Consider the following 220,878-nt stretch of genomic DNA (forward strand, 5'->3'; position numbering starts at 1 on the left):
TGAACGAAAACAGTTTTTCTAAAGAAATCGCTTTCATTTATAAATTGAAAGTGGTTCGGCACAAAAAATGCGCTTAAAGAGATTCGCCTACAGCATTTTCTGAAAATTAATGCAATGCAAATCGATGTAAAAATGTTCAAGTCTAGACTTTGTCAAAAATAACTTTATCGATAAAAGCTAATATTATGGCGACTCGTAAACTTAAACTTTCATAAATATGTATTTTTGCTGTGCGAAGACAGCTTCTCACGCCCCAAAATGTACGGCCCCTGGCTTTTCTATAAACAACTAAAGACATTATCATAAATATGTTACTGGAAAAAACAATTGAAATGGACCAATTAAAATGCGACTCTCAGCAAGCGTAAACAAAAAAGTGCTTTGTGGGGCTCGAAAGTCCGGATTGTAAATGAATAATTAACGTAAACACAAGTTTTTGTTTGCTTTCCAATGTTAATTGAAATCAGCATTTAAAGAACAATAAAATCGAGGAAAAACTCGCTATGGAAATGGCAAATTTTCAACTAGCTAGGCGGTAATATGGAAAATCAGGAGGATGGGTGTAATAAGGACAATGTGATTGCCTCAAGGAGCTTCCGTTGGTAACGCTTACGAATGCCATTACACGACAAAGGACTTGACTCGACGACTCCTTGGCCGAGTGTCCTTATCGGCAATCGCATAAATCTCGTCCTCGGAGAGTTGTAACCGGTTCAACAAAGCGGGGAAAAAGCAGGAAAAGCGACTCGGTGTTGCCACCTAGTTGCAAATTGTAAGCAAGGGTTTCCTTTAAGCAATTACCGTATCACGCAGTTAGCTTTGTTTTGTTTTGTTTCGTGTTTTTATTTTTTTTATATTTCATTTTATACACTCCTGTCCAGCGAATAGGACTTGTCCGACTTTTCTGCTGACTATTCTGTATCATGGACTGCGTGACTTTTATTGGACTTTCGCCTCTTTTCCTCCTTTAGCGAAAGTTTCGGTCTTGTTTATGGCATTTATCGTGCTTTTGTTTCTCAATGCTGCGCCTAGACTTTTCCCACTTTTCCAACCGGAGTTTTCCCCTAATGCCTTCGCATATCCCGCAGCGTTTACTTAACGCGACGGGCGCGCTCTTATCTAAACGATTGCCTGTGGAGTGATTATGAGTGTTTGAGGTTGTTAGCATAATTGACGCCCCGTGCTCGCCTAACTGTTGGGGAAAAAAATCCAAAAATATAAAGGGAATAAAGTTAGCCGAAATGAGCAGACAATGAATAATAATCAACTGACATTTGGATACATTTTCATGCTAATAATAAGCCGAATTGTTAGCTTCGTTAGCGCAGAGCCAAATAGCCGTCATTTCGTATCAATATTAAGTTTGGTTGAATATTTGTCAAATTAAATGATATTATTAATGAAAACAAATAATTCGATTTTCACTTGAACAAATGCCACATGCATTTCATTTCAACTTTATAAATTTAAGTTCCGTTCACAGAATTTTCAGAAAACACAACATAAACAAAAAATTCATGATAAATGCCAAAGCTTCCAATAATATATTGCCAGAAATGAATCGCATAAAATTTAAACTCACAAAATATGTATTTGATTATCATCATGCTGTGCGCCCTAATATTCTAAGCATAAATAGAACACGAAACTGATTTCCAATGCCGCCCAAAACATTTATTTTCTCCGCTCATTTAAATTTCCAGGCACGTTGGACGAGCATCAACGACTTCACCGCCCTCGGTGCCAAAAAATCAACATTTATGCCAGGGCAAAACGAATGCTAAATGCGCATTAATGTTACCTGAAACTGGCAGAACTCTTTTCATTCCCCCGATCCCACAACACAGCAATTACCACAAATAATTTCAAACACACATCCACACTCATCGCATGCAAAAATGTTGCACGTGGCATTGATTTCGTGAGCCATGATTGATTGCGAAGTTACCTTAAAGCTGAGGTCTACCGAAACGTCTTAAATTAGAACTTGGAGTTAGAGCACTTTCCCAGGACTTTAATGATTACCCTAAAATAGTCTCTTACCTAAACCTGATGAGTTCAGATGAAAATTTAAAAAGTTTCTTCTATACTTAATTTGGAAATTGTATTTTTATTCCATTTTCCCTCGTCTTGCAATCAACAGATTTTGCTTAAATCAATAGCCACGAATCAAGATGTATTTGTGTGTCACGCTCGCATCGCTTGAAGCCAAGTTAAGGAGCTAAGGCCAACTGATTGCGCAATGAGCATTAGAGCATGACACGCATCTACTCACGTCTCCAGCCAGTCAGCCAGCCCGACGCTCAGATTTAAGCACCAAGAATAATCTTTGGCTGTTGTCGCTTGTCGCCTCCACTAGGATTTCCAGAGTACCCCGAATCCTTCGAACTCCCCTCTTGTATCCTGCCCCATCGTCCTCGCCTGTTGCCTGTCATTGTCATGTTTGCACTTGGCTTTAATGCTCGGCACCGCTGGTGGGGTTTGCTTTCGGGTTGGTTAAGCGCAGCACTTGCTGCCGAATGAAACTTTGAATCAGTCACCGGGTTTCGGTGGGTATCCGCCAACCAGCAACCTGCAACTTTTAGCCTGCAACCTGCAACCTGCGTTACATTTGCCAAAGCGCTTGCAATTAAAAGCTGTCTTCCTGCCTCACTATTTAGAAACACATTGCTAGTGGGTGCACGGGAAATAATTTAAGTATACCAAAGATCACTTGAAGAGGGTTTTTCAAGAGAAAAATACCTTTAACCTACTATTATTTATAATTCTTTATGCAATACATAGTTATTAATTTCTTACTGTATTCTTTGTTACATTTATTTTTCTTACTGTACGGGTTAGTTTGCATCAAATACTGCGGTGTTTTCAGCATGATTACTTTGTCTTCCTGAAGTGCAAATGAAAGTCTCACTCTCTGCAAAGTTTGTTAATTGTGTTGATTTCGTGTTGCAGCTGCAGGCATTAAATCCGATTTGGGGAAAGGGTTAAGAAAATTGTAATAGAATGTGATAAACTTACCTGTTGAACTAGAGACAAGTCGGAAACTATTTTAAATCCATTAACCAATGCAAACTCGACTCCTTTGAGTTCAGTTCAAGAGTGATTTCATGTTTATGCATGTTGTGTATTTTTGCAAGCAAATGGCCTGTAAATGTGTTTTGAATAAAATGAAGAAAATTTATTTAAATTGATTCTGAAAATGTTGTGTTATTGTATAGCTAAAACTAATGTTTACTTTTGTTTTTTTGAAATAAAAAACTATTAATTTAATCTCTCTTGTTGGTACATTTATTTGTGTGAGTCATTAAAGGGATTTGTTCTTATTTTAATTTAAATTTGCTTGTTAAGGATTTAAGGAAATTCCTAAAATTTTTTATGGCTGTAAATAGTGAGAAATAAACCATTGACCTTATTCGTTATACCCATTTGTCAATATAAAAATAAACCGATTAAAATAAGTCACGACTCAACGGAATAACTTGCCTTTGCCATTTTTCTCTGCAGTCAGCGGGAAAATCTTGTTTTGCATCAATAAACATTGACATTGGTGTTTAAGTGTGTACGAATGCATGTGCATGAGTTTTCCTACAATATGTATGCATATGTAAGGGAGTAAATCAAGTGTTGAAGCAGCAGCAGGAAAATACATTTTCTTGCTTGTATTTGTATGCCATAAATGCTGCATCGCCCACAGGCAACAATAAAATTTGCAAAAATAAGTTCTTCCCGAAAAAAACTCGATATACTACTTTCAAGAGGCTAATGTCTGAAATGGAAAATCTGACATCTGAACAAAACACAAAGCATCCTTATTAAATAATGCGATGAACAGAAAAATGGCGGAGTGAAACAAGAGATTTAATGTAACAAGATCCATATTTAAGTGAGTTTTTTCTACATTTCTTTGTGGCTGCGACTGCATACAAATAATGCAAATGTGGATGGAGATTTGAAAGCGGAAGAAAGAAAAGATTGAATACAGACAAAATATTATAATCACTCCTATTCCGTGATTTCGGTGCTTAAATATTAAATTAAACTCTCCTTTCACGTACTTCTGCAAATTCCGGAAGTGTGTGTTAAGTCTCACAATTTAACAGGAAATTAGTTGGGGAATTTATTATAAATACATATCTTAAAGCCAGCTCACAAGGAAAATGTGCTGAAAAACATAAGCTTAAGCCATTAGCCGGGCTTAGTGTCGAGGCAAAAATCATAATCTTCTAATTTCACTTCGCCAGGATGGAAGTGTGGGTATCTAGGATAATGCATGGGACGTGCGGCATACTGGCGTATGCGTAATATGCCTAATGCAAAACTCAAACTCAAATAAAAGTGATATACAAAGGGGGCCAAATACGAGGAGAAGACGTTACGCAAATGTATTTGTAAGCAGGCACTTAGCACACTCAGGAGTTGAGTTTTTGAAATATGCTTGACGGCTCTTGGCTGACTGCCTTCCTCAGCCAAAAAAGGCAACAACGAAAAATACAACAGAGAAGTAAAACATAGAAGAGACAAGGCAACAACTAAAAGCCGAGGTCCTTACGAGAATTTGACAACATATTCACACACAACTGGCCCCGCCCATTCCGCCATATTCATCCTCCTCCTTTTTCCTGGCAATCTCAGCGCGTGCCGCACGCTTTGCGCATTTAACGCGTATTTTGCACTGGCTGCTGTCTCTTCTAGCCATTTTAGAAAACCAGACCAACGGTGGAGCGGTTAGCTTTTTCGGGACATGCCTGGGTCGCTTGCCAACTATATGTAGCATACTTCTTCCACTGAACCCGCCATATGCACTTGCCACACATCGCCGCAAAGAATGCTGCATAAATTGTTTTTAAAGTCCAACGGAAAGTGAGTGAAATGCTGGGGCCAACATCACCTGTCACCGCTGTGTCTTCAACCCAAGTAGGCAGACATAAAAAGTGCACTAAAGTGTTCTAATTTTTCGTTTTAAAATATATTAAAAATATATAAGCAAAAAAGATAGGAAAATTGTTTAAAAGCAGCTGAGTGAAAAATTCTTAACATGGACATGTAAAAATATTCGAAATTTTATTTTTAGTTTAGAAATATTATTTTTAATATTTATACATAATACTGGCATTAAAAAAGAGTAGTGTCATAACGAATCTTTAATAAAAATTATTTTTTCGAGTGCCATTGCATACCTGTGGATCTGACTTGGGGAATCTACTTGGCAGGGAAGACAGGTTGCTCTTCTTCGGATACCCGCTGCCGTACATCCTTGTGATTGACAGTCCTGAGAGTCGAGTGTTGACAGCACCAGGAGCTGCAGGAAAATCAGAATCTGAGCTCGGAGCAGCTGACTTGGCTCCGGAGTTCGCCTTGGGGTGTCGTTTGTGGTTTGGCAGCCATCTGGATGTGGGGAGAAAATGCTTATATGCATATATAATCCATATGCAGGGACACATATAACACTAGAGAAGAGGAAGGGCACTTACCATTCAGAGTAAAAACAAACAGGGTGAACCTAAATAGCCTTAAAATGTCAGACCAAAGCATTAGAAGGTCAAACTTTAACTTTGGCTTAAAGTTTGTGCTTGGTCTTTTCGTAAAAAAGAATTAAACACGAAAACACGAGTCAAATATAAAAGGAATATATTTATTAATGACAGACAATTTACGAATAAAAATAATCTCTTAAAATAACGGCTGAAGGCGGCTTAAATAATTGTTAAGCCAACTTTTCGACCAACTTTATTATCCCATTTATGGATTCATTAACATTTAAAGATTCACCTGATGAGACAGATATTTACCCCTCGGAGGGACTTATTTGCAATTTACAATTTATGTAATGTGTGCGTGCTTGTAATTTGCTGATTTAATTAGTGGCCATAACTCATTGTTATTGCCAAGGACGCGGCCAAGATAATAAATGACTTTTAATTGTTGGCCAGGCTGGTAATTAGTGGGCAATGGGATTGGGCCACGTAATAAATGAACGCACCACATCTTATCGATAATCTGGTAATGGAGTGCATAATGTGCTGAAAACGTGCGGCTACTGAATTAACCCATTTCTCGGGAGACGTTTTGGCAATTTGAGATGGTGGTGAATAATAACAAAACATTGCTTGAAACCCTAAGCACACATTTTTGTGAGTTGGCCAATTTCACCTGAGCTAGATCTTCGTAATTACCACATAGAGTGTGTGTATGTGTGGCTAACCAAGTTATAACAAAACCGCACGAGGGATAAGCTGCGCTCAAATCATGGCAAACATTCAACAATAATTAATAATCATTAGTAAGCCGCACATTATGAAGTGGTTGACTAAATATTGAAATTACTGTGATATTAATGCCAGGCCAGGAACAACATAAACAATGGCATTATTGTCCCGCAGATGAGCGGCAACAACAGCGATTGTCCTTAATGACAACAATGTGCAAACTGTTTTGCAACAAACGAGAAACGGAAAGTGGCAGCGGCAACAACACTAATAACATCCAGCCACAATGGCAATATTGTTGCTCTTGTACGAAAATTATGGACATGCGTGTGAACTGCAGGCATGTAAATTGAAACCGTGACACGCCCATTACCATTACCAAAGCCAAACGCCCACTTGCCATGCAGACAGCCAAACAAACGATGCGGCTGATTGTTTGTTCCAGATAAGCATTTCGTTTGGTCATAAATGTTTTAAGAAATTAAAATATAATAAATATTTTAATAATATTAAGCTTTAAATTTGAAAAAGTATTTTCTTTCATTTTATGTATTTTTCTATTATTTTATTTTATTTTATCTTTTCTCAAAAACTTAAAAATGTATTTTCCAAAGACCTCTAAACAAAACTTTACGATCATCGAACCTTAAGATCAGTTTCTTTAGATTTCAAGAAAATTTTCCCATAGAAATATTTTATCTTCAACAAACCAAAGTTGTCGACGTCTTTCCATGAGATATGGTTAACAGGAATTAAGCCGCATATCTCTGGTGCAATAACGGAGCGGCCCATCTCCCGGGGAAATCACATTAATAATGGCGCAGTAAGAGACGACGAATGGGAACAACAACGGCGACTGGCACTTTCGGCTGCATACTTTTCGGGTGCTGAATTTAATATTTGGAAATAATTATGCGAGTCCCGGGGTGCGTATGCGTAATGCGCCCAAGGCAGCGATTGCATATGCAAGTGTACGAGTACATTTTGCCATTATATTGCATAATTTATGCGCGCATTTAATTAAATTCCAGCCCTTTCACTTTGGTTTTTCCACCGATGACCCAAATACTCCACACAGACACACTTAATGCCTGCTTAATTTAATAAACTAACAATCCAAAGGGAAAACCTTAACTGTCAAAATAGCTTAAAATTAATTTCAAGCGTCATGCCCAATTTGTCACCACTTAAAATTAAAAAAATATATATTTATAACAACACTCGTACCAACAAATTTTTAAATTTTTCAACTGTGGTAATTTTTTACGAAAAACCAACCAATAATGTGTGGAAAGTTAATTGCATTTAATGAGCATTAGAGGGTAAGCGGATTGTGGATGCTGTTAAAAGCAAATGTAATTTCCAATTAAATAGGAACGTATGACTGCAATTAGTCTAGTGATGAACTCAATGCAATCAGTAGAGCATTTAAAACTATTTGCCGCACAAAAAACTCTTCAGAATTTAAAATTTTTCATATTGTTTTCCATATCTTTGCACTCTTCAATGATTATTCCTGAAGCTCTTGAAGGCAACACATAGTTTTTATTGATTATAATTTGATAAATGCAAATTTATTTGAAACTAATTTACTGTGAAACCCTACGGCTGTTGATTTGGTTTAAGCAATCAATAAGCTAAATGGACAAATTCAATTTAATAAAAAAATCTAATTACTAATTTTCAATTATAACATTACATAGTTGGTGATTTATTTGCAAATATATACCAATATATAGCATTTGCTCTCCCCGTTTTGCCATTTTGTTAATTAAAATCTAAAATTATACAAAAAAGATACTCTGAAACCACACTTTTCCCGCTGAATTATTTATGCTCCTAAATGAAAATGATGTTGAAACTATTTAGCCTAATTTATGAGATAAAACTATACGAACAAATTCAATTAGGTTCAGTAAGAGTTTAGAAAAACCAGCAGCAAAATTGTTATTTAAATGACAGTCAAGCGCATGACCCCAGGCGAAACGTGTTGCATCAGCATTAAATGCAATTAATAAATAATGAGAACACCGGCAAAGTGTCCTCAAAACTGGTCAGAGAATGGTGTAGTGTCCGTGACAAGTTGTCCTGCAAGCTTAACTTAATGTCCTTAGCAGAGGAGACAACAAGTGACCGACCGGCAGGGAAATTAGTTATGGTGTCGCACAAAGACAAGGACTAGGTCTCAGGACTCCATCCTTCGTCCTTCGACCGACGGCCATGTGTGAGTGACTTAGTGCCCCGCATGCCTGATCCGTCATCATTAGTTGAATATGTCACAACAGACACTTGGCCCAATTGATTTAGTGTCATGCACTGAGCTCAACAGTTCACTTGCCGTCTGTCATTTGGCATCTAATGCTCCTTCTCGTCCTTATCTTCATCCTCCTCCTTGCAGTTGTTGGTCAACATTCCCTGTTGACACACTCCATCCAAAGATCGATGGCATACAGAAGTTAACGACAAGTGAATTTCAAACACTAACTTGATTAGCTTGGGGTTTAATTAATCAAACAACCAGACATACATGAGAACCAATCAGCCACTTGAAATGGACAATTACTTCATAAGATCATTTTATCTTCCCAAGTATTTTCCATTTGGTTAATAAAATATGTTCATTTTATTAACAAGGCGAGTTAAATAAACATATTTTTTTACTTAAACGAAACACAATTACACGAAATACTTTATAAGCATATTATTATCAATATTTTTGGTAGAAAATATATTTTCACAAAGCTAAATATTAATGAGTTTTTCTGTTTATGTAACCAAAAGATGAAGAAGTATTTTGCTTGATAGCTTAGGTCTTAACTTAACAAATTATCTAAGCATATTATTATTTTTCTATTCATGAAATGAAAAAGCCAAACATCATTCGATCAAGTGTACAACTGACAGTAAAAGTCAATAGCTTGATGACTCCGGACTTAACACGGCTGCAGGATGAGATGAATATTCATGAACTGCTGCCCATCCCTTTTCATCACTTCAAAGTTAGCCTCCTCTGCAAGTTTTGAACGACAAGCCAAAATTATAATTCCAGTGCTCGCGTAATGCGCACAAACGTCAGTCTCATTAATTTTGGGCCAGTTGCAGTTTTAAAATTTAGTGCTGGCCCCCAAGTTAATTAACACCTGAGCCTTGCCAGTGGGCGGTTGGGAAAAGCAGTCTGGAAAATCGGTTGGGAAAATCGGGCTTGTTTCAGCCAGCCACTTCAGTCACACTTTTGTGCTCGGCAGCCGTGTGCACTGACGCAAAGCGGAAGTGGCACTTTTACCCAACAGAAGCTGGAGCGGAATTCAAGTTGGAACGGGAAAATGGGGATCGGGAGCTGCCACCAGCAGGCGTATCGAAAACCGAAACTTTTGATGGAAAAAGTTTGCAACAACAAACGCATGTTGGCGGGCAAAACAGGGAAGCTGAATGGCCGTGGTAAGAGCGCCTTTAAACCATCAAGTAAGTCGCTATAATTCCCTGGCACCGCCTCATGAATTTTTGATTCATTCTTTGCATTTTTCACTCCGCCAGCCATTCTATCGCGTTCACTTTAATCTCCGTCTTAGGTTTGAATAATGAGTACTGGCCAAGGTGCACAAAACTGGGACACAATCGTGCGTGGCTTAATATATACGATGGCTTTCTTCAATCAGATTACTTAACTTTTCAGATATATAAAGTTCACACAAGGCAGAACCGTGCTTTATTTTTAAAATGCAGCAAAATGTTGTCATTAAATTGGCTTAAAAGTTAAAGGATTTATTGTTGAAAAGATAATCACTAGTCTTTTATTTTGTTAAATTTTGTTTTCCATATTTAAAATGGACACTTTTAGTCTAATTGTTGAACACCAAAAATTCGAAGTCGAAATGGGAACAAATAAAAGTTTGTCGAGGCGCAATAAAGAAACTAAAAATGCAACAGAGGCAACTTTGTTGAATTTGTTTTTTCCTGCTGATGCTGCAATTTCTTTAAAAGCCGCTGCCTGCAGCATGCTGATGACTTTGTCAACAACTTAAATTGTTTGGCGGCAATAAAATTGAGAAAAGTTTAAGTACATTTGGGGCACTAAGCAGCTTCTGTTTTCTTTTGATGTTTGAGTGCACTAAGTTAGCCCAGATTAGACAGATATTATCTGCAATTAAAGTTTGATTTAAAAACAATAAACATTTTTAATGCTTGTAAATTAATATTAACACCACTAACAAAACCATGCAAAGGTTATAAAGAACGCAGATCCATAGTCCAACAGAGTTACAATTTCTCAAAAAATTATATGGACGTTGATCTTGTAATGGGACATTTTCCATATTACTTTCGTTGTAATTTTCTTCTGGTTGTTCCTCGTCCATTTCTAAAACAAGATGATCCATATCAATAATATAGCAGTCTTCCTCTTTGATTTTCCTTAAATATTATTTAATTTTTTTTAATATTTACAGCTTTTTATAATATTTTTAAAATACCTCATGATATTTAAGCTCGCAGTGATCTTCTCAGCTTAAAGGCTCTGGATAAACTAAGAATTGGGAAAGAGCACGTAACTCACTGAAATCAAGTACAGGCAAAAGACTTCCCAGAAATCGAATTTCCATAAGGCTGCAACACTCAAAAAAAATAACTTTATGAATTAATATTAAAGCGACAAATATTATTTAAAAGAATATGATTGGTCAAACCGGTGTGATTATAAATATATGTTATATAAAAATATTTTATTTAAAATATTTAAAAATATTTTTTACTATTATTATATTAATTCTTTAAATTAGTTATTTAAGGAATATCACAAAATAGCAAAAAATGCATATAAATAAATCACATAGACTATATTATGGTTAGAATATGGCAACAATATTAAGAAAAGGAATATAATTAAATAAATATCCTTATCTTAAAACCCTCAACCCCAGCCTATCAATGAGTAAAGAGACCACAATTTAAGAGAGTTCCAAGACACCAAAAGAGAATCTAAAATCAATTATTACTTAGTCGTATTGAATGACATCTTTAACCCTTAACTGCATCACACATCTTGAATGATTTCTTATCAAAATCTATTTTCTGTGATATTAGATAATATGTTTTTCATAAACTGATAAAAACGATAAAGTTCTGTGAAGGAGATCTTTATCTCAAATCTCTTATTTCAGAGTAAGTTTCTTGTCACTCTGGGTCTTTTCTTCTCTCTTTTTTTGACGGGTTCCCTCAGACTTATATAGATATCTTATCTGAGTCACAAAAAACCTTTACAAAAAACGTTGTCAGCTCTTGACGGTTCACTGTTTGCCTTGTTGTTGCTTCAATTAACACCTTTTGCCGTGGCGATAATAACGCAGACCCCAACTGATTGGTAATCAAGAAAAAAAAGGGAAAGAAAAAATCAGTGAAAATACTCGGTGGCCAGCGAAACGCTCTTTAGTCGAGCAAAGAACGCGTTTCGAGATGGACACGGATGAGACAAAGGCGGGCACCTCGGGCCCAAAGACGTACCACGATGAGGTCGACTTCACCAGTGGCTATGAGACCCAGTACCGTAAGGAGTACAGCCCATTGAAACCGATCTACGTACCGCCGCCGGATAAAAAACACGCTTGGTTTCGCAACTGGTCTACCATATTGATGATTTTCTTTTCTGACCGGAGTCTTTATTTTGGGAACTGTGATGCTGGTGGTCCAAGTATTCACTGCCAGTCCCTTGCAGATCTTCATGATCGTGGCTATATATGTGGCTATAGCTGCTGTCATGATTTGGCTGGAGGTTCAGTCCATAAAAGTGCGGTGAAATAATAAGTTTAGTGACTAATTCACTACGTTATCACATAAAAATGCCGTTCTATTTTTCGACGGTGGCAATCGAGCTGTGTTGTGCAAACAAATTGAAAGCTTAACTAAAAAGGAAACGACTTTACCGATTAGGCGCTAAGAACCAAATACCCAAGATTTAATATAAGTTCAAAGTAAAATAAAAAATGAAACCTTAAATCCATGTGTTTTATTTCTGACTAGACAGTGCTTAAAACATTCCTCGATAATTTTAGATTTAATCAACCAATTATTTACAACCCATAAATGAACGTAATCTGGAGAGCAAAAACGTTGGCCAGATAAAGGGCTTTGCGCCATTGAAGTGGCAGGGAGATAAGCAAACAAAAGTTAATGGAACAACAATGAATTGTTGGAAACAATTTGAGCCATTTAACTGCAAAATAAATACGCACTTCGTATAACATTGTGAAAAAGACAAACATTAAAGTGACATATAAATTAATGCAATATTCATCAAAAATAGATTAACAAAGCGTAATAAATACAATAAATGCCTTATCAATTAACTATTAAAATCAAATACGGTAATTCGAATTTAATTAATAGTTGTCATAGTTAGTGCTAATAGTTGGAGTGCTAATGTAATTATATTAAAGCAAATATACCTTATTGAAAGTGTGAAATAAAGCAAAATATTTACAGTTCGGCATCATCTGCGTTTGGTGTTTGACACACAGAATAGTTATCAACTTTCGCTTTCAAGTAAAAGCAAACAAATTTTCAATTACAGCATTTCCCCATCGAATTTTCACATGCACATATTTCTAAATCACTTCTGTAATTGCTTTTCCACATGACACTGGTGGAAAAACTCAGACTCCCTCTCTGGGTCGAGAAAATTTCGAAATTTCCCATGTTTTCGCAACAGCTTTTTTTCGTTCCAACTTCTGTGTCATCAAGTTGGTAAAATTCTATTTTAATAGCTTGAATTGTTACGAACATTTGGTCAGCATAAAAACAGCCGGACAAGCTCATTTTGCACTTGAAAATTTTAGTAAAAAAAACTGTGTCCCATTAAACTTTAATTTCCGTTGACAATGGACGACACTTTTTGCTCATTTCGTTTTTTCCTCGTTTTTTTTTTTTGTTACCACTCGAGACAGGGGCAACAGCTGACTTACCTTAATTACTCACAGGATTCCGAGCCATGCTAATTATTTGCAGGGTGCACTATTCCGCCGACGAGACGCAGGAAAAGTGGAGAGCGTCGCCAGCGCATTTAATTATAATGGCGCGAAGGGCGTTGGGCTTAGGCATTAATGCCATTTCCGGTCGCCAACCACCGGAGACTAAGGCGCAACCTGCAAGCCAACACTTTGTTCTGCGTTGGGGCAAAAACACTAGCTTGGTTGAGAATACCCTGGAAAAGGTTTAGGCGGATGGGCACCGAAGAAGGCTTAAAGTTTATAACTTTTTGTAACTTAAGTATAGAAAAGATTTAATCAAACGCTTCCAAATTTAAAAAAGTAGTTTTCCAAATATTATAAATTATTTTTCAATGTATATATATAAATTCCCAGACTAACATTTTTAAGAATATCAACATTTGTTCTTGGCATCAGTATTGAACGTACCTTTCAAATGCCTTAAAATTGTTAGTTCCTTAATTAAAGGCTCGCTGAAGTTGCGTTTAAACCATTTTGCAGTTGGATATTACGAACTGCCTTTTTTATAGAAGCCAAAACAACCTTGAGTCGAAGCTCAGAAAAAATATTCGATATGCACATGCATTATTTTGCATTGATTTATTGGTCGATTGCCTGCTGGCTCAATATTGCACATAAAATGCATTTAAACAAAAGCTGTCTTCCATTTTATTTCTCTCACTTTTTAAATATTTAAATCACAGCATTTTGCACAAACGAGCACCACCTCCATTATTCAGAGTTTGAACAAGCCGGCGAAAAAGGACACAAATGAGAAACTCAATTGCAAAGCAACTGAAGGACGACTGTGGAAATGCAAATAAAATGTTTTGGCTGCATCCTCACAATCTTCAGCTGCACTGGGGAGCCAAGACATTTGACTCCACAGCCATTTCGGCCATTGCCTGGGGAAATGTGTCTTAGAATTTCTTTAAGTAAATCTCACTTGAACGCTTTTCATTAGGCCATTCAGCAAGCACGAGGCAGCAGAATGGAAAATGAATAGGGGACAAATAAAATAAATACTATTTCCATGCATGACTCTAAGCAATTTATTCATAAATCACAGAAAATAGAAAACAAAAGCACTGGATGTTCACTTAATGCACAGCTTAAATTTAACTCACTAAGTTCAACTATTGGCCAAAGTATTGCATAATACAGTATTTTATTTCGAAATTTACGTTTAAAATTTATCATAGATTTCGCTATTAAAAAGCACTTTTTCAGTCGAACACTCACAATGCCCACAATACACGGCAATTTTATGTTAATTATTTATGCAAATTTTCAATACTTAAGCGGCCTTTTTCATACGCACAATGTATAATTTAATTACGACAAGACTACAAAGTGCGACCGCATTAATTAAAATTTCAACAATTTCAATTGCAAAAAAATGATTTCTTTAGTAGTAGTTTTTAAAGCGCACAAAAGATGGCTTTAATAAAAACAATGGAAAGTTCTTTTACTCTAAATTGTAGCGACGATGGGGAAGAGGTTCATCAGGACCATTGGCAAGCCAGCACCCATTTGAATATTCAATTAAGTCTAACTGCCAATTCAGTGATAAGACCCTCTCTGAGTTAGCTCCCCCCCAAAAATAAAGCAAACTGTAAGGCCTCCTCAGATGGCCTTGGAACATGGCCCACTGGTGATAATTTCAGTTAATACCCAAAAGGATGACACTAAAAGCGTTGAGTGGATTTCACTGAGGATCGCAAGAGTGCTGGCCTAAACATAAAATGGATTTAGTTTTAAAATGTTTAAATTTTTGTATTTAAAAAAGGTTTTTTGTTAATACTCCGTCCTTACCAAAAAATATTTTATATTTTTTTTTTTGATACCGAATATTTTTATGGATGCTTTTCTCCATTGTGTGAAATCTTTTTTTTTTTAAAACATTTGAAATTGATTTTTTTTATATTTCAGTGTTTGTTACTTTCACTTCTCTTCAACGGCTTTTAAATCAAGTAAATTTGTATATATTGGGCTTGGGTAGATTCGGTAGAGTAACGAGCATGTCAAAGCATTTTTGTGACATCTTTTATTTATTTTATAACCAACAAAAGCCAACAGTCGAGAGGAGGCAAACAGCATGCATAAATTACCGCAGAGCGACACGAAGACCAAAGTCCTCTGGATTCAGCTCCTGGTGGCCAAAGCCATTGCCATTGCCATGCAATGCAGAAATTTTGTTGAAATATTAAAAAAGAGGCCAAAACTGTGAGAAATGTGGCCAAATGCAGATGAGCGGGCACAAAATTCTTTCTCCATTCAACTTTTTGGACACTTTTCGAAGCCCCCTTCCTTGGCAGTTTTATTTTTGTATTTGTATTTGTTGAATGCTAAAAAGGCCACTTTAGTTTTAACCACAAAGTTTGCTGTAGTGAATGTGTATATGTTCGGTCGACCTCGTTGCACTTTTGTTTTTGGCCAAGGGGCATCGGTCTTTCATGTCATTTAACCATGTTTCGGCCAGGACAATTGGGCCTTTATCCTGGCTGGCTGGGGCCATAGGATCTCTACGCAGTCCGGCGTTGATTGCCAGGCATTTAAAGTGTTTTCAATGTAAATCTATGTAAATACATGTTGCCAAATAAAAAGAAAGACTCTCGGCCGAAGTGGAAACTCTCGTCTGGATAAATGGCATAGCCATATTTATTCGTTTGCCCATGTGTGCTCTCTTCAGACGATTCCTAAGACTTTAAGCCACTGGCTCCCTAAGCTCTGCGGCATATTTATGCACATTTTTTCGATTCGTATTTTGCTTTCATTTCTGCACTTGTTTTTCCTCCATTTTTAGTTCGTTGTCGTTTTGTCGTTTTGTTTTGCAAAAACCTTGAATCGGTCGCATTGATTGGACGTCCTTGCTTTTGATTGTCCTACGTGTATTTGTTTTGTTTATATTTGCTTTCGGTAGCACTTGCTGCATTTAATGGCATGAAAATTAATTTGACATTTAATACGGTTGTTCTATAGGCGCCCCAATCGCCCCATTTTGATTTTTTTCGTATTACGTATTCATTGTTTTTATGTTTACGGAATATACAAACAAATTGCTGCCGCATATTTTATGTATTGCTTTTATTGTCACGTGTCGCCAGCCAGTGATGCCTGCATATTATAATTATAAATTGTGCAAATAAATCAGCCAAGTAGCGACCTGTTAATGTGTTAATAATTGCCAGCCAAGTGCTGTTCAAAGTGTTAATGTCTTGTTAGTCTGCCTGAGTGTGTGCAGTGTACCTGGCGTATGATTGATTAATTTAATAACAAGGATAAGTAGTGGAAAGGATGGAACATAGTTATAAATTGGGTAGAAGATTTTCATATAAACTAATTTAATTAAGTGTCACTACTGATCGAATTTTTATGTTTAATAATAATAGTTTATTTATACAAAAAGTTAAAAATGCTTTGAGATTTGGAAGTTGTTTAAGTAACTATTATACATTTATGAGAGTAGAAAATTAACTGAATGTCAAAAATACACGCCTACATCTCGTATACGTAATATTTGAATTTTGAAATTAGGTTCGTGTCCAAGCTGCAAAAAGAAGCTTTACAGTCAAACTTTAACTTTTTAAGCTTGTTTCAGTGAAGCTGTCTTGGGTAACAAAATGGTTAGACTTGATAAACATTTTTAAATTTATATTTTGTATAAAAATTTATAAAATTAAATTGTTTTTCTTTCCTCTCAACCAATGTGTTAAAGGGCAAATTTTAATTATCCAAAGCTAAATTCAAACAAGAGAAATTAAAAAAAACTCGGCAACCCTGGCTCATAACCAAGGAGCCCAAAAAGCACCGACAAGCGACTCAGCCAAAGCGAAAGCTCTCTATTTGTCGTCAATTTTCCGGCATAACAGACGCAACATTTGCCAAAAGAGTAACGCGCGAGCTGCGTAGAGCGGAAAAGTAAAGTCCAGTGAAACTAGTAGCAGTTAAAAATTGCAACAAAAAATAAAACAAACCCAAAAGCAATCCAATTAAAACCTAAATGCTCAATGAAAATGTGAAAAGGAAACGAAAGAAAATAAACCCTGAACTATGGAAAATGTGAGGCCGAAACAGGAAAAACTGTTGGGGGGCAAGAACATTTGTGCAAGAAAACTAAGTGCAATAAACTGTGAATAATCCCAGAATTAGCGGCCTGTGCATCGGGGGGGAAAGTGGGTGGATGGAAAGTTGGATTCGGTTCCATTCTATTGCTGAATGTCCAGATTTATATTATGCAAATTAATTTCAATTGGTTTGCACTCTGGACTCTGCGGCACTGTTTATTGTTGCTGCTGCTGCTGCTGCTGTTGTTCCTGCTGCTGTTGCTGTTGCTCTTGGTCACTGTAGTATTGTGTAGTAGTCGTAGTACTATCACTACTACTATCACTATCACTATCACTACTATCCACAACCTTCCTGTTTTCGTATACACAAATTCGGCAATGGAGTTTTCCCAGCCTCACTCCCTTTTCCTTGCCATTTTCATTTCCGTTTCCCCTAATAACAAGTGAGTGTGTGTGTGTCTGTGTGTGTGTGCGTGCCTGGCTTGATTTACCGGCTTTTCTCCGGTTGCAAACTATGAAAATTGTTTCCCAAGAATTTTTTAATCATACGAGAATGTAACGTGCAAAAAAGGACGAGCATAGTTTGGCAAGCTTTACGTGGAAAAGTAATTAAAAAGCTAGCCAAAGAACGCTTGTGTTTATGGCTAAGAGAGCGTATCCGGAAACTATCCCAAAGATGCCAATTACAAGTCGTTAAAATTCACCTTTAAGTGGGTAATTTTTTAAATAGTTCACCCAACTTGACTGAAAGTTCAGTCTGACAGTTAAGCACTGCAAATGTTCGACATTTACTTTAATTGTCATTGCACTTCCTCAAACAGATTTTGAGTGACGAAGTAAATTACAAAAATTAAAGATGCGTAACCACAGGTTATCGCATTATGGCAATGAAAAACCCTTTTATTAGTTTTAAGTAGTCATAGACATTTTACAAATGGTTCTTAAACTTGCTTATTATTTATTTATAATTATTTATTCAATATATATTGTATAACTTTTCTGTTTTTTTTTTACTTTTCCCTTAACCATTAAGAAACCCAACTCCAAATTAAGCATTTTCATAAAAGCAGACCTTAAACTAACCAATAAAAAACAAAATTTTAATCAAGATAATAACGGAGTGCTCCCTTCGCATACGAAATGCAGCAGCTGCAGCTACATATAGTGCTGCTTATTAAAAGCCAACTTAAAGTATAAATAAACCCTCCGGTTGACAATAATATCAATTACAATATCGTCGACCGGCCGAGTCGGTCGCCAACAATGGAAGAGACCTGCACGAGACTCTCATTAAAAACCACACAAGCACTCGCACACACAAAAGCGGATCGAAAAGAAGCCAAAAATACAAAGTTGTAACAAGGCAAGACAACATTTATATAGTGCAGCAGTCAGTCGGTTGATGCTAAAGCTCGGCCACAAAACCTCGTCAGCACAATCACAGCAATTGCTGCCAGTCTCCAGACTGTATACCACACTGAGAGAAAATATATTTTCTTTAAATTTATTTTAATAAATTTAAGACGTTAGAAAATGCCAACTTATTAATGTCACAGTTTTAGTTTTTCACCATATTTATTCACCTTGTACTCCAAAAAGTATGCAATGCTTTAGGGAGATGAAAGTTAGACACCCATTAAGAAAATTTCAATTCCGCAAAAGTTTATATGATTAAAATCAAATATAGTTTTTGTTTTTGTTCTCTGTGGAAATGGAAATGAAAATGAAAATGGAACCGGGAATGGGATTGTGTTTGGAGAATGGCACTGGGAGTGATGGAGGGGAGTTCCGCCATAATGGGGAACCTCTGACAGACCAGACAGCCAGTAGTCCATGTGAGCCGGGACTGCGGCGGTAGTTGCACAATTTTGCACAAAAGCCAAAGCATAATCATGAATAATGAGCGTTTGTGATAAGTGATAAATGCCCGGTGGCAAATGCACAGGGAATTTAAATAAGAAGGAAATTGTTTTCATCGCATCGGCCTGGGAAAACTTTTTCCAATGGATCGATATTTTGAAATTTGCATAATACCAATTTATTTTGAGTTGATGTGTAGCTATGTTTCAGACTTTTGGGTACTTCAATGAGGTTCCCTTTAAAAAATTACTTTAAAATATGTTCTAGAGAATTTAAATCTGTTTAACTTAAATTAGGCATTTACCATTTCTGCATTTCTTGCAGTTTTCAAAATATTGTTTACTCCATCGTTTATATTCTTAAGAGTAATTTGAGTCAAACAGGTTCCCCCTGGGTCTTAAAATTGCGACTGAGACATCCCATTTCCCACCGGGCAGCCGCTGAGCCCGTTTTCTCGCCCGACTTGTCTGATGTCTCAGTCTTGTGCTCTGGTCTTCCAGTCGGCAGATTTGACCACCCCAGCGGCTCACAGTATAGTTCGAATCGGGAATCGGTGCGGTTCAGTTCGCAAATGCGCGCCAAAGGTGCATACCTCAAACAAAAATACAAAAAAAAGATCATTCAAAGACAACACACTTTTAAAAGTTTTTTAATTTTCCGAAAACTTCCGGATTCTGTGGAAAACTTAATTTGATTGGGAGTTTTTCTTTCACTCAATCTGATTGGCGTTTGTGGCAGTTCATTTTCTCTGCGTTTATTTACGCCGTAGTTTGCCGTCTAGTTTTGTCAACTTTAATTGAAATTAATTTACTTTCTTCACATAGTATCTGCCAGATACAGATACATCTATCCTCGTATCTGTGTGCACATGCCGCTGAGTAAACAGCCTTGTATGCGATCAGATTTGAGCGCAGAGGTCAGCAAATAAACAAATTGTCGCACATTATGGTTTTTATTATAGAACCACGATTCATATGCAAAATGAGAATAAAGTGTGAGAGGGCCCATCACGACTAGAAGTGTGCAAACTCAACAATTCCTGATACCCATCTGGCTGGCATCTCATCGCAAAAGTGCCGCCCTTTTCGGGTTTTCCCGAGATTGCATTTGCAATCACCGAATGCAAATCACAGCGTGATGAACTCAGGCAAACTATTCTTATTTTAGATATATATATACGTATAACCGCATAGATATTCGTATTTATAGAGGGGCGAATAAACGCGATACCATTTGCATACAAAACACTTGAATACCCGCATTAAGTCGCATAGGCAACGCCTGGAATTTCAATAAGTTAAAAGTTGGCAAACTAATCAAAATCACCCATTCTTCTTCCAGCACTTGACAATTATGTAAAGCTTCTCTCTCGCCCGAAAACAAGTTTGCAAACAACAAAAAATGAATAAACTCGTGGTACCGTAAAACTATCAAAAGACTAAAGAATAAGTGGCAACAACTCAACTCAACTCAACTCAAAGGAAACAACAAACGAAAACTCTCTCAGAAAGTGCAAGCAATTAAAAATAATTTCACAGTTTGCTAACGAACAAGAGCAGCGAAATACAAAATATAATAAAACAGAAACCGAATCTTGAATGTCGCGCAAAATGTTGCAAGTGCCGGTGGCAACACTCGTGCTGCTGTCGTTGCTGCATCTTGCTGATGTCGCTGCTGTCCCAGATGCAGCAGCGCCAGCTACAGCAGCAGCTGCATCAACCACAACGACAACCGGAATCGATGCCAGCCTAAAGAATGCCAAGTTGATTGAGGGCAAAGTGCTCCCCGATTTGGCCATCCTGCAACGCGTTAACCAGGAAGACGAAAAGTGGCAGCAAGTCTACCGGTTTATCGACGATGGATTTCCCGTCCTCGAGTTATATGGCTACAAGCCGAAATCGGGTGAGTACTGAAAAAAGGAGAAAATTAGCATATTAGAAGCGTTCATATATTTAATTTCACATATATATTTCCAAATTTATAATATCTTTACAAAATTTGATAGAAAAAGATTTTTTACAAAACTTATAGGTAGACAAGTATTTAAGAAAGTAAAAGGGTTTGATATGAAAACCCGATTTATAATTTGATTTCTAAGGGGTACATCAAATATCAAAACACGTTTATCAAAAATTCTTAAAACATAGGTTGACTTATAAAAAACTTATTATTTTTTCTAAAACTTAAGAAAAGAGGGAGTTCAAAATAATATCGAAAATTTCTGAAGGGCCGAATACTACAACTTGTTATAAAAGTTCTGTTCTATATAATTTTCCCTAACTACAGTAGTTTCTTGTAATTAACAGTCTTAAAGTGTTTAAGACTGGCTGTGCTATTAAGCATTAAGCTATTCGTAAACATAGCGAAAACCCATCCCAGTCTTAGCATTTCCAAAATAAGTCCCCGATCCAGACGAAAGACATTCATTTCACTTTTATCCACCGTTTCGTTCATTACCTGCTGGTAAAGCCATAGCATTTGTGTCTGAAAAGAATAATAAAAATATATTTTATAAATATTTATATTTCTAGTCATTTTAAAAGCTAATTTTTCTCACCTGTCGTTGTGGTCTGAAGTTTGCTTTAAAATGGCCAAACTTTTTCTCGGCAGAATTGATAACAACATTGATATGTAGAAGTGCTACAGGAAATAAAAATATAGCTAAGAGGGTATGACCAAGGTGCTTAACTGATTGCTGATCATAGAGGAGTAAATGGAAGCTCGCTATGAAAAGTAAAAAATTTTCCAATAAAATGGTCCACACAAAGGGTCTGGCTAAGAAGTCGAAGTTTTGCCTAAGTCTGATCAGATGCCTGTAGAAGACGTAAAGTTGGAATGATTTTTGCTGGGAAAGATCTTGAATGTCATAGCAGGCATGAAGGATGAGGATACCTAGGAGGACAACGAAGGATAATAAAAAGGGCTGCAGGCATATAAAGAGTATTCCAAATTTTTGAACAATTATGTCCAAGTTGAATCGTAAACCGATAACCAGACCTTTAGTTTGTATAAAGGGCGACATTGAAGCGGAAACGATTCTGTAACCCTGAATTCCGAAAAGCCACCAGTTTATTCTAGGGGCTCGTCCACAGATCTTCTCGTAGCTAAAATAGATCCTAACAAAGCCATTGAGCACTTTTTGAATCAATTTTTGATGATATCTGCACTTGAAGTTGTTGAATATTGAAAAAATATAAAATATTTAAGAGAATTAAGATTGTATTTTATAAATAAATCAAAACTACCTGTAGTAATAGGCCAATCCCATGCTCATGAACAAATTCTGGTATTTGGCGATGGTCATTCCCTATTATATAGATGAGATTCAGGGGTCTTTCGCTTCCTGGCGTGGCATCTGCAAGTCCATGGAAGGAACTCCGATAACCAGTGGCTGGTATGCAACATAATAACAACCAATAGCCAGGGTCGTAACCAGAATCTATGTATAGTCCGCACTAGGAAATGCATCTTCGGATTCAGTCGAAATACCCGCTTGCCTTCGACATATCTGTAGATGTTGCAACCCGTAAGCGTTGTCAGTACTTGCAACAGCTGCAGAATGCTCGTTAGACAGGACATGGTGCAACTGACTCTCAGAAACAGCTTTAGACAGCTGAAAAACTCCGAAAATGGGAAAATGGAAAGGTGTGACATTGACAAATGACTTCGCTCAGCTGTCCAAATGTTGATCATAAACAAAAAATACCCAATTTACCCATTACCATTGGCTGGGAAAATTAGAGTATTAAAGGACAGAAAAAAACAAGCCGAAGCTTTAGATACCGCCAGTTTATGGAAAATGTAAATTCAATACGTTTTATTTTACCTCAGAAATAATCTACATAAAAGACCAGAATAAGCTCTTGTTCTACATAATATATTCCATGTGCAATGAAAATGAAATGATAATGCATTTTCCTGCAGCAATTAAAATTAAAATAACTTTTTTTACTCTACACATATCACAAAATTATATGAATGAATGATTTCACGCTAGCAAAAACATTGATGAATTAATAGTGAGCAAATGCAGCAAAAACTGTCATGAATTAAAATTTGCTTGTGAAGTAAATATATTCATGGCAGATATTAAGTGAATGCTTAATTTCAAAACAAAAATAATATTCATTTAAGAAATCGCTTATGAATATTAAACTCAAACTGGCAGTTGAAAGTATGAATTCCAACTTTTAGGCATTATAAACAAGACATAAAGTAATTAGGAATCATTGAAAATAGCTTTTGACACACCCACCCGACATAACAGTCCGAGACGCGTGTGCCATACTAATATAAGTTAATTAAAGCCACGAATTTCCGCAGACTACACACAGCCAACCAAAAAACAAAAATGATGTACCCACGGCAGGGGCCAAAGTTAATTACTTGATTAGCATGCAGACAGGTTGGGGATTCAGGTGTGCTGAGCGCAGCACTTAGCCGTAAATGAAACGAAAACAGTTTACATTTTTAAGTGAGCAATTCCCTTGGTAAAAACTGGCTCTCCGTCTCCTTTGCATGTACCCGCGATTCCGGTTGGACACATACTCCGGCGGAACATAGACCTGCCCTACACATTGATTGTGCCCAAAATCGATGTACGAAGCATTGAGAAGCCGCGGCTGAAGGAGTTCATGTTGGAGCATGTGGTGCCTGGGAAAGTCTTTGACAGCTACAGCACGGTGGGCAATGGTAATGGTAACAGCAAGGAGGAAGAGGAGTCCTTCGGCAATGGGAACGGACATAAAATCGTTTTTCGTAAATTGGAAAAATCCCACAACAATGTTTGGCTACTCAATGGCCAGCAAATACTCCACAAGCTGCGTATCAATGAGAACCTGATGGCCATTGCAATTGATGGTTATTTGGGCGATAGGAAGTCGCCCTACTCCAAGCGCAATATTCAGGAAACGAACAAGTGAGTATAGCCACCGCCACCCATTCCCATACAGTGGGCCTTAAATATAAAATAATGTTGCGATTTTATTAATAGGGCAAAGTTAACAAAAAAAATTAAGTTTCTCATTTGAAATTTTAAACAGTTAAGTTAAACAGTTACTTATTTTTTTAATTAAAAAAATAAAAATAATACATTTATGCCACTTGTTTAAAGCCACTGTGAAGGACTCCTGCTAAGTTCCTAGTCCTAGTTTGTTTGCGGTCAAAAGTGCACTCATGCGAAATTTATCAGGCGGCAAACAAAGTTTTGCTGGTCCAACTTTTCGCACACACACACACACTCTGTAAACTTTAGGGGTTTCCTCTTCCGCTATTCTGTCCGAGGCCATCTCAATCTCAATCTGTGGACCGAGTACCACCACATCCCCATAATCATCTACTGCATATTCATTGCACACAGAGAAACAGATTAGTCTATGATTTTTGTGGTCAAGAACAACTTTATCCATTACCTTTATTCCTCTCCCAAATTAAAACAATGCTTAGCAAATTATATAAGTTTTACAAACTACAATTTTTTTTCTCTGTGTTTTAAACAGCCGCTATAACGACCCCCAACCGCTGGAACAGCCGAACATTACAAATGCACATGCTAAGGTGGAGCCCGTTATCAAGGAATCGAAGGCCAGTCCACTGATGTCCTTTTTGGCCAACATGAAGACGGGTACCAAGGTGTTCCAGCACTTCCTCTCCAAGAGCAATCTGACCCGCATTATGGACGACAATGCGTATACGGTCCTGATTCCATCGGACAACGCCTTCCAACGATGGCATCCCATCGACTGGGGATTCTATCCGTTTTCCGTACCGGAATTCACCGAGTCGGTGCTTAGGAATCACTTTCTTCCCATGCAGCGACCCCTGCGGCTGGCCGATGTTCGGAATATGGACGAAGTCGTTGTGACCACCATGGGTGGCGAGGATGTCATCTTCCACGGCCAACGTAAGTGGCTTCCATAAATTACATTCCCAAATTCAATTTATGACAACGCTATGTGGCGCTTCCCTCGTTCGATAGCCACTCCCACGGTGAATAATGTGAGCATTATGTCCGACTACAACCTCTCCAATGGCAATCAGGTCTTCATTATCTCCGAGGTCCTCTTCGTTACCGAGGCTGTGGTCTCCAAATTACATCAGGTAAGCTGATTATGCCAAATCCAAACAATGGGTCAAAATCGGTATTCGAGGGGTCGATGGAAAAATTAAACAAGGTTTTTTTAATATTTAATATCTACCTATATCGTTAAGGATAAAAATATTTATAATATATAATATATAATATTTTATTTAATATTTAAACTCCCATAGATGCACAAAGATAAGGAGACGCCTCCCCTTCTGGCATTCCCCTGGTTTGGAGCACAGTTCCTGTCCCATTCGTTTTTGGCTTTGGAAAGGGATCCTCGATTTACACAGATTACTAGGTATAATATTTGGAAATTAAACTTAAGCAAGAATATATTTAAAAAATATTAACAATTCCTTAAAGATACCTAAACAGTGCCGAGATTGCTCCCCATATTTCCGGTGCCAACTACACTTTCTTTGTTCCAGAAGATCGGGCCTTTGAGAAACTAGGCTTCGACAAGCTTTCAGATGAGGTCATGGTTAGTATTAAATAGTTATTCAAAATGTTATATATTAATTATAATATTTTGCAGGCTTCTCAACGCGGCGTGAAAATGTTGCTAAATCACTTCGTCAAAGGCCGTCTGTACAACCGTGATCTGCGCGATAATGAGGTTTTCGAGACGATCGGCGGTGGTCATATAAAGATCACTCGTAATCCGGGCAGCAACTACACCAGCGTTAACAATGCCCAGATTACAGAAAGTGAGGTGTTCGTCTATAATTTGGGCACCATGTACTATCTGGACGACATCCTGTACTCCCACATGCTGCGTGACTTTGTGACCAAGTCGACCAAGACGAGATCCAACCGGCACGGTGATTCCGGCGGAGGGACAACGGAGCACCTCAAGGCCCAGCGATGTAGAAATCGTACCCAATGAGTTCGAGGGTGAGCACAATGGCGGGGACTATACCATTCATGGAGATGACGAAGACTTCGAGGATGAGATTATTACGCCCAAGGCGCTGCCCGTCCAAATATACGAGTTGCCCAAGTAGGTGAGCGGGATCTTGATAGCTGGAATTATGTCAAAATATATATCGCGAATGTAAATGCGAAAATATTATAGGTGGCACTATGAAATTGTTCTTTTAGAAATACACCACATTAGATTTTTATTTTCTTGTAACTTTAACAAATTTTTTTTAGTTAAATAATTTCTAAATGTTAAAATCAATCATCAACCCTTTAAATTCTATATTTTCTGACGCTTATTTTATTTTGGCAATTAATTAACGATGTGCGTATTATTTTTTTGCAATTGATATGGGTTAGAGGAAGGAGTGAGAATGGGTGGCGAGGCGCTTGAAGCGTTTTTGTATAGTTCTGGGCTAATTTTTTAAAGCATTTCTCTAGTTTAGTTCTTAGTTATTCGTGTATATTTTAAGTTTAGCATTGAACGAGGCGGTGAAACGAAGTATACTACAAAACAAAAAATGAACATCAAGAGCAGATGAAGGAGGAGCGACAGCGACAGCAACAAATATATAAAACCTTATCCTAAAGAACTTATCAGCGATTTAGACAAAGCTTGTAGACATAGCGAGAAATTGCAGCCAAACAAATTACTACAAATATTCAAAGAGTAAACGAAGAGTAAAATATTAGCAGTGAAATTTCAACAAAATATAAACATATACGTATACTATGCAAATTCAATTAGCGCTCATCAGTGTTTATGCTTTTTTGAGTCTATCCATGTGAGGGAGCATAGCGAAAACATATCGGGGCTAAATCGGCGAATCGGCAAATCGAAGAAGGTAGAGTTCCCTGGAAGGCATTGGTAGTGGACGGGAGCGAGGCAAGATATATCTATAAATACGAGTATATATTACAAACAGATATTGTATTTTTTAATTTAAAGGTATTGATATTTAATGTATCTGTGTATATGAACAACAACAACAAAAAAAGCAATGAGAACGAAGCATCCAATTTTATAATAGTTTGTTAAAATAAAAACAAAAATCTTCCAGAAAAACAACAACCACTTCGTTGAACTATTTTATTATGAATTAGTTAAACTCAATACACATGTAAGTATGATTATATTTATATGTACCGATTTTGGAGTATTGTATATGCGCTTGTATATATATGCATGTAAATAATACCTGTAACTCTAATTGACTTAAACGATTAGCTTTTGAATAGAGAGCTTTTACAATAGCTAACTTAATTATTATTGTTTCGATTTATAGCCACAACTTAAGGTAATTAACAAAGAACGTGCATGTGACAAATGCCAATGTGTAGTGGAAATTAGAGTAGGCAGTGGAAAGTGAAACGGAACTATCATATCAAATGCATTATTGCTTATGGGTATGCCTATAAATGGTTACGGAGAGTGATATGGTATGGCTCTTAGGTTTACTATAACTCGACATGACACACAAAAATTCTTGTTTCAACTACATCTACAGTATGCAACATAATATTCGATTTTGAGCTTTGGCTGGTTATACAGAGTTGCCCGTTTCTATAGTAATATCAAATTCTACAATGTTTTAAATATTTTTCGTTTTCCTTATTTTGATTGTTAAAATGTATTTTGAATTTGCTCGAGTTTTTTTTGGTCGATTAATTTTTACTGTTTTTTTGTTTTCTGAGATCCAATTTCGTAGAGCAGCGTTGTTATTAAAAATTCCATACAGTCAAAGTTCTCTGTGGGACATATTATAGTCTCAAAAGACATATAAATCTTATGAAAAATTACTTTTACATAGCAAATTGTAATTGAATACTCGAGTAAAAACTATCTTCCTTACTATAAATTGTTATCACTTTTGATTCTAAAAAATATACAAAAATCTTACAATCCTTAAAAAATTTCGAAGAACCCTTTTTAGAGACATTTAACTATAAATAATTAATAAAACGCTGCTCTTCCGTAACAAACTTCCATTAAATCGATTTCTAATCATTGTGCTCATTGGCATTGCTGCTGTTGGTAGTGCCTGAAGGGTTGTTTTGACTGCTGGTTGTCTCAGTCTCATTATCACTCAAGTTTACAGGATCTAAAGATTCCGTTTCCAGTTCTGGGGCAGATAACTCAACTACTGCTCCGCCAACAGCTCCCTCGAGTTCTTCGGCAGCCGTTGGTTTGGGCTTGAAACTGTTGTTATCCGCATTCAGTTTGTAGTTTTTATAGGGATCTGGAGATCCTGGAGGCTTCACCTGCTGTGTTTGCTGTTGAGCTTGGGCAGCTTGTCGCTGAAGACGCCTCTGCTGATTGCTGAACGTGGGACTTTCTGATCTCGCCCTTTGCAGCATGGGACGCTGCTGATGGTAGGTGGAATTCGGGTCGTAGTCACGTGATCTTCCAAACTCGAAACCATTTTGCCACTGAACGTGGACATTCTCATACGAAGGATCCTCGTATTGATAGTTTCCAGCAACTCTATTGTGAATCCTTTTCTCAGTTCCGTTCCTCAGGCGACTTAAAGTGCTATGCAGTGGCCGAGCTGCTGCATTTGTATCCCTTCGTAAAGTAGAAGCTGCTCCGGCAGCAGCACACGCTCCTGCACAAGAACTCTGGAAACGCACCATATCCTGAGGAAGGCCACTCAAACGAGGAGTTCCGTACGGATTCGACATCTGGGACGCCACCGATGCGGTGTCGCAACTTACGCAGTCACGAGAAAACATGAAATTGAAATCGATCACCTAATAGAAAGAAAGAATAATATTATAAATAAAATAAACGAAAGAAAATATTAATATTACTTACCTTGCAATCGGGTCCTTGGCCAATCCACAGTGGCAGCCATTTATTAACTAGTAGCCATTGCAGACTAGACTTAGAGATACGATTTAAAGTTCCATTACCATTGGCATCTGCAGAAGAACTGGATCGTGCTGCTGCTGTAGAAGTTTTCTTGGCCAAAGTTACACTTTTCCCTGTTCCTGTGGATGTAGTTTTATCTAAAACTGGCGATGCAACCGTAGAAGACCCTCCCGACTCCTTAGCTGACTTGTTGGCTGTTTTGACCTTTGGAATGGCACCCGTGGTCCGATTGGTAACACCATTCGATGAACTTGGAATATTATCCGCAACAGAATTCTCTTCAATAGCTGCTGCTGGTCCATTGGCTCCAGCGGAAGCAGATCGCGTGGCCCGTTCCATGGACACATTTGGCGATAATGGGGAATTATGGGCAGCCATTGCAGCTGCTGCTGCTCCAGATGTTTTGTAAATATTAGTCATACTCTGCGAATTCTCGCCATGCAGACAGCTGAAGAAACTGGAGGCACTGTTCTTCACAGGAACCTTAACATTGGCATATTCTACGGGTACAGTGGAACCAGCACTTGTCATATAACCCTGACAATTTGGAACGTTACAAGTTCCGCTTCCAGCACCGCTAGTTCCAGCTCCTCCCGATCCACCATTGGCATTCAATCGAATGTGACCCACAGTCCCAAAGTGAGAGTGTCCTAAAACGGCGTAGTGTCCTCCCAAATTATAGTGATCGATGTTGCCGCAGGAGGAGCTAAGATGTCTTTCAATTCTTCCGATTCCATGACCCAAAACATCGAGACGTGTATAGAGCGGTACTCGATTGGCAGCGGATGTGCGGTAAAGTGGCTCATCCCGAATCTGTTCATAGATGTTTTCATATCGCATTGTTCCTGCTCCGGCATAAGGCAGATTGTAGCCATCTGTGGACTCTGTGTCGTCGAAGCTGCGCTGGCGTTGACAGTTGGATCGACTGTTTGTATAAAGTGGAGTGCAGCGCAGTCCGTTCCCACAGCGATTTCCTGGGGTATACAAAATTATAAGTATTGATATATTAATATTGCAGATGTACGAAGTCATTATGCAGTTACATAAGTAATTTAGTTATATTTAAAACTAATCTAAGCTAACTTGCCAAGCAAATATTGGCAAATATTTCTTATATGTTTGTTTTTCATATTTTGATTTTTGCTAACTTATTCACAATATCGCACATTTAACTATTTTGTTTACTTTTGAAATTTGCGGAGATCAAGGTAAACTAAAACCGCAATAGTTAAAACTTTTAACTACTATTTTATATGCCATCAAATTAGACGATTTTTCTTAAAGTTAGATATAAAAAATAAAAGTAATCAACTAATTAAAATATCAAAATATATTCTCACCATTCTGCATATCTATGCGAAAGTTACGTCTGTATCCGAGGCCAGATCTCACGGCTCTCGGAACATCATAAGCGGCGGCAGAGGTACTCGATCCAAGGATTCCTCCCGCGGCAGATCGATCATATAAATCATTCCTATAGTTATTCATAGGCAGTAAGCGTTGAGGTTGTTGTTGTGATGGCTGTGTTGGCTGTTGTTGTTGTTGTTGTGGTAGTGATGGAGTTGGTGCTGTTGGTGGTTGCGGGTTGTTATTAAGATTGGCTTCAGCTGGCAGTGGTGGTTGTTGCTGCTGAATTTCCTCGGCATTTGCAGGGGCATTGGCATTGACATTGGCATTGACATTGACATTAGCGGCGGGTGCAACTTGATTGCTGTTACCGCCGCTGTTGTTGTTGCTTGGCTGGCCAATAGGCGCATAGATGTTTTCGTAGTGCGGATGATTTGGCTGGGGAGCTTGAGGCGGCGCAGCTGGAGCTGCTACTGCTGCAGCCCCACCAACCGCCGCCAGATTTCCATAGATGGCACCACCAATGGCGCCCTCCATCGTGCCCTCCGCCTGGCTATTCTCATCATCCAGCAGTGCGATGGCCAGCGAAGCAGCTTGGCTGGATGTAGATAATAAAAAAACATAAAATTAGGGTTTATTGTGGCAGCGATATATTGTTTATTACTTACCGGGCCAATGCACCCTGCTCTTCCATTCACATGGGCTTATCGATCATACACACGCCCGCATAGCTGCGTCCAATGGTCATCAGTGCAGGCAATATTCTCCAGCTGTCCGAGTCTGGGCAGTAGACCTCTACGGAAGCAAGGTTTGAGGTGCCATCATCACCACCGACAACATACAGCAGGCCATCATGCGCTACTACTCCGGCATTTCGCCGGCAGTATGACATATCAGCTACCGAACGCCATGTGTTCGTTTCACAATCGTAAGCTTCCACGGATCTTCTGACCATGGGACCATCATGTCCACCCACGGCATAGAGAATATTGTTTAGCACTCCCACTCCGGCGCCACTCCTTCGCGAACTCATCTCCGACACAGCTACCCAGGTGTCTGTATCCGGATTGTAGCGCTCCACGGAAGACAAACACTGACGAGTGAAGCCATCGTAGCCGCCAACGGCATAAAGGAGTCCATGAACCACGCCAACGCCCACGGAACTGCGACGTGTTGACATGGAGGCGATAAACCGCCAGATATCAGTCTTGGGATCATACATCTCGGCACTTGAAAGTCCAGTTGTGCCATCAAATCCTCCTACTGCGAAAATGCAACCATTCAGTACTGCAACTCCTAGGGTAGATCGCCTGGCCTCCATGTTGCAGCAATTGGCCCATTGATCTGTAGCAGGATCATAGACATCCACAGTGCGCACGCGAAGGGAGCCATTGAATCCTCCAACAGCATAGACTTTGTCACCCAAAACACTTAAGCCGGATCGGCATCTGCGATTGGGCATTTCAGCAGCTTGGTACCACTTTTCCTCTCGCAGATCATACCACTCTACGGAGCGTATAGCTTTTGGTGCTTGACCACCAATAACAAGCAGAATCTTGGGCATTCCCACCGGCTTCCTGGGCACTGTTCTAGCCGACTTTGTCTCCGTGGGCAGTAGATGATAGGTCAAAGCCTCAATGATGAGATTCTTGCATACGATATTGCCCTCGAGTAGAAGCTCCTTGTCCACGCGTTGGGTTATGTACTCCTTGGACAGGAACGGTAGTCGCACGTGCTCCATGAGCATCGAGGTGAACTGCTCCCGCATCGGGACATCATAGCGCAACCAGGCGATCACACACTCGTAGACGCGCTCCTCATTTGGTACCGAAATCCGGTCGTTGCCTATCAGGCTGATGACCTGCTCGTGCGAGAGGTTCAGAAACTCATCGAACTGGATCACCTCGCTGGAAATAAACCAAAAACAAGCAGTCAGTACGGAGTAGAGTAAGCCGAAATTCAATTAATTAACCGGTTCAATGTGTATAATTACACATTCGCTTTTGATTTCGCGTCTCTTTAGAGTTAAATTATTTTTTATATATATATCTTTGCCTAATAAAAAGATACTGGCTTAATAGGTTACTTCAATAAAAATGAAAAGGAATTTCAAATCATTTCGTAATCAAGGTATCCTTACTATTTCTGATTTCTTTTCTACCAAATCATTCAAACTAGATGCAAGATTCTATAACCAAATTCTTCTTACAATAACACTTAAAACGTGATCTTATAACAGCCCAGAGAATTACGTCAAAAAATAACTTCTCGTAGACACAGATACGTGATTGTCTTATAAATAACGATTTGGCTGAATTTTTTAAATAACTGACTTAAAAAAGCTGAAACGAAATTATTGCAAATTACTATATGTAAATATTTAATAGTATAGAAAATAATACTTTCTGTCTGAACAAAAGTCACTTGAACTTGAACGATTAAAGGCGCTTTAGCAAGTAATCTACATATTAGATAACCGATCTCATTAAATAATTAACCTGCAAGAAGGTGATTTTTTGTACTAGATTCTAGTACTAGAAGTGCAAAGTGAATCAGTAATAAATGAGAAATAACATTTCTAGACAACTAAACAGATTTACTAAATTGGATTTCCCAACAAATACGAGTACACTTGAAAGGAAACGGATAGAAAAGTGGATCACTATCTGTTAGGCAGCAAATCAAAACAATTTTATATTTGTCTGTCTATAGTGCGTCATCGTAATCATGCCACTCACTTAAAATGTTGTTCGATGTAGGTTTCTGCGTAGTTGAGAAGCTCCACGCAGGCATGAAGATCAGCGAATTCCCGGATGCCCAGGCAATTACTTGCGTCCAATTGAGTCTGCAGGAAGTCACAGCAGGCATCTCGGACATCCGTGAGCTGCAGCAGATTGGCGGCAGTTAAAAGAACTTGAACGTTATCCTCATTAACTTCCACAGTGGCAGTGTAAACGTAGTCGATAAGCAGCTCCAAAGCCCTGGCGTCGACACTTTGAAGGGTGATCCTCGCCTGACGCGACTCCTCGAAGCTGGTGAACATCGCATAGAAGTACGGACTGCACGAGGCCAATACCATGCGGTGGGCATGGATCTCCACATCGTCGGCCACTAATATCACATCACAGAGTTGTTTTTGTCTGAAAGTTGTAATGGGGAAATTATATTTTTTTTGTTTTGATGATTATTTAAAAGTTTAAATTTAATGTTTGTTTTCTAAAAATAGTCATGTGCTTTTATAAAGCAATTTCCTTGAAATTAACGACTTGACTTAACAATATTATCATTACAAACATAACAATAATCAACTGGCAGTTTTGATTGCCAAATAAACAGTTTAAAAGCGTGCCAAATATCTTCAAGGGTAAAGCTGTTTGTAAAATGAAGCTTTTCGATTTCTTCATGGAAGAAGAATGTTTTGCTTTGTAAATAAAAATCTGGTTATTATTTTGCTTTGTTAGCAAAGTTTCGCGTGGTAAAATATTGATGACTGCTAAAAGTGTTATAAATCTTTTGCCTTTTGAATTTGGAAGAGATTGTTTGTGGTGATTACACTCGCACTTAAGAATTTTATGACAATCATAAACGATTCTCCTTAAAAGTCTATAAATAACACCTCCTAATATATACAGATCTCGAGTTCTTTGTTTAAATACAATCCCAAAAAATGATCATCAATCCAGTTTACAGCGCATGGTTTACTTTTTGGGTTACACCACCTTCACTTTTGACGCCGTTTTCGATTGAATTGAGGAAAAAACTAGTTTTATGTAAGCTGCCAATAAAGTTTCCACGCCGCCAGTAGTTTTCCAGATAACAAAAAAAAAACCGGAGACGCGGAAGCGGAATCGAAATCTGATTTTGAATACGAAATATATGTATTTTTGGCCCCAACCAAGTTCAAGGTCGGGGCCCAATGCGAAACCCGAAGGCGTATGAAACTCATCATAATAAAAACTAGACAATAATTAATGCGAATGGCCCCACGACAAAATCGTCGGCAAATATAGTGTGCAAACACAAATATTAGCAATGGCCATATAAACAAAGCAAACTGCGCAAATATGCGACTGACGATCGTCCGACATTTTCAGCGATTATATTTTCGCATCTTGGCCCAAATCAGAGAACTCGAGAGGCAGACGGCCCACCTGCCCCTGTCGAATATAGGGATTTAATTATGCCAACCTTTGTTCGGGAACAAAGGGAGGTGGTTCAAAAATAGAATAAATATTTATAGGTAGGGAAGTTCTATTTAGATTACTTTGAGGTAGGTCAAAAAGTCAGAAATGAATTCATCTGTTTAAAAGTGAAGGTTTTTGTTTGGAATAGGAACGATACATCAAAAGTGCTAAAAATGGTTACGTTTCTATTTTAAACCTGTTTTGGATTATGTCGTCTTTAAAACAGTTTAATCATCATTTTATGAAAACCCGATACTGACAAATCCAATAAATAAAGACATCTGTTAAGCAGAATTTTTGGAAATGTGGGCGAGTCTTGAGTTTAAATCAATTTGAAATATAGGAATTATAAGGAACAGTGGCTTGAAACTGAGTGTGTATAGTGACATTATCTTTGTTATATGTTTAACATTCTTATGAAGAAATGCCTCACATGCATAACGATATAGGAAGCCTGATCTTATTCTAAGCCACAAGATATTGTAACTATGTTGAGTTAAGAACTTATGTTCGACCTAGTAATCTTCAGACAGAATGAATTTGTGAAAGGTATTTCTGATAATAAGACCAAACATTATGTGATACCACATAGCCTATGACATTGTCTTCACTTCTCCTTACTTTCTCATCTCGTTCATCGCGTCGAAGGATCGCGCCGTGTGCTGATCATTGCTGTATTGTCCCACTGTGCCGCGATCCTTGCCATTTGGCCGTTGCACATGTTTCTGTGAGCTCTCATCCAAAGAATTCTGGCTGGCATATCGCAGAAGACAGCTGCCGCGGTCTAATCCGCTTCCTTCGGCGGCGGGATTCTGATGTTGTTGCTGCTGCTGTTGCTGTTGCAGCAGGCGTTGTCGCTGTTGCATGGCTGCCACGCCCACAGCGGCACCTAATCCGGGCGGTGGCGCCACAAACTCCGCCCCCGCTCCACCTTCATTCTGTTGTGGTTGCTGTTGAGCGTTCTGCCCCTGCTGTTGTTGCTGCTGGTTGTTGTTATTATTGCCATTGCTTAAGTTGCTCATAATACCGATCGTATATTTGGTTAGAAGCGCACTCAGAGCTATCATCCGAAAACGGATCGGAAACGGAAATCGGAAATGGATCTAATCGAAGGTGTTTCACCTGCTCAAGAAAAACCAAACCGAGGTGGTGAAAAATTGTACACTTTTTGGACGCGACCAGAGCAGTGTGACCAGTTGTCGGTTGGCCTCAAATTACCACTAGAGATGGAAGAGCAATCGCTGCTGTGTTATATCGATAACCTGTTTCGATGGTTTGTTCTCTATGAAATAATATTAATTTAAATTAATTTTCGGACACATCTTTTCATATTTGATTTGATATGTGATCATTTCAATTGTATAATTTTATTACATATGTATTTTAAGATACATTTGGTTAATACCAATTATATTGATTAACTCGAAACGGTCATATTGTAAGCCGTTGCTTGAGATTCAAAATTCAAAATCGAAAGATAGGTGACCAAAGTGAAAATTTTGATTTTTTGATTATTATTGCAGTTCATAGCAAGAATTTTAAGAAGAAAGCTTCAAATTGTATTAAATTATTAGGTATCACTGATGTAATACCATTTTCAAACATTAAGAATTGTCCATTTGAGGCATTGTAACATCTGAAGTTTAAATAACATTATTTTCTCAAACACCCGCAATAATTTAAAATATTATGAAATAAAATAATTAATCATATCAACATAAAAACACAAAATTTTTGCTAATATCTTGATCAACTTTATTTGTTTGGCTTTCTTTTTTAAGTTTTTTGTTTTGTTTTTTCGAATATTGATACTCATGCTCATCAACATTTTGGATATGTAGAATACATTAAATAGGTCTTGGAAACAACTGCTTATTGAATGTTTACGAATAACAGCAACCACCTAGGTAGGAATACATGATTTATAATTCTTTATATTTAATATAGCTATAGCTTATGCGAAATTCGGTATAATATATATTTACAAATGCTCTACACGTGTATAACTGATGGTTTTTGTAAAAACAAAGCACTCGCTTGTAATCGAAATCACTTCGAATAAATAAATATAATATAATATATATAAATTTATAAATTAATTGAAAATTACATTTGGAAATTTGGCTAATGAGAGTTTTTACACTAACTAGACTGTATTTTGTAGATCATATTTACACATAATTTAGATTCCATACATTTAAATAAATACAACGAAATATTACAATAATTACTTGCGAAAATACAGTTTTCGCAATACTTATGGTTGTGGGAGAGGGGGTTCCTTTAAGTAATAATACTTAGTTTATATTACAATTAGCTAGATGCGATTTTGATTCTACAATTCTCCGACTCACTAACAAGAAAGTCACAATTCAAAAAATCTGTACAATTTACTTTCTTATAGATGAGATATTAATGGGCTGGTTTTCTATTCTCAGACGGAGATGGTAGGGGTTTAGTTTTTTGACCTATGACAGTCTTGTAGCAAGCGAGCGATTTTTTTTGTTTGTTTTGGGGCTGTTGTAGTTTATGGTTTCTCTTGATCTTTAAATTTATGGTGGCGGCACACGCTGCACTGGGATTGTCTCAGGTTGAGTTTTGGTTTCTGGTTTACTCCATCAGGAGGAGGAGGAGGAGCGGTGCTCCGGAGTGGAAACAGTCTTCTGGTAGCAATTCAGATTGGCCGACATCCGGCCAAAGGCAGCGGCCATCCGATTGGGCAGCCTACTGAGTTGCTCCTGAAGATTGGACGATCTGTTAGAGCTCGATGGCGCTCCAGGCGCTGTGGTGACCTGCTGCAGCTGGGCCACCACCTCGGCGTGCTGAACATAGGACACCCGTATGTTCACTCCCTCATCATCGTCCTCGTCCTCCTCGCTGCCGCTCTCTACATCCTCGTAGTAGGTGAAGCCCACCTGTTGCTCCTCCCGCTATACATTGCCGTAATACGGAACCGGTGTGTTCTGATCGATGGGCTTGACGCGCAGCTTCTGCTTGTAATGGTACTCCTTGAGGTAGCTCTTCAGTCTGCCAGGTAACTCCAGCTGATTGATGCCATCGTAGCTGGTATTGGAGACAATAGTGGCCCGCGCCAACTGCTGCAGGGAGAAGGTCTGTCTTCGGTGGAGTGGGATGGTAAGGCAGGGCTCGAAGAACATCACGCAGGCGGGGTCCTTGTAGTGCTCCAACAGTCCCGTCACCGTGGGCGCCGTAAACACACACGGATCATGGCAGTCGAAGCTGTAAAAAAAATTGGAAAATGTTAGCGTTTTTGACTTATTATGTTTAGTAGCAAAAAAAATTAAATTCTAGTTTATACAAATTATCAAATATACAAAAATTCAAAACAAACTTTTTTTTACTTAAAAATAATAACTCTAAGTAAAAATGATTAAATGAAATGAACTCATTACAAGGAATTCAATGACAAAAGAACATTAAATCAAATTTCCTAGAAATTCTATTTTGTCTAATTATTTCATTCATGATTCATTTTAATTCTGTGGAGATAAGGACGACTGCTCTCACCTGAACTTGTGACCGCTCTGCTCGATGCGGGCATGCAATGACCTGCCGTATTTGCGGAATGTGACCGAGAAAAGGAACTCCTCCTGAGCGGAGTCGCGGAGCAGGAAAGTACCCTCCGGCTTGCCCTCGAGCAGGTGCTCAGCCTCGTAGCGATCCATCTTGCCCCAGTAGAAACTGCTGTTCGTGATCTTCTCCAGATCGGGAACTAGGCAGTGCATGAAATCGATTTGCGAATGCACGGTCACGTTGCGGGCTCCGATAGCGGCGTTGCCTCTTGACGGTATTCCAGGCAATGCGTTTTCGGCCGATGTCAGGGGTCGTGACTTTGGTGGAGTCTGGGGCGGTTGGGGGGCTGGTTCGGTGACCACGGTGACCCGACCGCCATTGGGCGACTCAACCACAAAGCGCGGCGATGTTATCCTTATAATCACCTGGTGATGGTGATGACTCGCATCTGGAACGGCCACGGAATTCCGTTTCCTTTGGCTCTGTATCCGATGCTGGCTACTCCCACTCGACGAACCCAAAGTGGGCGGTGTAGACCGGCGATCAGCTGTCCGGGATTTCCTTGGCACTGACGCCACCGCACTGGAATCCTTCTTATTGCTCACTGAATTGCTGCTTGGCAGCATGTCTCTTAATCCTCGGATGGCATCGCGGCACTTGCACCTGCAGCATCGCCTCTTTGAAGTCGCGGATGTGGATCCGGAGGATGTGGATGTTGCTGCGCCCATTGACAATGTCTTACTGCTGCGACTGCGGCAGCAACTGTTGCTATTATTGCTTCTGGAAACTGATTTTGAGAAAACAATTTATAAGTAATTTGTTTCACTTAAAATTTGATAAGATTAATTTTGATTCTCTTTAAATTTGCTTGTCGTGCACAGTAAATAAAATTACGGGTTTTTCGCCTTAAATAAATTATTTTGCACTGATAATATGAAAATGGAACTTATAATGATTCATTTTACTTTGTGTTTTTTTATGGGTTTTTCAAAACGTTTTTTGATTCACAGGATTTCCGTTTAAATCTAAACTTTTAAACTTGTTCCGTTATAGATTAGTTTAAATTTTATATTGTTATATTAGTTTTAGCGCTACTCAATTCGAATTTAATTTAACACAATAAAATATTTATATTAAAATTTTATCAGCACAAAAAAGTCTAAGTTCTAGGAACACCGAATGATAATAATAAGAACACTTCACAAATTTATTCCTTGAAAGTTTTCGTTTCAAAAACTAATAATTCTCATTATTAAAGATCGGAAATTTTTCACTGTGCAGTTTTAAATTTAAAGAGAGTTTCTCGTATTCATTTGACTATTTCGCCCACCTTGCTTACTGGTGTGTTGTGTTCCCGCCGACAACATATTGCTGACTGCCAGCGACTCGAGCACTTCGCAATACTCGACGGCTTCGGCCTCGTGGTTTTGCTGGATATTACTCTGACGCCGACGCAGCAGCGACTCATCCAATTCGTAATCGTCGTCGTCGTCGTCTTCGGCGTCTTCTACAGGGTTGTTGGTGTTGCTGCTGGGCCTGATGTTGCTACTGTAATTGGTGTTGCCGCTGTTGCTGTTGCTGTTGCCGTCGTGCAATTGTAACGTACTTATGGCAGCACCGACGCTTCCCTCTAAATTGTTGTTATTCACGGGCTGTCTTTCGGATTTTGGCGCTTCCGTTGAACTGCCAGCAGTTCGATTCGTCACCACGCCCACTTCTCCATTGCCGCCCTCCAGCGTCACATTCACAATCTGCCCATTTGCATTTAGCGTGTCCGCAGACAACGAGGCGTCGCCATCGCCCTCAACTACCAACAGCTCTTCGGCCTCCACCTCCGCCAGGTGATTCTCCACCTGACCAGCTACTACTGCATTGCCGTTCTCCATTTTGGCCAACTGAATTTTAATTATGATCTGACGCACTTCCGCCGACGATGTGGCGGATGTGGCCTCCGTGAGGATCTCTTCTACCTGCAACTCCTCCTCGTCCAGTCCGATTGTTTCTACTAGTTCTGCGGATTCTCTGGGGCTCGAACTAATGGGCAAATCACTCTTGTCCTGGTTATTGGCGCGTACTGTGGGCTTGCTAAGGTGATGACCCATTGGAAGCTCTAAGTGGGGGGCAGAGTTCTTTCTTTGGGGTGGGTTCTTCTTAGATGCTTTCTGGAATGGAGGAAATATTTGAATTTGAAATTAGTAATTTAGCTTTTATTTTTAATTCTGGGAATTCACATAATAATAGTGGGGAAAAGATACTAAAAATCTTTATCTAAGTAGGTAAATATTACTAAAACAGTTTACATTGGTTTATTATTGGGTTATGTATGGGGTAAGGAGAAGTACCCCCTATAAGTTCCAAGTTAATTATTGACTAGCTTAGTTAGCATGTTTCTTTATTAATATTTGCTCTGCGGGCATTTCGCAACATCTAGAAATAGCCGGGAGCCGAGTGGAACGAGTTTTGCCCAGTTTCCCCGGCGGCGTGTGAATTGTCTTGACCTACAGCAAAGAGTCACTTGGTGGGGGCTTCACCAGTGCATTAATTACCCACTTAGACTGCCGGAGAAGTGTTCCAGTGGCAAAGGGACGACGACTCTACTCATTTGCCGGTCAAATGGGCAATTAAATGTTCCACTGTCTAACTATACTGATTAATGGAGTTCCCCCCTTAGAGCTGATCTTCGGGGGAATATCTCCCCCACGTACTGACTCATCTGTGAAGGGGATCTCGGGATCTCTTCATGCAGATGAGGACGATAAACAATGGCATTCCAATCCCACGCATCACTTCTCAGTTCTGCTCATCATAGGAGCAGCAAGTACAAACGCGTACAAATATACACACCAAATTGTAATGTGTTCATCCTATTTTTAGAGACTCGCCCATGGGGAGCTGATGAAATCAATGAGGAAAGCATGTATACGATACGCCAGGCACGTAATTCCCGCATCACCAATCCCCGCGACATTTGACTTACTTCTGGGTCAAGTTGGCTTACTTATCTCCGGAAACTGCAATGAATTAACGGCACCAACAGTAAGCCCTCATTCATGGAAAATCTTTTATTATTCACTGATAATTTTGCTATATGTACATAATAACATAATGTAATTTGGAGGCACGTCATTTCTTCTAACTTGGAAATGGGGTTTCTGCTTAGTAATTGAATTCGCACTGACAAATCCTTATCGCGCCCACATCATCACTGAGGTGCGTCATCTTGTTACCATGTTCGGCAATATAAGAAGGAGCCAAGGTACGGGTTACTATCTGACTGACTCATCCTCTGGTGATCGAAATTCTTGGTAGTTACCCAAAATCGCGAGAAAATGGGTATAAAAGCTATGACTATGAGCAATATCATTGCGGTTTTTTTTAAATCGTATTTCGCACTGCAGGTGTCTCTTACCGTCAATGGCGAAATAATTAGATCACCGATTGGCTAATAAACCCTCTGATTGATCGATAGTAATCAGTCATGGTTGGGCCATAATGATTCCAGTAATTAACTGAAGTGCAACTTCCTGATTCAATCATGACGATATGGTTTTTTTCAGATATTTACAAAAATATGAGTTCCCAAAATATTTAAAATTCTAAGAAAATATAAAAATATTTTGAATTCCTTAAAATATTTTTAAAGCGATAAATAAAACCATAAAACTGATAATTCTTAGAATTGCGGAAATTAATGTTTTTAAACAGATGCTACAATTTTTTTTAATCTTAGATACAAAATTTACATTCTTGGGGGTACACTCATTAGTTTTTTGTGCTTTAGTTTTTAGATTTAAGCTTTAAGTAGCCCTCCAAAAAATGTAATATTAGTAGGCCTTCAGATAAGTTTATATGTAGTTATAATTTTAAATGAAATTCATTACGTTCAAGTGCATCCTCTTATCTGTTCGATTTTTTTAATTTAGTCAGGAAAAAGCACCTTCAAAAACACTTTGTTTTGATCGTAAACTAAGTCTTCGCACTAACGATTATAATCACGCTGTTTATTTGAACTTAATCAAGATTGTTTATCGCAGCGATTAATTAAAAATTACCAAGAACAAGGCCGCAAAAGTGTAATCAACGAGTACATCGGGAAAAGAGAGACTTAAGCGGAAATAATGTTTAACGATTCGCAGTTGGCTTTTGCAGTTGGAAATTTCGCAGAATTCCCTAGAACATATTCGATTTGATTTGGGGTGGGCCTGGGCCATATAGGGAATTCGCTGGAACAATGATTGCGGGACGGTCTTTTATCAGTTATCGGCCAGTTGTTCGACCTCCTCAGCTGCTATCAACCCTGAACGATTTCCATGGAATTCCCTTGTGTTAATCACCTAACAAGCCGTATATGTACTCGTACGGATAGTATATACTTATGAGTGTAATGTATGTACATACATACATATGTATGTTTGGGCCTAATCAAACAGAAATAGAAAACCTTGTCGAACAATCCAAGCAATTAACAGTGCATATGTTTTGACGACTTTTTCCCAAAAATATAAATGGAAGGGAAAATATTAAAAAATGAATTCCCGGAAATGCGACCCACAAACGCCAAACAGCAAACAGTCAAAAATTGCAGCTTTTTAACGAGAATTGAAAAATTATGAATTAAGTGTTTTAGCTGGAAAACGATATGGGGCGGGGGCAGGGTCACTCACTGCCTGCCGTTCAAATTATAGAGTCTACGATGGATACTAAGTCCCCAGACATTCAATTTGTATTCACCGTTGTCTGTCTAACGGTAATTTGCACACTTATAGATACTTTTTTTCGTGTAATTTTCATGCACGATTGTATACGGCACGTGCTGTAGGCAATTTATCGCATTCAAATCGCACAAATCGTACGATTTGATCGGGTGAGTAATCAATACATTCTGGCTAACGTATGACACGATCGTTCGCATTTAACCGCAGATAATTATTATATTCCCCCTAACCGCGAAAGACTCCGGTCACCTTTTCTGTATATATTTACGACTATGATGAAATACAAAAGAGTGACTTGAACTCAAGATTCAACTTCAGATTCCAAGAGACCCGCATGAGACGGCAACCAGCTAACAAAATTTTTCAATGGAAATACAAAACTGAAACGGCAGATAAACCAGGCAGAGGGACTGGATCCGCTTGGCCAAGTACACCGGGAAAATAAAAGAAGGTCAATGGGAACAGCAGCTGGAAATTGACTTCTACTTAAATTCATTTTCAATCTTTGTTCTTTCCTATGACCTTATACATATATGATCTAGCTTAAAAATAGCTTGGGAATTATAGTAATAATAATTCAGATCATAAAAATATAGAAATTTTTGTTTATTTCCGATTATTAAAAAACAAATAAAATATAAACTTCTCAGATGACCTGAAGGATTAAAAATATTTGATTCCTAAAAATTCTTCTGTTTCGCTCAGTGCACCTGGAGGGTATCCGTAGGTAGGACAAGGCGTTACATGAGTCACTCAGACAATGAGTAGCAGCAGGCTGTCTGACGGAACGAAGAAACTCTGGGTAAACTCCATACAACCTCGTGCATTTTTATCGGTCGAGCATTTTCGAGGGCTCGTCGTCGAGCTCAACTTTTTCTTGAGTCTTTACTTTTATTTTTATTTCACTTCAGTTGCCACGCGGAGGCAACGAGCAGCTGAAGTTTTTCTGCGCCGTTGCAGACAATGCGAAATTTCGTCAGAAATCCAAATGCGGATAATGATCTAATACATAACTTGTTCGGGGTAAAAATGTTGATAAATGTTGTCGGGGCGGAGACGGATGGGAATGGGCGAAAGAAAGCCAACAACACGAAGTGGTTTGAATGGCTAATAAGGGACTACCGACTATCTAATGAACGGGGGATTCACCACCTTAAAGAAACTCACTCAAAAATGTGCAGAATTTATTAAAAAATAAAATATAAGAGAAAAATTAACCCAAAACAAGATATTCAAATGTGGAGCAGGAAAATGGAATTTGATTTGCATGTATTACAAATTTTTATGCCAACTGTGTATCTTAAAATAGCCAAACCTAATTTAAATCCAAAAAGGTTTCGTTAAACCGAATAAATGATGAAGATATATTAGCATTGATATTTCAAGATTTCGTGAATATTATTTAGATAATTTTAAACAGAAAGGGGAATCACCATTAAAAAATCTCTAAAAGGTTCACAACTTTAAACCAAAAAAAAAAAACAAATATTTAAATGAATACTGAGAAAGGGTTGGGTAACAGTAATGAGCTCATAGAAGAACTGCCAACTTGAAGCTTGTAGCTAACGTTTTTTTCCTTAGCTCAAATCCAATCTTATTATCTGTAAGTGAATAATTTTTGTATATGGACCGCGCCCCGTCGTCAAGGCCCGTTATTAAAAAACCATTTGGAGACCGGGCACTCGAAATGAGTTTTTGTAACCTTCCCAGCCCAACTTGGCCAACAACAACTTAGTCATGGCTTAGCCGCCTGTCCCACTGTATTATGTTTTACGCAGAAATTGTCACAACAAAGCAAAAGCAAAAGCAACAGCAAAGAGCAGCTTGAATTGCGGTCATCGGGGCGAATGGGGGGCATAATGTGGGCTAGTGCAAAAAATAAAGTAAGCCACACAAAGAAGAGCTCAAGTTAGAAATTAAACGGACTTTGAGATACTCTATAAAATAATTATTATTTAAAATTTATTGTTAATGATTAAAACTTATGGTAATTCTTTCTATTATTGAAAGTGTTATCTCTTTTAAATAAAACTAAATACTTTTTTAAAAAATAAATATAAAAACGCAACTTTTATATTTTCAAGAAGCCAAACAACTGCTAGTCTTGCTAACAATATAGTCACGAAGTTGTCATAAACTTCCTCTAAATAAGATATAGCAAAATGTGTAAAATTCGATCAACCCTGTTGCCAAGTCAGGGAAACTCTCTCGATGAGAAGAAACCTCAACAACAATGAAAAAGCCAGCCACTAAGAGGGGAAAGAGGGGCAGAGGCATAGGATTTTAAAGCGAATTCAATTACTTTTTGTTGCCGCCGACATCGTTTCGTTCTCTTTTTCTTTTTGTGTATTTTTCCTTTTTGTTTCCATTTTGTTTTGCATTTACTGGGAATTCGCAAATGAAGTTCGCTTGAAAATAAAATCACATGCAAAGCGGAGCAGTAAAGTGCCAAATGGCGAGGACGGGACGGAGATTGGGGGGTGGATCCTGAGAAAGTGTATTTCGGTTTGATATATTTTTCACAGGAAAATTGAAATGAGATTTATTACGCTTTGGGCACTTGGGGGATTCGTAATTTGCCCATTCATTGCGCCACGGGTGGAAATGTGATAAATAAACAAATGGTTTTCATGATGGCCAATAGCCATTCGGTATTCAAACTTATATGGAACTTTAATTAGCATTTCCTAGCAAATTCGGATGGGGCACGGGCTAAACAAAGTTCGTGACTGATTATGTTCGACGGGGTCTTAAGAATATGCTATGTACATACAATATCTCCATTGACGTAGGAATAATTCTCCGCTCGAATTTGTTATCTGGCCTTGCTCTCTTCTTTTTCACATTTTGTTATCACAAGGTAGCTGGGGGAAAGAGAGACAGGGCAGAGTGTTCATTATCTAGGCCCGAAAACGATAATAACGAAAATAATAATATTAACATTAAATGTGAAAAGAGGCGATTTCTTGGAAATTCGCACACAACGGGCTCTCCATGATAAATCCATCGCACATACACACACAGATACGGGTGGGAAAAATTCCTGGAAAATATGCACACGGTACTCACATGCCGGTGAAGTCATGGAGTTGCCTTTGTGCTTGTGTGCGGTTTTCTGATTAAACGAAAGCACTAACCAAAATTCAACTTAATTCGCTCCAGGTCCGGGTTAGGCCCAAAATGTTATTTGTTTTCCTTTTCGTTTTTCGTTCTGGCTAAAATAAAAAAGATGGTTTCCCTAGATACTTCTATAGGCGGCCCGTCGGGTTCCCTTTGTCTGGGCTTTGAGCTGAAATTATGACCATGAGCTCCTCCACACGCAGAACTTTTGTTATGGAACACAGACTAACGGAACACAAACTACACACATATTTGAGGAGTGTGTGCGGGATTTGTTTTGGTAGCTTTGTGATATCACAATCGTATTATCTTGAATGATAGTTCACAGATACAAACGCTGAAACCATGAATAACTTTAAGGTTTTTGAACCGCTCACAAAGTTTATTCAGAAGCAGAGTTGTTTATCTGGAACAGGTCAGAATAAATATTACGGTTTATCTTGCAGATTTCTTCGTATTAGAGATAGTATTATCACTGTACTTTCATACTAAACAGATGCTAGATTTTTCTACGTATTAACTCAAGTGATAAAGATTTCTGGGTAGAAGTAGCTGATGTCCATATGTGATAAAGATATTTCTATCCATGCGATACATTTTATTAAATACAAAGAATACTCTTTCTACACTTTACGAACCCATTATTGAGGTAGGTTTATGTCACAAAAAAACCTGACTGCATTTCTTTCACCATCCCTTAACAATCAATTTAAATTAAAATGTTCAGTTTTTTTGTTACCTGTTCTTAGCTTCAGGCTAAATTGTTAACTGGAAGCCATTGAACGAGAGAACTGACATTTTATATACCGATACGGAGGCTAACAATAGCTCGTAAAACGTGATTGATTAAATAGTTTTAAATTTAGCGATTACGGAATCTGATTACCCAAGAACTGAAACGGCCTTTGCGAATTCATACATACATACGTAGTTGGGCAAATACAATCATCAAGAGTTTACACAAGCGTCTATAAAACTTCATTGATAAATTACTACGAACCACAAAATCAACATTGCCCATACGCAATTCACTACCACCCACTCACAAACACACGCCCGCTTATCATCAAGAGAAACGTTTGCAAAGTTAAAATGAAACAAAATTCTAAGAACAATCAAAAGCATTTCGTTAGTTTTTCCACGGAAAAGCAAATATGTAGGTAAACATGAGAAAAATGGGGTAAAGTGGGCGTTGGGCGGTTAAGGGGATGACTGTCGTCCGACATGCGCTAAGATAACGATAAAGACGAGGGCAAATATAACAGCGGGGGTAAGGTCAAGTCAAGAGAGTTATTATTATTGGCCAAAACAAACAGACAAACTGCTATGGTAGTCTCACAGCGCTCAGGGATTTCAGATTTCAAAACAGAAATTTACATAAGCCATACTTGAACTGTTTTTTCAGTTTAAGTTGCTTCTCCTATCAACAATATATGGTTCGATTTGAAAAAATAAAAGTATAAAGAAGATATTATAAACGTGTTACAAAACATTATTCGTTTTTATTTCATGTCTTATAATATCTATGATCTTATGATTTTAGTTTATAAATAACTGCAGTCTTGATTATTCTGTTTACCTTAGGTTAATTACAGACAATAATTTATCAGTTTAAAGTGGAAATACCTTAAGGTTTTTTCTGAATACCGATGCCAAATAGCAACGTATTTTTAGTATACTCCATTTAATTGATTTTCATTGGAAATACAGTTAAGTCAGAAATAAATATTAAATCTAAATAACTTGACTTGTGTTTAGTATAACCAATATATAATATGGAAGAATCATTTCTGGGGAATCCGATGTGCTTAAGTGTAACTTATGGCGGCACTTTTATGGCTTTATAACAGTAAATAGAAACATGTGTGTTTTCCGTCCGTTAATTGCAGTTCTCTATAAAAACATCTCTATATAAAGAGAACAACCCCCTTTCCCTTTGTAAACCCACTCAAGATCCACTCACACACACACACATACACACTAACAATTGAGTGTTTTGCCCACATTTCACTTTTGGCATTGCGTTTCAATTGAACAAATTCACGCGAACAATTAACAACAAACGAACAAAATCAAATTTCCAACGAAAAATCTCATCGAAAAATGGAAAAACAAACAAAGGCATAAAAGAAATAGAGAGGGGGTGGTTGTATGAGCAGGAGGGCAATAGTCTACCTACGATTAGGTGTGCAGTAGAGAGAGAGACGTGATATTGTTGCTGGGCAGACAATTTGGCATTTTTTCGCAAGATCGCTTTCGCTCTCTTTTACTCTGGGTAGCAGCTACCTCGCTCCGACACTCACACCGCACTTATCCTGTGTTCGAGAAACCGTTTCACGTGAAAAGCTATTAAAAAAATTGAAAACCCTCTCAAGTTTAATACGAAAATTCAAGGAAATGAGCGGAAGAAGATGGTAAAAGCGGTTTTTTTTTGTTGTTACCAAGAATAATCAAAAAGTGCACACACACACACACACGAAGGGAAAGAGGAACGAACGCAGACAACAACAATTTGACGCATTACAAACGAAGTTAATAACACCTTTTCTTATGAAGGGTACAAGAACAACAGCAGTGCCGATGTTCCCATATTCCCCTACCATTCTTCCTCTTGTTCCTCCTCCGCCTCAACCTTCTCCCGTCCCCTGCTTAACCGTGGTTGTTGTTGTACGGCTTCGGCCGAATTCAGCGGCTACACCTTTACATTCATACACCTTTAGCAAGAAGCCATGGCCAACAACAGAGGCCCAACAACAACAACGACTATGCTATAGGCTATAACAGCAGCAACCGGGTCTCGATATTGGTATTGGTGTGGATGGGAGAGCAGTGCATGTACAGTGATGTCTCTGTGAGAAAGGATGGAAACTATGTTTTATCTTTAGAACTTTTCATTTTCCAAATATCAAAAAAAAGAAAGGTATTATTATTAACCTCGGACAAAATCTTAAAAATTTTATGTTTGACTATTAGTCACATATATTTTCCCTCAATTATGTAGACCCTCAGTTCTGAATATATTGTTAACCAGTAATACTAAATCCTTTATTCTAGTTAAATTGTAAAAATTAAATATTTTAAAACAAATTAAAAACAGAAAAGCCTACACAACATGGGTTAATCAATACAAGTTTTGACAGCTCATGTTATCAGTGATATTTGATCTACTAATGATTGTCGTGGGAAAACTAGGAGTGGAATGTGAGTCAGTTGTTTATATTTAAGCGCGTGACTCCGGCGAGGCTCCACTGTATCCGCATCTGCTCGTGCGCTCGCATCTGCATCTGTATTTGTGTCGTGTCTCACTGTGTGTGCTTCAGTTTTTGAGTCTGTGTGAGGGCCAGCTTCATTTCAGCTTGGCTTGCGGTGTTAAATGTTTGCAGCAGCATTTTTCATTCAATAGCTCGAACAAAAACAACAACGGCAGCTGCCAACATCATCGCATACAAGCACACACAGGCGCACGGACCACTATGTGTATCTGTGTGTATGTCGGTTTGTGTATCTGTGAGAGTGGCAGTACGAGTACGGGTACGAGTATCTTTGTATCTGCTGGTTCGCTTGGGCTGTCTGTCACTTCTCAGAAATCGGTCTAAATTAGAAAATGCGTTTCTGGGAATTTCGTATCGCTCTTTTGGGCCCACAGAGCTCAGCGAACATATAAATATATATCCAACTTGTATAAACGACGATTCCCCTTATTCCCAGTTCTCGGAATATTATATATACGTACACCTTTCCCCCAATGAATTTATCAATGGCATTTGCAAATATTATATATCGAACGGCAACTATTTTCCTTTGTAATTTATGCAAACAGCGAGCGTTTCAGGGAATTCCAATTACCACAAGCTGGTAAATATTTTAGCAATTTTGTTATTTACCTCTCGTGTGATTCGTTGGCTATATGATTTTTTTTTCTTTTTGGGTGTGCTGGTTACTTTTGGCTAGTTGGCAATTTGGTTAAACCGTAGCTTAAGCATATTTTAGTTTTGCTTTCACAGGTTTTTTTTTTTTTTTTTTTACTTTTCTACGTTATCTCCCTTATTAATTGTGGTTGAGGTGACACTAACACACATACACTCGCACACACTGATTGCACTTTTCGATCTGCGATGGCACACAAACGATTTTCCGCTCGATAGTGTGCAGTTCCGTCAATTTGTGCAATTTCTCTCGACGAAACGAAACCACGCACGAATACGAAGAAGTATCTCTTCCCCGAAAAGTATCTGTATTTTTCGCCCTGCGTCCGCTTCGTTCCGTTTCTTCAGTGTGACTGCCGATGGAACTGGAATTGATACTGCGACCTAATAAAAATGCACTAAAAAAGGCAAGCTGGCGGGTGTAAAACTTGAATAGGGTTGTTGATGTTATTCGGCAGGTTGTGAACTTGGATAATATTCGTCGGTTAGTACACTTTTAGCAGGGACTGAAGCCCAAATCTTACTATAGAATATAGTGTTATATGTAAGTGCTATTATAATAACTCATAGAACTAAGATCAGTTAGTAACTTTTAAAATATATTTTTAATATGAATGTTTAAGTAAATCCTTTAGAAACAAAAATAATTTAAAAACTTGTAATTAATTTTAATTGCTTAAAATTTGTTCTTCTTATATTACGTCTAATATTAGAATCACAAAAAAAGTATTCAAAAAAGTGCAAATTTTAGTTTAATTTTATTCAAATTTATTCAACTCTGTGTTAATAAAATTAGTACTTGAATAACAGGAAATCGTAAATATTTTTTTCAGTATTTATTTGCTTATCTATCGTTTTTTCATTATCACATTCAGGTCTTACAGCACCTGCTGTAGATCATAAAATTAAAAAGACGAATATTTTTATACTCTTGTAAAAAATAAAAAATTCGAAGTCCTTAAAAATATTGATTTAAAATGGATAGTAAATCATATTGTATATATAAATATATATTGTAATGTTACAAACGATATCACAAAGTTAAAGTATGCTTATATGTGAGTGTATAACAATCTGTTTGGCTTATCAAAAACAATTTGAAAACAAGAGAGAGAATTCACAACGAAAGTGTTTAGTGTAGTGTTTCTCCCCGGCATGGCAACAATGGAACAGCTGACGAAAATCACAGATAAAGACGATCTGAAGGATCTCCAAAAGCTGTATCTGAAGGATTGGCCCACTAACTGTGTCGGCTACTTTTGGCTGGATAATTATTTGAGATGGTTACACCAAAATCCTACTTTAAAACATCTTAACTTCTATACCATAAATAATGATTGGAAAAGCGACGGATTGTTTATATTGGTGGTATATAAAAATGATTAACAGATGTAAATGAATTTGTATCTCTAAAAAATACATTTTTTAGCATCGCTATCAGTTATTTTTTAGTAACTTAAGTAAGCAGAAACCCGAACTGAAAGTAGCGCTGAATTTGTTGGATTGGTCGGGCGGCTTCAAGGTCAGCGCCATCCATGAGACCCATCATAAAATCTATAAGGAACTTGTTGCGGATCTTGATCTTCAGATTGATCGTGAAATGAATACCATTATGTATAGTTTGACCTACCAGGAGGCTGGGAATTTTCAAATCAATTGCCCCGAGGGCTACTATCTGGATAAAGTGCGTTTGGAACATGCAGATCTCATAAACGATCTGTGGTCAGCTCGTCATCCCGGTTCCCTAAAACTCATTCAAATGCTTATATCTTACAATACAAATGTGGGATTGTACGATAAGGAATCGAATTCATTATGTGCCTGGTGCTTGAGGTAGGTCATATTCTGTAAAATGATTGATTAATCTGAAAACCCATTTTCTTTTAAAGACTCCAAAGCGGTTTTCTCGGAGCTTTAGAAGTACTCGAAACCCATCAACGACGTGGTCTTGGTTTAGTAGTTGCTGCCGCCATTTCCAAAGCTATTGCCATCGATCTTCAGCAGGATATTACCGCCCTGGTCAACATGAATAATACCGCTGCTTGCCGTGTATTCGAAAAACTAAATTTTAAATTGCAACACGGCGAGCACTACCACTGGAGCATGATTAAGCCGAAAAGAGGTGGTCAGATATCTTGGCCAAACAATGAATAAAGTTAGACAGAAACTAGAGATATGGAAATGTGTTTAATTTTTGTTGGCTTTTTGAAAAGTGAAAGGTCAGAAACTCTTCTAATGGAATCCCTACTACAACAGGACTTGTTTAGGGGTGATAAATTTCCCTCTTTACCTAAAAGATACGAGTTACAAAGTTGTATAAAATCAATTTAAAATGAATTATCTTAAAATCAATTCTGCGATATAATATTTAAAATCTTATTTATACATTTTTAGTCAACCAACTGAATTTTCTCTAAGATCTTTACGAGTTGACGATGCTGAAATGATAGATGGTTGTAGGGATTGGAATGAACCAGGTTCCTTACCTTTCATTCAATGTCAAATTTTGTGGGCTTGTACAAGGACGAAGGCAATGAACTCCAAACTTGGTGTATACGATTATATGGTTATTTTAAAATAAAACCGATGAATATCTACTTAAAAGCCTAATTTGAAAAGATCGCAAGATGGCTTACTTGCTGTTCTGCAAATTAAGGACTTTTACAAACGCAGAGGATTGGCCGCTGTGATTGTGAAGGAAATCTTAAGACGAGAGGCTATCCTGTGACGCGATATCATCACAGAAATTGTTCCAGAAAACAAGACATCGTTGACCCTTTTCCAGGAAGTGGGCTTCAGGATTAACAATCAGTGTTCCTGACTGACGACAGAAAGCCCTAAATGGATTAGATAAAGGGAGTGCTAATCAGAAATCTTTTGTTTTTCTGCATATAAATGGCTAAGATTAAACTCTTAAGAGAAACCATACAAGACAATGTAACAAAATTAAGAGAACAGAAAAAGAAGCTCATTATTTTACTGATTTAATCACCTTTAAGCCAATAGTTTTATCCATTTTTGATCGGTTATTTGATCGGAAAGGTTGTCTCGCATGATTAGAATATGTGTTTTATAGAATCATAATGTTGAAGTTTTATAACTTTCTTTTAAAATCCAATGAAAGGGTCTGTTTAATTTCACTTAAACTTGATAAAAAAAATCAATGCCATAAAGTTCAAATCATAGTAAAGTGCATAAACATATGAAAAATAAAAAATTGAACGAAAAAAGGGCAAAATAAAAAAAAAACTGTTTTATCGTATATTTGATCTTTTGCTGACAAAGCACAGATCTGTCCTAAAAAAGGTCTAATTTCAAACACTGATCAGTTTTGTAAGTAGTACTTACTAAGTACCCATATACTAATCGCCGAAGTAAGCAGTTACCCATGATCAATCGACTCATGCTGGTCCAATAATTTGGCCTGGCAACGAATCAAGTCAGCTAAGCTAATGGATCAACATGAACAGAGATGATCGGATTAATTTAGTCAGACAGCAAATAGTGATACGGAAATGTGCACAAGGGCTAAACTAACAAACATCCATAAAGTGCAAGACAGATAAATAAAGCGTATAAATGCAATCACAACCGGTTTCTAGGTATCAGTTTGTAAGATGGATGATCTAAAGCAAGTCGGTATCAAAAAACTAGAGGATCTCAAGGGTGTTTACATCCGGGATTGGCCAAAATACTGTAAAGAGTACTATTGCCTGGATACTTTTCTGGAACTTCATAAAAAGAATCCCCAACTGGAGGGTGTAAGCGTTTACACCCTTCCCAATCTGGAACTCGGTTTATTTGTAATCGTGGTATGAAATGTGTTATATTAATCTTAAATTTGTGTAATAGTGATTTTCTATGTGAATCGTTAAGGATCATTGGCAAATTTTTGTGGGCTCCTTGGAAGCGGAAAGATCCCAGAGCCTTCTGAAAGAATCCCTACTCAAATTGGACTTCTTAGGTGGCGAACAATTCTCCTCCATGCCAAAAAGATACTTCAAAGTTGCTACAGATATTATTCAGGCCAAAAAACTAAAAATGTATCTCAATAGTGTCACCTACTCTATGATTTTGAACAAAGAAGAGGCTCTACATTTTCAAGTGGAGTAAGTGTGTACCAAAATGTATAAACATTTATATTTTTCAACTTTTTATACGTTTTTGCAGACCACCAGCTGGCTTTTCCTTAAGATCAGTAAGTGTGGCCGATGCTCAAGTGATTGACGATCATTGGGAGTGGAGTGAACAAGGAAGCCTTTCCTTTATTGCACGCCAAATTGTTTTTAGCACTAGCGTGGGCTTGTATAAGGACGAAGACAATGAACTCGTGGCCTGGTGTATTAGGTAAACATTTAAAAAATAATTTTTATAAACACATTCTTATCACCCTTTTTGAATAGGGCACAGGATGGTTTATTGGCCGTCCTGCAAGTGAAACCAACCTACAAACGCAGGGGATTTGGTGTTATGATTGTTAAAGAGTTCTCCAGGCGAGAAGCTCTCCTGGGTCGCGATATAATCACCGAAGTAATTCCAGAAAACAATGCATCCTTAGGGCTGTTTAAAAAATTGGGCTTCAAGATCAACGATCAGTGTCATTGGCTTATAACAGAAGCGTCAGTTTTGGATAGATAAGATTAAAGATCTTGTTTGTAGATGAACAAGATATATATATGTGCAATATATCCATTTGGTTTGTTTTTGATGTGCAAAAAGTGTTTGGGTTAGTCTTAAGAGAATATATAAGAGAGATTCTAATGACGTCGAGAGAGTTCTTAAAAGAGAAATGTAGAAGCTGCTTGACAAGCTGAATGATTTAATCACAGCAAACGCAATATGCAATTTACTCTTGCTGAGTTATTTGATCGTGAAGGTTGTTACGCTTGACTAAAATGTCCGCTCTATTGGAGGTTATTGGTTTACCGGATCTCAAGAATTTCCAAGGGCTTTACAAACAGAACTGGCCCAAGTTTTGCCAAGAATATTACTGCCTGGATAATTTCATAGAATTTCTGAAGAAACAACCAGAAATTAAGCACTTGCAAGCATATACTTTGAATATAAAACAGGCCAGAGATGACGCTCTTTTTGTTATAGTCGTGAGTTATACACATATATTATTGATTTTTCTATGTAATCCACAAACTAAGTGAACGAGTCATATTTTAGGATCGCTATCAACTATTTGTGGGCAGTTTAAACAACACGAATGGTCTGGTTCGAAAAGCTTTGGATTTACTAGACTGGTCGACGGGTTTAAAGTGTAGCTCTGTGCCTTTCAGACATATTGATGCCTTGGATAGTATTGTCGAGTCCAAAAAGTTAGACATAGTGTTTAGAGACCCCACTGACTTATTTTATATGAAGGCAGCGGATGCTCTCAAGCTGAGGGTTGAGTAAGGATTATCACTTTTGTTTTCTCTAAGGAACTCTTCTATAAGTCTTTCTTTATTTAGACCACCAGCAGGATTTACCTTAAGATCTTTGAGCGTGGCAGACGCTCCTCTGGTCAACGAAGAGTGGCCCAATCATCATTTGGGATCTCTGTTCTTTATAGAGAGACAGATTCGGATGTGCGTCAGTGTTGGATTGTATCAGAAAGATTCCCAAGAGCTGGTGGCCTGGTGCATCAGGCGAGTCATATATAATTCTATAATCCTATTATCTAATGAAAAATATTTCAGATTACAAGGCGGATACTTGGGAGCTCTACAAGTGAAAGACTCCCACAAACGTAGGGGATTTGGCAGTGTGGTGACTAGAGAAATCTCTTACCGCCTTGCGGAACAAGGTCACGATGTGATGGCTTTGGTAGGACACTTGAATAAACCTTCATCCGGGATGTTTAGCAAGCTGGGCTTCAAAGTCATTGACCAATGTCTTTGGCTGAGAACGAAACCCACCAAAGGAGAATTCACCTGGCCCGGCGGCGAGTAGTTGGTTTTTAAATGTCTGTATTAAAATATTACGACTATCGGTTGTATATGAATACAAGTTTGGTATAAAAATATGCCAAGGCCTTTTCCATGTGCTATTACTAAAGTTTCAATCGGGCGAGCAATTGATGGCAGCGGTCTTCTAATTGAAGGGGACTACGTTGAATAGTTGGATCCTCTGTCAATGTCTTCGTAATATGCCTTAAACACTCGAGATCGTATTGCACATGATAATGATTCATTCTGTAGCTATCAAATAGTAAAAATTTGGTGGTTTCCTCAGCCAATCGGCGAGTGGCTATATACTCCAGAAGTTCTATAAAATCGAGGTAGTTGATGCCAAAGCTGGCCCTCAGCATTGTCTGGCAGTGGGCCTCAAAATTATCCATCTGCTGGCAGTCGGAGATCTCTTCGCACACGGCTTTCAAGTTGTTCCTGAGGTTTTGCCAAACCATGGATATATTGCAGGCATTGAACCAGTTGTGATTAATCGATATGGTGTCCGTTAGATTCCACACCTGGTGGAACCAACCACTGGGCACAAAAACTGCTTCATTAGCCCGCTGGTTGATGGTGTAATATCGGACATTGTGTTCATCTAACAATTTTTCGTCTATGCTGAATGGTGGATTTCCCAAGCGATCGTTCAGTTTGAGCTCTTCTCCTGGGGGCATTATTAACCATTTTTTAAGACCCACAATATTAGTGGACCAACTGAAGGAGCCAAACACATCCGCATGATAGGAGGTCCTGAAAATAGGATATAGTTTGAGAAAAAATGTATCATTAAGTTGACCATTTACCATGAGTTCTTGGGTCCCATATACACGAATCGGTAATCGTCCCTCTTTTGATCAATAAGTTGTTCGTTGAGCCAATCAGAGGCAAAATACTTAGGCACCTTGTAGAAGTTATAGTCTGGCATTTGGGCAGCCAGATGCCAGTCTTTGAGGTAGAGATTGTCCCTGCTTCTGGGACTTACATTACTATTGACTTCCAACGATGATGGTAATTGATTTTCAAGTCCGTTTTTCCATTTATCCAGGTAATCGTAAAAGTTCAGCTCCAGTTTAGTATGGCTATTAAAGTACGATGAGTTACAATCGGCGACTGGAACCGGGCAATTGGTGATCTTGCTTTTGAGGTAGTCAAAGTTAATGGAAGATGCACTCGGATTGAAGTTGAGATCCCGAGATTCCTGGAGTACAGTCCAGTTCTGGCATTCCCAGTCGTTGGATACGTCGGTTATGATAACCGGAAAATTCTTGTGCATATAACGCCAGAAAAAATCGTTATAATCTAGACCAGAACATCGCTGGATTTCCTTGGGCAGTTGTCCATCATTTTCCCTGATTTCCTCGGGATGCAACTGGAGAACATAATCCCCATCCCGCTCCTCTGAAGCCATTCGATTTGGCAGTGGGTACCTAAAGTCCTTAAATCGGCAATCATGCACTGGCTGTTGTGTTTTTTATTCTTTGTGGTAAAGTTCCTAAACGAAATTTTGTTATTTGTGAATTTTATGAAATTGTGTGACCATGACTGTAAAAGGTCATATGGTTTTGGTATTATATCAGTATGTTTGTTGGCGATAGTTTTAGTATATCTTAGCGTTATTCGGTATAAAAAATTTTATTCTGTACAAATTATTATACATACCGAAAAGTCGTGGGCTATATATACTCTAACGCGTTTTTGGCGTAATAGCCCGCGGAAATTCAAAATTTGTATAATTTTTTCTCATCAAAGTTATGCCAAGTTAAAATGAATATCTCCATAATTAAAAATAAAACAACTGGTATTTCTTTAATTGTTTTTATTTTTACTTCATTTTGTTTGCCTTTTTAGTTTTATTTGCTAAACATTTTACCATTTTCAAGTTTTTAACTACAATTTGGTTTTACATATGAGTTTCTGAGATTGTGTGTTGGTTTCAGTTTAAATTTCAAACTAAAAAAAGAGAAGTCAATCAAATGAAAAGACATTGGGAGAATCGAGTTTCAGTGTATATATGCATGTCTTTCTATGTTAGTTCGTTTTAATTTCTATAACTAGGCATATTCGTATATGTATAAACTTTACAGATATTTATTTTCGGCCTTCCAGGCCAGTCTAAGAACTAAGTGATTACCAACAACTCTCTGCTCATCAGACCCAGTACAATAATACGCTTGAATTGTTTGCTAGAAAACTATATAATGATCATACAAATCAGAGCATAGGTAAAAATGCTATATATACATACAAAATCGTACAAAACGTAACAATAGATTTTCATATATATATATTATATATGTAGAGAATTGTTTATATATATTATTCGGTTTTGGGTTAGAAAAATGTACAATTATTGATTTTGTCTTGGGTTTTTCGGTTTTTGGTTTTCGACTTTCGGCTAGCAATAATTGGTTTAGTATGTATAATTTGTTTACTTAGTCTAGACGCATTTTACTAGATTTTCTTGTGTTTTCTTTTTGTTTAGAAGGTACAGAGAGACTGACTGGCAGAGCGGCAAGATCTATTTGGGAGTGTAGGGGAAAATGTATGCTGGAAAATTGTGACTTCTATATGTTCATCGAGTATATAGTATTATAAATTATTTCTAATACTTATTCCGTTTGGAATTTATTTACAATTTATTGTGTAGCAGGCAGTGCCACGCCCACATACTGGCTTACGTACTAATTTAGTATTTATTACGCTATTCATTCTTTCAGTTCTTACTCGCTCGAACTGCTTAAAATTTAATTAAACATATAATTAATGTCCCGCCCTTAGCTGGAACTAAAGTATTTACATTTACTTCATATTTTCTCCTAAGATTTATTTAAATATTTTACTCATTTGGTTTTTTAAGTGTATGCTTTCCCACTCACAAGTATTTTGCATTGGATTTGAATGCAATAAATTAAATAAGTTTCATATATAATTAAATATCTTAGTTTATTACATACTTGATATGTAGTTTTCGTGTAAATTAGTGGAAAAATTAAAAACTTCAGCGGCAAGGAAATGAGGTTGGTCCAGTTGAAGATGAGATAAAATAGTCTTGGTTTTGATATTGATTCTGGATTGAAAGGAAATTAGTTTTACAGAAAATTTGTGTGGGTTTCTTGTGCAATTTATAATTATTTTGTTTATTCTTGGCAGTCTGTAGATTGTCACCAAAATGAAAAGAAATTCGATTGGATTATCAGGGAAAGGGGAAATTATTTCTTCAGCCAAATAAGTAGGCATATCTATTTATCTTAAAGTTAAATATTTAAAGCTTATACAAATCGTACATATGTAAGCCGTATTTTAGCCAAACTTATATATTATATATTTATAAATTTGCTACATAAGTTTATTCACTATACATATGAAGCAGGAGCTCAATCGATTTGGCTTATGATTTTGGGGACTTCCCCGGCATCTCTGGTACAACCTCAGTGTGTTTGGTTCCAGTGCTCAATTAGCTGGATGTACAATTGTAGGGGTCATCCGTGCGGAAATTGGGATGATCCTCGAAGGGCTTAACGCCCGCCGCCTTTTTGTCATCCCTTAGTTTTTCCACCTGCTGCATAACTCGAAGGAAATTACCGCCGGCTAATTTGGTCAGCTCATCAATTGTCCAACCGCCACCAAGAAGTTCAGCAAATAGAGTCGGATATGAAGATACATCCTCCAGTCCTTTGGGGGTACTAAAAAGCACAATTCAACATTGAAAAATATTAGTTTATTTTCTCGGATTATAAATAATGGTCATAATGTGTTCAGCTCCTCCCCATCTCTCTCTTCCCTTCTCCGTTCAGAGTACATATATTTCAAAAAATCTCTCCGCACAATTAAATTTAATTTTCGTGCAGCACATACAGAAACCAAATTGAATAAGCAAATCAAAGGCAGGGCAGGGCCAAAGGCAAAACAACTCGTGTGCAGGACATTCTGGGCGTAATAAAGTCGCATTGAGTCAAGCAGCAGAGAAAAACAAATAAATAATGAATAGCACACAAAGGAAAATAAATAATAAATAAACATTTTGCTGGCCGAACGCTCAAGTGCTCGGTAATCATATTTTATGAACAGGCATTCGAACAAATAAATAATAATTTAGTTTTATGTGCAGGCGTTTAGGCCAAACACGATTTAAATGACACAAACAGCAGAAATATGGGATAGTATTAGAGTTAAGATAAAATATATAGGGTGATGTCCTAGAAAAATGTCAGTCGATTGGAGTTTTAATAACAAGCTCAACGAGGTGTGACATTCCATATTCCGATCATTATAGAAACAATATATTTTAAATATTTTTATTTTGTTTTTAAGTATTCAATTATTCGACTAATACAAAGAGCAAGGACTGCGACACCCTGTAAAGATAATAGAAAACAAGTATTCCCAAAAAATAAACCATAACAACTGCGGCGAGCAAAACAATTTATGTCCTTTTAACTTGAATTGGCTTTTGCCATTTTCAATTTCTCGATTCGAGTGCGCCGGCAAGGTTGTTTTTGCCGAATTAATTGCACTCATTTGTGGCTTTCGATGACCAAAACTTAAATTCAATTTCCAATATTACGACAAAAATCATCATTCGAAGTAATGACAATTTAATTAAATAAACAAACCTCAATAAAATTGGGCAGGTGTCCTGAGGGGGGAGAAGCCCAACGAAGCCTATAGAATGGAAATTCGATTTATTAGGTATGTTCCTCTGCACATTTACCATGCGGTTTGACGCGAACCGGAACGAGACCATTTGACATTTAGTAATTTTATAGAATTTTAGATTATTTATTGTGTCATGCTCATGTTTGTTTCGTATTTTTGGTACCCAGGCAATTGCCCCATAAATATTCAAATATACAAATTTCAGTTTTCTTGTTTTTATTGGAGTTCTCTTCCAACTCTCTCCCCGAAATATACCTCAAAAACATTTCTGTGGTCGCGTCGCCCTGAAAACCAAAACAAAATGAAGTTCATTTTGGTGGAAATTGATTTACATGGACATTTTTTGGTGCTGTCCTTGTTGTTATTTTTGGTTAGGAATCGAGCTCATATGCTCATTTTTGGCCATGTACTCAAAATATTTAAATCAAAAACAGCCAAGGGAGATGGAAATTTTGGGGCGGACGACAGGTAGGTTTATCAAAATTTGGGCTTCAACATTTTGTTTGTTTTCGCATTGTGTCCACCACGATGCAATGAAATGGAAATCTATGCAAATGCATTCTGCCCCAGCATCACGGGAATAATTACAACGATAATGAAGACGAATGACGTTGATGATGCCGATGTGGCAATGATGATGAGAGCGGTGAAAAAGGATACTCTTGACGGCTGCAAGTGGGCCATTCTCATTGAGGTAATGAACGAACATTTTGGTCCTGCTAATTGGGACGGGCTTTAAATTTTAGTTGGTCGAAATTCCAGCTGATTAGCAAGTGATTTAATGGCAGCTTTAGTATGGGAGACTATTTAAATACAGATTTATTTATAGGATATTTACTTTTAATTAAAGAACTTTTAATACATGATTTCCGATTTAGTTGGCTTATTTATTAAACAAGAAATGTTACCATATTCATTGCAGTGGCTTCGTTAGTTTTCACGATGCCATAACATTCGGTAACATTTTATTCTCACGAAAATAATTTATCCAATTCAATCCTTTTACGACTATCATAAGTTCTCGATCCCAATCTAATGGCTAATAACCTTTTATGGCTTGACTGTATCGTCCGTTTTCCCGATGAGAGATCATTAAATTATCTTAAAAACCTCGTAAACAGATTGCACAAGTTGTTCGTGGAAAACCTCCGGCAGAAAAAAAGAAAATGGCAGAAAAGTGCCCGTAATGAGCGGTAAAATAATAACGGTCTATCCACATCCATCGCAGCTCTGGCAATACGCCAAAGTTAAGTCCTGAGCCTTAAATATAATCAATTAATAACTTAAAAAACAAAAGGCAAAGAAATGCAAAACCACCTGGAGGATATTGCCCGTATATACGTGAATATCGAGCAGAGAGAGAGAGAGGGGAGAAATGTGAATTTAAGTGAAATAAATGACTTTTACTTACTAATTAATGCCATCGTAGCCGGCGCCCAGTCCAACGTGATCGATGCCGGCGACTCGCTTAATGTGATTAATATGCGCTGTGTGTTGAGAGTGTGTTGGTCAGCAGAAGGATATCCGGTGGCAGGGTTGCCATTTGTTGTCAAGTTCATTAAGGGCCATTGTTAAAGGTCCGCCGTCATTGTTGTTGTATTTGCCGCCATAAGTCAGCGTTATTAAAATGTTCGCGAATTTGAAAATGTGTCCACGGCCGCCGGAAAAACAAAGGCAAGAAATGAGAGTGAAGAAGGGGACATTAGAGCCGTACTACAGCACTTAAAAAATATATATTTTAGAAAATTTTTTATTTGTTTATAATGAATTTTATTTAATTATTAATTTGAATGCTTATGTTTTTAATACTTTATCTTTTTACAACATTCAAAAATGTTTAAAAAATAGAAAATTAAAAAGAAAATGTTTAAATATAATTAAAAAGAATACATTTTTCTCTGTGTAAACCAAAAAAAGTGGGCTTCATCTGAGGTGGCTCAAAGAAAGACAGCGAATCCAGGAAGTGATTACGAGAGCCATTTTGATGGCTCGTCAAAAGCCATGCCACAAAAATCAGAATAGAAAAGGGGAACAACAGAGGCATTGCCAAAGGGGATAAAGAGAGTGCAAAAAAAAGGGAAGAGGAAATAATGAACTAACTGAAACAATGGCCTGACAATCAGGATTCTCTACAACAAAGACCAACCGCGACCAAGTCACTGGTTTTGATTGATTTCGGATGGGGCAAAGTTCCCTTAAAGGCATTTCGCAAGGTATAAAAGAAATTACAAAAATTTTTTTGCTGAATTGTACATAGAAATCGGAACATAATTATATATTATCAAGGATTGCATTTGATATATATGTATATAGTTTAGGATTTATATTTTTTCAATCAGAAATCAGTTTTTAAAAGATTTTTTTTTAAAGCTTGGAGTACAAAATACCTTTTTAAGAAAGACCTTCTAGTACTAATAAACATAAAATTAAAGAAAGCATTGAAAATGATAATTAACATAAAAATACTCCTTAAAATGTTTCACTTACCGACTGCATCGTGCACGGTTGAGTTGTCGCTGCAGGAGAGAAACTTCGAGTAGAAGTTGACCATAACAAGGCCGCCGTTCTTGGCCAGCGCCTGAAGGATATCGTCCTGGACGTTCCGGCTCGTGTTGCAGAGTTCGTAGGCCGAGGAATGTGAGAATATCACAGGTGCCTCGCTCACCTCCAGGGCATCTCTCATCGTACCCTTGGAGACGTGCGACAGGTCGACCATCATGCCCAGTCGATTCATTTCGCGGATGATTGTCTGCAATGTATGTTGTGTAATTGGATTAATCGCAGGTGTGCATTAGTTACTAAGTCAGTGATTAGTGCTAAGATGCTGCCTCTATCTCTCTCTATTTTAATATACTTATGTTGGATTTGCCTTAAGAGAAATTCCGAGGGCATAAAAACCTAAGCCGCATGTCATAAAACATAAGTAATGACCATCGAGCCAAAGGACATCTCAAAACGCTTTTCATTATGCATGGGGCTTTTATTTAACCTTTGGCTGCTGCCACTTGACCCCTTAACCCGCTACCGCCCAAGTAAATTGATATTGCTGGGCTGCCAGTGTAATTTGTATTTATGCGCGGATTTATGGGGATTCATTGGGCGAATCCGTGGTCTTATGTGTGTGTGTGTGCTTGTGGGCCTTACATAATTACTAATCTGATGCAAGTTGCCCCCGACTACGAACTATTAGCCCCAAGGAAACGCACAAATTATGTGGGCAAAATTTATTACACTGCTAGCCGTTAAATTAAGGAACTCTGATTAAACATTTCAATGGACGAAGAATTACCCAGAACGGAAGCTTTTGTTCGCTTCTTATCTCGGAATAGATTTTTAGAGTTATCTATGCGTTTGAGAATACAGTGGTAAAGGAAATGCTGCTCTGTATTTATTTTAATACAGTGCCAGAGTATATAAATTTTAATCTGCTAAATATGCCAGAACTATGTTGAATGAAATAAAAAAAATTATGTTAATTCCAAAAGTTTCTGACTTTATCGATAACTTACAAAAATATTGCCTACCTTTAAGGGCTTTAAAACGCAAAACCAATATTGCAAACTTTGAGTTTTTTACGATTAAAGATTAAATAGTGCTGATTAAATTTGCTTATAAAATTTATCAGAATTTAAGTTTCGTTTCCAAAATAATAATAGCCTTGAATATCCTTGCCCCCTTGTTATCCGTAATTTCCTGTCCAATTTGCAGTGTATTTTATGTCCGATGCCGCCTGGCAGATAATTTTTAATTGCAGGCATATATACACGACATATCGGCATGCTGATAAATGTATATGTATATACATATACTCCCACATATAGGCATATATTTATATAACAACCGTATAGCCATGTCAATTGGAGGCGGCGGCATTTTGGTGCCTCTCAAATTAGCCAACAATTTGTTGTTGTTTGCTGGCAGTTTGTATCGGGGTGTGTGTGTGTGTGTGTGTGTGCAATTGGGCGGAGTGTGTACTTAATGGGCGTGGCATTAAGGGCGAAGGCAAAAACACACAAACTCACACACACGCCGAAACTAATTGCAATTGTGTGCGTAAGAGAAAATGTGTATTAAATGCTTATTGTCGCTTAATTACGCACACAAAATGGCAAATAGAAAAGGGATAAGGGGGCGTGGCAGGATTCGATTTTGAGTGCTAGTAGGGCATTAAATCTTAATTAACGGTGCCTAGGCATAAATTGGTTTTATGCACTTCTATTTGTGTGCGCACAAAGGGGAAGAGGGAGGCGGACGGGCGAAGATAGTAAATTAAAATTAACAAATTATTTGGTGATTAATTACTTAGCCAGGCAACCGGAAACAAATAATTTGTCAGGCAATATTTGCTGATGTATATAAGCACATATTCCAATTATTTGCATGGAACCCAACAACGAGCAATCATTTGGTCAATATAAAATATACAAAATTATAATCAATTTAATTGAAATATGTTTTCCCTCAGCTTTGTGGGCTATTCTCCTTTTCATGCTCGCCCAGCCGCATTTAATTAAATTTTTAATTGCAGGTTACCAGCTTGTTTTGTGACAAATAAAATTAAAGGAATTTCAATACATTTTCTTACAACAGTGTAATACTCCCATGGCAAACAAAAATTTTAATATTTTTATGTGCAAATAACTATAAGAAATGCCTTGACTTGTGCTTTCAATTTGACACATTTCATCCTGAGGCAGCCTGGCTTGTCCAGTAAAAAGGACATTCGAACAAAGCCTGGCATCCAACAATGCCGTGGGTGTACCGATATTTAACAATGGCAATCAGACATTTTTTCATTGGTCAACTTTTCACATTTACTCATTATTGTCAGCGGTATTTCAGCCGTAGTTATTTTAAGTATTTGTTATTATTCGCATATGTTTTTCCAACAATGCTGAGTGCCTGACAGTTTGACACGAGCAGAGAAAATGGCATCGATTGTTATTAATTTTGTATGAATTGCTTTTATAGTTTAAATAATTTTGTATATAGATTGGCCCCCAAGCTGTGTTTGATTTCTATTTGTTGGTCGGATATATTTTGACCAGCTATCAATTAAAATGAAATTTTTCGCTTCGCTCTGGTATTCGTTCTACAAAAATATTTAATATGCAATTTATGAGTTTTGATAACGAAGGCCAAATATAAAAATTGCATGGCAAATCGCACAGAGATTTACCAACTGCAGGGGCAATTAGTTTAAGCCAGAACAGTGCAACAACAATCAGGCCACGTTTAAATTGAATTTATTTTCAAATTAATTTAAAATTTTCGCTCAAATCCGTTCAGCTAAAGGGGAAAATCCGCACACGAGCGAAAGTCCTGTAAACTATGCTAGAAATAATCGCTGTGAAGAGTAAATAAAAAAACTCGACACGGAGTAAATCCCAGCAAGTTGTTGGCCCTTTCACACAGAAGCATTAGGGTACAATACAAAAACTCATTAAAACTTTAAATTGAAATAAAATAAATGCATACCCACATAACTTATATGAATAAATAGAGAAATGTTTGGCTTACGTGCTTCTGCATTCTCGAAAGGGGATACATTTGGACAGGGAAACTAAAGATTTTTTCTCTTGTTAATATAACTTTAAAAACTATTAATAGCACGTTTTAGCTTGCAAGTTACTTTAAATCAAAAAGTTGTGTAAAACTTATATATAAATATTTTCTTTTTAGAATTTTAACAGTTTTATGGCTGCCTGGGAAAATTGCACTTTTGTGGATTTTCCCTTTCAACGGCATAATGCGGATTTTCCTCTGACCCAGTTATCAATTATCAATTATCGCTTATGCCTGGCAAATAGAAGAAAATACCAATTTGTAATTCCATTAGCCCGGGACCCATAACATTTGATTTATATGCTTGAATGCGAAAATGTGTGCAAATGCATTCAGGACTAAATGGGGAGAATGGGCAAATGGTTGGAGGATGAGGAAAACCGCCATCGTCTTGGGTTCTTGGGGTTGTTTAAATATTTGAAAATCCATTAAGCATATTGACAATGCCGATGTGTCTGTCTGTCTTTGTGTGTGTGTGTATGTGTGTTGGCATTCACTTAGGCATGGGTTTGTTTGGCTGTGTGTGCGTGGGAGTCTGCAACCCGGCTCTTATTTAAATATGGTCGCCTAAGGGTTCTCCTCCTTTTCCTTTCCTCTGATTTTTATTTTCCCTTCTGCGAGTTTTTCCCCCCTTTAACCCTCCACACTGATTTGGCTCCTGCTGAATGGATCATTAGTGCAGCTAATGGCGCAGGCAATAAATGGCGCAGCCACGCCTACAATTTGAATTTGAATATGAATTGAAATGCCAAGAAGTACACTGAAAAAAATGAAGTATAACTTTTCAAAAAGAAAAATGAAGTTTGTGAGACACTTTAGTGTAAGTAAGTAAGATCAAAAAAAATCATTTTAAAATCATTTTTTGTCATAACTTTTCTTAATTTTTTCGTAGTGTTTTGGCTTAGAATAGGGAAATGAGGATGGAGAAATGGAGGCCCTGTCTGAGGGGCTTACCACAAACAGACGCCGCTGGCATTTCCGTCCAAGCGATTGGAGTCGTTGAATGAAGGCGGCGCCAGGACCAAGACATAAAACGGATTTATTAGGTCATTGCTGGTTTTGGTTGTCAGGGGTCGGGAAATTCGGCAGGCGGGAAGCAGGGTTGGAAAACGAAAGGAATGGGAAAGCCAAATTCTCGGAAATGAAGTGTGGACATGCCGCTGTTTTCAGGGCGTGGAGCCTCATTACTTTAGCTAATAATTTTTGGAAAATGTCAAAGAACTTTGTGCTGACACTGAACTTGTTATTCGCAAATTGAAAAGGAAACAAACAATAAATTCCGTTACTCATATATGGAAATGACCTCTAGAAAAGCATTTCTTGAAAATGTATCTTTGTGCGGAGATTATAAGACTAGAAAAGTCCTGATTTAAAAACTCCTTTTAAATCTTATATGCCATCTCCTTAACCGACACTCTACTATCTCTGATCCCCGCAGGAATATTGCCAATGATTAGCAATCAAACGTCAAACTGCAGCGAAATACACTATTTACTCAAAGCTCAATTGCAGGTCATGCAGCCAAGCTAGCTTTGGGATACTTATGAGCTGCTCTGGAAAATCCTTTTCGTACATTTTCCTTACTTTTCAAGAATTGCATCATGCCTGAAATAGCAGAAAAATGCTCGACTCCTTCGTCAGTTGAGTTTTATTCACATTTCACCGTCTAGTTGTCTATCTTTCTGTCTGAGTCTATAATTGAGGTCCTTACTTTGCAGTCGTGGAGTTAGGGAAGCAATCAAAGAGCGTGGAAAGTGTGCTGGGGAAAACTGCAACTGACAAAACAGCCCAAGGGCACAAGGTGTACATAGCAGATGCTGAAGAGAAGCACCAGGAATTCATAAGCTGGGAAAATGAGATATAGAAGAGCTGAGATGAGCCAAAGCAAACACTGAGGTTGTGAAAATATGCGAAGAGCGTAATGAGGATGTTGCAATAAATTGCTTGGCAACCAAGGTAGAAATTAATTGGATAAATATTTTGGTAATGCCACAAGACTGCGAAACCAAGCAGAGAAAGTTAATTACAAGTTCAGCGGGGTTTTAAAATAGAGTTTCCCTTTTAGTTGGGGTTTTAAATCAGGATTGAAATAGGTTTTATTCTACTTACGAGCCTATTTAATTTTTAAATTTATACTTTCTATAAATTTAACTCATCTTTAAGGATTAAATATATGCAGTTTCTTTAATTACCCTGATAAAAGTCAATTTTTGTTCTGGAAATAAAAGTATTGCTCTGCAGTTGAGTTGCACTTACAATAAAATATTTATCTTAACATTCGGTCAACTCTGCCCTTTAACAGAGCCCTTCATTTTATCCATTTTTCCACATATCCAGCGAGTGGAAAATTCCAAATTTGCATTGCAAATTTGATAAGCACGTTATATCCTCTCTCTCTTCGGGTGTGCGAAAAAAGAAAACTCTTCATGCGCCTGGTTAGCTTTTCTACCTCCTCACTTTTCCGACTGTCTGACCTTCTGCGAGAGCTGACATCAAAAAGTCAAAAGTGGCAGCTCAGTCTTTTTACGCAAAACGAGAAGAAGAAAAACCAGAAACAGTGGCTTTTTTTTTGTTACGGATATGTCAGCATTTGGTTGGAGACATTGCGCATACGACGCGTTGAACACACGTTCAACGTTATTTAATGCATTTTTCAACTAACATTGACTTCGATTAGCTTGCTAAAAAATTCATTAAAAACTTTTAGCTGCCAAGACAGCGACAGCGGCAGCAGCACATTCAACTAGAAGCCCAGTCTGGCAGTCGGGTTGAATATTTTATAAAGTGTCGTTAGTGAATACCCACCTTTCTCCACTCGTTTTCCCCAAAGCAGAGCACACAATTTGTTGCAAGCGAACAAAAATCGAGCAAGAAAAAACAACTGGCTAAACGTGATGCAACGGAAAAAAATCCAGGAGCTACAGTTTGGCCAAGATTGCCAAGAAGACTGGGAAATGGAAGCTTCTGTTGATGGCGACGTCTGAACCCGCAGGGAAAATTGGGAGCAGGAGCAGGAGGGAATCAGCAGAAACTAATAGACAGCGACGTGGCTGTTGGGGATCTTGGCCCAAGATGGATGACAAAATGTTTGGGCAAGGCATTTACTTGGTTAGGTCGGGGAGTTGAGAGGTCAGCCGGTTGCAGTTGTCAGGTGCAAACGTGAGTCCGCTTAGAAAATTGCCAATGTGGAAATCAATTTCATCAATTTTCGTTGCCATCTCCTCTAAGGGGGAAACTCGAAACGGGTGGGCGACTATAAAGTCGACCGGTTTTCTTTTTTGTATACAAGGCATCAAATCGCTGTGAACTCTGAAGTTGGAATGGATTACGAGACTGGAACGTTAATGACAGCCAAATGCGATTTATGTGATCGATTATCGAGCTGGAAAAATGACAAAAATAACTTTCAATGAATCGAAATGAATATGAAGCGATGTAGAAGTAATACGCGTGAGTTTGTTTTGAATGGATTTGTGTTGCAGCTTATGGAGAACTGTTTTCTTCAAAATAACAAATACTGATTATTGCTAACAATGAGTTTCAATTTGATCAAAAAGAGGAACTAATTTCAAACCTTATATGAAACCGAATTTCATCTCCTAATTTCCCCAACGAAATTGTCACCCTTTTGACATCTCCAGGGTATGCCGTGCAGCATACTTAATCATTTCGACCCGAAAGAGATTGCCAGAGCCCCAACAGGGGATTCCTCGCACAGCTGATTGAAAATGAGGAAATTGCTAAATGGATTTCGACTGCTCTAGGTCGCCTTTTTTTGGGCTCACATCAAAGGGGGCGCACAAATCTTTTCCAGCAGACTGAAATTGTGACTTAAGCTCGACTCAACATGCATTAGCAACACGCTAGGCCCATAGCAGTGTTAACAACGACCAGGTCAAAGGGTGCGGGGTAGCCGTTGAGGGGTTAAAGGTTGCTCAGCCTGCCGTTGGGCCAAACAAAAGCCGCTTTTGCAGTTGTTGTTACAGTTGAATTCAGCAACAGAAAAAAAAGAGTAAGGATGGTAAAAGAATGGAAAAAAGACAAAGCCGTTACACATGTGTCAAGGTAATAACGTTCCCTGAGCCTCAGTCGGGAATTGTCGAGGGGTAGGCGGAAGATATGTAGTACTCAGCCCGTCCGACTATTCCCATAGCCCATCCACAGCTGGGGACAAAATACTATCTCCTTAAACCATACTTTGACTAATAATCAACAACGATGTGTAATGATTGTGATTCAAATTTTTTATAAAAAACTTAAAATGAATCAAAATATACTTTAGATTAATTAAAAACACTCCTATTTTTTTGCCCTCAACTGTATTATTGCCATCTTTGTCTGTCGACAGGTGTGCACAATTTCCAGTTGAATCTCAGCCAGCTTTGGAATTGCCGGATTCTGCAGGGAGTGGGTTGAAATGGGCATGCTGGGTGGTCGAGATGTTAAGAGATGGAAAGCTAGGGAGAGACACCTAAGCCCAAGCTGCCCATTTCCCTTTCCCGGAGTGTCACATTTTTAGCCCTTTCATACGTGCCCAGACAATGGCAAAAAGGGTCAACACTATTTCGGGACTCCGCACCTCCTATGGGGTTTCCTTTTCCCGCTATACTCCGATCCTCTTCTGTGCGACTCCGATTTGAGCGCATGTTATTGGCCAGACGAAAGCTGTGTAAATAGCATTTAAATCCCAGGTATACTCCACTCCTTTTTCCTGCTATTTGGTCGTCTTTGGCTTGTTGAGAATTTCCTAGCCAAAGCACAAAAAGTGTTTGTGATATAAATACGAATTAAAAGGGTGGGTCCATCTATTCAAAATTGAAGATTATTTGACAGATTACAGTGCCACAAGTCCTGGGAATAATTTATAAATTGTTTCACCTCCAAACATGCAATTGAACGAAATGTCATAAGGCCAGGCGGCTATTCCTCAAAAATATTTCTCACATTTCGTTCTGGATGTTGTACAAAATACCAAACTGAAAGTGCACTCGATTATGCAACAATTTGCAACGGTCAGGTGGAGTCAAGCCTATCAGGGTTGGACAACAATTAAATCGACACAAGGGATATCACACCGTTGGCCGAATGCGAGAAACATTTTTAATTGAAAATATTTGTCCATTTGACACTGCCGGTGACCGCAGAGCCCTGTCCGAAATATCAATTTGTGCAACATGAAAAAAAGGTAAAAGAAATGGCATTCCAGCAAAATAAATGCAGATCTGAATTTCTTTGGGGAGCAGACACACAGTTTATTGATTGTGCATTTAAATATTTTATTGCATTCTATGAGAACCGCAAACTAAGTTGCAAATAGATGCCGAAATATTTCACCATATTTTATGGCATTCCCACCCGTTTATTTTGTCTTGCATTTCTACACTGGACAGTTCCTGAATTTTGAAGCTGTATTTTGTTGCCTTTTATCCGTGTTAATTTGTGTATGAGTGCGTATGTGTGTGTTCCCCTGGTTTAATTAAAATTCCTATTTCACCTAGCCCACACACTTGCCACACATTTTTGTCAGCTTGCCTCATCGTGCTTTATTTGCCAAAGTAATCAAATTATGCTGCATTCGAAATTCTGCAAATTGTTTTTATTGTCTTGAATTCCTCTTAAAAAGATAAAATTATTTAGCACCAATAAATGAAAGAAATTTAAAAAAAGATTTGCTTTCACTAAAATTTTTTAATAATGTTGAAGGTATAGTAACTTGTGGCTCCCATAGCGTATAAGTAATGTGCATCAAAAAGATTTCGAACCATAAAATGTATTTAAATTACAAAATACTTCAAATTTCTATTGTAAGTTTTGTAAAATTCGTTTAAACATCAAAGAGGCTTAAGTGTTTTTAGGCTTAAGGAAAGTTTCCTTAAATTTTGAGGGAAAACTGTTTGAATGAATTCAAGTTGCCTGAATAAGATATAAAATGAATCGTCATCTAGAAATAAAATATATTCCAGCCTTTCTCTTCTTTTCTTTTCTTTTCAGGTACGTTCATTTCTATCCCACAAAAAGAAATCATTAGATTACATTACATATGAGTTATATTTAGCCTTTCACCAAAAATAAAAGCGTCTAAAAGCCCACAAAAATGCTTTCCGCTTGGCGAGGCCTTTAAGGTAGGCGTGGCATTTCCTGAACCGCCCACATTTTACCAACTCGGCAATTAATTAATGCTCATTAGTGGAGGAGCAGAGTCCCTGACAGGACGTACACATACACACACACACAGACACAATGGGACCACGCATAAAATTTGATAAGCATTTAAGCATGTAACTCTGCACTTCCGGTTCTATGTATGTGGATTGGTCCACGTGTGGGTGTGATAGAGTGAGACAGATAGAGCTAAGAGACAGTCAACTAATGCACAGGCTGCAATGATTTATTATTAGGTAGCTAAATTATTCACGCGCCTGGTTTTTGATGGAGTGGGGGTAGCTGAGGTGGCGGCGCAAATAAAGATTAATGATGGCGTTGCTGAATTTTTGCACGCCCCAACCAACCTGTCAGCCGTGTCTATTTAACTGTCTAACCCAACCGAATCTCTAAATACACTGCTAAAAATATTTATATACATTTTAATTTAATTAAGAGACTATATATTTAATGATATAATTTAAAATTTTTAAACTTATCTAAGAAAGTTCATAATTTTCGTTAACTTTCTTTATAATATATCCCTTAAACTGGAGGTTTTAAAGTTTTAAATCGCTTTTATTTTAATACTAAAATTAAGAATAATGTTCGATTGTTTTACATTTTGTTTTGTGTAGTCATCTCTTTCCCTGCTTTCCCTTCCCTCTCTCTTCCTCTATCACTTACTCTGTTGTTTTTCAACGCTCCTTTGTGCAGATTTCCGCATCCATCGCGGAACATATTACATTACATACAAGGCAGCCTCGTCATCATTCGCATCGCAATTCAGTTGTGCGTGAAATTTATGCATACGTGTGTTTGGTTATGTATGCGTCCATACATATATATATGTAGATATTTTTGTATTTTTGTAGTACCAAAGTGTGCGTGTGTGGAGCTCTTCCATCTGGTATTTCACAGTTGGTTTTTAATCCACGATATGTTTCATTTACATTTTTCCCACAAACTCTCTGTTGCTTCACCTTTGACGTTTTTAGTCGCGGTTCGTAATTCCCATTAGAGTAAAATCAGGTTGTGGGGTCGTGGGAAAACTCCCCTTTTCTGCTGGTATAGAGAGCAGATTGCGGCAGATCTGACCAAATGGGAACTCGTCTCTTGCATAGTTTTTGAAATTTATTTAAGCATTTGATGTGGTAATTCATGATGGAGTTGTGTTCTAGCTATGCAGTTTGAATTAGCTTTTAAGGGATAAAATATTGCAAGTTTTCAAAATCATGCATCATAAATATTTTCACAAATCTTGAACTATAAACCATTCCTTCTATTAAATTAAGTTTACACCCCACTAAATTTTGAAATTAATCGGAGAATTTCTTAATGTTCATTTGGTCTCATTAGCTTCAATCTGGAATTTCTTGTCAGTCAGCATTAACAGGTAAAATATGTTGATGGCTTGCCTGTGCATTGAATGATAACAAACAATAATGGGACAACAATGATGCATTTTCAATGCCAATGGACAAACATAATTTAGACATATTCACCATATTACTTGGAGCCCAGACTCGAAACCTTTGATTTGATTAACATGGAACAACGACTGTCTGGGGTTCAATTGTTAGGCCAAATGTTTAGTAATCGATGCTAGGCCACATTGTATTTTGAGGCCCCAGAATTCAAATACAATAATTTTCAATTAAACCTCAAAAAGTGTTTTCCCATATCCATGGCCAAGCAAGCAGCAATAACAATAAGTGGTACTGGCATGTTGGCAATTTAGAACACAACTCGCCTTCTGACAGCAGCTGCCTTGTGGCCAGGGCTTTGTAATTTTAATTAAGAGGGCCAACCGAATCACCCAGCTCCTTGGGAACCTGGCTTAAATATTCATCCAGCTGGCCAGCTGGTTGATGATGATGGATAGCCGAAACTGACACAGGGGCCAGGATTTGTGGGCAGTGTGATAAGTGGAGATTTCTCGGTTGAGTCACAGCTCAAAAATAATTTCCAGTTGATGTTCAGACAATTAATTACAAGAAGTCGAAATTCTCTGATATTTCTTAGTCTACATACTTGAAACCATATCCTGAAGGCTAAGAGTTTATATCTTATATTAAATTCTTATTATTCTTGAGTTGGATTTAATTAAACGCCTAGCAGGCAAACTGCAGTCAACACTTCTTCTGACACCAGACAAAGAATCCTTTGTTTCTCAGTTAATTTCGGGCAGCAAAGTACAAATTTCGGATGCATTTCCACAAGAGCACAGCCACTGCTTTTGTTGTTCACTTATAATGAGCTTCCGCTGCTCGGTTGTTGAACAAATTTTGTGGAGCTTTTTTGTGAGCCCTGTACTAGTATATATATTATATGCTGAACAACCCACACATATGAGACACATTTGATATGCAACGAACTCTGTCCCGACTCAAAACCCAACCCGCTGTTTATATTTTGTTCGCCTCTTGTTCATTATGTATTTAATTACGCTTTTGTGCATTCTACAATGCACATGCACAGGCAAACACTAAGCCGCAAAAAAGTTTGGCCAGAGCATGAAAAAGTTGTTCTGAAACGCGCCGCCTCCGTCCTCAAACCCTTTGTCTACTTAAATGTCATTAACAATTTTTGCAACGCCCCAACAACTTGAAAACTTTACGTGTAAAATAAACAAATTATAGTTTAATATAAATAATTTTGGAGATTAGTGTAAAGCTTAGTGAATGTGTTGGGCAAGAGGGTAACCCCTGGAAAATGTAAAATTTATTTAAATATTTTCTAACTAACTTTAAAGTTGATATACTAACTGCTCCTTTAACTATATTAAATATGTCAAGTACAACAATATATTTAAAAGGGCTTAAACATTTTTATAAAATTAGTGAACTATTTGAATTGCATAACTAGTTCAATTGCATTTTGAGTTGACAGCAACAAAACCTTTGTTCTTCCCACAAAAAAAAACTCTAAAAAATCATAACAAAACGATTTTAATTAATTTGTGCACTGTGGGTTATGAAAGCAATTTAGAAACATCTCCGCCCAATTTTTCTATCATTAAAAATATTTTATGCGGCTTGCACATTACATAATTAGAAACCAGCTGAATGCATATGCTGGTACTAGCAATTGTTAGTACTGATTGTGGAAATGGAAATGGCGTATGCCATTAGGCAAATCAATAAATATTTGATTATATTTGTTGATTTGCAATTATTTGGTTGAATGTAATGAATAAATTACAAATCGGCAATCAAATCGTTCAACCAGAAATGTAAAATAAATGAAAGTAAAAAGAATTGCGAATTTTGGTTTTCAATAGTCGAAATTAAACATTGAATTTAAAATGATTTGTTTCTTTCGCGTTTTTATTTTATTGCGAGCCCGACAAGCCTAGTTGACAAAACCAAAATCAATGATTGATTAATGGAGGAATTCTGTTTGCGGTTTCGAATTTTTAAATATTTTATTTAACTCTTTTTGATCAATGGAAACTGCCCCTTAAATTTTATTATATAATTTTAACTATCAACATCCTTATCCTGCTTTGATTTCCCTTCCTGCTTTCTATCTCGCTCTCCCTGTTAATTTCCCATGGATCCTTGAAATATATTTATTTGTTTTTCGATCCCCAGAAGGGGACCACTCTTTGTTAAATGTCTGGCATGTTGTTGGAAAATTGTATTCTATTTGTTCCGCCGTCAATTCCCCAAAGTTTCTGGCAATTTCCTCAGTCGGCCACTTTGAGTTTCCCCATCGCCCGGCCAATTGTGCATTATTAGCTATTGTTTGAGGCATTTCTGGCCCGTTGTGCTGCCTTGATTCTATGCTCGCTGTTCGGCTAATTCAATTATGCACCGTCTACGTGTGTGTTTGCATTGCTTCCCTCCTCTGGAGTGCAATTGCAATGATGCCCATTACACACCTGTATGCACACACTTCTCGGCACTCAGTCACGCATACGACCGCCATGCCAGCGGAACGAGTTTATAATAAGAATAATAATAATATGTTGGCAGCATAATGCAAAAACATTCTGCCATTTATTTACGCCAGGCCAACAAAGGATGTAGGGGAAGCCGGAGAAAAGCCAGCCCACGGTCGGGCACGTAATGGAAATGAGTTAAAAAGTGTTGGCCTTTAGCCTTTCACATATGATGCATTCAGGAAGTAAAGGGGAAAAGGAGCGGGCCTTTACACGTTCCACGTGCTCGGAGTGAAAATGAGTGGCACTAATTTGAAGTGACATGAAATTAAATTTAAATAATTAAACAAATGCCTTTTGTGCTTCTACTTATGGCTCGGGGCTTCCTTTTTCATCACTCCGACTCGTTTTCAATTAATTTCGAAAAAGCCCAGCCCTAGGAGGATTTGACGAGCCGAGCAACTGAAATCGATTGGCCAGAAGGAAAAAATTTATATAAATATATAATGAAACCTGAAATATTATGTATGCGACAATAAGTTAAGCAATGAAAACTATTTTAAAATGCCTTAGGTTCCACAGTAAAATATGACTACTTAAGAAAATTATTACTTATTTCCAGATTATCACTTTAAGTTATTTAAAACAATAACAGAAATGCACACCCTCGAGGCAAATCAGCTCACTTCATTTAATTGTATACAAATAAAGCGACACCTAAAATCGAGAGCATTGAAAACAATTACGTGAATAATAAAACACTTTTGTGCGATTATTTTCCCCTTTGGGGGCTTAGCATACTTTTCAGCATGCCAATAGCTCGGTGACAATTTTAAATTAAAATAAAAGCACATAAATGCCTGTTTACTTAATGTCCTGTTCAATATTTAAATAGCTGCGACAAATATGTGGCCGAGGAATTCCCTGGTTAATGAAAAATGTCGAATCAAGACCAATAATTTAATGTGTAGGCCAAAAAGGACAATGGCCAGTGGTGGGAAGTGCAGTATTGTGCATGTCAGGCTATAGATTTAATTAATGTTAACACGACGACATTGACAGGCACACAATACAAATAGTTTGAGACCACACACACACACAGACACTCACATGAATACAACCGCACACAAAGAGACTCTACTAGGTCCTGCTGATGACTGACAAATTGAAATGGTCGCTCCTGGCCGCCTAAGTGACTGACTTTGACTCGAAATATAAACCTATATGCTTGCATATATCCCGAAAGTGTGTTTGTGTGCGTATGTTGCATTTGCTTAATGTCCATTGTCCTGCACACACACACACACACACACACAAAGAGTTGAGTCTGTGTGGGTGAGCTTGTCATGTCTGGAGTTTGCAGCTGCCATTTGGTTTGTTGGCACTCAAGTTGACTGGCCGGGTTTATTGTAAACATGTGTGCTAACAACTCAGGATGTTTAGGACAATAACACACACTCGCTCACCCGCTGGTTGGCATTAAAACTGTGATTTACTAAGGCCAAGTTAAAGTGTGACCAACCAGAAAACCTCATCAATGTATCTGGGCACACCCGGATAGCTGTAAACAATTCCTCAGCTCAGAAACTAATCAATCAACTTATAAAACTGTTAACTTTTCTACACTTGTCGAAAGTTTTTGCAATTAGGTTAGGACTACTTAAATTTGTATATTTATTTTCTACAGTCATGTTAAAGTTGGGAAACTAAAATAATTAATTAATAAACTTGAATTTTTTTTAAAGAAATTAAATTCTTTATTTAAAGGAACTTTTATTTTAGTGACCATATTTGGGTATTTAATATTTAAGAAATGTCTTTAAATTTATGTAAGCGCTAATATTTTAAATTCGTTCAAAGATAATTTATAATATTAAAATTAATTTCCTCTGTGGATGTCAGTTGTCCAACTGAAAGTTTCCACCAACTTCCCAACGCTATAAAAATTCCAATTTTGCCAATCCACTTTGATTCACTTTCATAACTTTATGAGAGCGCCATAAATTTCCGGGCAGAGCCCCCAAATTAATTGCCACTGAGTTTTTAATTAACTAAAACTAAATTTCCTCCCCCTCGAACCATGCCAGCAATTTGTTTGGCCACGCGCTGGTCTTTGTATTAATAGCTCGTAAAGATAAATTTTCCAAAAACCTAATTGGTTTATTTGTCTGGCATAAAATTTTAGCCCCAGCCGTGGAAACATTTTCCGCGCTGCAGGAGCTCTGCAATTAAAGCGCTGAAAACAATGCAAAAAAAGGCGTTATGGAAAAAGAACAATCGTATAAATGAAATGGCAAACTTTCTGCCAGTCAGGTTGATTTTCGTTTTGGCTTAAATCGCTCGATTTGGAGTTTTACACAATTTTTCAATTTCATAGGGCAAACTTTTCTCGATTTCCCGATTTTCCGCTGATGTCATTGCGAGCCACGAAGTTTTACTATTATTGCCATGGGTTTTATTGCCGACTAAAGCAAAGTGTGTTGTCATTTATCGATTTTATAGCGACCGCACACGGCTCCCCTTCACCCATCACCAATCACCCCTTACCTCATCGCTTACCGAACGTGTTCCGTGCCTTATCGAATGGCCATATCTATATGGACAACGCCTCTGTTTGATTTGCACGCATTAAACTGTAATCTGGTCAAGGTTTATATGGATTGTTGTTTCTGTTCTCCCTACGGGATTGCTAAATGTTTTGTTTATATCCATTTGCCAATTCATCTGGAACCACGCTGGCCAGCAAATGATCTCAGCCTCGAAGGGGAAAGGCAAATATTTTGATTGATATTCCGATTTTATGACTCAGTTGAGGAATGCGAAATCGCAGAGAGGCAAGATCATCTCTATACTCAGATGGATTTGTTTCGAAAATATGGGCCACTAGCACGTATATAGAAAAATGTTCAATAAATCTGAATTAAAACTGCCAATCGTATCATTACTATGAGAAACAGTTTTAACATCTTTTTTTCACTCTTAAATTATCTGAAAAAATATCCATCTAGCATAAATAAAAACACAGACATTTGAAGTTTGATTCGTTTCATTTTTTCTTGGCTTCATTTTCATTTCGCCTAATCCAATACGACTTTTTTTGTGCTAAATGTTTACACATGTAGATTGGTTTATACAAAGGATAAAATGGACTTACGAACATTTATACAGCATTTAAAAAATAAGTTTATTAGAGTTACAACAATATAAGTAGGTAGGTTTGTTTGTGTGTCGAATGCATAAATGCGAAAATACAGGAAAATCATGATGCAATTCATATAACTATGTATTTATGTTTGAGTGTTTCGTGTGTTTTGTATGTGTTTGTGTGTTTTGTTGCTTCAACAACTTGAAGTTACATCTTTTTTGTGAGTCAATAAATATTTGTTCTTTAACATGAATAAAAAATAAAATTCTGTCAACAGTAATGGAAAAACTTAGCTATTTCCCATTTACAACAGTACATAACATTTATATATATATATATATATATGTATTTATGTATAAATAGATTCGTAATAGGTATATGTAGTTAGATATATATCAACAATTGCCCAGGTAGCAAGTTTTTAGAGTAAACGTAATAATAACTACAGATATAAATATAAATTTTAATGTTAATAGTTCTCTGTTCCTATCAATTCATTACTTCATTCTATACCCATAATCCCCATCACACTTTTCATATCCTTCTGTTTATAACAACAACAACTAGGGTTACAAATGGCACATACATTTCAGATCAAAAAGCTTATACAATATATAGTAGTATCATTGTTTTTATGCTCAAAAAACAAGTAAAAAGTATCTCTTTACTGGCGTGAAATTACATTTCGACGCTTTTAACAAATAAAATGTTTCCCTTCTCTGGCTTTTGTGGACAACAAAAATACTCAGTATTATTGCTTTTAAGGCGGTGCCCGGAATTATTAAAAAAGAAATCCCGGCATCATCAAATGTGGACCACAAGTATTTCGGATCATTGTTAACCATTGTTAGAGCACGGCTCCAGAAAAAGTACAAATAAACAAATTGACCAAATAATTCCAATAATTCCATATTCCAAATTATTCGGCCGACGACTCACTCCTTTTTGTTGAGAAAGTGGAGGACATAGTGGAGTACCAGGTCGTAGCAGTACTTGTACTCGGTCATGTTCTCCACTAGCTGCGGACGATGTCGGCGTACAGTCTTCACCGCCTGGAAGACATCGACCTCGCCGTGCTGGATGACCTGCTCGATGCACGCATTCGCGGCACAGTAAACACCGGCACGACTGCGACCATCGGGCGAGACAACGCAAACAGGGCCGTAGTCCACCTTATTCCGCCAGATCTCGACCATGTTCATGAGGTAGACCAGCGAGTTCGTCGAGCTGGGCACCTTGTGACCCATGGGCCAGCAGGTCAGCTGGAATAGTTGGACGGTTCGAGTCGGGGCCTTGACCCCGGCCATCATTTCGGTAAGTGAGACGATCTTCTTGTTGATCTTGAACTCCCACTGTTTGATGTTTGTATAGCTCTTGGACATCACGTAGTGCACGGAGAATACCGGTCCGTATTTCTCCATTTTCGATTTGTTGGGCCAGAAGGAGGGATACTGTTGCGATTGCGCGGGCGGCTGACACAGGACCACTACGGCTGAGCACTCCTGATCGTAGACCAGGGACCAGAACTCACCCAACGTATGTTTCATGGGCCATTCCGTGACTATGTACTCCCTAGGCTTAGTATAGCCATCTACGAAAACGGAGTTTATGTAGTCCGTAAAGGCATTGCCCTGAAAGGAGGTCAGGTAGGGCCTGAAATTATCTGGAGGTACGCACAGGACATCCCTGTTCTTCTCTCGATTATCCGCTCTGTGACCACCAGCACAATCCCCAATAGTAAATCTGGGGGTTTGTTTACATATCTGATCGTACTCCGCCTGATATTCGTTCATTTTGGTTCCGGAATTCCTCCTGGCCTTGGCCTTCAAGCGATCCGATAACTCTGAGACGGGAAACCATGTCTTGCCGCAAATAATGTGCTCTTCCAGGGTATCATAGATGAACTTGTACTGCTCCACATTCTCGACCAGACCCTTTCGGGACTGTCGCAACTTCTTGAGGTAGCCAAATACATTGAAGCACTCCTCCTCTTCAGCCAGCTCCAAATTTGCATCGATGGACATATAGACTCCTGATCTGCCACCGCCATCGCTGCAGTGCACCAGAATAGGACCTCTCATGTCATCCTCATCCTTGATGATATTTCCCACCACCAATCGCACTCTTCTCCGGAACTCTAGCAGGGCATTTGAGAAGGGACAAGAGTGGGAGTACCATTCGGTGTAGTGAAACTGCAGGATCATTCTTTCATCGGTAACCTCCTGCTTTTCGTTCATCTTGTAAAGCCTAAAGGTTCGTATGTGGAAATTGGCAAGCTGCTCTTCCCTCACAATATTTATGTAGATATCACCGTACTGTTCGTGAACATCCATATTGGGTGGCCAGTACTGGTGACACATGACCTTGGCGAAGTCAAAGGTTTTTGTCAGCATCACAATGGCACTAATATTTTCTTGCCAGACCATTCGCCAGTAGGCCTGCACCGTCTCCTCAACAGGACCCTGGGTCACTATGTAGGCATTGGGCTTGAGCAAACTGTCCACATAGGAGGCATTCACATAATCGGAGTCCTGCAAACCACCCACTTTCTCCAGCACCACACGATTGTAGTCGTAGGGAATGCACTTTGGATTCTGATTCTTCTCCAGGTTGTTCTTCTTCATCGCATGCCGGCAGGTGTTGGTCTCAACTTTGGCCGCCGTTTGGAACTCCAGTTTGTAGAGCACTGGGAATTTCCTGCGTAAATCGCAGAGCTTAAGGAAATGGCGGATATCTATGGGTCCATTGGGTATCGTCTTTGACAGAGAATTATTCTCATCGCGTGCCTCGAGCTTTATCCTTTCAAACGATAGCAAACCGCTGTTGAGCATACTTAGTTTTATGGTGTTCGGTATGGAGACGATGCCTCGGCTTTTCCGTTGCTGCTTCTCCACATCGTCGTAGCGAGCGGATGACCTCGACCTGTGTTTTCCAGCCTTTCCACTCGCACCACTGCCTCCGCCCCCTGTGGCCGCCGTCATTTCTCCTCCTGCTGCTGGTGTTTTTTCTTCGTTTTCCGCTGCTTCTGGGTTTCCCACAAGCTGCTGCGTTGTCATCATCAAAATCACGATGCCAGAAAGTGTCGTCGTCGTCGTCGTTGTTGGGTGTTTTTTTTTTTCGTTTCGTATAGAGGAGGAAGTAGTCGATTAGTCCACTTGCCTCTGCGTTTTCAACATTTTTTCTTTTATTTTACGCTTTGGGTTAGTACATATTGCATTCCAAAAAACATGGGCGGGTTAGTACTCGAATTTGTTAGCTAATTTGTTCACCTTTTTGTGGCTTTATGTGCGTTGTGTTGCGCGTTTGGTTCGTTATAAAAAGAATTTCGTGTATATTTTGTGTATATTCGTATTTTCTTGGTTTTCCTTCCTCCGTCTCGTTCCCTCGATTCCATTCACTTCACACAAAAAACGCGACGAGTCGATATTCAGCAGCTGCCTCCTCGTTGTTGGGGCGAAAATCGTTCGGCGACTGAAACTGCGGCGCCCCAAAGAGCCGATTCGCATCGAAAACTAGCCTTTTCCTACCACAAACACCGAAGGAAATTCATGGCGAGAGCGAGGAAAACCCAGCGAGAGAGCATCGGAGCGCGATTGTGCTCCGCAGAGAGCCAGTTTTCACCATGGCCCATGTGACTGGCGCCACTTGATGGGCGCAAGAGCGGTGGGGCGGGTATTTTTAGACAGCGCGGGCGGACAGCGCTAAGTGGCTACCGTGGGTTTAGAGATAGTGATAATATCTAAGTTCAATATATACAAAATTTATTTAGGATAAAAACCTTTTTCAGTTCAGATTTTTAAAAGTTTTTATGAGATGAGCAAAACAACCATATTGCAACCCGGAGAAAATGTCAGTAATATATAATTTTAAATCAATTTTTAGCTAATATATATATATTTTGTGATTGATTCAAAATGTTAGTTCTAAGTTGACTCTGCAATATTTAAACTTTCAAAAATTAAAAATTATTCTTTTAATTTACCCAATCTTATAATATAATTTCCAGATTTTTCCGCTTATTACCATCACTGTTGAATTCACCTTATAGTATGAATGAAAATTTCGATTTTCCCATTGCCTGCTCATTTCAGCTTCGTCTAAAATTTTCCATTTAGCTACGGCATGTTTTTCTCTCTTGTTGGCTATTTCCCGATTTCCTTCGCTCTCGCTGGGGAAATTCTCTTGGCGCCTGCGCCCTTAGCAAGTTTTTCACTTTTCATTTTCGTATTTTGTTCGTTGTCTATTGTTTTGAGATGTGTAATTGAAAATTCCGCAGGTTAAATGAGGAAGTGACGCTGGTATTCGTTGTCATTTTGTTTTCCATATTTAATTGCCAGGCCTTTGGTCGGTGGAAAATCGAAAGCAAACACGCAGAAATATATCATTTTTATGCATAAATAATTCGAGAATATATTTCGCCCTCAGTAATTTACATTTCCTGTTAGCAAGCAGCCAGCTGTGATGGTTTGTTGATATGTTCGCTGCCATTGTTATTATTGTTATTCTTTTATTATTTTCAATGTGTTCGGTTTGTTTGGGTGCACATTTTTGTACGATTTATTTCCGCATGCACTTTGTCTGTCCCGGCGAATCACTGCAAATAGCATTTGGCACTAGCCCACGGAAAAAGAGGAAGCGGAGGCCCGTCAAGAGTAGCCATCAAGAACAAACAGCACCAACAAATTGCAATTTCGCTGTAATTGTGTTTGAACCTCATCATTGGGGTTCGAGGTGCTCGAGAAAATTTCGAATTTCAAAATAATTACACGCGAATCCGACACGAGTGCTAAAAACATCTAGAATAAGCACTAAAGTAAAAATGCAAGGGATGTATATACGATTATATATATTTAAATGAGTTTGCCTGCGTGCACTGACTGACTGAAGAAGGCGAATTTTGATTAAAATTTGATTGTCATGTGGCCTTGATGCTTGACAGCATTAAGTTTGATGACCTCATGCTGATTGAGAGCCCAGAAACTCAAATGGAATTTCAAGTTCAGATGGCTTTTCGTCGAAAATTTTGATTGGAAAAATTGCATTGGGGGAAATTTAAGCAATAATATGTAAATGGGTCATGATTTATTTCTTGGAATTACTCATGAGTGTACAAAAAAAAAAAAAACTTGAACATATAGTGGAATATTTTTCGAGATATAAATGAGGTCAAATTCAAATTGCATTTAGTTATAGATTCTAGATAGAGATTAGATCTAGATTAATTATTCATTAATATTTAATATCATTATTTAATAAATAACTCTTCGCTTTTCCCTTAAGATCTAAATCTTTTAGCTTATTAAAGTTCACTGATTCCTTATGAGACTATCGTTTGCCAACCGTGAGCACTTTGCCAGCTGTTCCCATCTTCCGCGGATTATTTCGTAAGCTTATTTGCATATACCCAATTAGCAGCTAACCATGAAATCGATGCCCAGGCCGGGACTCTCAGATTCTGTTTGGCGCAAATCCATAATAGATTCAAGTATTCAACCAGCCGCCACCGCTTATGCCCCATTAAATCCTGAAGCTGGCCACAGGAATTGGATTCGGATCACTTCTGAGGTGGAGTCCGTGGGCCTAATTTAATATATATGATCTGGTTGGTTGGGTCGCACGAAAATCCCGCAGCAAAGCCGCTTGGCAATTGTAAACTGTAGTAGGCACCTAATTTGCGAACTGTTGAGCCATTAGAGGGCACAAGGTGCCAGCAGATCCTTCCTCGCCAACCAGACCTCCAAAGTCACCCGAAAACCCCCACAGAAAGGGCACTTAAGTACACAACTACCCTCACTCTAGCCCTATACGATTTCCCTTAATACACTGACAAAACTAAACATATGTATAATGACAATTCTTCATTTTTAAGGATTTTTAATTAAACTTAAGGGATGTTCAAATATATAAATTTGGATATTCAATCTTGAAAATAAAAGGAAATATATTTATTATTTTTAAATGTAAGTGTTTCTCGCAGTGCACTTATGTCCCGCCCATCGTTCTACTGCACATGTTTATGGCTAAGCCAACAAAGCGTTGACTGCGGTTGACCCCAGTAGCTCGAACAATGAAGTTGGAGGCGGGAAGAAGACAGGGCAGAAAGGACGCCTCATCAGCGACCAAATCCCCATGTAAGCCCCACAAAGGACAGCAACCCACGGACAAGGACCAAGGACCAAGGACCAAGGACCGTTCAACTAATTAGCATTAAATCAGCTGTAACAGCAGAAAAGTGGGCGTAGGACTTACCTTGCCGAATATGGTCAGGCCGCCGTGTTTCATATTGAAGGTCGGCGCGTCCGCATAACTCGAGTCCGCCCATGGAGTATGGCACGTTGATGTAAGCGTCATATAACGCACTCCAATGGCATACAGGGTGCGCAGTACCGCTAAAGATCCACCGAGGGAATGGCCACCCTCTACGCCGGTCAAGGAGCACAATTGCTGGTTTTTGTGGGCATCGATAATGTCTGCAAAGCGAAAGATACAAAGATGTTTTATAGGAAATATTTTTATATGATTAAGATAATTTAAAATAATAAAATAAATTTTATAAGTCAAAGAGGAACTACTTAAACTTTTTTTTTAAATATTTCAACACTTTCTTCCAGGATCATTTAAACTTAATAAATATTAAATAAAATAAAAAAATACTTTTTAATTCAAAGTCGTTTGTAATTTTCCCTTTGCTGCATAGAAACAGATGTGTGGCCGAAATGTTTTTGGGGTTTTGTGGGGTGGCACAACTTAAACTTCAAACTTGGCTTGGCATTGTTTTTTGGCCATGAGTAACATTTGTTGTTCTGTGGCCTGTCATTTGCTCGGCTGCCCCCATTGAGCACTCAGTGCATTGTGGCTGGTCCAGGATTCTGGCTCTTGGGTCCTGGGACTTAGTACCCCCAAATGCCCCCAAACTGTCAGTTTATCCTTGGCCAACAAAACATTTCGCTGGGCCATGCAATATTCACGCTTGTCTTGGCCCGAGCAGCTTTGATCTGTTTCTTGACATTTTATTTTGCTGCCAACGAGCTCTTGTCAAAATACTTGTGCTCTCTTCATTCATTTATTACCATTATTTTAAGTTAGCCAAGCTTGAACCATGTTTGCTTAAAGTTGTTGGCCAAGTTGTTGGACACAATGCGAGTAAGTACACATTTACTGGAGTGGCGTGAAGAGGAGTTTTGCCAAAATCTTGACTCAATGGTCAGTGGAAAAGTTTTAATGATTTAAAATAATCATTTTGACTTGAAAATGTTTTGAAGAGTTTTAAGGGCTTAAAAGTATTGGTTATTGACTTAAACTTTGTCAAGAGGTTGAAATGAAAAGGTTGAAATAAAATCAAGACATAAAGGCCGAGCAATTAAATTTGGGAAAGGAAATCATTAAAGTTATTGCCTTTGCCATTTAATAATGTTAAAATGTTACTTCAGAAGGAATAGTGTCATTGATAGATATGGGAAACCTTTTCATTTTAATGGATTTGTCAATCAACCAACAGCCCTTTCGGTTTATCTGCAACTAATTGGGGAAACATGCTCCCAAAAACCTTGCCCATTTAGGCCCTGAAATTTGTGTTTCCCAGCTATTCAAATCAAGCATTTTGTGTACCCAATTTTGATAACATTTCGAATGTATCGCCCACATTCACAAGTACAGAAAAGGCAAACGGAAAGCGGGTTAATAAATTTTGCCGCATAACGAAGGCCAAAAGGCATTATTTGCCTGCCAGGAGAGGAGAAATCGGTAACAGGAAAAGGACTCAAGACACAGGTCTGGCGAAGTTTTCATGGCTATAAGCAAATAAGCTGTGCGAAATCAAAAGCAACGGCAGGTGGAAGGATGCGGGAATTGTTCTCGATGCTGTTTTCTATTGCGGACACTGAAAAAAATATATATTTATATTTTTGACAAAAACAAGAGATGAGAAAAACTACGAAAGAAAATTTAAATTGTATTATTATCAATTAAATTTATAGATTTCATTATAAAAAATAATTTCTGTCAATAAACGGACATTGTTATTTTTTGGAGTGGGTTCTTCGACTTTTCTCTTCCATTTCCCATCAGCCCTCTCTTTGTATTGTTGGCAAAAGCCAAAATACCTGCCACAAGAACCTGGTCGATGTCGGAAACGTCGTAAAACCCTAAAATATGGAGCAAATAAACAAATGTACCAGGGCCAATACCAAAACCAATACCAACGAATCCTTCTCAGAGCGAAGAGGCACTAAAATGCGCCACGTGAGCTGAAGTTCAATTTTGTAGTCCAGGACTTTGACTCGGTTCTTGGGGGTTCTGCATGTAATTGTCTGTGACTGGGACTATAACTGGAACTGTGACTGCTACTGTTTTCGATTTCTGGTGACCGGGGGCCGTAATGTATAATAGATGGCCCCAGTATCGGATGCGAATTGAGGCAGTGACCGTGTAGCAGTCTCTCGCACACACGAGCACACGGGAAATGCTCCAATACATTTCAAAATGAAAATCCCAACCAAATGCCACTTGACGCAATAAACCAAAGGCAATGGCAACAGCAGCTCCAGAAAAAGGGTAACAATAAAGGGTGGGCAATGGAGCTGCTGGAAATGCAGATACCCTGAAGGGTCAACAACAAATAAGTTGAGTTTCAGTTGCATATTTATGTTTGTTTAAATAATAAGTGAAAATAATAGTTATAAATTATAAAAAAAAATATGATTTCTTACATAAATTCAATTGTTTTCTTATGAGACTCTAATATTTTTCCTATTGCTTTAAGGTTTACTATGGGGTATCTATCCCGATTAAAAACTTTTCCTCCAACTTATCCCTAATCCCTTGCGAGGGAATAAAACCCATTGTGCTCCGTAAGCGTTAGAGTGCCCAGGCTGATACCAAATGCTTCGTTTGCTTCCTATTTTTCTTTCTGCTGCAGCAGAATGCAATTTTCTCAATATCCTTTTCCTCAAACTGGTGCTCCTGCTGCTTGGGATTGTGGTGCTGGAGCAGTGTAAATTGAAGTTTACACTATTGAAGGTGAAAATTGAAAACTGCAAATAAAAACGATTCGCACATGGGGAATGTTCCAAATGTAAAGTAGCTGGCTACTGGCAGGTGACAGCCGAGAAGGACGCTGCCACAAGGATATTTCGGTATGTATATATATCCTTAGCGCTCTTTGTGTGTGGCTGTTGTGTTTATGCAGCGCTCATTTGTTTAGTTTGAAAAGAGACAGGTACTAGAGCAGAGTTTTTGAGTGCACTTGAAAAATTGCCAAAGGCTTAGCATTTATAAGAAAAAGTATAAAAAGTTACTAAACTATATTTAATATAATAAAAACTATATTAAAAGTGTTATATATGGAAACTAGGAAAATAATATTTTTCAGCAATTTCCGTTTTGTTCAGTTATTTATTTTATATATTTAACGATTAATCTGAAACATTTTCCAGTGCAGGATTTCGATTTGGACCTGAACTTCAGCTTGCACTCGCTTAGAGACTGGGACAGGGACTTGGACTTGGATTTGGTTTCGCATTCCAGAGCGGACTGAGTGACGTGGCCCGTCACTCGACGCGTTGTGTTTCGGTTCGTTAGGTTTGCATTTTTTACAATCACTTTGGCAGTAGCTCCTCCAGAACGGGACAAAAGTGTACTACCGACTATAGGAGGGACAAGTCCTGCAGATCGGAGTGGGAACAGCATGCCCTGCTGCACTTGCTCAATAGTCACTTGGATTCGCATTTTATTTACACGGCATGTGAGCGAGAGCGGACAACAATTTCGACTGAATTTATTTGCAGTAGTTAAAATAAAATGCTCGTTTTTATTTTGTGCAGCGGCAGCTGGGATTTCACCAGAAACTTAAGGGCCACAGTGAAGGCGGGGTTGTTTATTTTGAATCCCTTTTTATTTTGGTACTTTGCAGAGCACAAAGGTAGGTCAGTTTTTGTTGCTCTTCGGGGTTTCGGTTTGATTTCTGCGCTTGGGCCTTTGATTCGCAGCTTGTTTACAGCCAGCTCAAAGGGGATTTCGTTTGATTATATGGAAATGTGTCGGGGATTTGCTTGGCAAGTAATTGGGATTTTTTTCCGGTAGAAATCAGTTTGCATATTATTATTTGGCGTGGCTGGTTAAGAATTATCGGCTTTGCCAAAATTAAATCGTTCGAGGGGATTTTACTGGGGTAAGTATACTTTTTTGCTTGAATCTTTTGGATAAATAATATAATGTATTAACAAGCACAGGTTTTTTTTTGTTTGAGCTCGGCAAAGTAAACATAGAAAAATGTTTACATTATTTCAATAGAGTATCTTAAATAACAATAAGATTAAACAAAAACCATTTCTATCATTGTTCGTCTAAGTGTAATTATTTAATTTCCGTAAAATTCAGAATTTTTGCACTTTTCTTTCTGTTATTTATGTTTTTCTTCCACTCTATCTTCTGCTCCAATTTTAATCAAATTTATTGCTCAATTTGCCACTTCACTCGCTTGACTCAATCCAATTTTCTTAGCACAAAAAAAAAACCACAACAATTAAAAGAAGAGTTTTTCTGCTGACTCGGACAGAGAGATGGAAGAAAAAAACTATGGCCATCAAGGAGATTGGCAAATTGCTCAGTGCGATGCTTCCGTTTGATTTGCACAGTGCTGACCATATGTGCTCCGTTTCAGAGTTTTCTTTAGCGATTCACCTGTCAAAAATATGCCTGGCCTTCTGAAAAATAAAAACATCCTCAATCCATTCCTCGCCCATTGAGTAAATGCACTTTTGCAGTAATATTTCTTTGCTAAAAGTTTTCCTGTTTCATATTTCTTGTTATTTTGCGGATGATTTTTCTCAGTCATGATTTATTGACATTTCCATTTACGGGTACATAAATGTTTCAACGCAAATGCCGGAAGCGATTTGTTGGTTTTTCCAGCATTTTTTCTGAGCCATTTTCCGAAAGTGCGGCTGTGCATGTGTGTTTGACTGTACAGATGCAGTCTCAGCTGCAGAACTAAAATATTGCCAAGACCCCAGAACCGAGTGAGTGCAAATCAAAATGCAAAACGGAAAACCAACAAGGAAACTTAAATGCTGGCCGGGGAGTCGGAGCATAAGTCAAAAGTTGCTACTTGCAATGCTCTTCTGTTGCTTTCGCTCTTTGCTGTTTTCGTACACTAAAATGAAAATACTAAGCAAAGAATAGTTTTAAAATTAAATATTAAATAACTGTTTTCCAAGAAACTTGTGACCTATATAAACGTATTTATAAAAATAAAATGGCAATTAACTTTTTAATAAATAAATACAGATTTTTCAATTGAAAAGTTAATCTATTTTTGTTCCTGTTGTGGGATAGTGAAAAGTTACAATCGATTTAAACCCAACTGACGTCATTTTTTAAGTGTATGGTTTGTTTGCTATTTGGCAAGTGGAATCCTTGCGACTGCCTTTCCCCTTTGACCCCCAACCCCCGCATACACAAAGAAATATGAACTGTTTTCCTTTCGCTTAAACGAGGCCTCCCCGGCTGGCAACTAGGTGAGTGAGCAGCGTATCAAAGGAAATGGTGCAAAAATATGGCACGCGGTAAGCAGCTGGCCCAAAAGCCGCCTCAAGGGCCGCCATCTACTCCGACAAACTGCTTTTTGGTAGCCGGCCAAGATACTTTTCAACAACTTTTGCCCAAGATTCGCGAGTCAAAGTTTTCCGGCGTAACCGGCTCACAAAAAAAAAATGGCGCACCAAAAAAAAAACTAGTGGTAAGGAGGAAAAACAGTCGAATGCCTGGCTGGCTGGCATTTTCGCAGTTCCCGGAATACTTGCAGTTTTTTTGCCGGCTTGAGGAATTCAGCTGGCCCACGCGGCGTATGTGGGATATTTCGGTTAACTTACCCTGCGATGAGGTGCAAGTGGTTAGCTGCGGTGAATACCGGTCCGTCAGCCGCTTGATCACGTCGATCTGCTCCAGAGTCAGCTGAACTGCATCACGATGCTGCGCCTCACAGGGAACGTAGGCGGCCCAGAACTGGAAAACAGGAAGTAACAAACAAATAAATAGGGATATAGTTTAATATATTGGATAAGAACTCATCTATCATTTAACAGAAGTTTATTGTAAAAGTAAACAATATAATTCCTACATCTTGTAAAGCATAAAAATAAGAATGCAAGGCTCTTACTGTCTCTTTACCGTCATATATAATATTCTTTGCAAAGTTTCCATTTTAAGTCTGAACGATTTATTGTAATTTTTTGGGAATCTGAAAGTTTTTTGTTAATTGCACATTATTGCGAAGGGTGTTATAGCACCGCCCATAAACAGAAACTCCTTAAGAGAGTGCCCAAAATGGAGCAGACAAGAAAAACTGAGCAAAACAGTTTCATCACGTTATATCATTAAAGGAAAATAAAAGCACGTACGTGTCTCCGTGGAACAGGAACCAGAATGAGGAACGAGCTGGAAAGTGGCAAAAAGCGATTCGGAAAAAAGAGCAATTAAAAAGTTTTAGCTTTTTGCTCTGCACACTCGCACAAAAGCGAAAAACTGAGCAGGTTCCGTAATAAATAATTTTTAATATAAATTCGTGAGAGGCCTGAACCAGAAACCCGGAAGAGGGAACCAGGAAAACATACCCTATTTCCCCTGCAATTTTTGTTCTTGTTGCTTTTGCCTCCATTGCTAAGCACGTAGTTTTAAACCATTTTCTCTGGGCCGAGGCAGTAAATTAAAACCGAAACAAGCAACACTCTAAATGTTCATTTGTTCCGTTTCTGTTCTGTTTCAGCAGCTCCTCATGATGGTGGTGATGATGATGATGATGACGATGATAAAGTTTGGCGTAATTCATGGAGCTAAATTTGGTTTGCTCCCAGGTTGGCCGATGTGCATATGAAATATGTAAAACTTTTCAATAAACGAGTCACAGAAAAACAATTACGACCAGAGATGGACTACTGTGTGTGTTGGTGTGTGCTGGTGTTAGTTGTACAATTGGATTTGTGCTCTCGGACTCGGGGGACTTGGGTCAACTCGGTTGTTGGCTCTGCATTTGTGCAATTTTAATTGCACAACAGACGAGGAAATTTGTGGATTTGCAAGCACCTGCTCGGCTCCCCAGTTCTCATTCGGCCAAATAAACACTGAACAATAACAGGGACAGCTGAAAATTCAGTTTGGGAGGCATAAAGTTTATCCACCTGGACCTGGGGGAAATCTCATTCCCAGTGTTGATTTTTAGTTTGTTTCCCTGGGCAGCTCACTTATGCATACCAGCCTCGAAAAAAGCATCCTAAAATGGTAGTAAGGTCCTGGGAAATAGAGGGGCTTATCAGGTGGTCGGTAGCACAGGGCATTAGTTCAATTCGGGTTAATTGTATGGTCCGTGCAGTACTAACTCTGTTCATTACCATTTGCGTTCATTTACGCTCCTGGATTTAGGACTCGGAATTCGAGGTGTTTCGGTGCTTATGCTTTCCGGGTAAAATAATGAAGCGTTGGGATAAATGATACCAATGGTAATGGTTGTGTATGGAATCTATGGAATCTGTGGAAACTATGATTGCAACGAGAATTCATATGTACCTAGTAATTACGTTAATTACATCAAGTTGGTTTGTAGCTTAAAGTTCATTATTAAAGAGAACAAATAACCTTATTTTGGTCTTGCTGGTTAAAATATAATTTCTGATGCCTTAATACTATATTCTTAATAACCTTCTTTCAATTCAGTGAGAACCCTTTTTCAGGCTTATTATATTAAAAGCCAAATAAAGCAATTTCCATTAAATGCTTTTTTTTGCGTCTTTACATTAAACATTTCCAGGTAGATAAGAAAAATTACCCCGACATTACCGCAGACGGAAAACTGAGGAAGGTGGGATGAAAACTCGTTTTTTCATCCGTTTTCTCGGCGCTTTGTTCGCGCTATTTTCCACGCGTTTTTTGCATTTCTTTGCTCGGCATGTGTCCTTTTTTGTGGCAGTCGTTTTATCTAATTTTAGCAGTGAAAATCCTCTTAAAGCATTTTGGTGGGCATTCAAACGGGTTCCTAAGACTGCAATGGTGTGAAGTGTCTGTCTGGCTTTATGATTGAAGGCAACAGGTTCAACGCGGCGTATGCGCAATTTTCTCAGGAGATGATTGTGGTGTTGCGTTGTTTCTTTATTTGTTATAAACATCTTCACTGAGAGAAGATGCAACTTAAGTATAATTTATAAGCAGAAAATGTAGAAAGTATTAAAAGTAACATTTGTTCTATATAGTATTTTCTGTGACAAATTTTATAATTACGAAAAGCTTTCTTCTTGTTTTAAATTTATATTTATTACGTACACATTTTAGCAGTGTTTTATTTTTTTGTCCGTTGGTATTATCCTTGTTTTTCTCGCCATTTTTCTCCTTATTTTTCTCACAATTCCCAGCTATATTCAGCACTTGCCTTCTGGCATATTCAATGCAAGTTAGTATTCTTTTCTTTCTCCCAAGGCAAAAAAATATTTCATTTATGTTTAAGTCTCCTGCGGCACCTGTTGAAGGTTGTATTATAGCATCTTAGCCCAACATCCTTCCCTCATTTTTCACATATATGACTTTACAATGGCCAAGTACGTTTGTTTGTCGGGCAACGTTGGATGCTTTTGGCTTTGTAATGGAACTTGGGGTGGCCTTTTGTGTGTACTTGGCTTTCTGGGGCGAATTTCAAGTGTGTTTAAGCACGGCACTTTGCCATTAGCCCACTGACACGCCCACGCCAAAATACACCTGTTCGTCGCCCCAGCAGTGCCATCGTTATCGTCATCATCATCATCGTCGTGGCCAAAGTGTCGTCGGCGTCTCGATGGCGTCGCCTTTGGTGTTTTGCTGTCCTCGAAACCAACGTCATCAGGCTCATCATCGTCCTCATTCTCTATTTCCCAGTCTCCCAGTTTCCCAGACTCATTTTCACCACCCACATCCTGGGCACAAAGCATATTAATATTTAAACTTGTTTGGCGGCGGCAACAAGAACAACACCACCAACTCCCTTAAGGACAACATTTCGGCTTCAAGTTAATTGTGAATCTGACAATGTTGTTGTTGTTGTGGTGGCGGTGGCCATATGCGTGATTTGTTGTCGATGGGCGGCACGTGTGAATGTGTTTACCTAATGTGGCTATATGTGTGCCTGGGCTTATGCAGGAAAAAAAAAAATTGTGGTCCAAAAATAAGCTCAAAGGACATGTTGGAGGATAAGCCATTAAGCTCGGCTTAATATGTGATATTTATAAAGACCTTTGAAGAAAAAAAATCAGGAAAAACTCTTGTTTGGATTTGATTCTAATTTGATTTTAAATTATAAAGCATAAGATAATTTAGAAATATTATTCGAAACTTTTTATAATGATGATTTAATATTGTTTAATCTATTTTCCTCCGTGCAAATTTGTGTGTTTCTCTGCGGTTGCTTACGCAACCTTGCTGCTATTATTGTTAGAGCATTCATATATATTAAAGTCAGCAGAATACATAATAACAAATGCAATTGCAGCTGGGACCCGAGGTTGCCCAGGGCATTCAGATTTATGTCTGCATACTTAGGGACATATATATATATATTCAAATTCAAGGTCCTGGTTTAAAGTTGTGCCTTAATTTCAATTGCAAACCGACATTAAATAATTAATTCGTATGCTTTGTATTTATAGGTTTTAGCAGGTCACTTAATTAGAATTTACCACAACAATGCAATAAATATATTCATATTTGCAAAAGCATTTAATCAAAAACATTTCTGAGCCGGAACTCGAGGCTATTTGGTGTCACTTTTGTGCTCAGCACAATGCCATGAATGTGTTCGTTATGCATTTAAAATTATTTCCGCCCTTGGGCAGCCCTGCATTTGATTGCCTGCACGGAGCGGTATGCATACCATAATTACACGCAAAAACGGGAAAATTGGACTGGGAAATGGTCTGAGAGGAATGCCAAAGCTGACCAGCTTGTGGTTAGCAGCAAAAACCGCAAGTCCAACACCTTTACAATCCCACAGGAATGCAACAAGCCCGCAAAACAAATCCTCCAAAAACCAGTATCATTCCGGCAAGAGAAAAAAAATGTACAGAGTTGTCTGTGGGTCCGGTTCTAGTCTGGTTTTGCATTTTCGGTCTGTGGTCAGAGGTTTCTTCCTTGTCTACCTCTGAGCCGGTAGTCTGAACAACACTAAATACTTTCTGAAAGTAAATATATACTTCAGGCAAATGTTGCAGAAAGATAAGCTTAATTCACCAGAAAGAAAATTTTATAAGAATTTGAAGGCCAAATGCAAAGTTTTAAGCACCCTTAAATACTTAATTAGGAAAGCTAGATCACTTCATGGGAAATAAATAGTTAAGTAAAGGAGAAAAGTAAGTAGACTTTCATTAATAATATATATTGACTGTTAAGAAGTTACTTGAAGTCTTCATAACTTTCTTTAAAAAACATTTCGGACTTTAAAAAGAAATTGCTAGCAATATTTAAACGATTCTTAGTAACAGAATTCGAAAAAGAATTCGAAAACCAAGAGTTCTTAACTTTTCAAAACCATTCTTGAAACTCTTGCACTTCAACGGTTCTGTAAACAGTTGCAGACAACAGGCAGCAGCAAGTTTTCCTTCCATAATGTTGGCGTGTCCTTACTGTCCTGCATGCCCTGAATGTCCTGGATGTCCTGGCCCAGATTACAGCCTCGTCGACGACTCTGCGCTGCGGCTATTTCCGCTTCAAGCGCGTCCTTCGCTCGTAGCCCTTCGTCCCTGTTTCTGCAACTGTTTCGATGTGTGTACTTTCTATTAGGCTGAATCTTTCTTTCTCTATGTATATGTGTGGGTGTAAGGATGGAGGAGAGAACCAAAAAGGATGCAAGATGGAAAGGAAGAATGCAGGCAGCCATGCAGCCGGACAAGCGTAACACGACGTTTCCGTGTCCCGGGCCCAAAAACAGTAGCCAACTTTTTGGGGCTTCATGATGTTTCGACATTGTTGCTACCTTTTTCTGGTCTTCTTTTCATTTATACAGTAAAATAAATTTTCGAATTTATAATGCCAGGATTAATAATGATTGAAATTTCTACAAATAAAATTTACAAAATATATTCGGCATCAAGTAATACTCAATGTATATTTATATTATTTTAAACAAAATTCATTAATTTTTTTGTCTTTGTGTATTTATCCTGATCTTCCCTATTTCTCATCAAGGCATCGCCTTTGGTGCAGATGTTGCCTTTTGAAGAGAAAAGGCTGAGCCGCTGAAAACTGTTTGCCAACCTACAAGATTTTAAGTTCTTGATGGTTTAAACGTGATTTTCCAGCAAGTCTATTAAAACGATTTTTTCCCCACATCTCTTGTACCTTCCTTTTTTTTGGTTTGGGGTTTTCCCTACGGTTTTCCGAGGCGCATTCGTTGCACGTTTGGCATTTTGGGCAACAATTGTTGAAACATGTTGTCAACTAGTTAGTCTCCACGTTGTTGCCTTTTTTTGTTATGGCAGTTTTCCTCATTCCCGTACTAGTTGTTGTTTTTAGTCAGCAGAGAGCTAGTTTATTGAGTTAACTTGTTTTGTCGGGAATCGAGTGTTGCCAAAGTTTTCAAATCGTAGTTATACAACACATTAAGCTACAACCATATAAAACTACCATGAAAGACGGTGAGGATATGCGGTTTGTTTATAATAAATGCATAATAATTTCGGAAAATAAACGAAAACAAATTGTGATTATATTAAAATGAATCACTATTTGTATTTTCTACTCCAATTATATGCAGCCAAGAAGGCAATTTCCACCTTTCGCCTTGCAATTAAGTGCACCTTAGAAATTGTACAATATTTTTCGCACGGAAGCCGCCGTCTGGCGGAGTTCTTCAAAGGAAGCCGCGTCAACAAGTTCAATTAGCCCACAAGAGAAGCCAGAAATTGCAGCTATAACTGACACGCCCATCGAACATGAAATCAAGATGTTTTCCCTTGCTCACAAGTGTGAGTGCGCCTTACAAGGTTTCCTCAGGTGGAAAATTAAAGGAAAATGGTAAGTGTATGTGTTTATAAGGCCATCAATTTTGATTCCTATCACGGCTGTTGAAAGTGTTAAGGCAAGTCTCGGAATTTGCACAGAGAATATATTTTTGTATAAAATATTAATATTAATATTTCAGTAACTTAATAGCAATTCTTAAAAATAAATGATTAAACCTATTGGTCCTATTAAATCAAATTTATTTAAGTTAAAAATAATATTCTGAATTGTTTCTTTCAAAAATGAAAATTCTTCTGAGTTTTGTATCGGTGTACCAATTTACCATTTCTGTGATTACATGAGTCAGGAGGGCTCGAGCCATTTGGCTGGGTAATTAAATTGAGTGGTGCATAATTTTACTTTGCGGCTGCCAACTTTGCTGGTAGTTGGCCAACTGCAATTACCTGTTAGCCCTCAACACAAACACAAAATGCATCCGAATTTATGGCCCTGCAGGGAGCCAAAGCAAAATGCAATGGAAAAGTTAATTTTCATTATGGCCTAAGCAGGTGGAAATTCCCGCTTTCGCTTTTCCTCCATTACCTTTCGCTTGCGCATTTCTCTTTCTCTCGCGGCAAACGTGAAAAATCGTCTTTGCGGTTGGTCTACGAAAAAATGCAAAAGGGGAATAACAGACAGTGGGAAATTCTCTGGACAATTTGAAATATTCAAGTGGTTTTCGGTTTCCCATTGATTTATGAACTTTTCCCCAGGTTAATCGTTTCCTACTTTCGGTATTTTCTGCCTGGTTTGCCTCATTAATCTTGGTTGCTCCTGGCCACGTCAATCAGTAGGAATTCCCTTTCCAATACCAATTACTCGAACAATTTTAGCAGTTTAATTGCTAGCAGCCATATCATTTGATCTGTTTACTCATTCCCCTTCGATTCCACTTTAAAAATGGCTCACAAATTTCGAGCCATAAACGAATCAATAACGACATCAAGTGGATATCCGAACACTTATGGCAGGTAGACGGTGTCATGGCAAAAAAATAATTAAGAACTTCATCATTGGCAGCAGAAGGAGGAGCATCCTGCTCCTGAGCTTCGTGAGTGGCTCATAATTAATATTTTTCTTGCCTTATTCTGCTGACTGAGAGCAAAAGTCGCCTGTTGCCTGGACAACGGCTTGCCAGGAGATATAATAATAAATTCTATTTTTCTGTGAGACTTAAGGAAGAATATGGGATGCTCTTATAGAGAACGTATTCAGAGATCTTAGGTTCTTAGATTATATATTTCTACCCAAAATACTTCAGTAAACATTTTTATAAACATTTTTTTCGATTACCTTCAACCCTTCAATAAACTTAAATTCCCAACTTAAAAGCCCGACCAGGAAAGAGTATTAAACTGCCAAGTTCAGTTTAAGCTACGTGCTATAATAATTTCAGGTGAGCGGCTAAGGGTTTTTAGAAAGGAAAAGCGGAGCCTGGCCACTTAACTTACCTGTGCTGATATGCGTCCCTTCTTCAGTCGCGTGAGATCCGTGTGACTCCAATGGCTGCGACCCCAGGGCATTACATTGCGCAAATCCTCATCAAAGCTGCGGACGGAGAATGGTGGGCAATGGGTGGGGATAATAACACAAATTGATGTTAAAATTTAATTGCATTTCTATGTGATAGATGCTCACTTGAAGTCGTTTAGTTTGTTGTGCAGGAACTTGCGAATATTCCAGGGTAAATCGTTATGCCCGTCAATTAAAGGCACTTGATCCAGAAGCTGAACGGCCACTCGCAAACGCTCCTCAAAAGGTGCACCTGAAAATGTGTTCAGTTAGTGATTATATTTGCCTTCCTGAAGATTAAAATGAAGATGAAGATTAAAATCAGAGAATGGTATATTGTTTAATGTTTTTTCCTTCCTCTCCATGTTGTCTTCTTTTGACTTTCTATTCCTTTTCCAGTGCACAACAGAATCACTTGCTAACTAACTTAAAGTGCCTGCCATTTAGGTCGTCATCATCCAACACAATAGCTCCAGAGATTCACTGGCTGTGTCGGCCCACGTGTCGAATGCGTTATGGTAATTGATTTATTGTCTATGAAGTGAGTGTCCATGTCTCAGTTTTGGATCTGGGTCGGGGCATCCCCGTGTTCCCCGCTTTGGAATCGATTCGATGCGATACTCACTTGCTGCCACACGTAGCGCCAGTGGCACGGCCACACTGGCAGCGCCAATTATCAGGAGGATGGAGCTCACTGCCAGCCAGTGCTTGGCTGCATCGAATCCTGTAAGTTTTACAGGACGAGAAGACATCGGAGGAGGTGGCGTCATCAGCATTCATGATGACCAAGGGTTCCGCATCGATTGTTGTCGTTGTTATTGGCAGTTCAATGCCAAGTCGTTTGCAGCACCGTTGTCATCATCATCATCATCATTACAATCATCATCATCATCATGGACATGGTGGTTCCATTGTTCATTGTTCGTTGTTGTGATGCATTTTGTGTGTGTGCAAATTGCCGTGACAGTGGCATTGATTACAGCAGCAACAACGATGGCAGCAAAGCATCAGGAGTAAAAAAGCATCAGTGTAAGGAAAGCACAGTGGCATCATCGACATCAGCATCAAGTTGCGGCGGTCAAAAAGGAAGTAAAAAAGAAACGATAATAAGGAAATATGGTTAGTTAAACGTACAAAATTGAGTTGCTGGGTTGGTTTTTGGTTACAACAAAAAGAAGAAATAGGAAGGGCTAAGAAAAACCTTCTTCAAGTTTCATCCTTTCTCGAGATTCCATCGAACTAAATCGAGTTTAACAAAGCAGAACAACTTGTTGGATATGTGCTGAAATTAGCTCACAGGGATGATTGTGATTTTGGAATTCAAGAAACGTTTATCTTTTTCGGAATATCAAGATACTGTAGGTAATAAAGTTAAATTGGTATATTCTTGAAAGGAAATATTATTAATTGTAGTTAGTAAGTAGCTTAAACAGTGTGCTTAATTTTACTCAAATGTAACATCTAAATTAATCCTTTTTAAAATTCAAGCGACGATACAGTCAAATAACTTCATCTCCATAGAATCCCCATTGTTACTAATTACTCCATACTTGCAAAGACTTAGAAGATGATGAAGTGCACCCCGCACTCCTCGACCAGGGATATTGTGAACCACAGGAAACTAAAGCAAGGCCCATCAATGGAAATGCAAATCTCATTATACGATTTCCCTTCTGCCGACTATCAATGACGACTGGTAATTTGTAATTGCTAGACAAATTTGATTATGCAACTTAATCCAATTGATAGAGGCGAATGTACATAGATGTGTAACTGAAGCTCAGGCTAAGCAAATAAGCCAAGCGAGGCGAAAAACTAGCTCCTGCTCTTTAGATTTCGGTTCAAATTTTGGTTCAGAGCCAGCCAGCAGAAAGAGCGATGGCTGCAATGTATCCATTTGATTATAGTGACCGGCTCCTGGGCGACTCCAAAGTGAATTACCGATAAGCAAGTGGCAAATGAAAGGCAATGTGCAACCTAACGAGAATCGAGGGATGAGGACCGCTGCTCCATGAAATAGAAATGTGAGCACTTAAAGAAAAATCGTTGAAGAAATTAAATCGGGGACAATTGAGTAGCTCATATATGAAACCTAAATAAAAAGAGTTTCTAAATAAAGAAACATCATTTTTTAAAATCATGCAACTTCTGAGAAGATGCAATTTATAATTGGCAAGGAAGCCAATTGGTTTTTAATTTTATGAAATGGTAATTAACTTTTTACATGGACCTAGAATCCTAATAAAGGCCATTTCAAACTTTAGAAAACTAACATATGATATGATTCTAGAATCCTTGTTCGGACTGTTATATCCTGCAATTGTCCTGCAAGTGTAACGAGTCCAGTTGGCAGCGGCCGCACCAGCGATTTGCATAAATTTAAGCGAACAGGACATCGTCCACAGTTACGCAGTTTTTGACTGCTAACGAATTGCAGTTGCCAGGAGACATGACGAGGATGGGAATGAGCCGGAGACTGATGCTGATGGAGATAATGACCATCCTGGGGAGGGTGTTGGCGATGTGGATGAACATGGAGATGACGATGACAACGTTGCCGCCGCTGATGTTTCTGCTGATGATGATGAGACCAAAGTCACGCGGGCATTGGCAACGTTTAACATTTAGCAGCCATGTTACATGAAGCGCAATCAAACGGCTAACGACTAAATGGCAATGTCCCCCAGGGGGTGGGGCAAAGCAGCGAACGGGTAGAGGAATATTAAGTGCAATGTCATGTACAACGTCTGGCAGTAGAAGAAGGCATAAACCGATGCATTTAGCTCGAAAAGAGACGGCTATCATGAAATTCCACCTTAAATCAGTTTTTAAAATTGATCAGAGCGAAGTGGCCAAATTGGTATTGAATGCGATTTGAAATCTTAGATCTATTTTTGCGTCTGGGATTTAGTTTTAAAACTTACTTACAACATGTAAAACTATTTCTAATACTTTCAGCTGTTTAAATTTTTCTTGAAAAAGTACTGAGATATACAGCAGTACTCCTCTATAATCTCTCTAAAAACAGTGTCCCTGAGAACCCTGAGGACACTAACAATCCGTAATCCCCTTTATACTTACGGAACGAATTCGTGCCGGAGCTGGAAGATCCACGACTGGGACACTGTCGGTGTTTCCATGGCATGATGCTCGTGACGCTCGAGTGGAGCTGGTGGTGTTTCTGCGGTGTAACCGAACCCGATCCACCCGCCGCTACACCACCCACATGTGCGTGATAATGATGCGGATGTGGATGCGAATGGGTGTGCGGATGCGTATGCGGATGGTGGAGCGATGTCTGCGATTCGCGTTCTTTGAGGCCATGTCCAATATCGCTGTCGAAGGAGGTGAGCGTAAATGTGGATGACGCGGCTAGGCCCAAGCCACCGTTTGTCATTGCTCCACCGGAAACTGCATTTCCCGACTGCATTTTTTGATACGGCACACGACAACCACCATTACCACCAGAGCCATCAATGTTCACCAAATTGCCAAAGCTGCGACTATTAATTGGCAACGTCCAGTCCATGCTGCTGGTGTGAAAGATTGCCGGTTGCTGGGGGGCCTTCTGATGTTGCTGTGGGGCTTGGTGTTGCTGTGGGTTTGGGTGTTGCTGTTGCTGCTGGTGCTGTTGCTGTGGGAAACTGAGCAGAGATTGCGAGAAGCAGCGACATCGCTGCTGTTGAAAGTGCGCCATTTGCTGCTGGTGGTGTTGCTTCTGCAGGTAGCGACTGTAGTGGGCCAAATGTCTTGCATAATCGCTGCTCGGCCCAATGGTATTGTATTTCGAGGATGCATTACCACCTGGCAGGAAGCACAGGCTGGGATCCGATTTCTTGGAGTGCGGCGAGAATATCTCGTCCTCCTCATGGGCGGCAAATGGGGGCGGGGGCGGGTTGGTATTATTCGTGGGTGTGGCATTGTTGGGTAGCTTGTGCCTATGATTGTGGGCATGGCCAGGAGGTTGGCAAAGGTCTGGCTTCACCTGATTGTTGTTATTGTGACTTAAGTTGCTTGCGTTGTTGCAAATATTGCTGGCATTGCTGTTGCTGTTGTTGCTGCTGCTGTGATTGCTGGTCGTGGTGCACTTTAGCAATGTGGCAGTGCACTCATCCAATGCCGATTTAGTGCAGTCCTGCAAAAGATCACTGCTGCACAGCTGCGACAAGTTGTTATTGTTGCTGCTGTGATGTTGCTGCTGTTGCAGATGCTGCAACAATCGCAGGCTGCGCATGCTGCCGTTGCGTTTCATCGATGGCGGCGGCGGCACAGGCGGTATGACATCCACATCCGACAGGCTGGGCGTGTCGCTCTGGAATGTTAAAAAGGGAAGTAAGTATCAAGCTGTTGACAAAAGGGAAATCGCATTTAATCAATATGGACATGAGCAGCTTCCGGCGGATATAACCCCACAAAGTGCCTTGGAAAAGGATGAGGTTCGGAATGTGTTTACTAGAGACTATCTAAACTTGTGGATGCTCTTTCAATTACTTATTTGAATTAGCATATATTTGAAAAACGTATTTGGAAGATTTTATTTTATTAAGTTCAGTTTTTAAATCTCATGTATGAGTTATAAACATAAAAATAAAGTTTTAAATAAGATATAATTTTTACAGAGATGGCAAAGCTTTTATCCTGCTTTTTGCCATAAAACATTAAAGTTCTCCCTGGGAGAGAATATAAAGACTGCCTTTCAATGCCCTTAAAACTTTCGCTCCGCTCGTAACGAGCCCCGAAAAAATATGCAACGCACTCCTTTTGACGTTACTTGGCGAAAAATTGCCAGAAGGAGCCAGAGATTTACAATGATGGGGCAAAGTGTGGAAGAGTGAAGACGTTCCTTTGACCCCCTGGCTACATAAAATTTAATTATGCCATAGACACCGGTTCAGACTGAAAGACTTCCACACACCCACCCAGAGAGAGTGGGAGGACGAGAGCCATAAAGGCGTGCGAAAAAGGGCAAGAAAAAGGTTTATCCCCCAAAAAACTCCCAAGGATTCCCAGAGTCGAGGTCGTGCCAAGTGCCCTAATTGAATTTGCTACGGTCAGCATCAGCATTATGACCATCACAATCATCATCATCATCGTCGTCGTCGTCGTCATAATCATCGAGATGCTTAGGGACTTGAAATTGAATTTCAGTTACGGGAAATACATTTGCATTGATTTGCTTTTCCTCTCGACGGTTTTTTTTGCCTCTTTTATTTTGGTAGAATTATTTTTATGCGTCTGGGCGAAACGAAACGCATTGCCATTAATAAAAATTTCCTTTGAATTTTGATTGCTTTATGCCCACTCTCAGAAAATTTCTTACACCTCGGCCCTTGGTTCGTTATTGTTGTCTGCGCCTTTTTGTTGATTATTTTTATTTACTTTGTCTTGTCCTTTTCGATGGCGGTGTCTTGTCCTGTCGCATCCTGTCCGCTGCTTAAGTGGAAATTGAAATTTTCATATTTTCATTTGGTAATTTATTTATTCTTTTGGTCCTCCGCCTGACGACAGCTCAAATAATTTATGCAAATATTTAGCGGTGGCGTGTGCTGCATATTTTGGGACAGGCCAATTTGTGAACGCTCCGCATCTTGTTTTTTTTTGGTTTTTGGTCTCTTCTGGTGTGAGTTTAATTGTTTTCGATAAGTTGATACCAGTTTTTTTTTGTTAAAGTTTTTGTTGGTCAAAACAACAATGACTATCTTTTAATAATATCTTGCCCTCGCCTTAAATCTTTTAAAGACATTACTAGAGGAGTTTACGTGTTAATCATATGATTATCACAGCTTTGCTTCGTCTTTAATAATTGACATGGCTTATATGTCTATTAAAGTTCCTTTTCAAAACCCCGTGGAGTTTTTCCCTTGAGCTTTTCAGCTGCTCTTTGCAGCTGCTGTGATGGCAAATCACTCTCTAATTAAACGTGAGCACCCTATACTTTCCCCTATTTTTCGCCATTTAACCCTTTAGCCGCATACATATTTATAATGCGAATAAATTCGCAAAAATGCATGCAACAGTATATGGTTATTTGCCGTTTATGCAGCAAATTTGAAGCCGAGTTTATGGGGTTGAAAAAGGGCTGGGAAAATATGGGAAAAAAAGTAGTAAAGAGAAAGGTTTGAAAACTTGTGGTGAACCGCATCGCGTTGCGTTTTTGAGCATTAAATTGCTTGATATATCGCCTTAGTTTTTCCTCGCGACTTTTCTCCCGGATTTCGCCCAGCCACTTTCTAGCATGGACATTTCTTCAGGATCCCCTTTCGCGATTCTCATCTTCTTGCTCTCTTGAATTATGCTTTGCTTCTTTGTCTCGTTTTAAATTTCATAATGCACATTTTATAATAATTTTTCGTCTACTTTGCTGCAATTTTGTGCAATTTTTTACTGTAATTTATGTAACTATGTGTGTGTGTGTGTGTCAGAGTGTGGGTTTGTAGCCTTCTCTCAACTTTCTTGCTACAGTTACAACAATTTTGCCCAGGGAAAAGGGCGAAAGCGAAGCGGTTTGTGTGTCGGGCGTAATGTTGAGTTATGGCAGTTTTGTAGTTTGCGAAAAACTTTTTTACGAACGTCTCTCTGTCTCACTTTTTCCCTCTGTTCGGGTATTTAGTTAAATGTTCGTAAAATTGAGTGTTGGTTATATTTTACTGGAACTTTCGCTATCCATGTGGTGGGACCAGCCATACCCTCCCCAAAATACAATCGCCTTTAATCGATTTGGCAAAAGCAATAAGCAAAAACTTTTATAAATACTGAAGTTTGTTTTAGTTTTTCCTGACGTCCAAGAACACTCTCTCTCCCTGCCAATTTGTAATTATCCATCAGAGCTTTTAACTTTACGACTTTATCAAGGGCCATTTCAGCTTTTGTTTTGGCTTTAAAAGCCAGCTGGCCAAAAAAGAAAAACTGGCCAATTATTAGGGCTGTAAACGTGGCAAGTTTGGCCATAAAAACTGAGTGTGAGGAGTGTAGATATAGTGCCTGTAATATATTGCCTCTGTCCAGACTTTATTAGACTTATATCAATTTGTTTTTGGCTTCAGTACTTATTAAAGTTCGAGGCTCTTTATTTATTTACACGGATCATAGTTTTATTTGACATGTGTAAATATAAGCATTCCATAGCTTTATAGGTTTTGATAACAAATTACTTTTAAACTTAAAACCAAAAAATTGATATGCGTTAATATCAAAAGTAAGATAAATGATTTTTTGGTTGAAATTAATATGTCGGCTGTGTCGCATAAACTTTTGGTCCACTTCACCCAGCCAGTCAGTCAACCATATATCAATCCATCAATCAATCTTTTCATCCATTTGAAAGAATGGAACTAGAAGTTGATAAATTTAAAGCCCAAAAGCGACTACGAACTAAGTGTAGCTAAATGTAACGCATAGCGTAAATAAAAACCCAAAAACGACGCTACTAAATTATGTTTGCCGTTTGAACAGTGGAGCGGAGATACTGAGTTTAAGGGTGAATAAGGGACAGAAGTGCAGAGAGATGGAAAATGGGAAAGCTCTTCCGGCAGTTGGAAAAGCGCCCACGCATGCCACCAAATTGCAGCCACAATTTGCTGCAACAAACTCAACTGAAAACTGAAAATGGAGCAGGCCCATGGAAAGGCATACATCAAATGTGTCAAAGAGATTTGTTATGCATGACAGGGGCCTGTGCCAGCCAGCAAACTCGCAAAAAATGGCATGAGGAACCATGAGCGTTCAGGAATGAGAAGAACTATGAGTTACCCCTCAATCTAAAGCTAACTATAAGTAAATATAGTTCTTTAATTATGATTCCGCGAGGTAACTTATTTTATTTTAGTAGTTTTAACTTCAAATGTAATATAAAATTTTAATAAATTTCAATTCCTAAGATAGAGTACGAAAGATAACTATATATTCCAGGGAATGTGTCAACAAGTTTTGCATACTGAAAACACCCATTAGTAATTACAGTGGGAGCACAGGTGGCACTGAGTAAAAGTAACATGTACGTGCGCCAACTGTTTCCAAGAATGAGGAATCTTTGAATGCAGTTCAGTGCGTTGCTTTATTAAACCGAAGCATATCCAAACTTCTTCAAAATACTATACTGATGTCAGTGTCAAGATGAAGTTGGGAGTGCCTGAAATGAGTAAATCAACAACGTCGTTTCCCCGTTAGCAAAAACAAAGTGGGAAATACAATTTAAAATAAAATGGGACTAGATCAAATTAGTTTTCTTGATGAAATTGAGAAACTCGTCTTTAGTAATCTCGCCATTACCATTAACGTCGGCCTCATCAATCATTTCCTGCAGTTCCTCGTCGGTAAGTTGTTCGCCCAGCTCCTTGGCGACGCGCTTCAGGTTTTCAAATGTAATGCAACCAGTGCGATCGTCATCGAAAAATGAGAAGGCCTTCATCATATCCTGATTGGAGTCCTTTTCGGCCATTTTTAGGCGCATCAGATATAGGAAATCGTTAAAGGCAATCCTGCCCGTCTTGTCCTTATCGATTTCATCCATCATACGCTTAATATCCTCCTTTTTCGGTTCGAATCCCAAAGCGCGAATAGCCACACGCAGTTCCTTGGTTTCGATGAAGCCTGTGCATTGGGTATCGAATAAATCGAAGGCCTTCTTAATGTCCACCTTTTGCGACAGCGAAAGGTCAAAGGTAGGCAGCTTATTTTTCTTCGGTTTTTTACCCTTACTGGCGATCGATCCGGTCGATTGCATCACACTTGCAGTGGATGTCAAGCTGTCTAAACGTTTGCCCGCCATGGCAATCGAGAAATTATTTAAACTAAAAGTCGACAAAAATATCGCTTTATCGAGAACAACACTATGAGAGTGTGAATGTATACTGTATACAAATAGGGCGGGCTGTTCAAACTGGCCGACAGTTAAGGAATTGACTTACTTGATCGATACTCGATTATTTTTTTTTGGCTACTTTGGTTGAATATCACAAAATCCCTTTCTTATCCCAATTTTAAGTTCATAATCATTTTCACCAAACACTGTAATATTGTTTTCAAAATATTTAAAAGGCTTGAAAAGCTTTATAAGTAGGCAACTGAGAGTACTCTGACTACTCAAGTTGCATAAAAGATTGGACGCTGGCTTTAAGTAATCTCTGAAATTTATACAGCATTTGCCACAACAATCAACTCCTCCGACTCCCCTTGGAATCACGGAATCGGCCTGGAGACGACCTGATGCCTAGGGAGTCAGTGGGTGTGGCAGGTGTCAGTCAGTTGGTCCTTAGACTACAACATCCTACCTACTACGTGCCACGCTCTGTTTGCTTATCGCATTTGCCTGTTGCAGGAGGCCAAAATTTGGCTGGAATTTCAGGTGGGGGCACGTGCCGCTGGCTGCTCATGATTACAATTACAATTACACAAAGTGGAGCGGGGATTTCACTCACCTGAGGGTCTCCTACCGCGCCACCTGTTCCTCCGCCCGATCCCATTCCCAATCCCAATCCGATTCCCAATCCCGTTTCCATGCCAGTCAGCGATAATTTACGATTACGCTCGCGCTCCAGTCTCATGAGTATCTGCGCGTTCTGTTCGCAGGAGTAAGTGTGCTTCTTGCGCTTTCGTTCCAAACTGTACTCATACAGCGGCCTGGCCGCATTCGGTTGCAAATCCAGCTGGGCCTCATCGCCAGCATCGCAGCTGCATAGGGACTGATTGGAGCGGCCCTTGCTGCGCCTCAGTGATCCCCGGTTCGACGACGAGGGTGTCAAGCGCTGTTCGCTCACGAAATTCGAGAAGGTCACCACATTGCCAGAGGAACCTAAAGTAGAAATTAAATAACTTTGATTATTGCTAAGAAAATTAATATAAATAATGATTTCATTAATTATTTTACAATCAAAACTGTTGGCATTAGATAAAAATATTTATCATATTTTATTCTTTTTATTCTGTCTTCATTAGAGAGAAAATTCGCGCATTCCTTCCGAAACATCCGATACTTAAATTTGATTGACATTGATTGGGCTGAGGTATTTTATTACCCTCTCATTAGAGTGTAACCCACCTGTTGTGGCTCCTTTTCGCTTGGAAGGTGAGACGTAGAAGATGTCATGTTCATCGAATTCCACGCTCCGCTGAGTGGTTATGGCAGCGCCACCGCTATTTACGCCACCACCAAGTGCTGTGGTTGCGGTGGCCGTGCTGCTGCTGGTGGTGCTGGCCGCACTGTTGCCACCACTGCTCAAGTTGCAACCATGATCTGCCAAGGCGTGCAACATGGGATGAACCTGTCGATCTCTCAGGGAATGCTGCTTGTGCAGGCCATTAGCTCGTCTTAGCTCTGTCATCGTCCTGATTTCACTCTGTCCTTCTTCTTTTTATTCCCGGAGCCGGCTTATTGTCATCACTGTGCCTCTGCTCATGAAATATTCATGCCACACTCCTCCGCGACTTGGGCATTAGCATATCACTTTGATTTCAAACTGGTTTGCTATATTTTTAATTTTAAATTTGGCCTCTTGCTAGCTAAGCCGGCTAACGATTTCCTTGTGTCAATACAGCAGATTCTCAATCCGATTTGCCAGCTAACTGTTTCAATTCTGGCCCGTGCCCCTTGTCGTCTTGGCCCTCTCATTGCCGGCTCTTCCGAATTTCTTATTTTTTTTTGTATTTTACACTGCTTACATTCTTTTGCTTTTCTCTGGATTTCGTGTTTCTGAGATTCAGCTTCCTTTTGGCGGCCTGTCTTTGTTTGCCCTGTTAATAGACTTGGCTTAGTCGCCGCCGGTTGTTTGTCTATAATAACTGCAAAGAGACAGGCAAAGAGTGAGAGATAAGATTAGGCTTAGGCGATATATGTGCTGAAAAGTCTATTCTAAATTGATTTCATTGTTTGCCAGAGTATCAGAAGGAGTGTGTGCTTGTAAATATGTACAAATAATTTATGGCAGTTATTTACTTGTTTATCAAGGATTTTTCCACAGCAAGCCAAGGAGAAAATTCATTGAATCAATTTTTGGGCATCAATCAAGTTTTGTTTTATCAAAGAACAGACCTGAATTTTATTCCATCTTAAGGCTGATAATAAAATTATAGTACAACATAAAAGTTATTAAACTGCGTTTTAAAAGCTTATTGAAAAATCGGATAACGGATAAACTTTTACCTTTTATATTATCTAACAATATATATTTTATTCACCTGTTGTTAAATTACCGAACATCTTTTGCCAATTAGCTGTCCTTTGGTCTATTGATTTTTTAGGCGCGTGTTTGAAAAGTTATTTTATTTCTGATGTCCCAGTCGATTGAAGTTTTTTTTTAGCGCCCTTCAAGTAATTTAAGCCCAAATTGGAACGCCTTATGCTAGGCAACAACATTTTCCCCAGCCACTTTCTAATATTTTTTGATGTCAAACTTTTCGCATAATCGATGGCAACTTTTTAATAAGCAAAAGCCGGCGAAACGAAAACAAAAGCCCAAAACAAATATAATAATCAAGAAAACGGAAGGGAAAGGCGAAAGGAATTTCTTCGAGAGGATAAATAATGGAATGGCATGACAGTTAAGCTCCCCAGAAAGTATGCAATGTAATAATAACGTTAAAAGATAATGAGAACAGGCTAAATAGCAACAACAAGTGGGTTCGGTATGGAGATTTCACCGATTTTTGTGTTACAATATACAAACAAATATATATAATTGGGCGATTCGACACAAATGGGGGGGGTGGGTATAAATATGAAGGGAAACAAATAGGCAACTTGAGTTAACTTACATGAGTCACGCCAGCCACCCTTCGTGTGCGTATATATATTTGTGATATTTATCGCTTCTTAAGTATTTTTAAGAAGTTTGCCATCGCCAAGTTTTGTCGACAGGCAACGGCAAAAACCAAACAAGCAACAACCAAACACCAACAAGCATTTTTATCTTGGGCATATTTCGAGAGGCACTTCACTTGTCACAAGTCTCGCCAGGGACCAAATTGTTGGGGACTTCTGTTTGGGAGCAGGGAGCCCATCTCAAAACATTCTTTTTGGGAAAAGTTTTGAAGGCTTTAATCAACTTGTGGCACTTAATGAGCGCCTGTAATGAGTTAATTGTTTCACATTGTTTTGCAGCTTCAGAACGGTTAAATGTTTCAGATAGTTGGCCACTGGGTTGGTTTTCTGTTAAGTTTCAGTTTTCTGAGCAATTCTGTTTTGCAAAATGGTACATTTTTTCAACTTATTCCTATCAATTATATCTTTTTTATAAAAGTGTAGCTAACAAATACATTTGAATTTAAACATATCTTGACTTTTACCACATCTGCTTAAATTTTTATTATTTCGCATTCACATATGATCCATTTTTTACTCGGTTTACGAGACCTTTAACTTGGCTGGATTAATTAATTTTGGCATTGATACGTACGGTACTTTGCTTTTGTGGGATATGTTCTATATATCTGTAAAATGGTTTTATGTCCAGGTCGTAAAGTGCCAGGCCCTTCGCCCGATAACTAGCATAGAAATGGAAATAGGGGAAAACCAGAAAGGACAGCGCCAAACTCAAATGAAAATCTAATTTAGAGCAACACGCACTAAATGTGCAAGGGAAAGGGAAAAAAGGGGATGGAGATAGCAGCACAAGTGATACATGGGTTCATCGCAGGCATTAAAAGCTTCGTTCTGCCTTTCATTTGCGTTTAAAGACCTCAAAAAGGACTTCCGCCTGCACTGGCCTACAAATTAACATGGCCCAATCTGTGACTGTCTCTGTGAGTCAGTATGGGTGCTGGAGTGTGAGTAAATGTGTGAGTGTAAGTGTGTGGGTGGCATGAATTATGAGTAAAGCAGCTGCAGACTTAATGGAAAAAGCTCCAGCCGGGCCAAGAGTTTTTGGCCAAGAGCACGCAAAGCGTAAATTAGAAGAAAGCTAAAAAAAAGCGACATGCAAAGTTCATTTTGGAGAAGAGAAATTTCTATACCCTTTAAGTAAAAATATAATATATATATTTTTTAAAGCTACGGAATTATATCTTTACATAAGTATATAATTTTTATTATTGAATACCCACAAACTTACATAACTAAGGATATTATATACCTCTGCTGAGTACACCAAAATATAAACCTAAATTCCCAAAGCTCCCTCGTAATCACGCATGTGTATGTGCACGAGTGTGATGTAATAAGTTGTTGTAATGCTCGCGTAACTCATAAATTAGACACGATCTATTACGGACAGATTTATATGCATGAGGAGTCAGAGACAACAGGCCAGAAACAAGAAGCATATAACTTGATAAACTTGGCAAGAAATGAGTGGGTGTCATTTTTAATTTTTGACACGTAGTCTTAACCGAAAAGCCCGAACATGTGTTCTTGACATTGCAAATAAAAATATCAAAAAATAAAATAAAAAAAAAACGCTACGCAGGAGCGTAAAATGTACAAGAATTTTAAAATTCCAATTCAGGGCAAGAGGGATCGTATAATGAGTTCTCTGGCGACGGGCCATAAATACCATTTGGAGTGTATGCAACGCCCATAGGTGGGCTATAAAAATTTGTTCAACACGCACACGTACAACCCGCACACAGTCACACGCACACGCACTGACACATATAAGCTTATGCATACAGGAGCAAATCAAATTTATTTTATTCAAGTTTTTTTCTCTTTGCTTTCTGCGATGCTGCCATTTTTATGACAGCGCAGCAAATTAATGAAATTTACGCAATAAATCATTTCGCCAGAGAATACAGCAGAAATGTACTTAGAATGAGACAGATAGAACAGCACCAGAGCGAGAGGCAACACTAGAAAATGTATATTAAACAAATACAAGTACGGTTCAAAGGCTGTAAAGTTAACCAAATATTGCAACAATACGCCAGAAAAAAAGCATAAACATTGTTGTAACAATAGAAACCAATGTTTGCAGCTCGTTCTTAAAATGGAATTTATGATATAAACGGCTGGCTTTGTTTGTATTTAATTTAAGAACGGCAATTAAATTAATTTTAGCAAACTTCACCAATTTGTTTCACATTTTAATTTATATTTCAGTTCAGTTTGTGTAATTAGGTGTGAAATATTCATTGGTAAAATTAAACACAAATTTGGATTTATCAAGTGAGCTTAAACAAGGTGTTGAGGTATACATTCTTTTAAATTGAATAAAAATTAGCTATATCAAATGGCAATACATTTTCTCTCATTTATTTATAAAGGGTCCTTTAATATGTTCTAGGACGATTCCTGTGTAGCTTCTAATCAATTTCAACAAATTCCCGCTGCATTTCGCCTCATTACGGAATTTATTTTCTCATCCAGCTGCCTTTGGCTAAGCTGCCACATTTATTTAAACGAAAACTTTCGCAGTTTCAGCTTTTGGATGCCGGGCTTTGCAACACCCCTCTGGTCCACTTTCTGCACATTTAGCAATCCCATTCGCAACTCATATTTTTAGACTTTGCCCCTAAGTGCGTTGACTGCACTTTTGGCGCTACCATAAAACTTTTTCGGGCTCACTGACCTTCCCCCAGAAAGCACCCGGAATTTTCGCCACCCCACAAATAGTCATCTGGCTTTGTGGAGACCGCCTTCCAAACTCCGAACGCCCCTCGTTTCTATCTCGTGTAATTCAGCTTGCATCCGTTTCTAAAAAGTTACGCTGCACCCGAAAATTCAAGTGGTTGGACCAAAGGCTTTTAGCTGACTTAACACCAGCAAACTCGCATAGACAAACATTCTCCGATGCACAAAGAAAAAAGATTGTAGGTTCCTTATAGAATCTTTAATTCTATTTGAATTTGATTATTTTTGAATTTTATAAAATTGTAGTTGGGCAAGGATAAGTTATTCTGATTAACACATCATAAGAATTTAAATGCTAATTATGATATACCATTGAATTAATATAGTACGTAATAGTTTTGTTTTCAGTGCCTTTAGAAGCCAGCACACATGCACAATTCGCTAATATATTGCAGACCCCATCCTGCGCTTTCACTTCCCCTCTTTTAGTGGCCTCATAAAGCTTGAGCTTAAGCATGTCGCAAAGAAAGGGTTTCCTGCTTTTACCGAAAATTTGCAAAAAAAATGTCGCGCTTGGAAATTGTGCGTATATATGTGTGACTTTTGTGGATGCAAAATATAAAAAAGGAGCTTGACAATGGCGAGCGTGACTTAAAATAAAGAAATAACTTACAGCATAGTTCAAGTCAAACAATGCGCGACATTTTCTCAAAGAATTTTAACATGGGTAGACGCCCCTTTTCCCTTAGGATATAAGTGGGCGTGGCAATGCAGTCTTGGCCAGAAATTTGAATTTTTAGCAGCTAAAGACCCCCAAATTCAGCGTTCCTTCGTTTGCCCTCTATTTGTGACAGTCAGCCCCAAAAGTTTAGCCTTTTCCTTTTTGTTTTTGGCATCTTTTGTGGATGAGGCTTAAAGAAGTCTTTTCTGGTAGTTTTTTGTTATTTTTATTTATGACTAAATGCATTTTTTGAGTGCCCTCTGACTTATTTACGTACCTCGAATCAGTTTTAGTCCTTTGTCTCTATTGAAAGTGACTGCAATTCTAGAGTTACTTGACTTCTTCGTATTGAAGTTCTGTTCTGAAATATAAGAAAAAAGCATTTTGTTTAATTTTTATTTCCATCAAAATGTGCTTAAGCTTCAAACGTTAAAAGCATTTATAAATTAGATTTATCTGTTTATGCTAAAGCCAATTTGTTTGCCTTCGACATATAATATTAATGAAATTTAAATATCGAAATTGTCATAATTTAAAACACACATGTCTTCATATTCATTCTCATTAATTACATTAGCAATCTTAATATTTAACTACTGCTTCCGGGCAAAAAACACAAACAAATTGGTTTAGATTGTCGGCCAACTCTGTATGCAATTTAATTTAAATAATTTTTGTTTGTGCCTTGGCCAGAGTTGCTTTTGGCTGCGGCGTTGCATATTTGCATGATATTAATTTGCATAATTATGTTGGCCATAAAGAAATGCTGGCTAGCAATTATAGAGTTGGCAAACACACACATAGACACTAGCAGGAAAAAATAAACTCAATGCAGTTGCCAAACACACACACACAAACACACTGTCTGTCATAACTAATATAGAGTTATTTATCCCCTAGGACCGATTTATATTACTTCCCCGTTAGCCATGAGGTCCTCGCTGTTTTTTCTAGAGGAGGTTAGTGCTACAAGGTCTTTGCTGCTCCACATTTTCCGCTCGGCTCCGTAAATTTATCAGTGTCAAAAAATAATAGCGCGCCCGGTTTCGCTTTTAATAATTTCCCCTGCCGAGTCGAGCATTTGGAGCGGAAATTGCCGCTGCTCGAGTTTCGGTGCCGGGTCGTTTGGGGCCTTGAAAACAATGGTCAGATGCAGAGCTGCACTCAGGATATACTCGTACCTACCTAAATTATTTCAATTCCAAAAGCTCACCGAGAAAATTCGCTGGAGGGGAAAACAACAGACGACCCGGATTCCCAATCGCATTTACTTGTTTGTGTCAGCATTAAAATGTTCATTAAATTAATGTAATTTCACTCTCTGCCAGAAATTTCTTGCCCGATTTGAATTGGATTTATTTGTTTGTTTTACATGCCATATTGGCAGCTTTTGACATTTCATGTATAAATTCAATTATTGTGCATTCTGTGTGCTCTAATTAATATTATTTGTTAATAGCATCCCTTCAATATAATGGCTTTCGAAATTTGATATAAAAGCAAGGTTTTTATTTATTTTAGTAATTTAAAACTTGAATTTATGAGGTGAAATTCATTGTATTTATTTTGTTAATGGAATTGTTTATAATTTGGTTATTGTTTTATCAATAAATGCAGAGTAGCTAACTCTAATTAAATTTAAGTTCTGCGATGACGCAATAAGACATTTATTTCAGGTTATCGTATCGAAAGCCAGGATAGTTTTCCTCTGTCGGCCATCTATTAAGATTTCATAATGCGGTCCATGCTTTTGTTCAACTGTCCGCACATTAAGCAGCCGAAACTTTGGACATAAATTCAAGACCTTGCTCTCATAAATATTACCCACTTACATAGATGGGAGCCAGCATAAAATATGCAGCATCGAAAAGTTCTTGTTGTTTTCCCTTTGGCTTTTCTCGGGCTGAGCTATTGACTAAATACTTTGGCAAATTCATAAATTTAAGCACAACGTAATAACATAAATATTTAAAAAATGCCAAAAACCAGAAGAACAAAATTTGTTGCACGGCAAAATTGAGTTGGAAAGTTTTGTTCGAAGAGAAGGGGCATATGTCCATCCCCGAAACTTTATTGGCTTGATTTTTTGAACGTCATAAAAGCCAAAGGGACAGCAACTTGGGCAGCTTCTTTCTTATTCATGGGTATGGCTCATCAAAGCCTACTTAATGCCCAATATTGGGCATGGCTTAAACAGTTTTGACCATTTCATGAGCTCAACTTTGTCGGCAAAAACTTTTTTTTCTTTTTTTTTTTTGGATATTTATAAGGCTGCTGGTGGGGAATCCACATTGATATTAAATAGCGGCGGGCAGTCGAAAATTCGAGCATTAATATGCAGCGTTGAACTCGACTTCAATGGCTAGGTGAAACAATTATAGAAGGTGGGGAAGTGCACATGCCAAAAATATTTTTTTAAAATTATACAAGCTAGATGGAGTACTCAAAACATTCTGCATGTTTCATCTTAAGTCATCTTTGTAATCAATTACAATCTTATCAATTGTATTTTTCAAAACTTTTGGACCAAAAGTCCACCAAACGTCGATATCCATTTATGGAAAATGTTATCAACATTTCTCACAGTGCAGCCGGCCTAAATGGTTGATATCCTGTCGGAGGTGTTGTTTGGTTCCATTATCACAAACACACACAGTCTCGTGTAGCATTAGACTTTAATAAGCCAATAAGTTTGCTTTCAGGTATCCCGAGAACTGCTCAAGACATCCTTATCCTTAGCCCCGAACCTTGGAGAGTGCATTAATATTTATGCCTATACTCCACTCAGGACTTGTTCTCTGGCCATGCGTGCGTTATAAATAAAATTAAATGTATCAGTTAGGTTGAATTTTTGGCTCTGTATCCAAAAAGGAGTTCGGTGTCGATAATTCTACTTGGTTTTCGGGATAATGAGATTGTGGGTAGTGGTGGTGGGACGATTGGTTGGTTTCCTACTTGGGTTAATGATGCAGTCGTTAGGGTGGAGACTCACCCTTAAGGAAGATGAAAAGTAATGTCTTATGACCGTAGCTGTAATTAGGTTTTGGGCATAACTAAGTGGAATGCTGCATGCCATCAGTGATTCAGAGGGGGGATTTATTATGCACTGGTTTTCTTAAAGATGTAAGGAAGTGAAGATGATTTGAAGTAGGAAGTGTAACAATAAAGAACTCCTTTACTGAGATTGATTTTACACCGAAGTCACAAAGTGTTTCCTCAAATGATGCTCTGATAATTCGCTTTCTCTTTTCGATTTAAATTTGCACAGAACATCCAAAAGTTCTCAGTTTGTCTTTAAGCTAAATTACTATTTATGTAGTTCCACATAGCTAACTAACTAGCTTCAGTTGCTACTTTACTGACACTACTTATTTTTCACTTTATCTACAAGCTCCCTTTCCCCACCCTCGATTATTGCCCTGCTAAGTATGCAACACTTTTGCCCCGACTTTTCTACGCTTTTCCTTTAGTTTTTCCTGTGTTTTCGTGCAGGCACCTTATCTATTCGAGGTTGTGTGCTTGTGGTATCAAATAACATCTTTATCAAACATTTTTGTGTTACATGCACGCGACTGAAATAAAAATAATGATCAAGGCAAGTAGGGAAAAGAGAAGAGGGTAACTGAGAGGGGGAAAGGATGGCATATTCGTGGCTTTTCTACTACCAACGCGAAATAACAACAGCAATAATAACAACAACAACCTCAACAGTTCAAAGAATTAACTCACATGCCTGGCATAATAAACATAACAGCTTCAGCCTTGGCTTTTGTTTTTGGTGCCGCCAATACCCAGGGATTGCTCAGTAAGGGGGTATATTAAATTATTACATCTTTTGTAATTATAAATCAATAAAAATGGTTCTTGTAGAATAAAAAAATGTATTATTTTATAATTCTAAATGTGTTGTATTTCTATAAAATAAGTTTTTGTTGGGTATTTAGCAGTCTGTAGATCTTTTTATATATTTTTACCAGCGCCAGTTTTATGTTTGCTTTACTGTCGCTGCCTCTGTTGTTGTTTATTGTTGGTGGTTCTCCTTGGCTGCCTTTCTGCTTTCATTTGGATGGTTAACATGGTCTCCTTTACCGTTACACCCTCCTTCGAATTCACCCACCGAAGAGACAGCCTTGGGAGACGTGGAGAACATGTAGGGAAATGGCAGAAACTTGTAGCCTTTCGGCCTTGTTCATGAAGCTATCGAAAGCAATGCACAAACAACATAATTAGTGGAGAGCTGCAGGGGTGGATCCCGGGGAATCACCAGGTTCTCAAGAACTCCTCTGCTAATTGAGCAGCTTGTACCGCACAATCGAATTAATTTATTCTGACTGGAAAAACTTCAATCAATTCGGCCCGCAATTTCCTTTCACGAAAATTATGACTTAATGCAGCCGAAGACGTTCTGCGTTCCCAATGCTGAGCCAGAGTTGGAAAATTAATTTCCCAAGTGCATTATTTAGCCGGGGTGGTGGGTAAATATTCTCCAGTGCCAGCAGCGCATAAATCGACGTAATGGCAAATTGTAGCTTGTGGGGAAAAAGAAGGTAGAAAGAAGCTTCACATAATGCGAGTATGATGAAAAATGAAAGCCAGGCGGGAATGTCGGAATTTCGGGGACTTCAGAGAAACCCAAAAGTGTTCAGCTTCTGACTTTTATGGTTATCAAATCTCAAATCTAAGCAAATCTGGGTGGGCTTTAACTGAGATTGCTGTTTGGAAAATATGTTCGCTTTATCTTGTCAAAGTTTCTTTGATTTCTATTTAAATGTTTTTTCTTGAACTGAAAGTATTTAGTAAGCTTTTAGGAAGATTTGTCAATGGTTTCAAGAACTTTTTTGTTCCCTATGACTTGGTTAAGTAGTTCTCTTTGACCTAAATTATTGTTGAGAGTTAATAAAATAGTTTCAGAGGGTTTAAGCAAAATATTGAACTACCTTATAATATAAAAAACTTTTTTTAACGATGAAATGGCTAACTTTTCTTTAAGGCAAATGACATTTCAAAAGAAATCAATAGATCTTCTTCAGACAAAACAATTTTTTATTTCCCCCTTGTCACGTTTTTTTCCTTTTCCCTTCAGACTCTTTTAACCATCTATCATATTTGTTGCTTCCAGCATGTGGTGAAAAAAAAAACGAGTATAACTTTAACGCTCATTTAGCCGGAGGCTTTAAAAAAGGTTGCCTGACAGGCGCCTTTGGTTGCCCACCCTTCGGTTTTCATGTCTGACTGTCTATCTGTCGCATTGTTGGCCTTTTTCCCGGCTTTTCCTGACTGACTGAGTGTGGCAGCCATTTTGCCAACATACTGACTGGAAAAATGGAAGGAGACGGAGAGTGGCGGGCAGAAAAAAGAAAGAGAGATACAGGCTCCACTTACTCGGCTCTTGGCAGGCTCATAAAATTTTATGATTTCGATCAACTCGAGTGCGGAAATTATTAAGAGTCGAATCTGTTTCAGCATCCTGCCACTCTGCCATCTCTTTTTGTTGCGCTGTTCTTGTCTCTGTCTAGCGTTTGGTAGGCTCTGCTCTACATTTTTACTTATATCTTATATCTTTTGGTATATACAGCCATAGGCAAAATACTAGAAGTTTTTAATAATAAATAAAAATAAATTTTTACAAATTTGTAATTTTGTTTATATATTGGGATCATAAGTTTCTTTAATTTGGTTTCTGATAGTTAAACGTAAAGATAAGAGACTTGGTTCAATTAGAAAACATCTATATCCTTAAATCTAATGTTTTTTATTTTATATAAATAAGTTTCTTGTACGAATAAACCGGCTGTTGCTACTATAATTTAAACCACATGTGTATGTGTATACATAATTTCATATGGCAGCTGCCAGAGGGTAAAATGCAAGAGGGTGTTGTGAGAGGGGAGGGTGGGGGGCTGGGTGATTTCGCGTAAAGTGCGCGGCACATAAACTTCATTGGCTATGCCCCAAGCCCGGTTTCCCTGCGACCCGTGTAGAGTGCCTGCCATTTTAATTTATATTGTAGCCATGTTAAAGTTCAGCAACAATAAAAAAACACGCACGCAGAAGGAAGGAAAGAAAAAACCTTGCATGTGTTTTTCCTCAGTTTTCCCAACGCACCTTTTCCACGTCCACCATCTCAATTTTCCTGACTGTAACCTGGAAAGTGCGTTTTTATCTGTTTGGCAGTTGGAAATGGAAACCAGCCAACACGCAAAAACTTTTTGCCAATTTCTTAGCGTCTCGTATACATTTTATTAGTTCGCAAAAAATAAAAAACACACGGAAAAATGTTTCCTTCTAAAATTTTGTATTTAACATGTTAAGGAAATTAAAGTATTTATAAAAATTAAAACGTTCTTGTTTTTAAGCATCAATAAAATGCTTTTTTTTATAATTATATTCTGATTTTCCTTGATTTATTGATTCACCCCCAGTAATTAACGCCATTAAAAACCTATTAATAAATTACCAAACGCGTGAGACCAAAAAAAGCAAACAACGTATGCCTCTGCCACCTAATAGCCACCCCCAACAGGCAGACTTCACCTTCATCTCCCTAACATTTTAACCCTTATCCACGCACTCTCAACCCCCGACCCCTGAACATTTAGTGAAATGACCGCAAAAGTTATTTTTAAAATCATTTCCGAGCCAACACACGCTCACATGTAGGAACTTTGGGCCAAAGATAAGCCAAAAGCAGCTGTAAAAAGCACATAAACATGCGTGTCGAGTTGGGTCGGTCTGCTTTTTTTGGGTCTGGTTTCTGTTCCGGGTCAGTGCAGAACAAGCTGCAGCCCCTCACCAGATAGAAACCACACTCCCCTTTGACAGGACTCCACAGCGCCTCTGTTTTGTGTACTTTTCACTTTCGAGGCGAGTTGTTTTGTTGTTTCTGACGATACTTTGAAGCTACTTAAGCCGTTTTGAATTTTTTATGAGCCCTTCCCTTTGGTCATAATGTTTTTCGTGTATATTGATATAAATGTTTATACATGCTCAGGTGTATGAAGGATAATGATCAGGGAGGAGAGTCAGGTGCTCTCTCGTTAATCGGAAGGGAGTTTTATGGGGTAAAGGTTTAGATAAAGATATACTGGGTGTTTAAAATTAAAACTCTTTAAATTCCTTTTTATTTCAAAGTGGAAGACATATATATTTTTTTAATAAAGTTGAATGTAAATATCGTTCTGAAAAGCATTCAAATCCAAAGATCAAAGTCTGTCATTCTTTTCATGTTACGCTAAATTGAATTGTTTGTCTGAAAGCTTTTTTCGCCGACAGGTATGTCTACTTCCTAATATTCCCTTTATCTGTATTACATGCATGCTTATATGGAAAAGGATCATCAAATATTTATATTGTTTGGCATCATCTTATGAGTTGAGAAAAGTGGAATGCATTGTTGATTGACTTTTTTCACTTGACGCTTAGATAAAGCATTTTCTTTATATTTCTTTTCCATTCTGTAATCCCAAGTGCAATAAAGGTGTTTTGTAATGTTTGGCGAACTATATGTAAGTTATTTTAAACGAATTTTTTTTTTTTATAAACAGATTGATAATTTTTATTTAAATAAAAAATAAATGGCTCTTTTTGCATTTTCGTGATTGTCCCTACATTCCATAAATATTTTAATATTTTCGCCCTGTACATTCGAGCTTTTCTCGTTTCATTTCGCGTTCGTTTTGAGTTATGTATTGTTTCGCACATTTGGCGCGTCGATTTATTTACGGCACTCATAAATTTTGTGGGTGTGGTGGCGGTGGTAATGTGTGGGCCCTGTACGCCGCACTCAGGATTCTGTGTCCTGTGGCAGGACCCTGTCACGTGTTGCATCACCCGCACAGCAGTTGGCATATTATTCATTTTTATTATATTTTGTCGCCTTAACGACCATAAATTGCATTAAAAATGCTGTCATTGAATATGCTTTTGCGTAATGGTCAGGTGGTGTAGCTACAATGAAACAGCAAAAAAAAAAAACCCAGCTCTAACCGCCCTCTTTGGCCAGTATAATTTATGACCGAAAATTTAAATGCAAAATCGTGTATATAGGGCAAAAACCCATCAGCGTTGACAGCGGAAACCATGCAAATTCATCCGTAAAATATTTAAAATTCATTTTACCCGGGAGCCGCCCTTTATTTTATTGTCGCCTTGGTCTTCGTCTCGATTTTTATGGGGCCTCGAATTGAATAACGGATACGAGAGTTAAGTCTAGGCAATCCCTACATGTCCACCAGATGTCAGAAATATTTTAGAATGTATGCCAAAGCTAAAAAGTTGGCGCAGCTAAAAGAGAAAAGCAAAAATCACCAAAAGTTGAGGCAACAAAAAAATGTGTAACTTAACCCGCATCAAGAATTTGTCACGATTTGTAGTCATCGTCTTCGGCTCATTCCATGTCTTTGCCAGCCATGAAAAATGACCGAATTCAACGCTGCGTATACGTAATGCCTGGCCCGGAACTCATACCCTTAACCCAGCAACCCCCGTGACAATTGTGTGGTTAGATTTTTTGTTACCCCGTCTTAACGCTTCAGGATTTCTGAGCAGCAGCAGCGACTCCTTCACACATCGTTTGTCACATTGTTCGCCGCAGGATCTGAGATCCTTTTCCCATGGTGTTTAATGTTGTTCCTGGGGCCATAGATGTTGCCAAAGGCAATGCCATTACTATTTGCCATTGTCGGTGTTTTGTTTGTTGTCGAATATTTGTTGTGATTTTTCATCTCACTATAGTTTGCTTTTTGCACATTAGTGTGGGCGTGTCATGTGTAATCAATTTTCCTTTCTTTGGCAGCAGGTGTCTAAAGTATTCTGCCGTTGAGTGCTTTCGCTTTTCAGTATTATTCCCTCACCCTCAAAAATAACGCGTTTAAAGTTTTGTGTTACTTGAAATTTATGCACAGGACTTGCCTAGACATTTAGCATTGTAAATGGAAATTTTACAAATTTAATTACCAGAAAAACTTTTGACGACAGACAAAAGCTGGGTTAAATTGGAAAACGGCAAAATCAGTTTGCATATATTTCATGGCACACAGTGCGTATGATTGACATTAAAACATTAATTATGCAAAGCGCAGCGAAACTTTTTTGTTGAATTGAGTTTGCTGTTAGAAGAGTTCTCTGCACGCTGTTCCTCTTTTCACGATACCCATTTAAATTTTCGTTTTGTTTTCGGTGTGTAACTACACTGAGAAAAATAGAAATAATCTCTCAGAGCAATGGAGTGTATACGGATTGTGAAAAAACAAAATGAATTTTAAAGTTTTATAAAGTAATTTGGGCTGCAAATAGTATGAACTACCAAAAATTGTACCCTTTCAATTCGAAAGAAAAATACTTTTTTGGAGTGTCCGTGACAATGAAGAAAAACTTGGAGCAAGTTCTTTCTGCTCTCTCTCTTGGGCCACATGTCGTATGCGCGATGTCAGCATTTCACCCACAAGGGAGTGGCGTGAAACGAAGAAGGCGTGGCAGCGAAAGTCAAGTTTTTAATTGTTTTCGCGAATTGATTTAAAAAGCTTGTTGCTGCGGCAACTTGTTCGCCCTGAACTTCATTAATATGTCAGAGTTTCTGTGGCCCAGAATGGAAAAACTCGACTGTCTGCTAAATGGCCTCGACTCCCTGTAATCAAAAACAACAGCAGCAACATGGACTTTTCCCGGAAAACCAAACTGCGACAGCAGCTGATGAAAAGCCTGATTGACAGACGAGAAGGGGCGGAGAAGGTTGGGGGGTCTGGACCACGACGACCATGGCAGGGCATTAAGACAAACTCTTTGGCGGCTCACTTTGGCGTATTTTATTTATGAGAAGACGCCGTGGAGAAGGACCAACACCGAGCTGATTGCGGCTTGGCCTTCCTCAACGGCTTTCAATTAAATGCACAGATTTTTCCAACCTGCCCCGCCCCATTTCTGTTTTTAATTATGTACTTTTTCGGGGCGGCACAACATGCACTGGGCGCGGCATTTAATTGTCGACACAAGAGCGAAATAATTTTCATATCAGCTTAAATTGTTTGCTTCGTTGTCCGCCCAATCGAGCATCCTTAAGAGGTGGAAAATGAGAAGCCTGGGAAAATGGGGAGTGAAAAATAGTATCAACTGTTTAATTAAGGGCCAAAGCGGGCTGGAATTGATGATTTCTTGGGGGTGGTCCATTGGCCAGGGACTCTCAGGTGTTTATTAATGAATTTTAAATCCTTTGTTACGCCCGGGAATTTATCTTTTGAGCGGCATTCTACAAAGAGAGCTCGCTGTTGCGGTCTGGGTGGTAAAGGGTTAAGTCTTTCAAAGAAACTGCGGTTTTGTAAGTATACGGACTTTAATATTCTTGAGAACTTAACTTAAACCCGATCAGCAAATTCATAATTTTAAATTGAACTGTTCAAAAGATTTTTAAAGGCGTTCTCTATAAATATTCTATAAGAATCGTCTTGTATAAAAGAAAATTGGATTCAAATATAAAGTTTGTCTTGTCGGTCTTGATTTTATTCCAAATGTCTTCCTTTCTGTCACAATAACTAACATTTTAAAGTCCCAAACTTTTCAACCCCCAATTAGCTCAATTAAGTGAGGAAAACCTCAGTCTCTCGCAACAATGACAGCTGACCTAAATTTTTGGAAATAAAGTTTTCTTGCTCTTGTATACCAACCATCGAAAAAACCCCCCAAAAAGTTGACTTGACCGAAAAATGAAAATTGTGTAGAGCATTTTGTGAGCATGAAATATTCATAAGTTGCAAATTAAAATTTCATAAGGTAAATGAAACAAGGAAAAGACATTTAACGTTCGCCATTCAAATTTTAATAAACTCAATTATGCAACGAACCCGTAAAGCAAGAGCGAAACCGAATTTAATCCATTTTTTAACTTTTCTGATTTCAATTAAAAAACGGACTGTCGAAGTTGTTGGCCGACCAATCAAAGTGTCACAAGTTAATGCAGATTCCGCCTGCGATGTATTTTGACACGATGACCACTTAAGCTGCCAAGTGGAATAAAATGCAACTCTGGGCATTTGTTAACTCATTCTCCATTTTGCAATAAATTTCAGAGAAATTTCCACTGTCCATGTTTGTTTCCTGTTTGGCACTTTTGTGCCATCCGCTTGTCACACACTTTAGCTTAGACTCGGCCAACTTTTGTTTATGATTTCCATGTGACTGCCACGCCTGCCCCTCACACGTTCCTTGCTTTTCTTTTCCAACCCACAACACTTTGCATAAATTGTTAGTTGTCGTCCTTGGCAGCGAGAAATCAAAAATGAAACAAAAGCTGGCGAGGATGGAAAACCTCAGTCGTTGTTATTGCCGGAAAATTTTTATTTATCTTATAATTATGTAAATGAGTACCACAAAAAGAAGATAAGAGCAATGTGTGTTTACTACCAGCCATAAAATTGTGTTTTGCATATTTTCTCATGGCGAAAAAAGGGAGTTAAAAGGGGGACACTCAAAAAATAGCAACTTTCAAAAGACATTTTTCACAAAATGTGAATTTATTCTGTCAACAACGTTTTTACAAGTGTATTGAAAAAAATAAAAATATTATTTTACCCAAAAAGAAAAATGAGAGAAAGAAAAGTCTACAAATCAATCAGCGGAGTTTCCTTTGGGTTTCTTTGAAACTACGCCCCTGAATTGTTTTTCAGTCTTCTTTTATACTCTGTTTGGCTTCTGTTTTGCTTGACCCAAAGAGAAAAATAAATTAAATTATTATGCCGAAACACAAATGTGGCTTGCCTTCAATTAACCAAATTTCCACTGCCCCCCAGCAATTGTCCGAGTCATGCATATGCATTAGCAAATTAATTAGGGACAAGTCGCAGATTCTGATTAGCCAAGCTGGCCAGGGCTTTTGTCAATCCAAACATTAACTGCCAACTGCCAAAGGGAGAGTCATTCAAATGGAATTTGAAATGCAAATGGAAAGAAACGAAATGGAACAACAAAGTCATTGGGGAAATCCAGTTCACAAAATTTGTTCAATATGTTAGAGTCCCTGCCGCTGTCCAATATTTTGTCAGCTTTATTTTTCGGATTTTTTCAGGCTTGATTTTTCTTTAAATTAGAAGGCAGCATCCCATTCTGTAGCTTTTCCTCCTTTGTGACATGTCGTGTTTATGGGATTTTGTTGCCTCTTCTTTTTCGGATTTCAGTTTCCGTTCTTACTCTTTTGGGTCCAGCTTTTCATTTTATTTTTTATAAGATATTTATTTGGTTCTTAGTTGCCTTTCTGGCTTGCCTTTTCCAAATTGACAAATAAAGAGCCTTTCGGTTTTTCTGGACTTTTCAAGGAAACGTCAATTGTTGGTGGACCGAACAGAGTTTGGTCCTAGTTGGAGGGGTTTCCCTTTGTCTGAGTACTTTTCCAGGGATTCGGGTTTCAGAAAATTAATTTTGCCTAATAGGCAGAAAAACCAAAAAGGAAAGGCGATATGCAGAAGCCAACAAGTTTTCTTGAAAAATGTAAAGTAGGGATAGGAAAATTTTACCTATTAAAGAACTCTAATAGCTCTTGAAAAGCTTAATAGAATATTATTTCGTATGAAATTTATAAAAAAATTATGTGAAAGAGTTTTAATTCCTTTTGATTTATACATTTTTAAAAAGCTAAAATTTCCATGTATTAAATTTGTATTATTCTTTCAAAATCATCAATGGAAGTAATTAGCTTTTTTCCATTGAAAATTCTTCTGTTAAGACCAAGAGAAACTTAAATCAAATTTCATTCTAGTCATTCAATGTTCAGAATTCTTTTTGGCCATATTTTATCCATTTAAGTTTCGACTCCGCAATGTTTCCCTCGCTTTATCATTTGCTGGCAGGCCTCTTGTTAAAAATGCAATAATTCCTCCCCTTGAATTCGCGCTGTGCTCCAAATAATTATCGCTTAATGATGTGCAATGGCAACAGCAACCGAGCAAGGGAGCTCAGAATAAATTTCCCCGTTTTTTGGCAGTCGAGCGACTGGTAAATCTCAGTTCAACGAACTCAGTTAAGAACTGTTATGCATTTGTATATGTTTATTTATTGCAGTGGGGAAATTGAAATTGTTTCGCATATAAATTAAAATGCTCAAGTCAGCCTGCAGGATTTCATCGGGACAGATACAGTAATTGAAATGTGATTTATGAGAATTATTTAAAGCGCTGCAGAGGTCCTTGAAAAAACTCAATTAGAGCGCTAATTAATTTATTTGCTTAACAAACCATGTTTGGCCACAAACTCATTAACTTGTCACATGTAATCAGTGTCCAGTTTGTAGAGATCCCTTTTAGCCTCAAAAAAAAGGAAGAAAATGCGAGAAATGAAAACTGCGAACTGAAAAACTAAAATTGAAACTAACTGACCAGCGACGGGCAAGGACATGGGTTCCAGACATGGACATGGACATGGACACTGAGCAAACTTTGCAACGTTGCAAGCACCCAACTTTTAAGTGAGTGACTTATTTTTTGCACACTTTTTTTGGGCCCACACCACCCCGTTCCCAAATTTGAGAGTGAGCCTGAGATGTGAAACTTTTTAATCGATGCCCGGCAAAAGTGGCAGCGTCATCGCCCCAGTTGCCCCTGACATCACAAACACAAGGCTTTAACTTAATTGAGCTGGCCAATGCAGGCGGTTGAACGAGGGCGGGTTGATTAAATTGCAATGGGTTTAAATATATATACATCTCATTTGCTGTGAAGAATCCCTTTTTTTGTGTAAAATATGATTTTTGATTAAATTAAAAATGGTTTTTCTTAGCCATGATAACTGACTTGCAAATACGTAACCTTTTTTTTTTCTCATGCAATTCAAAATGCCTTCCCATTTGCCACTATAATTATAACCTACAAGTTTCTAGTGGCATCGCGTAAGTACTTTGGTGATGCTCTAATGCCGCCTGGCAACTGACGCGTGTAAGCGGTGACTTCAGCGGTTACGAGGGGCTGAATGAGAGGCTGGGACAGAAAAGATTGCCTTGTCAACGACATCGAGTTCATCATCATCAGTGGAACAGTGGAGCTTCAGTGCCGGCATCGCATGACCACAAAATTTAACCCCGTCCAGGGATAATTTTGTCAAAATGCAACGTTCGATATTGAAGAGCACACAGAGGCGGAGAGAATTGGGGGTCGGATGCGGTATAGTGGGTGTCTCTTATATATGTGTCTATGCCAGTGTGTGCTGCATATTGATGGCGTGATTTGCATTTGAATATGGGGCCAGCATGGCGACGCATTTTCCTTTCCTCTCTTACTTTTTTCGCCCACAACTTCCACAATTTTCCCAACCCCTTCTCTCCCAAATGGTGTGCCCCTCTTCCTCATAATGCTATTGTTGTTGTTTTTCTTGTATGTGCATATTGCGCTTCGCAATTTTCACACGTTGATAAACTTGTTTCAACGTTGAACAGTCGTTGGGAAAGGAAACAGCAAAAGTGCACTGTGAAAAAAGGGGCTTTATAATTAACCACCAGGTTTTTGCATGACGAAGCTATCATAAATGGATTTTGTTTTTCAACGACAGTACTCAAAGTTTAATATTGTATTGGGTAGGGTACTTTTTATCTTACTGTAATTAAAAAAGAGCTGGTTCTGGCATTTGTTAAGCACTGCAAAAAACGAATTGAGATAGCTATTTACGATTTTTTCAAGATTTTTCATCAATTTGGAACACAAACTTTTAAAGAATAAAATGAAATTTCTTTCATAAAAAAATTAAAGCTTATTATTTTTGATTCAAGAACGTAATACATATTTTTGCTCAGTACACCTGCAACAAATGAGCGAGCTCTTGTTGCACCTGGTCTCGGGCTTTTTGCTTATTGCCGTATGTCCGTGTGTCCCATCGATGGCAGTGTGCATAGTGCAACCTGGATCCTGCATCCACCATCCCATGTTCATGCCTACTTTCGCCCCTATTCGAAATTTGTTTTTTATCAAATGCGTTTAATTGGCAAAGATAAGGGGGAGGCAGCAATGGGCGTGGTGAGATATGGAGACCGAGTCCGTTGTTACGCAGCCAAGTGTTGTTGCATAATTTCGGGGGCTCTGTTCTACGTATGGCCATGTCCTGGATCTATCGCCTAATTGCATTGCTTTGTTGTTTATGAGCATTATTTCCGAGATTGCCGGCGCTCCCTTTCTCTCCCATATTCTCTATCTGTGTCTAGTGCTGCCATTTGATTGCGAATTTTTCCGTCCCGGACGTTGATTAGAAAATGCCAAATTGGAAAACGGCGATTGAATGTGATTATTGGCAAACGCTAATTCCACTAATTGTTGATGAAAGAAGAGAGGCTTTTCAGTTCTTGTGACTCTAGTTGAGTAAGGTTTTTGAAAACAACGGGGTTTTCTAGAATCCAATGTGGAAGAAGTCTTTAATATTCAATTCTCATTAGAAATTACATTATAATTTATATGAAATACAATTCCACTCTCTTAAAATATTTAATTGGTCGAGAACGACTCTTTTTTCGAGATAACTTCCTACAAATATTTCGCCATTAAGTCATTGTAATTTATCAGCTGCCAATCGGCGTTCGCAATAAGTTCACAAAGGCTACTTTTTTTCGGAAACCCATGCTGAGTGCCCTTATTGTCCTTTTGCCGAAATGGAACATGGACGATTCATCAGATCCGGGGACTCCGGAGACTCGCATCCTGAAGTGCTTCAGTCACCCGCCGCGAATTTTACATCATTCTTCCCTCGGCTGCCTGTGTTTTCTGCCCCACAGGTGGGGTGCCCAATAAACAGCATAATGACTATCGCTGACCGCAGGCCATATAATGGAGTGGGGTCAAAGGTCGTCAGCGGGGGTAAACAGGGGGACATATAGCCAGCTGGGTGCCATAACTCATGACAAAGAAATTACGAAGCGCGAGCAATAAAAAAGTTTCGGCCGGGTGACTGAGGCGCCATTATCATTGGACATATTAAAACTTTTGATGTAGCTCAAATTATTTCGGGAAATTGATGCCCAAGGATTAACTTTGGCGAGAGACAGAAGACAGGCGAAAAAGTTAAAGAAATATAATAAAGGACATGGCGGCGGTGGCCACATCAAACAGGAGACCGCTGGGAACCCAAAGGACTTCATCCGCAACACCTCTGTATACGTGATATTTCAGTTGACGATGGTCATCACAATGATGATGATGATGATAAGGGCAGAGGCACGATGATGAATTCCTTTGCCATTGCCTTTGCCGACTTTTGCGGTTTGTGAGTTTTTTTGGGCGATAAATTCAGCGATACCACCGCTTTTTCTGACTCAGGATCTTCTGTTGGATGCTTTTCGTTGTCATCTTGGTCATTTTCTGTTTGATTGTCTGCTACCGGCTCAACGTCGACATCGATCTGAGGTTCAATGAACTCTTCGAACTTATACTGTGCCCAAATAGATTTGTGAAAACGACGTCTCGGCTTTTAATTAACATTTGTTTTTTCACATCGTACAGCCTATAAGCTTTGGCATCGGTGCAGTATCCAACGAATACGCATTTATTGATTTTGGGCTGAACTTACTCTTCGATCGTTTGTCCAGTGAATATGCAATTTGTCCAAATTTTTGCATATGCCTTACAATTGGGATGCGATTGTTCCACAGCTTAAAGGGCGTATCTCCACATAGGCTCCTTGAAGGACATCGGTTTCTTATGTAGTTAGCTGTGTTTACTGCTTCAGCCCAGTAGCTCGCAGGAAGTGCGGCTTGCAACATCAGGCAGCGAGCCATTTCAACAAGGGTCCGGTTCTTACGTTCGGCTGTACCATTTTGTTGAGGAGTATATTCTACGGAATACTCGTGCTTTATTCCCTCGGCTGCAAGATAACTTTTGAACTGATTATTAGTGTATTCTGTACCGTTATCTGACCTGATTGTTTTTATCTTCTTTCCAGTTCGCCGTTCAACGTAGTTTTTGAATTCCTTGAATTTCTGGAACACTTCAGACTTTGTTTTGATAGTGTAGAGCTCGCACCATTTTGAGAAATCGTCAATGAATGTTAAAAAGTAGCGGCTGCCGCCATGGCTATTTGTACGCATGGGACCGCATACGTCGCTGTGGATTAGTTCTAGTACGTCTCTTGCTCTTGAATCTGATACTGGAAACGGCTTTTGGGACTGCTTCCCCTTGATACATACTTCGCAAATTGGAAGAGTCTCCTTGAGGTTTACTTTGGCTCCTTGTACTTTACCTTTTCTTATTAGTTCTTTTAGGTCCGGCTCATTAAGATGGCCGAAACGTTCATGCCATTCTTTGATGCTGTTTTGCTTACCTGCAGCGATCTGGCTGCATTCGAGTTTTTCTTCTATCTGGTATAAGTCCAATTTGCGAGGAGCGGTGAACACTATTTCTCCTCCTGTAGCTCTAATAATTTCAGCTTTCTCCTTCTTGAAAACAATATTGAAGCCGTGATCACATATTTTTGAGACCGATAAGAGATTGGTCCTTAAATCCGGCACATAGAGCGTGTTCTTCAGGCTGGCAGTGAACTTGTTGTTTGGCGAGAACTGCACGGATCCGTATCCTTTTATGTCTGTAGCCTCATCATTTGCCAGTCATGTGTGACGTTGCTCCAGAGTCTAGACACCAGTTACTGCAATCACTGATTGTATGATAAGCTGCGTTGATGTACATGCTATCATTCTGGTTCTTTATTGGCTTCGACCTGCACTCAGCTGCACGGTGACCGACTTTTCCGCAGTTGTAACATTTAAACTTAAACTTTTGATTAGTGCTTACTTCTTTTGGTTTGTTGTTACTATACTTCTTGTGTGCCAATAATGCTCCGGGCGTCGACTCGCTTTGATTTCTGTTTCTCGCCTCGTATTCGTCTAATAACTTTATTTTAAGTGCCTCCGTTGAGATTAAGTTTTCCTGCGTTTCGATCGCGATTCGGAACTGTTCATATTCCTCGGGGATACTGTACAGTAGCAAAATGGTTAACAGATCGTCAATATTCATGAGATCAACTTCGTTTATTTTGTCTACTAAATCGGAAAACATATCTATGTGGCTTCTCATGTCTCCGCCTGCATTCATTTTTAGTAGGATCAGTGATTTCAACAGCGCGGCTTTACGGGCTGGCCTGGTTGACTGGTAAGTGCTATGCAGCTTTTTCCATACATCGTTTGAAGTTTCTGCAGTTTTTTGTATGCCTTAGTTCCGATGTTGACATGGCCAAAATGAGATCGGACTTAGCCTTTGCATCTTCGTTTATCCACCGCGTGGGGTTTTCTTCGGGTTTTAAATGAGTCCCTTCGTTCATATTTCCCACGAGTCATTAATTACCTGCATTTGTATTTTCCAGGTGTCGAAATTGTCTTTGCCCAAAGGCTCTATGCGTATACTAGCAATACTCATTTTTCTTTGAAATTTGCGTTTACTTCTTTCTACACAAAAAAATCCAAAATCTACACACACCACAAAAACAACCATCTTTTTTTTTTTTTTTTTTTCCCTTTTTGCCTCCCTCCCCCCTCCCCCCCAAACTTAAAATTTTATACAAATAAACATTATTTTGTCCTCCGCAATTTCTCACCCACGAATTTTTAGCTTTTATTTTTCCTCTATTTCTTTTTCTATTTCTTATTTTTTATTTTTTTGGAATCTAGGGTGGGCCGTTGCCCCACCCATTTTGACTTTTGTTATGTTGAGTAGAATAGTTTATTTTATTTTTTTATTAAAATAGGGTTTTAATTTTATTTTTTCTATAGTCTTGTGGAAGGTAGAAGACAGAAGAACAAAAAAATACATTAAATAAGAAATAAAATAAGATATTACTATATATATTTTGTTTTGCGATATTTTAATACCGTAACTAAATTTCCAATCTACAATTCCTCTCTTAAAATATTTAATTGGTCGAGAACGACTCTTTTTCGAGATAATTCCTACAAATATTTCGCCATTAAGTCATTGTAATTTATCAGCTGCCAATCGGCGTTCGCAATAAGTTCACAAAGGCTACTTTTTCGGAAACCCATGCTGAGTGCCCTTATTGTCCTTTGCCGAAATGGAACATGGACGATTCATCAGATCCGGGGACTCCGGAGACTCGCATCCTGAAGTGCTTCAGTCACCCGCCGCGAATTTTTACATCATTCTTCCCTCGGCTGCCTGTGTTTTCTGCCCCACAGGTGGGGCCCAATAAACAGCATAATGACTATCGCTGACCGCAGGCCATATAATGGAGTGGGGTCAAAGGTCGTCAGCGGGGGTAAACAGGGGGGACATATAGCCAGCTGGGTGCCATAACTCATGACAAAGAAATTACGAAGCGCGAGCAATAAAAAAGTTTCGGCCGGGTGACTGAGGCGCCATTATCATTGGACATATTAAAACTTTTGATGTAGCTCAAATTATTTCGGGAAATTGATGCCCAAGGATTAACTTTGGCGAGAGACAGAAGACAGGCGAAAAAGTTAAAGAAATATAATAAAGGACATGGCGGCGGAGGCCACATCAAACAGGAGACCGCTGGGAACCCAAAGGACTTCATCCGCAACACCTCTGTATACGTGATATTTCAGTTAACGATGGTCATCACAATGATGATGATGATGATAAGGGCAGAGGCACGATGATGAATTCCTTTGCCATTGCCCTTGCCGACTTTTGCGGTTTGTGAGGTTTTTGGGCGATAAATTCAGCGATACCACCGCTTTTTGCGTTCACTCTCATGTCGACCAGTCTCCCACATAGTTTTCTACTCCCCAGACTGACACTGGACTACTCATCAGCTGCAAGCAATTCTCGTAACTTTTCCAACCCAAAAAAAAAGATGGGAAACCCAGGAAAACTCAGGGAAAAGATGTAACTTGAAGACTGTAAGCCGAAGTTTGTAGGCACTTACATTTTTGTTTGAGCCTTAACAGTAAACAACATTATAATCAAGTCAAATCAAATCGTTTTCCCAATATATTCGTTTATTAATTTGCTTAAAATAGATTAAAAACATTTTCAGGTAACTAATGTTTTTTTAAATATAAGTAACCTGTTAAAGGGTATATAAAGAAAGCAAACGAGAAGAGGAACAGAGATGAGAAGTCCGCAAAGGCCGAGAGTCATTCACATTACAAAGAAGTTTTCATTTCCCAAAGCGGCCGCAGGACATTATTTCTTGGACTACCCTTCGACCATTTTTTTTTCGCACACCCCTCTTTTTAGGAACCCTTATATGCTTGTCATTCTTCTGCCATGAATATGTCTCCATCTTCTCCCTGTGGGTTTAGCATTTCTTTTTTCTTTGGGTGCATTTTTCCCACTGCCTTTGAGTTCAGTTTTTTCTCTTCAGTTTCAGTCCCCTTGCTAGCCTTTAAATGCTTTTTGTTGCAGCCGTTAGAAGTTGAAGATAAACTTGTGATAAAACTTATGACAGGTTTTCCCTGCTACAATCTTTCCCTTTCTCTCCCTCCGGCCGCCCTCAAGAATATGCAATTATTCATTTCACCGAACTAATGACGCAATTAGTTGGGGCAACTGTACTCGCAGACAAATGAAAGCGATTACAGGTGAATACGAATGAAGTGCTGCCAACTTGATCTGCGAGTTCAGGGAGAAATAAATTACACAATTCTGTGATAATAAGGCTCGTTTCAGTTGTCCTGCGGAGGGGGATGGTAAATTGAGTGGGTGGAAATTACGCAGAAAACGAAAGCGACGTACTGGATTATAACATTTGTAAAAGGTCTCCTGTGTCTAAACGGGAAATTTTTATTAACAAATGTGAATCAATTAACAGATAATCATTTGAAATGGAAATTTTAAAATAATTGTTATCCGGCAATAAAAAGTATTTTTTACAGCCTTAAAGAACTTAAAGAGAGCTAATGTATATATCAATCCATTAATGCTCTTCTTTGGGTTTTCATGAAAGCGTTGACCTTAATTTTGATTCCATACTTTACGATTATCCCCCGACAATTATCAAATCCCTTTGATATCAATTCGCATACCCCCAGTTTTATAGCAGAACACTCATTGTTAATCTTCCAGGCCATCATATTCATTCGTTTATTCGTTGGCTCATTCGTTCTGGTCGCTTGTCCATTTTTTATTGCTCTCCCCCGAATAATTCTTCCCGAGGTTGGCTTTTCTTTTCCGTTTTTTTTTTCGAGTTTGCTGATCTGTTTTTATAGCTCGGTGCCACGCCCACAGTGGCCACTTGTGACTTTTGACCCCCTTTTTTCCGTTCCTTTGTTTGGGTTTCCCTTGGTTACGAGGTGCTAAATCAAGTTAACGTTTAAGTGGCCGTTTAGTGCCTATGCCAGGAACTGTATCTGTATCTGTATCTGTATCTGTATCCGTACTTGAATTCGTATCCTTAGCCCTGGTATCTGTATCCATGGTTCTGATCCTGAACTCTTTCCTGAATCTTACTTCGGTTTATTATTACTTCGCCTTTTTGCCATAAAGAGTTTTCTTTTAGCGTCTCGCCTTTCGGCGCCTTTTATTGACTGTAAAGTTTATATTTTTTAATATTTTCTTTATGCCTCCTTTCTTCGGGGCTTGTAATTGTTTTTTAAACAAAGTTTATAACTTTTTGTTGCCTCGTCACGGTTGTTCTTATTGTTGATTCCCGTTGTTGTTGCTGTTGTTTTGCTTTCATTTTTTCCCTTTTTCCCCATCGTTGTTGTTTTGTGTGCATTTTAATTTGCTTGTCTGCCTTTTAATGGCAGTTGTTATGCAATTTTTGCCGGTAGAAGAGACTTAAAAAGGCAGCAATGCAATTCCCTTCCCCCATTATTTCCCCTTTGCAATATCTATTTTTCTTTTTCCTTGGCAAAGGCAAACAACTAATTAAAATGATGTTTACTGATGATGATGACGGGGCTGTTGCTGTTATTAAAGTTGGACCAAGAATGTCTAGCGCGTTAAAAGATTCAAACGACGGTTGGCAAATAAAGTTTGGCCATGAAAATGTTTTTGAGTTACATCAAACAGGCTTCATTTAAAACGGACATTTATTTTGCTCGTGTCTATTAGAGATTGTATCTCTAAAAAGTACTTAATGAAGAGGTTCTCGAACAGGAATTATGGCATTGAGGCATCGAGGACAAGTGGAATAAAGACTCATTTTAAATCCATTTAAAGTTTAAATTTCAAACAAATAAAGCTAATATTTAAGTTCATACAATTTTCCTCTTATGATAGCTTGATAACACACTCATCACATTTTGGAAAGAGCATTGCAAGGGCATTTTCTGTGATTTCTGTTAAACAGAGCCGTACTTCACTCTGAAGCACTCGAACCATTTCAATTGTGATGTTCACCAGATTTCCAACACATTCTTGTACTTCAGCAGTGAAAGTGCACGCCCCACTCCCTTCCAAGGTCAAATATAGACCGCTCAATGGAAAAGGGAAAATTGGTAGGCGGGACTAAGTCCTTTACCATTTGTAATTTTCAATTTCCATTGCAGAGTGTTCGTACATTTCGATTGCATTTATGTAATCAACGAACAAGGGGCACCCCTAAACCCCAGCCATGCACTGATAAATATGATAAATATTGGCTTATTATTTATAATTGTTTTTTAATTTTTTATTTATAAACTTTATGTTGCATATTATGATAGCATGCAATCTCTATAGTGGGTTATGATTCTCGACATCTTAAATTTGTGATGCTACCAAGGGCCCAATTACACATTTTTCTCAGTGTGGCAAACACATATCAAGGCGAAATCCCTCGTTTGCTTGCATTATTGATGCTACCCCCGCCCGTTGTTTTTGCCGCTCTTTGTGTGCGTGTGTGCGTTTTTTCTGCTGTTTTGTTTGTTGAGTTGAATGAACATATTTTGCCTTGACATACATTGCATTGTTAGCAAACAAGAGTGTCAGGACCCAGTTGGCCACGCCCCCGAAATCCTTCACCGCCTTCTACGCCCACTTGAAAGTGCAGCCACAGAATTTCTCGAGCTGCTCGACATGTTCATCTTGGTGTGGGTGGACGGTGTGTGTTTCTCTCTCTCTCTCTATCTGTGTGTGTGTGTGAGTGTGCATAGTTTTTGTTCAAACAACACGCAGCTTGTACAAGAAAGCCAACAGTGGCAACATCAGCAACAGCAATAGCAACAATAATGACGTTTTGACTGACAGACAGCAAGAGTAACAAGTACACAAGCCCATAAGACAGTTGGACAGCGACTGTGGAGAAAGTCTGAGGGAAATGGAGAAAAGAATGCTACTTGCACTGAGAAAGGACAAAAAAGTTTATTGCTAACAAAAGCAACAGCAACACTAATAGCAGAAACAGCAACACTAACTGGAACAAGGAAAAGCCCAGCGTTGTTCACAAACTTGTTGTCCGTGTTGCTTGTTTGCTTTGGTTGTTGCTACCGTGTGGTTGCTGTTGCTGCAGAAATATTCCTGCTGCTGTTGCTGTTCTTGTTGCTGAGAAAGTTGCTGCTGCAAGGCTTCCGATGTGTTGTTATTGTTGCGAGTCCTTTACTAAAGTTGTTGCTGTTAGATATGTGTAGTGTTGATGCTATTTCTGTTATAGCCCTGTTGTTGCCTCTTAATATCTGTGTATTGGTTGTAGCTGCTGATGCTGCCAAGTTGATACTACGTTGTTGCTGCTCTTGTTGATTAGTTTCTACAGTAGTTGCCTATATTGTTGCTCCAAGGCTGCTGATGTATTGCCACTTGTTTCAAAATCATGTTTGGCTATAAGTTTCTTCTAAAACTGCTGCAATATCTCAGCTATTGTTAATGCTGGGTATATGCACCCTGACTGTAGCTCAAAGGTTGCTTCTACTGTGATCTTACTGTGTTGCTGTCTAGTTGCTGTTGTGATGTGCGAAAAGTGGCTAAGTAAGCACTTTCACTTGTTTCGAAAGTGTTTTGACTGCAATTAGAATGTTGGTGGAAAGAGCTAATAAGTTCCTAAATAATTATAGATTATGCTGTTAATGTGTGGGTAGTTTGGAAAATCCAGGCAACTATTTATGGCATTATTTTGGAAAACGTAGTTTTTGACCTCATAAACAACAGGTTTATCTACTCACATTTTTATCATACTTAAGACGGATGTTTAAAATTTACAAAATCGTTTAAATAAAATCCCTTTCGATATTCAAAGAATAAATTACAAACTGCTTGTAGTCTCTGGCTGTTTACGCTTAAAAACACATGCCTTGAACAAAATTTTCTTTTGTCCATTAAAATGAAGAAATTTCTGGAAGGCTTTCGATAAAGCCATTTAACACAAAACTCAATTAAGATTTTATTTGTTTTGCTATAAATCTCATATATCCTTTCAAACTTTTTTCTTTTGGCACTTACTTAAAAAGAATAACTATTTTGCGGTTCAATAAACAATGCCACCTTTTTAATTCCCCTAAAAATCGTTTCTTTCTAATTGCTCTATCAATAAAATGCATAAATTTCCAAAGTGCATGTCGTTTGAATTCCCTCACAATTGTGTGCATTTCAAACCGATATATGGCCAATATGTTATGGTCAATTGCCGAAAGCAATCAACTCTGAAGGTTCTTTATGCGTCAAAGGCTTGTGTCTGAAAAAAGGAATAGGGTCTAAGGAGAATGCCACTGAGGTTGACTGACAGCTGCACTCATTGAGGCAATTTGCTTAAGTTACAAATTGAAATATTTGCATTTTATCTTAGAAATGCAAATGCCCTTTCTGCAAGACTTTTCGAAACACCCACAGCCGCCCCCCCGAACCAGAGAGTATCTGGGCAAACAATGCCAAACAAATTGGCTATTCAAATCCGCAGACGCCATACGAGCAGGAGCTGGAGCTGAAGCAGGAGCCGCCTGTCTAAGAAAGGGCAGGAGTTTCGTTGGGGTTACAATTTATGCGTTTGGCCCCCGGAACGTTGAATGCATTTTGCAATTTTCATGGCCTGCCTGGACTTTTTTTCTACCATTTTTGCTGCAACCGCATCTAGCTCCTGCTTCGCCAGCAACAAAAAAGCCATTAAGATTACTTTTTATGGGCCAGATTTAAAGGAAGGGTCCGGGTTTGGGAGGTGGGGAAATGACGAGCCTCATGCAAACGACAGACGTAGCAGAGTCAGTTGAGATTTTGCCCCCCGCTTCTCTTGTAAATACGCATGCAGCCAGGAAAAGGATCCACAGCTCTTTGCAATGGTATACAGAGAGAAGTTATTCCAAAAGATTTCTAAATATTATCTACGATTAGAAAAAAACATTAGCAAGGAATTGATATATTTGTTCTTGCATCAGACTCGTTTTTAAAATTTAGTAAATCACTCAAGTTGTAAGAGCTTAATGTTAATGTTAATGTTAAATATAATTTCTTCCAGTGCTTAAGGAATATTGTGCTGCTACATGGCGTATACAAAAGCCCTGGGAAGCAGCTTCAATAAATGCCAAGCCTTTTCACCATAAAGTAAACGATTGATGAGGTTAGAAGACTGAACAACACTTCAACACAAAGCCACGCCCACCCCTGTATAGGAAGATTCTTGCCCACTTTGTTGGTTCATTTAACTGCAATGGCAGCAAATTTTTTACTCGCAAATTGTTCTACGAGCTATGCAAACTACTTGAAAGGAAGAGATACTGATATGGTTATATAGAGAGAGTTGAGAGGATGTGAATGAGGATATCAGATAACCGTTCTGCAGATTCCCAGATTATTTTAATTAGGAGCAGTTTATTTGTTGATTAGAGACTAACAAAGCTTATTTCAGCTTCCCATAACAGTTATCGAAAGCTCAAAAGCAGATTCAAGCTAGTTGCTAGTTTGAATACTTTTATATAAATATTGGTTTTCTATTTTTAGCCAAATAAATGATTTCCTTTCATCAAAGTTCTGTCAGCTGCAAGAGAAACCCGTAAATTTTCCTACAGTATCCCGATCCCACCACTTTACATTCCAACCGCAATTTCCACGTTTGCAGCCACCCCGTGGGGATTTTTTGGTTCTGCAATCCTTAATGGCTTTCTTTGGTTAGCCGCAATGGAAACAAGAGACCAAATGCCAATGCCACAAAAGGAGAGAAAATTTCAATTCAAAAGCAAATTGTCTTTTATTTCAAGCTCATTAGCTTTTAATGCAATTTTATGCGGCCCAATGCGTCTAAATTTTTGCCACGTGCCAGGGAAATCTAAAAATGAAGGCGGAGAAAGAGAACAACAGCAGAGGTGGAAAAGCAAAGGCATCCGCACATCGTTTGCATTTTCATTTCACAAAACATATATGTGCTGTGGCTTTTTTGCACCATATGTTTTGTGGATTTACAAAATTGACTTTTGTCGTCATGAATTAATTTTTATTTTCTGTTCTCCGCTTGTCTGTCGCTTTTTCTGCGGCTCATCCTTGTTCTTGGAATTCCTGCGCCTTTAACATTTTATGTAAATTTTGTAAAATATTTATGGAAATGTAGCAGATTGTGACTGGCGACTGCCTCAAAATGACGGCAGACAAGTAAATACATTTACATAAGCACACATGAGAGTGGCTGTCTCTTTCTAAGAGGATGTGCCTGTCTCTTCCCCTCTATAAGTGTCATTTGTGGGCCCACAGACAGTTGGAGACATCAGCATAAATTTTAAATAAATGCTACAGAAAGAGAATATTAAATGCTGTTTTTTGGTAGATCCCTCATTGCCTAATATTTTATTCTTGCAGAATCTTGCGTTTCTCTCTCTCGGTCTCTTCCTGGGACAGTTGAGAGGTTAAACCAATTTAAGCTGTGGAACCTGATACCAGAAACAAGAGTTCACTCCACTCACTGGAGACCTTTTGTTGTTGTCGATGACGTTTGCATTTTCCTTTCAAGAGTTTGCTGGATTTTGTTTTCTTTTTCTGCTCCTTTTTTGGTTGCGGAAAAGCCTGACTAGAACTCAAATATATAAATGAATATTTTGCACATTTGAATAAAGAGCGAAGAGCAGGCGAGTCTGGATATCACTTTATTTTTCCGCTGATGTTGCACTTTTCCTTTGTCGAAAGTCAGAGGGAGATGGAAAAGCACAGGGAAACTGGGCAAAAGAGAGCATATGTAAATGTATTTGCAAAGTGGCAAGGCGACAGTTTTATTGAGCTTATCTTGGCTTTCGCATTGTTGAAGAGCTCGCGCCAACCAAACCGACTGTCTGACTGACAATAACTGAAAGCTTTGATAAAAGCAAGGGAAAGTATTTCCCAGGAAAATATATAGTAAAGAGGAAAGCTTTTAATAAATTTTGAGTTATAGGTATGATTTTTAGCGTAATATATTTTCTTATTTTCTTTCATAATTTTAATTTATTCTCTTCATTTTCAACATTTCTTTTTACTATTCTCTGAAAATTTTTAATAAAAAAAAACCCTTTCCGACACAAAGGTGTAACCCCTTTTCTGTCTTCCATTGCAACAAAAAAAAAAACAAGGTAGACTTCTTTCGCAACTCCCTGTTGTTTTCTATTATTCTCCGCTTATTTCTATGTATTATTCCAACTGTCTTCTCGCTTCTTACTTCTTTAGAAAAGTCTTGACTTCGAAAGAAGTTCCATTGTCGTGGCTGCATTTAGAATGCATTTTAATTTAGCATCAACAACTTTGCCATTTCACTGCCTTTAGTGCTTCATGTTGATTTGCATAGTTGTTGTTCCCAGGAGAACTTTTTCCCACACCCATAGATATACTATATATATACAGTGTGAGCCATGTTAATATTTCTCACATCTAATAAAGTTTTCTCGTCTCTCTATCGCTGGCTCTGTGCCATCAAAAGTTGCTGCCTTCCACTATCAAGTGGAGCATTACCTGCAAGGATATTCGTCCTCCTTCACTGCCCTTTTTTTCCTACATTTTCCCTTCATCTAATACGCTTAATCAAATGTTTATCTTTGCAGAGGGAGAGGGGAGTCGCCTGTGATTTTTTCTCATTTATTTTCGTGCGCATAGATTATGTAAATTTTACTACTTTCACTTCGACATTTTCATTATGTCGAACCCATAGACAGAGTCACCTCCTTTGCCATTTTCCTTCGGGCCAAGCTGATGAAAAATTGCGCGTTCATTTTAAGCGGAACAAAAAGAAGAAAGACAGCTGGCAAAAAATGCTCAGTGAACGTATTTAAAATACTTGCACATAATTTATTTTCGCGTGAATACAAATCATTTCATTTTCGTGCCAGTCACGATGCTGCAAAAGTTTAGCATATCTTACGGCGCCATGCCATTAAGGTCGCTGGAACCCTGATGATGGTTATATTACATTAACTGCAGACTGAGGCCGAGGCAGCAGCCACTCCAGCAAATAGTGACTCCGTGTGCCAAAAGTAAAATGAAAATAAAGTTTAGCCTAAAAAAAAGGGACGTACTCATACTCAAGCACCCACAGACTACAACGCAATGAATATGTAAAATGTGGAATAGGAAAAGGTTGAGCATACTCGAATGGGGATTGAGCTGTGCCTTAGAAGGGGATTCTATCCGAAGGAGAGTAGCAAGGAATATAAATAGTAAGGGCTCTTTGTTGAAACAAAAATTGATGGTAGCTATGGAGACTAAATTACTCGTAAGTATATTCTTCAGAAATACGGAATAGTTTCCATATAATTTTGAGTTTAATGAGCTTCTAATTTAAATTGAAATTGAGAATATATAGTAAGGTGTAGCTTTTCATTCATCTCACAAAATGTTACCACATAGAATTTTCCATGAATTAAACGTCATCTGGAAATAATTGCCCAAAGTACACATAAGCTTTTGTCAGACATATTAAGCCTACCATTTAAACCCCTAACTGGATACCCCTTATTTTCTCATGTACACCCCGCGACTCCTTTAAACGTTTTGTTTTTGAGCAGCTGTGTGAGTATGTTGCTCATTAGGATAGTGCAAGTAATATGAAGAGTTTACCCAGAAATGCCCGCGCTCACTGAGCGCAATTAAATTTCATGTGCAAGGAAACAACACGGAATGTGTCACAAACGAAACCAGGTTGTCTGCGAGGTGTAAATAAAACTCGAAGACGTGTGTGCCACACACATTTGCATTTAATTTAATGTGATCTTTAAGGTTGGAAGCGTTGAAAAGTTAAGTGATTGGAAAATCCCAGATAGCAGGTCACAGTTCAGGCACACACACATGTATGTTTAGGCACACAAATCAAAGTCAAACGCAGTGCCAGTGTAACAATACCCTTATCTATCTTATCAACCCATGGGAAGGCCTCCCATTTCATCCTCCATTTTTGTTGAACAAGCTTCAACAAATGTCTGCCAGTTGGACAGGCGGCTGTGACACTAATTGCTTGACCTTTTTTCCTTTGTTGCCCGCCATTGTTGACCTTTGAACGCGGCTCGAATTTGCATAGAACCCTGAAACCACCGAGACCACTGACCCACCAACATTGACAAGGCAGCCGTGTTGACATGGATAAACCACTTCAAGTCAAGTGCACACAAGCCAAAGTCGAAGGCCCTGGCCAATCATTCCCCTTCCCTTTGCAACAAAAAACCTCTCGGAAAATCCATTAGAAAATTTGCGAAAAATAAAATACACCAAGAGCGGAGTTGGGAAAGTCATGGTTGATATAAAGTTGAGATAAATGTTGTTGTAACCGCTGTGACTGTGGTGGGCAAAAACTTTTGCGGCGTGGCTAACAAGAATTGGGTATGAAGTTTGTATTGTGCTTAATACAAGATTGGTAAATTTTTAATCTAATTGAGATGTGACGTAACCCCAAAGTTAAGTGTTATTTTCTTAACTTTCCCACAAATAAAGTTTAAATCAATAGTTAGAACTATTTTTATATTAAAAAACTGGACAAAATTGTGTTTCTCTCCAAAGACTTAAACTATGTTAAATAAATAATTTACAAACAGTTAAATAAAAGATGTGGTCTGCTAATAAATAAATTATGTTCTTGCTCTGCTGAGTCATAATTTTGTTGAGAGTATCCAGATACTTCACTGAAGGGTTTATGAACTTTTTTCTGCTTCTAAAGTGTGTCTCGACCTCTTCCACTTCTTATCCAGCGATTGTAATTCTAATAAGCCAAGTTTCTCTGCCAGCCAACTTGCATTCGCAATCTCTTATCCCTCTTCTGCCCCTGTTACCATCGTCGAGCAGAGTCAGCTGCAGCTGCTGGCGACAATATGCATGGCACTTATTGCCACTTCAGTTGGCATACGAACCAGGCTAATAGGAGGGTCCACGCCCCCACTGATATTCCTTACACCTTGCTCACCTCAGAAAACCGCTACTGGCACACCTGCTGAGCTTCGAAAAATTTTATTTGCTCAAGCTGATGCAAAGTTCTGCCCAAGAAGCAACAGAAGCTGAAGCTTCCTTGTCGTCCTGGTGACACTTTTTGGTTTTTTACGCGGCGAAGAGCTTCTCTATTTTTCATTTCAAATAGTGCACAGCAAAAATAAATGTTATTAATATTTACTTCAACTACAAGTTGCCATTAGATGTCAGGTCTTAGTGTATAATATAAATTTGATTTTGAAGGGTATCTGTAGGTAGGATCCAGAAATACAAATGTCTTTTCATCACTGACACGTAATAATGTTTTTCCCAGTGCTCAACTTTGGCCCCTGGAAATCTCGACTTGTGAATGCAAAAAAGGGAGTGTAAGAAAGAACTAAGATGCATAAAAAGAAAGAAATAAGCTGAAGTTGGAGCCCAGAAATTGTGGCTATAACTTGGTAGGAAATGTAAGGGAAAGAAGGAAAATGCAGCCATGTCCAAAAATCTCGGCAGGTGTGGCACACATGCACGTGTTGCACCATTGCAGTTACACAAGCTGTTTCATTGCCTAGTGCAACGGGCATATTAAATTTACCCAATTCCTAGGGCTGTTTGCTGCTTGAGAGCATCATAACCCCATAGAATCAGCTTGAAATTTATGCACTTGTGGGATTTTTATGCAGCACTTTCCTTAGGTCTTCGTTCACATCTTCACTTTTTATTTTGTTTTCTATTCACTTTTTGTTGCTCGCATAAAAATTATGTGGCACCTTGATATATGAATATGTTTGCCATGCTTTTACTAGATTTATTTTCGCACTGCAGCATAAATTGGATGGGAGGCCAAGGATAAAGAGATGCAGATACGGAGACTGTCTGAAGAGCTACTGAGTGAGACATAAACATAAAACGAGGATTAAAACTATTAGTGCTTATGATATATATGTGCTCCGTGTTCTTTTCCGTTTTAAGTAGACTTTTGAACTTAATAACTAAAGAAGTCATGCTACCCAGTCATTATTTCTTACTCAGCCTTAACGTTCATAGCTTATTAACAGTTTTTAATAGCTCGTGGATATTTGCAGGCGATTTTTCTGGAATTGCTTGACCCACTTTGCAACTCAAACAATAAAATGTATTTAAGTTTACATACAAACGTGGTCACACAACACCCAACATACAACATTTCACATATACGAAAGAAGAAACACCACTGGTGCTTAACTGTTGAAATTTTAAACAAATTTTTGCACATTTCCTGTTTGCCATTGTTTTTATTGTTCTTGTTGCACTTGCAGCTTGACACAGTTTTCAGTCACACCCATTTATTTACAATGTCAACGAGGCAAAGAGAGGGGTGGGGGGTGTGAAAAAGCCATGGCCGGCTCAGCCTTTGTTGCTCTTGGAAAAGCCTCGTATGAAAAGCCCCCTCCTGGCTATGAAATTTGCATGCAATTTTCAGTACAAAGAAAATAGAGAGCAAGAGTAAGGTAAAATGGGGTGCAAATAAGCTTAACTATAGAGAAAACGAAGGAATGGGAGGACTATTGGTTAATGACTGACCTTGTCAAAGGACCTTGAACTGTCCTAACAAAGGACCCAGACATTCCCAATCCCTGAATTCCCACGCCCATTTGCTGTTTCCCAGTAACCAAGTAATTTCTGTGGCTAATTAGTACGCAATTTGGGGATGGACTCGCTTTTGGGGTTGGGGCTGGGAATTAACTACCAATGAAATTCACAGTCCGCACGAAAATTATATTTCAAGTCACAGAGGTCAATCGAAAGGGTGAACTATTCCCACTTGGAAAACTTAAAAGTTTGTGAAAAATTTTCTCAGTTGGAAATGTATTTCCATTTATTTCATAATAAAATAATATATTAAAATAAAAACAAATCATTAGTAAAAATATAAACTGTAGTTTTGAAGTAATTTATTCATAATTTTCATACTTTTCTTTTATATCTTTTATTTAGGATAACTGTAATATTTTTAAATTAAATTCAATCAAAAACGGTCTACTGTGCTTGAAGTCCCTCAGCTAAATAGTTCCACTGGGTTAGGTACTTTGTGCTTTATTGAATTTTAATTTGCACTTTGTGGCTTGCGGTCAATAGTGGCCACACCCCTGTTGTGCCCAGCCACGCCTTTTTAGCTTGGACCTTCACTTAAGACTGGGATTTGATTTTTTTCGGTTTTCCTTTTCGCTTTTCTCACCCTCTATGTGGGTTTTTCTGCTGCGCTCTTCGTTTGCCAAAAACCGCAGAGCGTGTGTGAAAATTGAAATGTCACCAGTTCAGTGTCGAGTGTGGAGTTTTCAACAGCCCCGCCCCAGTCTCCCAGATTCCCAACTGCAATGTCGTGCTTCGCTTTTCTGCTTGTCTGCCGTTGACAGTCATTGACAACTCTGAAGTTCCCCGATAAGGGGCGAGTTTGGTTGGGGAAATGCAGTGGAAATGGGCTAGGAAAAGTGGGAGAAAAGGGTAGGGAGTCGAGGAGCGGGAATAAAGGACAGAGGTACAGCTGCATTGCACGGATGCAATGTTGCATGCCGGTTTGCACTTATGCTGACTCAACGCAGTATAAGTTCTTATTTGCCAACAGACTTCACTTAGAGGATTTGTAATGGGGAATACCCGACATTTTGTTCTCTACTTAGACTAAGAAAGTCTTCTCTGTTTACACAAAATTAAATTTCACGAAATGAAATTAATTAAATAAATTAAGGAACACTTAAAAAAAACCAAAAATAAAAATATGTATGATATTTACCTCGATTTGAGGTCAAAGAATTCCCAAATATTTATCTTTATTTCACAAACAATAAAGGACGTGTGAATTTCTTTCCCAAATCGCTTTGTTAGCTACGAAATATTTTGTAACCATAGCCAAGAAAATCCCTTTTTGGCTCATTTAAGTTCGTTATGGCCGGACCACATATTTTGGATTTTATTAAGTCAGCCACTTGCATTAGTGTCCGGTCTAAGCCAACCCCCGCTGACTTTCACATTTTCCACTGCTTTTTAGCACAAATCCTTTTTATTCGTTTTCTTTGGGAGTTTAAAACGTTTTCGACAGGATTTAGTTGCATGACTTTTTGCTTTTAGCATTTCACCCGACAAACCTCATACACCCCTTTCCCCTACCCGCATGTCTAACTAACTGGACTCTAACTGCCCGGGGGGTGGATATCTGTTGTGCAAGTCCTCGATTCCCAGGACCAAACACGTACCCCCGTGGTCGAACGTGCACGGAATTTTCAAATACAAATACTAAACAAGGCCGCATTTTTTTAGCCAAACTCCTATGGCTGTGAATTCCATTTTAGTTTATTTTTGTAGTTTGAAATATTTTGGATTGGTTACAATTTGTTTTGGGTGTAGATTCCTGCCTAAATGAAAACTACTTTGTTTGAGCTGGAAGTTTGCTTAAGTCGCATTCCTGAAAAAATATTATGAAAAAGTAAATCGATAATATAAATATTTTTTGTCTAAAGATCCAAAATTGAATTACTGTCAAATGTATTTCGAAAAGCATTTGTAAAACGAAGAATAATTTAAAGGAAACTAAAATTGCGTAGATTGATTACATTATTTCAAGCTGAATAAATGTACGGTTAAAGTTCACCACCTCACTGCCTACCTTTCTGGTTAAATTTGCTTAGTGTCAGTAATAAGTTTTCCACCTGCGGGGAGTCCCCTTACTTGCTCTTTTGGTTACCAAGACATGTTGACACTTCGCAGGACAGGTTCAAACCCACTTACAGGATGGCAGAAAGAGAGAGGAACGGGATGTATAAAAGAGAAGGGACTATGCCTGGCCACCGCCATTTGCTCGCCTTTGTTTGCGGTGAAACTTTCGTAGCAGCTTTTGTTAATTCGGTCAATATTTGCGGACGCACGAAATAAAAACGAAAACTCAGCGAAAAAAACTTTTTGCCAAAGTACAACAAGCAGAGTGAAGAAGAAATACAAAAAATAAGAACAGTTCCTATTTAACCCCTTAATGGCAGTTGGGTTAAAGTTTTCCCACTGGATATCTGGTTGTTAAAATAAACTTATTGTCAGTTTGTCAGTCACCGAAAAAAAATGTCGCATACGATTATATGCTTCAAGCAACAGTTGCAGTTGTGTCCACCTGGATCATGCGTTATTCATGGAAAACGCAAATTCTGTTACGCGTATTTCATTAAGGTAACCCCAATAGGCTAATAGTTTTTCACTTGCATGCGGCAAGTGCTTTTGAGTCCTTATGCAAATAGTGACCTGTAATAAAATACCGTAAGCGACAAAGAAAAAACTGTCCAAATAGTACGGAGCTGTTTTTAGGGGGATTCCCAGGACTCTACCCCTTTGCGTTAATTGCGATTCGGGTTGTTTACCCAACTTACCTCCTGTTTAGTTTGACCTCACGCTCCAGTTCTCCAGTTATCCAGTTCTCCTCTCAATTTTTCCTTTCTCTGCCGGGTTAATTCTGAAAGCAACAACAGGGTAAAGTTTTTTTTCGGCGTTAGTTAAATTTGTTGAAAATTATTTGCTTTTCCTGTAGTTGATGGGAGGAGAGAATCCTGGAATGGTCTGGTTTTGCTTTGCTTTCGTTGCTTCCTCGAGAAGCCTTAAGTTAATTAGTTGAATTTGTGTTGAAGAGTTTTTTGTGTGAGCAGGGGAATTTTTCCTAGTTTAATTTAGTGGATGCAAAACTTGCGTCTAGTTGGGGAAACGAAAGCAGACAAACGCCGAAAGAATGTTGGAGAGAATTCTCCCAAGAAATTGGGGTCCAAAGTGATTTGTTTGGCTCTAACACCAACTTTGAATAAGATTTCACAAAATTAAAGCAAGTTTATTTTCGCAAAATTTTAAATGTTGATTTACTTTGGGGTTTCTAATGGATACGAAGTAAATAAAAATGTTTTTTTTGTTAGAAAAGCATTTGAAATTATCTAAAAACATTGAAACACGCTTGGAAGGGTACGCATTTTAGAGTACATTTCCCGTCTATATATAATATGTTGTCAATATTGACATTTCGGGAAATGTGTATATTGTAGCCGGTTGGGTAATGTTTGTATTGAAATAAACTTTATTTATTATCCAAACTTTCAACAGAAATTGGTATTTTTTGTAAATGCGAGTTTTTGGCTTGTGGGAAGGAATATATTTTTATTGAATAAAATTTTCCATATTTCCACAACATTTCCGCCTCAACTTTTGTGGGCGAAACCAAGAAATTTACATAAATCAACTCTCTTGGCCAGCGTTCGCTATCTGTTTACGCTTTTTCCTTGGCTCTTTGCTCCGCTTTTTCTGGCTTGTTTTGTTAGCCAATTTTCAATGTTGGCTTCTGGCTAGCTGGCCACAACAAACAACTGACCATAAATAATCAAATCTTATACACAATCTGCAAACAGATTTTGCGTTTCTAATAAATTTCACTTTGCAAGCACACAGCAAAAAATAAAAGCCCCAAAAAGGAGCCAAGAAATGGGCGAGGCAAACACTTTTTTGCGTCATCAGAGAACCAAAAAAAAAATATGTATGAAAATATATATATTTATGCCTGGGCAGTTTACAATATATGAGAGATGTCGGTCATATACTATTACAAGTATACACATTTATTTATATTTATGCATATTTATCTATATTCTGGTTTGTGCTCTTATTGGAAATAGAGATAGGCTCCGAAAACTATAAAGGATAGAGAAAACCACAACAAATTATGGTTCACTGAGTTTTCTAAACGTTTTTTCTCTTACTCTTTGGTATCTCCCAACATTTATCTATCTCTTTGTGTGTCCTTTCTGTCAAGGACACATTTATTTGGTGTGAAAATGTGGTTAGAAGTCAATAACATAATAAAAACGTTGACATTGAAGGTCGCTGAGGAATGGCTGCGATAGACACATAAGACCGCAAGGCGAGTAGGTCCCGGAAAATTTATGAAAATTGTCTGGACTGGCGCTCTTGAGAACGGGAGAGCTGGGAAAAACCCATCCGAAATTGAGGTTAAGGGAGTCTCTGTTGGCGAGCAAACTTTCATTGCATAACAATAGGCGCAATGGCGAACCGCATGCCGCATTTAAATATAAATACCTGCAGCCCAAACCGCAGGCCATAACAGAAAAAGGGAAGAAAAACAGAAACCAAAAAAAAAACCGGGGGTACAAGTGAAAAGTTTTCTGCGTTTTCTGGCCATGTAATGAAAGTCCAGGCATTTTCCATCCCGTTTTCCTGGAAAAGTGGCTCGTGGTCGCTGGCACGTGAAAGAAAAAGTGCAGGTGGCTTTCGTTCCAGCTTCCCTTTTTTTGCACACCCACAGCAGAATAAATAAACTTCAACTTTTTGCTGGCCACAATTTCTGCTTCTGTTTCTGCTTCTTTTTCCCTTTTGGCCAAGTAAGAGAAATATCTAAAATTGCGGCAGTGCGAAAGCGTAAAACAACAATAACAAATGGCACAGAAATGGGCTAAAGCGAAATAAGCCACAGAAATGGAAATAAGAGCTGAACAATTTCGCTTTTTCTTCCTGGATTCATATATATATATGTATAAATTTATATTATTTTCAGCAGTCAAGTGGGTGGAAAAATGCTGTTAAGCTTTAAAAATGTTGGCGGCCTCAAGATGCGAGAGTAATTGAGAACAAATAAATACAAGTGGGTCTGTGAGATGGGAAAAGTCTGAGGAAAAGTAGGAAAAATAAAGATAAAAGCAAACAGGCACAGCTGAATAATGTGGAGAAATCAAACGAAATATGAGAGCATGAGTAATGAAATGAACGCATTAAAGAAAAAAATTCTTTTAAAGAAGATAAGAAATAAATCAATGACAGTCCACAAAGAAACTTTTATTTCAATCGCGCACTCAGAGAAATAAAAAAGCCACATCAATTAGGTTAGTATGAAAAAGTAAAAAAAAAATTATATCTGCTTAAAAAACAGAAAATCTTAAACCATCGGGTAGAATTTCTACAGCTTGACAAGTGTTTCAAGACGAATTAAAGTTTTATTTTCCGTTAAGAGGAAATATTAGAAGCAATTCTCTCCTAGTTGGGTCACTTGACTCCCTATTCGTTCTCAGCTTTTTTTTTGTAGTTTTTCCTTCAATCAAATTAAGTCGAGCAACTTCTGGGAGCCACAGATTTATTTGCATGTTTGCTTTCTGCCAGTTTATCCGTTTTCCCATTTTCCTCGCCCATCCTGAAGCTACAGGCTCTGATAAGGTTTACAATTTGCTTGCCATTTGCTTTCCTACTTTTCCCAACTCACACTTACTATATATGTGTGTATATAGATAGACTAGAGCCTGCTGCTCAATTTCATTTTTACGCTCACCAATTTCAGCTTTGCCCTCGCTTTTCAGTGTTGTTTTTCTTGTATTGCGTTTCAGGGTTTTATTTACTTTCCTTTTTGGGTTTATAGTTTGTTCATTGTTGCTCTCTTTCTATATTTCACAACCCAACGCTATCTGTTTTAGGTGGGTGATGATGCTGACATAAATCTCTGATATATTGCCTTACTGCTGTTGGCCCGATAAATTTTCAGCTCGACTCTTGACGCTTCGTCTTATGCATTAAAAATCTTTTCATTTTTCCTCGCACTCTGCTTTTTTAAAGGTGCTTGGAATCTAAATCAAATCAAAAGCCTGATGTCCCCTTTTCCTGACATTTTTTTGAGGGCGTGTCGTCTGATGGTACAAAAGTCATTATGGAACAAGTGTTGGCCGCTTTCCCAGCGGACACTTGAGCATAATTAATGCGATGCCACGCCCATAGACCGCCGCCCAAAAACAGGAAATGGCAACCGGAATAGATCCTCCCGCCTAGGGATTTTCCACCCTATTTTTCCCACTCAAATGAGACTCGACGCAATTGTCGCTCCCAAATTAATTTGTATAATTTTACAGTCGCAATTGGTTGATGAAGGGAACTTCAGGAGAAGTTTGGAAAACACAGACGACGGCCGAGGAAACCGAAACTTATTCCCATGGGTGTCAAAACCCCAGAGAATTCAAATGAAGTTTGGTGGCACCGAAAAGTAGGCAATTATTTTTGTAGGCCAAAGAAGAAAATGCGGAGAAGTGGCTGGGGGAAATAAATTAAAGCAGGTAACAACTCAGGAAACTCTAAAATAATATGGTATATATTTTAGAGTTTTTTTTTTAAATATTTTTATATCTATATATTATATATTAAGGAATAATACTTTAAAAAAAGTGTATTAAAAAATAAATATTTGAATTTTGTCTTTAACTGAGAGAAATTCTTTATTTTGAAAGCATTTTCCGATATATATTGAGCGATTAAACTTTTCAATTAATTACTGAACAGCAATCCATTATCAATCGATTTCAGCAGATTCTCCATCGTCCACTTTCATCGTGATTAATATTTAATAGGAAATGCCAGGCACTTTTAACTATCTTCTGCTGCACTCGACTTACTCTGCCGACCACCTATCAATTGCAATCAAGATGTAAATGCTGTTACTGGAAAACTCCGAGAGAAAGTGGCAAGTGGCAGAAGGGGCAGCGGATAGAAAGTCGATGTTGCAACACTTGATTGACTTTCACAGCGCATTTATTTTGAAGCCTTCCGGCTGCCGTTGGCCGCAAAGCCAACTTTTCAACGACTTGGCTTAACTTTAAACTGCACCAATGGCTAAAAAAAAAAAGGAATTCGTGGCTTACACACACTCCTGAAACTTTCGACCGTGCTGAAAGTAAAGTTTCGTACCCAGAAACCAAGGGACTGTGGAGAAGATGAAGCTAAGTTATTTAGTGCAAGTCTAGGCACCTGACTATCCATTGAAAACGAGTTCAGCTTCCCGGGAAAAAAACCGAAAATATATATAACCGCATGGCAATAAAATGTAATTCCCTGAGATTTCTCTTTTGTCTGGGTGCACTACTTGCAATTGCAAATTGATAAATACATTTACTGCGGCAAAATGGAGTAGTTTTATATATCTGTTCGTTCATCAGATGAGCTGATTATCCACCGAAAAAAATTACTGAAATATTCAAAAAATATGTCAAAAAAATAGAAACATATATTTCGTATTAATATATATAATAAATACATTCAAAAGTTTTGTGAAGCTCTCAAAATGTTTATATGTATTAAAATTTGTATTAAACTTTAATAATCTAAGTTTTCCTCACTGTAAATAAAACCTAGCAGCTTTGTCAAGTGTGAGCACGTTTTACCCTCATGATTTGGTATGCTTCAGCGATTTGTTTCGCTGTGGGTGAGTTACACTCTGGTTGAAGGTTTTTCCGCTTTTCCGCAGCGCCCTCGACATTTTCCCTTTTTTCCCGCTGACCTAATTTACGGCGCTTTCGATCGGGGCGCGACACATGTGGCTTAGTTGCTGTTTCTCCGGGGTTTGCCCATAGTTCGTATCCCTTATAGGCAGGCTCCTTTATCCTTGGCCCTGCCGTCAATTTTTATTGCTGCGGCTTGGCCTTTCCCCTTGCTTTTGCCCCTTCTTCCTGGGAAGTTGTTTTTGAAGTTTTGCATAGCATAGTTTCGGATTTTCCGGCACTGTCTCGCTCGTTTCTTTGGGCAAGTTTCGGAGAACATAAATCACCAGAGCATAGTTTTCATTTCAAGTTTTATTTTTGTGGTGTTACTGTATTTTTTTTTCTTCCCCGAGTTCCTAACTAATTGTGTCGGCATGTGTGCTGGTGGATAATTTGTTGCTCTCACTTCGGACTGGCTTTAAATTTATTGTTTGCCCAGAGGAAAGTGTCAAATGCAGACGATTTTCACAATCGGATGATAAATGAGAAAGTCTCGCTACCCTTTTCCACGACACTGCAATGCCAAACGAAAACTGCACTTTTGCCACTAATTATGTTCGCTCATTATTAACCCCGATGTCAAGTCAACAACGAAAGTCATTCTTGACATCCAAGAAAAGGTAAAGTGCAGGGAAAAACGAGAGGGCAGTGAAAAAATAACCAAGGTGAGAATAAATTTTACTCACTTAAGCAAATTTGACAGACAGGTTTTCCATTAGCAAACATGCTTTTGTCATTTGCACAAATTAATGCATGACAGGTGGGAAAGAGCAGGGACGTCGAAAATGGGGGCATACAAAAAGCAGATGCCGCTTTATTAGCTTTTCACTTGGACAGCTCTTAGGGAAGGTCAACTGTATGTGTTAGCCTCGCTCTAATATAATTTATTATCTCGGGGAAAAGAAAACGGAGATTTAATGTGGTCTGACAGAAAGTTCGAGAAAAAGGAAATTGTTTTTGTACAATTTTAAATTGAATGGTTAGCCCTTGGCCATTATAGTTACTCCATTAATGCTTTCACATGAAAATTAGTTCATTAGATTCAACAGTTTCGAATCTGTATCAAAATTCTCAGTTGATTAACTTCTCTCTAAAGTAAATTTGGCAACATTCTCTAAAAGAACTGAAATCTTGACTAAATATCTCTTTCAGCTCGAACCCACAAATTAAACCCCACACCATAAACCTATTTCCTAATAATTCGCCTACTTTGATTTCGGTTCTTGCTGCCCACATTAGACATTCAATTATCAATCAACCATAAACCATAATTGAAAGATCAAACGCTCAACACACATGCCAAATGCACACACACCCACACAACAAGGCAGGGGAGAAACTGAGGGAGTGGGTATGTGGAATGGAGCTTTTCCAGCTTGCCACATTTGTCGCAACTGATAAAAGTCGCTGGCATACTCACTCGACACACACACAAGCAATACAAATGGACAAAAGGCAAAAACTGAGCGAAGGCGTAAGCGAAAAATGTGCAGAGCGTAAATAAATTACAACAATAATGACGCCAAACATGATAACAACAAATGGCAATAGGGGGTTAACGGGGGATTTTCAGAGGAGGAACCCAGAAGGGGAGGGACCGAAGCTTAAGGCTGCAAGGGACAGGCGATTGTTATTGATCATCGCAATATTTTGCGCATTAAGCAGACGCAAGTCAAGCCAAACATATGCAGCAGTCACTGACGGAATCGTTGGATGGCTAAGAATATAGGGAAGGGCAGTGAAAAAAGCAGGCCACATCCCCTAAACAGTAAAAAATATAACTAAACTTAGGAAAGACGTTTCCTAATATTAAGAAATTTAATATTCATTATTTCGAGCTACTACAACTAGATTGAAATTTTGATTTATATTTTAGATAAACTTAATTTATGCATTAATAAATTAAATCCTTATTTTTCTCAGTGTTCTTGGCTTTTATCCATCTGACTTGTTTACGAAAAAAGCCAAGGGACAAAGGCTGAAGAAAAGGATAACATTGTGAGGGCAGCCATTCAAAGTCTTGAAAGTCCTAAGCCATTAAAGCATATTAGTTTTCCACGCTGCCATATTGTATGTATGTGTGTCTGTATGGGTGTCTCCATCACAGTCTCGTCTCCTTGTATTTGTATTTATTTTTGGGGCATTTTTGTTTACGCTCGACTGCACGATAAAAGTTTTTAAAAAGGGATTGACATTGTTGTTGTTCGCTGCTCTTCTTGTAGTTGACGCCATTTTGGATTTGCATTGCCATTTGTTGCCCATTTTTGTTGCTGCTTGGCTTTTGCGGTTTTTACGACACGAAGGCCCGTTTAGCATGCAACAGTTTTGCACGCTAAGCGGCTCACATCGCGTATACGCAATATATTTTGGGGTTTACACTAAATCAATTTAAATGGCATGGAACGAGAGCAGATTGCCGGTTGAATTGTTTTAAAGTATAGACATTTTAATTTTAATAAAAACTAAGGTTAATAGTTAGGCCTATATTTATAAAATTATTTATTGTAAAGGGCCTATCAGAAATGTAACCCAATTTACACCGTTTCAAAAGTCTCCTTGATAATTCTTATTAGTCACACATAATATAATAGGCATCCCCCTTTAAGTTCTTCATTATAGTTGCTTAGTACCCGAAATTAATTCCCATTACGTGCACGCGACATTAACCCAAGGATAATCAGCTAAATAAGCAATCGTTTCCAGTTTCCCACATTTCTGGGCCATTGAACCTAAATTAACTAATTAATATTTGGCTGTTCTGCCCAACCATTTTCCATGCTTCATTCATTTCTTTTCAGAATCCAGCTCACCAATTTTTTCGAGAGAATTTAAATAAAGATTTGAGGGATTTATCTCACCCACTTCAACTATCCAAACAATTTGACAAAAGAGAGCAAAGAAAAAAAAAGGAAAATTATAAATAAAGAAAAGGCAGCGAAAGGAATGCAATTTATTTCGTAATAAAAATGCATTTTTATTACAAAATCATTGCCATGAAATCTAGTGCACGGAGCCAGCGGATTTATGTGGCATTCATTATGCTGCTGGGCTTCCCTATTTTCCATCTATATGTATGCAGATATATGTGTACTATATAGGTGCGGATAAAATGAGAGGGAGAAGAGCTTGTTTTGGCCAGGCCAAAAAATGTGTATTAAGCTATTTGCATTTGGTTTCATTTTTCAGTTTGTTTGCGTGTTTGCCAGTTTGTTTTTGTGTGCAGCTGCTGCACCTGCAACGTGGCTCAGAATTTATGTATAAAATATAGAGCGCCAATAAATGCGATAAACTGACCCGCTGGCGGGCTTTTCCCCACATCTGCCCTGCCCTCTTCACCAACCAATTTTCCCATCGAATTTTATCCATTTAACCATGGCTATAGGCACATCTCCAGGTTTATTTTTTCCTACCCGAGCGTGTTTGCATTTAATCCCCATGACCCATAATAATTTGTGCAAATTTATTTGCCAGTGCTTAGTGGCAGGGAATGGAGGTGGCTTTCCATCTGGCCACTGGCAGATATCGTGTAAATAAAACAAATTGCCATAAATAACCCTGGCGGCTGCCATAAATCTCGGTTAAATGGACATTTTTGCATCTTCAAATCGTCAGAGTGGTGAAGGACACGCAGGATACGCTGGAAACAAGATCCAGGACACCGAGTGAAATACGTCTCTGCTGGTACTTGAAATCAGCAGAATGATATAATGCCTCTAGACAAGCAAATGACACGAATGGGGCGTCTTGTTCGGGTTGGGAAAAAGCCAAGGTCGTCGCCTAGATTAACTTAAAATAGTTTGGAATGAAGGCTATTCAGGGTCATATTTCTTTTGCCTTATCGTCGCACAGTTTGGGGATATATATTTAGGCTCAACTTTTCCGGTCTCTTGTTTCAGCGCGTGTTGATTTAATATAAGGATTGAAAATTATATTGAAATTTATTGCATTGTAAGCAGAGACTTCGTTTGTTCTTTAAGCTGATTTCTAAAGCAATAGTTTAAATAAACACATCCTCAGTGTTTCCCCTTCTATTTTCTGCTTCTTTAAATCTCCATTTAATCCCCCTAATCGTAGTCATTTAGGTCTTTCCCTATTTTGTCATTTAATCCCCCCACTTAAGTCCTGTCATAACATTGTCAAACCATCGATATGCACATGAAATGCACTGAGCAATCAAATTCAAATTCCGGATCATATATTAAACAAATCCGATTTGGTTAACGTGCATTCAAGCGCAGTTTCCTTTCGCTCTCCGATTTCCCTTGATCTTTGCCACTACTAACGATATGCGAATTCAATTTGAAAATAATAAAAATATCTATTCAACTCAGACGCAGCTCCTTCCTTTTTTATCTCCTTCGACTGACTATGATTCCTGATTATGATTATGACTTCAGTGAGTGGGAGTGGGTGTAACAGTCCCCCTCTTGACTCCCTAACATCCTGGCTGTGTTTTGATGTCGTTACCAGACATTGAACCGCATTAAACTATGCATAAATACACATTGCGTTGACGATGTCGACACATATGGAAGCCCCATATCCTCACTCTGGGGAAAAATGGGTAAAAGTGTGGTGGGAAAATGGGGGCAGTTGTGAAAACTGGGCGGGACTGGGAGTTAGCGACGTGCCAGAGGCGTTGGGCAAATGCAATTTGATGCAGACATTACGACTACATGACGATTTTATCGTCGAGTGTAGTGCACAGACATAAACATATATCTACATATGGCTTATGCAGGAAGGGGATTTCCACTACTTCTTTTACCAACTCACACACTCAGAGGGCATTATTGCACACACAGACACACTTGCACGCACACACACACACTCTTGCACCCCGTTGAGTGGAAAGAATCTTGCACTCGCCGTGCCTTCGATGATGCTCTTAAATATTTGCATAAAAAACTACGCTTGCTGCTAGTCGTGGAATATGGTAAATGGTGTAGAAGTTTTCACCCTCCCCACTTTACTCCAACTCACTACCATTAACCACAACGGCAAAGAAGAAGAAGATGTTGCTGCAACAATAATAATAACAAACACGCTCCATAATCAACACGTACTTAAGTCCTGCCACCATTCTGGCCAGGATTTACTTTAGCCACATCCCACACACGCTCTCACAGCGCAGATTTTGCAGTTTTCGTGTTAAGTCTGTGAAGAGGAAGGGTTTTATGGATGGAAAAATACAGTAAAGTACAGTGCATTATCTGAACTCAAGATGCGAAATTATAGTTTTTATATAAAGTTTTACCCATTAGTACAGCAACATATTTACATTAGTGATATATAATATATTTTTCACTTCTTAATGCCATTTATCAAAGCAATTAAAAGCTAATTATCGTATAGAACGTAGTTGATATTCATGATATTTTAATTATTGAGGTCAGAAAAGGGTTTTAATATATAAAAAAATGTTCACATTTGAACTTTTAAAAGATTTTATGATTAATTATATTATTTACATTTAATTTGTTCATCAATCATTTGAAGTGCATTAAATCAAAAGTCTTCAATTACTGTAAATAATACATTAACATAAATTATAAATAAATTTGGCTGAGCAGAAAGTGGAAATCGAATTGGATTTTCAATAAATTTGAACAAAGCCTTTGGTCGAATTTCGCCTAATATTTTGTGCACTTTTCGCCAATGCCTTCGAACAATTGAATTCATTTCAATTGTCAAACGAACGGCAGTATTTTGATTTGCCTTCGAGAGCACACTTCATTTTAGCAATCAACGCATGCAAATTGCCGAGGAATCGGAGAACAATATTTCATTTCAATAAACAATAAACAATTTGCCGCAGCGACTGTAATATAAATATACGCTCGAGTGTGGTCCGATTTCCAGGGCCATCATCAATAACCAGACTTGACTCATATCGAATTGAATCGAATGTCCAGAACAGGACGAAGCTAGAATTCTATTGGCACTCGATAAGTGAGGCTAAAACAATTGATTATTGTGTGTCATAAGCAATGGAAACGTGAAGAAAACTCGTACCGCAGCCCAAGCCAAACTCAACTGTCAGTTGCATATACGCCGAAAGCAAATTTAAATGTTAATCAAATGCCGCTACTGAGCAATATAAGTACAATATGGGCGGAAAAATCCGAAAAAGATGAAACCGAATATAAGAGAATCGAAGGAAAATTTCGCATGCATGCACACGAAAATGAGTTTGATGTGGGGTAGCTCGAGGATGAGCGGTTCACAAATGTAATTGACAGTTCAAGTGACAAGCGGAGCGGCGGGGTAAGGTAAAGGATTCTTTTCGTGCCAATAAAAGGAAATCCACAATAAAAATTCACAGCAACACATCCTCCCTGTCCACTTTTCAAAAATGCAAAATGCGCGCCACAAACAATTTTTAATTAAAAAAAAGATGCACAAAAACTGGGACAATTTTTGTATTTTCCACTTCGCTCGGATTGTTGGGATGCATTAAAATTAATGTCATTTTTCAGCAATTTTTCAGTAACTTTTTTTTTTTTTACCTCTCCCACCTCACTTTTCAGTTTTCCTCTGTGCTGCCATATGTTTCAGCTTGACTGAACCTGTGGAAAATTTTCGAAGCTTTTTCTTTATTCAGGCTTTTTCTTTTGTTTTTCCATTTTTGCGGTTGAATCGTTGGCCAGGCAACGGCAACGTAATAAAAGGCTAAGCGAATAATTGAGATACGAGTGTCACAAAAAAGAAACTACATCCAATTTGTTTACGGAAAAGGGTATTTTGTTTATTGAACGCGTTTATTCTTGTCTTACTTTAAAGCAACTTATAGGAAACACCGCGATACATTTTTCAAATTTTGTCAGCCAGCCTAGATAATCTCTCGCATAAAACGGAAGAGAGCATCATCCTTGCCGTCTTCGATACCAATTAATCGACCCCACATAACTCCTCTGCGCTCCAAGTCCCCTACTTTCTTCACAAAGCGTTGCTTGACATCACGATATTTCTTCAAATCCACTCCCGAATTCCAATTGAACGATTCACTGATAGAAAATCGTATTTGGTAAGTAAAATTTCAAGATGAACATGTTTGCTTTTATACTCACAACATTGTGATGCTTCGTAAAACTAAAGTAAGAACTCAAAGTTAGATGTTTCCTTGTAGAGTTTGAGGGGTAAACTGAAAGGCTTATAGAGAAACGCTAACATGAATGGGGAATTCTCCGTCAAGGCCCACTTTGTCTGTAAAAGTGGTTTTAACTTTTTAAAAATATACAATATTTATATTTAAAGGTAATGCAATTAGAATATTCTGAATTTATTACCACAATTAAGTTAAGTAGAATAAGAAAAAGCTTAAAACTCTGATGCCATAAAGAACTTAAAGAAAAAACAACCAACTCTTTCCCCGTACCCAGCCACTCGTAATTCATTGTTAGCTGCATCATTATTTACACTTTAATTGCAACAATTTCCTGATTTGATGCCCAGTGAAACGGCCGAACTGCTGTACAAGCTTTTCCCACTTCTCCAATGTTTTCCACAGCTTTTCCGCATGCGATATGTGGGCGGTCATAAAAGCATTCATGCCACATAAAGTGAGCCGCAGTGGCAACAATGATGGGTTCGTGCACCAAAGGACGAGTGCTCCGGCCATATGATGTTACACTTTTATGTTCGCCATCGCCAAAAACAATCCCCGGAGGCAACGAAAAAAAAACATACTCAGAGCAAAATCATACCCATCATCGCTCTTACCAGTTACCCGCCGCCAGTCAAATCAATTGGCTGCAAATAAAACACAAACATAGTGAGCGGAAAAGACTCTGCAAATACAAATAAATCGCAGCATTTCCGCAACGGTCATGCTCTCCCGCTTTTATGATTATTATATAAATTTTCCCTTGAAATGTCATAAAAAGCCAGCGCAAATAAAAAGCATCGAGGAGTGGTCTCATCTTTCTCTCCATCTCTTTTTTGTATGCTTTTGATGATGAAGCAGGAAAATGCGCACGTCATGAGGTAGAAAAGCCGGGGAGTATTTGGCTGAGGAAATACAGAATGTTAGACACATGTCCCGTCTCTGGGCCAATATTCAAATTTGGCTTTCTGGACTAGCGTTTCCCAACTTATTAAGTTGTTAAAACATGATTTGTGGCCTTCACACGGATACCATGCCACATTTGCCTCTCCTCATAAAGTGTAAATCCAAGTGCTGCCGTGTGCTTAGTAGATTTTCTCGGCAGTCGGCAGTTTATTCCTGCAGCTTATGAATTATGAAACTTTCTTTTTTCGGTGGGTTTTCCGGGTTTCTGTGTATTGGCCACGCGTGTTGGCCATAAACGCCCCGCTTTATGGGCCGCAGAGCCTGGCAAATTGAAAGTGAAAAGTTAAGTTGAGTTGTGCCAAGTGGCTGGGGGGAAAAGCCCCATTGGGGTCGCGTTATGGGGCTTGAAAAGCAGGCCATCATAGTGCGAGAGAAGCTGGAAAATGGGCAAAAGTGTGGGAAAAGTACGGCAATTACCCGCATTCAAAGTAAGCCTAATAAATCACCGGAACCAATTTCATTTAACGTTCTCACTTATGGTACTAGTGAGATTTTGTATGAGTAACCAAGCCCTAGAATAGTTCTAAATCGTGATAATTTAGTCCTAAAGAAAATCATAATAAAAGAACATTTTAAAAAGAATAACTTGCTCCTTTCAAATACAGCATAACAAGCCATCAAACTGAACTCCATCTCGTAAAGTGTTTCTCTCAGTTTGCCGCAGCTTGATTTTTCAATTTGCAAATTACTTTTATTCAACATTATATTTGTGCTGTAACTCTGGCATTTTCTTGGAGCTACCACTTCCAATTCATTAGAGCAGCGCTGGGAGCTTGGGGAAAATGTTAATGATTTCCGTAAACATGGCCAAACAAATAACGAGGCGTTGGGCGACAGAAAGCTCGTTGATTTTTGTTTTTTATGGCTCACTTAAAAGGCAGCGGGAATAGTGAAAAGGAGTGCGGGCGGCAAAAAAACGGAAAAGCGGACAGCGAATTTTTAACGTGTTAATGCCAAGGCGGCTGCTAACAAGTAGACAAACAAAGCGAACAAAAAGAGGAAATAGCACGAAAAAGTGACGACCAATGGAAGGGGATGACAAAATAAAGGGCCAGAAGGGCAGGGGTCCAGATGAGAAATGAAATCAACGCCGTTATTATTTGTTGTTTTTTCCTCCGCATTCCCTGATAGACATTTTCTCCCTCTCCCATTTTTCTTTTTGGCAACTTCTTTCGCAGCAATTGCTGCTTGCTGTTTTCCCCTCTGGCATTTCCATTTGTTGGTGTATATGGGTGCTTTCCGCAAATGAAATTTAATTGCAAAAATAATAAAAACAAAGATAGAACTGTAACCACCAGAAGAGCGACTTCATTTGCATTGCGGATACAAAGGAATAAATACAAATGACTCGGGAATGTTTTTGGCTTGGCTTCGAGGTAATAATGTGGATTTGATTTTATTTAGAAGAGGGGAATTAGGAAAAAGCAGAGATTTGGTTATTGTTTAAAAAATATAAAATATATAGATCGTGGTAGCCACTGTATAAGTGATAAACAGCAGAAAATATATCCTTTCCAAACTCTATTTAAATATTTAAATCTCAGCAACATTCTAATACATCGAACCAGTGCAATCCCAAATTGACCCACATATTACGTAATTCAATTAGCCAGCTGATTATATTTTAATTGGCCACCATTTAATCTTGAATGCACTGAAATTGGAAATCAAAATACAGAGTGGAACAACGAAATAAACAAAAGTGAGCAGTGAATTTGCAAATATTGAAAAATGCCCGATGGCACATTGTTTGCCATGCTCACGTGGGCCACTTCAAAGAGAAGTTAGCAAAACAGCATATTATGCATACGCCCTGTTAACCAGCGCCGAGTAATTTGGCCCGAGGCCAAATAAGTGCCAGAAACGGGCAAAGGGCGTAAAACATATTTGAAGCAGCTAACAATTTTCAAATTAGTAGAGAGTTGCAAAAATAAAACATCCGCCAACCGCACACCACAGAAATTCAATGCGCTATAGACATTTATGGAATATTTTGTTGCCAAAACTGTGGAAAAATGCCAGAGTTAGAAAAAGTTGTTAGTTTATTTTATACATTCTGTGGGTGTTTTTTGTTTGCTTGCTGAGTGAAAATAAAACGATGGTTATAAAATTTTATGTCGATTGAAATGTACGTGAAAGCATATTTCCTTTATGGCTCTATTTTATTTACCTACTCGTGGATCCTTTTGGGTCCTAGCTGCCTGCATTTCCGCATTGCGCGCCAAGGACATTATTCATTGTCTCCCTCTCTATTTCTTTGGGGTCCACTTGAGAGTGCAAGAGCAGATAATAATTCTTACATGTCGCAGCAAGTTGCAATTCCTGGTCCTTTAACTGGGCCCTCCCTGCCGCTCTGGTAGTTCCTATTGCTCTTCCCTATCTCATGGTTTTTTCTTGTTAGCCCTGTGTCTTTTGTCTTTTGGCGTCTTTTGTCTTTCACTTATGCATGTGCGTTGGCCCGGCTTCCGTTTTCTGCGATTTCGACTCACAGTAGTGCCTGCACTGAGAAAAACAGCATCTTTGGTGTTTTTTAAAAGTTTAGATGGATAGAATAACAAAATTATTAATTGAATATTAAAAATTGATGAACACAATATTAATATTTTAAGCATATTTAATATTTTAAGCATACTTTTAAAACCAAATTTTTATTGGTTTTTTATGAGTGTCTTGGTGTGGGATTTTATGACGAGTCGAGCCTGCCACATGAGCCCCCGAGGCTTTTGGCAAGCAGGACAACGACAAAGACAACGACTACGATGTCCCATAAAGTGCGAAAACTTAGGAGCAGTCAAAGCTCAAGATGAAGCTAAAGCTGAGTCTGAATCTGAGTCTGGTGCGCTGCTCCTCTAATACTTTGATAATCCTTGGCTCCAGTCGAACTCACAGAGACACAAGCACAATAACTTTTGATACGCCGGAATTGCCCGTTCCCCGAAAATTGTCCCTCGATGTAGACAACCATTCAACTTTGTTACTCGAGCTTTATCGCAGTTTCGCATGTGTTTTTCTCTATATCTCACTGCGTGTGTGTGTGTGTGGGGCAAATTATATAAGCATGATAATATTGTATAACACATCGGATCCCGATCCCCACCCTTCGAAACCCAAGATTGGCACAATGGCAACTGTGGCTCCCTGCCAATTCACTTTGTCTAGTTTCAATTTCAATTTGATTTCATGCCACTCGTTGGCATCATTTTGATTTGCTTATTTGTCCGACTCTTGTTTATTTCCCTTCCGCTGCTCTCGAGATTTATCTTTCGGTTTCCTCGTTAGAAACTTGAAAAATTGAGCCAATGAGTTGAAATTTAGTACATTGTTTTTGTTCTTTTGTTGCTATAAAATGTAGAGTTTTGAAATTTGCAAGAGCTGCTTTTTCAAGAAAATTTAGGAATCCGACAAAGGAATTTCTTAAATATTCAGTATAAATACTAATTTTTTATAAAATTTATAAGTAATAATGTTAATAAATATTTGGACTGTTAGTTTCGCGTTTTTAACAAAACAACTAAAGATTTTGATGTTAATTTTTATTGCAAATAAAGTACTCGTAATGAAAATTTAAGAAATTTTTTTAAATTTAAAAATATTTTTGAAAACCCTTTCTTATTAATATTTGATTTAACTTTCTCTTTTTTAATTTCTAGGGTATTACATCCTGTTGCTGGTGTTGCATATTCGACGAACAGCAGGGGCGTTGGAAAACAACCGCAACAGCCGCTCCTAACCGCAAACGCTTTTTCATGCCAAGCCAACACTTTCGTTCCGAAAACAGCGGGAGGGAATTACACCAGATGAAAAGAAAGAAGAGAGAGATACATATTTTGAAAGGGATAGCTAGAGGAAAGCATAGTTTCTATTGTTGCATAAAACCAAAAGCCCAACAGTGCTTTCGTAATTACAAATTGATAACAATTTGAACGTTAATCAGTTATGGGAGATATATGCCCAGTTGCAGCGATAAGGTGAAAGGACGGAAATAGGGTAGGGAGGGGCCGTGGGAAACACATTGCACAATCTCGCCGGAAGTGCACAATTTGTGCTTTATTTGTTAGACCAATAGGCCACTGATAGATATGGTTCGAATGCACACAGAGGTGTTTATGCAGATGTATAGGAAACTGGGAACTAGAAGCATAAATGATAGAAATTTGTAATCATTGTAACTTCGAAAAGCTTACCTAATTAAAACCCAAGTTATTATGGAGTCTTAAAGATTAACAATTGTTTTGGTTTTAAGCAATTTTGACTAAGCAAAAAAGTGAATCATTGATATTTATTTTCAAATAATTTAACTCATTTTTGCCAATTTTAAAAACTCAAACTCAAAAACTAAAAATAGAAGCGAGCAAAAATTGGTTGAGACAAATTAGTTGATTAAATTCATAAAATTTAATATTTTAATGAAAACGAAACACAAAAATGGAAAAGAATTTTCATATATAAACATTATTAAATTAATAAAGCAAATAAAATGGATTTTATTTAGCCTTGACTGAAGTTTCGTTCTCTCGTCTTTGATGTCCATGTCTGTTTAAAGTGTTAAAGCGATTAAAGCGATTTCATTTGCTATATTTTCGATTGGCTGTGGGGAAACAAACAGAAATGCCAAACCATGTTAGATAGTCTCATTAGACAGGCAGAGGCGATTTGGGCCCATTGGGCTCATAAATTTAATTGATAATATTGTTGACAGGCGTGGAGTGTTTGATGGTTGAGGCTTAGCCGGCGCCAAAAGCCGGGCACAAATATTTGCTTATTTGCGGGGCAAACATCGGGCGATATAGCCAACGTCGGACGATGTCTGTTTGCCCATTAAACATTTGCGTTTGACTTATAAATATTTTATCGCACTGCAGTTGCAAATTTATGTTTAATACGCTGCCACATGTATGAATGTCTGAATACCCCTCGAAATCCACTCAAATTATGCACAACGCATGCAAAGAGCTTGGCCCTACAATCCCTATGCAGAAGAGGAAGCACAAGTGGGCGGTGTTGAGGGGGCGTGTCGACCAAAAAGGAGCCGAAGAAGAAGATTCAACAGCAATGATGCTGTATAACTTTACATAGACAATTATTTACAAGTGCGCAGTTAGAAAGCCAAAACCAAAATGTTGGTAAAAAGGACAGGTGGTTTCGGTTGAAACTTTTGACACTCAGAAAAGCCATTAAAAAACTATTATTTCTATGGAATTTCTCTAAGAAAACACAGTGTATATCTGGGTTAAGTAGTCTTGAAACTAAAGTGAGGAACTGATAGAAATATAAATTTAGTCTATAGTCAAAACTTTCATTTTTCCTTTTTGTTATTCATAAAATCGTACTTAAACTTAAATTACCTAACGCTTAAATGGGCGAATACAACAATAGAGAACATAAATAACCTGATAAATCTAGCATAATTTGACCCCTCATCCCCATAAAACACCAATTTCCAGCCACATTAAGAGTACCCCAAGGGAGCGTATGGAAACATTTTCGCCATCCATCTCCCTTGGCATCCATCTGCATGTGCGAGTGCCAAAGTCTCGGGCTTAAGTGACACTAACCACTCGGTGGCAGTTGGGCGTAAAAGTGGAAAGCTGGAAATTGTGGGCCCGGGAAACCCACTCCAAAATAACCCCAAAAGCACTCCGCACTCTCCTCAAGTTGGTGTTATGTTTTGGCTGCTGCTGCTGCTACTGCTGCTTCTTCTGCCTTTGGAGAGCAACTCAATCTAAATGCGGTACAATGACATCTAAAGTGTTTGGGCTAGCTTTTTTCCATGATGCCAACTTGTCAAGCCAGAACCCCAAAACTACCCCCGAATGCCCCCTACTTTGCCACTATATATCTCTAAAGCTCAGTGACATTAGTTTTGCTTTCTTAGAAATGTGTCACGTAATTTCCAAGTGGAGCTGCTCAGAGGATTGTATATGGCTGGCATTTAACTTAAATGTATGTAGAACATTTTGGCATTACGCATGGCACACTCAGCCATTGCTCTGTCTGTCTCTCTCTGGCGACTCTTTCCTGCTCTTTTCCCCTGCTTCACATCAAATCGGAGAATGTGTGTCAGTTGACGTTTAAAGATCGTTAACAGTTTGCACAAGGTGCTGACTGAGTTTCGGGGGAGAACTCCCAGATAAGTCGTAACAAATGCTGACTTGTTCAACAAATTGTAACCCTGACTTTTCAGATCCATTCAACGAAAATGGAAATAGAAAATTATACTTTCTACTATCAAATAAATAATAATTAATGAATTTAATGCATTATTCAATGTTTAATGGAACCTATACAGAAAAATATGTCCTTTATTTATTCCACTGAAATATCAAAATTTGGGAAGAGTCATTTAAAAGGTTATTTTTTTTCGCTTTGTGGCTTTTAAAAACTTATTTCCGCCGCCTTAATCTGGTGCACAATCATTACCATTTTTAATGATTTTCCATGCTCAATAACTCAGAAAAAATGCTCATGTAAATTGTTAAATATATCTGCGGAAATACAACCTTCAATCGAAGAGCCCTGATTAAACCAATCGACCGCAGTGGTTAAGAGGGGATTGAAATGGTGGAAAAGTTAAGGCAACTCCCTCATGTGCCCAACAAATCAGCACTTAACGTTAATTACGATTTTTTACGCTGATATGGCATTTAAAATGATTTGCTCCTTGTAATACCGCCATTGCGGAGCATGGGGAAACAAATGAGGGAAAAAAATAAATAAAACCAGGGAGAGATTAATGAAATGCACGTCCGTTGTTGGGGAACAAAACTTTTGTTGGCAATTGACTGCAGACAAGAGGGAAATACACATAAATATACACACATGCACATGGGAAGAGCGTATGCAGTTGACATTAACTGTACTGCGCAGCTCGGGGGCTACCCTGGTTATAAAAAATGTCGCTCCAATTTGCTGGTAGTCCTGCTCCTGTTGCGGGTTGGATGTTTCATATGCAAATTAGTGCTAGAGAGCGAAAGAACGGAAACGAAAAGGACCCCGAAAGTGGAGTCCTGGCTGCTGTTGTTGACTTAATTGTGCGCGCATTAAATTGCTTAACCAAAGAGCCCTTGAAGTGGGCTAACCCTTAAGGTAAACCCCATTCTTCCCGTTCCCTTTGACTAACCCAATTTTAGGTTAGTCAAATATCCAAACTATGTTTAAGCTTTACGTTGTAATTATACATTATAAGAACTATAAATTTAAAACAATGCTTCCAAAATTGCATATCATTCTTATACTTCATATAACTATATTAAAGAATAAAGTTAATTATAAAGGTACATAAGGACATACATCAAATAGCTATATTTTACGTTTCGAAGTGAGTGTACATTAGTGCTGTAGTTAAAAGCGAAAGCTCTTTTATTTTGTGAAAGTTTTCGATGTGATTTGTCGAACTTCTTCCGTTGTCGAACAAAGAACGACAATATACCTATGTACATTCACACATATTTATTATTACATTTAAAAACAAACAATATGTACATGCGTGCCTTCCATCCCCTTCCATCTTTCTATAAACATAATCCCCAGCCCCATTTTCATTGTTGTTTCCACGCAGTTTGCCATTGTTATTTGTTACACTTCCAGTTTACATCAAAACTGCTGTCTAGGCCTGCCATTTTCTCACTTTCTCCTTCCATTTTCTTTGTGTGTGTGTGTGTCTAGATGTCTCTGCCACGCCCCTTTGGGCCCTGGGGCCGCCCACTCATCATTACATTTCATTAAGCCCAAGCCGAAAAAAAAATAAAAGTAGGGCCACAGCCACAGTCAAGATTCGCTCTCGGGTCTAAACATCAGTTTCTGGCACTGTTTCTGTTTCTGTTTCTGCTGCTGTTGCTTTTGTGTTTATTAAATGCTTTTCGGGGCGCGTGTTCATTCAATTTGTTTCTCCTTCAGCCAGAGTTTTGTGCTCCTTGTTCCTGTTCCTGGACTGAATGTTATGTCTACATGCCTGCGTCTAAATAAATAGTAGCAACAAAGCTGCTCTGTGTTGGGAAAATCGTTTTAATTGTTGTGTTTAAATAACAGACGAGCCTCGAGCTCCGAAGAGAAATTGGGGCCAGCACACAGAGCTTGTGTCGCGTGGGCGTATACTTAATATGACGCATACGCCGCGTTTTTGGTATGTTTGATGTCGTGCGACCGTGTCACATGAAAGCGACCGAATGATATATAGTTGTTTAACAAAGTCTTAATCTCCTTTACTAAGAAGCAAGAGTAGATTCCACAGGGGAAGAATCAATTGGAAATTTAATGTACTGCCAGTTCATGAAAATATATTTTAAATAATTAAAGCCAGATATAAGAAAACAAGTTTGATGTAGGAATATCTAATATATCAAGAAAATAGCCAAGAAAATACCATTTTTCACGCCTTAAATGTTTTTATAATATTCTACAAGTCCTGGAGCTTGTAATTATTTTCTTTGCTTAAGTTTTAAACTTGTTTTACCTTTTTTTTATCTTTCATTCTCAGCTTTGACCTTCTGCAGCTAGGCCAAGTGCAAAAGTTTTCTGTGTTTTTATTAATTCCACGAGCATAGGAAAATTTATTGAAAATGCCTGTTGGCAGGACACGTAGCAAAGAAAACTTTTGCCAGTAAACGCATTTCTTTCTGCTCTTTTTTTATTTTGTACGTGATCTCAGTGGAAAAAACAGCGTAATTAAAAACGAGAAGTCGTCGGCGCTGGATATGTGTTTCTGCAATGGTGGAGGCAGTTTTGCTGTGGATAAATTTAGACAGCGTTTGCCATCTGATATGATAAATCTACTTAATCCAATAAACAAACAGTGGGGGAGCGGACCAAAATTGAAGCGTTGCGTTGCGATGCGAGAATGCGAATCGTGCGTGCGCAGCGAACGAGGGAAAGTGCCAAGTTTTAATTGTGAAAGTTTAGCTGGGAAAAACCTAGGATTGTGGGTGGAAGAACCCGGTTGATGTGAGGTGTGGTAGGGTGGTGTGGTGAAAGAAGGCACATAGACGTACACACACATTCCCAGCAGGTGTGGCAAATTGCTGCCCGCACTGGGACATCGAGGCCCGCATGCGACAAGCCATGAATTCAAGTTGTTCTGTATCTAAGGCCCAGGATCTACAGAGAGAGAAATGTAAATCGAAATTGCTTTCTATGAATATGTGAAATAATGTTAATCTGAATCTAATAAACCGATAAATCAATAATTTTATCTTTATCAGCATTCCCTACCTAAATGTCATATCTTGTTTGAAAAACCTAAGGTAATTCCGATATTTCTTTCTGTGGAAGGACGTTAGTCCTGCCATTCTCCCAGCCGGCTATGCTGTCATTTTGCTTTACTTGTCATCAGCTTCATGCGTTTTGACATTTTTATTAGTTGAATACTCCTTAGCAGCACGCTCCATTGCCTGGGGTCCCTGTCCGGAGTTCCGTATCCCGTGTCCTGGGCCTCGTCCTGTAACGTCTAATAAGTGTTTAGTGCGTCATGAAGCGACGGCAGTGCTTTAAAGAATCCCTTTCGGTTGAAGGGAGCGATTTCAGTTCGAGTTCTTCACAGCGTGTCGTTTTACAGAAATGCACCCGAGGCCTTATCAATTCCCAGTCGATAAATATTGAACAAAGTTAAAGCGATTTACGTGTTTTTTTACTGGGCTTGTTTTTTTTTCAGAGGAATAATATTACAATTCTAACTGGGAATTCAACACCGAATCGTTAAAGTAAGGCAATTTAAAATATTAATTGTATTTTAAATGTATATCAATTATGCATATTTATTAGTCACTGATATATCAACACTTCATCAATATTAAATCAAAATAAAGTTACATAACAAATTTATACTTGGCAATTTCCTATATCCTATTAATACTTTAATACCTTTCTTGCAATGGTTTAATTTCCACGATTTCGGGAAATTTAAATGACTATTGCATTTGATTATATAATTTAATCATGAAATTTGCACGCACACATGCTTGATATATTTGCCCAACTTTTCATGTCAAACAAATACCCAATGCCCAGCAATGCCAATCGTGACTTTAATTTATGCAATTAAACAGTTTAATTAGTCACGCGACGACAGATGTAACAACAAACAGAGAAAACAACAGATGGTAAATAAATATTCGTATTAAGTGCAGCTGAGATGGCAGTAAAAAACGCAGTTTAACAATTTACTGGCTTTTGTTTACTCGGCGTAAACCGAAAAACCAATTTAACCGTATATAAATGGAAAAACAGCAAAAATTCTTGGAATTTAACGAGACGCAACCGACAATTGAAGATTTAAAATTAACTTTAATTACAACAATGCAGGCGCGTGTATACAAAATAGTTCAGGTAAATCGCAAACTTTGATCTCGAAAAGCAAGTTCCGACATTTTCCTTTCAGCGCAAACATTCACAACAAATTTTCCCAACTTCAAAGGAGAAGGCACATTAAAAATGTCCTCAGCAGGAGGCGAGTTTGCCTCGGCAATGCTAATAGAGTGTCCGAGGACAGGGAGAAATTGCCAGCGATATTTATGACGGAGAAAATACCGAAAGTCATACAACGATCTCAATGTCCATTTGCTAAAGTTGCCATAAAAGAATGGAAGGGCCTTCCTTTGCCATGCCCCGGGACAGAAAGTTTTAAGCATCTGGCGTAGGTCCAAATGAAGGTAAAAGGCAGCGAGAGCGAAACTTTTAAATGAAATTTTTGTGTTAAAGTTTTGTCAGGTGAGGCCACAGGTAAGCAGCCACGCAATGCGACAACAGAAAGCTGGCTTAGGGTCAGCAGAGCGGCCAAGAAATACCGTAAGCACCTGGAAACCACCCACTTCATGAGCCACCGCATCACCGCAGCGGTCCGCCGCAGTCCCACACAATCACCATCACACCCACAGACCTAAGGACACAAAGTTGCAGCTGTATTGTCACGTAAAACGGTGACAGATTCCAAAGACGACGATGGCAGCCAGGCAAATAACATTAAAACAACAAACAACAATGGGCCATTCCGGCAGCGGGAGGTAGTCGGTCTCATCATCATTACACTCGAGAAAAATATGCCCCCAAGGGTAGGATATAGAAATGCAAGCAGAAGGGGTTAATATTCTAAAAGCTTTCGGTCTTTCTAATATTCATGCTTTTGTAGAAAGTTTCTTAAATAATGATTCCTTGTTGCGTCTAATTTGGTTCTAATGTATAGCTGAAAACGAGTAATGTAATAAGTGGAAGAGTAAATATTGGTCAAAATATTTTACAATATTTTATCGAACAACAAAACTGATTAATGCAACAACAAAACACATTTTTATAGATTTTAAAAATCATTGTAATATTGTGGTTGTTGTTCATATCACATTGTAAACTAACTTTTCCCATCACAAAAAGAGATTTACCTTTGAAAGACTTAACAGAAAAAATGTGCATGGTTTTTATTACCCATTTCAAGAACAAAAAGCACTTTTTGCAAGTGTCCTGCTATGTCAGGTGGATGTGGAAATGGCAGGATCGCCCTTATCCCTGGACGTGAATGAAACTTTCGGTCTGTGACTCCTACAACTTAATGGCAGTGGCCATACGTAGACCCACCAGAAAATTTCACCCACTGTGACTTTGTCCGCAAAATGAAATTAGCAACACATGCCGACCGAGGACACCGACCGAAAAAAAGAAAATGCTCCTCCATTCAACAGCAGAAAAGAACAGAGCAGCGAGTTCGTTTGCATTTAAAGTAATTACAAGAATACGCCGCTGAATTCGCGTATGTGTGTGTGAAGGATATTTGCGCTCTTTATGCTCCCTAATGCTTGGTTAGAATTATGACAGCCTAAGCTGCAAAGGCGGCCAAAAGAGCTAATGCGTTTTTAAATATGCTGCAGCGGAAACTTGGTTGGCATTAATTAACAGTCGAGTGCAGGCCACGAAGTTGTTGTGGCTTAGGATTTGGCGGATAGCGAAAAGGGCTTCCTAAATGACTTGCAGACATTGCGGAGGATTGTGCGAATAAAGCAAGTGGAAATTACGAGTCTGGGAAATTGCTGAATATTTTCTGTGGTACTAAAAGGATACGAATATTTTGGGTAGATGTGTGAGAAAGAAATTGAATTCGCACAGAATTATGTTTGGGGAATAGCTTCCTTTGCACTAAAACATGTTTTATGCTGAATTCTTTCTTTTGTTTGCAAAAATAAATACAAGAAATGCTTTAAGAAAATTAAACAATCTTTACCAAAATATATTCTTGTGGTTTCAAAAGTAGAAAGAATATTTCTAATAGGAACCAATAAATGGGAAATATTAAGCAGACTGCAAGGACTACAACCACTTAATAGAGGAGTCTGTGTGTAAATAGATAAGATAGAATCTTGCGCATACCTGTTGCTATTCTCAGCAGCTTTCTTAAGGCTGGGCCACCCTGCGTATACTCGATTTTTGGCTTTCAGTGTACAAACACTCACTGGCACTAGCACATAATATTTATTAAGCCGACACTCACACACTCGCGACACTAATTCCTTCTTTAATTTCAATTTCTGGCACGCTTATATGTTTGCTTAGCTATTCCCGGGCTCAGAATCCTGTAGCGGAGTCCCGAAAAAATCTTTGGCGGTAATCATGCAATAAGCCGCACTTGTAGCACACACACACACACACACACATATATATTAGCTCCAGGGTCAGCCTGCTGCTTTGCGAGTCCTGGGAGGTCCTGTCTCGCCTTTGTTGGCCAAAGGAAACAGCTTGAAATGCTATTAAAATATAATCTTCTGATAATCTGCACTTAATTTCGTGCTCTAGCCCAAAGGAGAGGAAAGACGTTATATGTCCTGGCCGTCAGCTGTTTCGCCCTTGTTGTTCGCCTTTCAATTTCCTCTGGCTTAGTTTCTTTTTTCTCCAAGTGAAATCTTTTAATTTTTTCCACTAAAAATTGTTCTTTCACTTCGTTACTCTGTTGTATTTGTGTTTTTATTTCTACTGTAGCTATGTATTTATTTTTTTCATCCTCTTTGTTCACGTGGGATTCTGGATTTTTTTTCAAGCTTTGTGTAAGTTTTACGCTCCGCTGATTTTTAATGTTTTTTTGCCGCAACCGTGCAACAAACTCGTTCATGTGCGTGCGTGTTGATTTCCTTTGCTGCTACCTTTCGATAGACCCGCACTCTATTTTCCTTCCGCACTCGTCTATTGCCTTTTCTTTTGAATTTATCAAATTTTTCCTCTTTTCTCCCTTCAATTCTTTTTCTTTGGCCACCCTGCTCTCCTTTTTTTTAATCAAATTTCCACTTGATTGGAGTGACGACAATTTAGTTGATTTCCGGTTGATGTTGATGCTTCTGTTGTGGTGTGGAAAAAGGAACATGGAAAAGGAAAGAGAAAATGGAAGGAAAAATTGAATTAGTAAAATATATTTCGTATGTGAGTTTTAGTAAGTGGAAAAGTTTTATTTTCATTTCACGGAAATATTCCTTAAAATAAACTTTTAAAACCTATTGTCTTTTTCTACCTTAAATATATAATTTTTAAGGAAACTTAAGTGAAAATGAATTTCTCTTAAGTACTGTGTTTATTGTGACTGAAAGCAATTTGTCTTTATAGCCCAGATCCCATTCCATTTGATGGCCATTTCATTTCCTTTTTAATTTAATACCCAGCGCTTTGCTCCACGCATATTACTTAATTTTCACGCTTCCGCCTTACAGTTTCAGTTTCTCACACTCTGCCCGCCATTTCCCTCATGCTCCTTCGCCTTTTCCACTGATCCTCTTAACAGGACATGGCCTGGTATGTATGGAAACAGTTTCACGAAACCAAAATGCAACTCCCACAAGCCCGCGAAAAATGGGAAAATGTTTTCCATTTTCACTGATTTTATTCCAAGCATTTTCTTCCTGCTGTCGCCTGCATGAAATTATAATTGTGTTCTCATCTCTCACCGCAGACAGTAAAACATTTAATTTCCTCTTCGCGGATGCTGGCATTAGAACGAGATGGGGCATGCTGAGTGGAAAAGAGACAGTATTAGAGGCCTGCTATAATTCCTTCCGGTTATTTTTGCCGCCAAATGGCGTTTCGTGTTTCTAATTCCTCGCAAAACCTATTTACTCTCCCCCTGAAAACGCTCCATGCTCCACCGTTGTTTGTCGCTTGGAGATTTACAAAATAAAAAAAGGAACCATAAAGAAAATTACAGAAAAATTAAATCACTTCGCCCCCTTCACATTTCTCTCGGTCTCGACGAATTTTCTTCATTTTTTTCTCTCCTGCGTGTGCTCTTGGCATTTATGCTTCATTTATTTTTGATGGTTTTTTTGCCAACGCGAAATGTAAATGGTTTATTTGGAAATTGCGCGACGCAAATATATTATATGCACTTGTGTTCCTTTATGGCCTGGAATGACGTAAAATGTAATGGGGATTAAACGGAAAATGTTGTGCTTACATTCAATATTTGCTTGGAAAATTTCGAGCCAAACAAATTAATACCGGTCACAAATAAATCAAATTGTGGGTTTTGTTTCATTGAATTTATTGATGAATAATATTTCCGAATCGAAGTCAAACTGCTGGCAATTAGTTTCAGTTAAGTCTCAATCAAATAATAATTTCCCAGTCAAACGGTTTGTGTAAATGTAAACATACACATACTCGTATATACATATTTTAAAGAGCTTACATTTGGTTTATTAATGAGAATTGCACACTTGACGAGCTGCACTTTGACTATATAGCTTCGAACGCACACAATCTGCTTAAATATAATCGGGAAATACTTGAATCAGCTATTGAGCTCTTTTCTCTGACGGATCTGCTAATGAGGCTCCATATTTCATTAGCCTTTCAGAACCGGTGACATATTTTCAAGCGCACTAATTAATTAAATTATATTAAATACCTGAGAGTACCGGGTGTGAAGGGAGGGGGCCATAAAAAATACAGATAATAAAAATTCATCAACTGTCGTTTTATGATTTCGCGCTTTTAAAGCCATCGCAGCCAGAGAGCTGCACAAACACAAAATGTTCACAGTCTGCGGTCTCATTTTCGAACGCATTTTAATGAGGTTTCAACTGGAGAGGGGCTGCTACTCGTACTGCTACTGCTGCTGCTGCTGCACAGACTGTATTAATTAAAAAAGGGTTTCCATGAACTCTGTGCCCGGGCTAAAATGTCAACCAGGCGTTGACCCAGAAAGGCAAAAAAAAACTGAAACTCTGGCTTGCGTTTAAGACTCGCTTTAAGGTCCATTTTTTTCTTTGCAGAAAGTGTTACACGTGTCCTTTGCCTGTGTCTGTGTGTGTGTGTGTATTTGTGTATGGGCTGATGGCCCCCAGGCTTCCAGGAACACAATTTCAATTTGAGCAATGTGGGGAAAATCGCCCAACGGCTTTCTGCTTTCACTGCCTTGTAAAGCACACATAAAAAAACATGTATCAATTTCTCATCCCTTTGAGAGCTCAATTCCAAAAGTGACATTTAAAAGTGACGGACAATTATTTCTGTGTCAAATATAGATAATATCGCAGTGGCGGGTTGAAAAAAGTAAAGAACTCCACTTTTTACAACGGGAATTTAAAAATATTGTTTTTGGATGGCTTCTGGGTATTATGGTTTGGGTATTCACTTTCAGACTGTAAAATCCTGTATTAACTTTGATGTATTAACGTTTGATTCAAGAATTAAAAAAATATTCTTCTTTTTAATGTATTTTGCCAATTTCAAAAACTTTCTCTCTGTGCAGTTGTTTAATTTCCGCTTGAATGCAAAGCAAAGGCTTTTTTGCATCAACAAAAAAGGTTCGCCCTTCGCATGTTGACTCGTCTTGTGAGTCAGAGCCAGACTTTGGAGGCCATAACAATAACAGAAGACAAAGGGCAAAACCGAACCGCCCCGAAAATGGAGGCGCAATCTTTTGAGGCGTCTTCGCAGCCCGACCAGAAGAAACCTTTTCAACTTGATTAATTTCCCACAATTTAAGTTGATGAGAGAGACGATGGCCCAGAATTTTCAGAGGCCAGTTCAAATATCCTGCAGGGCGTCTGCTGTCTGCTGGCCACTTTACGATTTCGGGCCAGATGGCTTTGCGAATGTGTTGCGATTAGGTAAACGAACCTGCTACTTGATTTATCCCTGGAGATTGCACACGAAAATTAAGTTTTCTTCTCTGAAAACTCAGCCATCTTGAATGCACATCAATATCACCGCAGAGAAATCGATGCAAATTTCTTAGTAAATAGTTTTCCATCAAAATCCATCCTGTCGCTCAGGCAACATTGCTCAAACGTCAGGTTATCCGGCCATATTCCAAAACTAATTCATATGACTTCCTCAACTTTTGCTGCTCACAGTTCCTTTCACAAAAATTTATATATAAAACAAGAAAGTTTCGTCTTCTTCACAAGTTTTCCTGCTGCTCTTGCTGCTTTTCCTCAATGATTTATTGGGCGAAATGGTTTTTGTTTGTCAGAGTCTGTTTGTTTGTTTGTTTGTGTGCTGTTGTTTTGGGTCCTGCACTGGGCCAAAGGTAAAAGAACTTTGGAGAGTTTGAAATGTTGCCAATATGTTTTTATGGCCTTCGCTCGGCATTTAGAGCAAAAACTATGGCAACTATTCGGTTACTTGAAAATCGAACACAATTCGGTGCCGGAGAGAGATATTTTACAATTTATCAGTAAAATTCTGCACCGGAGACCGGAAAGTTTTTCAGGCGAAACTAACTGTGCTGCCAGAAATAATAATTTTTCCTTTTTAAATTTGAATTTTGTTTACTGATTTGCATTTTGGGTTTTCTTTTGTGGGTTATAGATTTGTAGTTAAAAAAAAAGTGCATGGCTTTTAACAATTTAGAATATTTTGTACTCATTCTGATACTTATTCAAATTCATCTCGACTTTTTACTTTGTGCTTTGATATTTTATTAAACTTTTTTTTGGGCGGATGCCTTACGTTTCATATTTTGTTGATTAGAAATCATTTTGTATTTAGGTTCTTGTTATTCAATGAAAAATACATTTTTCAAAATGCTTTTTACTTAATGATTTATTTTATTACAAATTTGTGTGGAAAAATGTCTTAACTTTACTTTTCTTTTACTTTCTTACTTTCTTCAGTTTGTTAATTTTTGTATTCGATTTACTTTCAATTGAATTGGTTTTTATTTAATTTTTTACCAATTTTTGAATTAATTTTTTTCGTTTGTTGTTCAAATCAAGAATTTGTATTGCATAGAAGGGAAGTATATCTGATTTAATATAAAAGGCTTTCTTACTGAAAACACATTTCAGCTGAGCTTACATTTTTGGCAATGTTTTTCTTAGATTCTGGGAGTTTTTTTTGGATTTTTCCTGTTTCCAGTTTGTGCACTTTCCATTCGCTCTTGGTCTTGTTTATTCAATCCGCAACCCGTTACTCGCCACGCGTAACCGACTTTTCGTTGTTTACCCAACAACTTTAAGGTCCACCGGTTCGTTTTGGGCCTCCTTTAGTGCCACCGAAAATCGCTCATACGCACTGTTCACCCACTGACACACACAGACAACCAACCGACCGTACGCGTTGCTCGTCTCTGGGATTTATTGGAGAGCGTAGCAGCACCGGGCCGCCTCTGTGAACGGATGCTGGAGCTTGACTGAAACGCCGTGGTTAACTAGCCAGCCTTTCGACGGTGGCCAGACCTACTACAACATCAGGCCCAAAACCGACGAGGCCAGGACGAAAAAATCGAGGAGCGAACGAAGCTGTCCGGAGTGGCGGCAGAGATCCGAGGATGTTGGCAGCGAACTTCTGCCTATTACAGCATCCCTGCAAGAGCTTTTTGGGGAAAGCTTTTACCGTAAGAGAAATCGGTTGGGGAAAGAGAGTTTTCCTGAGCTTGAAGTCCACATTCAGCGGGATGAAAAGAACACTTTTTGGGAGAGAGCTTTTTGAGCTTTCAACTAGTTTTTGTTTACCATTTGAAATGGTTTAGCTTATATATTTAAACTGTGGTTCTATGTTGCATATTTTGGTTTTTATTTATTATAAAATCTATTCATTTAAGGCCTATGTGTGTTTAACTCTACAAACTGTAAAAACTTCAATAAATTATATAGCCTTACTATGTTTTTAATAAATAAAAAATAATTTGTAATTAAATTCTAATGTTTATTGTATAATGCATAAATAATAATATATTTACTAGGAAATAGTGCGAAGAGAATTATTTTGAAGGCAAAAAATATTAGAGACAAATCACAAAAAAGTCATCCCAATAGCATCGAAGTCCACACAATACCTAATCACAGTTGCCTTGAAAGGCAATCAATGAACTCGAAACCTGAACCTCGAATACCGGTTTGGAAGGCAAATGAAAAGCTAGCCTAAACGCTCTACGGTGGCCAATGTACAAATTTGTCCACATGGTTGACTGGCAGACAGCGCTAATTAAACCACATGGATGGCAACCATGGCAGCGGGCTGTGGCCAAAAACCAGGACATTAAAACTGATATAAGGCCCTGGAAAATCAGTGGAGCAGGGCCAAAATCCACACACAGGCGCTGTTTCAACTTGCAAGCCATTAACTGCTTTGTTTGCCCGAGGAAAGCGGCGAGGGGAAAATGGCAGGAAAAATTGGGAGGTGGCACCTTGATTGTATAATGGAAGGACGCTGCCTAAATGCAGCCCCCGTGTCCTGTAAGTGACACGTAGAGACAATCGAATTGTGATTTGTCAGCGGGAGGGAGCAGGGGAAGCAACTGGGACGCTCCGTGTCCATGGAGCACTCTGTCAAAGTGGCAGAGCAATCCAGTAGCTGGCAGTCAAGCCGTCTACTGCTCCACTTCCTTCGACTGCTTTTGGCCATTAAGTGGCGCACATGTTTCGCTCACACCAATGCCCTTCAGTTCACTCCACTCCACATCGCTCCACTCAATTCGGACCTGGCCAAAAATGTGGTAGCCACCGCACAGGTGTCTCCAGTCTGCACAGTGAAAAATTTGGGATATATTTTGAACTTTTTGAACTTAACAGCCACATATTCGTTTACCCGTTACCCGTTATACCCGTTCCAGGTATATTCGTTTTTCACATGTGTATTTTAATAAAAACTACCAGAAATTCCTAAAATGTGTGACCCTGAAGGGAATCCTGAAGGCCAAGTAAACCGACTTCCCTTTTGAAGAAATTTTGGGAGTCACTAAAAGGAAACTTACTTTTTTCCCACTTTTTGTTTGCTCGGACCAACTTGCTATGGTAGTTGGCCTGTTAATTTTGTATCAAGCCGTCATAATCTTTGAGATTTGTTAGAAAAAGATACTACGAAATAAGAGCAAGCAACAACTGTGACAATCTACATAAAAGAGCGACTCGGAGACTTTCTTAACATTTTCCCACCCCCAGTATCGTCGACATTGCTTTATTTTTCGCCCTCCACTCTGGCGTTGAGGAAGCTTTTTGTGTGTGGGACAAATGAAATAAAAGCTGAAAGTAAGGACGAACAAATCCTTACAGCTGTCCTGGCAACTGACGCACATTTCTCTCTGTCATATATCATAGATTTGTGAGGGGGTTTTTCCAGCATCAGCTCCTGCGTGGTCAGTGCTGTGTCTCCTTTTTTCCCAGTTGTCCCCCTTTACTAGGTGGAGTTTTTTCTTACTGCTGTCTTTTATCCGAGTAATAAACTTAAATTGTTATTTTACCTTGAAAGCGTCACAAAAAGATTTACGGTCGTCTTGGCACCTACTCACAACCCCCTCACCTTATTGTCTCTCCTTTGTGGTTCTGTTAGCATTTTTATGCTCATTACTTCGCATTTGAGCTCCCTATTTTACCTACCTTTCCTCGTTTCAATTTACAACAATCTCCGTCTTTAAGTTGGTTCTGCTTTTCTTGCTACTTGCCAAAAGCTTATTTTGATTTTCATTTCTTTGTTTGTTGTTGTCGCTTATTTATTAGGCTTTATATTATGATGTCTAGAAAATGTCCAGACAATTTATGCCTTCCCATAAGCGAAGAAAGGCGAGATAAAAGCCGAATTGGGAGCTTGGGATTTTTGCTATTTAAGTCGTTGGCAATTGAGTTCTCATTGGGGTAGGCTTGTTCTGAGAATCATCAATAGCATTCAACCCCTCTTCAGATTCCGTGTGGAAGTGGCCTTGCTGTTAAGGAATGATTATGTCACTGACAAATATTTAAACACCTGAATGATTTAAAAAAGTTCGAATGTTTATTAAAAAACTAAATTTGGCTCTTAAAAATTTTGTTATCATCATTCTTACACTTTGAGTTGAAAGTTCTAAGTTAAATCTTCTGACTTGTTCTATAATCACATTGCAGGCCAATAAATTTATTCAAATATATATCAGCATAGCCATTTTCGTCGATGGCTCATTATTATCGCATTACTGGCAACAAAGTTGGGCCCAACTTGGTTGCATACTTTTTTAACCACGGCTGTCAACGCTGCTTCGCTGCAGTGGGCTGCTCGCATTATTAATTAAATGCAAAATGTTTACACTAATAATTTCAGCATGAATTTTCCGTCCCTTTCAGAAGGCAAGGGAATTGCGAACGGAAGGAGCCATAAATTTCGCCTTTGGCTGCCATTGCTGTTGCCATTGGCGTGTTGCAAGATGTGCGTTGCAAGTCGCAAGTTGCAGCGGCCACAAATTGTGAGTTATCTTGGGGCCCCAGAACGGCATCCTCCTCGGCGGTTAAGGTTGTTCTTGTTGTTGCTGCATGCAAACACATTAAATTAAATTATTGTCACTGGGCGGCAGCATCCTGGCAGCGTTGCATCGGTGCATCCTAGCTGCTCCGTTGTCCTTGTCGCTGTCGTTATTGTCCTCGCCTTAGTTGAGCTTGTCGTCTGGCTTGTAGGGCTTTTCCCTAGGAAATAACCGGGAAATGTGGGCGGTCCTATGCTAAACGGCGAAACTTCTTTTCGCTTTTTGGCTGGTATACGTTTCATTAGGCATTTACGCATTAGGCGAAGGACACGAACACGGGCAAGGACAAGACGAATGGTTCCGAAGGGAGGCATAACAAACTATCTTGTCCCAGTCCTTTTGTGGGTTAAAACCTTCAAGCTGGTCGCGTGTAAGAGGCTATGCAATTTTATTACAAAAAAGGCAAGATTTTGATAACTAACAGATGTTATTACATTTTCAATCAGTTAAGGAAACTAATTTCTTAAAACTTAATTTTGTACTATTAAATAATTTTACTAAGAGAGAGATTAGTATTGTCTAGCCAAAGTTAATCATAATTGAATAAAAACTTTTCATAACAAGATATAGCTTAAAGATGTAGAAAATTATTTTAATGGGAAAATAATAAGTTTCAAGAAATAAAAACAAAAGGTAATCGGCTTTCAACTATGTTAACACCAAATCAATTTAGATTACCCTTATCCTGTTAATGGGTATTTATTAAAGCCTTAATTCACTGCAAAGCTTTTTCGGCTGGCGCTGTCAGGTTTTTTTCATGCCTTAGCTCGTTATCTGTGGCTGGCAACTTACAACATTTTAATAGCCGCTAAATGCAGAAGCTAACAAAGGCACACACACTTGGTTTTTCGTTTAGTTTTTTATGGCCAATGTAATTTGGTTGGCGTTCAGTCGTGCGATTCGCTGACTTTGGTCACTCCTTTACTTGGACTTGCGAAGAGGAAAATTCGTGGCAAGCTTTTGACGGGCCAACGCATTACCAACTTTTACCAGCTTTCTATGTGTTTGAGAGCGCACCATTAGCAACTTGACTTTGGTGACTCAAAAGCATTTTAATGAGCCACCAGTTGAGGGCACAATTTTGTTTCTGTTTTTTTTTTGTTTTGCAACGCTCATGCCAAACTGCAATTTCGGTAGGAAAAATGCAAATTTTCTTGAGTGACCAGCCAAAAGTTGCATATTCATGGTACACTTAATCCATTTGCGTGCAGGAATTCCTTTGCATATTACACGCTGACCCAGGCAGAGCGGTAAAGCAAAAATATATGTGATACATAAATTCACTCAACATTGAAATGCACTTTCCAAGGGGTGTAAAGAAAACCCCATCAAAGGACTTCTCAGACTGGACTAAATCTTGTTCAAGCTCGATGGAAACTAAACAAAAGTTGGCCAATTGGCTTGGAACCTTACGCAACATACCTAAGAAAGTTAGAGAGCGGAGGCAAAGAAAAGTAAAAACACTCTCCATAAAACGGAATGAAAATTGTACAACTGCAGACGCAGCTAAGAAAACATTGGATGGCAGAGCAGAAGTGGGTTAATTTGCCAAAGGATATAGGGTCATATGTGTGTGTATTGGCCCACTCACATAATTGCCAAAGCGTGCAAAGTTTCATTGTTATGAGCTGCCTTCTGCTGGCAAAGTTTCCCATCGGAGGAAAATGTAGAACCGACCGACTGAAGGGCAAAAGCTTTTTGCAGTTTAAAGCGCTCCGTTCTTATTCAGCTTCCCATATCCCGGCTAAACACAATACAATCGCAGGAAGTATGCTTTGACCCGGGACAGGACATTCAGGCGCCGGCAGATCGAAAAAGAAGGGTTAAGGGTATATGTGAGATATCGCCTCATGGGAGACTAAGGCGAAAGTTATTAACAGGTTTCCCTGAATAGTATGCCCACAAAGTTCGGTTGAATTTAGTTATTTTACTTATGAAATTCACTTGAGTGATGGTTAGTTATGCATATGAAAACTTTTTCTGCAGTTTAAAAATCCATTTATATAAATGAATTTCCTAGGAAAATGACAAATAACCTGACGTATAACACAAATAATAAATACTTCAAAAACTTGTATGGGTCTTGTACTCCTGGAAATGTTTTTAATTTATATAAAATTAATTATTACATCATGATTTTTTAAAAAACAGTTTTGTAAAGCACCAAAAAGAACTTAAAATTTAATACAAATCATGGAAATTTCAACAATTAAGAGCAAAATAATTAGTTCTTTACTAGTTTACTTTAAAAACGAATATTTTTAGACTTTAAAGTCCTAGACCATTCTCAATAACGGTCATTACATTGCAGGTCATCATTGGCGGCTATATTCTGATTTGGCCTGTTCCGGTTTCGATATTGCCGCTGTCAGTAGTGGCCTTGCCTTGAAGGCATCCCCAAACTAATTAGTAATTTATTTTTAGCATTGGCCGCATATTAAATTTTTGCACAAAACTTAATTCACATTGGCAGCGGCGGCAGCTGAGGCTCTCGAGTGCTGCAAATGGCCGCCAACATGCAATTAATTGTGTCATTGTAGCCATTAACCAGACAGTTGAGCAGTAACCCAATTTGTTCCCTTGATTGTTGGCGGGAGAGAGGTTGTGGAGGTTGCGGAAAAGGGGGCCACTTGACCGCCCCTAATGGCCATGGTCGGAAGGCAATATTAGAGGCGACTGCCAAGGCAATGGAAATGGGTTCCTTGTGTGCCAGTTTGCAATTAAAACGCCCCCTAAAATGGAAGAATAAGTACGGGCGCGGAGCGGGGAATGAAAGTAGAGCAGGTCGGTGGGGTGTTAAGGTTCCTACCAACTTACACCATATGTCTTGATATGTCAGTTGTCATGCATAATGAACAAGTCCCGTGCTTCTTTCCTTTTCTTATGAACTCACAACTTGCATTCTTAATGGGATTGCTTTCGAGATAAAAGACTAAGGACTCGTGTGGAGGAAAAGCGTACTGAAAAAAGGAACAATGTTACTTTTTGATAAAATGGAATCACAAATTAGCTGCTAAAAATATATCACTTGGGCGTTAATATTTGTTATAAAAAGATAAAGGAATTATTTCAAAAAGAATAATTCCAATTTTTGACAAGGAACCACTTTTATGATGGCAAAAAGTGGAATTTTTAGGGCGTAAATGCAGATTAGATGAAATTTTATTACACTAAATTAAAGGGGTATGATGTTTTATGCTGCGACTCTTGTCGATGATGCAAACGACATAATCCTGTTATATTTTCAATTGTAAAGCAAAGTATTTCCATTATTGACACATTGCTTTCGTAGGCAAACGCTTTTAATTTTCATCAAATTGAAAATTATAAGGAAAGATACTGGTGTTCTTAAATTTCTTTACTTGCTCAATAATTTCAGTGAACAAAATGCAATTAAAAACTTTCATTTTTGGCTTCTTTTGCATGCCGTCTCCCACAGAGCCTTTAGAGACCTAATCTAACTACGTATGTTGTTTAGGTTTCTGTTGCTGTCATCATTTCTATTCAAGTTCTGTCTTAAAACATAGTTTTATCTTTACATATTCATGTATTTATTCCTTGCTCTGTGCACCCCTTCTTCACCTGATGTCTTTTGTGCATCCAAAACCAGTATTAAGTTGTCGTTATGGTTGGTTTTCTGTCCTTACATAAAGAAAAACTGGTTTTATTTTTGATCCTATTAATTAAATAAATTGAAAAATACCAAAAGTTTAGTTAAATATAAAATTTTATAAATAAATCATTTATCACTTAACTGGTGTGAATAATTTTCTTATTAACGAAACGTGAATGTTTTTATGTTAAACTAATGTGTCAGTGTACTCCCCCAGCTATTGAGTTTCATTTGTGTGACTTTTTCATTAATATTTTGTCAATCGACGCCTTCGTCTGTTTTTGCAAAATACATGCTCTGCTGGCTTTTGTTTATTTATATTTTCAATTTGTGCAAAATACATTTTATCTATGTTAAAGGCGATTACTTAGCTATAAGCTCTTGCTTGGACTGAAGGTTGAGTTTCCATACTGGCAGTCAGGCAGATGCAGCGATATAGGTTGTGGGGAAAACTTTAAATACATTTGTCACCCGGTTCTTCTCATCCCATTAAGCTGGCCAAAAGGGGGATTTTAGGGCTGAAGGACGATGACAGCTGGCGCCATGGCAAAAATGGACAGGACATTATCTGCCGGGAATATCTGCCTGCAATTGTGACTTCTCTCTCTTTTTGGGCGGCGGGCAACTCCTTCTCGGCCATAATTTGATCGTTAAAATGGCCAACGCCGCCTTTGCATCGTTTGGCAGCTGCAATTAAATGTCTTTTTTACGATTGTGCAGCCTTTGCAGTCGGCGTAATTAAATTAACAGCAGCTTTTCTTTTGCATTTCCTCTGGCACTGATAAACGATCGTTGGTCCTCCTTCGAATGCGTTTCCCTTCAGGCTTTAAAACGCCACTTAAGTGTAAAGTAAAACTGCCCATAAAGCTCGTTAAATTGCCAAGAAATAAGCATACATGTGTGAAGCAATTTCTTTTTTCGTTGGGAACTTTTTCCTGGATGGATTCCTTGCATGGCGGGAACAAGTGGTGGTTCGTGAGTGTGCCCATGTTTGGGCGTGACCGCCAACCGACATTAATATGGATGGAGTGACATTTTAAATACTCAAATTAAAGTTACACACTTAAGACCAATATATAATTATAGATATATTAATGTTAGTATTAATAGGGATGCTGATTTCGTGATTATCTTTTGCCTGTTTTCCATTTTTAAAGGTACCCGACAGTCTCTTCCAGGGCTAAACCCAATGAATTCAATGTAAAGTTTGTCCAGAGCATATTCTTTGTTATAATCACTCAGACAACATATATGAGGAAGTACACCTGCATTTTGGGGGCACTTGACTGGCCACAGGTGGCGCTTTAATTTGTACCTTTTGAACTCCGCCGGGGAGACCTGTCATCGCTACTCGCCTCGCCCAAAAGTCACACAGGAAAGCAGCTCGAAGGCTAAGTGAGCCACTGTGTCAGTGGGACCCCCAGGAGAACGCCGGGCACACGAGGGTTAAGAGACGGGGCTGTTCAGCAGTCACCGGGACGCCGGGGAGTAATTAACACTGCGACGCTGGCTGCCACTGAGTAAACAATGGCAAACGGGAGCCGCAGTTGTTAATTACGCCAACAATGCCCTCCTGTAAAGAACGAACGAAAAAGGGGCGTGGAAGAAGGTAAAGCCAAGCCCAAGAAGCGGGAAAAAATTCAACACAAGAAGCGCAAATTGCTGTTAGAAGGAAGCAGACACAAGGAGCAGCTAAATGAGGAAGAGACCTCTTAGTAATCCAAAGAACAGGTATAGGAACTTGAGGATTTATAATTTCAAAACACTCTTCTTTCAAGGATTTTAGCGGTTTAATTTCCTATTTCCTAATTACCTTTACAAATATAGTTTATATTTTATTCATTCAAAAATATTTCCAAAGACTACTGAAAAACTTTAAAAGCTTTTCCAAAACTTGTAAAAGGTGCCGTGTGTATGAAAAATACTTCTAACCATCAACACCTGAAGGAAGCCAACGAATATCATCGCCAATAAGTTGGCCCAAGACCACTTGTTAACCCTGGCGAAAGTGGATTCGGCCAAATTGCGGTCCCTGGCCTCGATTGCTTTAATGAAATGCTGAGTTTGCCCGATTCTCATAAGATTTACATGGATCTTACCCATGTAATTATTGATAGCGGTATAAGCCATATCAAATTGGTAATCTGTTAACATTTCCCGGTGCATATCTCGAAACTCCCGCTCCTCTCGGTCAGCAGGTCTCACTTCCAGGGTGAACGCAACAATCTTTTGATTGAAGGTGCTAATAGTGTTATCAAAACATGTCTTATAGGTCCCAGTTTCATTGGCCACCAGATCGCATTTTCCCTTTTCCTGTTTTATTTCATTGATCAGAAGACGACGACTCGAATCCATAAGATTAAAATTGATATGAGTCTCTCCGAGACCACCATATATCACCTGATAATCGATTTTAATGTTCTCGGTAGAGGTAATTGGCTGATAAAAGCATTCCTGATGCCCAGCCTCGACAAAAATGGTCAGTTGTTTGTTGTAGGGCTCAGCATTGGAAAAGTCCAAATCATGCAGCAGGAGAAACAGGCAAATGTAACAAACGATTTGGAACATTTTTCGTTGGTTTTTCCTATTTTTTGCTTCAAATTGTTCGACTGAATGTTGACCGGTTGTCTGTTTTACAGGGTTTGTGGAATTGTGGAATTTACACGAAAAGCCTGCTCATGGTGGGAGAAATAATAAGAAAAAAATTACATGGGAAAAGTTCAATTAAAGTTTGCTGCCTACTGAGATAAAACTAAAAAAATTTAATAAATAAGTATGTGTGAGTTGTTAGATTATATAATACCTTAAAATTGGTTCATTAAAAATATTTCATGGTATATTTTTACATTGGAAATCAAAATTTTTATTCCAGTGCAATTCAATATGGTGTTTAGAGAGACATAGTGTGAGCGAATAGTGCTAAATGCAGCTTTTAATAGCCAGCAGCAATTGCTCCGGCATTGCAAAAAGTGCCCCGCCCACTTTTGCCTACCCATACCGCCCTTACCGTCCTCAACCCATCATCCAGTCCGACTGGCAAAACTAAAAGCAACAGCATCAAAAGGAATATGAATTGAGGTCGATGTGTAAATATTTGTCAACGGTAATGGAAATTTATGCTACCGTTGCTGCTGATGCTGCCAATGGGTGGGCGGCAGCTGGTGGAAGTGGCAGTGGGCGTGGCAGTGTAATGGGTGAACAGGCGAGTCGAGTTCTTTCATTTTTTTTTGTAAAACTGTCGGCGACGCAGCATGAGACAAAAAGAAAGCAAAGAAATTGTTACGTTCTTTTGAAGAAAGTCGTATACTCTTAAATGTAAAATTTATTTCTACTAATATAAATTTAGAAAAGAATTAAAACTGAACTGAAAGAAAAACTTTTGAAATAAATCTTAATTTTGTTTAAAAATCAAACTTGAATCAATAATATTTATAACAATATAAAATACATTTTGCTTCAGGTTTTTGGTATTTTTATAAACACTTTTATATTTTTCGTCTTAAAAGATTTCGATTATTATTTATTCCTTTCAATAAGTTCTTCATAATTGTAAACTTTTTAGCCCAATAAAGCACCCACCTCCTGGTTAGAGTATGAACGTCGCACCTCCTGGAGTTTAGTGAAAGCAAAAAATGGTTAAAAAAGGAGTGAAACCAACAAATGCTTGCGTTTGGGAAAGAAAACTTTACACCCACCACATACACGAACACACCCACTCACACCCATGAAAAAGGTATGCATATTTAGATGCATTTGTTTGCATAAGATTTTTTGTTCGTTTTAAGCCTTTTTCTTGCTTCCTCCAATTTTCCCCGTATTCTAAGCTCTAATTTATTTCTTTTAAAATTTTTACAAACAGAGTAACTAAATAAAATAAGTTCTAATATTAAATTAAACTGTACCTGATTACAAAATGGTTAATTTTAATTTGTAATGAATATTTCTATACACAGAAAAAGTAGTTAAAGATGGTAATTTGCTTTGTATTACTTTTTTGTGCTCACAAATTTTAACTGCCATTCGGAACTTTACTTTTGGTTATTTACTTTAAAAAATTGCGACGAACACCCAGAAGACTTTGAACTCTCACACCCTCTCTAGTTTAACCCAGCAGCATTATATTTTTTTAGAGAGAGCAAAAAATTGCATTCGCGACGTCGTTGAAATGCCAGAGGCTGGAATACACAGTCGAAGCATGAAAGCTTCAAATAGGACGCATACAAAATGTTACCGGGGGTCGTCTGCAGGTGATAGCAGTTGGAAAAAGGCGGGTAGGGAATAGAGGTGTAAAAATAGGAAGCAAATTACACAGAAAAACTCGCCTTCGTTAATTACAAATATGTAAATAAGAATCCGCGCTTGCTCCTAGATAATACGATTTTTATAAATGAAATAATTTTATTTTTAATTGGAAATTTTCTTTTATTTATATTTTGATATATGAATTTACATGAGCATTTTTTGCAGTGCAGATTCTGCGGGGTGTCTTACAACGTGAAATGTAGAAGGCGTTGGCAGCTGCAAAGTAGCCGGCACCGGAGCCTGAATCATTGGAGCGCACTTGTGTGCGTTCGCTTGTGTATGTGGTGGTATGGATTTCAATGTGTGTGTGCGTGTTGCTTTAGTTGATTGTTTGCTGGGGGCGTGCCAGGTGTGGGGGCGTGGCAACGGGCGTGGCAGGTGGCTGAAGATCAAAAACCAAGCTGTCGAGGAAGCCAATTTAATTTGATGAAATTAAGATGGCGATAAAAAGATGAGAGTGGCGAAAGGGGAGCGCCATGGGGCTTCAGTATCAGGATCTTTAATATTTATAAGCGACAATTTAAATAATTTGTATATAGAGCACAATTGATTTTATCGCTCACTTTCTTAATTCTAATTCTTTTCTTACCATTAACTTTCTTTCAAACCAGGACCTTTCTTTTAACAATAATCTTTATCCTTTGTTCTCGAAATCAAATCAAAGTAAACCCTCGACACCTACACAGAACTATCGGCTTTCCGTCTGTCTGGCCATCAGCCCTTGAGCATCTTTGGCTGATGAATGACTTGGAGAGTGATGGCCATGCTCCTGGGCCAGAATAAATTGACCCCAAAAATTGCGAAGGTCAGCCACAGAGATGGCTCATGAATTATTAAAGTCACAACAACAGCCAGTTGACCCTAATCCTCAAAACGGCTGCTGCCAATGATTGCAAAATGCTTAGCCAAATGGAACTAAATTTTGTGTGAGAAACTTTGTGCGGGCCACAAAATTCTTGGAGCCCAAAAGAAGACCAAGCCACAAATGCGGCCAGAAAGATGTTTTGACAATTTTCAGGACGAGGATGGGAAAATTCCTTGACCAACTCCATCGAGTATTTCTAGGTTCTTCTGCAAGTAGCACTTTAAATTAATGAACTGAGATTAAGCAAAACAAATTGTTGTGGGGCCTTGGGCTTTTGGAAATTTTCTTTAGAGGCAAATTGTTTTTCGTTCTTGAAAATATATTAATTTGTATTTTGTGTTTGCCTCTCTTCGCTGCACCCCAACCTCCAATAAATCTACAATTTATTGTTATTGATATTTGTGTAAACAATTTCAGCAGACCTTCGCCCGGCCCACAATTAAGAATTTAAGAGGCGGAAAATTGAATGAATTTTTGTAGAAGAAAAGCAGTTGACAAGTTTGGAAATTTATAGTACCTGCAGGAAGCCATGCAAAAAATATGCTGCCACTTTCACTTGTGGCCAAAGGGGGGAAACTCCAAATCTCATGTGGAAAATGCAGTCAATAAAATGGTTGCCCCATTTATCTCTGTGTTCTCTTTAGGTCGGTAGCCAAGAAAATATTCATTGAATTTTGTAGTAACAAACGACAAGTTGTCAGTCAACCGGTGCAGTGGAAAACAGAGCTATTTCCAGGGAATATTTATTGCTCCTATGTCGGACAGGGAAACTCATCAGGTTGGAGTGAGACAGGCCGGGAATTATGCCATTAGATGTTTGATTTCCTTTTTTCGTTTTTTTTTTTGTTTAGTTTGGTTTTGTTAGCCAAGCGAGCAGTTCAAATAAATAAGCAATTTCCGACGACAACTTGAACAAGCATAAAATGCAATGAAGCAACAATTTTCCACCGGCGGACGAGGGAAAAGCGAAGGCAAGGACATTGGTGCAGCTTTAGGAAAAGCTCTTCAAAGTGCTTCTTAACTAAGCTTAAAAGCAATGCCGGCGGCAACTGCAACAGCTACATCAGCAACTTCGATTTGGTGTGGAAATTGCAGTTGACTCTTAGATTTTCCCATGATTTTACCACCCTATGCCAGCACTGGATGGCTTTTCCTTGACAACTTTTCAGCTGTTATTTGTTTTTATTGCTGTTGTGGCTCATTGAAGTGCGACAAAGTCGCCATCATTGTGGCTATTAGTTGGCTCCAAAGGTGGCCTGAAGGTTGCAGTACGTTGCACAAGAGGCAAAAGGGGCGCCCTTTCGCAGTCGAAGGATAATGCAGTGGCAACTAGGTTTATACCGAGCTGGAGAAAAGAATTAAGGTCTTAGCTTTTGGTTTTGTTTTTCTGTGAAAGCTTGGTTTACGGTAAGTAGGAAGTGAAATTGATGAGAAATGTCTAAGATTAATACAAATCTAGATAGATCTAAATCCCAATCGGATTCAAATGTATACCACCAGTAGGATTAAAACAATATTTGAAATCATTTAATGCTTTTAATTACTGTTTAGATACTCAAGACAGATTTTAAGCCAGATTATAAGCCACGTTCAAATACGTAAATCATTTTCAATACATTTCCCGTTAACGCAAACCAACAATTGTATGTCCTTTTACCCTTCGAAAAGCCACCACTTCTGATAGCTTTAGCTAAATCAATAAGAACCAAAACATTAGCAATAAGGTCATTTAGAAAGTAATCTTCAAAGCACCTGAAGATCCTTCGCATAAACGGTGACTGGATAGGAACAAGGATAAGGAAAATGAGCGGGTGGAGTTAAACATCAACTAAGCTCATTTGTGGTAGCAGTTCTCCGCAAGTGGCTGTCCAGGAAGCCGCCGCCTGAAATCCTTGGCCAACCAAGCGCTACAAAGCCGCGACATCCTTTTCACCTGCTCTCGTCTTCGATGGGCGAAAGTTCCACATTTTCCGGCACTGTCCTCATTTGTGGTTAATTTTGTCCCGCTACCTGCGCTTATCCTTTGCCAACTGTCACAACTTGGCGACAGGAGTGGAGCAGGAGCGAAAAGTTGCAGTTCGAGCTTCAAGGAGTCGCTTAAGGGTGCACTGAGAATAAAACTAGATAACAACATTCGATTTCAGGGTAAGATCAAGAACTCGTAGTTTTGGTTAAAAACATAACTTTCAATTCTTCTTTTATAATTTATTTGTATTAATTTATTTTAAAAATGTTCAACTTCAATTCGCTGGGGCGTTCTTGTCAAGAATATTTTTGTCTGTGTTACAGCAACATTCCTATTATCCAGAAGCGAGTAAAGAGCAGGGAATTGAAAGGACACTGCAGCACTGTTTCTGTGCTCCTTTCATTCGCCTAATTTCCGTAGCTTTTTCCCATTTCGCCCGCTTTTCCCTGGTGCTAATTGGGGACACCGAAAATCTATAAACAGTCCTGGCAGTTTCCCAGTCCTTATCGCTGTCCTTGTACTTGGTGTTTCGGCTTTCAGTCCGAGAGTCCCCCTGCCCTGTTTAATGTGCGTCCTTAAGCACAATAAATCTGTTTATCTCTGGCAAATGTCCTGCGCTCCGCCTGAATCGAGAGTCCTCGTTGGGCTGCTTAAAAGTTAACCTGCCCAGCGATAAAAAGTTTTTCTTTGGTGCTGTTTGTGGTTTTCTCTCCGTTGTCTTCGGTGTGTGTTGGCAGGCAAAATTTGTTAGCTATTTGTTCGGCATTATCCTTGTAGCAAGGGTTCGGGACAAGGAATGGACACTCATCAGTGAAGTCTCTACATGGTAGCATCAATCATCGGCGGAGAAATTAAATTGCACCTCGGCTTACCAGGTTGAAACTGGGAACCAACTGCCAAACAAAGAATACACGGAAGAAAACAAGAATCGGCTTCATTTCGGGAAAGGCAACAGTCAAATACCCTATTACTGCACTTCGACTACTTATGGCTAAGAAAGGGAAAATTGAAAAACTAAAATGAGGTCAAGTAGCTTTAAAGTTATTAAATACTAAAGGAAACTTTAAAGGGCTAATCTTAATTTACGACAAAGTTGACATATATTTGCAATGGCATAAAAAAGTTAACCCATTTTAACACCATAGATTAAAGATATATCCGATATTTAAACTTGTTTACGAAAGCGTTCAAAAAGTATAGAATATTAGGTATATGATCATAGTTAAGTGAAACTATTTAATTTTTCAGCACAATACCAAAAAACTATTGTAATTTTTAGCTTGGTTTTTAAGTTCTCTTTTTGACGGGCCATGCTGAGCAACACAAAAGTTTTTCATTATATATTTTTTGGAAAGAAACATAAAATGATAAAAATTTAGAACTAGAATTTAAAATTTCTTGTATAAGTCATTTTTAAGTTCTACATTTTTTCCGGAGTTATGACGTCCGGGAGGTACCTTTGGTGGATGCTGAGCAATCACTGAAGAAGTTTTATAATCTATTTAATAAATTCAAAATGAAATGATGAAAGGTCTTAGACTTAGACTTAGAGAATTGAATATTGGCCTTGAAGTAATTTATATTGGTTATTAAAAATAAACACAAATACATAGTTTTTATTTAGTAACTAGTAATTTTTCTAGCACAAAATGTATTGCTTATATTAAATCATTGCATTTAAGAAAATCAAGGATATTTCCTGAGTGAAGCATTAGCAATGACAGGATCTAACAAAGGGACTAGAACCAAAAAAACCCGACACGAGCCGCAAACGAAAGCCAAAGAAGTGCCCTGGCCAATGGCCATTTTCCATGGGCTTACTTTTTTGGTTGGAAACACAGCTGGCTGCCGTCAGTTGCCAAAACGGGCTTTAAGGCAGGCTGAGTTCGTGAATTTAGCTCCTCCGAGTTTCCCACACCCCTTTCCCCTTTTTGCAGGTGCACTGCGGTCATTTGCGAAGCCCGGCAACATTCTACACCACCTGTGCCATCAATTGCAACCGCAAAATGGCAAAACAATCAACAAGCAACGCGACGGGTGTTTGGCCCATACAAGATTTTGAGTGCCTAAGCCCCCATATCTACCCCAACTACCTTCATTCCAAAGCCCCTTCCGGCACGCCTCTGCCAACCGCAACGTGCTGCGAGTGGGGTAAGCGAAATTGTTTGGCCGCAACTGCAAGACAAAGGCTCCGACTGCGAGGATAAATGCGTGGATCTACACTTAAAAAAATCCTTATATTACAATAACTTAAATAAAAAACGTTGTATTGTTGCAAGGTTTTTATAGATCAATCAAATTAGTACCAGAAAATGTTCAATTTGTAGATCAGGAAGCAAAATCTAATCAAAAGATTTGTTCCGCAGAACCTTACATAAGAATTTTACCGTAACTAATACTGCGAGATTCTAAAAACTTCAACCAGTTCGTAACAAATAATGTGGTGGCAATCTTCGGGGTGTTAACACTATGAGTGTAGAAAGCTTCCTGAGCATTTTTGGTGAATTTTTTTTGAATTGCTTTACATTTTTTATATATTTAATTTTATTTCATAGCGATAATATTGCTTGTATCGACGGACTCTCCTCCCGTAATCCATAGGTGTAATCCATTAAGATGTAGACTTGAACAAGCATAATGGGAATTCTGTTTTAATTTTTTTGTAAAATAAGAACAATAGTGCCCTAATAAAGTTATTATTGAAAGAACTTCACATTGTAATTCTTATTTATCCAATATTTTGAACTAGTGTAGTGAGCATCCTTCGTTTACTAATAAATGCAGTCATTTCAGTATTAAGTGTTTAGAAATGTTTTTTCCTTCAGTGTATCTGAGACTTCATTGTAGAGGAGACAAGAGATACAGTTGTGAAATGGCTTAGATAGCTAGCAGACGAAATTGGATAGTTAGTCAGATGAAATATGACTGTCTAAAACGCACAGCAGCAGCAGGGACATCTTGGCTTTAAGAACTTAATCGAATTTAAAAGAGTTTTCATTTATTAATTATCAATATTATTTTACCATCTTGAACTTATCCTAATTTGATAAAAAAAAAAACATTTTATTTGTTTAATTTTTTTTAAGGAAAACCATTTACAAGACAAGTAATTGCCAACGTGGCTTCTACAAACGATTTCGTTTACAACAGTCTCATTACCGAGGCATTTTCACCAACCGAAAACCCGAAACCTATTTGTATACGGCAATCTAAGCAAATCGTTTTGTCGAGCTTAATTTGCAGTTTGCCACCGAACGAGTGTCTAACCTGGATCCCTGGAAGTCCTTCGCACACTGCTCCTCTTGGCAGTCAAGGCTAATCCCAACTGACTTGGCTAGAAAAGTTTCCGCTTGGCGCTTGCCACGACGGAAGGCGCCAAGGAAATTCGGTCAAAGGGAGTTTCGCTTGATGAAGAAGTTGTTGTCGGTTGGCGGTGGGAATGACGCTCCCTCGCCGATTCTATTCAGGGTGCGGAAGTCGGGGGAAGCAGCCAAGTGTTGTTCTGCATTGTAGTTTGGCCATTCGAGAGTTCCCGGGGCCAACCCTAGCTCTAATTCTCACTGGCAACCAGCGCAATTGACAATAGTTTTGCACAAACTTCGAAAAGGCCAGTTGCACTTGACTGCCGGCAATGAATAAACAGGAGGGAAAAGCGTGGATCGGAAAGCAAGAGAAATCCAAAGGAAAACAGCGTCAAGGAAAGCATTGGGTAATTGTAATTCCTGCTCCTAAATAGCAGTTAACCAGTTTGCCTTGTTGGGCAATTACTTCGGGCCTGGCGCACTACCTACTATTTCTGAAACTTTCGTAATGAGTGAACACATTCAATTCTCATTTATATTTGCGACAGCCAAATAGCTTTCTAAAGGGGCAATTTTAGCTGTCAACGCCACTATTGATTTATACAAATTTAATCAGCGGTGAATACACAGTGGAACAAAATGTATTTAACCAAGTTTTCATTAAGATAACATGAAATTCCTATCAAGTTCTTAATTTAAGACGAGGTTTCCATATTTTTGTAAAATGTTATAAAAAAAGTAACCCATCATGGATTATGGAAAATTTTGATATTTAAACTTGTTTGCAAAATCTTTCAAAAAGTATAGAGATTAAATATGTTCTCATAGCTTAGTTAAGCCATTTATTCAAGACAATTCCAAAAGTTTCCTTTTTGGAAAGAAAGAAACATAATATTAAAAATTGAGCTTTAAGTTGGGGGGCTGGTCGGCGACCTTCCTTTGGTTTTTGGGGCACTCTGAGCAAGCACTAAAAAGGAAAAGTTTTATAATTTATTTAATTAGTCCGAAATGAAATGACGAATGGTCTTACGTATGATGGCTAAGATGAGTGCGAGATTCATATTGTTAGAATGTCAAGATTGCTCCAAGACTAAAAAATTTTTAGTTTTACCAAGTTTTTATAGATCTCTAAAATTTGTAATACAAAATCATTTATTCATGCTAATGCGTCACAAATTTCACAGTTATGTAAGAATTTCTCAATAATGTCACTAGAATTTGAAATGCCATTTAAACCATCCTATATGGGCCTTAAAATAACTTATGTTGGTTGTATTTCATTCGAAATAATATACACATAAAATCCTTTTCTCCATATCGAGGATATTTTAATATATTCATTGGAAAAACTTTTGCTCCGGTAGCACAGACTAAAAAAATTCTGGTGTTCCTCTCGGGATAACTAGTGTTCTTATAAAGGGTGGGAGGGGACTTAGAGGTAGTTAGTTTCCGCTCACAACGTCAGCTGTTGCCGCTGAAAAACTTCGAGCATCAAGTGAAAAACAAGTGGACAGGCAGCTGATGTTGACACCGTCTTTTTTCGGATGGGTGAAATTTCGACTAAAATGGGTGGACATATTTAGGGTCGAGTCCTGTAACGGTAAATTGCATGCACCAAACCAACAGGAAAAACAACAGCGAGGTGGCGACATCGTACAGGCAATCAGACTCAACAGGGGCAACATCTGGTATAGGGTTCCCAGGAACTTTTTCCATATAAACTAACATAAATGCAAAAGCTTTCAAAAAGTATAGACGATTAAATATGTTCTCATAGCTTAGTTAAGCCATTTATTCAAGACAATTCCAAAAGTTTCCTTTTTGGAAAGAAAGAAACATAATGTTAAGTTTGTTTTACAATTGAGGTGTTGGCTGGATGCTGTGATGTGACATGTGGAGGACGTGGTTGATTCTCAGCAAGCACTAAAAAGGAAAAGTTTTATAATTTATTTAATTAGTCCGAAATGAAATGACGAATGGTCTTACGTATGATGGCTAAGATGAGTGCGAGATTCATATTGTTAGAATGTCAAGATTGCTCCAAGACTAAAAAATTTTCAGTTATACCAAGTTTTTATAGATCTCTAAAATTAGTAATACAAAATCATTTATTCATGCTAATGCGTCACAAATTTGACAGTTATGTAAGAATTTCTCAATAATGTCACTAGAATTTGACATGCCATTTAAACCATCCTATATGGGTCTTAAAATAATTTATGTTGGTTGTATTTCATTCGAAATATTATACAAATAAAATCCTTTTCTCCATATCGAGGATATTTTAATATATTCATTGGGAAAACTTTTGCTCCGGTAGCACAGACTAATAATAATAAGATGCAGGGTAAAAAATTTAGGTGTTCCTCTCGGGATAACTAGGTTTCTTATCATGGGTGGGAGGGGACTTAGAGGTAGCATCTTCGAGCATCAAGTGAAAAAAAAGTGGACAGGCAGCTGATGTTGACACCGACTTTTTTCAGATGGGTGAAATTTCGACTAAAATGGGTGGACATATTTAGGGTCGAGTCCTGTAACGGTAAATTGCATGCACCAAACCAACAGGAAAAACAACAGCTAGGTGGCGACATCGTACAGGCAATCAGACTCAACAGGGGCAACATCTGGTATAGGGTTCCCAGGAACTTTTTCCATATAAACTAAGATAAATGGGGTGTGAGGTAGTGGCGAAATATGAATAGCTATAGCTAGGCCATGGATATATGATATGACTTGAAGTGCTGGAGTACTAAGTACTTTACTTAAAGTAAGTGTAGAGTTAGAGAAAAAAAGATTCTTAGCCTTAAGATGCATCCAAAATAAAAATCCAATAAACGAATACGATTGCTATAGTTGTCAAATCATGATTAGAAAGAAACACAAATACATAGTCTTTATTTCGTAACTGGTAATTTTTCTAGCACAAAATTCGAACACAGAAACCACCCGAATATATTCGAAATTATTGTGTTTACTCCGCGGTTTACCGCGCCAGGTTAATAGAGCTATTTCCCTAAAAACAGGTAAAAAACTATAAAATCAATCCAAGCACGAAGAGTGGGTTAGAAGAAACTGGGACAAGCTGAAACAGTCTGTTAATGGGTGGCGCAGTCTTTTAATGAAATCCTGATTTTTGAAATGTATAAGAAGGAGCATCATCATCACAGTCAGCAGACGTCAACCAAATCTCTTTACGCCTATAAAGTGGGTGCCTTGGAAAAATCGGCGACGAATATGGGCGGTGCTAATCCAAACAATAAGTCCGCTACGAAAAGCTCCGTAACGAATTATCACAAAAATCTATATTTTAACGAAAGACAAGACTTAATTGCTCCTGGAACTCAACCGGCCATCTCTAAGAATCATCATCAATATCAACAACAGGTCATAGCTCAACAGTCTCCCAAAGCCCCTGTCGATCTTAACGAGAAACTAGCTCAGATCAATCGTCACAATGCACTAAAAGAGTTTTCTACGATGCAAGCGAAAAATGTGCAACCCATCGATAAGAACGATGAGGCGATGAAGGAATTACAGGAGAGCATTCCGGAAATACACAAAATCTTCGATGTCCATTGTCGTATTGGAAGTGGAACCTTTAGCACCGTTCTTTTGGGTACTTTGCAGCGTGAAAGATGTCTCGTGGAAACCCAGAGGAGGAGATTTGCGATTAAGCATCACAATCCCACCAATCATCCAGAGAGAATTCTTAGGGAGTTGGAGTGCATGTTTCGCATTGGGGGAAAGGATAATGTCATTGGGATTAATTGCTGTATAAGATATAATGAGAATGTGGCCTTTGTTATGCCCTATATGACGCACGATCGGTTTCATGACATCTACAGGAGTCTGAGCCTCCAAGAGGTTCGGGATTATTTAAGGAACTTGCTCATTGCCCTGAGACATGTGCATAAATTCAATGTGATTCATCGGGATGTTAAGCCGAGTAACATTCTTTATAACCGCCGAACTGGAAAGCTTTTACTCTGTGATTTCGGTTTGGCTCAAAGAATAGCAGACGATGGTACTATAATACAAAAAAATGACCTAAGTTCACCGGAAGCATTCCGTTTTCTTAAGGATATGGAAAGCGGTAGAAACCTAATGCTGACCGATGGTAATTCTGCTCAAGCCGAGGCCGAAGACTATATGGCCAGTAAACGAATGCGAGCATTGGGTGGTGGTGGAGGTATAGATCATGTCCAGCCTAGACCACCAAGTCTTCATACTCTACGTGAGCAGACTGGCGGACAGTTATCCAAGAAAGATGTGGCCAATCAAAGAGCTGACACCATGAGACTTCTTAATCGCCTAAGACTCATTAACCCGAATGTGGATCCCAACAATTATGTGGTTTCCACAAACACTGCGAAGAAGGAAATGCATGCGTCAAGGGCAGGGACTCCAGGATATAGACCGCCAGAGGTACTACTCCGATATCCCATGCAATCAACTGCTGTCGATGTTTGGGCTGCTGGCGTTATAATGCTTTCGCTACTTTCGGCTCTACATCCATTTTTTAAGGCTCCTCATGACTGCGGTGCTCTGGCAGAAATAATAAATTTATTCGGCGATATGCCAGTACGAAAAACAGCCTTTATGCTAGATAGGCTGGTGCTGATGGCACAAAAGGTTAATACATTGGATTTAAGAAGGGTCTGCATGAGATTTCGTCATGCGGACTATTTCCTGGCTCCCGAAATACATAGAAAATACCGAAGGCCAGATGGGTCGACAGAAATGTGCCGGAGTTGTGAACAGCCTACATTTAATTGCCTATGCAGCAACAGTGGGCATCATTTGGAAAGGTACGATGGACTAGATGTATTTCCTGCCAACGCCTATGATCTATTGTCCCGTCTCCTCGAAGTTAATCCCCAGAAGCGTATTACCGCCGAAGAAGCCTTGAAGCATCCGTTTTTCGCTGATCAGCATAGGATTTCGCCGGGAATGCCGCTTCATCAGCAACAGCATATACTGCAACATCAACAGCTGTTAAGTACCAGAGAAACACTTCCAGCGGCTGCAACCCGAACCCTGAAGGCATTCGTAACCTATCCCATGGAAATGGCATCCACAGCTTCTCATAGATCGGGAAATATCTGATATTCAGTATGTTACATATATATAGACTTCTTCCCATACGTTTTGATTGGAGTCCACCAGCGAGTTGTGGGCAAACAAAATTTGTATTGTGCACAAACAAAAAAAAAAGAAAAAAAATTAAAAATATGGGCGACGATAAATGCTCACGAAATTTACAGGGAAAATATAAAGTACATTTACGTTTTTGTTGATTTTAAATTAATCAAGGCACCTGCATCTTTTGTGGTATCGCTCATTTTCAATTATTTTCTGGGCTCTGCATTGTTTTGATTGCTCCCTTTTCTACCTTTTTTTTTGCTTCTCTGGAAACTGATACAATCAAAAATTTAATACTCTAACTAAAGGTATCATTGTTTGATTTTTAAAGGCATTTAAAGAAATAAAATTTAAAAAAATAATAATAAAGGAAAAGTATTGATGAGTTTTATTTTTTTTTTTAAGTTATAATTGTAAAGAAATATTTTCATAATTAGTGATAATTCAATAGATTCATACAACAATGTTGTCGAATTTCTTCGTTACAAAATTATTCCCATTAATTTCATTGCCATGTTTTGTTTGTCAAACCCTTCTCCACCTTCGATTTCTGGCCTTAAATTATCCTGTGACAATTTTTTCTTTTTTTTTTTTAAATATTTTACCCGACAGCCATTTCCTCAATTGGTTTTTGGGAGCTCTGCCCAGAGGAATATTTTGCCCCTCTGCCTTATCAATTTACATTATTGACGCTTACAACAAATTTTATTTTGTTGTTGCACACAAAAAGGTTATGGGAATTTCCCTTTCACTTGAATAATTCTATCGTTTTGGCATTTGTTTTTGTCTGTCGGCAGCAACAAATTCATGGCTCACTGCGAATTATGTTGACAATTTCATTCTGTCCCCTTAGAGAAGAAATCAGATTTCTATCTGCATATATGTGTAAAAAGAGAAATTCTTAGATGCTGGCAAGACACCAAGAAAAAAATTCCAGCTGTCGACGCTGCAAAATAGTTTATTAAAAAGTTTTCCCTTCCCATTTCTATCCGAGTGAAAAAGTGCGCCCAAAAATATGCAGCAGTTTTTCATGCCAAAGCCATATTCAGCATATTTCATTGTATGCTTCTAGGCCGCAGGCTAAATGGTCGTAAACGTTTCTTTAACAGCGATTACAAAACTATTAAAATAGTATATAGTAGTATATAAATAAATGAGATACTGATTTTCTACAAAAACGAAGACTTTAAAAAAAAAAATAACAACCTTACAAAGAAGTAAAAGGATACAGCTCAGCTTCGTTGTTTAACATCTTCCCGCTTTTGGTTTCCACTGTTCATCATTCCACGGACAGAAGGCACAAAAGGCTTTTAGGCGCTTCGTTGGGGATCAGCATGGCCAACTCGTTTTGCCAATAACAACTGTGGCACGGCAGTCACACCCACATACAGGCATGCACACTGCCACACCTATTCTTACACTCAGAAACATAGGTACACTGAAAAGAAATAAAATATTTTGTCTTAAAACCTTAGAAACTTATTAGTTAAAATTGGGTGCTTAATTTAATGAGTATATTAACTCACGCTGAGACTTTAAAGAATCTTTTCGTTATATATTTTACTTTTTCGATTACATATCTAAAATTTTTTTAGTGTACTATCACACTCAAAGATACACCTCACACGCAGGCAAACGCTGAGCTCCCAGCTCCCCGCGGAGCCATAAACATTTCTAGTGCTGCACCGTCCGCTCGACCACAAAAGCCGCGTGCGCAACTCACCGGACACAATGCGGCTTATCAACACGGCAAAAAGGAGAAAAGCCCGGGAAAAACTGGATGGAAACGGCCGGGGATGGCGGAAAACTAAAGAGACAGCTCCTACTGCTCTCCTGTTGCAGTCGGCTCCTCGTATCCCGTTTAGCGCTTTATGGCACATGATAGATTAGTCTGGCCACAGGTGTAACCAGTGCGGCTTTTTCGGTTGCTCCTGTTGGCTTCTCTGCTGTCCGGCCTGCACAATCCCCCATCCTTTCGCTTACATCGGGTTGCCCAGCAATGGTGGAGCACGTAATTAAGTAATTAGAGGAGGCAGCCCTGCAAAAGCTGCCTGGGATGATGTGTTGGATTTAAATTGTTGCAGTCGCTCAAAGTGAGTACTTTACGGTCAGAGGAGGATTTATTTACAAAAATGGAGTCTTAATCATTATTAAAGAGCCTGACCCTGAATAAATTTTAAAACTGTTTATTTCACGTTTATTTATACGTGTGCAGAGGTTATTATGTTGTGTATCCAATACAGCAAATATATATAATATTTAATATAATTGATATTTTTAAAATCCCATTTGTGCTTATAATAAATACTAGATTAACTTCTTTTTAAAATTAACTTAAAAACCTTCCAATTGATACAAATACAATGTATTAAATACCCTTTTTTAAAGTTATTTTACCTTTAATTATATCTATATAAGAATGTTGTTTATTGCAGTCCTATGCAGCCGATTGTTTTAGTGCGATAATTAAATCACATCTATATTCATAAAAAGTTTGAAAAGTCTTTTTTATTTTTATCTTTCTCACTTTTCCCTTTTCAGCTTACTTCACTGTCTATGCGAATGTTGATTTTGCTTTACTGTTTACAAATATTTTGTATATATTTTTTCACCTCTAAGTAATTTTCTTTCAGCTGTAATGTAGGCAACACTTTAAAGGCGAAAAATGGAGAGCAAATACCACAGGGTGCAATGTCCTGGAACCACAAGCTCCGTTTAACTGTTGACTTCGTACCAGCACCCGTAGCCTGCTTTGCAACACCGCCCTCTTTTTCCACAATCCTCCCCTTTTTGAACCAACACCCTGCATCACCATTCATCTGTCTCAGTGGCGCATTTCTGCTGTCAGTTGAATGTTTGTTTGTCCGCCTGTCGCGCATTGTTTGTTTTCCGCATGCATTGCACACATCCACCTATCTCCAACCCTTTTCCAATGACATCACTGCATCAACAGCATCACTACCATCATCCGCCCCCATTGAAAATATGGGTGAGAAGGTTCTCAGAATGGAGCCACATCGATGATGATGATGATGATGATACTAGAACCGGAGCCAACAGCTGCTGACATCCTACGCTCGTGTCGGGTCACTAAATGAAGAATGATGGACACAAGGCGAGACAAAGATGGCACCACAAGGAGCAAGCGAGATAGTTTCGGGTTAGAGGAAGACAGCCAGAGAGAATTCCCTGAATATTTTGTCATCTTCAAATAGGATTTATGCTGCACGGCACATGGCGAAGGCGACCGGTGTACGAAATACGACGGTGTCATTGTCATTCACCACGGTCAGCATTTCTTCTTGGCACTCCTTCAACTTTAAAGTTAATTGGAAATTTTTAGCAATTTCCCCGGCTTTCCACCTATGATTCGCTTTTGTTGCTGTCCTTGCCGGCCAATCGTGAAATTTTCTGTACAAAATATGGATTTATGTCAGGCAGCAATAACAACAAGAGCAGCCAAAGCGGTGAGTCACAACAATGTCATGTCATTCACATGGCTGCCATTTCTCGCGCCCTCTATACACGAGTAAAATGTTTGATGGAAAATCAATTGTATTTAGAAGGAAAGTAAATAAAGATCAATGATCCAGATAGTTAATTTCATTACCTGTATTCTAAAATCGATGAAATAATGACTGATAAAACTTTCGTAGATGCGTTTAAAAATAAAATCATCATGATGCTTTGTATGTCAGGGGCTTAATTTTCGTTGAGTGTACTGCTCTTCATGGTTGTCAGCTGCTAGCTGTTGGCAATGCATCACTGATTATGAAAAGCTTGCTAAAAGCTGGACTCATGATATATTGCTTTTGTTGTTGCCCCTCGCCGTGTTGCACGTTGCTATTGCTGTTGTTGTTGCTGCTGCTATTTTGCGGTATCATTCCCGCTGATGCGACTGCCAGATGTTAACGGCATTCTATTGCCATCATCGCACGTAAGCGACACGACACAATAATGAAGTTTTATGCTTTGCCACCTGCAATACATATACCACATATACTCATCCACCATCGAGGGGGAGGTGGGTAGTGGGCGGTGTCCGAAGTTGGCATCCAGGGATGAGGAACAAAAAGAGACCAGCAACAGCCTGCAATCACCTGAACACGCTGGCGATTTCTCTTGACTTTTATATGCGCACGATAAGTACGAGCATGTGAAGGAGCTGTGCTGTCTGGGAGTTCGTTAAGGGAAACGTCATCAATAATACCTGCAACCGGCCAGAGAGATAGTATATCCAAACAAGAAGCACAGCCAAAGACAGGAAAATATCTTCAGATAATGAGAAATAATAACCTCTGGGTGTAGTCGTTGGTTCTTTAAGTCCCTCAGATGTATTTATGACAGCTTGGTTTAATTGCTGCGTTAAAGGTGAAATCCGAATTGCCTGGTAGAATACATTAGCAATTTAATAACAAATATGTCATTTCCCAGAAAGTATACACACTATTTAATAATAAACTATACTGTTTTCATGTAAGTCATAAGATTAAATTTAAACACTGTCTATAAATAGTCAAAAAATTGCCCTGTACATTACCTAGCTATTAAGGTCACTTGCGAGTTAATTTACCAGCCATTATTAACTATTAACCCACATAACCACTTTGCAGTTGGTTCATAAATTAAACAATTGTCCTCAGCCACACCCAGTTCAATCCTCTGAACGGCTCACATGAAAAGGTGTGAGCTGACATGACGTCAGGTGGCATTAATGGCAGCACAGAAATAACAGCAAGCCGCGCTAAGCCAGAAACTTCGGGTGACAAGTGACAAGATTAATTAACTGACTCCGACAGACGAAAACAGAAAAAAAAAATAAAAAAGAATGAAACGAAACGAGGACAACAGGACAATGAAACATAACTGAACATGGCCATGAAACAGTTGTGAAATCACAAAACTGTCCAAGGATATACAGGACACACACGCTCGCGTTTTGCAGTTGCCACGTCACACGTCCGGGATAGTGGCTCGAGGAGGGTCACAACCAACATACAACCAACGGATTCCGGATACGAAGTCAGACAATCCCTGCGCCTAAATGACAATGGCAAAAGTTGCCGCTGCCAGGTTTCATTTTCCTAATTTTAATTAGCCGCAACAGGAGACCACAACAAGTTGGGGATAGCTTTAGTTACACAGATTCTTATATTTGATACTCATTGATTGGATTTCTGAGTAGGCATTAACTAACATATTACTTTATCTTTTGCAGTTTCTAACTAAGAGCATTTTTTTTGCCTATTATTACAATAAGAAAATATAATAATTCATAACAGATCTCTTACATCTCCAGTCGCTTATCAAAATAAAATAATGTTAAACCTAATAAATAAACGATCCCCGGCTTTACCATTTCCACAGATATATTTGTGGAATTTTATTTTATTTGGATTAACTAAGTCAACGAAATCCCGCCGAAAGTATACCTATTCTAGGGTATATTGCCACCACATTTGTTGCCACATGAGTTTGCCATGGAGCAAGTGCCGCTGCAGGTGCGTGTAGCATTTATGAACTCGTTACACGTAATTAGGGTCAGTGTGTCTCTCCCGTTACGCGTTACCTCTATCGTTATTCCCATCTCTTTCACCTTATTCCTATCTCCCTCTCAGGATCTCCTTGTGTTTGCGTTCGTGTGCGTGCGCGGAGTGACAATTAATTACTGAACTGCAGTCGGGATGAACGGACAGTTGGGTCTATTGAAATATAAAACCGCTTTTTTTGGGCGTCGCCAAACTCATAAAGCTTCTTTTGGTTTGACTTTAATTATGTGTTCTACACATAGAAAAAACATAGTTCCTTTGCAATATTTTACTGAGTAAGAAGTGCCCCCTAAAACATAGAAAACATTTGCATTCAAATTAACTCCTTTTCTAATGGTTTAGAGCCTGAAGAGAGATTAGATGTATTAAGAATTACATGAACATGTTAATAGTTAAATGAAACAAGGCCTAAAACACTTAATTTCGTACTAAGACAAATTATATAGGTATTATTTTAATATTTCTTGCTGTGCAAGAAGGGAGCACATGTAAATTAGGGGGAGTTCAGGTGCCACGCCCCGCCAACGAGCGAACTATTTATTATGAGAATTTCATGCATGTTGAGTGGGTGTGTCGCGGTCCTCTTGGCCACCTTAATTGGCAGTGGCCGGTCGGTTTTAATTAGTTTTCGCAACGCTTGAAGCCTGCTCCTGTTCGCCGTTACTGTTCCCTGTTCCTGAATTATTATGCCCAGCGAAATATATTTTATAAAACGACGACTACTGGCTGCCAGGATAATTATGCAACAGCGAATATTTAAGCCACACTGTTGTAGCCGTCGATGCCACCGAACTTAATTGAGTTGCATGTGGCACTGGCAAAACCACCGTATTTCCATCCGCCTCACCTCGAGTTTTCCCGTATGGTTTTCGGACTATGGATTTTGGCCCCGTTTGATTCAGTTGACCAACAACAAGTTAAGCTGTTAATAAAGCGAACCAACGCACCAACGTCCTCGCACCAGGCTCATTTGTCAATTGTGCCGGCCTTGTTTTTGGCTCTAATTACATGGCCACCGATGGTTTATTGTTCGGGAAAAATTTGCATTTCATGGGAACCAAAAAGGGCTGCAAATGGTAGGGGAATATGTTGGCGAATGAGTTCTAAAACGTAGGCGAGGGAAAAGAAATGGAAAAACGTAGGCGAGGGAAAAGAAATGGAAACTACTTTTTTGTCAGTAAATAGGACTAAGAACTAGCTTAATAACAAAGAGTTTATAATAAACTTGATGCAACAAATAATGAAATTGATTTAAAAGTGTTACTTCTTCCAACTCATTTAAATGCAAAAATAAAAGACTGCCCTTTAAAGTCCGAATTTGAATATTTCATAAGAACTAGATCCCAATTCAGGGAGTGATTTAAGGTGTGACTTAGTCAGAAGTAGAGCCCAACATGTAAAGTCAAAGGTGAGAAGAACACTTGACTTCAGAAGTCTCGATTCGAACTGAAAATCTATGAAATTTACACCCAGCCATCGATGCGTTAAGCCAACAACAATCAATTATGTGGAAACCAAATTACCAAGCAAACTACAAAAAAGTGTTATCCCAGAAATGCCAAGCAAAACAACCGAAATGGTAAAAGAACCAACTCATGAAATTTAATGAAATTATTTGAAACTGCGCCCAGACTAGCCAGAACTAGAAGGAACTTTCTATGGAAGAGTCCAGCTCACTTCGCTGTGCATTCAATTAGAAATATTTCCGATGTCAAAATGATGTGGGAACGTACAAATATGAATATATATTTTACAAACAAATCAAAGACGAGAGGCAAGCGTTTTTCAGACAAGTCTTGGACTATTTGAATATGGAAATTGATATGAGGGGAACACTTTGCGTTCTGCTTTTCATTTTCTTTACTTTGCTTTGCTTCTGAGCTTATTTATGCATGAAGATGACTTTACATTCCATAGCAACGGCAACACTTTTACGGTTGTCCGTTTGCTCATCTGTTTGGTTACGGACTGCTGGACAGTGAAATCCAGAGAGATATATTGGCAGAAGGAGGCGGAGTACGGAGGGGTTGACCTGAACGAGTTGAGTCTGTGAAAAAAATATTTATTTGACTACCTTGAAAGAAGACAGCCCGGCGCAGGGCAGACCCTGAAATCCCTCTGCAATTTATAATGCTGCAGCTGCACTGAGGAAAAGTTTACTTGAAACGATGGAAATGCTTCAAAATATTCTTTCAAGGCTTTCTTTTATAAATTGAAAAAAAAGTCATTTCCTTTGCAATCTAAAAAACATTCAGAATTGTCGATTTCTTCATAATTTTCCCTAAGTGTTTTCCCAAGCGTCTTCCCGAGTATCTGTATCTTTGGGAGCGTCGTCTTGACCTTTTTGTGGTCAAAGTGCACACAAGCATGAATCGAGAGGGGTCTACCTGGAAATGTTTTCCTTCTCAGCTCAACCCTAGATGTCTCGCTGTCTGTTTGCCCAGCTCTCGCATAACAGGTTTCCCGGTTTTCATTTGGGTTTTCTTCTCGACCCCTTCATTTTCCGACTGCTCACTTGATAGATGGTCGGTCGGCTGGTCTTGAGCCCCCGCTCTTCGCCATAAATATTGATTAATAATATAGTTTTACATTCGCTGGAATGCACTTTAAGGGCAGCTGTCGGTGGCTTTTCCCGGGATCATCATCAAAACAACTTCATTGTGTAATTGACTCACTCGTCGGACAATAGAATATCCTGAGCTAAGTAGCTCTTAGATACTAGAGTTTTCCGGGGGTTGTTCCATTCAGTTACAGGTGTCGTTTCCTTCACACGGTTTCTTCGATGGTTTTCCTTTCTGGCCTACATCTTAATCGAGGGTGATGTGTATTTATTACTCGATTCGGTTGCTAGCCAAATAATTGGCCCTGTCTTGAAGTCTCGTAATGTGGTCTGGCTTCTTAGGGAGTTTTCCGGCTTCAGTTCTAATGCATTTTGAAATGGATCTAGATTGGCTTCATGGTGGATTATTCATGTGACCTTTTGGCTTTTCGAAACCCTCCTAAAGATATTTGTGTTTCAAAAGGAGTTTTCTGTATTAATAAAGCTGACTATTAAAAAAGCAAGGAACCTTTGTAATGTTTTTAAAACATTCTTCTTATATTAGAAATCAAAATGTATTTATTTAAAGATTCAACAGAGGTGTTAGTTAAAAAAACAGAGTACGATAAGTTTCGAAAGCTGTTGGTCTATTGATTTTAAATACCAGCTAACTAACTTAATTTCTGAGAAGGCAAATAAAAAGCAGAGAAGTCCTCTGACGGCTTAAAAGGCTGACTCATTGCTGGCCATTACCCAGCCCCCATTTGGACCTTAACCCCTCGTTTTAGCCCCCTTAACACTCCAATTGAGTTGTCCTTGGACCCTTCGGAATGGGTCCGCAGCACTAAACAATTAGACAACTTTTGCAGCCATGCATTAACACAAGGACAACAATTTAAATGAGCTGACTTTTGGGTGGGTAAAAGTGCCTGGGTGAAATCACAAGCTGCTGCTGCTACTGCTACTGCCAGGCTGAAGTAACAATAAATTAATTAAAACTTTTTAGCCAATTCAATTTGTGTTGTGTTGTCGCCTGTCTGTCGGTCACTCCTTTTTCCCCACCAGCCTCTATTGCGTTTTTATCTATTTTCCCTTTTTTCCTGTTGCTCTGTCCCTTTAAATTATAAATGCACATAAATTGTTTCGTTCTGTCCAGGATTTCTGCTGCTTCTATTCTCATTTTATCGCCCCATTTTATAAGTCCTTCCCTTCCCCAGGCGCAGACACATGAATTTCAAAGTGATCTCGGCATTTAACAGATTTGAATAGCAATCAAAGTTTGTTTATATTCAAGTTAGTTTCAGATGGAGTTAAATTAAATGAATTATGCTATAATGTAGCTCGAGATTGTGCCCGCAAGGGACTTAAAAAGGATGTGATCAAGTTTTTATTGTGTTATTCTAAAGTTTATCAGATTTGTAAGCGATGACAAATTATCTAACTAAAATAACATAGAAAGTGACTTCTCAAAACCCTTTTCTTTAAACATTATTACTTTGCCACCTGAGGAGCCTGGACAGTCTCTTACAAAATCAAAGAGCAATTACCGAGACTCAACAAAAACCTACCAAAAAAGGTTCTGCGGCAAGAAGTGTTTGTTTTGCTGTGACATTTTTATTGAATTTTAATTTATGCCCCATCGAGTGTCCACCGCTCAACAAAAACACACAAAACACATCAAGTATTTATTGTCTCACCGAGTGAGGCAGAGGGGAAGAGAGAAAATCAAAGAAAAAGTCAATAACCTGGGCTAGATTTTTCCTCGGATGCTGCGGCTACAAAAACCAATTCCAGCTCTTGAAGCGTGACATCAAATGACAACGAAAAAGAATTTCCATTGGACACGGGACACCTAGACTCTTGGTGGAAACCGATTCAACCTCTACCTGAGTGAATCGGGATAGATTATTGACATTCTGTCTCCCGTGGTGCAATAGTTACCTCAGAGTTCATTCCCCCAGAAATCTAAGATTAGAATAGATAGGAAAATTTATTGATACTCTGAATCGGCACTTTAGGAGTCCGGGATAAGAAATTTGATTTCTTTTCATTTGTGGGGTAATTATGTAAATTTACAAATCTGAAATGCCTTTGCGGGGCGAAGGAAAATTCAATTTTCACACTCTGCTGGCCAGCTAAGCAAACATGTGGCATTGGCTAATAACCTAAGCAGCAAGTAAACAAGTGGCAAAAGTCGTTTGTCCTTTCCCTTATTGCTAAATCTCCTCCTTTCGTATCTCTCAACCAACTAACCAAAACCCAAAGTATGTCCAATGCACTTTATCCTGATCCTGTTGCTGACAAGAGTGATGCACTCAGAGAAATCTTTATAAAAGCTGATTAGCCTAATTTTATATTATATTTCAGTAAGTCATTTTCGAATTTTCTTTACAACTCTTAAATTTACATTATGAAAAATAATTACGATTAATATTATTCTAACCAATTGAAGATTTTTAAATAATTTTGGCCAGTGCACTAGGAGACAGGAGCAAAACTCATACGAAAAACTAATAAAGACAAGTGGCAAGTCAGCACCAGCAACAGGACACATAGCTCCCCAGACAGCAGCTTCCCTTACTCTAGCAATTCCTCCCAGTTTTCCCCCTTTCTCTTGGCTTTTCCCCTCATCCCCTTGTGTGGCCAAAGCCTTTGAGCAAACAGATGACTCTCTCCCATGTCTCTCGGTTTCCCCCATTAGTGCCAAGCGCTAATCGCCATTGTCCACCCTTGTCAAAAAGGACCAGGACTTCCAACTTTTCCTCCTGGCACTTCCCCTACTAACCGCACTGGCTGTCACAAAAATCGCAGTTTTCCGAGGGAAAAAAATCGAGCGTGTGTGGAAAATTTATCTCAGTGTGTGGCGAGCTAAAAGCGCAAATAAATAATCAGCAACAGTTGCCAGATAGATCGGAACTTTTTCCCCCAATGATGTGCCATTTTTTTTCTGGGGGGCGTTACTTACTAACGCGACTTTGTCCGGGCGGTTTGTCACCATCTAATCCGTGTTGCCCCAAGACATTAGCCACCATATCCCGACATCCAAACATCCCAGCATTCCGCCAACCGAGCACTATAAATTGCCAAAGATTATTGTCAGCAAGATTGCAAGAGCAACCCTCGCATTTGTCACACTTCTTATGTGGGTGTAATCTCTGCATTGCATGCACAAACCGAACTTAAACCATATATTGAAACAGATGTAAATCGTCGATAGGCGGGCAATGCAACCACTTAAAGAAAGCCAATGGTCCATGAGTGGACATTGGGATTGATATTGAGTTTGTATGGCTTTGCTAATTGTTTTCTGGGCGCTGGAGACCCCCTAATTGAATAAACCCCAAACGCAAAACAAACCAAATTTCTATTGATTTTTCGTGAGAAATCAAAGCAAGTACGTATTTGGATATGAAATATTAGTGGTTGAAATGTTCAGTGAAATCGACAAGAGATTAAGTTTCACGATAGGATATTAGAAATTGTTATAAATATGATTTATGTGGAATATGCGATACACGAACTGAAGAACTCAGAAATGTTGATTTCTTTTCCTACGAAAATGCTTGTTGGTATTATTTAATCAATTTAAAACTTTGGTTTTCTTACATACATTCTCTTTCTTATGCACAACTAAAAATGCAATCAAACCGTCAAAACCAAACCACAATTTTTTGCTCCACTTCCACTTCTGTAATCTTTTCAAATATTCCAACCGTAAAAATAATGCTCAGCTTATGCAGGCGAAAAGTTTACACCCTTAATACATATCATATTGTCCAGGAAAACTTTTTTAGCTCCTTCCCTTATAAACTTCAGCTACTCGGGCAACTTTCGTTTAACATAAAATTGCTGGGCCAAAAGCAAACACAGTTGGCTAATGTATTGCCTCCGGATCACAAGGCCCCGTAGCTGACCATTGGAAATTGGCCAAACCCCAAATTCAACCACACTCTCTGCCCCAAGTAGTTGCAACTTTTAATTGTGCTCACGGATTTGCTGCTAGAACTCCGGACAAGACAATGGATAAAGCTTGGGGCCCACGGCACAACTTCAAACCCCAACTTCGACTACTGCGCGTAGACAAAACTACTAAATGTCAAAAGTGTCAAAATTTCTTAGATTTATGTCTAGCGAACATCAGAAGTTGCCCGGGAAAAGAGCGCCAAGTTGCTGTTACTAGCTGGCAAAAGTTATGGTTGCTGATCCACAGAGAAAAAAATTAAATCAAACCAAATATTTTATGTAATAAAGAAGTTCTTTGAGATCTATAAGAAAAAACTTTTATTGTATTACTAATTTGTATTTGATGTATATTTTTTGCATAATTTTGTTAAATTATATTTTTTGCAGTGCTATTTTGTTGTTGTTGCCGTTGAGTTGTGGGGCTCACAAGCCACATGTTTCTGCTCGTAACATTTTCGACACATTAACAGACTCTGGCAGGAGAACAACAGGGTCGAAATCGAGTAAGAGCCGAAAGCAAAACACCACGGCATATAGCACATATAGCATATAGCGCATATGGCAGGTAAAGCAGCGTCGTCTTGGATTTTCAGTCCGCACAAAACAAGGAAAGCGGGAGTTTCGGTGGGTTTTGTGTGGCTAAGAGACGCTTGTGCTAGTTGGCCATGCGATATGTGAAATTGAGAACAGTAATGACGTTGTCAACAGGCAACACTGCTGGCGGGTTGGCCAAGACAGCACCAGCAGAAGCACCAACAGCAACAGTGCCGTGGCAACAGCAACACATCACATCGCATCACGTACGCAGACCAGAACCAAAAACAAAAGTCGGGGCCCAAAATCGAATCGGGAATGGTAGATGGTAGTTGGCTATGGCAACTCTTTGCAACTGCCGGCTGTTTCAATTATCGGCAACGATTCGAATAAGAAGCCAACTTTAAAGCCCGGCCTATGACGAAATGAAATGATACCAGCAACGGGGGAAACAAAAAAATTGTGGCTAGAGCGGCTTCTTGGAGTGTGTCAATAGAAAAAGATTTTACTGCAGTGATTTCAAACTTTAAAGAAATGTTTTAGCTTTATACATTTTTTCAGCAACACTTTTATCAAAAAAACCTCTGCTATTAAATAATCCCCCAAAGACATTTTTTTCATTTTAGCACTATTTTCGCCAGCAACACGCACAGCAGCAACATCGGAAGCAGCAACCCTCCGCCAGCAACATGTTCATAACCAGCGGCAACATTCAGCGAGAGTGGGTGGCGGTTGTCTTTTCTTTTCTTAATTTTTGTAACATTTTGTAAATGCGGCAATAAACGCCACGGGCAACACCGAAATCGAGACACCTACGGTGCGGCAGCGAAGCAATTACAGGGAGAAAAGAAAAGGGGGAACACTCTGATGCAGACCAGGTTTGTTTAGTTTAGGCCAGGCCAAAAATAAAAGGAAAAATACAGGAAAAAAACGAAGAAGTCGAACTGAAATACATTGAAAACGAAGCTTTAAGAACCAGCGGGAGATGCGAGAGAAAGATGACTCGAAGATGGAGTTCGAAGTAGAGAACTGGGTGCGACTTGCAACAGTAGACGCCTGTGGTATACTATATGGTGCACGGCAGTGGGGGAAACCAGTTCCACATGCAGACGAGGGTCCCTCGGGGGGAGCGCAAGACTTTTTAGTGACGACACAAACGAGTTTGGTTTTTCGGAGGGGCAGATATGGGGGTCCAAAGTAAACTTCACACTGCCTTTGCCTTCTTATTGTTATGTTTTATAATATTTTAGAGACAAAAGACAGAAACGCAGACTTTTGGAGTTTTGGTTAAGGAGTTGCAGTTTCTGCACAGAGGAAAATCAAGCAGAAGATTATTCAGAAAATGTCTATATTAGTTTAATATTAGTTGACTTGAAAACAAACTGGTGTATTTTAGGAATTGTTAGAATTATTGAGAATTAATAACGATAAAATCTTGAATTACTCTGTTACCGATTTCCAGAAAATATCCTTGATTAAGAAGCGATTTTATCGCAGTGCAAAGTCGTTGAAGTCCGAGTCTCTGAGGCGACACTTTAGTTATTTTCCACTTCTTGCTGCACTCCACTTCACTTTTCAAAGGCCGCATTAAAATGCATGATAAAAACGAGCCCATGAGCCACATGAGTTGGAAGAAAATGATGACGCCCAAGGAGACGATGATGATGATGATGAAGGCTATGACTATGGGCATGATGAAGAAGGTGGGAAGATGAAGGAGTACGATGATAATTCTCATACTGATGAGGCTGAAGTTTCCCCGAGGCTGCTGCAACTGGTTGAATGCAACCATGTCAGGATTGTTGTGGGTGCAGCATATATAAAACATTTTACATGTGATGTGTGCCCAGCTCCTTCCACAACTTTTCCCCCTTCCTCATTTTCCTTTTGGTCGGCGTGGGCGTGTTCCCTGGGCAATTGTTGAGCTTGAGCCTGAATCCGAGGCTGAATCTGGAGTCTGGCGTTGGCGGGTTAATGTCAGTGTCGGGTTTTGGGTTCAGGTTCCTGACTCCTATCTGCCAGCCATCTCCTGCAGTTGGGCTCGCTCGAAAGGTTAAGTAGTTGGGACAGACGACGCCGTCAACTCTATCCCCCTACCTTGTTAAACTCTACTTTTACACCGTAGAAAACATTCTTAAGTGATGGTTTTAAATTGGAAAATTCATTTCTAAATAGTCCATCCTAAGTTCACTCTTTTGTATTTATATTATTATATAATAATTTTAAATTAAAATTTAAATTAAATGTCTTAACACATACTTTGCACATTTTTTAAAAGTGTGGTTCTTCTTAGCCTTGAACCAACACTGCCGACTCTTTTAGCCAGAAGTTAGCTTAAGATCAGGCTGTTGCTTTTATGTTTTATGTATAATTATTAGATTGCATTTTAATGCTGGATGCTTAAGCGCGTAGTAGCCAAAGGGTTTGACCTTTTTTAGAGCCAAACAAACATGTAGCAGCCTCCATTTCTCAGTTTCCCTCCCTTTCAAAATATACAGCTCGTATAATGTGTATCTTTGTAGCCGTATCTTTTCTATATGCATCTGTATCTAATCTAGCGTGGCGACCAGAAAAGAGAGACAAAGCTCGAAAACGTTGCACGTAGCTGCTGAAAAGGAGAGTAAACTTGCTGGCAAACAGTGAATAAATAAAAGACCGAGTCACAATTTGGTTTCAGCTGTCTACCCGTCTCTTTCCTGCCCTCTCTGTGCATCTCTTTCGCCTTTTAAAGTTTGACCGTTTGCTGGTTTTTGGTTAAAAAGAAAATGTGGTCTGCATAAAAAAAAACGTGAGGCAAATGGTAGCAGCCAGGGCAAACAAACAAACAAAAGATACGGATACAAAGATACAGCTAACACAGATACACCACACACACACACACTTAAACAGATGACGGGGCAAAAGCGCGCGTAAAGAGCATTCGAAAAAAAAGCCAGGGAAATAACAATAACAACAAATCCAAACCAACAACAGGTACAAAAGGTACAGTCACAAATGACGTCGACGGTTAACGCCGACAGCGCCGGCGACGCTGGCAGAGTGGCTTAACAGTCAGTTAACAGACAAAAATAACAGATCTCTGGAAATGGGGGAGTACTGTAAATAAATAAATATCAATAAGAAAAAATGTTGCTAACATTTTTGTAGAAGTCAGCCAACTGAAATGTAATTAAAATAAAAACAAAATACAAAAGTGTTCATTTTACCACATAAAATGTCTTCGTAAAAACCAGCTTAAGAAACAGAATTAGATAGTAGTATTATAAATTATTAATCAAAAGCGGTAATGTGAAACGATTTGGTAGTGAAACACCTTAGCAACATGCTGCTAAAGATCACTTAAGAACAGTTGTTGCTAACGATCAGACTACAATATTTATGCTTCGAAATTAAACATATATTCTGGTAATGGAACTATTTGTACTAAGCTGTAACTATGTAACTCCATGAAGCACTTTAAAATAATTTAATTTTCTTCCTTTAACCATGGTCCATTTCGGTTTAGTCTTTCGTTAAATATGCATTTATATCCTTGAGTGCGTAGATGAAAAGACTCCCAGCCAAGTACTTATGCACAGCCAAAACTCCCTTAACCCTTGGCAAAGAACTTTGCCATCGTGTTGATCATCGCACTCCTGGATCCCTTAACCCCTTTTTGCACCGCCCCCTTTGGGCTAATGTGGATGTGCCAAAAGGCGACAAGTTGGCAAAGTTTTTTAACCACAGCTGGAAACTGTTAACCCATTGCCAGTTGCCATTTCCCATTTTCCCAGACGGTCACCAGGCCACACTCACTGGGAGAAAAGCAGTGGGGTTATAGGGGCAGATGGGTGGCAGGGAATTGGAGACACTCACAGAAACACAATTGGCTGAGGTTGTGCAAGTTTCGCACACATAAATCTCAATTTGTAGCAACACTGAGAGTGCGAATAGTTTTCAGTTTGCTGGTTGCCGCGGGACAAGGGACTTTGGGGTGTTAAAGGGAGTTTCGACGGATGTGGAACGGTAAAGTGGGCGTTGTTAAGGGTGCACCGGCAAGGACAACTCATAAGCTCTCTTCGGCGGAGGACGACGTCTCTTTTTAATTTATGCTCACTCGAATCCCAATTGCACGCAGCCGACCGCAACATGTTGCACTGCATCAGCAAACTTTTGTTTCAACTATAGTGCACAGTAAGAAATATTCTTAATATAAATCAACTTTATATTTATTGTATACCTTAAACACAAATATATTACAATATTTCGTTAAACCATTTCGTATACCTTTTTATTTCTTTATATCTTTGTAGATATTTTTAAAAGGTTATTACTTTTTTTCCTTTTTATTATTACTTTCTTTTCAAGATCAACATATATTGTATTATTAAATTGTTCACTCGTATTGAATATTTACTCATTTTTTTAAGTGTTTTTATTTGAACGTGCACCATTAGTTTCAGTGCATCAGCAGTCCTAAAAAGGGTATGCGCACCATACTATATTGCATTTTTTCTTCTTTTGAGAGTGACATAAAATCCAAGCTCTGACCCGATACCTTTGCACACACTCATTTCGCACAACAAAGGATATGGAGGTGGAAAAACGGTGCAGGAAAAAGGGCTGACTTTAATGCAAATTGCCAGAGGCTCAATGCTGCCATCCAGCCCTACATGCTGCACCACCCACACATGTTGCACCACCCAAAGAGCAGCCTCCTCATCAGCAGCACCATCATCATCATCATCATCAGCGAGGTGGAGAACAGAAATTCTCATTACAAGCACAGTTTAATCTGTAGCCTGGGGGTTAGTTGTTTGGTGGGGATGGTTCCAGGGGGTGTTGAGTGGGTGGTGGGGTTGGGCGATGTGTTGCTAAAGTTTTTGTAGGGAGCTAGTCGAAACGAGTCAAATGTGTTAAGCCGGCTATGAGTGACCCAACTCCAGTATTTCATTCTTTTGCTGCCCCAACTGCAGTTCACAGCCTTTTTCGCACAGCCCTCCACCCACTTTTCCTATATGTTTTAGACCCTAAGCCACCTCTTTTCCCACTTTTTTCAACCCTTCCGCACTATTTTTTTTTTGTTTTTTCCTTGATGTGTTTATGTAAAAGCAGAAACATAACTCAACACAAAAAAAGAACTGGGCAACGAGGAGAACGAATATAAATTCATTGTTTCGCACAATATGAACATGGCTCTCCTACAAACAACTCTAAACTGTTCTCTATCCCTCTCCGCCCTATTTGAAGAACCCTCCACGGCCCCCCTTTTTAGCACTAGCCATGGTAGTAAAGGCAACATAACTGAAACGTAACTCAATTGTAATGCAGGGTCTTACTTGCTCATCCACACCCACCAACAATTTTCCACCTTCGCCCCTGGATGCTTAATTTACATGTTTTTGGGTAACTTCATATAGAAAAGCTCCCTTGGCTCTTTGGCTTTACATGTTTTCCATAACGCCCACACCTTTCGACCCCCTAATTTTCCACATTTGGACTTCTAGGCGCTTCGAATTTCATTAAATTGTGTGGCTCTGTTTTTTTCCATCTTTCTGGGTTATAAAAATGTCATGGAAATGACTGGCAATAATAATATAATGAGTTTCACTTGCAATTTGACAGCGTGAGAGATTTTATTAAATTATGAGTTCAAATTCAGATACATTCTCGTAGAATAGAATATAAAATAGTTAACATTTTTCTAATATTGTTTTCTTTTTCAATTAAATCCATCGATGATTAAAGCCCAAAAATCACCCAAAAATTGCTTTTCAAGCTGTGCCACAAATTGGAGAACTCAACAGAGTAAAATGCATGGAAAACAAAAATTGAAAGCAAGCCTCAAAAATGGTCTAAGTATGCGATGCTGGCTCCTGTGGGCCATTTTTGTTGTTCAGGCAGGCAGCACACATATGGAAAATAGAGTTGCCAATGCGTTAGAGGAAAAACTGAGAAGCAACGGAAAAATGGGCAAAGTGAAGTGAAGTTGAAGGCGGAGGTGTTTTTGGAGCAGCAGCATGAGCAGGAAAACCAAGCAAAACCAAGGAGATGCCACTGGCAGGCATGAGGGGACCCTGTTTGTTTTTGCCTTCTGTCTGATGCTATTCCGGCTGCTTTTCCGGGGCTTTACACGCCGCACTCAGAGCTACGGAAAAGCTACGTCCCCGCCTCCGCCTTCTTGTCGCCCTTCTGACCATTACACATTACGTATAATCATCATTTTGTGCTGGCAATAAACACATGCTGTCTGCTCTCAGCAGCTTCGGTCCCTCCCCCTGGTTATCATCCCATCCCACATTATACCCGCCCCCCTACAAAACCCACCCATGGACACGAGCACATAACAGGAATTTACAATTTCCAGTCCTCTGCACCCTGAACACACATACTTTATTGCATGCGATATTTTTATTGCATGCAAAACGAAAAACTAGCAAAAAAAATAGATTTAGTTGAAAAGGCGAACCAACAGAATAGGGGTTGCCGCCCGAATTCGAATTCGGAAATACTCTGCTAGCAAGGGAAATAGTTTTCCCTTCAGGCAAAGGCAAAACGTAATGGAATATTTGTGGGTCAAAGATCATTGGTACATCGGTAATCATAAAAATATATTTTATGACTTTAATTTTTTGAATACATATTTTTAATTCAAATAAACTAAACTAAACAAATTAAATTAGTTCATAAGGCTTCGTTGCATAAAATAGAGTATTAAAGCTGTATGCATTTTCTATGCATTCCATGGTCTACCTTTTCGAAGCCAAAATTTGGCCCAAAGCTTATTGAATGTGTGTGCTTTGATTAAATTTAAAATGTTTGATAATACTATTTGCTGCCTGGTTTTCAAGTGGCAGTTGGGCGCCGGGTGGCAAGTGTAATAATGCAGAAGTAAATATATTACGGGGCAATGAATCGAAAGATTTAACATGGGTGGGGGTGTGGAAACGCATACGGGCCACTTAAAATATTCCCCAGTTGATAGTTATTCGGAGATGCGA

General features: G+C 38.6%; 16 protein-coding genes and 2 long non-coding RNA genes across 20 annotated transcripts; 6 read left to right on the plus strand and 12 right to left on the minus strand.

The window, feature by feature from the left end:
* Nucleotides 1–9,884: 9,884 nt before the first annotated feature.
* On the minus strand, nucleotides 9,885–10,726 carry LOC108105653. Its single transcript, XM_017212341.2, has 2 exons — nucleotides 10,676–10,726; nucleotides 9,885–10,616 (listed from the first exon to the last, which is right to left on the minus strand). The coding sequence occupies exons 1-2, from the start codon at nucleotides 10,678–10,680 to the stop codon at nucleotides 10,382–10,384; spliced, it is 240 nt and encodes a 79-aa protein (XP_017067830.1). The 5' UTR covers nucleotides 10,681–10,726; the 3' UTR covers nucleotides 9,885–10,381.
* Nucleotides 10,727–11,524: 798 nt separating this feature from the next.
* On the plus strand, nucleotides 11,525–12,194 carry LOC108105650. The gene is given in 2 exon segments (XM_017212338.2): nucleotides 11,525–11,837; nucleotides 11,839–12,194. Coding segments are annotated over 2 exon segments (339 nt in total). The 5' UTR covers nucleotides 11,525–11,654; the 3' UTR covers nucleotides 11,995–12,194.
* A 4,822-nt stretch (nucleotides 12,195–17,016) lies between these two features.
* On the plus strand, nucleotides 17,017–27,188 carry LOC108105676. Its single transcript, XM_017212378.2, is given in 9 exon segments — nucleotides 17,017–17,104; nucleotides 20,452–21,012; nucleotides 23,674–24,028; nucleotides 24,609–25,012; nucleotides 25,088–25,209; nucleotides 25,381–25,496; nucleotides 25,562–25,679; nucleotides 25,734–26,039; nucleotides 26,041–27,188. Coding segments are annotated over 8 exon segments (1,887 nt in total). The 5' UTR covers nucleotides 17,017–17,104; nucleotides 20,452–20,708; the 3' UTR covers nucleotides 26,203–27,188.
* Nucleotides 21,325–22,689, minus strand: LOC108105677. Its single transcript, XM_017212381.2, is given in 5 exon segments — nucleotides 21,325–21,594; nucleotides 21,668–22,271; nucleotides 22,356–22,417; nucleotides 22,419–22,478; nucleotides 22,480–22,689. Coding segments are annotated over 5 exon segments (1,140 nt in total). The 3' UTR covers nucleotides 21,325–21,390.
* A 7-nt stretch (nucleotides 27,189–27,195) lies between the features above and the next one.
* On the minus strand, nucleotides 27,196–35,736 carry LOC108105675 (ring canal kelch protein). Its single transcript, XM_017212377.2, has 6 exons — nucleotides 35,144–35,736; nucleotides 33,077–33,478; nucleotides 31,007–32,245; nucleotides 30,332–30,936; nucleotides 28,935–29,965; nucleotides 27,196–28,870 (listed from the first exon to the last, which is right to left on the minus strand). The coding sequence occupies exons 1-6, from the start codon at nucleotides 35,587–35,589 to the stop codon at nucleotides 28,121–28,123; spliced, it is 4,473 nt and encodes a 1,490-aa protein (XP_017067866.2). The 5' UTR covers nucleotides 35,590–35,736; the 3' UTR covers nucleotides 27,196–28,120.
* Nucleotides 35,737–36,430: 694 nt separating this feature from the next.
* Nucleotides 36,431–50,179, minus strand: LOC108105685. Its single transcript, XM_017212395.2, has 4 exons — nucleotides 49,776–50,179; nucleotides 39,387–40,218; nucleotides 38,051–38,843; nucleotides 36,431–37,762 (listed from the first exon to the last, which is right to left on the minus strand). Exons 2-4 carry the CDS (start codon nucleotides 40,156–40,158, stop codon nucleotides 37,453–37,455), a joined length of 1,875 nt encoding a protein of 624 aa, XP_017067884.2. The 5' UTR covers nucleotides 40,159–40,218; nucleotides 49,776–50,179; the 3' UTR covers nucleotides 36,431–37,452.
* A 643-nt stretch (nucleotides 50,180–50,822) lies between these two features.
* Nucleotides 50,823–52,383, plus strand: LOC108105703. Its single transcript, XM_017212414.2, has 3 exons — nucleotides 50,823–51,185; nucleotides 51,247–51,650; nucleotides 51,707–52,383. Exons 1-3 carry the CDS (start codon nucleotides 50,973–50,975, stop codon nucleotides 51,969–51,971), a joined length of 882 nt encoding a protein of 293 aa, XP_017067903.2. The 5' UTR covers nucleotides 50,823–50,972; the 3' UTR covers nucleotides 51,972–52,383.
* A 266-nt stretch (nucleotides 52,384–52,649) lies between these two features.
* LOC108105702 lies at nucleotides 52,650–54,505 on the plus strand. Of its 2 annotated transcripts, none has more exons than XR_005993751.1 (4): nucleotides 52,650–53,150; nucleotides 53,420–53,629; nucleotides 53,694–54,164; nucleotides 54,221–54,505. XR_005993751.1 is itself a non-coding variant. In XM_041818430.1 (4 exons), the coding sequence occupies exons 1-4, from the start codon at nucleotides 53,435–53,437 to the stop codon at nucleotides 54,453–54,455; spliced, it is 840 nt and encodes a 279-aa protein (XP_041674364.1). In that variant the 5' UTR covers nucleotides 53,230–53,434; the 3' UTR covers nucleotides 54,456–54,505. The 2 variants fall into 2 exon arrangements, 1 of the variants encoding a protein (XP_041674364.1); XM_041818430.1 differs by lacking the exon at nucleotides 52,650–53,150 and having other exon boundaries at nucleotides 53,230–53,629; nucleotides 53,694–53,926; nucleotides 53,988–54,164.
* Nucleotides 54,506–54,662: 157 nt separating this feature from the next.
* On the plus strand, nucleotides 54,663–55,828 carry LOC108105704. Its single transcript, XM_017212415.2, has 4 exons — nucleotides 54,663–54,919; nucleotides 54,990–55,216; nucleotides 55,277–55,453; nucleotides 55,505–55,828. Exons 1-4 carry the CDS (start codon nucleotides 54,713–54,715, stop codon nucleotides 55,755–55,757), a joined length of 864 nt encoding a protein of 287 aa, XP_017067904.2. The 5' UTR covers nucleotides 54,663–54,712; the 3' UTR covers nucleotides 55,758–55,828.
* LOC108105701 (2-oxoglutarate and iron-dependent oxygenase JMJD4 homolog) lies at nucleotides 55,758–57,293 on the minus strand. The gene is made up of 2 exons (XM_017212411.2): nucleotides 56,560–57,293; nucleotides 55,758–56,506 (listed from the first exon to the last, which is right to left on the minus strand). The coding sequence occupies exons 1-2, from the start codon at nucleotides 57,162–57,164 to the stop codon at nucleotides 55,858–55,860; spliced, it is 1,254 nt and encodes a 417-aa protein (XP_017067900.2). The 5' UTR covers nucleotides 57,165–57,293; the 3' UTR covers nucleotides 55,758–55,857.
* Nucleotides 57,294–57,568: 275 nt separating this feature from the next.
* LOC108105666 lies at nucleotides 57,569–179,022 on the minus strand. Its single transcript, XM_017212365.2, has 15 exons — nucleotides 178,712–179,022; nucleotides 173,795–174,753; nucleotides 148,468–148,550; nucleotides 114,172–114,255; nucleotides 108,710–109,449; nucleotides 108,090–108,463; nucleotides 101,755–102,985; nucleotides 99,299–99,397; nucleotides 98,800–98,926; nucleotides 98,613–98,709; nucleotides 91,020–91,152; nucleotides 85,399–85,619; nucleotides 62,900–63,161; nucleotides 61,824–61,899; nucleotides 57,569–59,439 (listed from the first exon to the last, which is right to left on the minus strand). Exons 5-15 carry the CDS (start codon nucleotides 108,990–108,992, stop codon nucleotides 59,211–59,213), a joined length of 3,132 nt encoding a protein of 1,043 aa, XP_017067854.1. The 5' UTR covers nucleotides 108,993–109,449; nucleotides 114,172–114,255; nucleotides 148,468–148,550; nucleotides 173,795–174,753; nucleotides 178,712–179,022; the 3' UTR covers nucleotides 57,569–59,210.
* On the minus strand, nucleotides 79,033–82,620 carry LOC108105667 (receptor-type tyrosine-protein phosphatase kappa). Of its 2 annotated transcripts, none has more exons than XM_017212367.2 (2): nucleotides 82,419–82,620; nucleotides 79,033–82,190 (listed from the first exon to the last, which is right to left on the minus strand). In XM_017212367.2, exon 2 carries the CDS (start codon nucleotides 82,128–82,130, stop codon nucleotides 80,085–80,087), a length of 2,046 nt encoding a protein of 681 aa, XP_017067856.1. In that variant the 5' UTR covers nucleotides 82,131–82,190; nucleotides 82,419–82,620; the 3' UTR covers nucleotides 79,033–80,084. The 2 variants fall into 2 exon arrangements, with proteins under 2 accessions (XP_017067856.1, XP_017067855.1); XM_017212366.2 differs by having other exon boundaries at nucleotides 79,033–82,193.
* Nucleotides 106,708–107,531, minus strand: LOC108105668 (caltractin). The gene has a single exon (XM_017212368.1). The coding sequence runs from the start codon at nucleotides 107,438–107,440 to the stop codon at nucleotides 106,880–106,882; it is 561 nt and encodes a 186-aa protein (XP_017067857.1). The 5' UTR covers nucleotides 107,441–107,531; the 3' UTR covers nucleotides 106,708–106,879.
* LOC108105669 lies at nucleotides 160,121–160,564 on the minus strand. Its single transcript, XM_017212369.2, has 2 exons — nucleotides 160,449–160,564; nucleotides 160,121–160,385 (listed from the first exon to the last, which is right to left on the minus strand). The coding sequence occupies exons 1-2, from the start codon at nucleotides 160,451–160,453 to the stop codon at nucleotides 160,211–160,213; spliced, it is 180 nt and encodes a 59-aa protein (XP_017067858.2). The 5' UTR covers nucleotides 160,454–160,564; the 3' UTR covers nucleotides 160,121–160,210.
* An 8,491-nt stretch (nucleotides 179,023–187,513) lies between the features above and the next one.
* LOC108105654 (transmembrane emp24 domain-containing protein 5) lies at nucleotides 187,514–188,414 on the minus strand. The gene has a single exon (XM_017212343.2). It carries the CDS (start codon nucleotides 188,302–188,304, stop codon nucleotides 187,612–187,614), a length of 693 nt encoding a protein of 230 aa, XP_017067832.2. The 5' UTR covers nucleotides 188,305–188,414; the 3' UTR covers nucleotides 187,514–187,611.
* Nucleotides 188,415–196,986: 8,572 nt separating this feature from the next.
* On the minus strand, nucleotides 196,987–197,255 carry LOC108105659. Its single transcript, XR_001772369.1, has 2 exons — nucleotides 197,202–197,255; nucleotides 196,987–197,138 (listed from the first exon to the last, which is right to left on the minus strand). It is a non-coding gene; the product is annotated as an uncharacterized LOC108105659 (long non-coding RNA).
* A 680-nt stretch (nucleotides 197,256–197,935) lies between these two features.
* Nucleotides 197,936–198,228, minus strand: LOC108105658. The gene is made up of 2 exons (XR_001772368.1): nucleotides 198,158–198,228; nucleotides 197,936–198,094 (listed from the first exon to the last, which is right to left on the minus strand). It is a non-coding gene; the product is annotated as an uncharacterized LOC108105658 (long non-coding RNA).
* An 827-nt stretch (nucleotides 198,229–199,055) lies between these two features.
* LOC108105717 (cell division cycle 7-related protein kinase) lies at nucleotides 199,056–201,441 on the plus strand. The gene has a single exon (XM_017212431.2). It carries the CDS (start codon nucleotides 199,310–199,312, stop codon nucleotides 201,275–201,277), a length of 1,968 nt encoding a protein of 655 aa, XP_017067920.1. The 5' UTR covers nucleotides 199,056–199,309; the 3' UTR covers nucleotides 201,278–201,441.
* The last annotated feature ends 19,437 nt before the right edge of the window (nucleotides 201,442–220,878 follow it).

Source organism: Drosophila eugracilis, unplaced genomic scaffold (genome assembly GCF_018153835.1).
Source record: "Drosophila eugracilis isolate 14026-0451.02 unplaced genomic scaffold, ASM1815383v1 contig_1197, whole genome shotgun sequence".
Lineage (NCBI taxonomy): Eukaryota > Metazoa > Arthropoda > Insecta > Diptera > Drosophilidae > Drosophila > Drosophila eugracilis.

Coding starts and splice junctions, on each gene's coding strand:
- LOC108105668 (XM_017212368.1), bottom strand. CDS start 107,440: ATGGCGGGCAAACGTTTAGACAGCTTGACATCCACTGCAAGTGTGATG.
- LOC108105704 (XM_017212415.2), top strand. CDS start 54,713: ATGTCCGCTCTATTGGAGGTTATTGGTTTACCGGATCTCAAGAATTTC. Junction 54,920..54,989: donor ACGCTCTTTTTGTTATAGTC/GTGAGTTATACA, acceptor GTCATATTTTAG/GATCGCTATCAACTATTTGT. Junction 55,454..55,504: donor CTGGTGGCCTGGTGCATCAG/GCGAGTCATATA, acceptor AAAATATTTCAG/ATTACAAGGCGGATACTTGG.
- LOC108105703 (XM_017212414.2), top strand. CDS start 50,973: ATGGCAACAATGGAACAGCTGACGAAAATCACAGATAAAGACGATCTG. Junction 51,186..51,246: donor ACGGATTGTTTATATTGGTG/GTATATAAAAAT, acceptor TACATTTTTTAG/CATCGCTATCAGTTATTTTT. Junction 51,651..51,706: donor TTATGTGCCTGGTGCTTGAG/GTAGGTCATATT, acceptor TTTCTTTTAAAG/ACTCCAAAGCGGTTTTCTCG.
- LOC108105685 (XM_017212395.2), bottom strand. CDS start 40,158: ATGGGTCATCACCTTAGCAAGCCCACAGTACGCGCCAATAACCAGGAC. Junction 38,844..39,386: donor ACAACACACCAGTAAGCAAG/GTGGGCGAAATA, acceptor TCTCAAAATCAG/TTTCCAGAAGCAATAATAGC. Junction 37,763..38,050: donor CAGAGCGGTCACAAGTTCAG/GTGAGAGCAGTC, acceptor TTTTTTTTACAG/CTTCGACTGCCATGATCCGT.
- LOC108105702 (XM_041818430.1), top strand. CDS start 53,435: ATGGATGATCTAAAGCAAGTCGGTATCAAAAAACTAGAGGATCTCAAG. Junction 53,630..53,693: donor TCGGTTTATTTGTAATCGTG/GTATGAAATGTG, acceptor TGAATCGTTAAG/GATCATTGGCAAATTTTTGT. Junction 54,165..54,220: donor CTCGTGGCCTGGTGTATTAG/GTAAACATTTAA, acceptor CTTTTTGAATAG/GGCACAGGATGGTTTATTGG.
- LOC108105666 (XM_017212365.2), bottom strand. CDS start 108,992: ATGACAGAGCTAAGACGAGCTAATGGCCTGCACAAGCAGCATTCCCTG. Junction 98,927..99,298: donor GGCGCTACGTGTGGCAGCAA/GTGAGTATCGCA, acceptor ACACATTTTCAG/GTGCACCTTTTGAGGAGCGT. Junction 61,900..62,899: donor AACCGTGCACGATGCAGTCG/GTAAGTGAAACA, acceptor CTCAACACACAG/CGCATATTAATCACATTAAG.
- LOC108105701 (XM_017212411.2), bottom strand. CDS start 57,164: ATGGCTTCAGAGGAGCGGGATGGGGATTATGTTCTCCAGTTGCATCCC. Junction 56,507..56,559: donor ATGGGACCCAAGAACTCATG/GTAAATGGTCAA, acceptor TCCTATTTTCAG/GACCTCCTATCATGCGGATG.
- LOC108105667 (XM_017212367.2), bottom strand. CDS start 82,130: ATGACGGCGGCCACAGGGGGCGGAGGCAGTGGTGCGAGTGGAAAGGCT.
- LOC108105654 (XM_017212343.2), bottom strand. CDS start 188,304: ATGTTCCAAATCGTTTGTTACATTTGCCTGTTTCTCCTGCTGCATGAT.
- LOC108105717 (XM_017212431.2), top strand. CDS start 199,310: ATGTATAAGAAGGAGCATCATCATCACAGTCAGCAGACGTCAACCAAA.